This window comes from Crinia signifera, chromosome 6 (assembly GCF_055691185.1).
Source record: "Crinia signifera chromosome 6, ASM5569118v1, whole genome shotgun sequence".
NCBI classification, from domain to species: Eukaryota; Metazoa; Chordata; class Amphibia; order Anura; family Myobatrachidae; genus Crinia; species Crinia signifera.
This window is the reverse complement of record NC_139222.1, coordinates 176924819-177213176: the sequence shown is the minus strand read 5'-3', so window position 1 is coordinate 177213176 and position 288358 is coordinate 176924819. Positions and strand designations below refer to the sequence as shown.

Here is a 288358-nt window from a genome sequence, read left to right as displayed (position 1 = left end):
CTTCCGGCTGCGACCATCCTTCTGGGGCCTGCGGCACACGCGTCCAGCATGAGAGCTAACCAAAGTTGTTTGTCTCCAGTCCGGTCGCCGCCATGTTGTTGTAGCCAGCCAATGGTTCAGAACCCCAGTTCAGCTCCTCCCATCCAGATCTGCCCTGGGGTATAAAGCAGAGCCCTCTGGGGCATACAAGCGCCAGTGCTTTGTTGTCAATCCCTGTGGAAGAAGCTTCAGCCTGTGCTCCTGCCCTTGCCCTGTGATATCTTTCATCCCTGTCTTCGTTACCTGCAGTTCAACACCTGATACCTGGATACCTGCATTTGCATTCTGCTTCCAGCCCTTACAGAGTCACACCTGTTTCCTGGACTTTGCAATTGCATCCTGCCTCCAGCTCTTTCAGGTTTGCTACAGTGTCTCAAGCCTCTGCACATGCTTCAGCCCTGCGTGTCGGTTGACACATCTACACGCCTGCTGTCGACCAGTTGCATCTACTGCCAGCCCTGCGTGTCTGTTGACACATCTACACGCCTGCTGTCGACCAGTTGCATCTACTGCCAGCCCTGCGTGTCTGTTGACACATCTACACGCCTGCTGTCGACCAGCTACACCTGTTGCCAGCCCTGCGTGCCTGTTGACACATCTACACGCCTGCTGTCGACCAGCTACACCTGTTGCCAGCCCTGCGTGCCTGTTGACACATCTACACGCCTGCTGTCGACCAGCTACACCTGTTGCCAGCCCTGCGTGCCTGTTGACACATCTACACTCCAGCTGTCGACCCGCTGCTCCTGTCGTCAATCCTGCGTGTCTGTTGGCACATCATCACGCCTACCTGTGGTCCAAGTGCACCTACTGCCAGTCTCCGTGCCTGCTGACGCTTCATCATCCTGCTGTCTGCCTCCGCACCTACTGCCAGTCTCTGTGCCTGCTGACGCCTCATCATCCTGCTGTCTGCCTCCGCACCTACTGCCAGTCTCTGTGCCTGCTGACGCCTCGCTATCCTGCTATCAGCACTCCCAGCTACTGCCAGCCCTCCGTGCCCGCGGACGTTTTCCCATCCTGCCGTCTGCATCGGCACCTGCTGTCAAGTCCTCGGATGTCGCTGACTTCCGGCTTCCACTGCCCACTGCCGTCAGCTCCCACAGCTAGCCATTGTGTTTCCCTGTGAACTAACAGAGACTCTGGGATCACTCCCATCATTCTGGACTTTCAGTTGTTGCCCAGGTAATTCACTGGGTTCCCCGATCTACAGTTTCATATATGGTTTTACCTTCTCTTGTTGGTGCTACAATAAAGAGTTATATTAAACCTGCTATTCTCCAGTCTCCTTCAAACCACAAACACCCAACCTCCGGGCCTCAGACAGATCCACGAGGTACCCCGAGCGTGACACCTTTGTAAATTCAAAATACAAATTTACGGCCGTATATGGCTACGAATACATGCAATCGTAGCCATTCATATTTTAGTAAATTTCTCCCACAGTGATATATATTACAGTATTTTTCCCCCAAGATATCTGTATTCCTTCTCTTACAAGAAATAGGAAAACTTTCCATTGGTCAGCTGCAGTAGTGCATACACTGCCTGATGCCCCTGACTTGGAATCTGTCATGTCCAACTTATCGATATACTCTTTATCATAAATGTCCAATCATTTAAATTGGAGCACCAATTGTGAGCTCTTTCGCACATGTTGGACGATTGTACATGTTTGACAATTCAATAATTTCTGCTCAGTCACAGCAGACACTGCACAATTTTCAGGCCAATCTGTGGCTAATCTGTGAATTGATCAGATAATTGTTCAGTGTATACGTGACATAAGAAATATACTTGTTTCTATAGAGCTGATTGTAGTCCTTAAATGCAAAGCTTGTAGTGCCTGCCTCTCGGTTGTAAATGTTTCAGAAAAATCATTGCTTTATACTATTTCTTTCTCATCTGTTTGATTACAAGTTGACCATGGGGCTGATGATTCAATGTTCATATTGCTAGAACCTACGAAAAAAACATTTTGTATCCCAATTGCACACTGAGTGAGAAATAACTACATAATAATCAGATAATACAGAGCTCTTGGTTGCATATATCTGCAGATATAGGGCTAAGCCCCCAGGCCGTATGTCAAGGCGTCTCTGTGTCACTGGGGGTCCCTAATACTGGGTATGGGTCTGGGGTGTGGGCCCCCAACATGCCGACACAGGCTGAGTACTCCAGGGCAGCACAGAAATGAAAATTAGTAGGGGTTAATAAGAAGCACATAAGTGCTATGTAGGGAAGTGAAGGTGTGATTAAAATAATACAAAATAAATACAATGTGATATGGAAAACATAAGTGTTAATAAAGTGTTAGGGTGTGCTAGCCTGGAGCAGACCAGCCATACCAACACAGGGGGGACCACACTCCCAAACCCATCCCATAAGCAGTAACATATATGTCTGGGCTTAATAGCCCAGTGTAAGGCCACATGATAATGGCGTATAACATCTGAGAGCCAGCTTACCTGGAGATACCCCTGGCTTCTCAATGGCACTCTAGAGTCAGCAATCCCTCCTAATGCTGACCCATCTATGCCTCTTTCAACTACACAACACATTTGTTGGTAAGATGCTCAATCAGAGGTGTGTCACTCAGGTGTCAAAAGGAAGGGGCAACGGGGCGTGGCCTAGCCGAGGACCTGAGCAGCAGCAATTTCCCTGCGCTCCTACCCACACTCCGTTTTGGGGGTATTTTGCACCGTTTCCCACCACCACTCAACCTCCCCACTGCCTGAACGTGCCTGTCGCTGGCCTGGGGTGCCGGTGGATGTGCGCTGCGGAGCCGGGAGACGTGGGGAAGTGTCTCTGCGGGTTGCGGCCTTGCCCACCTCAGAAGCCGGGACCTCCATTAGAGTGGACGGCCGGGATTTGAGCTCCGTGACGCGGACGGGAGGAGCTCGGGCGTCCGGAGCCGCGATTTTCACCTCTGCGGACTCCTCTCCCCTAGCCCTGTCCCTGCTGAAGCCTGCAGCCCGATTCAGAGGTGCCGACTCTCCCTGGAGTGAGGGGTAAGTGGCGCGGTACTCTTTACCTAGAAGGGCGCCCGTCGTGGTGATCGCGGGTACATTTATGTCTGGCCGCGACGCGACCGACGCGATGCCCGCGATTTCCCATTGAAACCCATGTTAAACATGGAAATCGCGTCGGTCGCGTCGCGGCCGGCCATAAATGTACCCGCGATGCCCGCGACGCGATGCACCCGATTTCCCATAGGAATCAATGTTAAATGGCCCGACCGACGCGATTTTACTGTTAAATGCCTCAATGGACCCGATGTGGCCATAGGAATCAATGTTAAATGGGCTACAGAGCCCAAATAGGCACAATTAACCCTTAAATGTCCCCCCAAATTTTTAACGCCACCCCACGATCCACGCCAACCCGAAGCGTGGCGAGCGCAGCGAGCCCGCGAGGGGCGGCGGTACGCGTCCTCCGACCTTTTCATGCCCTACTATCCACGTCGGCGTGGTATTTGAGAATAGAATAGTGTGGCGAGCGCAGCGAGCCACCGAGCCCGAAGCGTGGCGAGCCCCGCGAGGGGACGCGGATACCTTCACAGGTAAACGCGTCCCCTCGCGGGCTTCACAGGTGTCCGTGGCCACGCGGACACCTGTGAAGTCCGCGAAGGGACGCGTTTACCTGTGAAGGTATCCGCATCCCCTCGCGGCGCACGCTGCGCTCGCCACGCTTCGGGCTCGGTGGCTCGCTGCGCTCGCCACACTATTCTATTCTCAACTCCACGCCGACGTGGATAGTAGGGCATGAAAAGGTCGGAGGACGCGTACCGCCACCCCTCGCGGGCTCGCTGCGCTCGCCACGCTTCGGGTTGGCGTGGATCGTGGGGTGGCGTTAAAAAATTTGGGGGGACATTTAAGGGTTAATTGTGCCTATTTGGGCTCTGTAGCCCATTTAACATTGATTCCTATGGCCAAATCGCGGGCATTGAGGCATTTTACATGAAAATCGCGGTCAATCAGCCTTTTTAACATTGTTCCCTATGGGAAAATCGCGGTCATCGCGGGCAGCAGATTTTTATGTACCCGCGATTTACCCGCGATGCCCGCGATGACCGCGATTTTACCCCCGACGCCCGCGATTCCAATCGCTGGCGCCCTTCTAGGTAAAGAGTACCAGTGGCGCTGCATGCCCGGTCAGCTCCGGCTGCCTGATAGAGCGGCGGCCATCTTGGATGGGATCTCCCCTCTGCATGCGCCCACGGCGCCTATACCTGTCACACCCTTTGCTGGATGTCCCAGGAGCCCTCCGGTGAAGCTGCCCTTCACTGCCCTGGGGAATCAGAGGGAACCAGGGCCGCTCTATTAGGCCTATATTTTCATCCATCAGCTCGGAGGTGTGTGACCCTGAGCGACCCCTGGGCTACCCCTGAATAGGATAGGCATCACCAACAGCCTCCCCCTGTACTAAATGCTGGCTGGTGGGTGGGGTCTCTCACTCGTCGGGGCTGACGTCCTGCTTAGCAGGTCTGGCAGTGGTCAGCCTCTCACTGCCTGCCCAGCACCCTGTGCCACATAACAACCTGTGGCAGCCAGACTGGGCTGTTTATCACTCCACCTGAAACCCATTCTCCCGCAGATACGGCCTGCCCTTTGTTGCCTCTGTGGCCCAGCAGAGCTCTGTTGGATCTGAGTCAGGGGCTCCACTCCCCGGGAAGCCCCAACCGACTCCTTACTCATACTAGCAGTTGAGGCAGACCTCTTTTAGCTCCTTCCACAATAGTGGGCTACTTTTCGCCATTAAGCAAAACCCCCTGCTGCCCCAGACGACAACTTCACCCCTACCCAAGATCTGATGGCGTACTCCACTAGGATGTGATACTACGCCCTGAAATGTCACCGCCCATGTGACCCGCAACCTCATGCTTATTTCACAAACAGGCTCCATTCCATTATACTAGTGTGTGAAGTCCTGACCGACACTATTTCCAAACTTCACTAAAAATCTTCAAAGGCATATCATGTCCCCTAAGAAATCTAAAGAAGTTTCTACCCCTCGGGTCTCTTTTCCTGCTCGGAGGACCACGCAGGCCCTGGGGACTTCCCCGGGTCCATCTGCAGCAATGCTAACAGCCGACACCCCGATACGCAGCTCTGGCCTGTCTTCCTCAATGGCAGGCGTCGACTGTGCTCCAGATACCCCACTCACAGCTGGGCTACTATGTCAGATACTGTCCACCTTCAAATCTGACATGACCAGAGACTTAACAACGACGATTCGAGAAATCAAGACTGACCTAATAGCTGTTGGGGACAGAACTAATCACCTTGAGAGAAAAATGGAGGAACTGGTGGCCTCCCATAATGACCTCCTCTCCTCCTATGACCAACAACAGGCGGAAATTGAAGCATTTAAAAACAAGATGGCAGACCTCGAGGACAGATCTAGGAGGAACAACATAAAAATCAGGGGGATTCCAGATTCCGTATCCAACCCTGAACTGGAGGGTTATGTCACCACGCTGTTTCGCAAACTGCTGCCTTCCGTAGAAGAAAGACCTCGCTCAGTCTCGTCTGATCTCCCTAGAGACACCCTCCTCCGTGTACACTTCTTCACGACCAAGGAGCGCATCTTGAGGGCTGCAAGATCGGCCGGGGAGACGGGTACATTGGGAGGCCTACAGATTTTTCCAGACTTATCTGCAATGACGTTAGCCAAAAGAAGAGCTCTAGCCCCGATTACTACTGCACTACGAGCCAACGAAATCCCCTACCGTTGGGGTTTCCCTGTGAAGCTTTTGATTACCCATGAAGACTCCACACACACCATCTCGTCCCTTGATGCAGGACTCAAGCTCCTTTCAGAATGGGACATTACGGTAAAACACCCACCCATGCCTAAACGGAGTTCAGCTCCCCGTGCGGAATGGGGGGACACTTGAGTGAATACTCCACTACCCCTTCGGGGTATGTAAGCCATGTGTCCTTTATCTGGACAATCCCTGTCTCCTCACATCTTGGAGTTTAACCCCTTGGCTAAGTATAACAGCCGTTTGTTTATTAGGCTTATTGTTTGTTTAAGTATAACATGCCTTTTGCTACTATCCTTATGATAAAACTGTTTTGTGCTAGCTCTCTGCTAAATGACAGGTTACGTTAATGTTCATACAATATTTTTCAAGTTATACACTGGTTTGTAGATGTGTTATTCACTAAGCAATTTTCTTATTGGGCCTACATGGGCGGTGGCGCTAGGCCACCTATATAGCCCCCACCTTATCCCGTACTACTGCATTTGTCTCCCCTTACCTCCCTGCAGTAGTCATGTCGGTCCGATATAATGGACCGTTTTGGTTTAGTATTTTCCCTTTCCTTTTCAATTTGTTCCCTATTCTCCCCCTAAGTTACAGTCCTCCCCCTCACACTAGACTCTGTCTTGTACCTCAAAAATATGTACACCTTACATATCATATAAACATTATGCTATATGTTGACCTTTTCACCCATCATTTTGTCCATGTGGTTTTATGACGACTAAGATCCTTTCCTTGAATGTCAAGGGACTGAACTCCCCCAACAAACGCAAACTTGCCCTCACTTTCTTTCATAAGCAGAGGGGAGACGTGATCGCTCTACAGGAGACTCACTTTACCTCCGTAAACTCCCCTATATTTAGAGATAACAGATATCCTCTGGGATTTTATGCTAGTGGTCAGGTTAAACGTAATGGTGTTGCCATTCTTTTCAGCAATAAAGTGACGTTTGTCCAGCACTCCCTCACTGCGGACAAAAATGAGCGCTATTTAATCCTGACCGGACTGCTAGATGACAAACTTGTTACCCTGATCTCAGTATATGCCCCTAATTCTAACCAGATCCCCTTTTTACGTAAATTATTTCTTCTAATTCGCAAAGTAGCCAAAGGGTCACTACTAATAATGGGAGATTTCAACTTGGTATTAAACCCATATCTAGATAAATCTAACAAACCTTTCACGACTAGGCTCCCTCCCCCCCCTGGACCTTCCTTAGCATTTCGCAATTTACTAACTGAATTCGACCTATATGACATCTGGAGAACTCATAACCCATCGGGCTGCGAATATACCTTTTTTTCAAACGTCCACAATTCATACTCTAGAATTGACATGCTCTTATGTGACAAATGGACTCTACAACACTCCAAAGACATAGACATCCTCCCCATCACCTGGTCTGACCACGCCCCGATACTGTGGAAATGGTCGTTAAATAACTTCAATATCCCTCCCAGACCTTGGCGCTTAGCTCCCCATCTCCTAACTGACCCGTTGCCCAATAAAATTATTTCGGACAGCATATCTTCGTACTTCGCTAACAACACCCCGCAAGACACGTCTACATTCACACATTGGTGTGCATTCAAGGCGGTTACTAGGGGTGCTGCTATTCAGGCCGGGGCTGCCCTCAAGAAACAAAACATTCAAAGACAAACAGACTTAGAAAATAAAATTAAGGATTTAGATTGCATAAACCAATCCTCCCCTTCTGCTGCCCTAAGGAAAGAGCTTTCAGAAGCTCGTAGTCAATTGCAGAAAATGCTCCTGGCCCAAACTCAGTTGGCCTTAAACAGACTCCGTACAAAATTCTACCTATCCGGGAATAAATCTGGGAAAATGTTAGCACGTAAACTGAGAATGCAGCATGCCAAGAATAGAATTAAGCTCATACATTCCCCATCTAAGGAGAAACTTCTAAACCCAAAGGATATCTCTAACCAGTTTGCTAAATATTACTCTCAACTATATAACCTCTCTAGACCCAGACACCCCCCAACCCTCCAAAGTGTCTATCTCCTCTTTCCTAGAAGGAGTTAACTTGCCTTCCTTATCCAATGATCAATTAGAAGTCCTAAATGCCCCCTGGTCTCCGTCTGAAGTAGATGCTGCTGTTAAATCCCTACCTAGGGGCAAAGCCCCGGGCCCCGACGTTCATCAATAATTTTTACATCACTTACAGCGAAACCCTCACACCCTATCTGACTGATCTTTTCAATGCTATCACATCTTTAGGTTCCCTCCCCAAGGAAATGCTGGAAGCACAAATAATAACCCTACCAAACCAGGAAAAGATCCAGCCCACTGCCAGAACTATCGTCCGATAGCTCTGCTGAACGGCGATACTAAATTGTTCGCAAAACTTATAGCTCTCAGAATTAAAAATTATTTGCCTATGCTGGTGCTCCCGGACCAGACGGGGTTTGTCCCTGGGAGGCAGTCGTCTGATAACACACGTCGAGTGTTTAATTTAATTGACTCTCTCATGGATGATCAGGGCCTTCTGCTGTTGTCTTTAGACGCGGAGAAGGCCTTTGACCGCTTAAACTGGGAGTATATGCAGGCTGTCCTCTCTAAATTTGGGTTTCGGAATCAGATTATGTCATCTATTTTGGCATTATATAGTACCCCCACGGCCCGGGTGTTCAGCAATGGCTTTCTCTCAGATCAGTTTCCCATTTCCAATGGAACAAGGCAGGGCTGTCCCCTCTCCCCACTAATATTTGTGCTATCTATTGAACCCCTGGCCTCCAAAATTCGTGCTGACCCTGATTTTCCCGGTCTCCAGTCAGGATCCTCATCGCATAAGCTGAGTCTCTTTGCGGATGATATTCTTCTTTTTGTTTCTGATCCCTTACGTACATTACCCCATCTACACGACATTCTCGACAGTTTTAGTAAAGCCTCATACTACAGATTAAACACCACAAAAACTGATGCCCTACTCATTAAGTTAGCTGACTCATACCCAATTCTGTCCTTTAAATTTCCCTATAACTGGCAGAAAGTGTCGATACGCTACCTGGGTATAAATATCCCATCAGACACTGGGAAGGTCTTCGAGGTTAACCTACCACCCCTTCTTAGTTCATTAGAAACTCTTTCCAAATCCTGGCTTGCGTTCGATGTCTCATGGATGGGACGCATGGCTGCCTTTAAAATGTCTGTAAGCCTCGGAAGGTAGGGGGTTAACTTAAACCTGCCCCGACAGCCTGTGACTGACGGGGCCAGGAGCGCAACGAATTGGAGGGGGAAGGAGAGGAAGAGGCGGTCCGAGGTGGCAGCGTGTGAAGCTGAGGAGAGGGGGAGTGACCAGCGTGTGACTCCCGGCGTGCAGTGGAGTGCCCGCCGCGGGGATAGCAGAGGACGGACAGAGGAGCTGGTGGCGTCTGCGGTGACCCCCGCCGACCTGCAGCAGCGGGGACGGGAGCCAGCACCAGCGCGCCGCAGAGAGAAGCGGCGAGAGAGACGGGTGACGTCACGCGACCCCGCCGACCTCCTGAGAGACGGAAGGAGCCGCCATCACCAGCGCGGAGGGGGAGAACCAGTTAACTGCTACAGGGGTTAATCCGACAGAGCGGAGACCTTGGCCGCGCACCAGAGGAGTGAGAGAGGCCCTGTAGGCTGCTGCACTCGTTGGCTGAACCCACAGTATCCCTGAGAGAGACGACCCCCATGCTGAGGGTCTAGGAGGGAGAAGGACTGGCCGCCATCTTGCCACCAAAACGTGAGTGCTGCCTGTGAGGCCCTTAGGGATCTGACACTACACCCTGCTATAGTCTTCCCCCCAGAGCCATACCCAACGTAGAGGTCGCCCCTGCATCCTTGGAGTTGGACACTCCCCTATTAGTGGCCCGCCCGCAACTTCCAGGCCATCGGCCTTTCTTTCCCCGGGCCGCCCTACCCAGTGAGGAAACTCGCTCACTATAAGGGCCGAGGAGGCCTCCTCACTGCTGCTAAGACCGCATACCCTCTTCCCCGAGGACTACCTGGAGTACCCGTTGTTCCAATTCAGGATATCCTGGGTAAAGGGTCAGTAAACGTCCAGGACATTAGGCAGACCCTACCCCTGCCCCACGACTGGATATGTGCACCACCATGGGCCCCAGCCAAACCCTTGTGCACAGGTCGGGCCATTAGGGCCTGCGAGTTAGGACATTGTAAAATTGTTGCGAAGGGTTGTCAGGAGTAAGTGGAATAGGTTACCGGTAACTGTAGTTTAGTTTGGGATACGTCACTAGTACAGAGAAAGGTGTCGTAAAACATTTCCTCTTGCTTGAATGTTTATTGCACTGTGAAACATTTCCTTTTACTTGAATGTTTATTGCACTGTGAACCATTTCCTTTCACTTGAATGTTTATTGCACTGTGAAACATTTCCTTTTGCCTGAATGTTTATTGCACCGTAAAACATTTCCTTTTGCCTGAATGTTTATTGCACCGTAAAGCATTTCCTTTTTACCTAAAAATAAAAGGAAAATCTAATCTGATAGTGGAGTGTTCTGTGCCCATTCCTGCATCCTGAGAAGACTCCTGACTGAGATCCGGATATTGGGGAAGAACGGCCCCCGCCGCATCCATAAGGTAACTCCTCCTTTTGGGTGTCTACATGTCCCTATTACCTAAACTCATGTATCTCTTCCGCATGATCCCCTACACTTTCCCGAAAAAAGAGCTTGCCAAATGTAACTCAATTATGCTTAAATGTATCTGGTCCTCAGTTCCCCCTAAACTGGCTCGCTCTAGGATGACCCTCCCTAGAGCCAAAGGTGGATTGAACCTCCCAGACCTAGGTTTATACCATGATGCCTGCAAACTGGCCCAGATAAAAACTTTCTTCGAAGCGCACTCAGAATCAAGGTGGGTGGACCCTGAGATATCGCATGCAACGACCCCAATCAATGATCTGTTTAGAATACCCAAACAATTCCGTCCTGATCTCTCCTCACTTCTCCCAACCACTAGGGCCTCCATTGCAACCTGGGATGCATTGATCTCTAGACTCCCCCACCCCGTATCTCAACTCCCACTAATTTCATTGAAATCAATATCCAAACTAATACCCAATCTACACCTTGCCAGATGGACCACACTAGGTATTTCTAAACTAGGTGATATTTTGGAAGGCCAGCATATCCTCCCTTTCTCTGCCCTTCAGCAGAGATTCTCTCTCCCCAAATCTGAACTACTACATTATTTTCAAATTTGCCACTGGTGGAATACTGCCCATACTTCTAATAGTACACCTAGTAACTTTGATACTTTCACATATCTATTCCCGCCTTAACCTACCAAACTCGAAAGGGGACGTTACATTTTGGTATAGAACATTGATAGACATTCCAAATTCCCCTAAGTCAAATGCACAGACTAAGTGGGAAGTTGACCTAGGTATGACCCTCTCGGATGCTCAATGGAGCAAAATTTTTCTCTCCTCCTATGCTATGTCAAAATGTATGAACCATACTGAGATGCACATAAAACTAATACACAGATTATATCTAACCCCAGCCAAACTACACTCCTTCTGGCCCACATGTTCCAAGTTCTGTTGGAGACAATGTGGTAATATCGGTCACATATACCATTTATTCTGGTCTTGCCCCCTTCTCACTGTGTTTTGGAAGGAAGTATTTGACCTAGCAAATCAGGTCTTAGACACAGCACTATTACCCACTCCATTAATAGCCTTATTTAATATCTTCCCTGACACGGTCTTACCTAATAAACGCTATGTTCTAGGCCATATTTTCATTGCGGCCCGCGTAGCCCTGGCCCAGTGCTGGAAACAATCCACCCCTCCTCTACTTTTAAAAGTTACTCAGAAAATTAACTTTAACTTCACCATGGAAGCACAATATTCTTCCCACTCCGGCTCTGCATCTGCTTCAATGGCTCGCTAGTTGCTTTGGCATGAATATGTTACTATTGGAGCAGGTACATCGCACAATCCCAAATCACCCCAATGTGACCCCCTTCAATTCAGCCTTAACGAGAAGCAAGCAGAATCTACAGACTCTCCTTGATCCCTTAATTCTCCACTCTACGACCTGCTTGTGTGGTTACGTTACGTACTTAATGTTTATTTAATTATTTTACTGCTAGATTTATTTGACAAATATAGATATGGCTTACATTACTATTATGGTTAAATACTTTACCTGATGTTTCTGTTTAGGTCTACTAAACTCTCATTGTGTACCGTATGACAATATTTCTTGCCTGCTTACTTATGTACAGAGTCTATGTACCCCCCCCCCCCTTGTCCCGTCCCCCTGTTCCCCCCCCTTGTTTTACTTTATTCTGTAACCCCCCATCAAAAAAAAAATTCCATAAAATATTGATGTTAAAAAAAAAGGAAGGGGCAACATCCCATTGAGCAGCTTACCAACAAATGTGTTATGTAGTTGAGAGAGGCACAACCTCGGTCCTCAAGGCACACTAACAGTCCTGCTTTAGTAATATCCATGCTTGAACACAGATGGATTTAAAAACTGATGTACTAATTAAGTCACCTGTGCAAAGGTAGCTAGCTCTAAAACCAGGACTGTTAGTTTGCCTTGAGGACCAAAGTTGAGGAACACTACAATAATGTACACCAGGGAACACTTTGTAGCGGAATTAGCCCAAAGACTCAGATGTATCTGAGAGAAGCTTATAACGGATTTCAGGTTCATGTCTTGCAGAGCATTTCCTCTGCAGAGAATATGTACGTTCACATCTGTACAACGTGCCCCTGCAGTAGGAAGATAAGAATGAGGTATTGGTGATAATGCTGACAAAACAGGGAGGATCTCAAAACAGAACGCAGGAAGAAGTGGTTAGCTGAGTTAGCCGATCACAAGAAACCGGCGACAGAAGCATACAAGGTATGGCTGTATCTTACCACACATCTTTAGAATGTACTACTTCATTATATGACTGTATTAAAGCAACCTAAACAACAAGGTAACATACTGCACTATGCCATTATTTTGTATGTTTGACATTTTGTATACTTTATTGCTAAAAATGTATAAAATAAATAAAAAAGTATTGTTTTTGACAAATAAAAGAGTATACATATATATTGCTGTAGGTATCTGAGGAAGGGACTTAGGTCCTGAAAACGTTCATACCTCTTCAATACAGTTTGTTGTACTATTGCCAAGTCTCCAGAGTGCTCTTTTCTTGGACGCTATATTACTACTGAAGCGGCATAATTGGAGTGCCGGCATAATTGGATATATATATATCAGGCAGAGAAGGTAAACAGACATGCAAAAGGCACAAGCTGAGGAGAAAATGGCCATGTCAGTAGGTGAAGGGAGCAAAGCTTTTCTTAGGCACATATGTGAAAGGAGAAAAGCAGATTTAAACAGAGAATGTGGGGTAAATTTACTAAGATGGAAGATTTATTGAAGATGAGATGTTGACCATAACAACCAATCAGATTCTACTTATATATTTACTACCTCTAAGTACACACAGTATGCCTGGGCAACATCCCATCTTCAAAAGATCCCAGATCATTGTCAACCTAGGGTATGTCGACCATTCTTAGGTGCCAACCTAGTCACTGTCCATTATTAGTCACCTAGTGACTGTGATACTAGACATTGTGGACCCAGGGACCGCATACCATGCAATCCTGGGCCTCCCGGATCTCATATGCGATCCTATATTAAATGGGCCCCATACTCTGCACAGACTGTATCGTATTGTTGTCCTTCCCCTATATTTCTGTACTTTCACGGTTTCTATCCAGAAGGGGAGGTGCACCCAGGTGATATAACCAAATACATATAACAAGAGAGAAACAAATATTCCTACATGGGTAGGACTAACCTATAAGCACTTGATTGGTTTGTGTTTAATTGTTAGAGTGACCCAAGAAAATTATTAAAACACCACGCATGTAGTATTTGTTAAACACACAGCCCCCTTACCCCATACTACCCTGCAGTACACACAGTAACTCCATTTTTAAGAGATATCTGTGGTACAGTAACAGACAACAATCCATCATTTATGTGCAAAGTTACTGCTTCATCCAGAGCAGGGTATGTACAGACCCAGCTACAATGTATATACTTGATTTTCAAGTGGGTCAGAACCTTCTCCTGACACCCAGGTGATTGTAATGTATTTGGGGGGTTATTCTGGTTGGCTCAGTAAGCTGCGAGGATCCGAGCACCAGAGACGTTGCTGGCCGCCTGTTATGGTTCTGGGGCGTCCTGCCTCCCCTAACTCCGTTGCCTCTAACCAGCAGTTAACGGACGCGTGCGGTGCTAGGCTTCACCTATAATAGCCGCGTTCGAGAGAGCTGGTTAGTCCGGCTCTAACCCCGATGCCACCAGGTCTTACGTGGGACAACGCGTCTGCCAAGGCTAGCGGAGAGCAAGGGGAACCTCTTACTAATAACCCGATAAGCCAGGAGCCCAGAACCATCTACAGGAAGACGACTCCACGGGGATGGAGAGTACACGATGGAGTAATGCTACCACTGGCAACAGTTCTTTGCGATGGTATACACTATCAATAATCGGCAACAATGCTCTGCGATGGTATAAACAATCAATAATCGGCAACAATGCTCTGCGATGGTATAAACAATCAATAGTCGGCAACAATGCTCTGCGATGGTATAAACAATCAATAATCGGCAACAACCCCCTCCCAGCGTACACAGGTCGTGATGGTGATACGACGTATAAGATGAGAAGATGATGGTACTAAGATCTCAACTTATCTGAAATGTCGTGGGTAGGGATGCCACGGATGGGTCAAGGAAGAACCAGGAACCAGACAGGAAAAACTGAGACGAATCCACTTGACAGGACACGGACTGACAGGCTAGAATCTCCTCAGGAACCGGGAACACTCTGCACAGAAAGTGAGAACTATATCCGGCGTCAGCCATAGTCCAGGAGGGGTTTAAATACCCCCAACAGCCAATGCCTGGTCCCTGCCTAAATCCCTGGCTAAAGGCAGCTGAGAATTAAACCCCTTCCTCCCCGCGGCCGCCTGGCGTCCCCCGTCGCCTAGGCAACCGCTGTGGCCGGGGAGGAAGTGGGAGTGCCTTGGGGCTTAAGCTGCCGCCCGCCGGCGTCCTAACGCAGCGGCGTCCTGGTTGTCTAGCAACCGCCGGGACGCGCTGCTGCGGAAGTGCCGGGCGGAGGTGGAAGGAGCGTGTGTTGCTCCTAACACCTTCCCCCCGTGATGGCGCTATGATGCGGCGGCGTCCTGGCTGCCTAGCAACAGCCGGGACGCGCCGCTGGGAGACCGCTTCGCGGCTCCTAACAGTATCCCCCCCTTGAGGAGGGGTCACCGAACCCTTGGCCCCTGGTTTCCCGGGGAATTGTTTGAAGAATAAATTTTTCAACTTAGGTGCATGCAGAAACCTCTCCGGGACCCAAGACCTTTCCTCTACCCCATAGTTTTTCCAAAGTATCAGGAATTTGAGACGCCCCCGCACCCTCTTGGAATCTAAAATTTTCTCAACCACAAATTCCTTGCGGCCGTGCACAAGAACGGGTCTGGGTTTGTGGGCCTGAGAGTTTCTATCCCGGGTGGAGGAAAACACCGGTTTAAGGAGCGAGCAATGAAAGACATTGTTAATCCTTAAGGACTTGGGTAATAACAACTTGAAAGCCACAGGGTTGATTTTTTCTTTTATTAAAAAGGGTCCAATAAATTTCGGACCTAACTTAGATGTGGCCTGATGAAGTTTGATGTTACGTGTGGATAACCACACCCTTTGCCCCACCCTGAAGAAACATGGTCTCCTATGAACGTTTACAAAACGCTTGGCGCCACGAGCTGCCTGTTCCAGGGCTACATGGATCTTTCTCCAGGACTTCCTTAAGTGAGTTACCAAGGACGAGGAAGAAGGACTCTGAGACTGAACATCAAAAGCATTGAATTTGGGATGCATGCCGGTAACACAGTAGAAAGGGGATTTCCTAGAGGCTGTGTGGCATGAATTATTATAAGAAAACTCTGCCACCGGGAGTAATTCTGCCCAATTACTTTGACATTTGGAAATGAAGCACCTTAAATACTGTTCCAGGCTCTGATTGGTTCTTTCGGTCTGCCCATTGGACTGAGGGTGGTACCCTGACGAGAGGCTAACATGAATGTCCAGACTTTTGCAAAAAGATCTCCAGAACCTGGCCACGAACTGCGATCCCCTGTCAGAGACAATATCTACCGGTAGCCCATGTAACCTAAATACATGTTGAATAAAAAGATGAGCCAGTTCCTGAGCGCTGGGAATTTTCCGTAAAGGAACAAAGTGTGCCATCTTGCTAAACCGGTCCACGGTCACCCAGATAGTGTTGTACATCCCGGATTGAGGCAACTCTACAATAAAATCCATGGAAATGTGAGACCATGGTTTACGAGGGATGGACAAAGGATGGAGTTGACCAAAGGGTGACCCTCTGGAAGCTTTGTTTCTGGCACAGACCTCACAAGACATGACAAATTGACGAGTGTCAGGACGAATGGTGGGCCACCAAACCGCTCGGGACAAAGACTCAAGAGTTTTTTTAACTCCCGGGTGACCAGAAATTTTGGAGGCGTGGAAGTCCTTGAGAACCAACAGACGGAGTCCCTTGGGAACAAAAAGACGTCCCTCTGGAGTATTCTCCGGAGCTTGAGCCTGGCCTGCCAAAACCCGTGAAGCTAAGTCCTGTGTTAACCCTGCAATGATAATGGAAGCTGGCACAATAGGAATTTCAAATGATCTGGACTCCTGAAGCGGCTGAAAACTCCGTGACAAGGCATCCGCCTTAACGTTCTTCGGACCCGGTCTGAACGTTATGACGAAATTAAACCTGGTAAAAAACAAAGCCCATCTGGCCTGTCGGGGATTCAGCCGCTTGGCCGACTCGATATAGGCCAAATTTTTATGGTCAGTAATCACCGTAACCACATGCATGGCTCCCTCCAGCCAATGACGCCATTCCTGGAGAGCCCATTTAATGGCCAAGAGTTCCCGGTTGCCAACATCATAATTCCGCTCTGCGGAAGAAAATTTCCGGGAAAGATACGCACATGGATGGATCTTATTATCGGAGGGTTCTCTTTGTGACAATACGGCACCCGCCCCAATTTCTGATGCATCCACTTCCACCAGAAAAGGCTCCCTAGGATCCGGGTGTCTGAGGATAGGTGCAGAACAGAAGGCCTCCTTGAGCTTCTCAAAGGCCATCAAGGCTGGTCTGGACCAACTCTGAGGATCAGCTCCTTTCTTAGTCAATTCCACGATGGGGGCCACGATATCGGAAAAGGAGCGAATGAACCGACGATAATAGTTTGCAAAGCCCAAGAATCTCTGGACGGCCTTAAGACTGGTGGGACGCGTCCATGAGAGAACGGCCTGGACTTTGCTCGGGTCCATGGAGAACCCCTTGGGAGAGATGATATAACCAAGGAACGCAATCCGATCCACCTCAAACTCACATTTCTCCAGTTTGGCATACAGATTATTTTCCCGGAGCTTCTGAAGAACCAACTTGACATGATTGCGATGTTCTGAAAGGCTTCCGGAATAAATGAGAATATCATCCAGGTATACCACAGAGAAAACCCCAAGATAATCCCGAAGCACCTCATTAATGAAATCCTGGAAGACTGCGGGGGCATTTGAGAGCCCAAACGGCATTACAAGGTACTCATAGTGGCCAGTATGAGTGTTGAAAGCCGTTTTCCACTCGTCCCCTTCTCTAATCCTGATGAGATTATATGCTCCCCGTAAATCAATTTTAGAGAAAATAACGGCCTCCCGGACCTGATCGAATAACACTGAGATCAACGGCAAGGGATAGGAGTTTTTGACAGTAATCTTGTTCAAGGCCCGATAGTCAATGCATGGCCTGAGGGACCCGTCTTTTTTCTCTACAAAAAAAAACCCCGCCCCGACTGGGGACTTAGATGGACGAATAAATCCCTTAACGATATTTTCTTGAATATATGAATCCATCGCTTGGGTTTCTGGAATGGAGAGCGCATACAACCGCCCTTTGGGTAGAGAAGCCCCAGGGATCAAATCAATGGCACAATCGAACGGCCGATGTGGTGGTAACACATCTGCCTCTTTTTTAGAGAAAACATCGGCAAACTCTAAATATTGAGATGGTAATGAGGGAAACATCGGCTGAGTGATACGTACAGGAAGAGAGAGACATTCCTGACGACACTTGGGACCCCATTCCCGAATCTCCCCTGTCTCCCAATTAATGTTGGGGTTATGTTTCCTCATCCACGGTAACCCCAAAACCAAAGGTGCCATGGGACATTGGAAGAGGAAAAAAGAAATTTCCTCCGAGTGGAGAGATCCCACAACTAATTTGAGAAGAGGGGTACGATGAGATATGGTGCCGTTCGTCAAAGGGTAACCATCCAAACCACAAACTGAAACAGGAGAGTCTAGAGGCAAGGATGGAATACCCAGTGAGGTGGCTAGACTGACATCACAAAAATTCCCTGCCGCACCACTATCTAAAAAGGCGGTAACCTCTGTGGTACCTCCAGCGAAAGTAATCCTGGTAGCGACTAATACAGAATTTAAAGAGGAGAACCCTGCTAAACCTAAATGACGCTCCCCTCCCTCACTTAGGCTTTGTCTTTTACCGACTTCTGAGGACACTCGATTGCCCGGTGACCTGGACCCCCACAGTAGAGGCACAAGCCCCTGCTCCTGCGACGATTTTTTTCGGAAGCAGAGAGCCGCGTGGCCCCCAACTGCATGGGTTCCTCATCGGAATCGAGCACCTCCTCCGTGGGTTTGGGAGACCACCCTCCGGAGACTTTTTCTCTCTGTCGCTCACGAAGTCGTCGGTCTATTCTAATCGTGAGCTTCATTAACTCATCCAGAGAGACAGGCACAGGGTATTGTACTAAGCAATCCTTAATGCGCTCAGATAACCCAACTCTAAACTGGCTACGGAGAGCGGGATCGTTCCACCCAGAATCGACTGCCCACCTTCTAAATTCTGTGCAGTATGTCTCTGCGGGACCCCTACCCATTCTCAGAGAACGCAGGTTAGCTTCTGCCGAGGCCACCCGGTCGGGGTCATCGTAGAGAAGACCCATAGCCGTAAAGAAATTATTCACTGAGGTGAGAGCTTCTGCACCTGCAGGAAGCCCAAAGGCCCATGTCTGGGGATCCCCCTGCAGGAGGGAAACGATTATGCCTACCCTCTGCATCTCTGATCCAGAGGACTGAGGGCGCAGCTTAAAGTACAATTTACATGCCTCCCGAAAATTAAAAAACTGGGATCGATCCCCTGAAAAACGATCCGGGAGGTTAACCTTAGGCTCAACCGGACGGGAAGTGGACAAGGAGTGGGCTACCCTCTCGTCCTGAGCATTAACCCGGAGAGTGAGATCTTGAAGTCTCTGGGTTAAATTATGTACCTGACCGGCCAGGACTTGGGCTGCAGCCTGTGGTGTGGTCTCCATCTATACCAGTGATGGGTATGATAATACTGTAATCGGCCGGATATAATGTTATGGTTCTGGGGCGTCCTGCCTCCCCTAACTCCGTTGCCTCTAACCAGCAGTTAACGGACGCGTGCGGTGCTAGGCTTCACCTATAATAGCCGCGTTCGAGAGAGCTGGTTAGTCCGGCTCTAACCCCGATGCCACCAGGTCTTACGTGGGACAACGCGTCTGCCAAGGCTAGCGGAGAGCAAGGGGAACCTCTTACTAATAACCCGATAAGCCAGGAGCCCAGAACCATCTACAGGAAGACGACTCCACGGGGATGGAGAGTACACGATGGAGTAATGCTACCACTGGCAACAGTTCTTTGCGATGGTATACACTATCAATAATCGGCAACAATGCTCTGCGATGGTATAAACAATCAATAATCGGCAACAATGCTCTGCGATGGTATAAACAATCAATAGTCGGCAACAATGCTCTGCGATGGTATAAACAATCAATAATCGGCAACAACCCCCTCCCAGCGTACACAGGTCGTGATGGTGATACGACGTATAAGATGAGAAGATGATGGTACTAAGATCTCAACTTATCTGAAATGTCGTGGGTAGGGATGCCACGGATGGGTCAAGGAAGAACCAGGAACCAGACAGGAAAAACTGAGACGAATCCACTTGACAGGACACGGACTGACAGGCTAGAATCTCCTCAGGAACCGGGAACACTCTGCACAGAAAGTGAGAACTATATCCGGCGTCAGCCATAGTCCAGGAGGGGTTTAAATACCCCCAACAGCCAATGCCTGGTCCCTGCCTAAATCCCTGGCTAAAGGCAGCTGAGAATTAAACCCCTTCCTCCCCGCGGCCGCCTGGCGTCCCCCGTCGCCTAGGCAACCGCTGTGGCCGGGGAGGAAGTGGGAGTGCCTTGGGGCTTAAGCTGCCGCCCGCCGGCGTCCTAACGCAGCGGCGTCCTGGTTGTCTAGCAACCGCCGGGACGCGCTGCTGCGGAAGTGCCGGGCGGAGGTGGAAGGAGCGTGTGTTGCTCCTAACACCTTCCCCCCGTGATGGCGCTATGATGCGGCGGCGTCCTGGCTGCCTAGCAACAGCCGGGACGCGCCGCTGGGAGACCGCTTCGCGGCTCCTAACACCGCCTGTCTGAGATCTGACTATTTCCCTTTTTAGCATGCAGGGTATGTATAAAGAAAATATGTCCCCTTGCATGTCTCAACAGTAGGAGAAATCATTCAATGGTCGCAATGCATCTTTGAACACTGTCCAGCTCTGCTACACAAAAATCATACATTATATATCTGACAGTGGTGTCAGGACTATATACACATTCATTTTATCCACAGTATTCCCATCCCCTGATACCAACCAACAGTGTAAACACACATATTCCAGTTCTGCAATGCACAGTTATAGTATCTGTCTAAAAATGGTGAATATAAGGAAATTTCCTATTGTTTGGTTTCACTGTCCACTTAAATATAATATGAATGATAAATTAACTCAGATGCACCCCCAGGGTGAGGGAATTAATGAAATAACCTATGTTTTGTTTATGTGTCCTCTAGCGATTATCGTTCTCTCCGGAACAGATATCATGCAATGGCTTCTGATGGTGAGACATGACTTTTGTCATTAGCTTTGTTTGATGGGTGGCCATACATTATGGGATTTGGTGTCTTTTTAAAAAGTCTGTTCACTGTCAATGACCATGGATCCCTAACAGAGTAGAAGAGAAGTCATTATTCTTCATTGCATGCATGGAACAAAATGTGTCTGCAGCCAGACCTACCCCTATCTCTGTGCTTGTTTTCATAGTTATCACCATTATCAGAGCAAAGTTGTCAGGAAACAGGTATAATTACATGTACACATGCAACTCAGCTACCTCTGTTGACCTCATCTGTGAGGTACCCGATGACTGACAGTCGGGATTCCTACAGTCATTACACCGATGTCGGAATCCCGACTGTTAAAACCCCGGCACTCAGGATCCCGACGGCCACTGGCTATTCTCCCTCCTGGGGTCCATGACCACCATAGAGGGAGAATAGAATAGGCAGGGAGCCACTGTGCCCACAGCGTGGCAAGCACTGCGAGCCCGCAAGGGGCTTTGTTGCACTCGCCCCTGCTGTCTGAGTCTGGGCAGTCGGGGTTCCGTCAGACTAATGACTGTTGGAATCCCGACTGTCGGTGTGCTGTACCACACCCCTTTCATGTGTGCAGGAGACTGCTTGAAAAATTGGGGTCTCCTGGCAATCCTGGATGAGTAGGCAAATATGTGCAGATGTTTGATTAGAGTTCAAGTATTATAGTAGCAGACTTTACGAGTGTTTTCACCAGGTGCAAAAATATGTTTTCGGCTTTCTCACTTGTAGGTCCACACTGAGTTCATAATATGGAACATGGTGGTGCGCCTTGTGACCCCCCAAGCAATACATTATCCAGCATCTAATTATAATCTGTGCCCCTTTTATCAAATATTGATAATATGTGCCTAATTAAATCAAATAATAATGGTCTATGGTCTCTTTAAACAAATACAAATAATCTGTACCACTTTAAGCTAAACAGTGTTAGCTGTCAGCAGCACTACTCCACAGATGGGTCTACTGGCAGAGGATGATGGGAGAGGCAAAGAGTGACAGGCAGAGAGTAACATGGACAGGCAAAGGGTGATGGGTAAAGTTTGATAGGAAGAGGCAGAGGGTGACCTGCAGTGTAGGCAGTGGTGCAAGTAGAATTTTTTTCTTGGTGGTACTGATGGCCTCCACCAAAATGGGTGTGGCAATGTGTCATGAGGGGGCGTGGTCACACAAAGCTAGAGGAGTGACTAAATGACAATAGTGGCGTGGCATCAGGAGACAGGGAATGAGAAACAGGGAATGACTGGGGGTGGGTTGGCTCTTGCTTGGGGGAGAGCCAGGCAGCTTGTGCTTACAATTGTGGAGTCTGCTCTTCATGCTGTCGGCGCTGCTGATGCCAGTCAGTGTGACAGGCTAAATCAGCAGTAGCTGCATACAGCACCAATCATAATGCTGGGTGGGCAGGCTGAGGATGCATTATATTTAGACTTAAAATAAAAATAGAATTGACAGTGGATCAGGGGTAAGTGGTACTGCGTACCTGCAACTTATTTCTTACAGGTACTCCGTACCACGCCGTACCCCCTTACTTGCAACACTGAGTGTAGGTGGTTGCAGATCTCTATCAGAGGACTTAAAGGTCCTCTCCATCAACCTGCAGCACTCAGCATGCATCTCAGCCCATCTGTGACTGTTTACAGTCCAGACTGTCCAAGGCAATCATGTGTGGTAGCAACCGCTAACAACTGTCAATCTGACAGCTGTGGTGCTGTGGATCATCAGTGCAGAGCCGATTACTTCCCAGTGATCCGGTGAGATTAGGGATGCCAACCCTGGGATTTAGGACAAGAATTGACAGGATTTCAATCCCTGAATTTCCTCTTCTGCCAGGCAGAACTGAGCATCAGCAGCGCTCGGCTTAAGTGCTGCCTGGCAACCAGGTTTTGCAGCTACGCAGCGTCATGATAAGGGTAATGCTGTGCAGCCACGCACCTCACGATGCCCGCCCGCTTAAGGGCTGCTTTACAGCAGTTCCTGGCATGGTGTCCAGAAGTCAATACCAAGAATTAGGGTTTTCAGTCCCGAATGACAAGATTGAAAAAAAAACGGCCTTCCTAGGTGATATGCAACAGCGGTAGTTCCACCCTTGAACCCCACAGCCTGTAAGCCATGGCAGGTTCACCTCAGTGGAGAGGAGGCAGGAGCAGAGAACACAACTTACAAAAGTTTACAAATAATGACCCTTTCCTAATAATTATTAAAAAATAAACTTGTGGTGTATATAATCAGAATGTTTTTCCATTTTTTAGTAAATTTGATTATAAAATTAAAGTGATATATAGCAGAAAGGAGGTAAATAATGACAAAGTAATCGGGGATCATTGATGTCAACAGTCTAACATGTGAACAGCTCCATGATGAATACATGGTAGGACAAAAATAATAATAATAATTAATATTATTCTATATAGTGAATTTTTTTTCCAGCAGTGAGGTTTAATATTACAGCAGGAAGAAAACAATCCAAAATAATAGTGAACATAACAGAAAAAGGGCCAGATACACTAAGCTTCCAAAGTGATAAAATGGAGAGTGAAAAAAAACCCCAGCCAATCAGCTCCTCCTGCCCTGTCACAGACTGTGTTTGAAAAATGTAAGGCAGGAGCTGATTGGCTGGTTGTTTATCACTCTCCATTTTATCACTATTGATGCTTAGTGCATCTGGCACACAATGAGCATAGGGGCCTATTCAGGTTTGCTGGTAGCGATCCGAATTTGGCCCCAGTCCCTATGGTTGGAGTTTGCACATGTGCAACCCCTGACAGTTAACGACTTTGCCAAGTTAAACACTCGCTGGGCTGTTTGCTGTGGGGAGGGAGGAATGGGGGTGAAAACGGGGCTCGCCCTTCTGAACGTCCAGCGTTTTATGAGCATCCCCCTTGGCCTGCCGGGGGCAAGCAGCGGATGTCACCAGACATTAGCTGGTTTACACTTTAAAATGTCCTTTAGCTGATTGGAATGCAAATCCCAGTAGTATGTACAAGCACCGGTATATTACAAAAGTCCAGTCTGCTCATGTATACTCAATGGAAGCATATATATACTTTTAGGACCTTATTCAGGTCCATTGGCTCCCGTTTTGCATCTACACATGCGCAGGCGCATTTCTGAGAATGCGCAGACACAGGTTGCGTGCGGCCATGGCAAACAGGGTGTTCACCGGGCACACCCACCCAAGATTGCGGGCAGGGGGCGTGCGGTGGCGGGCTGGCAGATTTTCCAACAGGAACGCCCATGCAAATCGCCCTGTGGCATCACCAGATGTCAGCTGCCCGCCCACTTCCTCCAGAGGGTGCACCTGAGAGTCACTTAGATATGCGTGCACCATCGAATGATGGGGGTGGTTCCTCCTAGCCTGCAAATGGATAATATGTGAAACATCCATTTGCGGGCAGTGCGAACGAACCTGTGCTGCGAGAGGGGGCAGTTATATCAGACCTGTGTCCCTTAGTGGGAGTTTTAAGTTATAAGTGTTTCCAGGTCACACTTGCAGCATACATGGCCCTTGATGTGGATGGGACAGAAGTTACAATTAGGCTATCAGTGACAGGTGTACGGAGCCTCAGCTCTGCCAATGTGGAGTCCCATCTGTTATCAAAAGCCTTTGGTGGGATGCATGCATATATATATATATATATATATATATATATATATATATATATAGTCGTGTCTCGGTGCGAACCCCATAACAATTTGAATATGTGCCCCATGATCTCTGGCCAGCTGCATGGATTTTAGACAACATAGAGCTGCTTATACAGTTTTGCTCTCTGCTCCCCCTTACACCAAAGTCTGGCAATGCCATTGAATATAGATTGAAGCAAGTACTACCAGAAAGAACATACTCTGAGGTCTGTCAAACAAATTCATGCCGTCTTTGTTGCAATACATAATGTTGTACTACTGAGGTCATCAAAAAAAATCCTGATTCTCAGCAAGGGGTCTCTGCTCACTGGTAGTATAATGCTTAGGGACAAGGGCTTACTAATTGTACCCATTGGAGATCCAGTGAACTCTGTCCAGAGTCCCTGGGGTGTACAGCTAACAATGGGCCAGATGTATTAAGCCTGGCAAAGAGATAAACTGGAGTTAATGTGGAAGGAGATAACGCATCAGCCAATCGGCTGTGTTTGAAATATGACAGTTGGGAGTTGATTGGCTGGTGCGTTATCTCCTTGCAATTTAACTCCAGTTTATCTCTTTGCCAGGCTTAATACATCTGCCCCACTATCTGCTACTGCTTGTTAAATTGAGCTATAGATTATCCAGTGTATTGCTCGGAATATTACTATGACCACTATGTGCGGTAGTAAGCTCCTAATTTATTTTTACCCTAACCCACCCCACTTGCAACCTAACCCCAAGCTCACCCTCCTGGAGCATTACTAATGCCCCCCCCCCCCCCCCCCACACACACACACATGCAGCCTAACTCTCCCCCTAGTGCCTAACCCCAACCCATGTATCATCTGCAGGATCCTGCTCTCATTCTCCTGTCTCCTGTCTGGATCCTGTCCACATCACTTGTGGCATCAGCCTCATTTTCCAAGTTACTGTACCTAGTAGCTGAAACAATGTATGTAACACTCCCTAAGATGGCAGATATATGAAGAATTGGAGAATGGTTAGGTGGAGAGAGCTAAAGTATCGGCAAATCGGCTCCTAACTGTCATGTTACTTTCTGTGATTGAAAAATGTCAGGAGCTGATTGGTCGGTGATTTAGATCTCTACACTCTATGACTCCAAGGCTTAGTACATCTGTCACTGGCAAATTATTCTGTGCGGAGACCTAGAAAACATGAACTGTTTGGGGTCCTGGGGACCAAGTTTGAGATCCCATGGCTTAACACTATATACACCTGTGTATTAGCTTTTTTGGTACTTGTGTATTATAGCGGCGCCCCCCTAAAGGGTGCTTTTAAGCACCGTAATGGGTGCTTACAATGTTAAATGCACCCCCACGCCACCCCCCCACTATAAACGTGAACCCGAAGCGTGGCGAGCGCAGGGGCGGCGGTACGCGTCCTCCGACCTTTTTCATACCCCCACTATCCACGTCAGCGTGGAGTTGAGAATAGAAAGTGTGGCGAGCGCAGCGAGCCACCGAGCCCGAAGCGTGGCGAGCACAGCGAGCCCCGCAAGGGGACGCGGATACCTTCACAGGTATCGGAGTCCCCTCGCAGGCTTCACAGATATCCGCGTCCCCTCGCCACGCTTCGGGCTCGGGGGCTCGCTGCGCTCGCCACACTTTATATTCTCAACTCCACACCGACGTGGATAGTGGGGGTATGAAAAGGTCGGAGGACGTGTACCGCCGCCCCTCGCGGGCTTGCTGCGCTCGCCACGCTTCGGGTTCACGTTTATAGTGGGGGGGGGGTGGCGTGGGGGTGCATTTAACATTGTAAGCACCCATTAGGGTGCTTATACAATGTTTAATCGCATCGCATTGTATGGCATTGTATGCCATATACAATGCCATACAATTTTAAAATTGTATGGCATTGTACAATATCGTGCGATATCGCGTCGCATCGCATACCATCGTATCCCTTATGGTATGCGATGCGATGGGCGCCGCCAAAATACACAAGTACCGCTTTTTTTCATACATACCTGGTATTTGTTAATCTATTGTCCTTTCTTTGTGTCTGGTTGGTGGCAGAGTTGAATGCAGGTCACTTTCTGAAACATCATAAATGTACACTCATACAGAATATCACTATGGTAATGCCGGCACTGGATGAAATGCGACACGCCAAGCTTCTAACTGATGAACAGTATGACCTTGTGGCAAGCAAAGCAACAACTCAAGGCCAGATGCGGGAGCTGTACAGACACATGAAAGATTGGTCTCACTGTGCAATGGACAAGGTCTATGAATGCCTCAAAAAGACAAATCCAGTAGTTGTGGCCAGTGCAGAGGAAAAAATACTACCTGGTAATGTCCCTTCAAAAGCATGTATATGTTGCTATTTTCTTATAATAATAATGGATGCTATTTAATCATGGGGTTCCTCTAGGAAGGAGGTCCTTATTCTGGGATCCTATAATTAATTTCTACACAAAAAATGGCTAAAAAAACGTCTGTTGAATGCCAGGAAAAATAAATACAACCATACAGTATGTCACAGTGCAACATCAGAACGACAAGAGAAAAAAAGAAATTTGTTTTGGATGCACTCCTTCAAGACAATAAGAAAACAATTTTTGGGAAAATTCCTTTTCTATCTTTTTTTTAAAAAATGGCAGCTCCTCTTATCTTTATTGATATGAGTAGGATAAGGAGACAGCCACTGTTTAGCGAAATAAGAGGTTAAAAATTACATTGACATACATACATACATTGAGTGAGAATGAAAAAAAGAGAATGTGATTTCAGATTTTTAAAAATGTAGGTAGGGATGACTGTAGGTTATGGTGCTTGGTGGTATTATGGGGTATATTCCCCACCAGGTTGTTTGTAGTGTACTCCTTTAAACAATATAATTACCACTTAAATACACTTTTATACAGACTATAAACATATGCCTAAATTGGCTTTCTGTGGTGTGGTGGTTTTATTTTTTGTTTTTTGTTTTCAAGAAGACTGTTTAGAAACAGCAGGTAAGTATGGTTATTATTCAGGTATTCCACATTAACCAGATGATTAATTGGTAACTGTCTATTACCTGGCTTTATAACCAGAAGATTGAGACAAAAAGATATTTAGTATAAATAATTTATCCTATAAAAGTATACAACAACAGTGCCACCTGCTGGATACTTTTAATATTGGTGCTTATTGTGAAAGATTTTAAATGCACCACATTGGTATTGTGTCTCAGACTCTGGATATGTAATACAACAGTGCCATCTACTGGACAGTTTTTATAACTGGCTATTTCAGCTGGATTTTAAGGCACCACACTAGTACATTTGTACTTGGTGCTGTAAGGAGGGTTTTAAGCAGTGCCTGCTTCTAAGACCCTATGCAAGGAGAGATAACCTTGCCAGCGGTCTTCTTGTATTAGGAGACACCAAACACCTGATCTTAATGAAAAAACATAAGGACAATAAATTTCCTACACTAACACCAAACAGTCATTTCCCTAGCGCTACATCACACAGGACACGTGTTTCGCTATAATGCTTCTTCAAGCTGACCACCAGAGTGTTTGTGGGCCGCAATATTTATTAAGAACGCTCAGCCAATGGTTAGGTCCGCTCTGATCATGTGGTGTAATTCCGCCTATAACAGGGCGCTTGTACTTCCGCCCTGAGCTGTCTAGTGAGCTCCGTTGCGTCTTCGTGACGTCATCACGCATGTCACGTGACGCGGACGCCGCACCACGTGACGAGTCACATGATTTGACTGGCCATTCATGTGGCTGCAGTCGTCAGAACCCGGAAGTGGGTTGAAAAGATGTGGCGCCCCGGAGTCTGCATACAGTATAACTCTGTGTTTATTCAACTGATATGCTACATTACCTGTTACATTTGTATGCCCGCCATTTATTATACTTGTATTCCGTTTTTGGAGAGTACATGTGCTACTATTTGGACGATGCCCATTTTAACCTATATGCCCTCTTTCCAGCATCGTTCTCTCGATATACATACTTCATATCAGAGCCCCGTAATCTGTATACGTGGTATGTTGTATTATGGAAACCTGATGTGCAGTGTATTATTAATACTGCACTATTTGCTTCAGGGTTGGTATTCCTATGCATATGGACCTATGATAATTTAATCTATCTTGTAGTATAGATATTTTAGTTTTATCTGGATTTATTTGTATGTTTCCAGGACCCTTTATGCCAGATGTTATCATATCGATTTATGGAGTGCTATTTGTCATTGTGGTAGTAAAAAATATTGTCATCAGGTAATAAAGAAGAAATTGCTGAATAATAAAGAAAATTTTTGCAACCTTTTGTTGGGTATTGATTTTCCTTGCCCATAAATAAAAATAATAAGACATATAAAGTATGAAGTATAAAATATACATATTGCATGACATAGAAATTATCTGTTTATAATGTTATGACATTTTGATGGGTGATGGTATACCATCACCCATCAAAATGTCATAACATTATAAACAGATAATTTCTATGTCATGCAATATGTATATTTTATACTTCATACTTTATATGTCTTATTATTTTTATTTATGGGCAAGGAAAATCAATACCCAACAAAAGGTTGCAAAAATTTTCTTTATTATTCAGCAATTTCTTCTTTATTACCTGATGACAATATTTTTTACTACCACAATGACAAATAGCACTCCATAAATCGATATGATAACATCTGGCATAAAGGGTCCTGGAAACATACAAATAAATCCAGATAAAACTAAAATATCTATACTACAAGATAGATTAAATTATCATAGGTCCATATGCATAGGAATACCAACCCTGAAGCAAATAGTGCAGTATTAATAATACACTGCACATCAGGTTTCCATAATACAACATACCACGTATACAGATTACGGGGCTCTGATATGAAGTATGTATATCGAGAGAACGATGCTGGAAAGAGGGCATATAGGTTAAAATGGGCATCGTCCAAATAGTAGCACATGTACTCTCCAAAAACGGAATACAAGTATAATAAATGGCGGGCATACAAATGTAACAGGTAATGTAGCATATCAGTTGAATAAACACAGAGTTATACTGTATGCAGACTCCGGGGCGCCACATCTTTTCAACCCACTTCCGGGTTCTGACGACTGCAGCCACATGAATGGCCAGTCAAATCATGTGACTCGTCACGTGGTGCGGCGTCCGCGTCACGTGACATGCGTGATGACGTCACGAAGACGCAACGGAGCTCACTAGACAGCTCAGGGCGGAAGTACAAGCGCCCTGTTATAGGCGGAATTACACCACATGATCAGAGCGGACCTAACCATTGGCTGAGCGTTCTTAATAAATATTGCGGCCCACAAACACTCTGGTGGTCAGCTTGAAGAAGCATTATAGCGAAACACGTGTCCTGTGTGATGTAGCGCTAGGGAAATGACTGTTTGGTGTTAGTGTAGGAAATTTATTGTCCTTATGTTTTTTCATTAAGATCAGGTGTTTGGTGTCTCCTAATACAAGAAGACCGCTGGCAAGGTTATCTCTCCTTGCATAGGGTCTTAGAAGCAGGCACTGCTTAAAACCCTCCTTACAGCACCAAGTACAAATGTACTAGTGTGGTGCCTTAAAATCCAGCTGAAATAGGCAGTTATAAAAACTGTCCAGTAGATGGCACTGTTGTATTACATATCCAGAGTCTGAGACACAATACCAATGTGGTGCATGTAAAATCTTTCACAATAAGCACCAATATTAAAAGTATCCAGCAGGTGGCACTGTTGTTGTATACTTTTATAGGATAAATTATTTATACTAAATATCTTTTTGTCTCAATCTTCTGGTTATAAAGCCAGGTAATAGACAGTTACCAATTAATCATCTGGTTAATGTGGAATACCTGAATAATAACCATACTTACCTGCTGTTTCTAAACAGTCTTCTTGAAAACAAAAAACAAAAAATAAAACCACCACACCACAGAAAGCCAATTTAGGCATATGTTTATAGTCTGTATAAAAGTGTATTTAAGTGGTAATTATATTGTTTAAAGGAGTACACTACAAACAACCTGGTGGGGAATATACCCCATAATACCACCAAGCACCATAACCTACAGTCATCCCTACCTACATTTTTAAAAATCTGAAATCACATTCTCTTTTTTTCATTCTCACTCAATGTATGTATGTATGTCAATGTAATTTTTAACCTCTTATTTCGCTAAACAGTGGCTGTCTCCTTATCCTACTCATATCAATAAAGATAAGAGGAGCTGCCATTTTTTAAAAAAAAGATAGAAAAGGAATTTTCCCAAAAATTGTTTTCTTATTGTCTTGAAGGAGTGCATCCAAAACAAATTTCTTTTTTTCTCTTGTCGTTCTGGTTCCAATCTTTAAATTTGGGATAGCACCCCCACTAGTGTGTACAAACACCAAGTGGACATTTCGCCCACAAAATAAGGGTGTCAATAGGTCTGTGTGTGCAGAACTCCCAAAACCCATATACAGTGCAACATCACCCTGATGTCACCAGGTGAGAAAATCACAATAGTGCATGTTATAAGAACATCACAGCTGGTGACATCTATAGACTAATGGTGTGTACACACGGGTACAATCAGCATGAGATTTTGACTATATAGTCAAAATCACATCGGGATCGCATGCAGATCGCACTGTTTTTTTTTTTACCTTGCAATCCCGATGCGCGCTCCTGTGGCAGCACAAAACGAAACCCAGATAGACAGGGCTGCAATGACTATAACATGTATAGAGAGAGTTAGATTTGTGTGAGTTATTTTGTTTCTGTGCAGGGTAAATACTGGCTGCATTATTTTTACACTGCAATTTAGATTTCAGTTTCAACACACCCCACCCATGAAAATAACATGGGCCTCGGACATATTTTCTGATGGCAGAAATACATGTTTTGTGGAGAAATCCTTTAGCTACCAAGGAAAAGTCAGTAAATGAAATAGTCTTTTCCTTGCACAGTTAATCAGGGGTAAATGTGGACGAACCCACTGATTCCCTGCAAATTGCATTATCAATGGGTTTTTTGCAGAGTGTTAAACCCCCAATGGTGCATTTTTTCACAGATTTTTCCTTGCAGGTCCTGAAGCTACAAAGAAAAGTCAACCTCTGTAGTTTAATACAGGGCAGTAAATCTGGGTACACACTAGGTGATGTGTATACCTGGCGATAATAGCGGACCAGGCATCGGCAAGTACATACACATTTTGCAGGAGGGGGAGCGGGGGGCAAAGCTACAGCTTGGCCCCCACTCTTTACCTCGTCTGTACTAAACAGATGAGGGAGGTAGTTGTTAACGCTAATGATGTTTATACTCTGGACAAGAAAGTAAAATACATCACTCAGAAGGGCCCTTCTGAGCAATAGCTTTTACTATTTCATCTAGTTAACTCTGTTGATTGGCAGATTTATTAAGCCTGGTGAAGTGATACAGTGGCCTGTGATAATGCACCAGCCAATCAGCTCCTAACTTTCAAGTTACAGACTGGGTTTGAAAAATGACATTAGGCGCTGACTGACTGCTGCATTATCACCTTCTAATTTATCACTTAACCAGGCTTAATACATCTGCTGCAATATCTCCCATTATGGCTAATTGGTATCCCCTGTATAAGTACAAAAGATTATTGAGACCTGTGCTTACTATTATTATTATTTGAGAAGAAACATTTAATTTTCTGTTGTTGTAGTAATGGTTTCTGGCGGACTAAGAGAAAAGGCAATTGGACACAGCTGCCAAGAGGACGTGATGTATCAGCAGGGGACGTCTGAGGCTTATAGTACAGAGCTTGGTGTGAAAGTCAGTAACCCATCCCAGGGCTTTCCTTGTACTTATTCAGAGAATATGTATGGAGATTCCCTCTGCAGTAAACACCTGACAGTACACAGTATGTCAGATGAACCCATATTACGTGAACCCAACTTTTCCCTTGAGAACAGAAAATACCAAGACCATAAGAAGATGGAGGATGCTGCTTCTAGCTGTGTCCCCAGGCTGGACAGAGATTATAACCAAGCGGAGGCTTTGCTTAGAGCCTCAGTGATGAAGAAGAGGAAACTGAGAAATATACTGAAGAAACTGAACTCAGAGAGAGAAGACACTAAGAGAAAAGGCCAGTGTCTGTGGGGCCATGATAAAAGTGTAAAAGAAAAAGTAGCTGATATGATAAGGAGAGTCACTGTCCTATTTGGAGACATCAGGAGAAAGCTAGAAGTTCTAGAGAATAGAATCCTGAGTGAGATCTCAAGGCAAAAAGAGCAGGTTTCACTCAAAGTCTCAGATCTGATCCAGCAGGTGGAAATAAAGAAGGACGAGCTGTCCAGGAAGATCCGTTACATTGAGCAGCTGTGTAATGTGCCTGATCCAGTGACTGTCTTACAAGAACATGAATCAGAGAGAGAGAGCTTTTGTGATACAGAGGAGGTGGAAACTGATACTATACAGGACCATGATGTAGGTTACCTGGATGAGGGGCTGATCTCAGCAACATTCCACACAGGGTTATCTGATATTATAACGGGTATAAAAAGAGGGATCTATATGCAGGAACTTACAAACCTAGTACTGGATGTAGACACGGCTGAAAATCACATAAAAATATCTGATGATTTAAAAACTGCATCCTGGTCACAAACAAATTTAAACCGTCCAGAAGCCCCAGAGAGATTTAATTATTCTCAGGTTTTAAGTACCTGTGGTTTTTCCTCTGGAATACATTATTGGGAAGTAGAGACCAGTGATACTGGAGCCTGGAGGATAGGAATGTCCTATAGCAGTGTAGGCAGGAAAGGAGAACAGGCATCCATTGGAAATAATGATAAGTCCTGGTGCTTGTGTAGGTGGTTTGAAAATATGGAATATGCAGTGTTACATAAAAAAGAAGCTATTGAGTTAGATCACAATATCTCCTGTAGGAGATTTGGAATATATTTGGATTATGAAGCTGGGCAGCTGTCCTTTTATGGGCTGTGTAACCCAACCCGGCACTTACACACCTTCTTTGCCACCTTCACTGAGCCTCTGTATGGTGCTATCTATGTATGGGATAGGGAGTGTGATAAAGATTGCTGGGTGAGAATCAGGAGCTATGAAACATAATCGTAATATGATGGGTGTCATTTGGCAGTTATCCCCTATGTTCAGGGTTGTGGCCAGTACTTTTTGTGGGCCCCATTGCAACATTTTTCAGGGGCCCCTGTCCTAATGCTTCTAGAGAGACACCTCTCCACATCAGTTGTAAATTATATGCCCCATCATAATGCCCTAGATTATTCTCTATAGTTTATTTTATGAGCCATAGTAATGCCCTGGTTCATATTATGCCCCATTGTAGGGCTGCCAGTACACGTTATGCCACACAGTTCCTCTAATACACTTTAGGAAATACAGCGTCTCTCAAGTTCATATTATGCCATATTCGGGGATGGACTGGGACTCTTAAACAGCCCTGGCATATTACTCAGTGTGCACTACAACGGGACACGATCACAGCCGTGCAGCATGCCCCATCTCTTGGTATGCCAGGTGGGCGAGCAGGCGGAGTTCGATGTTGTGTGTCCAAAAATATTTCTAATGTTGCCTTGGTTCAGAATGTGGTTGTTTTTTGTGGCCGGGGTACATGGACAAAAGGCCTGATTCAGACCCATACGCAATTGTCCAAAGATTGCCTGGTGATTGCAGTAGTTCCATTGGGGGGCTGCGATGCAGCGTTTTATGTAAGTGACCCAGAAAACACAGGCACGTCCGAGCTCGCTTCGGGGACGGGCTGCTGGAGATGCGTGACTTCACAAGCAGCTGCTGCAACCTGAAACATGTCCAGTCTGCGTCTGGCTTCTCAGCTAGGCTGCGCAGCCAGGGAGCTGCTGGTCATGTGCACTATGGAGCAATGCACTTGCACTTTAGTAATGTGCTTGCAAATTTTTGCATTCAAATAACTGAGCAGGAACCAGTGAGCGGGACGGCCTTGCCCGGTTTTTGCAAAACTCCAACCAGCACGGATTACCCCCACAGTATGGAACAGACCAAAGTCATTATTTTCAAATGAATCATAATTGTAGCTTAAGGTGCGTACACACGGATAGATTTGGCCAACGATTCAATCTTGTTAATGATTTCCTCTGAACTCACAAATGATTTGGTGTGAAATGATCAACGATTGAGCAAACGATTACACATGAACAATTGATCTTTAACCCCTTACCGACGCAGCATGTTTTTGCCTTCCTGACAGAGGCCTTTTTTTCAAATCTGACAGGTATCACTTAAGTGGGGATAACTTTTTTTTGCTTTTACTTATCCCAGTGATTTTGAGATTGTTTTCCCGTGACACATTGTACTTTAAATTAGTGGTAAATTTTGGTCGATACAGTTTTTTTTTTTTTTGTGAAAAATACCAAAATGTCGTAAAAAAATTGAACATTTTGCTATTTGCAAAATGTTAAATATTCTGCTTGTGAGACAAATAATCATACCACTCAAAATAGTTAATAACTAACATAGACCATATCTAAACTTTATTATTACATCATTATTTCAACTTTCTTTTATTTTTTTTTGGACGCTAGGGGGCAGCAGAGTCTAAATTTTACACATCACACAGTAAACGCTGCTTTTGGCTGTTCACGTTTGAACAGCCAATCGCAGCGATCGCCCATGGCGGGGGGCATCGCTGCCCCCCCTGGGCAATGAGGGAAGATGTCTGCTGTCAGGGACAGCAGACATCGTCCCTCTGTCACCGCGTCTCTAGACGCGGTGACAGTTACAAGTCATGACGTACATTTATGCCATGTGTCGGGAAGTACATCCCGACCATGACGTAAATGTACGTCAAATGTCGGGAAGGGGTTAATGATGATGAAGGGAGTGGGAGCCAGTCAGTTAGCCTTACCAAATTGTTCATCGTGCAAACACATGAAACGATTGGTACACATCGATAACGATTGGTCTATGATCTTTCTGCATGCAGAAAAGATCATCGACCTCTACCAACGACCGGCAGGTATGCGCATCGTCCGATATATCGTTCATACACACGGAACATTTTGAGCGATTGGTCGTTTGAATCGGTCGGGAACACCCAGATCTTTTGCCAGATCTATCCATGTGTACGCAACTTAAGCCTGTTAATTGGGTGGTGGGGGTGTTTAAGCTGAGCAATCTTTTGGGATTGGCAAAAGATTTTACTTTAAATTATGATTTGCATTAGAGCTGTAAGTAACTAAGCCCATAGTATCTCACTAATATATTGAAGCATGGTGGGTAATTATCCAGCTAGCGGAGTATCCCAAGAATAATGTCCAAAGAATAAAATTCTTGCAAAAAAAGCATATTTCCACCAATATTCATAGCCATATACGTGTTGAGATGTGACTGGCTGACAGCAGCCTATGTGTTATGTCAAGTTATCATCAACAGTCCAAATTCACATCTGCTGTCTAATGTGCACTAGGTTTACATGAGCTGTATTTGCTGTAATGTGCCTACCTGTCCTTTTTACCTCTTCAATCACTTTTTTAAATAACATGAATGATTTAAATGTATCCTTGTTTTTAATAAAAAATAAATATTTTCTTAGAGTTAGTTCATTAATCTGCTTCATCCGATTCTGGACCCGTTAACAGACTGTCTAGAGCAGTGGTAGCCAACCCTAGCCCTCAAGAGCTACCAACAGTTCAAATTTTCCAGACAACCTAGCTGCTGCACAGCTGCACTCATTAATCACTGACACATTTTAAAAGATACACAGATAGAGCTAATTAGCTCACTTGTGATTCTGTGAGGAGACCTGCAAAACATGCACTGTTGGTAGCTCTCGAGGACTAGGGTTGGCTACCCCAGGTCTAGAGGTTGGGAGAGAGCGCAAGCAGGCTCTGATGCTGTCTGCCCTGCCCATTTGTAACAAATGGTAACTGTTGCTTCATCTGCAGATTGTGTGCAACAGCCAACATTGGCGGCTGCGTCCCAGGTACAAGTCTCCTCCATCTGTGACCTGCAGTGGAGTGAGACTTCCTCATTGGACAGAATTGCTACCAACATTGATGTGTTACACTGTAAACTAGCAGTAACTGTTACTTTGTCAGCAAACTTTGTGCAATAGCCAATATTGGAACTGAGCAAGGCATATAATTGGCAGGATCTTTGTTAGCAAGTTTATGCAAAAGCCAGTATTGGAACTGAGCTATAAGTAGAGTCAGCAGCATTGTGGATACAACTGTGGACACTGGATAAACCCCAATAACCACCCATCACCAGATCACGCAGGCCAGCTAAATCCAGCATATAGACATTTTACCCAATAAATACTCAATATCTCAGGCCCTGATTCCAGAGATATAAGGAATTTCCAAGTGATAACATTGTCTATATCTACCGACGATATCGGTCGATTGAGCCTCACAAATCACCAATTGCTTCTATTTCCCTTCCTGTTTCCCTCTTTCTGTCTTCTTTCCCAAACCCGTGACTCCCCATCTCCCCCCCCCCCACCCTCCCCCCCCCTCTTATTTTTCACAGTGTTATGTTAACATTTCAGCAATATTGAGAATAAATATTCAGCTGCAAACCTAATGGTGGTCAATATAAATCAGGTATCCAGTCAGCTATTAAAGCTCTAACCGCAGTTAACCAGGCAATTGGGATTTTGGGAATTAATCCTCAATAAAATACCACCATACCTCACTGGAACTGCCCAAAAACTTCCCGAACTTGGAAGCTAAGCAGTGACGGGCCAGAATAGTATTCTTGTGGGAGACCCCTGAAGAACCCCTGGGGCGAAATGTAATGGAAGGCGAATTTTTTTTTTGCGTTTTTTTCCGCAAAATATGCCGTTTTCGGACATTTCCCGAAAATCGCATATTTTATAGGGTGCGATTTGCGGCAAAAATCGCATTTTTTAAAGGTGCGATTTTTAGTTAGACTAAAAATCGCATCCAGATGTTTTCCCATTAAAAAGTATAGAACTCGCATATTTAATGGGTTGCGATTTTTAGTAAAGGTTACAAAAAAATGGCAAAAAAAATAGACCAGGTTCTGACTGGCGATTTTATCAGAAACATGCACAGATCATTGAGATCTGTGCATGGTTCTGTTGTAAAAAAATAGTTAAAGCAGAGATTTTCATCTTCCGCGACTTTCTCGGCTCCTGATTGGACGCTAGGCGGCCAATGGAATCATTCTGAGGAGAGGTGTGGAAGATGAAACACCTCTGCGCCTCTCCAGTCCGTGAGCGGGTACCAGCTGGGAGCAGCGCGTCTGCCGGAGAAGATGTCAGGGGGGGTCGTCGCCGGGGACCAGGTGAGTAGGATTTCCTTCCTCAGGTACCCCTTTTGGATTACTTCGGATCCTGGACCCCGGAGACATCAGCCCTTTTTCAACACACCGCACAGTACTGAAAATGTGCCGATTTTCATGACTGAAAATCGCCCGAAATCGCACCATATCGCACCATATCGCACTTTTTTGGTGCGATATGGTGCGATTTGGTGCGATTTTTTTCTTACGAAAAAAATCGCACCCTATTACATTCCGCCCCTGGTGTGGTATCAATAGAGGTATCCCTAAGTAAATTGTACTGGACACGCCTACTGCATGAGCAATGCAAGCTGTGATAATACCATTAAAACTGTTGCTGGGGCAACACACATCCCTACAGGTTATTTAAACCCACTGGGGACCCAAACCATTCATTTTCGCCCATAATCGCATTGTCCATATATCAATGTCGATAAGGACGTAATGCGCCGAATGGAGAGTAAGGTGTGAAAAGCAAAAAGTACCATCACACAACATTTTATGCATTGTATGCCTCTTACAATTGGTGCTTAAATATCTACATACATCTTTTCACCCCTTATACTCCTTTCTTTAAAATCTTTTAAACCTTGGCTATCTTATATTAATAGATCGAAATAAATGTTAAGTTTTAACTAACTTCATATATACATAAATAAGAGTGCGCCCACAAAGCCTTTTTCTGTCTTGTGTTTGCCCTCCCTTGAGCAAACAAAAAAAAAACCATGCCCTGCTATGCAGACAGCAACGGTGTTGGGTAGAAGGAGAATGGCTGCCTGTGTGTGGTGTGCATTCACTGCACAGACAGAGGATGGGGGCAGCCCAGCAGCACTTTTCCCAAGTGCTGGGCATGTCCCCAGCATGATATGGCATCACAGGGGGTCCCGGATGGCAGATTTCCCAATGCTTGGAGATAAAATCTCCACTTAATCACTTTTGAAGCTTGATACAGCTGGCCATTAGCGAGGAAAGCTGTTACTCTTTTTCAGCAGTGTAAAACATATGTATGCTTAAAAACATATATATATATATATATATATAATATATATATATATTATATATATATATAATATATATATATTACAACAAAAAAGATATACTTGGCAGATAGCTGTATATGAGACAGATATTAACACTGAGATACACTTGTATACAGTCTTTTATGTTGGTTCTAGTTCATCTTCATTGCAGATCACTTTTGCAACTAGTTTTGCACTCTGTAAAAGTGAGCTGTATGGGGACATCTTGTGGCAAGACTGGAGATTGCCTGTTATAAGGCACAATAAAAAAGGCCATGAATAAGTTCTAATTAATTTTCTTTTACAAATTTTTCTTTCTATAGCAGCTTCATATCATGAATTGCTTCATTATATTTCATCTCAGTTCCTTACCAGGAGGAGATTACAATCGAAAGCTGGCCATACACTACTGCGACATACAGTGGCGTAACTATAAATTTTGCTCCCCTCTGCCAAAAAGTTTGACATTTGTTCTTTTTACCAAATATAATTTTTGCTGTAAAAAAGACTTCAGATTAACCAACAGGTGACAGGATGAGTGTGTGTGTGTGTGTGTGTGTGTGTGTGTGTGTGTGGGGAGGGGGGACAGGTCCAGCAGGTGACAGGGTGAGTGGGTGGGTGTGTGGGGGGGGGGGGGGGGGGGGACAGGTCCAGCAGGCGACAGGGTGAGTGTGTGTGGGAACAGGACCAACAGGTGACAGGGTGAGTGTGTGTGGGGACAGGTCCAATAGGTGACAGGGTGAGTGTGTGTGGGGACAGGACCGACAGGTGACAGGGTGAGATTGTGTGTGGGGACACAACCAAAAGGTGACAGGGTGAGTGTGTGTGGTGACAGGGGAGTGTGTGTGTGACAGGTCCAATAGGTGACAGGGTGAGTGTGTGTGGGGACAAGACCAACAGGTGACAGGGTGAGTGTGCGTGTGTGGGGACAGGACCAACAGGTGACAGGGTGAGTGTGTGTGGGGACAGGACCAACAGGTGACAGAGTGTGTGTGGGGACAGGTCTAACAGGTGACAGGGTGAGTGTGTGTGGGGACAGGACCAACAGGTGACAGGGTGAGATTGTGTGTGGGGACAGAACCAAAAGGTGACAGGGTGAGTGTGTGTGGTGACAGGGTGAGTGTGTGTGTGACAGGTCCAATAGGTGACAGGGTGAGTGTGTGTGGGGACAGGACCGACAGGTGACAGGGTGAGTGTGCGTGTGTGGGTACAGGACCAACAGGTGACAGGGTGAGTGTGTGTGGTGAGTGTGTGTGGGGACAGGACCAACAGGTGACAGGGTGGGTGTGTGTGGGGACAAGTTCAACAGGTGACAGGGTGAGAGTGTGTGGGGACAGAACCAACAGGTGACAGAGTGTGTGTGGGGACAGGTCTAACAGGTGACAGGGTGAGAGTGTGTGGGGACAGAACCAATAGGTGACAGGGTGAGTGTATGTGGGGACAGGACCAACAGGTGACAGGGTGGGTGTGTGTGGAGACATGTGGGGAGTGGTGTGATGGATTAGGCAGGGGACAGGGTAAGTGTGTACAGAGACAGGTCTGGCAGGGGAAAGTGAGTGTGTGTGGGAACAGATCTGGCAGGGGACAAGGTGAGTGTGTGCTGGGACAGGTCAGGCTGGAGACAGGATAGGTGTGTGTGGGAACAGGTCAGGCAGGTAACAGGGTTAATGTGTGTATGTGTGTGTGTGTGTGTGTGTGGGGGCGACAAGTCAGGCAGGGGACAGAGTAAACATCTGTGGGGCAGATGTTGTGGGTGGCAGGTTAAAAGAGTCTGTGTAAGCATCACTAGGCACAGCAGCAGCCCCCCCATGCACATTGCATCACTACACACCCTGCAATATCTGCCACCCCATCACACTACTTCTACATTATTCCTCTCCACAGGCAGCTTACCTTATATCTATTGCCTCTGGAATAGTGGCCCAGTGAGGATGCATGTCCGCTCCGTCAGTGCAGTGGTCTTCCTCCTGCTGCAGCACTTCACTGCCCGGCTAGCTGGTGTCCTCCATGCACAGGGCCGCAGTGGCGTAAGTTCGTCCCAGTTGCCCGGAGGCAAGATAAATATTGGTGCCCCCCCAATAGTTCAATCAGTAAGGTGTCTATCTCCAGTAAGACAGATAATGGGTTCTAATACAGGATGACACTTGCAAAAATGATGTTAGGAGGGGATGTCAGCCACAGAAGTGATATTGACGGCATTCAATTAACTGATTCAAACTCACAGTGGAGGAGAGGTGCCCCCTTGGGAGCAGGAGCCCGGCGGAAGATGACTCCATTGCCTCCCAGAGTTCTGCCTCTGCAGGGCCGGATTAACAATGGGCCTGATGGAGCTACAGCTTCAGGCCCACTATCCACATAAGCCCATTTTGTAGCTGAGGGCTATGGCTTTCCAATGAGCCCAGCCCCGCGTCGCTAGCCCCCTGGGAACCGGAGATACCGCCAGGCAAACCTGGAACGTTTCACCCATATGATAACATAGGACCTGCTAATTCCGACAGTGGTAGCCAGTGCGCTGTGAGGGATAAACATTGGTGGACAGTGTGATTGAAACTTAATTATTAAACATTGGAAGGTGCTGCTGTGTGGGTAGGAGTGTGCAGGGAAATGGCAGCCAGGTGACTCAACTTCTGTATATAGCGAATCAATACAGGTACAAAAAACACGATGTGCATTGTTTTGATTGTGATTGCGATAAATTTCTATTGCAGCAGTCTCAATCTGTGAGTACAAATTAGGACACAGGAGACCACATATCAGATCAGATCAGAATAGTAAGTAAATAACATATGATTTGACACTTTTCATGCACTTGATTGGCCTGATGCATCAAAATCGTGTAAAAAAAAAGGCTAAAATCGCTAAAAGTGTATGGCCAGCATAACTCATACCATTGCATTCTTGCCTGTCTTCCCAGAATGGCCAGGAGGCTCCAGAAAATCGGGTGGCACTCTCAGCCGATGATGGAAAAGTCCTCCACATCCCATCAGCTGCTTACTTAAGAGAACAGACAGTACATAGTTACATAGTAGGTGAGGCTGAATAAAGACTTGCGTCCATCTAGTTCAACCTATGTTTATAGTAGTTAATCCCTTGTTGTATAGTATGTTCTGATATTTTAAAGACAGATTATGTTACTTATTCATAACCGTGGATGTTTTTTTTTTTTTTTTTATTTTATATTCTTTATTAAATTTTCATGTAAAACACAAATAAACATCATATACAGACAATACATACAAAAACAATACCCAGTACATATACACATAGTAACCAAACATAACAAATATAGATAATTCAAGTGCTTACAGTGAATTCTCGAATCTAAAGACCCAGCATGCTAGACACAATATAAGATGGTCCTAACTCGTCGACTCGCAGCAACTGTTGTAACATAGCCCCGTAGGGAGAGAACAGATATATAGTTAATCCTACTCTAGCGTTAATGATCTCCATTACCAGGCGTGGTTCATATCTAAATATCGAGCATCAGCTAATTTACCGTGCGCTTATCATAATACAAAGTGTGTGTCAGTTCGATACAAAAGACAAATCGAACTTCTATATACTATACATAACCTATAATTATATGAGTGAATAAATTACTATTACACAATTCAATTAGTGCCAAGTGCAAGTGCATCCTATTTTCAAATCTGAATCCTATAATATAACTAAAAAGGATTACAATGTTATATTATATTATATTGTAGTGGAAATAATGCGAGTAAATCCATTTCCCCCATATCCCATAAAATTTCTCCACCGCGTTTCCCGTGATATAAATATATTTCTCATGCTCAATTATTTTATTAACCATGCTATGCCATGCCTGGATATCAGGACCCTTTTGTGACATCCAGGATTTAGCGATTACTGCCGTGGATGTTTTTAACCAATAAATGTTTATCCAACCTTATTTTAAACGTATTTATAGTGTCTGCCGACACCACTTCTCCAGGAAGAGATTTTGAAAGTTCGAATGTTCTGACTGTAAAAAATGTTTTTACATCTTCATGTTGACCACCCCCTATGCACCATCCAGGTTGCCCCCTCCCACATGTTCTGATTCTGAATCCGAACTCCAATTTGGCCTATCTCGTCAGGAATTGAAGGTCTCGCTATCCTACTGTTTCAAGTTTTAAACATTATACAATAGCTATTACAGTGACTGGTTATTATTTGTTTTATCCTTATATTTATTTGTCATGTTACTTGGAAATAACAGATATTATGAGTATATTGAGCAAGGAGACAACATGATTACAGCTTACAATCAAATGGGCTACAGAATGCATTTTCTCCTCGGTCAGCTCAACTTTTTCTCCCCCAACCTCAGTGCAGTTAGCGATAAACATGGTGTGAGACGAGGTGCAGTCGGCTTCCTGGGGGTTCAGCATACCGACCCATGCATCCCAACTGCCATCGAAACACCTGCCCTGGAACATTGAATGGTTGAGAATGCCGACAGTCGGCATCCTGAATGGTGAGTATGCAGGGTGGGGTAGTGTGCAGCCATGGAAGGGGGGGTTAAGTTTAGGCACTAGTGGGGGGACTTAGGGTTGGGCTGCGGGGAGGAGAGGTAAGTACTGTAAGTTTAAGCGGGAAGGGGCAGTTAGGTGTCACACCCTCTCTTAAAAAAAATTGTTGGGAACTCCCTAAAAATGGAAGGTGTCCGCCCCCAAGCATCAACTTCCTGTCAGTCAAATTGCGAGGGGATTGCTATTAGATCCTTTCAAGATTTTTTTACGCTATTTTGGCTCACACATGCGTGTTACGATCTGTACACATACGTTATACGATAATAGAATGGATTGCAAACACAACAGTGATCAACTCTGAATCAGGCCCTGTGTGAGGGCCAAAAAAAATCATTAGACAGTAGGTTACTAAAAGCACCTGCCTGCATGTGTGTAGCCATCATCTATTGGCACTGCCAGGCTGCAATATAGCCAAAAGTAATATGGACACATGAGGCCTCAAATAGCCAGATCTTGAGTGATGCAGATGCGTTATTCTCTGCGACTCACAAGAATGAACCAATTACATTTCATGTTCATTTTTTCTAATCATTTTTACAATATGAATGTTATACTGTACACTTCTAAGACCCTAAACTTATGATTGACAACCAAATAAAAAACTGAATTTTAACCAAACTAAACTCAAAATCTGATTTGACATGTGGCTACATACAAATGTGACTCAAGTTACATCTCTGTCCCCAGTCAAGGGCTCTGATGTAGCAGAGGCTTTATATAATCAAAGTGCCATTACCACTATAAAATATTACCATAAATATATCAAAATCAACAGTAAAATACAAATTTATATAACCATGTATTTTTGTATTTAAATTTCTCCTAAAAAATACAATGTTGAACCAAATAATATGATTACCTGCTGTTACTTCCTTATGTGGGCCTAGGCAGCTTTGATCCACTGAGCATAAACCTTGTCTGCAGTGATGTTGAGGTAGGTGGTAGTATGAATGTAATGGCCACATATATGGTTACAGGTCCTGGGGAATTTTAGCAGAACATTGGCCAAATCACCAAACCCTTTCCACCAGCTTGTTTTCATCTCACAGTGTATCTTGGTGACATCTCTGCCACACACACATACCTGGCCGTTGTAATTGCCATCATATTTTCAATGTTGACAATGTCCACAGTAAAAATGATGACATCAGAATGTCAACAGTTTTGAAGTCAATATCATACATGTCTATACCTTAAAAATGTTGATATTGACAGTGTCACAGTTTGGCGGACCAAGCAGTCCTTTGCATATGGAGGGCTTGACAGAGTTCCATGTGCGGCTGGAGAGAGTAGCATTTTGGGCCCTCGTCAGAGCAGCTAGTTGCTCAGTTGATCATAGCATTCAATCCCTTCTTCCCAGCAAGTATAAAAGGGCCAGTGCATGAGTATAAGGCTGCCAGTGGAACTCTGACAACAGCCTAAGCCAGGCATGGCAAAACTATGGCCCTCCAGCTGTTGTGAAATTACAAGTCCCATCATGCCTTGCCAGTTTTGCTATGAATGATATAACTATGGCAAGGCATGCTGGAATGTGTAGTTTCACAACAGCTGGAAGGCCACAATTTGGATATGCCTGGCCTAAGCTATGTCCAGAAACTGCTGAATATGTTCAAAGCCTTGGACATTATTCTGATTGACTCGCAAGGCTGCGGATTTTGCAGCCCTGCGACTCCATCAAATGCTGTCCCTCGCACGACCCCCCCGCACGGCTGCGAATGGATGATGGTTAATGTGTATGTGGCATTAACACTTCTGTAAAGCTGTACATTTATGAAACAAGTCAATTTTTCTCAATAGAAATACAGTATGACTCCTTGTAAAAGGCCATATTAAATTGAATGTTCTGATAATTGAGGGTTGTTTTTACTACCAAAGGAATAATAATCCTTTCTGCTGGTGGTACACACAGGTGCTCTGTTATTGGTTGATTCCGAGTTATTGCTCTTGTACATATGTGCTCTGTATTACAAGACTATTCTATAAGCCCACAAGAAGTCTATTCGTATTGTTCTATATTTATAGTATACTGATCTCCCTAGGGTGGAAATTGTTAAACCCCCTCAGACTTGGCAGAGATAGAGTTACCGTATATACTCGAGTATAAGTCGACCCGAATATAAGCCGAGGCACCTAATTTTACAACAAAAAAACTGGGAAAACTTATTGACTCAAGTGGGAGTATAAGCCGAGGGGGCTTTTTCAACATAAAAAATGTTCTGAAAAAGTAGGCTTATACTCGAGTATATATGGTAATCACTTATTCTGAAGCAGAGGTCACTGAAGCCTGTTTTTCAAAGAAGTAAGTAATAATGTGTTCTGCCTGGCCGATCAGTAATTACTACATTAAGGAGGTTATTCTAGTTCACTCGCAAAGGCATAATCACACCTCTAATGGACAAAACCATATGCACTGCAGGTGGGGCAGATGTAACATGTGCAGAGAGAGTTACATTTGGGTGTTTTATTGTTTCTGTGCAGGGTAAATACTGTCTGCTTTATTTTTACACTGCAATATAGATATCAGTTAGAAGTAAACCCCCCACCCAAATCTAACCCTCTCTCTGCACAAGTGACATCAGCCCCACCTGCAGTGCATATGGTTTTGTCCATTAGAGAGTGATTGTGCTTTTATGAGTGAACTAGAATATCCCCCTAAGTCTTTATTTCTGTTCATCTGGTGAGAGCCTAATGACAAAGTTTTCCTCAGCCACTTCTGCAGAGTTCAATGAAAAACAATTTCTAGGGGGCATAGACTGAATTTTAACTAGGGTTTTTTTTATTATGATTTGGAAACAGTCATCAAAAATGATCAACCCTAAAAAGGGTTCCCCCTGCACCGCATACTCACTGTGACCCAGCGTTTCCTCCGTGCTGTGTGATGTCACAACCCTTCGCCCGCCTCCTCTGCTGTAGAAGTCTCTAGCGGCGAAGACGTAGCGTACATCCAAGGTCCCCCACACTGCGCATATATCGGCCCGGCCTGCACACTCTACCACTACCTGGCCAGCAGCAGCAGGGCAAAGCAGTGTCATGATTCCTGGGTGGCAAGGGGGCGGGGCCTAAAATATGCACCCTCAGTAGATTTTAGGTAAAATATGCAATAACCAGTGAGAATCGGCAAAATCTGCAAATGCATAACATTCTGTCTCTATTGATGATATAGTATACAAATCTATAAATGGAAAATAAAATTGTGATAAACTCATGTCAACACTTTGCTTGTGTCAACCTATTGTCTATGTCAGCGGTTCTCAAACTGTAGGTCCTGACCCTAAAGTGGGTCACGATCACCTCAGCATGGGGTCACGACTCCATGTTGCTGGCCATCAGACTAATGTGTTTATTGAGGGGGGGACAGGGGATAACTCATTAAGTAAACACCCACTGCTTCCCGATTCTATCCCCCTTTTCCATCCCCTAATTACCCATTGCCTCCCTGTCACAATAATGGCCACTTCCCTTCACTGACCACACATGTGGCGGCCATTCTGTGGTAACTTACTGGGTTCCTGTAATAATATTTATTGTCTGACGGGGTCCCAGAGCAAATAGTTTGAGAACCTCTGGTCTATGTCAATCAATAGTCCGAATCCCAAAAAGAAGGACCAGGAGAATATTTTAAGAAATCAAGATACGCAGATATGATATAATATTCAGATTTAAGAATTATTTTCACTAAGGGCGCTGTTCTATACCACTATTGACATGGATTCAAATGATAGAAAAATACCTATTTATTCCCAGTTCAGTATAAATTCATCTTCATATTTGTAGGGAATCAGGTTTAAACAGTTATTATTTACAGAATTTTGTATTTAATAAAAATGTGTAGTCATAAGATGTATCTTCAAAAGATTATACAACCTGCTTACCTCAAGTAGATCTCTTTTGGATGTTCGGACATAGAGCCTAATTCAGTGTTAGATTCAAATTCTGTCTCCATAGCGATCACACGCGCAGTGAGAAATGTGTGAAAATATGCTGCTGTGGGGATTTACCAATGGTTCTGCTGTAACGGATATTCACATAACCACCAAAACACTGGACACACCCCTGCATCCACTACACAGCATATCCTACCACACCGATTTCCATGAATATTGGGTGAACAGAATGGGCAGCATGGAGAGTGTGATGGTCAGCATTACTGCCTCGCAGCATTGAGATCATGGGTTTGATTCCCACCACGGTCCCAACACTGTGGCATTTGTATATCCTCTCCATTCTTTTGTGGGTCTCCTCCCACAATCCAATAATATACTAATAGGTTAATTCATTTTCTAACAAATTAACCCTGGTGTGAATGTGTATGCACATGTGGTACTGAATATAGGGCATATATCAGCTTTAAGAAATAGTTTTGCGAATAATTGCAAAACTACAACTCCCGGCGGTGGTATGCGGTGAGCCACCTCTCATGCTTGGTTGCCTTCCAGCAATGCGATTGCAAAGAGATTGCTTCTATAGCAGGGGCAACTTGGTGGGTCCGGTGTGATGTGCATGGGACCACGCATTGCATCAGACCCACTGTCAGTCACCTGCAATTTGGGTTCTTTTCCTGTGATTGATTGCTGCAATCTCAATACTTACCTCAAGTAGGTCTCTTTTGGATGTTGGGACATAGGGCCTAAGTCACATGCCCTGCTCCCCCACTAACAAAGGAGCACCTACAGCACCATTAACTAAACTCAGTTTCTAACTTCCAACCCTGTGAAAGGATGTGTGCTCCTTATTACTACACCACTATCCCAGGATTTGAATATATTTTACCATTTTTAATCCTATTTTTGTTATTGTGTTTATATTGGCCTATTCGAGCTTGTATTGTTGACTGTGAATGTTTTCTTTTCTTATATATATATGTTTTTGTACATCCTCATCTTTGCACCCACCGATAATGCTACAGAACTTACATACTGTATGGTTGGGGCCACCGCTTACACTACAGAACTTACGTAACTCTCCACAGCACCACCCAGGGTCTACGCTACCATGTATACCTTTAGTAAAGTTGTGGGAATCGAAGCGAGCCACCAAGGCCGAAGCGTGGTGAACGAACAATGGAGCTGATATTCCCATAGTAGATAACGTAACGTGTAGCGGCGGCAGCAGCAAATATGAGGAAGTACCTTTTTTTAAATTAAATATTAATATGAGAATATTCTATGTGCCATAACTCTCAGTGAAACCCAGTGCTAATCACCTCCCTTTTCTTGTTTTTTACATCTAAAGTATGCTATAAGCTGGGCATACACAGTCAGATAAAAGGTCTAACAGACCAACAAACATTTAATTGAGTTGAATGACAGATCACTAGCCGGTGTATTCATGGCCTCACTTGTACCCATGTCACTAGCACAAGATTGGCAGAAAGTGCAGGACCAATTTTTGCAGAGGGCCTGATTCAGGTTGAATCGCTCTAGCACTGACATCATGTGACGTCAGCCCCAAGCGGCCTGCTTCTACAGGGGAACACCCAGCGTTTTCATGGGGATGCCGATAAAGCACTGGGCCTTTCCCTGCTGCCCCCCCGGCCCTCCCTCCCCACAGCGAATGGCCCAGCGAGTGTGTATTTGCTGAAGCCGTTTCCACGTGCGCAGAACCCGACCATCGTGTTGGTGACTAATTTAGAATACTGTTATAACAGTGTCCGCATACTTTCATGAAGATCTGCTTATATGCAACATTAGTTTTCAAAGGTGGTAACTTTCGGGGGATTCATAGCTGTGCAGTCTACCAGATATCTGAAGTTTCCAAAAGTGTTTAATAGCATTCCAGACCAGAGTACTAGCCCTAAGGGAAAGAAAATATAGACATCTGACAAGAAGTTGGAATATAGAAGCCACAAAGGTGCTGTTACCTGCTGATTATACTAAGCGATCAATGTTTGCAATCAGCGCCAAATCAGGTAACATTCTCCCAGCAACCCAGACCCATCTGCCAAACGGAGAAGCCTGATTAGTCACTCCATAGACACTAAACTGTGGAGAAGTGGAAACCTGCTCTGTGTGCTTTACGCCACTCTAGCCGATGCTTGGAATTGGTGCTGTGAGGCTTGCATTCCGTTTTTGTGCCAACTTTAATCTACAGTAAGTGGAATTTTCAATTACAGGATCAGCAGAGCCTTGGCAAATTTTACACCTTCGCAGTCATTGACCCCACTCTGCACTAACACTTCATCTACCACGTGCCAGAAGTGCGGCACTGTAGTGCATACATGGCAGGTGCTAGGTGACAGCGGAGTGAGCCGGGTCCCCAGTAATGAGATCGAAGACTCTTCTGAGTTCTAACCTCCGTACCAGGAACACAGCTCACTCCACTGTCAGTCTGATAGTGGAGTGAGCCGAGACCCCAGCACAGATGTCAGGACTCAGCAGGGTCTCCGCTGTCTGCTCTCAGTGCTGGGGACTGAGCTCACTCCACTGTTAGTGTGGGGTGAGCTGCGCAGCAATGCAGATGGTGCAGTGTGCCAGGAGGTGGAGGTGCAATGAGTTAAAGGCGAATAGCAGTGTGCCACAGGAACTCCTTGGGCCTGGTGTACTACACCAGCAATAGCTGTTGGCACACACAGAATGTAGGCAAATACTTTGGTCCATATAGTGTACATTAGGGTGGTCCTTATACAGTAAAAAATTAAAGTTTATGGGATTTTAGCTCTCACGATCTTATTTGGTTCCATCTTGATAGAAAGTTATTAGTGAAAAAAATTTCTTCGATTGCTTCATGTTAAAGGTGTGCTCACGTGTTTCGTTTTACACATTTCGCAGTGAATATTCCATGACAGGAGGCTAATATCAGTACAGGTCGAGTATCCCGTATCCGAATATCCGTTATCCGAATTATTCCGAAATACGGACATTCCAGAAAGTGAAAAAAAAATTTTTTTTTGCTAAAAACTCACTGGGGACATTTGTAACAGCATCACTGGGGACATGATATGTAACTGGCACTATATATGTGCAAGACAATGATTGCTTGGCATTCAAATTCAGTGCTGAGATAGTACACACATTTTGTTTCACGTTTTGAAACCTTGTTTTTTGAACAATTAAAATATATTTGTGTGTATTTTATGTGGTAATAAAATATATTTGTGTGTATATTATGTGTTTATACAGCATAAATGCAAGATACTTCAAAATACATCACTGAAATATTAAAATATTCCGAAATACGGAAAAATCCGTTATCCAAAATTCTCCTGGTCCCGAGCATTTTGGATAAGGGATACTCAACCTGTACTACAATTCAAAATTATTTGGCTATCTCTGGTACCTAAATGTATAGGTCATTGCTTTTGAATTTTTTTTTTTTTTTTTTTACAGGAATGTTGATAATGCTGAGAAACAAGCTATAGTAAAGGAATTGGAAAAAGAGGGGAGTGATAAGCCACCCAAAAAAATTCTATTGGATAAAGTGGATATTGCAAACAAAAACAGCTAGGCATATTTGTGACAAAATGCACTGTGGAATTCTTTGATATATTGGGCATCCCAAAGTCATTCTTAAGTGATGACCTGCAGTCCTGGAATACAAACGAAGAGTACCTCAAAGCAGAAGTTACAGTGAAACCATTGAGGATGGTTAATGATATAACTGAAAGGTGAGTAGCATGAATGGCTGTATTCAATGGTCTTTTAACAAGTGAAGAGCAGACTCAGTTTGCATCAGGGAAGAGCTTTCAGTGCTCTTTAACGACTTGTAAGCCAAGGAAACTCTACTTCGTGGACTGACAGAAGATGGTAGTTCGGATAGTGCCTAGATCAGTGATTTTCAACCTTTTTACCTTGCGGCACACTAAATAAGATTATAAAAATGGCCAAGGCACACCATGAGATCCCCACAGGGCAAAACACATTCGCCCCCACAGGAAAAAACCATCACAGTGGTCCCCCACAGGTAACAAGAATAAAATGCATTGGCCCTTTACATGAAGAGAAGGGGATGCAGTTTAAATCCCGGCGGTCGGGATCCCGGCGTTCAGAATCCAGACAGCCGAAATCCCGACGCTTTCTCCCTCCGTGGGTGTCCACGACACCCCTGGAGGGAGAATTAGCGTGCCGAGCGTAGCGAGGCACCGGGCCCGCTGCGTGGCGAGCGCGCAAGGGGGGGGGGGCGCGATCCACGTCCCCCCCCTTGTCGGGATTTTGAATGCCGGGATCCCATACTGAATCCGAAGAGAAGAGATCAGTAAATACCAGTTGAACGGGTGGTGGCTGTAAACTGGTTTGGGCATCTCTAGATCTGGGGGCACACTTGATAACAGCTCAAGGCACACTAGTGTGCCACGGCACAGTGGTTGAAAAACACTGGTCTAGATTTATCCAATATAGTAAAATGCAACAGTTATCAAATATTTCTTTGTAAATAGAATATAAATACATACATTTGTTCAATTATTTAGTTTTAGAGTTGTAATAAATGTTTAAAGCCATAGATTTTTTTTAACTCACTTCGAATATGTTCATTACCACCTAGTGGCACCTAGTACGATAAAGAGTTTCACTTGATTTAGGTAAGAGGCTGCCAGTTAATAATTCTTAAAATAAGAGTCACCCTAGTGTATATATCCTTTATTACTACTGGATGCCATTTAAGATTGATAGGTGGAAGATATTTAGGAATAAAGTTATTAATTATCACATCTAAACCAAATTATAATTTCTCACCAAATATGTGAAATAAGAAATTAAGATTAGCCAGGATATATTAAAACACACAAGCCTAAAGCTGGATACACACCTACAGATTTAGCTCTCAAATCTATCTGGTGGGAATAAAACTCTATTAAAAGTATGGAAGCATATATGAGAAAGGAATATTTGCTCCCAAATACTGGAAAAGAGACAATGGACATTAAGACAAATTAATCAAAACAATCTTTTGTCAGTTTTCAGCATTTGGGAACAAATGGTTGATTTTCATTTGCTCCAGAACATTGACAGATTCTTGTTCTCACCAGCTAGATTGGACAGAAATCTGCGTGTATACCCAGCTTTAGAAAGAAGTCCGTCCCTGCAATGTATTAGACGTGAAGTGATTGCATTAGTGATCACTTACTTGATAATTAATTTGTTCATAGTTAAGGGAGATTTTTAAATCTCTAGCAATGTACTTTTGGGGGAAGTCCTTGCTCAATTAAATTTAAAGTTGAGGTCAGCCTTATATCCACTCTGCTGGGTGCAAAATTTCTCCTTTAACATATTCCCACCCGTCTTTGTTTGCTGCAGATTTTTCATAACCAATCTTTAATGTACTGTACAATAGCAGAAATCCAACCATTGAAATGGTGATTGTGGGAGTGTTTGCTTCTAGGGGAAAGAAGTTTAGTGGAAAGCTAGGAGTAGGTTTCAATTGCAAGTAATGTCAGATGTTAATTGCATAGGTAGACAATCTGACAGTGGTTGTAAACTAATCTGCGACTGAAGAACAGTAAGATACATAACTATATATAAAGGCATCATTGCACAATAAAAGCCAACATGTTCTCTCCCTTCACAATCTTATGGAGCTGTACAGAGGACACTGGATAGCCATTGGGCGGTATTCAATGAGGCTGACTCGCCATGTTTTTATGGCGATTTTGTGCTGTAAGGTGAATTTTTGACTAAAACGGTGAATCACCCTATTCAATGACCAGATGGCGAATACATTTCAAGTTTTTTTTCGCCATGATTCACAGAGTAGCAAATCGCTATCTTTTTATGGTGAAGTGGAATGTGAACTTTTAAAATAAAGGGTTTTGTTTTTTACATTTGGTGTAAAAAAATCAGGAATTTTATTCTGAGGAGGGGCATGCTATTTTTATTCATGTGCTGTAAGCACATGAATATATATTTAATAAAAAAAATATTATATTTTTTTTTACACAGACCAGCCAGCAGGGGGCCGGAGCCGAGCCGCTCATTAGATATTCATATATTCACTGCAGCCGATTACACATGCATGATCGGGTGTAGTGAATATACCCGGTCCCCTGCTGGCACCCCTGGGGGGGCAGCATATAGGAATCGGTACATCTGTCAGAATGAACTTAGGTCTACAGTCATTAGGTCGACCCCACTAGGTCGACTGGCAGGAAGGTCGACCTGACTTAAGGTCGACATGGGCCAAGGTCGACATGACTTGAGATCAAATTTGCATAAAGGTCGACATGAGGAAGGTCGACTGGTCATAAGGTCGACATGGGTTTTTCACTGTTTTTTTATCCGAATGTCAACACAGTCGACATGGACACAGTTGGCAATGAGAATCGGACGCTCGCAATGCTTCGGGCACGGTGCCTCGCTGCGCTCGGCACACTATTTTACTCTCCCACCACGCCCTAGTGGATGGTAGGGCATGAAATACCGCCTGTCGGCACAAAAAACAGTGAAAAACCCATGTCGACCTTATGACCAGTCGACCTTCCTCATGTCGACCTTTATGCAAATTCGACCTTAAGTCATGTCGACCTTGGCCCAGGTCGACCTAATGACTGTAGACCTAAGTTCATTCTAATAGATGACCGCTTCCCAGCCTGTGCTGCCTGGCTCCCGGGGAGCCCACCTCCCCCCCACAAATGTTCTGGGGCAGGCAGGATGACTTCCATCTCCCTGCCTGCCGCTGTCCGGCATTCGCAGCAGGAGTTAAAATTCGCCAGTCAGGGGCAACAAGCCCCTGACTCGTTGAATACTGGAGCCGGCGAGGCTCCGGAACGCAGAGAGCAGTGGCGAATGTGCAGCAAATCCTAAACAGAATTCGCTGCACATCGCCAAAATGCTCATTGAATACTGCCCATTGTCTTCTACAACCACTAGTGTTAAGGGTAACTAATAGGAGCGTTTTCACTGACTGCAATATGCTTTTGATCTGGTGAATACTTTGAAATTTCACTTTGTGTGTAAATATAATACTTACTGCACTCCCCTCATATGCCTGACTTGCCCAAAGATAAATACATATCCAATTAGATCCCCAATAAACACATTCTCCCAAAAAAACACACTTCAGACCAATTATTGCTGAAACCAGGGCTGTTTATGGGGTTTTTGCGTCACCTGCCTAAAGCAGGTAAGCAATCCCTTATCAGCCATGACATGTGCCAGTTTATCGGGACTACTTGGATAGCCCCAAGTGAGTCAATTACCACAATGGCTGGTAATTTGATAATACCCATAGTATACCATCAGACTTGTTTAGCATTAAAAGTAAAAATGAAGGGGGGGGGGGAGAAAATACAAATCACAAACTTGAGACTTTTAAACAGGTTTATTTATGGTCAGTAACTTGGATATTTTACAAGGCAAATATTTGAAAGGCAAAACAAAAACTGTATGTACATAATGTACAGCAAAGTTACAAAAAGCATTTCATATTAGTTATCTAACCATGCGTAGGAAGCCAAAATTATTTTATTTTACTAAGATTCAGCCCTTAGAAATAACTTATTGCTACTGATGAACAATATGAATTATAGAAAAAAAAATGTACAACAAAAAAAAGTGTAATAGTCTGGCTTACTAAAGAGCTCTAGAAACGTACAGGCTTTCCACTGAACCTGATTCAGGTACAAAGTGAATACAAAAGGATTTGTTAGCTATCCCTAAGGAGTTTGTTACAAAATATATATATATGTATGTACACACTATAAAATAAAATGTTTTAGAAGTTTGAAAACCATTAAAAATAAGTTTGCTTTTTTAACTATCATTAACCACATGTATTGTTTGTGGTAAAAGCCAGCTGTAAATCCTGGTTGTGCAAGACTTGCTGTTGGCAAATACCTACAGTCCCACAATATTTTGATTAGAAAATTCCACTGCTCCTAACTGCAGCTTGTGACAATGGCAGGCTGATGGGAAAATGGATTTGTAACAGTGCTTATAGATTAAATAACTTTAACATGTAAAAGGTTAAATACCTTAGAGAAAATGACAATTTTATTGCACACTGAAATATGTAATCCTCTCACCATTGAGATGTGCAGGGCACCTACTGAACATACAAAAGCAGACTTTTTTGGACTGAGATAAAGTGGAAAATTAAATAGGATGAGAAAATTAGAAAAAGTGAGAGATTTGGTGAGAAATCTCCAGTTTGTTTAAAGCTGCAATCATTTACACTGCAAAACCAGTTTGATTTTGAAGTGTAAATTATTGGTGCTTTTAAAAAAAAAAAAAAAATAGATTTTACCAAATCTCTCACTTTCTGAACTGCTCATCCTATTATATTTCACCCAATATTTAAATTAATATGGGTTACCAATTCATGAAGGGAGGAAATAAACACCCATGCATGTCATGAAGAACTGCTAAAATACCTTTAGGCACAAAGGTGGGACACTTATCAAACAGAAACAAGACAAGTGTAGATGTTGCCCATATCAACCACATGGGCTTCTACATCTTATTTATCAAATATATATTTTATAAAAAAAAAAAAAAACGCAGTAACTAGGTCAACATTATACACATTGACACGTACAAATTTCACATTATGTTGACAACACGAATGCAGATATTTGTGTTATAAGGTGCCCATACACGGAGCTATGTGCTCAGTACTTTTTGTACTAGATCGCATCGCAAGTACAGGCTGCAAATGCTTTTGTGCTGTGCGATTTGACTTGCGTGGGAGCACGAAATCCAAAGGGAATACGCTCCGCGTATGGACACCATTGGTGAGGAAGCAATTTGGTGGCCACAGGGAAAAACACTTAAACAAAGCAACAATTGCAGGTTGCAGTGGGGGACACTTCAGCTCACAGCCTACTGCGGTGTGAACGGAAATGCGTGATAAAATCAGCACTGGGCACCCAAAGCAGTACTTTAGCCATGTTTAGCTGCCCTGCGAGGCTAAATCAGTCAGTTTTTGGTGCACACACTCCAATCAAGCCTAAGAGGTGTAACAACTGAATTGCTCCTATGGGTACCCACTAAATTAAATTCCCTGTGACTGTCAACATGGTGAACAAGTTGGCAAGGTCACAAATGACAGAATATAATAAGCCATGCAAAAGGTTAGACAGAATCTCAGTGGCTGCTATGGGTAACATCTACTCAGAGGGTTTGATTAAGTTTAAAATAAGTATTATATGCTATAGGTAGCAATTGAATTGATCTATTCTGTGTCCCCACCCCCTTTTATGTATGCAATCACATTTCTATTTCAGAAAAGTTTTGGCAAATGCAGACATCAAGCGGAGTGATGTATTCCAGATTTTGTTGTTAGGGTACAGAGTGCTAAATATTTATAGCACCGGGGCATACAAAGAAGCTTTCCATAAAAGCAAACAGTTAAAGGCACACTGCTATAAAAGGCACTTGTGGGGGCACCTGGATTTGGCAATCAGTGTTCTTGCATTAGAAGTGAAGCTTCTGTCCTTTAATTTTACATGGTTGAACACCATGTTACATCAGTTGCCAGCCACAGTAAATTTGGCAGATAGATCTTTAAATGTACAGACATTGGTTATTTAAAAGAACAGAAGAAAAGCACCTTACATCAAGTATAGAAAGATGTATGCTCTGGACACTGCAAGTTGCTTCAGTACAACTGCTCCTAAGGCAACCTATATGATCTATTTATGATTTTTTTTAAATGTTGCGCTGCAGTGGGATTTTGGTGTGTGACATAATTGAAAGCTAGTACATTCATAGGAAGGCTGCTCACAACCAGATTATTTTGTGAGCATTCTACCTAGACTATTGATTTGAGAATAAGACATCAAAAATCCTAATACACAAATTCACATTCACATGGAGTGACATTTGTACAACCAGTGCCTGGTTCTAATGGGCCCTACACACGGGGTGACATTCAGGCATTTTCTGAGTGATTTTACAAAATCACTCAGAAAATGCATGTAAATTTAAATGCGCGGCCCCGCCTCTCTGAATCCGGCAGCGATGTGTGCTGAGAGAGACCGAGTGTTCTGAGCGAAGCAGATTCGTTTAGAACACTCGGCAGACTGTGTGTAGGGTCCATCTGAAGTAGAGCTTATAAAAAAGTCTTCATATAAGAGGCAGTAGAGGCCCTCCCAGGTCTAACGTATAGCAATAAAAAAAAAAAAAAAAAAAATTGGGGGAGCTATTTTACAGCACCTGTGAGGGCTGCATCAATACTCTGAGCAGGTTTAAAAGAAATGCTAGGTGCAAACCAAACAATATTGTTTATACAGCCAATGAGTGATATATTGTTAGTATGCCATTTTTGCTCATTTGTATATTTGACAGAAATTTGTGTTACTTGCATCTTCTATACTAAAAGCCTTTCAGATTGTACAGGACAGACCTGGGATCATGACGCATTCACATTAAACCCAGGTCTCCCTTTATAAAGAGGGAACCCAGGTTAAACCCTTCTTTTAACCTGGTTCGAAATGCCAGTTTGCTCGACCCAGGTTTATAAGATGTGGTGCTTTCACAACGCACCTCAACCTGGGTTGCCATATCAACCCAGCAATATTCCTTGGTCAAGGCACAGTATGAAAGGGGCCCAAGAGAGAGAGAGAGAGGGGTGGGGGGGTGGTATTGTGGGAAATAGAAGTGTTGCTCTGCTTGGGTGCACACAGCTGCTCGCTGGCATGATGTTCCATCATTTTAGCTGCAGAATTGCAACGTAGGAATACAAAAAACACCAAACGCTATAAATATAACTCAATGCAAATGAAATCACTTTGTAAAAGCAGGCACTGACTGGGTAAATGCCCCTCAATGTAATGGTGTGTACACAGCAGGATATGCCGAGAGACTCACATCTCACGGCATGCATGGAGTGGCACAATTTAGACTATATAGTGCAGATCTGCACTATATAGTCTTGGCTGCCCTCTATCTGGCTGCCGATTTGCGCACACGCAGGAGCGCGCATCGGGCTCGCAAGCCCTAAAAAAAAAGCATGCAATATGGCTTCCGATGTTCACTAGATCGGCAACATCGGAAGCCATATCGGCCCGTGTGTACACACCATTAGCTTTTGTACCCAGATTCTGTACGATTCACTAGCATCTGTGCTTTTCAATGTATTTGTATCTGTTTATTCAGATCTGCATTGGATCCCACTGCAAGCAAATCTACGTATTAAGTATAGCATGTATAAGCAAACAAACAAGTTACTCAATAAGGAGACAATACTGTAGGACAGTTTAATTGGATTTAGCTGTAAAACAATGTGGTGTGCAGAGCAGTTCCTGTACCTAAAGCAAACAGTCTAAGGTGCCCACACACTAGAAAGATCTACAATCTTAAGATGTGCGCATAAATTAGCCTTTAAATCTTTTGTCCGTCCTGGACAAAAGATTTCAGGCAAGCACACATCTTTACCAAATATTTTTCTTAAGATCCCGTGTGCGTTCCTATGGATCTTTTGTTAAATCTTCTGATCTTTCATGCAGCACGTAAGATCAGAAGATTTAGCAAAAGATCCACGGAAGCGCGCATCAGACGATTCAACAGATTATCGGTAAACATCGGATTTAATCGGAAATTGGCCAATCGGCAAAAAAAATCGTTCTAGTGTGTGGGCACCTTTACAAACATACACGTCACAGCTCTGACCACAGCAATTAGGAGGGAGCTTAAAAGCATAGATACCCATCTGTCTCCAATGTGTAGCGGATTTTAAAATTGTATATAGTCCACTTACAAGATTTTAACCAACAATAAAAAGGATGGGAGTAATGCAGTCAAATCAATAGGTGGACTGGGCAATGTCCCTATGGGTTGGACTAAAATGAACGAGGCTACAGGACATCAGTTACCAAACAAATAGTGACATCACAGAGGCACTTTAGTAGCAACACTGAAGCACAAGGCTCAAATTTATTGAAAAAAAAAACAACCACATTGGTTCAATGCTTAGATTGGATGCACATAGTATGTAGGAGATCGCAATTTACAGAAAGTTTGATATTGCACCCATTCTCCAAGGTCATTTTGTAAAGTTTTTGGGTTACATTACCCCTTCTGACCAAAAGGGGGCACACTAATCAATATCACAATGATATCTTCGGAACTCTAAGACACATGATATAGGACTGGGGTAGCCAACCCTAGTCCTCGAGAGCTACCAACAGTGCATGTTTTGCAGGTCTCCTCACAGAATCACAAGTGAGCTAATTAGCTCCATCTGTGGATCTTTTAAAATGTGTCAGTGATTAATGAGTGCAGCTGTGCAGCAGCTACGTTGTCTGGAAAATGTGAACTGTTGGTAGCTCTCGAGGGCTAGGGTTGGCTACCACTGATATAGGGCATACACTGAAACTTATTCAGTGACATAACCCGGCTCCCCAGCTAAACGAATCTAACTATATAGTCAAGGACAACATGCTCTGGTGATTGGAGGGGTGCTTAAATGGGCAAGTTGACAACACATGGAAGGGCGCACTATTAACGATATAGTGCATACATTTGATATGCACAATAATATCATTCACATCTTAAATAAAATAATTCACACCTCTATATTGATAAAGTCAAGACAAGGGTACTGAAATGACCCCAACAAAATAACAGTGGGAAGAAATTACCTAGCAATGCTATAATAAAGCAGATGTTTTTCTGATTAAAAATGCACTTTGTGGCAAAAAAACAAAAATAAGCCTTGTATGCTCTCAACACAGCATCTGACATGGGAGAACTCCTGAGTTACTTTAACCCCCAAGTAGAATCCCTACAAAGTACATATCTGCAAATAAAGTACCATCAGATGTTATTGCCAGAATTAAATCAAAGTAAAATCTGACGGTGATATAAGCACCCTCATGGAATGTACAGTAGCTGTCAACCAATATACTGTACTTCTATTGCTACAGGAAACAGATAGGATTACCTAACTATACACATAAAAAGGCCCCATACACTAGTCAGACTTCGGAACAAATTCCTCCTGAGCTCCCGGGGAGGCTCACTTATGATGTGCTATTGTTACATGCTGTTTTCAGCATGTAAACTCCTGGGGAGCTGCAGCGGGGAGCAGAAGAGCTGGGCAGCGGCAGGTGCTGAGCAGGAAGCAGCAGCAGAATTTAAAAAAAAAAAGCTTTCAAAAGAGCGGCCGACTGCCGATTGAGAGAATTCTCTCAGCCAATCAGCAGTCAGCCAGCCTTTAAAAAAAATAAATAAATTGGTACTCGTTTCCTGGCACGGCACCCGTCGTGGGTGATCGCATACCTTAAGGTAAGGTAACTTAAGGTATGCGATGGACGCGACCGACGCGATATTTGGCTATTTTTAGCCTTTGCCGGCAATGAGAAAATCGCGTCCATCGCATGCCATTATAATGGCACGCGATGCGACCGACGCGATATTACATAGGGAGCAATGTTAAATTAGCCGGCTATTACAAAATCGCGTGGGTTGCATCCATGCGATGAACGCGATTTTACATAGGGAACAATGTTAAATGGGCCCGATTTTTGATTGTATAGGCACCCTAATGGGTAATGTGTATGTTAAATGCCCCCCCCCCCCCCCCCATTGTTAGCGGCAACCCACGATTAACGCCAACCCGAAGCGTGGCGAGCCCGCAAGGGGCAGCAGTACGTGTCCTCCGACCTTTTCATACCCCCACTATCCACGTCAGCGTGGAGTTGATTTTAAATAGTGTGGCGAGCGCAGCAAGCCACCGAGACCGAAGCGTGGCGAACGGCCGCATAATACCTGTGAAGTAATGCGCGTCCGCTCACCACGCTTCGGGCTCGGTGGCGAGCTGCGCTCGCCACACTATTTCAAATCAACTCCACGCCGGCGTGGATAGTGGGGGTATGAAAAGGTCGGCGGACGCCTACCGCCGCCACACTTCGGGTTGGCGTTGATCGTGGGGTGGTGTTAACAATGGGGGGGGGGGGCATACAATGAAAATTGGGGTCTCAGGGAACATTTTACATTGGTTCCAATGTAAAAAAATCACATCCATCGCAGGCGATTTGGTTGCATGCGATGGACGCAATTTTTTTTGGTCCCGATGAATGTAATTAAAATCGCTGGAGCCGTGCTAGGAAACAAGTACCAAAAAATTAAATTCTGCTACGCCTTCCCACCCCTGCCCATAGGTGTGCCAGCGGTGCTTCAATGCTGGCACACACCTATGGATTGGACTGAATACATTGCGGGTGCTAAAAAGCACCCGTGATGTACTGCTGATAGGTTCAATCTATAGGGTCCAACCTGTGCACCAGGTCGGATGGGATATCACACACATCCGATTTGAGATTATTTTTCGTGCCAATCTGTCAGGATCAGCCCAAATCTTACTAGCGTATGGGGGCCTTTAGTGTGGGTCTCAAGCTGGCCAAACACACAGATTTATCGGCCTGGTTAAAACAAAAAACCTGGAAATATTTGGGAGAAAATGACAATCAAAAATTTGCTCCCAAACACTGGACAGACAATTCTGAAATTGGTTAAATCAATTTGATGCAACAAATTTGTCCAAGCAATTTGAGCCTGATTCCATTCCTATTTTAGTTACCCATTCAATTCTGAATAAAATACGGGGTTTTAGACCATTAAGCACAACCAACCTGCTCCAAGAAATTCTCAAATTAGCAATCAGTCTTCCAGAGTATGATTTGCAGTGATCAGACTGGCTAGCTTAAACTGTGCAGATAACAAGGCTGCTGCCCATCAGCGAATTGAGACAATGCCTAGATCAGGAATTAAAATGTATTCGGTGTGCGCAGTCTAGTGGGAACACAGACTCCCTTCACTCCCAATATATCTAAAATTTCTGTCAGAATTTACAAATTATCTCAATTACTTTTAGAAGGGAAAGTGGACTTGACATTTAGTAGTAATCACATTTTAGCAATCCCATTATTCCACAAGTAAAACACACATTAAATGTACAATCTAGGAGTATTTAAGCTGAATTGAATTCCATACATTTAAATGCAATCCATAGGGTGCGTACACACAGGGGCGATTTTGTGCAAAATCGCGGGAAATATGGTCGCTGAGCGACCATATTGCCCGCAATGGGAGTGTGCACCGGCGATATATCGCCGGGTGCGCGCTCCCGTTTTTGCCCCTGTGGTGATCGCTGGTCACAGGAACATGCTCCTGCGACCAGCTGATTACCACTGCCGGGCTTCCCCCGGCAGTTTCTTTTTCATCAGCGACCATCTCTGGTCGCTGATGTAAAGTAGAAACTGAGCCATATATTGCTCAGCAATATATGGCTGAGCAATATATCTCCCCCGTGTGTACACAGCATTAGAAGTGTTTCAATCAGAAACATCTGATTTGTGCTCAGTTTTGTTAGCTAGATGTGATTAATAATAATATAAAATTATAGAAGTTTAAAGTGTCATTACTCAATGTGTCCTAATTGGCCAGAAGATTAGCTTTGTGGATTGTTCAGTTAGGTCCCCAAATCCTAGTTCATAGAAAAATAAAGTGTCTATTTTATTAAACCCAAATATCTATTGGACAGAAACATACATATTGTGAAATATTTGGCACTACACTTAATATCCAAAAATACCTCTGAAGTGTGACTACTAAAGATGTTAAAAAACCATTCATATTTAGTCTAAAAATATACTATACAGAGTGAAAATATAAGAGAAGTTGCCTGAGCAACGTAACGCTGTCAAAGTAGCATCTACACCAGGGGTGGGCAGTAAGTGGCCCTCCAGCATGCATTGCCTTTGGCTATTTTGCCATGCTAAAAAGTGATGCAAGGCATGCTGGGATGTGTAGTTTATAAACAGCTGGAGGACAGCTTATTGCCAACCCCTGATCTACACACTGGCCCTCACTTAACAGATAAATATAAAAGTACAAAGCAAGGTGTTTGTTTTATAAACCGCTCCCTGTAGCTAGGTTCTAGGGGGTGGAATTTGGCCTGAGATGGTTCTAGACTAGAACACAGTTTCCATTTGCAAGGCAAAGAAGAGGAAGGTAATAAACGGACCTCCAGGTATGACCACCTTAAGGCGTCAGATGACTCACATTGCCTTGTGCATGCATTTCTGCTGATTATGCATCAATCCAAAGAGCATGCCCAATCCATCTGGGGAAGTTTACTTCTAACACCTAGTTGTAAATGCAATAAAATAGTATGGACTTCCGTAAAAACAGCGCATGGATCCTGACCGTTCACGGTGGATATCACTCCAGAGACTGGTAGAGCAGGCTGAGACTTGTAGTCTGAAAGGGATTGTTTGTACAACAAGCATGAGTGGGCTGAAGCAGTCCGATTTTTTTTCACTTGACTAAGATACCATTGGAGTTGGGCCTAACCAGCAAAATTAAGGGAAAAGCCTTTAGTTTACAAGATAAAAGGTAACTATTTCTACACTGAACTGGTGACAAGTAATGTTAAATGGCAAATACTAAATGACCAAATATATATTTTACCAGCATGTGTTTTGTAGGTTATAAGTCATTCCCAGCCACTGTGGATAAGCACTGTAGCAGCAAGAATAGCCACTAGAAAGGATGGGGTCGAAAGTATATAATTGGAAAAATCTAGAATAGTATTTGGTAGAACCACCCAAAAAAAAAAAAAAAAACACTTGTTTCTTAAAATATAAGAAGCTGTGTAATGACTACATTACAGTAGATCTCTATAAGGATGTGGCAGCAAGATAAATAAACTACCACATTTCTCGTGTGTGAGAAGTTCTGCTGCTCATTGTGGCACATGTCCTTTACATGTTTAACACATCCAAAACAAAATATCTTCCTAAGGAAAAGATCAGAAAACCATATTTTTTACACGGAGTCACTACCAAAAAAAAAAAAAAAAAAAAAAAAACCATGGTAAACTTTGAAGACAGTAACAGAGCCAAAATGAGTGTCCATGCACCCCCCTCCTCCCTCTCTCCATAAAAACTAAAATATATCTTTTAGTGTGATACTGCACATGGGAAATTTTCAACTGCAAGTCATTTTTTATATGGACTGAATCAGATGGCAGACAGAACCCATTTTGTGTACAGGACCTCCTACCAAGCAGATGCATAAATGTTTTAATTAAATATTACTTAACAAAACACATTCTGCATTTTTTAACATGTTTTTTTCCGACCCTTTCAGTGGTGCTTTACGTCACTGACTCAGTGTCTCAACTTGTCCACAAGTCTGGGTGAATATTGTAATTATATGTTGGATGCCCTTTTGCAGGTTCAGATACCAGGATTAAGCATCACTTTGCAAATATCAGTAGTCCTTTTAAAGCCTTTCACGGTGTTATAATTCTAAAGTCTAAAACTAAATGCATTGTGCTGGGGGAGAGCAGTTGCTTGCTGAAAAGAAACTAACATTCATATTTGAAACTTAAAATAGAACTTAAAAATGCTTCTTTGCAGCAAATATATATATAAAAAAAATTAAAAATCTAATTTAATACACAGATTTGTGCTCATTGCCAATGTACTGCTTTAACACAACAAATAGAAACTGATGGTAGCAGGCAATCCAGGAATTCTGTAAGATTATGAAATTACATTTGCACAAATTGTTCCAGGAAACATCCAAACTGGATTGCCATAGGTTTTTATCCTGCCAACGCTGAAAGTCTGAGCAATGGTGTTACCACTTGAAATGCAAACTCTGCCACGAAGCGGCGCTGTTTAAGAGGCACTGGAGTTGAGCAAGGCTACAATTGGCATGGAATATGGCAACAATCAAACTTGAAGATCAACAGAAGCCCCAGGAGCTGACTGCAACTCACTTCTGTAAACCTCAAATTTTAAAATTAAATTTATTTTTTTACCAGATCGAAAAAAATAAGATAAAATAATTTCTTTAAAAAAAAAAAGTTCCGCAATCACTGGAGCATTAATTGTTTGAGGTTGTCGTGAAGAATTGTATCTTTCACATCGCGGAAAACCAGGCGTATATTCTCTGTGTTTATAGCAGTGGTGAAGTGATGGTAAAGAGGCTTCTGCTGTTGATCCCGGCGCTTGTTGCGAAAACAATCTACCAGGAACTTTTGGACATCGGAAAGGCAGTGGGGGTCCCCTTCAAACTCTGGGAAGTAGTCCTTTATGCTCACTAGTTTTACTTTTTCTTCAAGCAAGTCTGTCTTGTTTAGGAACAAGATGATAGAGACATTGCTGAACACACGGTTGTTTACTATTGTTTCAAAAATGTTTAGAGATTCCGTAAGGCGATTGGTCTGACGGTCTTCCATCAACACCTGGTCGTATTCGCTAGACGAGACCAAGAATAGAATGGAGGTGACACTGTCAAAACATTCAAACCAGCGTTTCCGCTCTGACCTCTGGCCACCAACATCCACCATTTTGAAAGGCACGTTTTTGATTTCGAAGTCATATTCATGTATTCCTTTGGTGGGTCTACGAGCAAGCAGTATATCTTGCTGGGAAGGGAGGTAGTCCTGTGGAAAGAGAACAGAACAGTTAAAGACCACTAGGAACTGCAGTCTTGCATAAAGATGCCCATACACATCACATAGCAGAAAAAGTATGTGCAGCCGTACTTTTTTGCTAGATCACATTGCATCTAGTATAAAAAGCACGCTGCATTACTAGATGCAATCTAGTATAAAAAGTATGGAGTACAAGTATGAATGCAGAAGCTGCTTTTCCAGACACAGAACTGGTGCAAATTTCCATGACGGGACGGACGGAGTAATCTAAAGGACACAATAACTGCTATTACAAAGGATACAACTGCCACATAGACGAAGCAGTATTACAAATGCACAATAATGCCATCTGTGTCCACTCAGAGACTGCTGCTAATCTTCATGAAAGTATTTGGCACAGGTAGGGCCCAGATACACTTCATGGTCATGTCAAAATGAAGGTTGGAATACATTGGTGAATTTGTAGCCTCCATAAGGAAGCAAAAAGGTACACAACATTCACTTCGTTGTCTATTCCATAGGGTAATGCTTTGCTACATGTTCATGCCTGTAAACCCACAATTAAGGGTTAACCTTGTGGTTTTCTTCCCTTTTTAGTACATGGAAACTGCACTGTTTTTGGAAATAGTTTTCACTAAGCAACATTACACGTAAATGCAGAAACAGCACTGAACCACCCTGCAACTAGAATCTTGCTTGCTTTATGTACAAAAGATTAACCAGGAGTGATTGGTTGCTATAGTTCAGTGCAGTTTGTACACTTAAGGCCCCCATACACTATGTGATTTGGGTCAGATTTCACCAGATTCCAGCGGATTTGCCAAGAAAATCAGGTGAAACAGACCCAAATCACATGTGTAGGACATCCAATGCGCAGTCCTGAGCATATCGTAATAGTATCAGAGTTGGACAGGCTGCACAATGGATAAGTCGCATGTGCAGACATCAGCTGCACACCTCGATCCTTTTTAGCACCTGCAATCTATCGCATCTGATACAGCCCATAGGTGTGTCAGTGGTGCGGCACTGCTGGCATACACTTTCTGCAGAGCGGGGTCGGGCAGGAGTTGCGACCTCACCACTCTGCTTCACTGGCGGGCAGGAAATAAACACCATACAAAAGAAGTTGCAGTCATCCAGTTTTTATAAATTCTCCTGCCCCCCATATGCAGCTCCCCGGGATTTACATGTGATTTATCGCATGTAAAAAATGGCACATCATGTGGCAAATCGTATGTGTGCCCTGCGGGTGAGCACAACATAAAATCGATACGATGTGTCCTTAGAAGTCGGACTCGTGTATGAGGGCCGTTAAATCAAGGTTAGTCTGGCAGTGTATTTTCACATGGATTTAAAACATTTTGGGCTGAATTCAAATGATTAGCTGTGCCCGATCTCTCATCCAAAATGTTGCCATTATCACACCCATTTCGATCGGGTTTAGGCACGCATAGTGGCTAAACACAACCAAAATAACGGGAGCAACATGAAAAGTACCATTTGCGCACAGACTGGTGACTAGCTCTGATGTACGCCCTCTAGTGGCTGAATCAGGCTCTTTAAATGAGCTACAAGTGCACACAAAATACATACACTAACCTCATGTGTCCAACATAGAATAGGTCATCTGTCAGATAGATCTGGCTGATTACCTCTGCACATCTCATCACCTGTACTTCAATACTTAGTGCTCAACAATCACGGTGTGCCACAGGCTGCTGCTTGTCCCTTTATTAAGCTTTGGTTGTGTATTTTCTTGTATTTGTCTTCATCCACCAGATAAGGCATAGTTACAAGTCATTCTGCACTAGCTTAAATTTTCCCGATGCTAGGTGTAATTAACAGATAATCATCTGATCAGGCCATATACTGTCAGACATGCAAAAACTTCCAGCATGTCCAATAGAGCCAAAAGTTGGTTGTCAGCAACTTGCAATGTATGCACTTTCCTACACTGGAGGTAAGCAGGGAAAGGTTTACTCCCCAGGAGAGCGAAGCAGTTACTGTGGACCTTACACTGAAATCTATCACAAATCAGTGGCTATAGCAGACAGTATGTCCGTGACCATGTATGCCAAACATTACCCGGCAGGTGTCAGTTTGTGACAAAGAACCTGGTCACACCTCTCAGAACATCAAAAGTGAAAGTGTTTGCAGGCTGCCAAGATGTATGTGTGTTATCAGGCAGACCCTTAACTGGCAGCCACACACACCCTGTGTTTTCTTTTCTGGTAAAAACAAAACTTTTTGGAAAGGGGTGTTGGTTATGGTCAGGAATGACTGCAATTAGTGGGAAAAACAATGAGGAGGAAACAAATTAGGGATTTTTGTTTTCAAGCAGTGCACACCGAGAATTCTGACTGCTCAGCTGACTTGTGGGCAGCAAGGGACAGAAATAGGAAGTGAGGTCATGTGTCTTGCTGTAAAATACACTGCAGATCTTTATGACTCCGCCTCAGCCAACACTCACCAGTTCTCCAAGCTTGTCCAAATGGTCCAGAAAATACTTTACAGATTCCCCCTGTAAGAAGCGGAAAACAAAATTAAAAACGTATGTATCTAGTGCACTGGTTCTTAGGACAAGTGAAAATAAAAATGTACAAAAAAAAAAAAAAAAAAAAAGTTACTTTCTTGCTTGTTATTAGAAACCCTTTGCTCAGTTCCTCTACAATCTGCACACACATATATATATATATATATATATATATATATACACATTTTTTGTTTCAACTGAGAATTATGGGGGAACCCATCAGAGCAATACAATTGATGTTTAGATTGGGTGCCCATTAGTTTTTAAATGTAGTTTTGTAAAGCGCAACAGAATACGCTGCACTATAAGAAACAATTAATAAATAAAACAAATGTCCAAAAAGCACCATGTATAGCTTCGCCAAGTGGCTAAACTGGACTAAATTAGCGCCAACAGCACTAGAAAATTCTGGCTAATGCACGGAGGAAACGGAATGTGTCACACACAATGGAGTTGATTCTTATCAGAGAGATGTTACCACAGACTAGGAGATTCCTGCTCAAACCTGTCCTGATGTGCAAGCAGAATTCCAACAAGACTATTGCGGCTATTGTTTTTGCCCTAGTGCGGTGCAAACAGCATTAAGACAGAAAATTAAGGTACTCACGTCTGAACATCCGCAAGTACCGCCACTATTTATATAGTTTTGAACAGAATCGAGCCCATGGATGGACAAAAGTTTTTGGCCCCAAATGTTAATTATTTAATTCAGGTGTTTCAATCAGACCCGCTGCCACAGGTGTGTAGAATCAAGCACCTAGCCATGCAGTCTCCATTTGTTACACATAATAGGTCGTTCTGAAGAGCTCTGTGACTTCAAGTGCGGCGCTGTGATAGGACGCCTCCTTTGCAATAAGATTGTGACATTTCCAGTTAAATCAGCTGTTAAAACAGTGTTTATTGAAGATACAAAAGACCAAAGCAACTGGATTAATTCTGAAGTGTATAAGGGTATATAGTTAGGACATTGCTTTATAGTACAGATTGACATTGGTAGAAAACAAACTGCACAAAAGGAACCCAGGAATTTAAAAGCCAATAAGTAATATTCTAATGGGAAAGTTTATTGCCGGATTAAGTATGTATTTCACTTGCTAAATACCATATTAAAAAGGCAGAAAGACCCACAAAGCAGTAGAGGCCTGGCAAAGCATAAGGAGGAAACCCTGTCAAACTGCAAAGGATTCCACAAATAGATTAACATTTATGATAATGTTCATTTGTCCCATTTCATTTGTGCCCATAAAAATATGGAAACGCATAAAATTGCTGCAATTACTAAACTTTTTGTTGCAACCCCTTGAATTAAAGCGGAAATTATGAACTTTAAATGCATTTGCCACAGTTTACATCCATTAGTTCGACATGGGAAAAGATTGAAAGGTCATTAGTTCGACAATGTCTAGGTTGACAGTCAAAAGGTCGACATGGGGTTTTTCACTGTTTGAGCCAACATGTGCCGACAGGCGGTATTTCATGCCCTACCATCCACTAGGGCGTGGCGGGAGAATAAAATAATGTGCCAAGCACAGCGAGGCACTGTGCCCGACACATAGCGAGGGGACGTGGTGCACTTGAAACTGTGTCCATGTCGACTGTGTTGACATTCAGGTTAAAAACCAGTGAAAAAACCCCATGTCTACCTTTTCACTGTCGACATAGTCCTTGTCGAACTAAGGACCTGTCAAACTAATGTCCTTTCGACCTAGAACATTGTAGACCTAGACCCATGTCGACCTAATGACTGTCGACCAAATGATCCCAACCCGGTGCACAGAAATAAACATTGTGTCAGTTTGTAAATACATATGGATGCAGCACATATCTATTAACGCAACAGTCCAACAGCGGGCCGCACATCGAGTCAGGTAAAACATTCCATGTTCATACAAAAATTGATTAATGGCACAGATGTGGTCGGAATCGAAGGATCTTCCCTGTAGTGTATGGGTATGCGTTCCCAGGCCTGTAAAGACAATGTAGCCACCACTCCTCACTAATTACAGATCTTTAATTCTTCCCTGCACATACAGAACAAGGATTGAGAGCACACACACACACAAACACCGGGTGTGGCCTGGCACAATGATTCAGCACACAAATTAGACACACTTCAATAAGAAAACAAATTACATCCCAATATCAAAACCTTAAATAGCCACTAAGCCCAAGACCTGGTAACAATCGTACATAAACATTCACTGGGAAATAAGCTTACATTTATCATGGCCATCAGGCACAACTGCTTCACGATTAGAAAACAAGTACATATAGCGAGCAGATGCAACATGACCTAATCGGCAGCATTCCATCTAGAGCAGTGATTTTCAACCTTTTTACCTTGCGGCACACTAAAGATTTTAAAATTGCCAAGGCACACCATGAGATCCCAACAGGGCAAAACACATTGGCCCCCACAGGAAAAAAACAAACCTATTGCCCCCATATAAAAAACAATCACACTGTTCCCCACAGGTAACACAAATAAAGGTACTTATGTAGTATCTGGGCTGCCGATTTTTTGATTGTATGCCTTAAGTTAAGGCATACAATCAGATGCGATGCGATATCGCATCGCATCGCATCCGATGCGATGCCCCGATTTTTCCATAGGATTCAATGTTAAAATGGACTGAGTCCATTTTAACATGGAATTGGGAAAAAGGGGTCCTTTTCATACCCCTACTATCCAAGTGGGCATGGAGTTGGATATAAACCTGTGGCGAGCGTAGCGAGCCACCGAGCCCGAAGCGTGGCGAGCGAAGCGAGCCCCGCGAGGGGACGGTATTCTGTGTCCCCTCGCGGGGCTCGCCACGCTTCGGGCTCGGTGGCTCGCTACGCTCGCCACAGGTTTACATCCAACTCCATGCCCACTTGGATAGTAGGGGTATGAAAAGGACCCCTTGTTCCCATTGAATTCCATGTTAAAATGGACTCAGTCCATTTTAACATTGAATCCTATGGAAAAATCGGGTCCATCGCATCGCATCGCATGCGATTTGGTCGGGTGCGATGCGATGGACCCGATTTCAAAATCGGCAGCCCAGTTACTACATAAGTACCCAAATAAAATACATTGGCCCTTTAAATGAAAAGAGACCAGTAAATAACACTTGAACTGGTGGTGGCTGTAAACTAGTTTGGGCATCTATAGTTCTGGAGGCACACTTGAGAACAGCTCAAGGCACACTAGTGTGCCACGGCACAGTGGTTGAAAAACACTGATCTAGAGTGTACCACGTAGCCCCCAGTACTTTACCTATAACATAGGTTTACTTCCTACATTATAGGTAAACCACTCCATAACATTGGTCTGGAGAACCAGACTGCTGCACACCAAAATCCTTATTTGCACTACAATAGATTATTCTTAAGAAAATAGACTTCGCAAACAGGAGACTATTCAATTGTTCTCTTTTTACACCTCAGAAGATATGTATCCCCCTCAGCCAACTCCCCCGCCGAACAGAGAAACAAATTGCTCTGTTCTAAATGTAACCCCGTCAGTTTAGGGTACACACGCACACCTGACCTCCACCTATAAGGGGGTAATTCAATGTGTACTGACATTTCCGATGCACACTTATTGAATGAGGCCGTTTATCACCTCCTGCAGAAAACTGCTGCCGCTTCTGACAAAATACACGTGTATCAGCAACTTCAACGATCCACGTTTTATAACCGGCGGAACATTTGACATCAAGATTAAATAGGAAAGACTAATATTGGCGCAAACTAAACACCCCCACACGATTTAAAAGCAGTAGCATACATTTACAAACGTGAGGGGAATATTTTTATTCTTTCCTATTGTAGTGGGTTGTACTAATGGATATTTATAGCTCTGTACCTGTGAAAGCTGGCTACAGCTGCTTACCTCCAGTGCCACATTTTTAAATTGTGGTCTTCCTGGGAAAGGCTCACTTTATGGTTACTTTACAAATAGAAGTCCAAGAATGGTTGGTACTTCTTTACTTTCACGGCGCCAGCATGGCGCCGCGCTACTTCCGGGTTACGCTCGCCACAAACTAAGTAAAATAAACAAAGTTAACGCCATGCCAACATGGATAGTTCATACCTCCACTATCCATGTTGGCATGGAGTTTATTTTAATTAGCGTGGCGAGCGTAGCGATCCCCGCAAGGGGACTCTGACGCGCGGCGCCATGCTGGCGCCGTGAAAGTAAAGAAGTACCGAATGGTTTTGTATTAAAACATTTTGTAAATAGGCATTTTTTCAGTACTTTCTTATAGTTAGGTACACTAAAGACGGCGAGGCATTCCAGAAAGTGGGCATTGAGAAACATGCAAGAGAATGCTGCCATCAGCAAAAACAAAGGCAAGCAAGAATAAGGAAGAAGCCATATTGTCACTACAACTTCCTCACTCAGTACAGGGGATCAGTTTCTGGTTCCATGTATCCTACAGTGAGCATCTGCTGACTATTGCTTTACAGCTAGGTGTGTGTGTGTATCACTACAGTATTACGCCCAAAAAGGATTGCGCCCCTTTAAGTATACCTGGCCAATAAAGCGGATTCTGATCATGAACAAGGTAACACATGAGTAACTACAAATTCAATCTATGGGTTTGTTCACAGTGCTGTGAATTGCTTCAGAGTCAGGAGGGAACCGGAGCTATTCTAAATCATCGCGCTGCTAAGTCCGAATAGGGGATTTATCCAGCGGTGCAAGCCAGCAATTGGAGTTCTTTTGTACCCTAGTGCAGTGCAAACCGCTTTGGTGTGGGTACTTTCATTGGAAAAATTATGGTTCTTGCGACTAAACACCAGCAAGTACCGGCATTCTCCTACATAACAGTGCACCGATTGGAAGCTCTGTCCTGGCGATATTCACTGCGTGCTGAATAGAATCAACCGGAAGATACTCTTCTTCTTCGAGAACATGCAGACTATACATACAGTCAACAGGACTGTGTTGCCATGAAGTGTTCCTTCTCACCCAGAATTAGAAAGTATGAGCCAATTAGGGTACAGTGATACAGATTGTGTAATAAAGCCCTTTTCTAGCTACATGCATTTACTGTACATCAGCTACTCTACATTTGTGGTTTCCCAGCATATAGGCAGCCAGTGAGTACTGGCGATACGCTGACATATTATGCAAGACTGGCTTCCTGCCTCCCAGCAGCTGATGTGTCTGCAATCTAACATCTGTACTATAACCCAAATCTCATGTTTAAATAAACTACATTTGAATGACCTGATCAGTTGTTAATGCCTTCATTTCACCTAGAACCCCCCCCCCCCCTCACCCACAGTGGTGAACTGTAATTATGACAAAGTATTGTTGGAGCGCTCAAAAGAGCAACTTTTAGCTCAAGTCCATTACCTTAAGGCCAGATCACCAGATTATGAAGCATCGGGCCGAGAAATTGGGTGAAATTGCGTAGGGTAGGACATCCGATCTGATCCGATGCACGGTATTGCGTGTATCAGATTAGATTCGGAGGTTGGAAGGTCTGCAGGGAGCAGGTTCGGGGGAGCGGGGGACCAGAAAGCAGGGTCCGGTCGAGTTGCAGGAGGGGTTGCGGGCCAGCAGCAGGAGAGGTAGCACAGAGCAGAGCCTGGTCCCTGCGGCAAGAGAATAGAGAGGAAAAAAAAAAAAAGAAGGAGCAGCTCAGCCAATCAGCGGACACCCAGTCTGTTGAATAGGATTTGTTTTTTTCTATTCTCCCGCCGCGGGGACCGGACTCTGCACTGCGTTCCCCTCTCCTGTCGCTAGCCCGCTAGCACTCCCGCAGCTCCCCTTGACCGGACCCTGCTCTCCAGTCCCCGCCACTATTCTGCCGCAGCTCCCCGCAGACCCTGCTCTCCAGCAGCTCCCCCGGGTTTACTAGTGATAAATCGATCAGATTTAGCACAGTTAAAAAATGGCACATCAAGTGCCAATTGTTATCAGGAGCTGCCGGGGGAGCTCAGGGGAAACCAAGGCCGACTTTAGTCCGGTTTAGCTGCTTTTAAGAGTCTCACAAAAGGTTGGCTTTTGTACAATGCCAAGACTGATATAGGTTCCAATAAACATGCTGATGCCTCCAATCACATAAACAAAAGACTGTTTGTCAAACACATATTTACATTACACAAGGCACGCTGGACAAGGTACAATGAGGAAAGAACACACAAGAGACAGGTTAAACATATCACTAAAGGCCGCCATACACTATGCGATTTGGCCCCGATTTCAGATGGATCGGGCAATGAAATCGGACCAAATCGCAGGTTTTGATACCCGGTCCGACCCGATGCGCGGTCCCGTGCGCATCGGGTCAGAGTCGGGACGTCGGAGAGCGCTCAGCCAGTCAGCAATTGGCTGAGAGAGCGCTCAGCCAATCACAGGCTGCCCATTCATTGTATGGGCTTTTTTTCCCCCCAGTACTGACAGCTCCCGGCTCCCCCCGCCCGGCTCTATGTTACTGCCGCCTGTGTCCCCCGCAACGTCCGCACTACTAGCAGCGTGCGTCCGTCCCCCCAGCCGCCTTGCAGCATCCCCCGCCCGCCACCTCAATGTCTCCGGCCCCCCTGCTCGCTCCACATTGCAGCTCCCCGGGGAACGCATATGATAAATCCATGCGATTTTATCATATGCAAACCTTGGCACATCAAGTGCCTAATCGTGTGTCCCCCTCCCGGGGAGCTGCAGGGTGAAATCAGGTCCGAAGAAAAATGTGAGGTATTAACAGTAGACAAAATACTGATCATTTTCAAAGTATGGGTGGAAATATCTATTGACGCAAGGTTTATGTAAATAATGTCCCCACTATGGTGTACCAACTTAAAGATCATTGGCATTGAAAGGGTCAGTATGGCGACCAGCTAAAACCACTTTCAGCTCTCCCTCCCCACCAACCAGCAGTACCATTGGGATATTCTTCAGTATAAAAGTCCTAACAGTTCATGTCTGCTTGAGCTGGTACAGCCTACTCTAAACCCACAACAATCTTTATTAATATGATAGTGGAGGAGAGTGCTCACAAATGGCAGGTGCATAGATAGTTAGCTGGTAAAGTGGGAAATACGCATGAACCTAGTAACCTCCCTAGAAGCTTTGCATAGTAGAGAAATAAGTGCAAGGGGGGGGGGGGGGGGGGGGGGGGGGGGGCGCACGTCGACCCCCCCACCCCCTCCTTCCCTTACGGGGGTCACTGCGCTCGCCATGCAGAGGGTCCTGTGCCCATAGAGGGAGAAAGCATCAGGATTTGACCGCCGGGATTCTAACTGCAAATAAGGATAAATATAAGATAAGGAAAATAAGACTATGCCTGCTAAATTGTTGACCCTAGTTCTACAGGTATCACTGGAAATTGCAAGAGCATTTAGATAAGGCTGTGGTGTTTCTTCATGATCACAGCTAGTAGTATTTTAAGAGAACAAAATGTTATGGGTGTGATATCAAGCAGTGCAAAGATTGGACTTGTGGTTAAGTGGAGAAGTTTGTCCATAGCAATCAATAAGCCTTTATTTAGCATTTATCAAGTACATTCTAGAAAAATAAATGCATATTTTCAGTTCTGAAATACAGACCACACTGTGCTAGAAGCCCCACAGAGTCACACCCCAGACAGGGAAGAGGAACTGTACAGGTTTTGAAAGATGCAGGGTGCTAGAATGAACACTACTAAATAGATTAAGATGTACCCTACATTCCAATTTACATGGTATGCAACGCCCAGCATCTTCCTTCACAAGCTCTAACCGAGAGCAAGCTCTCCTGAAGCCTTACCCAGACGCTCTTCTCTAGGCTGAACTGAATATAACGCAGATCACACGCTGAATAAGAAACATACACACATAATATGAATGGAAGACAAAGACATTCTTACCAGCTGAAATTCCCGTCGCCGGTCATATGCGTGCTGAATGCCGCTATCTGCCCATAATGCCTTTATCGATGCCAAGTGCATGAGGAAGACGTGGGTTTCCACCATTCCTTGAGCAACCATTGCCGAGCGTGTGTCAAATGCCATCATTACTTCACCGTGCTTTTGATTTTTGGAGTCTCCCCAGGGAATATGCAGTTTTTCACGGGCATCGACAAGCACCCTGATACCTGAAACACAAAGACTCTAATAAGATAACAGTAACACACTGTATTGTGTATATACAAAACATGCATCTAAGTGATAAATCTCATGTGTATATAAAAAAAAAAAAAAAAAAAGGGGCATGTATATTGCTGATGCAAGTGTTATCCTCTGAAATATCCCCACCACACCTGCACCCTGGACTCCAAGTTAGAGAGCTGAGCACTTGATACTGGTGCAAGGACACTGGCGGGACTATTCAGAGATAACAGGCAGCAAGCAGAATGTTTTTCACTCCACCACGTACTATTTTAAGATCTTACTTAAGACAGGAAACATTCTCAGCTTGTAGTCGGTATTTGCTTGCTGCTCTCTTGTAAACACTAAAACCTGATTAAGAGAGCGGGGGCGGCTCTGTCATTAACCCTTTTGATGGCAGTGTTTTCCTCTGGCATTTCTTCTCTGCAGCATGTACAGCTGACCGAAGTGTCTCATGTTAGGAATTGTTCACAGGCCACCGGATCAGTCTAAATCAGTCTAAAGGTGCGTACGCACATACAGATTTGTCTGAACTATCTGGTGGGAACAAAAACCTGGAAATGTATGGGAGTAAATGACAATCAAAACATTGTTCCCAATCGCTTGAAAACAGACAGTGATCAGACAAATTGATAAATTTGTTATCAGAATAATTTAAACAAAGTACGTGTGTACACACCTTGAATTTGACCTAGCCCATTCACCAGATTGTTCGGGGTAAAACATTTGAATCAATCTCCTATCCCAGGGGTTCTCAAACTTTTTTGCTCTGGGACCCCGTCAGACAATAAAAATTACAGGACCCCAGCAAGTTACCACAGAATGGCCGCCACATGTGTGGTCAGTGAATTGAAGTACCCGCTATTGTGACAGGGAGGCAGTGGATAATGAGTGGATGAAAAAGGGGGAAACGGGTATAGAAGGGGGAAGCAGAGGGAGTTTACTTATAACCGTTTCAGACAGAAATGTCTGAAAATCCCGGCAAACACACGGCATGTTATTTTGGCGGGAGTAGCCTGAAGAACAAATTACCGGGTTGAAAATTTCTACCCGGTAATTTGCTGATAACACGGGTATTTCTTCTGTGTGAAAGGGTCAACCCGGGTCATAAATCCCGTGTCCTCGACCCTGGTTATTCACAAAATTACCGGGTGGAACTGCTTCACCCACCAATTTTGTTTTCTGTCTGAAAGGGGTATTAATGAGTTATCCCCTGTTCCCCCTTCCAGACACATTAATCTGATGGTCAGCAACATGGAGTCGTGACCCACAGTTTGAGAACCAGTGTCCTATCCAAAGTGATGGGAGATCAGGAGGAGACATGCAAACATTTTTATTATTGGGGATAGGTTTCAATCCTTAGAGATAAAGTACCAAACTATCATTTGCATAACCCAGCCTGTAAAAATGGCAGTTAGAAGTAGATTGCATGGTACTTTATCCATCCATTGATCCATTTCCCCCTTTACTTGTACCACATTATGTTAGTAGCTAACATAATGGAGGAGTTAAATTGTGCCAAGCACCAAGTTGGCAGTCTATTAGCAATACAATTGTTGCCCTGACAGTCCATTAAATACGTTTCTGAAAGCGCCAGTTTTAGCCATGAAATGCAGTTAAATCAGTCTAATGCGGCTGTCTGGGCCCAAACTACAGACTTCACGATTATCAGATCTGCCTCTCATGGAGCAACGATCGCATCTTAGGGTGCCTAAAGTGCCTTCTTCAAGCACCCGATGTTGCATGCCATCTACAACGCCACATCGGGTGCTGAAAGAGGGCTGGCGGCAGGCAGCGGAGTAGTATAGCACCATGAAGGAGCGCTGGCTTGAGTCAGCAGCCGAATTTGAAAAAGCAGTTTAAGACACTGGGCTGCCCTGTGATAGAGAGCTCTCAGACAGAGTCTTCACATTTAGGCAGCCGCTGATTGGCTGAGAGAGAGCTCTTAGCCAGAGGTCCACCCAGTGTTTAACAGCTTATTTCAAATTCTGCTGCCGACGCCACTAACCACCCAGTGAACGCTACACAGACAGCGGACGCCAGCACTTATGCAGCCTGCTCCCCGAACCTGACAATTGCCAAAATCGCTCTCTCCACCCACCACACGCAATAAAGAACACATGCCATCGTTCAAGCAATTCCATAGATATTATGTGCAGCACATAGGGGTAGATTTATTAAGCTTGGTGAAGTGATAGTGTCTGGTTTTTATCACCGGCCAATCAGCTCCTACCTGTCATTTTTCAAACCAAGCCGGTAACTTCAGTTAGGAGCCGATTGGCCGGTGCTAAAAACCAGACACTATCACTTCACCGAGCTTAATAAATCTGCCCCATAATATCCATCGACGTGAGATTCGAATGGTAGGCCCTGCATCATGTCGGGTGACCATTCACAATTATGGATGTTATTAAATACAGGCCATTTTCAGGCATGCAGCATCCTTTCAATTATATCATTTGGCAGACTGAAAGCTTCTTATGTACATCAAAAGCCAATTTGAATTGAATTTAAAGAATGTTCAGAAGTGTATGGATTAAATACAATAGTGGAAATTACATTTTTGCGCACCATGTGCCCAATGAAGCAATTCAACTGTTGCTACGTTTGGGCAAAAATACTGCTCATAATAACCAATAATCTGCTTACCACCACCTGAGGAGACAATGACAGAAATGTGCAGGCTTTTCGCATCCAATAGGTACAGGTTAAGCTATATTACATAGCTAAATCAATTCTATTTGAGCATGATATAGTAACAGCAACAACTGCATATCGCCCCTTCTGAAGTAATAGATAATATCGTGTGGCAGATCAGAAACACCTGTAATCTTAAACAGAATGATGTACTTTGAAGCCTCTGTATCTTTAATTTAAACAATAGTGTAATCCTTCCAGTAAACAAATCAACTTAGCAAAGCCTGTTGTTCTAATATTTGGTGCAGTCTTTATACATTATACACCTGCAGGGCAAGTGTTTTGTTTATGTCCTGATTTGGTATAGAATTGGAGGATGCTTATGTAACTAAGTCATACTCTTCAGCGGGAGAAAGCTGTGATAAAACAGACTATGAAGCATAAATTTATTTCCAGTTATTTATATAGTGCACACATTCTGCATCGCTTTACTGAGACCACTTTACATCAGGCCCTGCTACAGTAGACATGTACAGACGGAGCAGCTCTCAGCCATCCGACAGAAGGGGGCGTGCGCGTATGAGATGCTTGTGCGCCCAGTTCTGTCGGAGGCTGTAGCAGCCATCGGAACCGCTCTGCCCCCCTGAAGAGGACGGACAAGGAAGCCGCTCCTCACCGCCTTGCTGACAGGGACACACAGCGCCATCTCGCGTCCCTGCGACAGAGCTGCCGTCCGCCAGCACACGAGATCTGGCGCTGGCTGACAGCTGCTCCATCTGTATAGGTAAACACACATTCACACTAGGTTTAGTTTTGTTAGGAACCAAATAACCTACCAATATATTTCTAGATTGTGGAAGGAAACTGTAGCACCCATAGGAAACACATGCAAGCACGGGGAGAAGTAAGCAGTAATGTTATCCATCACACCGTTCATGCTACTGGACAATACACAAACTTCAAATAGGATAACACAGAAAACTTAGCTGGTTACAGATTAGGAACAGCTCCTCAGGACAACGTTATAGTAATTGGAGGGCTAGGCTTGGTTAAGAGGTTATAGGACAATGACTGCCAGAAACATGGGTACTTGTGTATTATCACGGCGCCCATCGCATACCACTAATTAAGGTATTCGATGGACCCGATTTCAGCCTTTTTTCCGAGTATACAATTTTAAAATCGGGTCACATCCCATGCCATTACAATGGCATGCAATGTGACTTGCCATTGAGTCCCATGTTAAATGGCACCCCCAGACCCGATTTTTAATTGTATACCACCCTGATGGGTTAAAAATATGTAAAATGCCCCCACATTGTTAACGGCCCCCACTATCAACACCAACCCGAAGCGTGGCGAGCCCGCGGTATGAGTCCTCCGACCTTTTCATACCCCCACTAGCCACGTCGGCGTGGAGTTGACTTTATAAAGTGTGGCGAGCCCAAAGCGCGTCGAGCCCCGCGAGGGGATGCACATTACTTTACAGGTATATGCGTCCGCTCGCCACCATTCATGCTCGGTGGCTCGCCACACTTTATAAAATCAACTCCGCGCCAACGTGGCTAGTGGGGGTATGAAAAGGTCGGAGGACGCGTACCGCCGCCGCTCGCCATGGGTTGGCGTTCAGTGGGGTGGCGTTAACAATGGAGGGCATTTCACATACTCATGACCCATGAGTGTGGGTATACAATTAAAAATCGGGTCTTGGGGGGCATTTAACATGGTAATAAGGCATCTGGGTCCCTGTACAATGAAAAATCGGGTGAAATCGCGTCGCATGCGATCACGACACGATTTTTCATCGTACAATGGGGGGCGCCGTGATAATACACAAGTACCGAAACAAGTGATGCAGACAGACATATCCCTTAATACCCAAGACATTTAGTACTGTTTATATTACTAGCAACATTCGACATTTTCCCATGGATAGCTATACTCACCTAGAGGTTTTCTGGGGGTATGCAATTACTCCCGATAAACAATTGCAGGTAATTGCTTCCCATGGGACTATCCAATTAGGTTGATAAGGTGGGGTCGATTAAATTCCCAGTGCTTTGAATAGCACCAGGAGCTAGCTTTATTCCAAAATGATGGACTAAATATTTTTTTGCAAGCCCAATCTACCATCTAAGTGACAGTAGATCCAGTGTCGCAACTCAATTTTAATAGACTACGTTTAGCCATTAATAGCAGCTAATTCCACTTAAAGTCTTGGATAGGGCACCCAACCACAAGGCATTTAAGCCAGAATGTTGGTTCTCACAACTAAATACCCATAGTTACCAACATTAAATTATGTTGGTAACTTGCATCCAATGCTGGGAATAGATTAGGCAGGGGTGCCCAAACTTTTTGTGATGAGGTCCAGATTTGGTGAAGTGTAAATGGGGGGGGGTCGACCATTCAGCCTGACATTCTTTGAATCATTAATCACATCAGAATGGTCCCCCAGCCTGCCCCTTCACTGTATTCCCCCCCACTCTGCCCCCATTCACTCTATGTCCCCAAGCCTGCCCCTCCTTCACTGTATTTCCCCAAGCCTGCCCCTCCTTCACTATGTTCCCCACTCTGCACCCCTTCTCTTAATGTCCATCAGTGCCTCCATTCATTGTATGTCCCCAAGCCTGACCCTCCCATTCACTGTATGACCTCCATTCACGATGTATCCCACTCTGCCCCCATTCACTGTATGTCCCCCAGCCTGCCCCTGCTCCCCCTTCTCTGAATGGCCATCACTGCCTCCATTCACTCTATGTCCCCCAGCCTGACCCTCCTTCACTGTATGCCCCCCACTCTGCTCCCTCCCTTGTCTGTATGTTTCCAAGCCCCTTGTGTGAGCAAAGCAGGCACTGCAAGGACAGGAGATGCTTGGGCTCCTGCCCTCCTCTGCATGATATGGGAGCAAGCTTCCCCCTTGCTGTCCCACTGCTGTAACTGATTGTTGAGTAGGGTGATATACGATTGCAGCAGCAGGAGTAGGACGCCAGTCACATCTGACTGTGCCGGCCGGCACCTCCTCACTGCAGCAGACAGCAATGTAGAGGCGCGCTCGCCGGGGCCCCACCTGTAGTGTCCCGTGCTGCACTTCACACATCTGATGCTCTGCCCGTTTACAGCTGGAGGCCGCTTGAAATGACAGCATGGGCCGCAATTGGCCCCGGGCCTGACTTTGGACATGCCTGGATTAGGGCAACCTCCCTGCGACGTCAACCGCGATCCCCCTTGAGGCAGGAATGCATGAGATTTATTGTATGTGGTCCTTTCGCAAATATAATGCATGCAATCCCAGCCAAGCCTGCCAGATGCGATATAACAGATCACTTCTGCAGCAGGTGCGACTTGCATGCACGGGATCGCATATAGGGCCTGCTGTCAATCACATGCAATTTGGGCACTTTTAATGCGATCTATCACCGCAATCACATTACAATATGCCAAATAGCATGTGAATCGCCTAGTGCAAGGGTGTCCAACCCATGGCTCTTGAGCTGCATGAGGCTCTTAATAAATATGCAGCTCCCACACCCTACACTATGGTATAGTCAAAGCAGACAAGCAGCAGTGCTGCAGGTGCCGGAGCCGTCACACAGCGTAGTGCACATTCACTGCTGTATTTTAACAGCGGCTGTCAGCTCTCCCATTTGCCATCTGCCACACTGCTGAGTTATCTGGTGAGACAGGAGGGCTGAGTTTCCCTTTCCAGCCTTGGCAAACCAAACTCTCTTGTTTGTATGAAATTATAAAAGGAGATGCCAGGGAGGACCCTTTTAGTGGGCATCTTAGTGGTGTGTTTATTCTGCCGTCTCCAATGCTTAACCATATTGGACCAGCTTCTTTCCTAGGCTTGTGAGCTATTTTAGTCACTAGTGGTAGGGACGGATTCAGCTGCAGGCGGAGACTGCAATTGAGTGTAAGAATAAAATAGTAATGTCTCATTTGGCGTATTGTTTATATGGGTTACTAAGATTAAAGTAAATGTCACAATGTGTTTTATAAGCTAAATGGGATGCTGGTTTCAAATAAAAAGCATAAAAACATGCTGCTAGTTTGAAGCGGAGGTGTCAAAAGATTGTTTTATATAGCATAAGTGCTGCTTGTAGCTAGGCCAAAACACATTAAGAGGGGGGTGGCCTTGTGGGAGCTAGGCCACATCCATTTTTCGCATGGTAACGGCTTATGTAACATTTTTTGGCTTGTTGCCTCTATTATTTGGTGGGCCACTTTAATGTAGAGAAAGTTCCGGTTCCACAAAATGCACTGCTGACTTTAAGGCCCAATCCTAACCTACAGATCAAAACATGACAAACATTCAAACTAGTTTCAAGTAACATCTTATAACTTTTGAAGGCAAAAAAAAATAAAAGTTAAAAAAGACGTCCTGAAGATATATATTAACTGTATTCAGTATATTAACTGAAGGTAGTAATTTAGTACCACTTGCTTTCCATGTCCAACATATAGAAGCTAATATCTGACCAGTTGCCACAGTTTCATTGTATGTTTGCACCATTGAGCAAAGAATGGTATAATTAGAAAACAGAGTAAGTATTGTGTACTTTGGCTGGTAGTGTTCAGCGTCCTCCGTGCAGTTTCAGTCTTGCTAATGACTAAACTGTTAACTCAATTTAAAACAAACCCCAGGCACATTTAGAACAGAAACTAGAAGACAAGTTTAAAGGGATATGCAACATATTGAGGAGCGAACAGGTTATCGTGCTTTAGTGACGCAGGGCCAATAACTCAATGTGCCACTATCTCAGTTTCTGGAGAATAACCTGGCATAGACTGAGAACATAATAGTGCTACGCTCACCAAGCAAGGGGGACGCGCTACCGTTATATGGTGTCCATGTCAACAGACCGTGAAAAACGTGTCAACCTTTTGAGTGTCAACCATGTCCATGTTAACCTTAAGCTTGTGTCAACCTTCTGGCAAATGTCAACCTATTGTATGTCGACCCTCTATACGGTAACCAGTTAGAAGACTGGAGGGAGTCCTGAGAGAAAAACAGCTTAAAGGCCCCATAAAGTCAGACCTGATTTCCCCAGCAGCACCCCAGGAGGGCTCACATAAGGCACTTGATGTGCCAAGTTTTGCATGCGATTTATCATCACATGGAATTCTTGGGGAGCTGCAGGCAGTGGGAGCAGGGCAGGGTAGGTTTGCAGAGGGCCGGCCAGGGAAGCGAGAATAGATGCAAAAAATAAAAACACCCATATAAAATGAATGGGCAGCCACTGATTGGCTGAGAGCTCTAAGCCATTCATTTGTATGTTTGTTTTTTTAAATTCGCCTGCATGCCCACCTTCGAGTCCTCTCTGCGTCCCCTGCTGCACATAAGATTTATGTAGGGTACACAGGGGCAGATTTATTAAGCTCGATGAAGTGATAAAGTGTCTGGTTTTTATCACCGGCCAATCCGCTCCTACCTGTGTAGTTACAGGCTTGGTTTGAAAAATGACAGGTAGGAGCAGATTGGCCAGTGATAAAAACCAGACACTTTATCACTTCACCGAGCTTAATAAATCTACCCCACAGTGTGATATGCACTATTTTTCTATTTGCTTTTAGAAGAAATATCGAATTGAAAGCACATTGAATGCTTTTAGCAGCATATCCATATTCTGGAGATATTCACAAACACTGTTCCATGAGGTGATGTAACTTCATACCAGAAGACTGTTGTGTACATACGGTAAACCCAGTATACTGTAAACATTTACTGAATTTGTGCCGTGCATATATAACATGAATCAAATTCACTAGCAGCAACCAAACCAGTATCATATGTTCTGAAGTGATCTGGGATCTCCGTAATAGTCTGAGATGAAGAATACAGATTGAGTGGTTTACACAAATATCTACTGTAAACAGACATTGAATACAGCAGTGGTTCCCGATCTGTGAGCACCCTGGGGTGCCTTGAAACACTTGCAGGAGTACCACGGGTTGGTGGTTCAGGACCAATTAAGAATTAGCGGTCAATTAATAGGAAAAACACATTGGTGGTGACTGCCAATCAGAACATTTATTTATTAACAGTTTCTTATATAGCGCACACATATTCCGCAGCGCTTTTACAGAGTATAGTTGCTCATTCACATCAGTCCCTGCCCCAGTGGAGCTTACAATCTATATTCCCTACCACATGTACACATACAGACATTCTAGGGTTAATTTTTTTGTTGGAAGCCAATTGACCTACCAGTATATTTTTGGATTGTGGGAGGAAACCGGAGTACCCCCACGCAAACACGGGGAGAATATACAAAATCCGCAGTTAGAGCGAAGGTGGGAATTGACCCATGACCTCAGCGCTGTGAAGCAGTAATGCTAACCATTACACCACCCGTGCTGCCAGGAATTGCTGATTGAACATGTGGACAATCAGCAGTTCCTGTCCCTCAACACATATTTAAACGTAAGGATGACATCTAAACACAATTTACTTCATTCAATATATTTATTAGAAATTTCACAATAAGAAATAAGATAGATAGTGTGACGCGATTTTAAAAAGTTTGGGAATCACTGGAATTCAATGGGTCTTATTCTAGTTCACTCTGACAAAATCCTTCTTAGATGGACAAAACCATGTGCACTGCAGGGGGAGGGGGCAGATGTTACTTGTGCAGAGAGTTAGATTTGGGTGGGGTTTTACTTCAAAGTGAGATCTATATTGCAGTGTAAAAATAAAGCAGTCAGTATTTTCCCTGCACAGAAACAAAATAACTCACCATCATCTAATTCTCTCTGCACATTTTACATCTGCCCCCCTGCAGTGCACATGGTTTTGTCCATCTAAGAAGGATTTTGTCAGAAAGAGTGAACTAGAATAAGGCCCAATGTCTGATGATGGGAATGTATAAGCAGTATACAATAAGTTGGGAAGCTCTATTGACATTTTTTATTGTAGTGGCTCTGAAACTATGGGCCTTATTCTAGTTCACTCTCTGACAATATCCTTCTTTAGATGGACAAAACCATGTGCACTGCAGGTGGCAGATGTAAAACGTGCAGAGAATTAGATTACATCTGCCCCACCTGCAGTGCACATGGTTTTGTCCATCTAAGAAGGATTTTGTCAAAAAGAGTGAACTAAAATAAGGCCCTATGACCTGTGGCTCTCGCAGAAACTATACAAGTGACTTGTGAAATGAAATGCACAACCAGCTAAAAGGTAAGTGTGCAGAGGAAAGTCCGAAACGCACCAAGCACTAATGTGATTATTTGTGTCTTAGCACTATTTCCCTAATAAGGATTCAGTATGAAATCCCGGCATTCAAAATCCCGACCGCCGAAATCCCGACAGGGGGGGGGGGGGGGGGGACACGTGGATCGCCCCCCCTTGCGGGCTAGCTGTGCTCGCCACGCAGCGGGCCCAGTACCAGCTGAGACTGAATACCTATAAAAAGTATTTTTATTGAAGCTCAAATGCGCAACCAGTTGACCAACTGAACTTACGGTGTGTATACATCAGCCAATTATCTTTAACATGCACGAGAACGATATTGTTAACTATTTCTGGGGAATATCAGCTAGTGTGTACACAATATCGTTAACAATTACCCCACTGGTTGTTAGACCCCCCCTCTGTTGTCTATACATGCAGCGAAAATCCTGATTTTATAGTCAACAGCATGTTCATAGATGTGGCCACATCGTGTGTGCCCTCTATCTGGGCTTGAGAACCTTGGCACTTCAGCTGTTGACATGCATATCCCAGCATGCACTGCAATAGTTAGCAGTAAAAATATTACAGGACATGCTGGGATGCGTAGTTCAACAGCTGGAGTGCCTAGATTCTCCATCACTGCCTTATATCATTTGTCCAGGCAGTTTGAGGGAAATAGTGATATTGTATAATTTGCAGGGTCATGTAATTTGGGTACTTGTGTATTAGCAGGGCGCCCAATTAGCATATGTACGCTAGCGTACTGAAAACGCATCGCATTGCCATTTTTGTGCCGTGCGATGCAATCTCACTAACTAGGGTACTTTTATATTAGCACAGTGGACGTTACACAGTTAGCGTAGCTGTGCTGTCAGAATCAGCGTAGACTGCATAAATAGCATAGTCAGTCAGAAGTAGTAATTAATGTTCTAATTTATTCTTAATTAAGAAAATTCAAGTAACAGTTTACACATGTTGTAATTACTGTCTCAGATGTATGATATGGCAGCTGAGAAACACCCCCACTATCCACGCCAGCCCGAAGCGTGGCGAGCGCACGTTCTCCCGACCTTTTCATACCCCCACTATCCACGTCGGCGTGGAATTAATGTTATAAATTGTGGCGAGCACCGCAGATTACTTTACATGTATTCCGTGTCCGCTCGCCACGCTTCTGGCTCGGTGGCTCGCCACACTTCATAAAATCAACTCCCCACCGATGTGGATAGTGGGGGTATGAAAAGGTTAGGAGGAGGCGTAACGCGTGCGCTCACCACGCTTCAGGCTGACGTGGATAGTGGGGGTGACCTAAATCTCATTGTACTGTATATAATGTGGTATACACAGTGCTGTTCAGTATATATTGTAATACTTTTTGTATTACATTGCATTAATCGCACGGCACGAAAACGTGCAATGCGATTTCACTTATATGTATGCCAGCGTAGTGAAATTGCATGGCCCGTTTGTGCCATGTGCGACGCGATTTCAGTACGCAGAATAGCCCACTAAGCAAATAGCGTAGTGGGCGCCGTGCTATTACACAAGTACCGCAAATTGTACCCAGCTTAGAGGTTCAGACTAGGGTGGCCAATCCCGGGATCGGGATCCGCGGGATTTGGCCCCCAAAACACCGGGGTTTCCAATCCCGGGATTTCGGGATTAGTCTAATGCCGGGCAGCGTCTGAGCGGGTGCTCAGCAGCTGCCTGGCTTCTCCCGTCCCGGGCAGTGCGGCTCTGCGCAGCGTGACGACGTCAGAGGTCACGCTGCTCAGGCAGCACAGGCTGTCTGCCTCCATCCTGTCCCCGGATCAGCCCGCCCAGCCGTCCTGTCCCCGGACCAGCCCGCCCACCCAGCAGCGGACCTGCCGACACACCAGGCCACCAGCGGACCAGCCGTCCTGTTCCCGGACCAGCCCGCCCACCCAGCAGCGGACCTGCTGGCACACCGGGCGACCAGCGGACCAGCCCGGGCTCCATCACCCCATCTCGCCCACCCACCCGGCCGCACCACGCATCTGTAAGTAAATATGCGGGGCGGCCGAGGTGGGTTTTTAATAGTAGGGAAGCCAATCCCGGGATCGAAAAAATGCCCCGGGATTGGCTTCCCTAGTTCAGACTTCCCAACCTGTGCATATGAAAAAAATCTGGAAGTTATCTTAAATTGTGGCTGATCCTTAAACATCCAGTGATCAAACCATTGCAGAATGCACAAGCCAGGCTGGTAACACAACAGACACACACAGCACCCACATTGCTCTCTACACTCGCCTCCTAGAAGGTCAGTTTCCAGATTGCTTCTGTTGAGCTTTAATTGCCATTAAGCAAGGTCCAGTTACGTAATGCCCATGCCCCTATATGCACTTTGATCCACAATACCTGGAATGTGTACTTAAAGCCTTTGGGCCTCAGGTCTTTAAGTATGCAGCTCCAATATATGAGAGTCTGCACTAATTTAGGTACACACTACATGATATGATCATAATGCGGTATCAGTGCCAATGTACCTTGAACTCCCAGGCAAACGATCTAATGCATACACACTAAAAGATTCAGTGGCATTACCCGGGCCCTGCTCAGAACATTCAGTCATTGACTATCTATTTAACATTTGACTGCATGTTTAGATGATGGGAGGACATTGCTAATGACCTATGTACACAAAACACAATATTGTTAACAATAGATTACAGTGTGAATGCACCTTAAGAGATACCACCTCTCAGTTTGCAGACAGGTTAAACGCCCCCATACACTAGTGCGATTTGCCCTGTTTTTAACCTATGCCGAATCTGGCTTTGAAATCAGGTGAAAAAGTGGACATTGCAGGTGTTTGGCGACTGATCGGATCCGATGCGCGTTCCTGTGCACATCGGGTCAGAGGTAGGACCTGCTGCACATAGAATAATCAGACCAAACAACAGCAGCACATTGAGGGTGCTTATTAGCACCTGCGATGTATATCGTCCAATTCCCATGAACTACCCCTGCAGCTTCCTGGAAATCCTTTTACACACGATAAATAAGAAAGTTTGGTGATATGTCACCAGCTAATAAGATTAGAAAGGAGAGAGACAAAGGTGGAGGTTTGTGGTTTTTTATATTGATGGTGAGATATGGATGTGAAAGTACATGTAGAGAGGTAAGTAAAGAGCTCATGAGTGTTTAGAAGATGGTAATGCAGGGGTTTCCAATCTTTTTTGATTCACGGCACCCTAGAGAATCAGACTTTTTTACGGCACCCCTAGGTCAATTTTTTTTAATTTAGATTGGGTTTATATGCGATTCTTAGTGGCAGTTATGTGGTAAAGGGCAGGATTTGCTTCTGTTGGTACACATTCTATGATTGCCAGCTACCAGCACTGGTTTTGCTTATAAATAATTAACCATTAATAATTTGAGTTGGTCCTAGACCACAAAGCCGCGGCACCCCTGCATGTGTCCCGAGGCACCCCAGGGAGCCACGGCACAGTTTGGGAACCACTGGGGTAATGAATAAAAGAGGCAACGTGCACAGGGAGTTTATAGGATGGTTGAAGATGGTGAGAATTCCATGTAATTAAATGAGAAGTAGCAGTTTGGTGAGCATGATGTGATTGTGTGTATGTTAGGTTTAAGTAAAAAGGATGGTACTTGTGTAGTTTCACGGCGCCAGCATGGCCGCGCACTACTTCCGGGTTGGCGCTCGCCTCACTTTCTAAAATAAACTCCATGCCAACGTGTATAGTTCATACCCTCCCCCCCCCCCCCCAATCCACGTTGGCATGGAGTTGACCTTAAACAGTGTGGCGAGCGTAGTGAGCCACCAAGCCCCGCAAGGGGACACGGATGCACGGCCATGCTGGCGCCGTGAAACTACACAAGTACCAAGAGGATATTTATAGTAATGAAGTGTAGTAAGTATTGTATTTACCTTGCTTGATGTTCTTCAACGTTTTTAAACTGTTTGTTTTTTAACTGTTCTTTTAAAAGGAGTAATTACCACTTCATATATTTCTGAGACAACTGCCCATTAACTAAATGCAGAGATATACCAGGTCTGATTAAGAGAGGCTACAGCTAAGGTCACATGACCACCTAATCCATGGACATGAATTAACCGGTGTTAAATAAACACTAGGCCAAATATACTCCAATAAATTATACCTCACTGAACAACAACTTCAAATAGATAACACAAAACATCCGTATCAATGCAACACTAGTTACAGTATGTAGTGGGGATAATGCAGATTAAAGCCCATACACACTGGGCAACTTTCATGTGAAAACCGCTCAGTTTTGACTTCTGTACAGGGCAGCGGTGAGTGCTGCTGCACGCTCCCACATAATCGCTGCCGATGACGCTCATCTACTGGTATTATTCTGGGAAAAATGCTCAGGTTGTATAAAAATAATTACTTCACAGAAAGGGTAGTGGGTAAGTGGAATAGTCTCCCATCAGAGGTGTTAAAGGCTAAGACAGTAGAACAATTTAAACATGCTTGGGATAGGCATATGAATATCCTTACAAAGAAATAAGGATTAAAAAGGGTTGAGATTACCTGAAGGGTAAAAAAAAGGGGCAGACTAGATGGGCCAAATGGTTCTTATCTGCCATCAAATTCTATGTATGCACTGAGCGTTTAAGCCCAGCTATTTTCCCCATCATCATGCACCATATAAACTGGGCATAATCGTTAGAGATTTCAGGATATCAATACAATTCACATACATTGTGTATACTGCACAGGGCTCAAAGGAGGTAATGCAGAGTAGAATGGTGGGATATGTAGTGCAATTCACATACATGGAGTATACTGCATACACACTTTGATGTCACTGCAGATGATCCATATACATTAAGAGCTAATAAACAGGATAACCCAATCATATTAGGTTTATGGAAGCACTTACCTCTGAAGATATTGCAGTATTGGTGCAGGTTAAATGGCACTGAGGTGCAAAGCAGTCGGGTCTCCGATATTAGATGTGGGATAAAGCCCTATACATTGCGGCGACCTCTCCTCTTGGAGAAGTCACACACTGTGCTCCCTTAAGCCACCTGGGACCTTCCCAATATATTGCATTCGGTCCTTGTGCATGTGATATAATGCATGCAATCCCAGCCAAGCAGGCCAGCTCAGAAGCAATCCAAGCGATGCTTCTGAAGCAGGGGTGACTCAGAGGGTGCAGTAAGATGCACACGGAACAGTGCACTGCATCGGACCCGCTGTCACCCTGCAATTTGAGTTATTTTCCCGCAATCGCAGGAAAAGACCCCAAATGTCATATATTCCAGTGTATGGGAGGCCTTTACACATTAATGGGGTGTGGTGCAGGTTAGTCATATTTGGATTCCATCATTGACATTAGGGGGTCACACTGAAGCTGGGGACCTTTACAAAGGCTTCATACTCTGCTGTATGTAGGGGGTACAGGATTGCCCATTAGTTACATAAAGGGTCTTTCTTTGATGACATTTCTGTAGAGGACATGTACACAGCTAAGAGATGCAGCTAAGAGCCCTCCACGGTCACAGATGTTTAATACCAACAAGAACTTCTAATAATCCTGTTACAGACAGTATGATGGTATGGAGGACGGGTGGGGGCTCAGAGACATGGGGTGTGGCCCTGAGCCCCTCCAATACACACACCTTCATACAGAAGCAGCAGCCCCCTGGCTGGCAACACTGCGGCCGTTACAGGGGAGACGCTACAACGAAAGGGGGTGCGCAGGGAAGGTGTGGGGTCGGCGCCCCCATTATACACATTTAAAGGGCCACACTCACCCTTAATGACATTGCTGTAGATGGTGGCCCGGAACTCCTCCTTGGCACGGAGGTCGAAGTCCTGGCCGTGGATGATCCGCATCTGTTTGAGGAAGGTGGATTTGCCGCTCTCGCCGGCCCCTAGCAGCAGGATTTTCACCAGCCGCTTGACATAAGGCTTCTCCCGGGAAATGCATCGGTCGATCTCCTTGGACTTGCGCTGCTGCTCGGCCTCCCGGCTGTTGAGCACACAATTGGGGAAGCAGACAGACAGCACGGAGCGGGTCGGCAGGAAGTCCGCCATCTTACACACTACATGAAGACCGAACCCAGGGAGGAGGCCAGCGCTCTCTGCGTCTTCAACGTCACTGCGTACACGTGCGCGTCCCCCTGGGGAAATGAGCGCGCAGCCCCGCCCGGGACGTGCGCTCCGGCGAGGCACTGCGCTAGAGGCCGCAGTTGAGTTATATACTTATTATCTCCGTAGCCGCCATTGTTGCGGAGTCCATATCGTAATACTTTGGGCAGTGACTTAACCAAAATGGCTCCGGCCATGAAGTCGCTCTTTAGGATTTGTTTCAACAATATCGGTTTCGTCGCCACAGCACGCAGGGAAGACGCCACACACTACTAGTCTGTCTGACTCCACAGATAAACAGGGCAACCGGTGCACACTTCCTTCCCTCTCGTTTTAGTTCTCTTTCGATATGTATCAACAATGTGTAGGAATTTAGTGTTTGTACTGACACCCCCAGACTCAAAACCGCAATGTAAATTCAGTACAGTATATTTATGAAAAAGAAAGTGATGTCACAAGGCAAAGACCTCTGTACATCATACATATCACACATTCTGTATAGCAGCAGCCCTCACATCTTTCCAAACACCATTAATACTGGCGGTAAACTAGGTGATCTACGTGTGATTTTGTCACTTTTTATGCAATGGTGGAAATCAATCGCATAAAAATGATGTGAATCGCACAAATGATGTGAATGTTCAAATATTCCTCTGTAAAGTGCTGCAGAATATGTGTGAGCTATATAAAAAACTGATAATAAATAATAATGTGATTGATAGCAGGTCCGATATGATGCATAGTCCCGTGCGCATCGCACCAGAGCCTGTGAGTTGCACTGGCTGCAGGGGAGATCTGTCCATACCTCCCAACAGTGTGGGGGGGGCTGTTGGGAGTCCCCCCTGTCAGCTAAACAGCGGGGAATAAACGCTGTGCGCATGCGCACAGCGTCTATTCCCGCAGCCAGGGGACTGGGGGCATGGCTAGAGGCTCACAGAGCCTCTGGGTCATGCCCCCATAGCGGCAAAATGGGTGTGTGGCCTCGCGGAAGAGCCGCAAGTATAGGCCACGCCCCCAGATTAGGCCACCACCAATACCCCCCCCCCCCCCCCCCCCCCGAAAATTTCGTCCCGAATGCAGAACTTCAAAAGTTGGGAGGTATGCTGTCAGATAATTATGCTGCCCTGGAGGTTCCCACACCAGCTCAATAGGGGACCGCAGGTGACTTCTGCGCTCGGTGAAGTCTCCCTATTGCATGGGGGACTTTAGGTGTAGACATCACCTCTCCATATTGTAAGTGGATAAAATTAATACCTTTAATAGGGATAGAGACTGGTGTGCAGATTAATTGTCAAATACATAAATGAGATAAAGGGTGAAATTTAAAAGGATGAGAGATTCAGAAAGCGAGAGATTTGGTAAGAAAGTTTTTTCTTTAAACGGCGATCATTTACACTGCAAAATCAAACTGGTTTTGCAGTGTAAATGATTGTCACTTTAAAAAAACTGGATATTTCTTACCAAATCTCTCACTTTCTGAATCTCTCATCCTAATAAATTTAGTTTAAGTATTGAATAGGCTAACAGATTGGTTCTATGATGTTAATGGAAACTACTGAGGAGGAAAGGGATCTAGAAGACACTATTTCAAGTGACTTAAAGGCAGGAAAGCAATGTAGCAAAGCAATGAGGAAGGCTATTCAGATGCTTGGTTGCATAGGGAGAGGAATCAGTATCAGAAAAAAAAAAGTACTAATGCCACTTTATAGGTCATTGGTACAGCCTGGAATATTGTGTCCGGATCTGGAGACCATATCTTCAGAAGGATATAAATACATTTGAGACTGCACAAAGAAGGGCAACTAAAATGGTGCATGGCCTACATCACAAAACTTACCTGGAAAGACTAAAAGATCTTAACATGTATAGTTTGGAGCAGAGAAGAGAAAGGGGGGACATGATTTATTTATTTATTATCAGTTTCTTATATAGCGCATACATAGTACGCAGCGCTTTACAGAGAATATTTGAACATTCACATCAGTCCCTGCCCCAGTGGAGCTTACAATCTATTTCCCCTACCACATATACACACACAACCAGGCATTCTAGGGTTCATTTTTATTGGAAGCCAATTAACCTATCTGTATATTTTTGTATTGTGGGCGGAAACCGGTGTACCCACGGGCAGAATATACAAACTCCGCACAGTTAGAGCTATGGTGGGGATCGAACCCATGACCTCAGCGCTGTGAGGCAGTAATGCTAACCATTACACCATCCGTGCTGCCCCATAGAAATCTTCAAATATATCAAGGGTTTTAACATAGTAAAGGAGGGAAATTTTCTTCAAAAGAAAAGAAGTAATAGAACACGAGGACATGCACTGAAACTGGAGGGAGGTAGGTTCAGGGGAAATTATAGAAAAAATTACTTCACAGAAAGGGTAGTGGATAAGTGGAATAGCCTCCCATCAGAGGTGGTAGTGGACAGTAGGACAATTTAAACATGCTTGGGATAGGCATATGAATATCCTTACAAAAAAATAAGGATCAGAAAGGGTTGAGATTACCTGAAGGATAAAAAAGGGGCAAACTAGATGGACCAAATGGTTGTTATCTGCCATCAAATTCTATGTTTCTATGATAGGAACCAATGGCTGGCAACCGCGGATGCTCCCAATTCAACAGAAGATGTTTTTCATTTACTCTAAATGGTTCTACTGCATTTAGACATACCTCCCAACTTTTGTAATCCACAAATGCCGAAGGCGCGGCTGGCTCGAAAAGGGGTTGGAGTCAAGGGGTGGTCCCCCCTTCTTTATATTTTTTTGGGGCTCCCTTAACTCCCTCCATCCCTTCACTGAAGAGATGCGTGCGCTGGCACATGGTATCTCCTCAGCGATCACGGCTGCTCTGCTCTGTGATCTCCTGCTCCCCCCAATCAGACTGACTTTTATTTCCCAAGGGGAGAAAAAACATTCCATGGTCGGTGACCATGGAATGATTTCTCTCCCCTTCGGCCGCATGGAAGGGAATGTGCTCTTGTACACATCCCCTCGCCTGCTAGCGGGGGGCCATTCTTCGGGGTGGCGCTGACCTGGGGTGGCGGGAGGCGTTGACCTGTTCGCTCAGCTGCGAGTACACGCAGCCTTGCAAACAGGTCTGAATCAGTCCCTTTGTGTCTGTAACAAACCATGTTGCCATGCAAGGGGAGCAAATATATTTATATTTTTTCTTTGCAGGGTAAATATTGATTGCTTTTGCATGTAGCCCACAAAGGTTAGACAGCTTTATTTTTACTTTGCAGTTTAGATTTCAGATTGAACACACCCCACCCAAATCTCAATCTCTGCACAGTCATGCCCCTTTCCCACTGCAGGCTTTACACGGTAAAATGCGTTTTTTTTAGCCTTTTTAAACGGCTAGAGCTGCAGTGGGAAAGCTCCAGGTTGCTTTACACGGGTAACAAATACCGGTATTTGTTAACCGGGTAAAAAGCAGTGTTTTTACCGTGTAAGAGCCGTTTTTTCGGCAGTGGGAAAGGGGTAGCCCTTTACCCGTTAAAAAAAAAAACGGCATGGGGTCCCCCCCCACTGCCGTAACCAGCACCAGGCTGAAGGAGCCGGGGCTGGTATTAAAAAAATCAGGAAACCCGACAAATAGGGGTTCCCTGATTTTTTACAACCAGGCTCCAGGTCCGGGGCTGGTTCCCAAAATACGGGGGACAAAATGACTAGGGGTCCCCCGTATTTTAAGAACCAGCCCCAGGCACAACCAGCCAGCAGGGTAATGCCACAGCCGGGGGACACTTATTATATAAGTTCCCGCGGCCAAAGCATTAACCCTACCGACCAGTCAGCCTGGCCAGGGGCCCTGGGGGAGTGGGGTCCCCCCCCTCCAGGACTTACCTGACCAGGCTGAAGCCTGGTGCTGTCCTCGATGCCCCTGGGCGGTGGGCATCGAGCTGATGGTATGGTGTAAAAAATAGAATAAAAACCATTGTCTTTTACTGGTGAACTATGAGTCCCAGCAAGCCTCCCCCGCAAGCTGGGACTTGGAGAACCACAAGTCCCAGCCTGCGGGGCATGAGTATGGTTTCCTTCCACAGCTTCCCAAATGGATTTCTTCGGACTCCGGACCGCCGACACGGATGCCGACATGGATACAGACGCCGACACGGACCAGGACATCAGGACCAGGGCTACCTACGGGCTTAAGATAGGTAAGTATCAGTATGTATGTGTTATGTATGTATTAAACTTTTATTTTTCACGTGTGTCAGTGTGTTTATTTAACTCTTTCTTTTACTGTGGAACTGCAAGACCCAGCGGGCCCTTTAATGCCCCGCAGGCTGGGACTTGTGGTTCTCCAAGTCCCAGCTTGCGGGGGAGGCTTGCTGGGACTCATAGTTCACCAGTAAAAGACAATGGTTTTTATTCTATTTTTTACACCATACCATCAGCTCGATGCCCACCGCCCAGGGGCATCGAGGACAGCACCAGGCTTCAGCCTGGTCAGGTAAGTCCTGGAGGGGGCGGACCCCTTCATTGGGGGGGTCCCCACTCCCCCAGGGCCCCTGGCCAGGCTGACTGGTCGGTAGGGTTAATGCTTTGGCCGCGGGAACTTATATAATAAGTGTCCCCCGGCTGTGGCATTACCCTGCTGGCTGGTTGTGCCTGGGGCTGGTTCTTAAAATACGGGGGACCCCTAGTCATTTTGTCCCCCGTATTTTGGGAACCAGCCCCGGACCTGGAGCCTGGGGCTGGTTGTAAAAAATCAGGGAACCCCTATTTGTCGGGTTTCCTGATTTTTTATTACCAGCCCCGGCTCTTTCAGCCTGGTGCTGGTTACGGCAGTGGGGGGGACCCCACGCCGTTTTTTTTTTTTAAATTCTCCCCCCCCCCCCTATCTTTACACTGCTTAAACAGGTTTTTAAACGGGTAAGTGTGAATGTGACAAAAACAGCTTTTAAACGGTAATTTACCGTTTAAAAGCTGCAGTGGGAAAGAGTCTTTATGGCTCTTACCCGTTTAAAGACCCGTTTAAAAAAAACGGGTCATTACCCGTGTAGGCAGTGGGAAAGCAGCATCAATTACATTTTGCCCAGTTGCTTGGTCTTTTTGGTTTACTTCAAAACATAAACCGGGCACCGTTCTAAAAACTTCTCGCGGGACCGGGATATTATAAAAGACTCACGCGCACCCCGCCATCTTCACTACAATCTAGGAGAGGGTGGGTGGGAAAATTCGTGCTCCGTGGCCTGTGCTCCGTGCCCTGTGCTCCGTGCCCTGTGCTCCGTGCCCTATGTTGTAGTGATTTATGTAGGCCTGAGCCCTGTGTTGTGTGATTTAACTAACTAGGTGCTGCAGTGCTCACATGCAGGGGCTGCAGTGCTGCTGAGTGTACACACTTTGTACAGGGGCTGCAGTGTCCATAATACACTGGGGCTATGTCCAGTGTGTCAGGGGCTGTGTCCACTGTCCAGGGGCTGTCCTGTGGCCTGTGCCCTGTGTTGTGATTTATTTAGCCCTGTGTTGTGTGATTTAACTAACTCGGTGCTGCAGTGCTCACACGCAGGGGCTGCAGTGCTGCTGAGTGTACACTGTGTACAGGGGCTGCAGTGTCCATAATACAAGGGGCTGTGTCCAGTGTCCAGTGTGACAACATATTTCTAGTGTCCAGTGTGACGACATATTTCTAGTGTCCAGTGTGACGACATATATCCAGTGTCCAGTGTGACGACATATATCCAGTGTCCAGTGTGACGGCATATATCCAGTGTCCAGTGTGACGACATATATCCAGTGTGACATACATCCATTGTCCAGTGTGACGACATATATCCAGTGTCCAGTGTGACGGCATATATCCAGTGTCCAGTGTTACGACATATTTCTAGTGTACAGTGTGACGACATATATCCAGTGTCCAGTGTGACGACATATATCCAGTGTCCAGTGTGACGACATATATCCAGTGTCCAGTGTGACGACATATATCCAGTGTCCAGTGTGACAACATATATCCAGTGTATATTAGATTTTAAACTGATCAGAACAGATAAACACTTGCCGCAGTCTCTGCACAGACTGGCGGCTGCGCAGGAAACTCATACAGGGGAAATTGGCCTAACTACAGTAAATGAAAACAATTTTGTGAGCTGTGAAGTGATCAAAATTGACTAGAAATGAGTGGAAACTAATGCCCCTTTCCCACTGCAGCTCTTAAACGGTAATTTGCCGTTTTTTTAGCCTTTTTAAACGGATAGAGCTGCAGTGGGAAAGCTCCAGGTTGCTTTACCCGCTTAAAAATACAGTTTTTCTTTAAACGGGTAAAAAGCAGAGTTTTACCCGTTTAAAAGCCGTTTTTTTTGCCGTAACCAGCACCAGGCTGAAAGAGCCGGGGTTGGTATTAAAAAATCAGGAAACCCGACAAATAGGGCTTCGCTGATTTTTTAAAACCAGCCCCAGGCTCCAAGTCCGGGGCTGGTTCCCAAAATACGGGGGACAAAATGACTAGGGGTCCCCCGTATTTTAAGAACCAGCCCCAGGCCAAACCAGCCAGCAGGGTAATGCCACAGCCGGGGGACACTTATGATATAAGTTCCCGTGGCCAAAGCATTCATCCCTACTGACCAGTCAGCCTGGCCAGGGGCCCTGGGGGAGTGGGGACCCCCCCAATGAAGGGGTGTCCCCCCCTCCAGGACTTACCTGACCAGGCTGAAGCCTGGTGCTGTCCCCGATGCCCCTGGGCGGTGGGCATCGGGCTGATGGAATGGTGTAAAAAAATAGATTAAAAACTATTGTCTTTTACTGTGGAACTATGAGTCCCAGCAAGCCTCCCCCGCAGGCTGGGACTTGGAGAACCACAAGTCCCAGCCTGCGGGGCATTAAAGGGCCCGCTGGCACTTGTAGTTCCACAGTTCCTTCCACAGGTGTCGGTGTCCGGTTCTGACGCAATCCATAGGTGTAGCTGTGGAAGGAAACTATACTTACAAGTGTCCTCCGGCGAAGATCACGTCCTCTTCTTTCCATGTAGCATCCCCGGAACTTGGCAAAATAACAAACCGGCTTAACGCGAAACCCACGGACTGTGAGCAGGAGCCGCACGTGTGTTTGTTTACATCGTGCGGCTCCGCCCCCGAATGCCACTATTGGCCGCCTTGCGGCCAATCAGGAGCCTAAGTGTGACTAAGCAGGATAAAAATAGGGAGATTCTGGCTAACCTTCTAGGAGATTTTGACTATCTGACTAATATATATATATATATATATATATATATATATATATATATATATATATATATATATATATACACCAAACAAAATCTCTGGAATTGCGCTATATATGAATTTTTGGTCGCCTATAACACTGGGTCTTCTACTAGCAAGACCACCACCATCAAACTAATGGGCCCCATACATCAGCAATCACAATTTATGGATTTCCAGATACAGGGATTTTTTGGCCAGATAAATGGATTTTACAATCTATCTGACTTTGCCCACACATTACAGATTTATTTCAAGGATCAGCAGATTTTTCCATCTAAAGATTGCATCTTCATATCTGGAAATTGCCCGATCGATTGTCATTTCAGCTGTTCATAATGTAAATAGATGAAGAAGACGAATTGGGAATGCCCACACATATAAAAAAGATCGGCAGATAATACCAGATTATTAAACATGTTTAAAAACCTGATTAAGCAATCGATTGGCGATTTTGATTGGGATTGCCAAAAGAGGAGCCCACACATCTAAAATGAATTGTGGCAATCATCTCCATATCTGAAAATTGCTGATGTATGGGGCCCTTAACCCCACAATAGTGTTATATGGCGCCCTTCAACTTTAAATTAGGGTTATTCCTGTCTTTCCTTTTACCAATTTATACAAAATAAAAAGTTTTTTCATTATACATAAAACATTTATTGATACAAGCATAAAAGATAATAATAAAACAAACTTTTTGCAGTTATTCTTCTCTTTGGAAATGTTATTTCTTGATAATAGGTGATATCAAGTACCCTTGATATATATACACACAAAGGGGACGCGGCACTCGGGACTGAATGATAAATGAAACACTACGTAGCCAATACACAAGTAATTCATATTTTGTTGGTCTGTATGTTGACATAGGTCGACATAAAACCCGTATGAGTGTACCGTGTCACCTCGCATGGCTCAATGCGCTCCTAATGCTTTGGGTACGGCGCCTCTCTACGCTCGGCACACTATTTTATTCTCCCTCCACGCCCTAGTGGATGGTAGGGCATGAAATTCTGCCTGTCGGCACATGTCAGTGCGACATGGAAAGTCAAACGTAGTACCGCTTCCCCTCGCTTCCCCTCGAGGCTGCGAGCGTGATTGGCTGAGCTATGCGTCTCCATGGAGACGCATACTGTAGCTCAGCCAATCACGCTCTCAGCCTCTGTAGCACTCGGACAGCGCTACAGAGGCTGTTAGAAGCGACGGAGACAGCCGCTTCTCCCCGCTGCCTGTCAGTTCGGGGGGAGCCGGCTGTAAAGCAGCCAGACCAGCGCTGGATCCAGGAATGGTAAGTAGCGCTGGTGTAAAATTGAGGTGTGTGTGTGTAATAAACTTGTACTTCTCTGTGTGTGTGTTTTTTTATAAACATTCTTTTTACAGGTGGACTACAAGTCCCAGCGGGCCCATTAATGCCCCGCATGCTGGGACTTGTGGTTCTCCAAGTCCCAGCATGCGGGGGAGGTCTGCTGGCACTTGTAGTTCGCCGGTAAAAAGCAATGTAATGATATGTATGATGAATTTAACCCTATCAGGCCGGCGTCCACTGGCCACGGACGCCGGTGACAGCCCCGGGCTTCAGCCCTGGACGGGTGAAGCCTGGGGGGGGACCCCTTTATTGGGGGGGTCCCCACTCCTCCAGGTACCCCGTCCAAGGCTGACCAGCCACGGTGCTCATGTTTTGGCCGGGGGACCTTGTATAAAAAGTGTCCCCCGGCTGTGGCATGACACCGCGGGCTGTTGGAGCCCGGTGCTGGTTTCAAAATACGGGGGACCCCCAGATTTTTTGTCCCCCGTATTTTTGGAACCAGGACCGGTCCAAGAGTCCGGGGCTGGTTTCAGAAATACGGGGGACCCCTATGCTTTTTGTCCCCCCGTATTTTTGGAACCAGGTCCGGCTCAATGAGCCCGGGGCTGGTTATGCTTAGGAGGGGGGACCCCACGCCGTTTTTTTTTTATAAAAACACTTTTACACATTTTTATTAACAGAACCATGCACAGATCTCAATGATCTGTGCATGGTTCTGTCAAAATCGCCTGTCAGAACCTGGTCTATTTTTTTTGCGATTTTTGGTAACATTGACCAAAAATCGCACCCTATTACATTTGCGAGTTGTATACTTTATAATGGGAAAACATCTGGATGCGAATTGAAATGTGACTAAAAATCGCACTTAGAAAAGTGCGATTTCGCGGTAAAAAGTGCGATTTTTTACCGCGATTTTCAACCTATTAAATGTGCGATTTTCGGAAAATGTGCGATTTCGGCCGTTTTTGACCAAAAATCGCACATGTCTAAAAAATCACACCCTATTACATTTCGCCCCATATATCACTTTTGGCATTACAATCCTTGTAAACAAGCTTCCTCATGCATAGATTTCTCCAGCAGCACTGAGTGAATGTTACCACAAGCGGGACCTGTTGAAAAAAAAAAAAAAGAAACACCCATATTTGGAGATAGGACTTTTCCCTGTTTAATAAATAGAGTCCTCAAAGCAAATACAATGATGCAGTGCACGGGGTGGAATATTTTTTTATGAAGGGAAATCCCTGTTTTTGACGGGTGTGGTTTATTGGGTCGACCACATGAAGGTAGACCGTCATTCGCCCGACCACTGAAGGTCGACACCCACCCTCCAAACGTTGACATGGGGTTAGGTTGACAGGGTCATTAGGTCGACACAATCATTATTTCAACATGGGGAAGGTCAACAGCCAAAAGGTTGACATGGGCTTTTCACTTTTTTGTCCCAAATCTCAACCTGGACACCGTATCGGTGCACTGTGTCCCCTCGCATGGGTCTTTCCACGTGCCATGCTACGCTCGGCACACTATTTTATTCTGCCACCACCTAGTGGATGGTAGGGCATGAAATACACAGCACATGTGGCCTCCCAAAAAAGGTGCCCATGTTGACCTTTTGACTGTTGACCTCCATGTCGACCTAATGTTTGTGTCAACCTTTGGAGGTTGTTGACTTAAGGCCTGTCGACCTTCAGTGGTTGACCTAATGACTGTCGACCTTCATGTGGTCAGCACAGATGGTGTAATGGTTAGCAATACTGCCTTACAGCACTGAGGTCATGGGTTCAATACCCACCATGGCCCTTACTGTGCAGAGTTTGTATATTGTCCCTGTGCTTGAATGGGTTTCCTCCCACATTACAAAAAAATATATCGGTAGGCTAATTGGCTCCCAGAGTGTCTGTGCGCGTGTACATGTGGTAGGGAATATAGATTGTAAGCTGCACTGGGGCAGGGACTGATGTGAATGTTCAACTATACTCTGTTAAGCGCTGCGGAATATGTGTGCGCTATATAAATAACGGTACTCTTTACCTAGCACGGCGCCCACGATTTTGATCGTGGGCATCGCAGGTAAAAAAATCGCGGGCATCGCGGGCATTGAATGCACTAAAAATCGGGTGCGATGCGACCGACGCGATGCCCGCGATTTCCCATAGGGAACAATGTTAAATGTCTCAATTGACCCGATTTTCCTGTTCAATGTCTCAATTGACCTGATTTTCCATAGGAAACAATGTTAAATGGCCCACAGAGGCCAAATAGCCACCCTGAAGTGTGAAATGGCCCCCACAATTGTTAACGCCACCCCACGATCAACGTGAACCCGAAGCGTGGCGAGCGCAGCGAGCCCGCGAGGGGCGGCGGTACGCGTCCTACGACCTTTTCATACCCCCACTATCCACGTCGGCGTGGAGTTGAGAATAGAATAGTGTGGCGAGCGCACCGAGCCCGAAGGGTGGCGAGCGGACGCGGATACCTTCACAGGTAAACGCGTCCCTTTGCAGGCTTCACAGGTATCCGCGTCCCCTCGCGGGGCTACATTATTCTATTCTCAACTCCACGCTGACGTGGATAGTGGGGGTATGAAAAGGTCGTAGGACGCGTACCGCCGCCCCTCGCGGGCTCGCTGCGCTCGCCACGCTCTGGGTTCACGTTGATCGTGGGGTGGCGTTAACAATTGTGGGGGCCATTTCACACTTCAGGGTGCCTATTTGTCCTCTGTGGGCCATTTAACATTGTTTCCTATGGAAAAATCGGGTCAATTAAGGCATTGAACAGGAAAATCGGGTCAATTGAGACATTTAACATTGTTCCCTATGGGAAATCGCGGGCATCGCGTTGGTCGCATCGCACCCGATTTTTTAGTGCATTCAATGCCCGCGATGGGCGCCGTGCTAGGTAAAGAGTACCTAAATAACTGTTAATAAATAATCAAAATAATGTTGTCGACCTAGTGACCATATACCGTTTTTGCCTATACTGCACAAATTCTGGTCAACTTTATTTTAACATAGCTATTTATAGCAGAGAATATTTGAAACTTCCTCACTGCAATGCAATATGGTTTTGCCATGGTGCAGTTCTGCCTTTTTGTGTCTACACCCAGCTCTGTATGTGGCCACATTCATAATGTGGAATTTGGTTAACCCAGTTGCCACACATTTGACACTCAGAAACTTCTATTTCCTATACTGAGAGACTGTATCTGACTCAAAGGGTTACATTTTCTAGGATGAGAGTTCTATTGGAGATGGGATGTTGCCCATAGCAACCAATCAGATTCTATTATCTTCTAGAAGGTGCTAAATAAATAAGAAGTAGAATCTGATTGGTGCAACACATGTTATTTGCTAAAGTTGGCTAAATGTCCTCCTATACAGAGTAGTCTGGGATTCAGGCCTTCTACCTGGATTATTCGTTAAGGTGCCCACACACTAGAACAATATCTTTGCAGATTGGCTGAGTTCCGATAAATCGGCCAATACATCGGTTGATGTTTACCGATAATCGGTCAACAAATCGTCCGATATCGGTAGGATCCATGCTCCTGCCGATCTTTTGCTAAATCTTCTGATCTTAAGGACCCAATACACTATGCGATTTGGTCCAGATTTCACCTGATTCAGATGGATCGGACAGTGAAATCGGCCAAATCGCATGTCCAGACACCCGGTCCGACCCGATGCGTGGTCACGTGCGCATCGGATCGGAGTCGGGAGGTTGGACCAGCTGCACCTAAGATTTGCTAAATCTTAGGTGCAGCTGGGCAGGGGCAGCCTGTTATTGGCTGAGCGCTCTCTTAGCCAGTCAGCAATTGGCTGAGAGAGCGCTCAGCCAATCACAGGCTCCCTATTCATTGTATGGGCTTTTTTTATTCTCAGCACTGACATCTCCCACCTCCCTGCCCGGCTCTCCGTCACTGTCCCCCACAGCGTCCCCTGCACGCTGCCTCTGCCCTTCTAGCAGCTCACCCCACCAGCAGCCCAGCAGTGTCCCTGCAGCTCAACAATTTAAATAGGATTTTCTCCCGCCGGACCCTGCGGCGAGCAGGAGAATAGAAAAAATCCTATTCAAAAGACTGGGCGGCCGCTGATTAGCTGAGAGCTCAATGCCATGGACCCTCTCCTGCAGCCCCTCCGGACCCTGCTCTCCTGCTGCTCCCCGGGTTTACTTGTGATAAATTGAGCCGATTTATCACATGTAAAAAATGGCACATCAAGTGCCAAATCTTATCAAGCTCCCGGGGAGTTGCCGGGGGCCCGGGAGAGCTCAGGGGAAGTCGGGCCGACTTGTCCATAGGACAAGTCGGCCAAATGTATGTGGGCTTTTACATGCTGCATGAAAGATCAGAAGATTTACCAAAAGATCCATAGGTATCTCCATAGCACATGAAATCTTAAGAGAAATCTTTGGTAAAGATGTGCACTTGCCTTACATCTTTTGTCCAGGACGGACAAAGGATTTCAAGGCTAATTTATGCACACATCTTAAGATCGCAGATCTTTCTAGTGTGTTTGCACCTTTAAAGGGTGTACACACAGGGAGATTTTGACTAATGGACAATTATGTCTAAGCAATTTTGGGAGAGATTTTGGCTAGATGCACTGGGGATTTTGACTGAGCGATTTTGTCTAAGCAATGATAGTCTATGATCCAGTCAAATTGCCTTGCCTGCACAGTCAATCTATGCTAAGCAATTTCTGCTAGACAATATTGACTTAGCAGGATAAAAATAGGGAGATTTTGGCTAACCTTCTAGGAGATTTTGACTATCTAGTCAAAATCTCCTGTTAAAAGTTCTCCGTGTGTACACGCCTTTACACTACATCAGTTAGCAGCAGCAGCAGCAATACAAGACATTTCTTGTTCTCCAGTTACAGATCTTATCAGAGGGCTCACCTTTACCTTCCTCTACATTTCCTGACATTCTTCTGACATTAGCGTCTTCAAAGGTACGGTAGAAACAGCTTCTAATCTAGTGTAGGTTCAGATCACATATTGCAAGAAAGCAGTAATAACATCAGCAACAACTGATGATATGTTTCTGTCCCTCCACATCAGTGCTGAGCAACAGGAGTACTGCATCCCATTTTTCTTACCTTCCTATCTTTGAACATTGTTTAAAAAGAGGACTCGGCAGAGCCGGCCCTAGCCTAAATGACGCCCTAGGCAAGATTTTGGCTGGTGCCCCCTAGCACCACCACTAGTTCCGCCTCTGACTCTGCTCCCCTTTCCCAGCACCATCAACCCTCATCATAGAAGTCATCATTTTGGTGCTCCTACCCGCAATATTTTAAATAGAAACAGTGCACACATTTGGTGTGCGGCCCAAACAGGGGTGTGTTCTTGCTGGGAAGGGGCATGGCCACACAATTTTACCCCCAGTTCAAATTATGCCACACAGTAGTGCAACTTTATTCACATTATATCATGCGATGGTGTCCTTTATTCACGTTACATCGCACTGTAGTACCACTTTACCTAGTTATATACATTACTCCTCACATTATTCCCTTAGAAAAAAATCCTGAGAAAATAGTGTATTTTAACCACCTCCATGGCCACACTGCAATTCAGCACAAAGCAGTGTGTGCTGGGCAGAGCAGAAGAGCTGATTAAGGGGAAGGGGCCGGGGCCCCAACTGGGCCCTCCCATCAGACTTTGGCCTGGATAATTTGTACCCCCTACCCCTTTTTCTCGGCACCCCTGATAATACCACACAGTAATGCCCCTTATTAATGTCCTTATAACCATAATGCCCCTTACACATTATGCCAACCTTTATTAATGCCCTTCATACACATAATGACACACATAATGCCCCTTACACATATGTTGCACATTATTAATGCCCTTATACACATGACACACATAATGCCTGTTACACATATGTCGCACATTATTAATGCATTTATACATGACACACATAATGCCCCTTACACTTATGCGAACACTATTGCACAACCAACCCACCCGCAGACAGCACTCACACAGCCACTAACACTGTAACCTCTGCCTCTGCTTGGATACAGATGTTTCCGCATACATCTTGTCTCAATAGGCCATGCTGCTCCTGGCCAGTTCTGCTAACGTTGGGTGCATTTTTTGCTGAAAATTCGTCTTATTTGCATTGTTGGGACCAGCACACACAAGGGGCTTCTGATGATTAAAATGATATGTGGCATGCCTATATTTTATGTGCGACTGTGGCTGTACCTGCATATGGAATGCTATGTTACAGTGATTTCCATGAATACACTATTTCATATGCAAATACAGCCTCACTCACACACAGAATATAGGCATGCTGCATATCATTTTAATCAGCAGAAGCTGCTGATGCCCCTAGGCATTCCAAATGCCCTAGGCAATTGCCTAGCTTGCCTATGCCTAAGGCCGGCCCTGGCTGGATGGATCATAGGGACAATAACCATATTAAGTATTTGAACTGGGTTTTAAGCAGTTCATGCGCTAGGAGAGAAGACCATCGACTTCTGCAGGGTATCACCAGCAAACACTGACAATTCCCTCCGCATCGCTGACCCAGCGTGCGCCCTTAAGATCGAGATTCGAAAATGCGGTAAATACCCTATAGCGGGTTTTGGACCGCATTTTTGCTTTAGAGCATCTCCCCCTGTGCAATATATACTCTTCCAAATGCAATACGTCTCTTACACATTATGCCACATGGAAGGAGCTGAAATTCACATTCTGACACAGGGGGCCAAAAAACAACATCCCATTCATCTTCAGAAGGAACGTTGAAGTAACAGATGCTTATTACTTCTATCTACCAGCAGAAGGTCTGTGATCAACCGGTAGATGCATACAAATAATATCCACACTTTCCCCCATGAATGATATGCGGTGCATACTTATTGCCATCTTGCTTTATCGTCCGCGGAATTTTTATACGCAACCTCACGTCATACTTGCCTACCCTTCCAAAATGGCCCGGTTGCCGGACGGAATCCCGACAGACATTTAACCAATGTCAGGATCCCAACTGTCAAAACACCGACAGCCGGGTTCCCGACGGCCACCTGCTATTTTTCCTTGTGGGGGTCCACGACCCCCATAGAGGGAGAACAGAATAGGTGACGAGCGTAGCGAGCCACCGTGCCCGCAGCGTGGTGAGCGCAGCGAGCCCGCAAGGGGATTTGTTGCACTCACCATTCTGTCTGAGTCCGGACAGTCGGGATCCTGATGTTGGGCTAATGACTGTCAGGATCCCAACTGTCGGACCCCTGTACCACACCCAATGGTCTGAGAGGCCCCTCCCGGCCTCTTGAAAAGGCAACAGGGATCAGATGACACTATTCATGGTGAATTGCGTCATTGTGCGTATTAGCATCATTGTGCAGTGGGGGCGTGGTCACAATGACACAATTTGGTGTGACACACTCCCTGAACTATCTCCTCATGTGAACCTGCCCCCTATCTCTCACTGAGAGGGCAACCAGAAAGTCGGCAGCCCTGTACTTGCCTACTCCTCCGGAACGCCTGGGAATCCCTCTAATAACTGCTGCAATCCCTCCTTCATACATGGCGGTGATACTAAATATTTGCAGTTAACCCATGAAAATGTCTCATTGCCAGAAATATTCCACAATTATAAAATTAATAAATAAGCCTTTATATAAATATCCAAAGTTCATCACCGTAACACCCCAAACAGCAATCACTACTTCTCCCAAATTACTATAATTCTAATTATTTCCACGTACTGTCTACACACCTCAATATCGTTCGACCCAGATTCTCTTCCCCCGTCCCATAAATAACATGTACACCCTCTCTCTCTCTGTTACACCCTCTCTCTCTCTCTCTCGTGGTGGGGCTTTCAAAATGTTGCTACAGTTACACCAATGAGTTTTGTACTGTGTGTGTATATATATCGATAATAGTCAGGTCTGTGAGGTCTCAAATCAGGCCCAATATGTAGGATGGATCTATTTATGAGGTAATGCAAACATTTTGTATGGGCGCCGCTTTCATAGGATTGGCTAAATTACTGTACTCATCTCTTACAGCCTGTGTTTTTTTTTTGTATACAAAATTTTAAAACTTTATTGACAAAACCAATATATGCAGAGGGACAGGCTGCTTTTATGATGTCACAATCTCTTTATGATGTCACAATGGCTTGGTGCTACATAACCCAGCTCACTGCACAGACAGGTGTCTTTACTGCAGGCTCACTGGACAGTAAGCATATATTACTCACTGTACAGAGTTAGCAGCTATTACTTGGTATTTGCTATTTATTAGCATCAAGTGAATATTGAAATGGATTCCTCTAACAGCAGCTCAGGGGAATCTAGCATCCCGTGGATGGATGAAGGAGAATATAATGAAGAACAGGGTGTAGGTGCTGAGAAAGAACCACCCACTAATAATTCTGTTTTTTCGGGAACAATGACTGAAGATTTGGGAGAACAACAATGCGGCGAGCATTTCTATGAGCTAAGACCGGCGACGGCTGCAGAAACGGAGGAGGAAACTCTCATGGTGACCAGAGAGAATGGAAAAGTGGAGATTGCGATGTTCGGTGATACTATCATGCATCGATTTGACCGCTATGCTCCTCATAATGGCTGGATGGAAATGCAGATGGATTACTATTCAACGTGGACCATCGATGTGAGAGCAGAAAGGGACACCAATGCCACTGATGAGCCTGACACCGGGAATGGAGATAATGGCAGCCTGGTTACAGAGACCAATGCCAAACTGGAGGAAGTGGTGGAATCTCTTCCCAATGACACCGTACAGGCCATAGAACACCATGCTGAAATAAAGCAGAAGAATGCTGAACTGAAAGACCTACAGCATCAGCAGAAAGAGATCCGTGGCAGACGCCATGATCAGACCGCATGCTTCTGGTGCCAACGACTGATGAGACGGATTGGAACATCAGTGCTGAATGTAATCCACAGACGCAACAGGGTCGCTCCCATTGGATGAAGGTTTAAGGGTGAGCTCCAATATATACCAACTGTTCCTGATGGACCATTATTGTTGGAGCTCTCAGGCCCAAATCATCATAAACCTGAACAGAAAGCTGGGGATTAGGGCCACTGGCGACACCCCAATAAAAAAAATGACATTAGGCAGCCACCCCATGGGTGTGTTGGAAGAGCTGCTAACCATAACCATACACCCTTAGTACCTAACCCTACCCCTCCCTTTTTAGTGCCTTACCCTAACCATACCCCCTTAGTGCCTTACCCTAACCATACAGCCTTAGTGCCTAACCCTACCCCTCTCTTCTTATTTCCTAAACATACACCCTTAGTGCCTAACCATTCCCTCTTAGTGCCGAAAGGTGACCATACATCAGAAAGATATTGTACCCAATCATACAATCTCAACTGATTGTAAGATGGATTGTATGCAGATTGTGTGCACATCTTATGTACATAATCATACAATCAATCAGCAGATGGATTGTATGACTGATTGTAAGATGGATTGTATGCAGATTGTGTGCACATCTTGTGTACACAATCATGCAGTAGATGGATTGTATGATTGATTGTATGATCGATTGTGTGTAGATTGTGTGTCCAAAAACCACCAAGGACTGCCGGGGATTTCAAGGGAAATTGTACACAATCATGAGTGCAATCGATCTTAAGATCGATCTTTCTGATGTATGGCCAGCTTAACCCTACCCATACACCCTTAGTGCCTAACCCTACCCCTCCCTTCTTATTTCCTAACCATACACCCTTAGTGCCTAATGCCCGGAACACACCAGGACGACCCGCTCGTCAGTGTCTCGTCCGACCCGCTCACAATGTGCATTGTGAGCGGGTGCCGGTCGCGATCGGAACCCGCTCACGATGCACCATGGGTGTGTGGTCGTTTTCAGATCCTACCCGCTGCAGGTAGGATTTTAATAACAACTGACCCACTTGCGGGGCCGCGCATCCGATCGGGATCGGAACAGGACAGAAAAGGGCCAAGTCAACATACAATCTAAATCCAATCGGTCGGAATTGGATCTAGATTGATGGGATCGGAACCTCGTCGTCCTGGTGTGTACTCTGCATAATGATAGAAAAGATAGTAACCCCAAGTGGCGCCACAGGTGGTATAAAGGTTGTATTTAGCAACCTTATTAAAAAGTGGTAATAGGAGAAAAACAATAATAGATTATATGTATGCGTCCTCCTTAATATTTACAACACCTCTCAGTAATTTTTCAATAGATGTATCTCTCCAACAAATATGAAAGAGAAGGAAGGCCCAAAATAGTGAAGCCAGTTTAATACATCAATCTTATAAAACATACAAGCAGGTAATAAAAACTTGGTTAAAAACTCCAGACGCTGGATGCAGAGCCGGCCCTAGCCTAAATGACGCCCTAGGCAAGATTTTGGCTGGTGCCCCCTAGCACCACCACTAGTTCCGCCTCTGACTCTCCTCCCCTTTCCCAGCACCATCAACCCTCATCATAGAAGTCATCATTTTGGTGCTCCTACCCGCAATATTTTAAATAGAAACAGTGCACACATTTGGTGTGCGGCCCAAACAGGGGTGTGTTCTTGCTGGGAAGGGGCATGGCCACACAATTTTACCCCCAGTTCAAATTATGCCACACAGTAGTGCAACTTTATTCACATTATATCATGCGATGGTGTCCTTTATTCACGTTACATCGCACTGTAGTACCACTTTACCTAGTTATATACATTACTCCTCACATTATTCCCTTAGAAAAAAATCCTGAGAAAATAGTGTATTTTAACCACCTCCATGGCCACACTGCAATTCAGCACAAAGCAGTGTGTGCTGGGCAGAGCAGAAGAGCTGATTAAGGGGAAGGGGCCGGGGCCCCAACTGGGCCCTCCCATCAGACTTTGGCCTGGGTAATTTGTACCCCCTACCCCTTTTTCTCGGCACCCCTGATAATACCACACAGTAATGCCCCTTATTAATGTCCTTATAACCATAATGCCCCTTACACATTATGCCAACCTTTATTAATGCCCTTCATACACATAATGACACACATAATGCCCCTTACACATATGTTGCACATTATTAATGCCCTTATACACATGACACACATAATGCCTGTTACACATATGTCGCACATTATTAATGCATTTATACATGACACACATAATGCCCCTTACACTTATGCGAACACTATTGCACAACCAACCCACCCGCAGACAGCACTCACACAGCCACTAACACTGTAACCTCTGCCTCTGCTTGGATACAGATGTTTCCGCATACATCTTGTCTCAATAGGCCATGCTGCTCCTGGCCAGTTCTGCTAACGTTGGGTGCATTTTTTGCTGAAAATTCGTCTTATTTGCATTGTTGGGACCAGCACACACAAGGGGCTTCTGATGATTAAAATGATATGCGGCATGCCTATATTTTATGTGCGACTGTGGCTGTACCTGCATATGGAATGCTATGTTACAGTGATTTCCATGAATACACTATTTCATATGCAAATACAGCCTCACTCACACACAGAATATAGGCATGCTGCATATCATTTTAATCAGCAGAAGCTGCTGATGCCCCTAGGCATTCCAAATGCCCTAGGCAATTGCCTAGCTTGCCTATGCCTAAGGCCGGCCCTGGGACTCGGGAAGGATTTGTTTACAGGCACAACATTTTTGGTGTGATGAAATCACACGCATAAGTCTGGACTGGACCTGGGGGGAGGGAGGAACAACACACTGGGCTCGGCCATGCCACTCGGCAACTCGGCTCAGCTGTCCCCGCCCCTGCACGCACATTCTATACACAACAGCCAATAGGCTGTGTGTATAGTATATCCAATGGGCAGCAGTGGCTAATCTCAGCCTGAGCCAGTGAGCCTCCAGGAAGCAGGACGATGATCCATGTGACTATTATATTAAGTGCATGGCCGAGCGGGCAGCAGCAAGTGACGAGCTGCGCTGCCCGCTTGGCCATGCACATAATAAAAGAGTCAGTGGCTCAGACTGACAGCTGCTGCTCGTAATAGGTGCCACCCCTAGGCCCGTGCCTCACAGGTCTAATGACAAATCTGTTCCTAAATAAATGAGCAAGGCAAGGTATGTAGTCCCGCATATCATGTTACCATGTCACTACCGCCATATAAGACAGAGAGCATCATTGACCGCAATATAATACATTAAAAGTTCACAATGACTGCCATATAATACAGAGAGTATTACAGCAATACAGAGTAGATCAGTGACCGCCGTATCATCACAATGACCATCGTAACCGTCATATAATATAGTGAGCATCAGTGACCATCATATACTACAGTCACATCATACACTACAGACAGCATCAGTTACCACCCTACAAGTTGTGAGTGATCTACATACTGTAGTGAGAGTAGTTGTGCAGATTGCCTTTATCATTCCCTCATACATAATTAACTTGTGCTCAAAAATGATTAACTACAGTATTTTAATTTTATCATAACAAACTGGTAGATAATAAGTTGTGTCCATAAATAAGGGTAAATATATAACAAATACAAATAAAAAAGTGAGCCTATAAACCCTACAATCAGTTTAAAAACAAATATATTGTATAAGAAGGCCAAAGGAAACAGGAATCCCATAGTTGCAAAAACATTCTTTAAATTTTCAGTTTTTCAATAAATATTAAGAAGAAAAAAGAAGTAGTAACAAAAAGACATGATCAAACTAGAACAGGGGTGGGGAACCTCAGGCCCGGGGGCTGTATGCGGAAAAATCATTAATGATAAGGCATATAGTGACCCTTTATTGTTTGCTGGTGCCTGAAAGCTTCATATGCTCTTGGCAATGCTCTTCATGCTTCCTGCTCTTGTTACATGATGTCACATGTACCCACAACTACCAGCCCATGGCGCCCCTGCACCCTACTACATACACCCCCTGTTCCACAAAGGTGGGCACATGAGCTCCTTCCTCCTGCCTTCTTTCCAGCACAACCGCTCATCTCGGCCAGAAATCACACACCCTGCTCTGTATATCTCAGACGGAATGGGATCATTGAGTAGACAAGCATTAGGTCTACAAGCATTATGTCAACACCACTAGGTCGACATGCATTAAGGTCGACATGACTGAAGGTCGACATGCAGGAATGTCCACATGACTGAAGGTCGACAGAATCATTAGGTCAACTGGGTCATAAGGTCAACATGGGGTTTTTCACAGTTTTTTGGCCCAAATGTCATGGACACTGAAACAGCACTGCGTCCCCTCGCATGGCGCGCTGCGCTCTCCATGCTTCGGGCACACTATTTTATTCTCCCATCACGCCCTAGTGGATGGTAGGGAATGAAATACCACCTGTTGGCACATGTGAAAAACCCAATGTAGACCTTACGACCCTGTCGACCTAATGACCCATTTCGACCATCCTACATGTTGACCTTCAGTCATGTCAACCTTAATGCACATCGTCCTAGTTGTGTTGACCTAATGCTTAGCGACCTAATGCTTGGTGACCCAGTGACCGTATCCCTCTCAGACAGTAAGAATTAGGCAGAACTGCTATCTGTACCAATTTCATGGACATTTCTTTACTTCACGATTTCCATAAAGTATGTATGGTATAGAAAGCAAAACATCATTGCATTGATTTCACTATTTCTACATTTCATTGATTCTTAGGGCCAGTCCTGTGTGCAGCCTCCTCCATCTGGGCCCCTCTTCTGGGAGTTTGCAAGGCGCAGTAGGGTTTGTACACTAGTTCATACCCTAATGTGCATACGCAGGTCTCCTGAAAAATGGCGAGGCATTTTTTTTTGACAATTCCGTAGTGCTGCTGCCACTGATGCTGGTCTCCAGAGGGTAATTTTAACAAATGCATGTGGTTTGGGTCCCTCTGTGACTCAGGGGCCTTGTGTACCCATTATAAATATGCCCCTGCTTAGGGCAAGATGATCAAATCTTTTAAAAAGGATAAGTGAAAGTGCAACCCCATGTAGCTTTCATTTGTCTAGTACAGGTGTAGGCAACCTGTGGCTCTCAGGCTGCTGTGAAACTACAAGTCCCAGCATGCGTTGCCACAGTTTTGCTATTAGGGAGTGCTTAAACTGTAGCATGGCATGCTGGAAGTTGTAAATTCACAACAGCTGAAGAGCTACATGTTGCCTACATCCATGCTGCAGTAATAATGCACAGCGTTACACTGCCAGAAAACAAAATAAAAGTCAGTGGCATGTGGCTAACAAAATATCAGGACAAGTTTATTTCAGGGAGGGAAGATATGAAGGGTAATGATTAAAAAACAAAGTGCATGGCTGGTGGCAAATAGTGGTTTAATAACAACCCCTAGTCAGGGCAAATGTCCAGCAAAAATCAATATCAATTTGATGTCAGGAGAACAGCAGAATCGCCAATTACTGTAGATGATATAATCATGAGCATGATAAGAGCAAGACCAATGAGAAGGTGAATTCTATAACCATCGACATGTGAGTCCCACTGATCACCTTGTAACGCACTTATGCTCATATGCTGACCCTCAGTCCATAATGCACCAACAGACCTGCAGACAGGGCCGGACTGGCCATCTGGCCCTTCTGGCAAATGCCAGAAGGGCCGATGGCCTTGTGAGCCGATTTTGTGCAAAAAGTTCTCAGTTCTCAGAACTTTCTGCAGTATCGCAGAGCCCGCTGAAACCCCGCCCCCCCACACGTCATTTGCATATTGACGCCATGGCGCTGCAGCGTCATGAGGTGGCTATTCTGGTGCCTGTCGCGGTACCCCGCATCCCCCGGTGCAGACCCGCGGCTGTTTGCCTCCTTCCTTCTGTGACACTCTCCTCCCTTGGAACACCTACCAAGCCAAATATACTCCTACCCCTGCGTACTAAAGTGGTTGGTGCTATTTAAAGGTATTTCTTTACAGCCTCTTCTAAAGTAACATAGTAGCTACAAGCTATGTTTCAGGGAAGTAGCGGAGATGAGTAAACAGATTAATATATCACAACTCTGGGTCACATTCTAAGCATAGTACATGTAAGACGGATTAGGTTTTGTATAAGACTGAGTTATGATCCCATGTCATGGCCTTTGCAAGCAATCACTGTACTGCAGGTTTTTCACACAAGGTTTTTTTGTATGACGCAATCACATGGCATTCTATGTCTACTGCCCCGTGATGCCTCCTTTTTGTGATGCCACGCCTCCTCTACCTGAGGCCACGCCCACTTTTCGCTGCACGGCTTTGTCGCGCAGGGGTCCCGTCTCCCGCAGGTGGGCCTGTCTGCTCAAAATGCCAGGTCCGATTTTTGGTCCCAGTCCAGCCCTGCCTGCAGCTGATTCTGATATGGCCTCATATTAGCTTAATCAGATGACTAGACTTGAGGTGAGAAGGAGGCGCTATGCAGAATATTTTTCTTTTCCGTACGAGGTATGATTGACAAGTAATTGCTTATTGTGAAGCTCATACATCTGAGTCTTCTAAGACCTGTAGTCTTCTGTTTGGTCACAGCAAGTGGAAGATCTTCGTAAGTTTCATTTTATGGATGAGGAAGATGTGACTGTGAGATTACATCAGTGATGTGTGATTGAAGTTTGTGTTAAATTAGGAAAAAATAGAAATGAAACTAATGAAATGTTACAGCAAGCAAACGGTGGAGAAACAATTAGCCAAGCTTTTTCCAAGTTTAAAACAAAATTCAGTCCCACATCTTTGATGTAATCTCACAGACACGTCTTACTCATCCACCATGATGAAACATCCAAAGATCTTTCACTAGACTAGAGCAGTCCAACCACAGGTTCAAACAAATCAATGTATGAGCTTGACGATAACCAAACTAGCATTACCACATCCACCTAAGAACAGGGACAGAAAGACAGAGGCAGTCTCATTACTTTACAATCAGCCCTCATTTGTAAAGGTTCCCACACATGGTGCTATGTGCTCCATGCGTTTTGTACTAGATTGCATAGTATCTAGTCCAAAACGCATGCAATATGCTAGAACATCATGCAATGAGATTAGCGTCCAATTCTGCTTCACCCGGAGTGAAGCGAACTCGGCCCCTGCCCCGATGTCGGGGTCTGTCCATGTGCATTTCCACGCAGATGCAAATACCGACTATGAACGGCCGCAGTGATTTACAATATCGCCGGGCCGTTCGCATGGGGTGGTGCGGGCCAGGGGCGTGTGGCGGCGGGCTCAGGTGTCACCCATAGGAACGTCCAGTGTTTCATGGGCATCCATATGAAAATGCTGGCAATTCCCATGGGATTGCGGATGAGACGAGGTGTTCTGAGTCAACTAGAATCACCCCCCTAGTATAAAAAATATGGTCTGCACATACTTTTGTACCTTGTGATGTGCGCAGGAGCTCACATCGCTGTGCAAGGCAAAAACGCACCGCGTATGGGAACCTTAATACTGTGTGAAGATTGTAAGATAAAATGTACTGAGTCTATTAGATTTGAACTTAATAACATCTTAATACCATCAAAATAACAAGAAGTATTGCAAAACAAGATTCTACAAGAAAGCACATTATTATATCAGAAAGATATTATACAGTTACTATGGCCCTTATTCTGGTTGGTGCGGCCGGAGCCGCACACGGTGCTCCGGCCGCACAAACCAATCCCCGCCCACGAGACGGATCGCCACGGCCGTCCGTACACGGACGGCTGGCGATCCGCATAAAAATGGTGGGGCGTACGCCTCCACCATGGTGGGAGCTGCCCCCTGCATTCGATGGTCGTCGACCATCGAAGGCAGGGCTGCACGCCACAGCAGCTCCCGCAAGCTGAGACCACACGGACAATCGTCCGTGTGATAGCTTGTATGGGGGCTGAGAGCTGACATCCGGCGACGTCAGCTTTCCGCCCCCATCAGTGGCGTCATACCCTGATTAGCATGCATACGCCCCGCGTTTGCATGGGAACGCCCATGAAACGCGGGGCGTATACATAGGGAAATGAGGGTATGAAGCCCCTCACGCCCCTATACGCCCCCTTTGCGGCGGACGAAATACGTCTGCGGCGAATGGGGCTGCACATGCGCAGATTGACCTCTGCGCATGTGCAGACTAAAAACATCGGCGATTCAGAATAAGGGCCAATGATAGAGCACCATCTACTGTTCCTCTAGCATAGCTTCCAATCAACGTGTAGCCTGCAGCTGCCATTATGTTCCAACAGGAGGATGATGCTAAAGGGAAGGAATTGCATATCTATGGAAGGAGTGGACAAATGTGTTACTAGAGAATGAATGTGACTACAGAAGTTATTGGAAGATGTGTTACAACAGATGTGATGCAGGAAAATGTGTTACTGCAGGAGTGATGCAGGGAATGTATTACTACATTGATGATAGAGAGATGTGTTACTATAGAAATTATGATGGAAAATTGTAATTACAGAGGTGATGAAGGGAAATGTATGTCAAGTTTTCCCGCACGCATGCATATGGATGTTTTGCATAATTTTGCATAATCGGTTATGAAATTATTTCATGGTCGCCGACCATCGAATGATTTCTACACCTCTCTGGTGTCTCACATCTACGAGCGCCCTGTGCGGGAAGTGGGCGGGCAGCTGACATACGCTGACATCGGCTGCCCGAACCCTGCACCCACGTCACCAGCCCATTTAAATGGTAACGCCCAGTGATTTCATGGGAACGCCCATGAAACGCTTGGCGTTTTTATGGGCGCAGCCCATCGTTGCCGCCCCCGCCGGTACTGCTAGGTGTGAATGGGATAATGAACAAACAGTTCACCGTGGAAGATGGGTTGGTGTGATAATACCCGGCACCAGAGATAGAGTTAAAAATATGTACAAATTTATTTTGCAAACAACATAATAAAAATGATTTTTTTCTAAAAGGATGGGATGAGTTCTTACCGCTAAGGGTATTTGGAGCCAGCAAGGGATGTAAGTGGCAGGGATGCAGTTCGGAAGTGCACCCTGCAGTGGCCCTCATCACTTGGTAGGTTAACCCAAAAGAAGTCCAATCAGTCACTGCCGCCGACGTGTTTCGTGCATCAGGTGCTCTTCTTCCAGGGCACCCTCAGACTCAAGGTCTGAGGGAGACCTTAAGTGATAATTAAAAGGCAGCCAAAGAAGGAGCGCAGGATACTTGTTGCTCAAAACCTCCATTCAAGCAGTTCCCCATGCCCGTTCACACCGAGCAGTTGCACATGCGCATAAAACTTTATGCGCATGCGCTGTCGCTCAACATCGATCATATGCGCAAACACGCAGGGGAGCGTATCCAGTAAAATAACCCCCTGATTGTCATATAACAGAGGTGTTGGAAGGTGAATGTTTTACAGAGGTGTAGGTGGAGAGTTTGTTATAAAATATATTTTTGCCAGGATGCAAAGGGAGATGATTTTTGGTCCTTTTTTGTGAAATTTTTCAGCAAAAGTTGGACAATTGCAAAGTGCCCAAGATCATTGAAAGTCGGATGTTTCGGCTTTGAATAAGAGTGGCTGGTAAAAGTTAGATCCAGATGTTTTGCCCATGTTAAACATACAGCAATGCCAATGTAGTAGAGTCCAAGTTAGAAAGTCCAACACAAAACAGCTCTATGACTTTGGACATAATTAGAGCTGTTTTTTTATTTTTAGATCAGTTTAGTGAGCAAAGTTGAAAATTATTTTCAAATACACAATTACAGCACATTTACAACAAATATTAATATTATAATTATTTTTAACCTTAAAATCAGACCAAAAAAAAAAATCTGCAATTATCGACTGTTTTTAGGGCAAATTAGATATGCTCTATTCAATCTTTGTGCCAATTTTTCACCAGGACAAAAAATCCGACACAGACACAAACTGCGTGAATTCGACAAAGTAAATCAGCTCAGGTGAAAATGTACAAAAAAAGGGGCAAACACAGTGTATGTCGATATTTGGTTATCAACTGATCTATCATATGTAAATACCAATAAATCTTTGAAGATACATTACTTGAGTCCGTGTGCAATTATTGAAAGATCTTATATCACAGTCACCAGAGGCAGAACTCTGGGAGGCAATGGAGTCATCTGCTGCCGGGCTCCTGCTCTCAAGGGGGCACTTCTCCACCACTGCCAGTTTAAATCCATTAATTGAAAGCCATCAAAATTGCTTCTGTGGCTGAGTTCTGAAATATATGTGTTATCCCTCTCTTTCTGTATATACATACAGTATATAATATATATTTCATAACAGACTATATATGGTTTGAATAACATTGTGTTTGTGTGTGTGTGTGTGTGGGGGGGGGGACACCAATATACATCTTGCCTCCGGGCAACTGGGACGAACTTACGCCACTGACAGTCACCATTAATATATTACCTAAGGAATAAATGCTAAGGGACACCGCACGTGCATCTTTTAACATGCACTATACTCACCTTGTTTTGTTTTATGTTCCATGTAGTTTGTCATATTTCGCAGCCTTTTAATCAATTACCCCAATAAAAGGTATATTTTAAGTCTCAATTTATTTCTCTTTGTTGGTGCACCACATATGCGACAAACCTTTCCCTGTCCCCATTCTTTTCCCTGAAAAAGCCCAGGGGATACCCACAAATTCCAGCTTCCTGTCAATCTGTTTGTGTATGGGCAGTTTAAAAAAGAAATACTGGATTATATTGCTAGATGGCCTTGCGCATGCTTGCTATGATCCATATGTAGCCCATCAATCAGGTCAACTTAACCCCCCAATCATAGGTTGATTTTTTTACAAGGCAACCTAGGTGCTTGCCTAGGGCCCAGCAGGTCACCAGGGGCCCCATGAAGATATCCTGGTCATCCAAAACGTTCCTAGAGGAGTATTGCGTGACTACTTTGTGACATCATAACATCATATGGACCTGCTCACACTCCCAAAGTCCCTCTGATAGGAGAAAACATATTTGGACACAGGAAATAGTTTCCTACACTGTATGTGGCCAGTCAGTTTACGTTAAATATAACACATATATAAAGTCTACTTTGAAAAGTCCTAGAGCCTTATTCAGATTTGTGTAAAAGCTGGTGTTCATGCAGCTGAATCACCCCTGTGTATGCCCCTTAACTCTCTCTGCACATGTTACATGTGCCCCACCTGCAGTGAAACATGGTATTGCCCATTTTAACAACAAATATGACCTGTGATTAGGTCTAAATTAGACCCAATGTGATATCTGCATTTTTGTTGCCACTCCCTATTACCTTTCCCAAAATGTCAGCGTGAAAACGACCTCAAAGTAAGCTTGGCACATGCACAGTGCAGTCGCGACATATGCACTTATGCTGATAATAACTCAGTTGCAAAAACATCAGCACTGCGTGCAAAAATGAATTAGTCCCACAGTGCACCTAACACAGAGAACTCATCCCTTTATTCTGATTTTATTTAAAGGAGTTAGGAAACTACTAAACATTTTATCAGCAGCTGCCAAGAAATGTATTCTCCAGTTTTGGCTGCACCTCACTTCTCCTCTATTCTCCCTTTAAAAAAAAAATTCCATATCTTTAGGATGGAATGGCTTTAAGCATCCTTAAATTTTTTTTACCAAATTGTTTTTCGACACCTGAGAGAGGTATATAGAAAGTCCGGGTGAAATTTAATAGGATGAGAGATCCAGAAAGTAAGAGATTTGGTAAGAAAGCTCCAGTTTTTTTTTTAAAGCGGCAATCATTTACACTTCAAAGTCAACTGATTTTGCAGTGTAAATGGAGCTTTCTTACCAAATCTCTCACTTTGTGAATCTCTCATCCTATCAAGGTCAATAGAATAAAAACCAAAAAGTGAACAGCGCACTAGTGTTGAGAATCGATATGACAAATTTATTTATGACAATATAAGATAAATGATAAAAAGAAATTCATAAAAGATACAAATGTTAAAATGGGGTTGAAATATATTGCACAATTGATAGCGGATGGGTGAATGATGTGGGGGTCCCCCTGCAGTTGGAATAAATGCTGGAGAGTCCGTTCCTATATTCCCCTGGACAGAATAGTAGATGTCATAGTTACCACCCTTGATGGATTTAGGAATGTCCTCGTCCGAGTGTCCACAGGTCGGCCCAAAGTTGGCACAAATTACCGACGGTGGAGAGATGGCAATGTGCTCGGATGCTCCCAAAAGGATGTGAAGTGAACGGTAGATTACCGGGTATTGTCCTTTAGGTGGAGGCACGAGGAGACAGTATCCTTGGGTGGTATTTGTAAATCCAGGGGATGGTTCGGGCTGCAATCCGGAGGTTTGTTGGCAAATATGAGGGGGGAGGGGTTCCCCAGTAGCTCCCTGATGCGTTTCGCCACTCCTGGTGGCTTTATCAAAGCGAAAGAGGCACCTCTGGCTCACACCTACATATCAGTCAGGGCATACCACTGAAGAGGTTTAGGGGGTATTCAATATGGGATTCTGACTGTTGGAATGTCCCGACAGTTGGAATCCCAGGCTGTATTCTTCTTATCCAACAGCAATGGGCCCCATACATCAGCAATCACAATTAATGGATTTCCAGATCCAGTGATTTTTTTTGGCCAGATAAAGGGATTCTACAAACTATTTGACTTGCCCACACACAGGGCCGGCGCTACCCACTCAGCAGCTCCTGCAAAGCAGGGAGGCGCCATGCTGAAAAGGCGCTGTCTCCCTGCTCTGCTAAAGCTGCCTCAGCCCTCACTGTCACTGTCTCCTGCACGCCGCTCGTAGCACCTGTCTGACAGTGGGCGGGGAGCAGTATAAAGAGCTGCTCCCGCGCACACAATGTCCTCCTCCTGTGACCTGCCCCCTCATACTCACGGACACTTGCGCTGAGGCATGAAGCGCTGTCTATGAATGCCTGGATGACATGTCATGTCCGGATCCGCCCCCTACCCATTGCTCCCTGCGCCTGTCAGCTGTCAATCAAATGACAAACAGGCAGCAGTGCCGCCCTTCCTTCCCTCTTCTCAGTGTGCTGTGCCAGTGCCACTGCAGTCCTCAACACTCCGCCCCCTCTATCTCCTCCCCTCTTCTTCCATCTCCTCCTCTCCCCTCCTTTCCTCCTCAGTCATGAGAGGGGTGTAATGGCGTCCTCAGGAGGGACTGCACAAGAGTTAAACAGCAAAAGAACAGTGAGTCTTTTATTATACATGTTTATAACAATTTTTTTTTAAATAATTGTAGATTTTCATTTAGACACTTTTTTAATAATGGCCTGGGTTATGTGCCTAAAGGTGGCCATACACACTGCAATAGCAGCGTGCGATGTGATGTGCGCTCCTGCGGGCATCGCACAGTACAAAAAGTATGTGCTGCACATACTATTTGTACTGCTTTCGGATTGCATCACACACACATTGCATGCATGCCGTGCGATGCGATCTAGCACATAACGTATGCGATTCTCACAGCGAGTATGGGCACCTTTAGTGCCTGCAACATTTTGCGGACACAGCACTAAGATGGTGTATGCATACATGTACATGCACCCGAGAACCTCCATAGGATCGCATGTTGCATACGCTCCCGCAATCAGGCTGCAGCTCTGTTGCAATGGCAATGTGAAAGGGCGCAAAATGTATGGTTTGCAGGAGGGCGCCGGACACCCTAGCACCGGCCCTGCCCACACATTACAGATTTATTTCCGTGATCGGCAGATTTTTCCATCTCAAGATTGCATCTTCATATCTGGAAATTGCCCAATCGATTGTCATTTCAGCTGTTCATGATGTAAATAGATGAAGAAGACGAATTGGGAATGCCCACACATATAAAAAAAGATCCGCAGATAATACCACATTATTAAGCATGTTTAATAATCTGATTAAGCAATCGATTGGCGATCCCTATTAATTTTTTATTGGGATTGCCAAAAGGGGGAGCCCACACATCTAAAATTAATTGGATTAATAATAGGCCCCATACATCAGCAATTAATTGTGACAATCCTCAGATCTGGAGATGATTGTCACAATTAATCTTTAATGTGTGGGCTCCCCCTTTTGGCAATCCCGATCAAAAATTGATCGGGATGGCCAATCGATTGCTGAATCAGATTTTTAAACATGTTTAATAATCTGGTATTATCTGCGGTTGTTTTTTTATATGTGTGGGCATTCCCGTTTCGTCTTCTTCTTCTATTTACATTATGAAAAGAAGTAACATCTGAAATGATTGAGGTGATGTATGGGCACTTTAACTCGACAGTCGGAATTCAATGTTCCGGCTTTCGAGTGTCGGAAAGTCTGTGGATCAGCAGAAATGGCCACAGATTGTCGAAAAACTGCCATGAATTTGACAATCTGTAGCCGTTTCCAACAAATCAGATCCAAATTTTAAAAAAGTTGTACTTGACACCCTTCAACGCTGTCTTTAAAAAAAAAATGTCCAGTTAGTGTTATTAGAATATGAGATTGCAGTTTTATAACAAATGAAATCATCAGGTTTTCCAGGACTCTTCTACATTGCACTGTGGTAAGGTGTCACAATGCATTATTTAAAATATAAAATATGGTTTGTAAATGAACTTTTGCAAGCTGATTACATCTGTCTGCTTAGAACAGGAATTAAATGAAGTTATCTGGAACAGAAAAAAAAATAGTCTCGGTAAGTGACTACTGCACCCAGAAACCAAATTCTTGAAATGATTCTGAAAAGAGAAAAAAGATTCCAAGTTTATTTATAGACACATAATAGAGATGAGCTCATAGTGAAATCCCCCTACATGGGGAAAGACAGCTCACCCAACTTCCCCTTCTGGGCTCAGCATTCAAGAGTGCTGAATAAAGACACTTTGTAACAGACAAAATTCTAATTCATCGCTACATGTATTCGCTTATAAATAACGTTACTATACCTCAGTGCTTTCAAGAGTAAAATGTGGATCTGACAACCCACGTAAAAAACACACACAAAAGAATTTTGCTGAGTCTTGCTTGTTATTTTTATGCAGTGCCAGCAGCTATTTTTACACAAAAAGAAACTGCTGAATAATACCTGCCAACTTTCTGGCTGCTCCTTTCAGGAGGGAACAGCCAGGTTGACTCAACAAGGGGTGGAACTTTGGAAAAGGGGTTGTTCCAGGGGAGCAGAGATGCATTCAAGGTGTTGCGGCCCTGCATGCCAGCATTACCGACATTGCAAAGCGTCAAACAGGGCTCTGATGATGGAATTGAGCATGAATCGCATCATTACCCCATCTACTTTCCCTCCATGAGGGGTGAGCGGCGGAGAGGGAGCAGGATTCAGGAGACCTACCTGCTTTTCTGGATGGTCGGACGCTTGTAAGGAGTATGCAATTTTCCAACAATATGAGAAGCCATCTATTTTTTATTTTTTTTGTCTGCTGGCTCTGGGTCTAATTCATATTTTGATGGAGTTCGGCTGCGGAATTCCATCTAGTTAGAATTCACATGAGCAGGAGGCATCTGCAGGGGAGAGATGCTTCATTACCTTGCAAGATCCAAGCGCTAAATCTGTTGCAGCTGACAGGGGGCTGCAAGCAATATCTTGCATCTGCGTGGGGGCAGATTAAGGTGTCATGCTGCCAATAGGCACATTATTGGTCACCCCACCCAACACATCCATCACGTCACTGTCCCCTTCATTTAGTGGGCCAGATTGGATGCCTCAAGACCACCAAAGCAGGCCCAACCTCACTCTACTACCACCTCTCTAATTGCAATTTGTTGCACAATGTTCTAGTTCCATCTGTTGCAAAATTAAATATAAAAAATAAATAGGTTATAATGACAACAAAAAATCATCAGTCTGTTATGCCTCCCCCCAGCAGGTGCCATCTCTAGGCAATTCCCACTCGTGCCTAGTGGGAAATGCACCATTGCACTTGACCCCAAACATTTACGTGAGCAGCACATTACATTAGGGTGTGCACTGACAATTTTTTTTTTTTTTACCTTTAACCACAGGTTTTTATACAGTGCCAGGAGTCATCTTTCTTATTATACAACTACATTTTCTGCTATATATGCCCTCAATCACACATGCAAACACAGGTGCATAGATGCCAACTTTGTGGGACTTCTTTTCTAGGAGAACGTGAAGGGGAAGACCAAGGCACAGCTGTAATGGGCATGATATTGTGAATCATGTTACAGTCTCTGCTACAAAATGCTGTGATTTACTTAATGGTGCCACAATCATGCAAACCAAGGCTCCCACGCAAGTATGGATAGAAAAAAATCTTTATTTTGTATACCTTTGTGTCTTCTCATGTGCCTAATTAACAACAGTTCTGGGGGTTATTCTGGTTCACTTGCAAAGGCAAATTCCTTCTCAAATGGACAAAACCATGTGCACTGCATGTGGGGCAGATGTAACACATGCAGAGAGATTTAGATTTGGGTGAGTTATTTTGTTTCTGTGCAGGGAAAATACTGGCTACTTCGTTTTTAAACTAATATAGATCTCACTTTGAAGTAAAACCCCACCCAAATCTAATTCTTTCTGCACAAGTTACATTTGCCCCACTTGCAGTGCACATGGTTTTGTCCATTTGAGAAGGATTTTGCCTTTGAGAGCGAACCAGAATAGCCGCCCTGATATAGTGGCCTTTAAAAGGAATACAATTCTTAAAAACATCTCTATGTCAGTTTTGAAGGGAATTGGGACACTTTTCAAATTAAAAATCTTTCTGTTGTCAGACCATTACACGCATGAAGGTGAGAAGATGACACAGCCAAAAGAAGCTGTTGATGGCCATTTTGTGGCATTCCTCTAATAAAAATTGTCCTCGGCTTTGCTCTTATGTGCCTCTGGTGAAAAATGATGTTGCAGGCAATGGCATAATAAGATGAGACTCAACATTCTTTGATTGCAAAGGACTGCATAATATAACAGATATATTTTAGTGGTTGGTTAATTATATGCTGTATCTACTGGTAGTTTATCTATATGACTCAGGGTCATCATTCTTGTTGTCCAAGTGCCAAAAAGATGCAAAGTAATTGAAAGTACAGGAGGATTGTCCAACTTTTCAGTATACTCACTCATAGTTTACTAGAGCATTTTCAACAGGTAAATAATGCCAATGCAGCTATCCACTGCAATTCCAGCAGAGGCTTCGGACTTGCACAGTCTCTGATTTCTGCAACTTCCCCCTGCAAACCTACTTGTGACTCACACAGAATCAGCCCCCCCCCCCCCCCTTCAATAGATAAACACGTTACCAAGTCTATGGTGGTGAAAGGGGAGTTGGGAAGCAACACAGTTAAAAAGCGCAGAAAATCTTCTTTGAAGCGTTTCCTGCCCTCCTGGTACACCTTGGGATTGAGTAACACATTATTAGGGCCTACTAGGAAGTCAGTGGTAGACCAGTGCTCATTAATGACCTCATGGAAATCATTAGGATTACTATCGGCATGCTTGCTGAATTTCTGGCTGCCATCTTCCAAAGCAAAACGATGGATGGGGCAGGTGTCCTTGATGTGAAAGGAGGCTGTGCAGGGGATTCTCCTGGTCATACCGGGAGGGTAGGCAAGTTTCTGGGAGCCTCCTGGTCATTCTGGGAGGGTAAGTAAGTATGACTTTTTAAGATGGCTTGTGCCGTTGCCATATGGTAACTCTGATAGGGCAGATGTGATCCTGCTTCTTCTGTGGTAAAATGCATGCCTCTCGGGCCAATCAGTAGGTTTGTAATGTGTGAGATTAGCTGACAGTGAATACCCTTTTGGTGGCTTAGAAGAACATCCCTGACACAGATATGATGGGCGGAGTGGATGCTGCTTAATAATAAATCCCCACTCGTTGATGGGAAGGTGGCAAATTTTGTTCTTAACCCTTTGAGTGCCAAGTGAATTTGTCAAAATTGGTGTGAAAATGGCAAGCAAACATATATATATTCATCATAAGGACTGGTAATGTTTACCGTATATAGGAAATATAATCTTTTGTTTATAAAACATTTTTTTTTAATTCATATAACAAATGTGAGTGACTCTGGCATTGTTAGCTGATATTTTGCACATCTCTCACAGGACTGTTGGCAGTGCCACTCATATTTTGCGCATCACTCACAGAGATGCTGGCATTATTAGCGGATGTTTTTGCTCATCTCGCACAGAGATGTTGGCACTCCAAGGGTAAAATCAGTAAAATTACAGGACTGTATTAAAATCTAGCCAGATATGACTAATTTACATATAGCAGGACAGTGTCTGCATTCAGATAAGCATTAATTACTTCTTGCTGAAATATCCCCTGTGATTTCCAGTATCTTCTCCACCACTGAAGTGTACCGCATGTCAGATAAGCTGAGTGTACAGCTCTCTTCTACACTGCAATGTGCAGCTGTCACTGACAACACACCACCTCAAACTGACACAGGATGAGAAAGATGACTATGCTTTCTCTGCAGAAGAAGGCTGAGTCTCGTAATATGTGTTCATAACAAATCATTGTTCTTTCATTTCTTTCAATAATTGTTCTCTAGATACTGAATGATCATATTCTAGCTATCTAGTATAATAATAATCAATATCTTTAAGCTAGAGACAACATATTCAGTGGATTTGTACAATCTAAAGATGATACGGCAAATGGGACAAGGCGGGCACCATGTTATAATTTATTTATTATTTATTATATAGCGCACACATATTCCGCAGCGCTTTACAGAGAATATCAGTCCCTGCCCCAGTGGAGCTTACAATATAAAATATATTCCCTACCACATGTACACCTACACACAGACATTCTAGGGTTACTGTACTTTGTTGGGAGCCAATTAGCCTACCAGTATATTTTTGGATTGTGGGAGGAAACTGGAGTAACCGGAGGAAACCCAGGCAAGTTGAGGGAGAATATACAGTTAGGGCCATGGTGGGAACCAAACCCATGACCTCAGTGCTGTGATGCTAACCATTACACCGTCCGTACTGATGTGCTGAGCTAAACCCATTGAGCTAGATACACTTGGAATGAAGATGCACTGAGCTAACTCAGTGAGCAAGATAACAGGGCCTAGTTTACTAAGGATCAGACGGGGCTGAATTTGGCCCAGTTGCAATGGTGGGGGGTCCGCACATGCACATCCGTGCATTTGCGCATGTACAGACGACAGGAGTGAACGGCTTTGGGAGTTATACACGGCAGCAGGGGAACGCCCAGCATTTTTTGGGCGTACCGATAAAAATGCTGGGCGTTCTCCTGGTGACGCATGCGGGCCCATGCCTGCCAGGACGCGCGGATGACGTCAGTGCCCACCCCCTCTTTGGTGGACACTGATGGAAATAAAGATCAGCTCGGACTGACTATTATTTCTGAAAAATATTTGAGGGTCGGCGACCACTGAATGATTTCTCTCCCCTTTGGCTGCATGCGAGGGCATGTGTTCGCATACATCCCCTTGCATGGTACCAAGGGTAGTCGGAGGGGGGGCATTCGGCTGAGCAATATTTATTGTTCCGCCACTGCTGACTGCAGATTAAAAATGTTGGCTCTGCAGTATTTCCACCATCTGCTACTGTGCTTAGTTCAGTTCCAACATGTCCTGGTGATTTCTGCATTCATTCCTGTAGCGGTGCACTACAAATCACAGGCTGTTCCTGTTACATAGAATTTGACATAGAAACATAGAATTTGACGGCAGATAAGAACCACTTGGCCCATCCAGTCTGCCCCTTTTTTTAAACATGTTACCTCAAACCATATTTGATCCTTATTTTTTTGTAAGGATATCAATATGCTTATCCCAAGCATGTTTAAATTGTACTACTGTATTTGGGTCTACCACCTCTGATGGTAGGCTATTCCACTTATCTACTACTCTTTCTGTGAAAAAATTCTTCCTCACATTTCCCCTGAATCTTCCTCCCTCTAGTTTCAGTGCATGTCCTTGTGTTCTGTTGCTCCTCTTCCTGTGAAGAATGTCTCCCACCTGTACCTTGTTAAAACCCTTGATATATTTGAAAGTTTCTATCATGTCCCCCCTTTTCCTTCTCTGCTCTAAAGTATACATATTAAGATCTTTTAGTCTTTCCTGGTACGTTTTGTGATGTAGGCCATGCACCATTTTAGTTGCTCTTCTTTGTACAGTCTCTAATGTATTTATATCCTTCTGGAGATATGGCCTCCAGAACTGAACACAATACTCTAGGTGAGGTCGTACCAATGACCTATACAGTGGCATTATTATTACTTCTTTCTTTCTACTGCTGATACCTCTCCCTATGCAACAAAGCATCTGACTTGCCTTCTTCATTGCTTTGTTACATTGCCTACCTGCTTTTAAGTCCCCTGAAATAGTGACACCTAGATCCCTCTCTTCCTCAGTAGTTTCCATTATAGTGCCATTTATACTATATTGAGTCTTTGGATTTCTGAGACCCAAGTGCATGATTTTGCATTTTTTGGCATTAAACTGTAGTTGCCATTCTCTTGACCATTTCTCTAATCTACCTAGATCCTCAATCATTTGTTTTACCCCTCCTGGTGTGTCTACCCTGTTGCATACCTTTGTGTCATCTGCAAAAAGGCACATTTTACCCTCAATTCCATTTGCAATATCACCAATAAAGATATTAAAAAGCACCGGTCCAAGTACAGATCCCTGGGGTACTCCACTTGTAACCTTTCCCTCCTTTGACTGTACTCCGTTTACTACAACTCACTGTTTTCTGTCCTGCAACCATGCTCTTATCCATTCAACTATCTTAGAATCCAATCCCAAGCTTTCAAGTTTATTTAACAGTCTGCGATGTGGGACAGTGTCAAAAGCTTTACTAAAGTCTAGATAAGCTACATCTGCAGCCCCACCTTGATCTATTACTTTAGTCACCCAGTCAAAAAAGTCAATAAGATTTGTTTGACATGATCTTCCCCCAGTAAACCCATGCTGTTTTGGATCCTGTAAATTGCTGGTTTTGAGATATTCTACAACTCTTTGTTTTAATAGTGTTTCCATCAATTTCCCTACTACTGATGTTAGGCTCACTGGTCAATAGTTGCTTACATCTTCCTTGCTTCCACTTTTGTGCAGTGAGACTACATTCACTGTTTTCCAGTCCTCTGGGATTACTCCAGTAGCTAGTGACTGGTTGAATAATTTTGTTATTGGTTTTACCAGCTCCCCTTTAAGCTATTTTAGTATCCTTGGTTGTATCCCATCTGGCCCCATCGATTTATCCACTTTCAGTTTTGAGAGTTCTGTGAGGACTTTCTCCTCTGTAAATGTACTTGTTTCTCCGTCAGTTTTCTGACTACACTTGCAACTTAACTGTGGCCCCTTCCCCTCTCTTTCAGCAGTGAATACTGAGCAGAAATAATTATTAATATTATCTGCTATTACATTGTCCCCCTCAAGAAAACTTCCACTCTCTGTCTTCAGTCTAATTATTCCACTTTTTGTTTTTCTCCTTTCACTTATATACCTAAAAAAAGTTTACCCACTGACTGGGCCATTTTCTCTTCAGCCTGTGCTTTTGCACATCTGATTACCTTCTTAGCCTCCTTCTGTCTAACAAGATACACCTCTTTGTCCTCATTCTTCTGCGTCTGCTTAAATTTCTTAAAGGCCAACTTTTTTGCTTTCACAATACTTGCTACTTCTTTTGCAAACCACAATGGCTTTCTTTTTCTTGTGTTTTTCCTAACTCTTTTGACACAAAGTTCTGTTGCTTTTAGAATTTCACTTTTTAATTTTTCCCACTTATCCTGCACTCCTTCCAAGTTCTTCCACTCTGCCAAAGAATCCCTTACAGAGTTTCCCATCTCTACAAAATCAGCCTTCCTAAAATCTAACACCTTTGGTTTTGTGTGCGATGAGTCAGTCTCTGTCTTTTTTTTGAACCATACTGCTTGATGGTCTCTGGATCCCAGATTTTCACCCACATTTATGTCAGATATTCTGTCACCATTTGTAAGTATTAAGTCTAATATTGCATCCTTACGAGTGGGCTCCCTCACCAATTGCTGGAGGGATGCTCCTTGCAAGGAATTCAGCATGTCCCTACTTCTGGTGGAACTTGCAACAGGCAGCTCCCAGTTTACATCAGGTAGATTAAAGTCTCCCATGATTATCACCTCTACTTTTAATGCCATTTTATTGATGTCCTGCAATAGGCTCTTGTCTAGTTCCTCTTCCTGACCTGGTGGTCTGTAGATCACCTCTATACGAAGAATCGCTTTCTCCCCTGTTTCTATGGTCACCCAAAGGGCCTCCGTTTTTTCTTCAATACTTTGTATTAAGGTAGTCTTTTTTTCACATATATTGCAACCCCTCCTCCAATTTTTCCCATTCTGTCCTTCCTAAATAAAGTATATCCTGGTATAGCTATGTCCCAGTCATGATTTTCATTGCACCATGTCTCTGTAATAGCCACAATATCGAGTTCATCCCTTGTCATTATTGCAATTAGTTCTGGGATTTTATTTCCTAAGCTCCTAGCATTTGCACACATAGCTCTTAAAGTTGTGTTTGTGCTTCTCCTGCTGCTAGCTATGTTCATCTTTCTGCCTATATCTATTCAGTTTTGATCGGCATTATCTTCTGTTGCAGTGGATAGGCTTCCTGTTCCATTTGCCTGCAGAGACAATACCTCTAGGTTGGGGGAGCAGATTTCTTCATTCTTATTTGGTTCACTGCCCCCTCTGTTAGTTTAAAAAGTTGCTTATGAAGCTTCCAAACTTCTCACTTAATATTCTCATTCCCCTTGAAGATGGGTGCAGGCCATCACTTTTATATAAGGCTCTGTCTTGCCAGGTAGCTTGACTTTGACCTAAATATCCAAATCTCTCCTCGTTGCACCAATTCCTTAGCCAAACATTGAAGTTTCTAATTCTCAGAGTTCTATCTTCCCCTTGGTGTACTGGCAATACTTCTGAAAAAGTTCCAGTGGTTGCCACCTGTTTTAGAGCAGTTCCTAACTTTCTAAATTCATCTTTTACGGCCATGACTTCAGCATTAACCAGGTCATTTGTGCCTAGGTGGACGATGACATCCACCTCCCCATCTTTTCTTGCTGCCTTTACAATTCTTAGCTGCATTCTTTATCTCTTGGAGCTGTGGCTCCAGGTAAGCACCTTACTTGTTTCTCTACTATAGTAGCATTTCCCAGATGAACATCTCTAATGATGGAATCTCCCAAAAGAAGTGCAGTCCTTTTTGGAGGTGAAATTTTCCTGGTCCTACAGTTAGTAGAGGTAGAAGTCCTCATATCTTTCTGTTCTTTATTGCCTACGTTGGTCATACATTCCAACCCTGCAAGAGCAGCATATGAGTTTTGCAGTGTGACCACTTGGGGAATGTGTCTGATGCCCTCTGTCAGTCTCTGCATTTCAGAGCCCACAGCAGTCCAGGCAGAATGTCTTCTGGGGGCTCTCTGAGGCAGTGGTGGTTGCAAGGACACAGACATCCTACGTAGCTCAGCATGCAGCTTAGCTATCTCCTCCTGCAGCAAAGAAAATTGTTTGCAGATTTGACAGCAGCCGAGTCTCCAGAATGTCTCCCTCAAAACAAATGCATTACATCCACTGCACTGCACCAGGCCAAACATTGTATCAGATGTATGGTAATAACAATAATAATATGTGTTTTGGCTTTTGTGTTCAAACTCACCTTTTTCTGTATTCTAACTCACCTGCTTCTGTTTCCAACTCACAAGTCACTTAAATATTCAAGCTTCACTTTAGTCTGCAAGCTTCTCTCTCAATGAGTTGTAATGGTTATCTCCAGATTCCAGCCTTTTCTATTGTAGTGGTACACTACAAATTTACAAACTACGTATTATAGTGTTTTACTACAGATTCAAGCATGCCATTATTGTATTGGTCTAATAAAGATACTAGTCTGTTTATGTGATAGGATTGTTATTATTATATTGGATTAATAAAGATACAAGCCTGCTTATGTTATAGGATTGTACTACAGATTCCAGCCTGTTCCTGGTGCACTAGTCATCCTGAGTGTCCTGTGCTATACTGCCAGACGTGTAACTCTGGGAGGCAATGGAGTCCTCTGCCACCGGGCTCCTGTTCCCAAGGGGGCACCTCTCCTCCCCTGCGAGTTTGAATCAGTTAATTGAAAGCCATCAATATCGCTTCTGTGGCTGACTCCTCCTCTTAACATCATTTTTGCGAGTGTTGCACTTTGCATTATTTATTTATTTATTTATTTACAGTTTCTTATATAGCGCAGCAGATTCCGTTGTGTTTACAATGGTAGACAGTGATAAAACAAACTGGGTAACAACAGACAGACTTGGAGGTAAGAGAGCCCTGCTGCAAGCTTACAATCTATAGGGATATAGGAGGGAAACACAAGGACAGGCATCAGTAATAGCATAGCAGTCCCACCAAGTTACAAGTCCAGAAGGGAAGCTATATAATACATAAGTGCCTCAGAGGGTTATGCGTGTAGAACTTAAATATGATAGGCTTGCCTGAATTGGTGAGTTTTCAGGGAACGCTTGAAAGTTTGGAGGCTAGTGGAGAGTCTTATTGTGCATGGAAGGGCATTCCATAGTATGGGAGCAACTCATGACCTGTCTTACTGGAGACAGACACCTTACTGATTGAGTTATTTGGGTGGCATTAATATTAATCTTGCCTCCGGGCAACCGGGCAACTTTGCAGGTGCCAGAATGAAGACAGTGCGGATGGCTGACGTCATGTGACGCCAGCCGCTCGCCTCCGGCAGACTGTCCCCCATTCCCATAGGAATGCCCAGAGTTTCATGGGGACAACCATGAAATGCTGGGCATTCCCATGGCCCCACACCACCAACGCCCCCGTCTGCCCCCTGCCCTCCCTCCTCACTGCAAATGGCCTGGCGACATTGTAACTCGACTGCGAGGCAACTGGCCGTCGAGTTTGCACATGCGCAGAAATGTACATATGCAAACCTCGACCATCGGAGCAGGGGCCAAATTTGGAACCAGAATTGTCCCCTATATTCAGCCATTCACCTGTGTGTGGGTCAGGGCCAGTTTAAAGTCCCCAACATTATTTCATGTCCTACGACATGGTGGGAGAATAAAATAGTGGCCAAAGCATTGCAAGCGCAACGAGCCATGCGAGGGGACGCAATACACATGTCGACATTTGGGACAAAAAAAACAGGAAAAACTCATGTCGACCTTAAGCTGAACTTCCAACCGCTCTGATGTGCTTCATTTATTTATTTATTTAGTAACAGTTTCGGTACTTATGTAGTAACTGGGCTGCCGATTTTTTGATTGTATGCCTTAAGTTAAGGCATACAATCAGATGCGATGCGATGCGATATCGCATCGCATCGCATCCGATATCGCATCCGATATCGGATGCGATGACCCGATTTTTCCATAGGAATCAATGTTAAAATGATTCCTATGGAAAAATGGGTCCTTTTCATACCCCTACTATCCAAGTGGGCATGGAGTTGGATATAAACCTGTGGCGAGCGTAGCGAGCCACCGAGCCCGAAGCGTGGCGAGCGAAGCGAGCCCCGCGAGGGGACGGTATTCGTCCCCTCGCGGGGCTCGCTTCGCTCGCCACGCTTCGGGCTCGGTGGCTCGCTACGCTCGCCACAGGTTTATATCCAACTCCATGCCCACTTGGATAGTAGGGGTATGAAAAGGACCCATTTTTCCCATTGAATTCCATGTTAAAATGGACTCAGTCCATTTTAACATTGATTCCTATGGAAAAATCGGGTCATCGCATCGCATCGCATCGAATCGCATGGTCGCATGCGATGCGATGCGATCTCCCGATCCGACCCGATTTAGAAATCGGCAGCCCAGTTACTACATAAGTACCACAGTTTCTTATATAGCGCATACATATTACGCAGCGCTTTACAGAGTATAGTTGAACATTCACATCAGTCCCTGCCCCAGTGGAACTTACAATCTATATTCCTTACCACATATACACAGACATTATAGGGTTAATTTGTTAGGAGCCAATTAGCCCTACCTGTATATTTTTGGATTGTGGGAGGAAACCAGAGTACCCGGAGAAAACCCACGCAAGTATGGGGAGAATATACAAACTAAACACAGTTAGAGCCATGGTGGGAATACTAACCATTACACCATCCGTACTGCTTCATCCAGACCAGAGTGCCCACATTTACCCAAGCACTCCTCTGTACATCATGGGGTCAATCCTATTAGCCACAGATGATTCGCAAGTGCACCAGATGCACTTTACTGCAGACAGGATTTGCCTAAAAGCACTCGCTGATCCATAGGGTTGTGAGCAACTGTAAGAAAATTGGCCTGCGAAGGTTGCGAGATCAGTTAAATCGGGTGCCGTTGCTGGCGTTTAAAAGCTGTGGGAATGGCACCTTGCACCATTTGCAAATAATAGGATCGATGATCATGTGTTCTACAATTATTCCCTAGCTGCTACTTCACTTGCTGTGACATCATGTGATGACAGAGTGCCACAGAATCATCTTCCTACATTATTGGACACTCCAGCATCACTGGGCTGATCATATTTGCCATATCTGCTAATAAACTGAGACTGATGCTCTGTTTATTAGCTCTGTTTAAGAATACTTGCTTCTTATGAAGAGAAACCTGCTCAGTCCTCCCAGTTTTCTCCACACACATTCCAGCCTTATTAATACCTCGGGTTCTCCTTCCACCATTTGACTGGGAGGTATATGGGTGGACATGAGATAATAAAATTTCCTATAGTAAAGTGCACACCAGAAAAACCATCCAGCCCTGTAGAATTCCTTTTTGGTCCTGTATTGTAGCCTCTATTTCCTTTAGTTGTTTCCCTGCTCAAGCACTGCTCTGAATACTCTGATAGTATAGCTAAGCATCAGCAATAAATGTATTTATTTATTTTATTTATTTACAGTTTCTTATATAGCGCAGCAGATTCCGTTGCTCTTTACAATTATAATCAGAGATAAAACAAACTGGGTAACAACAGACAGACTTGGAGGTAGGAGAGCCCTGCTGCGAGCTTACAATCTATAGGGATATAGGAGGGAAACACAAGGACAGGCACCAGTAATGCCCCTTTCAGACCGCACATATTAACCGGTATATTGCTGTTTTTTTACCGTTTCAAAACGGTAATATGTGCGGTCTGAAAGGTCCAGAGTGAATTTACCGTTTTAAAATAACTGGTATTTTAAAACGGTAAAAAAGCAGGGTCCTACCCGTTTCAGACCCGTTTTTTTTGCGGTCTGAATGGGTCTGAAACGATACCCAGGCAGCAGTGTACACTATTGGTCCCCTTCGCCGTGCATATTTAATGAGCGGCTGCTCATTAAATATGTACATATGTAATGAGCGGCCGGCTCATTAAATATGCACGGCGCTGGCTCAGAGGGGACAGGCTAATGCTACCCTGCCAGAGGCAGAACTCTGGGAGGCAATGGAGTCATCTGCCGCCGGGCTCCTGCTCCCAAGGGGGCACCTCTCCTTCCCTTTGAGTTTGAATCAGTTCATTGAAAGCAGTTGATATTGCTAATGTGGCTTACTCCCCCTTCTAACATAATTTTTGCCAGTGTCACACAGTGTATTAGGCCCATGACCTTACTGGAGACCGACACCTTACTGAATGAGCTATTTGGGGGGGCACCAGTACTTACCTTGCCTCCGGGCAAGTGGGATGAACTTACACCACTGTACCCTGCCCCTGCCTCGGGTACCGGGGGATGAGGGGGTATGAGCCGGAGAGGAGGCGGAGGGGAGGGAGGAGGTGCGGGCCACAGGATCTGGGACTGTGATATAGGGATCTGGAAACGTTATCAGTCTCACCCGGTGTCGCCATCTTTCTTCTCTGCTGGGCACATCGGGTCACTGGGTTCTTGGGGTTCTCGAGTTTGAAAGTTTGGCATTGATTTGTCCTGGAAAGCTCCAGCACCACTCTTTCAAAACCAATAGGAATACAGAAAGGGGAATACAGAAAGGGGAATACGTGGTGGCGAGAGGGCAGAGTTATAAGGTGAGACGATGTTCAGCAGGTGAGGTGACTGGGGGCTCTGTATATACACCAGGTCACAGTGATGCTGCTTTCACACCGCAAACCTACTTTAGACCAGGTATTTACATGCATTGTGAAAGGGGTTAAACTTGCTCTGACCCGTTTTAAAAAAACGTTTTAAATACCTGGTCTAAGGAGGTTTTGCGGTGTGAAAGCAGCATAATAGCATAGCTTGTAGGTCCAGAGGGAAAGCTATATAATACATAAGTGCCTCAGAGGGTTATGCGTGTAGAACTTAAATATGATGGGCTTGCCTGAAGAGGTGAGTATTCAGGGAACCCTTGAAAGTTTGGAGGCTAGTGGAGAGTCTTATTGTGCGTGACAGGGCATTCCATAGGATGGGAGCAGCCCGATGAAAGTCCTGTAATAGTGAATGGGAGCTGGTGATCCGTGCAGAAGAGAGACGCAGATCTTGTGCAGAGCGGAGTGGTCGAGATGGGAGATATTTTGAGATAAGTAACGAGATATAAGCTGGTGCCGAATGGTTAATAGCTGTATATGCGAGTAGAGGTGTTTTTTTTTCTTTTTTATTCAATAAGTTTTTATTGAGATTTTTAGATGCATATCAGACAAACATACCAAACATTAACAGAAAAAAAAAAAAGAATCAACATTAAGTACAGCAAAAAGACATGACAATCAGGTCGGTATAAAGCAATCGAGTCTACAAGTATTACAGTAGTATAAATTGCAAAGAGTACAATAGGGTGTATGGCTCCTTCTTCTCATAACGGAGAGTTCTCCTGCTATATAGGCATATAACATTACATTTGTATATATTGATAAATCACCTCAACCTATACGGTATTGGTGCGGTCATCATAAGCAATGTTACAGAGAAAGTAATCAAACGCTACTACCGTACATTTTGCCTCGTAGTTGAACCTTCGGTTGCAAGAGGTAATTAGGCTCAGTGGGTCTGGCCCAAGCTCTCAGCCCTGGAGTGGCAGGAGTTGAGCCATCTAGACCATATGGAGTGATACTTTTTCTCATTTTTCCTAGACATATAGACATTTTTCATGTGCCACCGTGTCATTAACCAATGAGGCCCAGGCTGATACACCCGGAGTCTCCCCATTCAACCACATCCTGGCTATGACCACCCTAGCCAGGGCACATATGTTTATCATGAAACGTCTATCTAAGGGGGAGAGGGCTCCCTCATCTATAGCGGAGATTAGGCAGGCGGCAGGTGTTATCGCGCCTCCTGGGATAACAGAGTTGCGCAGGAACTGTGTAATATCTGACCAGTATCTGGATAATTGAGGACACGCCCACAACATATGTAAAAAGGTACCTTCTGCTAGATGACATCTAGGACATGTCGGAGAAGAAGAACCTCCTATCCGATGCAGTAGGGTTGGGGTCATGTATACACGGTGCAAAATAAAGTATTGTATCTGTTGGAATCTAATGCTGGTTGTGGATACCCCTGGGGCCTCCAGTGCACTGGACCACAGGTCGTCAAACATGGCCCCCAAGTCAGCCTCCCACTTTGCCCTGACAGATGGAAGGAGATCCGAGTGGTAGCGCTGCTGTATAGTTGAATACAGTGTGGATATAAGATGTTTCCCTGTGGCGTTCTGGATCAATACTTTAACAGGAGAGTTAACAATAATTGGGGGGGGGATGGACCTAATTGCTTACTGAGGGCATGTCGTATCTGAAGATACCTGTAAAATTGTGAATTGGGGATGGGGAAATCACTCCGCAACTGCTGGAAGGTTTTGAGAGTATTGTTATCATACAGGTCTCCCAGGTTACAGACACCCCATCTACACCACGTATTTTCCACCTCCAAAGACGCCAGTTCAGGCAAGGCATGAGTGTTAATTAATGAAGTCTCTGGGTCTCGCCCCTGCCCCCCCATAGCTCCATGTGCGAGCCTCCATATGTGTATTGCTTGCTTCATTAAGGGGATTCTCATATTTTTAGTAGTACCCCCTAGTAGAACTTGTAATGGGGAATTTCCAGGACAGTATTGGGCAAATAGTTGTATATGGAGAGCATCATCCTCCTTTATAGTCAGCCATTCCCATATAAAACATAATTGAGCTGCATAGTAGTAGTGCCTAAAATTAGGGAGGGCCAGTCCACCTACGCCTTTGGGTCTGGTAAGGGTTTGAAGGCTGATCCTAGAGCGTTTACCGGCCCATATTAGAGAGGAGAGTAGGCTTTCAATTTGCTTAAAGTACCTCTGAGGGATATAGATCGGGGCTTGTGATAATATATAGAGAAGTTTGGGCTGGAAAATCATTTTCACTAAATTGATTCTTCACCGTGACCGTTAGTGGCAGTTTGCTCCAGGTTAGGGATTTGGAGCGCAGATATGCAATTTGAGGGAGAAGGTTCAGTGGGACATAAGAGCTGGGCTTGTTTGACACCCGGATTCCTAGGTATTTAAAGGTGTCAGTCCATGGAAGCGGGGATTGTATTAGGAGGGGACTTGTGACATCGCCTCTAACCGGGTTCATAGAGGACTTGGACCAATTGACTAACAAACCGGAGTATTGACCGAAGTCTGAAATCTCGTTAATTATTAGGGGCAGTGAAGCAGAGTAATCATGTATAAATAGAAGGATATCATCAGCGTATAGGGCTATTTTGTCTTCCCTGGTTCCTATCTTAAGGCCAGCAAGACGTCGGTCAGATCTAATCAAACAGGCCAGGGGCTCAATGGCAAGGGCAAATAAGACAGGGGATAGGGGGCAGCCCTGCCTCGTACCTCTGAATAAAGGGAAGGGGTGGGATCTGTATCCGTTCACTGATATCCTAGCTTTCGGTGATGCATACAATGTTTGAATGAACCTGATTAACTTTGGCCCGAATCCAAATTTATCCATCACCTCCCAGACGTATCCCCATTCGACCGAGTCAAATGCTTTTGCCGCATCCAGGGAGGCGACAGCGGAGGCGCATTGATCCTCCCTGGGGGCCTGTAGATGAGTAAACAGGCGGCGAAGGTTAATGGAGGTGGTTTTGAGTAGAGGTGTTTTATATTGAATACGGTAAGCTACAGGCAACCAATGGAGGGACTGGCAGAGCGGATCGGCAGACGATGAGCGTCTTGCTAGGAAGATCAGCCTAGCAGCAGCATTTTGAATGGATTGCAGTGGCGAGAGTCTGTTCTTGGTAAGACCAGTTAGGAGACTATTGCAATAATCAATGCGGGATAGAATGAGTGCATGGATAAGAGATGGGCCAGATGTACTAAGCTTGAAAAGTGATAAACTAGAGAGTGATAAACCACCAGCCAATCAGCTGTGAACTACCATGTCACAGGCAGTGTTTGAAAAATGATAGGTAGGAGCTGATTGGTTGATGGTTTATCACTCTCCATTTTATCACTTTTCAATGCTTAGTACATCTCGCCCTTAGTAGTGTCTTGAGTGAGATAGGGCCGTATTTTGGATATGTTTTTTAGATGCATGTAACATGATTTGGTGACAGATTGAATGTGGGGAACAAAGGACAGTTCAGAGTCGAGGGTGCTGAACATACGCAATGGCCTATGCAGAGAAGGGGAGAATCGGCTATCTAGACAGCTGGTCATCATCATGCTGCCATGATACTTGGCCTGTATTTGTGAAGGCCTGGAGCTGTAGCTCCTTCCATCCCATTTTTAATTTGTCCCTCTATTAGAAGATTGTAAAGACCAGTATTCTGTTTGCTTTATCTCCATTATGTTACAATGTTTGCTCTAATTACATTTATTTAGTTATTGTTTTGTGAAATGGACATCAAGGTTTTTTCCCTGGGAGCTGGAAAAAGATCCTGTCGGAACAATGACAGTCCATAAAGAACATCTAGGTTCTGTTTTTTTTAAAGCACAATGCTAGTCTGATCACACAATTATTTCATCTGTGTCATCATATTGGCTAATTAGGACCGCTGAGTGTTGTGCACGACTCCTGATACCAGGAACAGCGTCTGACCAGGCAGCCGAGAATTGGATGTTCAGCCCAAATATTGTATAATACAGTGTGTAATCTGCTTCAGCTGAGAATATCGCCTAGTCAGTGGGATAATGATTGAAAGCTATCAATGTACGCACAGCAGCTTTATCATTACCCATACAGTACACAACAACGCTGGGGACGCAGTAAAATGTAATATAATTCTCCTTCAGGAGTAAATACGTGATAACACACGGCAAACTCTCCCTCTAGTGGTAGCATGCTGCATAGCAGTCTCCGAATACTCCATGTAAATTAGGGCAGATGCTGGCTGCCACCTGATTGGCTGTACTGTATAAGAGCTTGAGCGCTGAGAGGGGAGCAAAAAAATCAATCGTCTTCAGCGGAGCCCCCACAACAACCTGTCTCTGCCTCCTGTGTGTATCTTCCTATCTGTCTGATCAGCTACTAAACATGACTGTGAAACATCTAGATCAGGGCCAGCATTACAGGCCAAGAATGGCATTCCTGAAAAAGGTAATTACAATGTGTGTCTGGGCTGTCCATGCATGCTGCAAATACAGTGATAAGGGTGCAGTGTGTGCAACACAGGATGTCATGTTGTCGTTGTAGTATCCATGCGCTATAATGTAAAATATAGGTAATACTGCTTGCATATTGTTCCATTATACTGTATATATGTACATGTTTTTGCATGTGAAATACAACTATTTACATATGTACACATTCAGTGGGCTTGTGTGATGATACAATTTAATGCATATTGGTACTGGATTGATACAGCTTACATGCTTAATTGGGGCTCAGTATAGAGGTGTCTATTTTGAGTAATAATTCCCTTGACATTTCCCCCAATGAGAGGTCATTAATATTTTCATTTAAATCTATATGTGTTTGTGATGGTGGGGAACACATATCATAGTACTGTAAGTTTTGTAGTCCCAGGACATTGGGATGTGTAACTCTATGTCCAGACTTAATGGTTACATTAGAGAATTTCAGGCAATGCCTATGGAGCTGTATTTGGTCCTGTAATCACCTCGCTGCCAGCAATAGTGCTAGTGGAGTATGTGTACTTTTATTGTGCATGTTGTTTCTGTCACTACAGGTGTGCAAAGGTTTCTGTACATTCCCCATGGTCACTATGGGACTGCGCTTTATTCAGATAAGAAATCTGACATAATCGTGTCACGTTTTCTTGACATTTCTGCAGGTATAAAGTACAGCTGTATATACATCATTAGCCTGTTCAGCATTCAGTGGGCATTATGTGATTATTAAATTATAATCTAAAATGGTGAATTTAGTGATGCTGGGAACCTCAAAACTCAGCACTCTAAAAATTGATGTTCCCTGCCTGAGATGCTTAGCATCATTAGTGGCAGTATACAGGTAGAGGGCACTTCTGCTGTACAATGAAATCTGTAAGGCAGACATGTGATATGTGTGTAAATTTATTGTTGTTCAGGTAATATAGAGACAGGTGTTTATATCAGTTTTTAATACACATGAGGGCCAATACGTCCCTTCCATATAGGTATCCCCAAGTAATTCACCCTATACTCTGAAATCCGCACAATGACTCTGTGTGACCAGACAGACTTGTAAAGTGGTAACCCATTGCGACACTGCTCGATGGCTGTTCCCTGTGTCCTCTACCTGTACTCTGCTCTTCCTTATCCTGGAACCCAATGCGGAGAGCGTATTACGGCGACTGCTAATCCTACCATCCTTCTTGTTAGTTCTGTGTTTCTTGTCCCCAGCTTATCCAGTTCAGGAGTATTAGTGTTATTGCTTGTGACAAGGCCAGCTGGCCACTGCAGGGCTGTGTGGCCGATAGCAGTTTTTGTGCTAAGCACAGACAGTGAGAACATTGTAAGGTCCAACAGGTCACATCTGTGACTTTCATGGGTTCTTCAAGGTTCAACAATGATCTATACAGAGCTGACATTAAAGTGTTTGGATTTTGTAATATAAGGAACACAGTAGCATCATAGTAGCTGTTTCTGTTCTCCTCCAAGTGTAAATCAATGACAGCCAACTTCATTTTATGTGTTTTCTACTCAAAGCTGGAGCTGGGCTCTGTTGGGTCCCCATGTCTGGACTCAGTCAAATGAATATAATATGAAGAGCATGTGCCACCATATCCGACACTTGCTCTGATGTCCCCACTCTGCTCTGTCAAATCAGTGTACTTGTAAGGTAGTACAGTAACCATCTTGGAAAATGGAATATATATTTTAGTATCGGTGGGGTGCCTTGGTAGTGTGGCATTATCTGCTCCAGGTGTATATGTATCTTATTCAGTGGTAGCTGCTTCCCCTGGTCTGCAGTGTGATTTGGGAGATGCATGTATTTGGGGCTGGTTTTATTTCATCTTGTTCTCCAACATTTTCCCCTAATCCCTAACCCACCGCCTAGACGCTAACCCCTCCTTAGCCTATCCCTAACCTTCCCTTGCATCCCATCCCTCACTGTGGCACCTATACCGTACTGACAGAATTCTGGAAATGTTGATATTTCAGATGTCAACATTTTAAGGATGTCCACACGGTGTCTGCCGATGTTATGCTGTCCACTTTCTGAATGTACGCATGGTATCTGTCCACTGTCAAATAGTATTTTAGTCATTTCATATATTTATTACAGTATATCAGGATGATTTTTTTTATAACATATAGGTTTTTATTTCCACTATAAAGACTGTTTAATCCTTACCTGGGCCTGTATCACAGTGCAGCTGGATATGCTCAGTTTATCAGTTGCCTTTGCAGTAACTGATTTTCTTTCTTTAAATTATTTAAGGGAGCTTACATAAACAATCATGAGATGATACAAGACAGTGAGCACAACAATCAATACTAATGGCAGGAAACAGAGGTGAGGGAGTGCCCACGTAGGAGAGCCACTCATATGTCAAACTTGTGATTTCAGGGTAGATAGGGGCGGTGTCATGGATTTTTCTTATTGCAACTATATATGGGTCCTAATAGTACAAGATCGCTAAATGATTACATTCAAACCCATTGCACTGATTTTCTTTCATGTACACCCTGTAAAACATCAGTTATGCTGGGTAAGCACTGAATACAAACAATATGATGTCGCTCACGATTTCCCTTGAACTCCTTTGGAACTAGCAAACCAATAATGTAGTGCACACACACTATGGAATCTTGCAAAATGTTTTGTATGCTGTTGTTGACAATATCCACAGATTGAGCTGCATGTATAGATGCCAGAGGAAGTCGCTAGTGACCAACAGGAGAGTGCATCACTAGCCATATTGGGGCTAATTCAGGCATTGTGGGTGATGATGTTCAGCAACTGCAATTGCAGAACAGCGTATGCCTCTGCCTGATTGGGGCAGGGGCGTCTGTCTTTTATGGAAACAAGGACTTGTTGCCTACTTTTTTTGGGAGTGGCCAGGCACAGTACTGCTTCACAAGGTGCAGTTTCCTTGGCATCACAAGCTGGCCGATGACTGCAAGCCAGAGTAATCTTAGACTTACACTGCGACTGTAAATGTAGGCAGGGGTGATAGCACCTCCTCCTGCATTTGCATTTCTTAACAATGGCATATGATAAGCTGCTGGGAGCTACCTAGAAACCCATATTTACCTAATGGTGTCGACCTAATGACTGTCAACCATCTTGCTGTAGACCAAATGATCCACACCCTTCAAAATTGGCCATTAGCCAATATCTCATTGTGTGTATGGGGCTTTAAAAATTAGGTTAAATTTGTGTCCATGCCCCTTTACAGTTTGTAAACCATGAAATTTAATAAGGGCAAAACCACACATCAAACTGCATGAATCAAAACGGCAATTTATCATATCATGTTTGCAGTTTGGTAAATTTACTAAGTTATATAGCATCCATTTACCAAGCTGCATTACTAAAAACCAATGGCAAACCACTGCTGAATTGAAATAAATGTGGTTGTGACAGGCTGTTGGAGCTAACTCCCCTATTAGAACTTAAAAAATAAATATGCATGAAAATGATTAGCTTGCCTCTGTCTTGCACCTACTCATAGGGCAGTATTCAATGCGGGGGTGAGCGGCCGGCTAGTGGGTTTAATGGCGGGGAACGCAGAAAACCAGCGATTCTCACTGTTTAACCCCTGCGCTGGCCGCTCTCAGTATTCAACATTCCGGGGGAATCCTCGCTGCCACAGGACAGTGAGGATTCCCTCAAACAGTGAGGATTGCGGCTAATGCAGGGAGCCGCTGCATTTAACTACGAGACTCGCTGCTTCTGCGGCCACATACACTGATTCCCCCTCGCTCCAAAAACGGAGCAAGGGGGAATCGGCGTACGAGGGGGGCAGTTAAATACTGACCGGGCGATCGGTGACTATAATGTAGTGCAGGCTCTTTTAGAATAGAATAGTACAAATGCCAGCAAATGCCAGCATGCACTGACAGCCCATGAATGTTCTTACTTACTGGCATCTAACTACAAGTACATTCTCATGGGTGGAAGTGTGTGGTGCAATATAATTGCTGTCCACATAAATACTAAGTAACTTTGGAAAACATAATAAATAAACAATTCTGCATAATAAATAGTTAATGCCCACATAAACAATGAAGGGGCTCATGCGGAAGGATGGAATTTGCTTCTAAATGATAGGATAATATATGCCCCATCAAATGGAATATTTTGATAAGGCTTTATGTATTTGCCTTATTGCCAAATACGTAAAGCGCGGCAAGGGTTTCTGTACTACACGCTTTCCTCCATGTGAGGCGATGCCGCACAGTGGTAGGAAACATTACAATGTTTCCTACCACTTATAAATCATACACAAAAAAAGTACACATTGGCCCTTATTCAGATCTGATCGTAGTACAAATTTGTTCTGAAAATGGGCAAAACCATGTGCACTGCAGGTGGGGCAGATGTAACATGTGCAGAGAGTTAAATTTGGGTGGGGTGTGTTGAAACTGAAATCTAAATTGTAGTGTAAAAATAATGCAGCCAGTATTTACCCTGCACAGAAAAAAAATAACTCACACAAATCTAACTCTCTCTATATATGTTACATCTGCCCCACCTGCAGTGCACATGGTTTTCAGTGCACATGCAGTGCACTATGTTTATAGATGCTTATGAGGGGAAATGTTCTGGAATCATTATTATGAAAAATTGATTTAATCGTTTTTTCTTCATATTCATAAAATATGATCTAAACATAACAAAAGATAGAATTAACATCTATCTATTTCTAAAATTAAATATATACAAATAGAATATATACTGTACATAATTATGAATATACAAGGATATATAACCAGTAGAAAACAATTCAATACAATTTGAAGTATCCGTGTATGTATATATATATATATATATATATATATATAACATCAATGGGTAGATTTAGAGTTTTATATTAGCTCATAAAAAACACATAGGGTGAAATTTAATAGGATGAGATATTCAGAAAGTGAGAGATTTTGTAAGAAATCTCCATTTGTTTTTCAAAGCAGCAATCATTTACACTGCAAAATCAAACTGGTTTTGCAGTGTAAATGATTGCCGCTTTAAAAAAACTGGAGATTTCTTACCAAATCTTACTCTTTCTGAATCTCATACTATTCAATTTCATCCTTCATTTCTAAATGATTTTTGAGACTTTAGGGTTTTAGTTTTTTAAGTAAAAAATGATCTTTGTTTTGGCTTTAGCGAGATTCAGTTCCACAGTTTTATCCTTCCAAGTGCTTTTTATGTGCTTTATGCCAATGAATCTTTTAATGTATTGTGTTGAACAATTGCGTTCCATCTTAAAATGATTGACCAAATGATGGGTTACAAGTCCCTTTTGAATATTTCTTATATGTTCCACAATTCCTATTTTCAGTGTTCTTGTGGTTCTCCCAATATATGTTAAACCTGCAGGAGCATTCCACCAAATAGATTACATTTTGTGTATCACAGGTTATGAAATTCTTAAATTTTGAATCTTGTGTTGTTGACATTAATTTCTGTATACTTCGACAAATGATATTATATTTCTACATCCAATACACATGCAGCATCTGCAGAATCATTTTGATCTTATGAGCTTTTTGGATTCCATCGGTAGTGTACTTACTCACTAGTGAATTTTTCAGGTTTTTGGATTTTCTATATCTAAATGATGGTTTATTTGGCATTATGGGCCTTATTCTAGATCACTCTTTCTGACAAAATCCTTTTTAGATGGACAAAACCATGTGCACTGCAGGTGGGGCAGATGTTACTTGTGCAGAGAGAATTAGATTTGGGTGTAGTTTTACTTCAAAGTGAGATCTATATTGCAGTGTAAAAATAAAGCAGCCAGTATTTACCCTGCACAGAAACTAAATAACTCACCCAAATCTAATTCTCTCTGCACATTTTACATCTGCCCCCCTGCAGTGCACATGGTTTTGTCCATCTAAGAAGGATTTTGCCAGAAAGAGTGAACTAGAATAAGGCCCTATATCTTTTAGTATTGGGTCTCATGTCAAAAGATGCCAGTGTTTCCTTATAATCTTCTTCACTTGTTTAAATTGGGTGTCATATTCCTTAAAACGATGACCATCTATTGTTTGTCTTTTTACCTTTTTCTCTTGTATTAGTGGTTTTCTATCTTTCTCCAGAGTTTCTTCCAATATTTTGGTCAGTTCTTCATTGTTATATCCCTTTTCTAGAAAATTATTTTTCATTTGGTTCATTTGTTGTTCACAAACCTTCTGATAACTGCAATTCCTTTTTCCCTGCAGGAACTGTCCCTTGGGTACACCTTTTTATGCCATAATTGATGGTGCTTGCTGTTTGTGGAGATATATGTATTTGTGTCGATAGGTTTTAGTATTCACTTGGTTGTTATCCATATCAATTGTAAAATCTAAAAAATGTATTTCCTTTCTGCTTTGCACCAGGGTAAGTTGGATGTTGAAGTCATTATCATTTAGTGAGTTGAAGAATTAAGAATTGATTGAGTTACAATTCCTCTCCTTCGCATAGCAAAATAATATCATCTATGAACTGGTACCATTTAATATTTTTTTTTGCCCCAAGCTATGTTTTCATACACGTTTTTCTTGCCAATGGTTCATGAATAAATTTGCATAGCTTGGGGGGGAATTTGGTACCCATGGCGGTTCTGGTACAATGTAGAAATAAATCTTTGTTGAAGAACAATTATTGTTAGTCAATATTAATTTGACAGCTTCTAGTGTGAAATCTTTTCTTTCTTGTGAGCGGTCTGTTTTTTTCTAAGGCATATCTTACTGCATCTATTCCTTGTTCATGTTTTATACATGTGTAAAGAGAAGTTATGTCCGCTGATTCAAGAATCCATTTGTCATTCCAAGAAAAATCCTTCAACTTAATTAGGGTATCACCAGTGTCTTTTAAGTGTGACCGATATTTGACCACCATCGGTTGAAGTATACTGTCTACTAATGAGGAAAGATTGGATGTAAGACTATTAGATCCACTGATTATTGGTCTCCTGGAAGGATTGGTATTACTCTTGTGGACCTTCGGGAGTAAGTATATTGTGGCTGTGACTGGATATTGCAGATCAATATATTCAAAATTTTCCTAAAAGATGCCTCCTTGGTCAAAAAGTTTCTTTATAAATGTTATGTATTCTTTTTGTATTCTGTAAGTTGAGTCACCTTTTAGATGTGTGTATGTTTCTGTGTCGGATAACGTCTCACTTCCTTTATGTAGTCTACCTTATTAAGTATGACAATACCTCTTCCTTTATCACAAGGTTTGATGATGATTTATTCATCTTTACTTAGATCTGCAATAATGTCCCTTTCTTTTTTGGTAAGGTTGAACCTTACTTTAGTTTTTTTAAGTTTTATTTCCTCCACAAATACTCTGGTAAACGTTTTGATATAGTTCCCCTTGATGTGAGCCGGTTAAAATGTAGATTTATTTATCTTCTTACTCTCTGAAGCCTCTTCTTCATCTATTCTAGGATCCAATTCTAGGTTGGTGTTTTTTTATTTTTTATTTTCCTTCATTCTGAAAAACTTAAGTAAAGTGTTAACCTCACAAATTTTTGTACATCAATTAATTTGTTAAAATGATTCATGTCGGTGCATATTTTTGTCTTTTTTTTGAAGGACTCTTTCTTCATCCTTTGTAAGGATTCTGTCACTAAGATTGAATATCTGGGTTTTTTTTCTCTTCTGAATCAGTTGTCGCTGGAATAGAGTTATTTGTGTTATTGTTCTTTTTCTTTTTAGTCTTATTTTTCTTATTTTTTCCTCCTTTGCATCCTCTGTTTTATTTCTTTTAATGGATATTTTTTCTTTGCTTTTCATAGTTTCTTCTTCCTCATCTAGTTTCTTCTCTGTCTGTTCACCTTTCTTCTAAAAATAGGTGACCGAGGCTCGATTCTTACTTCCTCTTCTTCTTCTTCTTCAGTATTTCAACAGTAGGGACTGGAGTATTTACATGTATTCCTATGATTGACTCTTCCCAACTTAGTTGATTGATAGTTCATCCTCTTATAATGGGATGTGTATTGGTTTTCTATATCCCTCTGTTTTGGGGTTCTTCTTCTAAGTCATTATTGTTGATGTCTTAATGTATGATAGGATGGATGTTGTCGGTTACTTATCTTTTCTTCGTGTAGGTGTTCTCTTTTCATACCTCTCACTTTCTCTATTTTCCTCTCTGTATGTTCTCAATCTATGTTCTTTTTCATTACCCCTATAAAGGGCTAGATGTATCAAGCTTCAGAAAGTGATAACATCAAGAGTGATAAACAACCAGCCAATCAGCTCCTAACTGTCATGTTTCAGGCTGGGTTTAAAAAATGAGAGATATGAGCTGATTGGCTGGTTGTTTATCCCTCTCCATTTTATCACTTTTTGAAGCTTGATATATCTGGCCCAAAGTCTTTAATTCTTTCTTAAGTTTTAATTTCTTCTAAATGATCTGTATTCCTTTGATAGGTACCTTTGTCTGTTCCTTTCGCCTATATTGTAGTTTGGTTTATGTATATTCCTTGAATACATGGTGTCGTTGTTACATCTTCTGTCTGGATTCTGGACAACATATTTGGTATTACTTTATTTAAACCTAAACAATCTAGAAAAAAAGAAGTCTTGCCGGAGACATTAAGTCTGTTCTGTTCATTTATGTTCCTCCTTGTATTCCAGAGGGTGTCCGGAGTCCATCCTCAAGGGGGGGTTATGTTACATCTTCTGTCAGGATTCTGTCCTGGCTGTTGCCAGGCAACAATTATAGCCACCTTTGGCAGGTCTGTGTAACTGCAGCTTTGCTTCTGTGTGTTGCACAAACCTGTCACATAATTAGCCCATTACCATGGGTTTGGCTACTCAGCTGCAGTTAATTTTTGTTTCAGGAGGCTTGTGTTTTTACAGGCATTTGATTGGCCCATGCTCCCTATATCTTCCTGGTCTGCTTTGCTTTTATCCCAGTTAGTTTACAGTCAGCCTCGGCATTTCTTCCATCTCTTAAGCTGCCCATACACGCTGCGATCCCGGAGTGCGTTGTGGGCTTAAATAGCATCCATCACATCGCATTGCATGCCTTGTGCATGCAATGCAATGTGATGTGATGAAAAGCAAGTACAAAAAGTATGTGCAGCACATACTTTTTGTACTGTGCGATGAGGTGCCGTGGGAACGCGCACCTCAAAGCACACATCGTACCGCTGGGATCGCAGCGTGTATGGGCGGCATTATACCAGGGCCCCCTTAGCATTTGTTCAGTTCTGTTTCCATAGTTATAGTTCATAGTCCTCAAGTTTGGATCTGCCAGTTCTAACAGTAGTGGGGTCTTTCTTCTCTATCATCTTTCCTTCTTTCATTTTCTTTTATTATCCTGAATTTGAAATAATCATAGTATCATTGTAGTTTTCCTTGTTTCTTCTTTACCAATAAATATAGTACTTTTGGGTTTTAAAAATTGATGCTTTCCTAAATGGTTGTATGAGAGTTTTGAGGACTTCTATTCTGTCCTTATGATTGTCAATCTCCAGATGAAAACAGAGGTAGAAATAATATTAGAGACCAGGTTAAGCACTTAATATAAAATTCTAATAACTATGGGCCTTATTTTGGTTCATTCTTTCTGACAAAATCCTTCTTAGATGGACAAAACCATGTGCACTGCAGGGGGGGCAGATTTAACATGTGCAGAGAGAATTAGATTTGGGTGAGTAATTTTGTTTCTGTGCAGGGAAAATACTGACTGCTTTATTTTTACACTGCAATATAGATCTCACTTTGAAGTAAAACCCCACCCAAATCTAATTCTCTCTGCACAAGTGACACCTGTCCCACCTGCAGTGCACATGGTTTTGCCCATCTAAGAAGGATTTTGTCAGAAAGAATGAACCAAAATAAGGCCCTATATGATGACTTTAAATACAAATCACATTTAATAAAACAATGTATATATAATAATAGATAGTAACAACTAAGTAGGGGTCCCGGACGACTGGCTGATGAACGGGATCCCTAATTCTCCCTTGTGTGGGTTCACGACCCCTATAGAAGGAGAATAGAATCTATGGCCAGCGGGAGTCCCGCACCCGGGATTCTGATGACGGTATACTGACTATGGGGATCCAGTCCATTGGCCAGTCATACCGCACCCATAAAAAGATGCACTGTATTTTGGGTATAGATCTAGTCTTCTCATACATTTATTGTTCATAGATGCAAGTTGGATATGCTGACCAGGGTCCTGATTCAGATGTGGTTGGAGGTTCAGTTGCCACTGGTGCTTACGGGGAAGGAGCAGCAGCGATATACTTTTATGTTAATGCAGTGGGAGGTGCCTGATATAAGTCGGTGCCTCCTGCTTGCATTACTGATCCATGCTGCATACTAGGATGCAGCATCAGATCTCCTGCTACACCATAGTAATCGCCTGCCACACCCAAGAGTTCGCACAAGCAGGCCATTGCAGTTCCTATAAAGAGGCCAGGCTCCCTATACCCATGAGCTTATTTCCGAAGTACCGGCAGCAGTTGGGAACATGTTACAGTCTTGGCACAAGGACCTGTGATCCAATATGATGTGCGGACCTTGGTGTTACCGCTCTGCATGTCACTTCTCTGGCACTGATTCAGAATTACTTATAAATCTGTTTAGCAGATGGATATTGCGATTGTTAGGCCTTGCATGTTCACTGGAAGAGCACAAATAACTGGGCAGTCCAGAGTTGTATTTATCTGCAATTAATGTAACTGGGCAGAATGAGAGGGATCCAGATGGTAGGTGTGTGGATGAAGTGTGTCACTGTAGTAGTAGCAGAGTGTGGCACCTTGCCTGAAGCATGTGAGCAAAGAGATACACTAATTTGGGGTCCACGTGCTCAGATGTGGATTTTTTTTTTAAACTCCATGTGGACCGTTTGCTTGTGATGACCTTTTGTCACTTTTAACTTTGTGCTTGTCGATCTTTTGGTTATTTTAACCTAGGAAAGGTCAGTATCAAAAACACGTATTTTATCCAAACTCAGCTTACTGTAAGAAGCATTTATTGTGAGTTAAAGCTTGGGAATTATTTCCATCAGGCTTCTTTAATAACCAAACACAAATCTCACAAATGTCCTTTATGTTACAGTGTGTTGTCCATACTCTGCCACATTAACCATTTACTAGCATTATGGAATTTTTCTAGATGCCAGTCATTTTTCCCTGACCATTCCTACTGGCAACGCTTGCCCAAACCAACCACTCACTGACTACAAATGGCAACTGCTTCATGCTCTTCTCTAAACCACACTTTGTATTATGACCATTAAACACATCACAAATGATGACTTTACCATTTGTCACAAGTAGAGCAAATCTTCTCATAGCACATGAGTTTCGTCACAAACGTCCTCCGGGCTTTTTCCTGTAGCGAGACATCCCTGTCACTATGAATATTCAGCTACTGTACAGTCTGGGATTCCTTCTCTAAAAGACACTCACTGTATCTCATTCACTTACCTGATGTCAAGGAGATTGGACACATCGTTCGGTATTGCATAGACTGCAGACTCACACTGCGCCTGCCTGAATGTCTGTAAATCAGTATGCATACATACAGTGCCTCTGTAAGAGAGGGATCAAGTGACAGAATTTAAAAAATCTGGGTTTTTTTTGTATGTATGATGGGCCCAATTCAGACCTGATCGATGCTGTGCGAATTCACACAGAGGCCGATTATCGATACACTGCGCATTCGTATGGCCCATGGTATGCATGAAATGATTCAACGGTGAGCCTGTAGCAAATGATTTTGGACATTTTCACTCTGCTGTCATTTTATAGAGTCACTGTACTAGATAAATGTTAGCTACAGTCTGATTGGTACTTGTGGACAACTTTTCTCCTTTATCTCTTGCAAAGGTATCTGCATATTAAAATTGTACATTAGAGTTTCTAGGCAAACACTAATGGTGTGTACACACCAGTTTCGCTGTGTACGGTACAGCTTTTTCAAGGTGCCTTGAAAAAGCCCTTCTACTCCATGGGAGGTTTCTGTCCTCCCTGAGCTCGCCTTAAGTGGGGCAATATATGGCGGTATGACATACCGCCACTTCGTTTGGAGTCTTCAAATTTCCATACCCCCCATGTTGCCTTGAGGGCTTTCCAGGCCAATAGTTCAGATCATGGTTCAGTCCCATAATGCAGTCACTTTCAGGATTTATTATTGTATCTGGCAACTTTACATAACTCGGTGTGAGTCGTAGTCTTTTTCACTGGCTAATTTTCACCTATTGAGGCTTTTGACCTTCATTCAGGGCCAGTTGACTAACGGATGTCACCTTTATTTCCTCAAAAGGGCAGGTGTCAGCCTTGTCTGTACTGTTTCAAGATGTATACAAAGTGTACTTTGTATTCAGCCTCCATATTAGCCTTCTCTTTTTCAGTGGCATCTTAATTTGGTCTTGGAGGCTCTTCACAAACCCACCCTTTAAACCTTTGGACATGATGGTGTTGTGGTGGTATGTCACTTTATATATGGGTTTCCTCCTGGCCATACTGCAGCTTTGGTTTGGTGCGTTATCTGTAAGCTCCCTTCATGATTTTAAAACCTAATTTGATGGTATTTCAAACTAAACCTTTCTTCCTACCTAAGGTTTTGTTTCAACATTTCACTTGAATCAAGATGTCGTTCTGCCCCCTATCTGGGAGAGCAGCCTCTTCATCCTTAGTATTGATTGATGTAATTTGTGCTGTGAATTTACATTGAATGCACAGCTCTCATAGGGCCTTATTCTAATTCACTCTTTCTGACAAAATCCTTCTTAGATGGACAAAACCATGTGCACTGCAGGTGGGGCAGATCTTACTTGTGCAGAGAGAATTAGATTTGGGTGGGGTTTTACTTCAAAGTGAGATCTATATTGCACTGTAAAAATAAAGCAGCCAGTATTTACCCTGCACAGAAACAAAATAACACCCAAATCTAATTCTCTCTGCACATTTTACATCTGCCCCCCCCCTGCAGTGCACATGGTTTTGTCCATCTAAGAAGGATTTTGTCAGAAAGAGTGAACTAAAATAAGGCCCATTGTCTCCTGCCATAGGGACTTCTTGGACAGTTCATCATGTATCCTTCATGTAACAGTTTTGCAGAACGGCAACCTGGTCCTCCCTGCATACTTTTATTTATGACATTCGACTGGATCAATAACTTTGATTCCTGGCATAAGTTCTCAGTGCGGCTTTGCCAGATCATTTCTCACTATAATTTTAGGAAACAAATTTCAAATATTTCTAAAAACAAAAGTCTGCATCCCAATACGCTGCTTTTTAAATTTTCCCTATAAAGGTCTATATTCATGAAGGCCCCAGATATACTAATTATCTGCTGTCATCAAGGTCATACTGTATAATTTGTACATAGTTGTCGACTGTGCATGATCTGTGAGGGTCCAAGGTTTTAAAGATTTGTGTCTCAGGAAAAGTCCCTATTTTCAATATAGACAGGAAGTCAATAAAACACTTCTGTGTGCACAATGTAGTTATTACAGCTATGTCACTTGGCTTTATAAATGTATTTATTGAAAAAAAATTTTTATACATTTTAATAAACATTGGTGGGTATTAGTAGTACTCCTTAGTGTCCCTGGAAATAAATTTGGGAAGCATGTTTTGGTATCTTTATTTCTGCACACACATTTATGTATAGGCAAACCTAGAAGCAGGTAAATATCCTAAATACCTCTTGCAGAATTCATCTCTTCACATGTTTGGCTGTATTTCAGTAACTGCGGAGTAAGTCTCTGGCTACTCTGAGCCAGTGGAAAAATCATTTGATAGTGAGCGGCTTACCAATGGTTTCGAAAATATTCGCACAGCTGCATATAGATTTCCAGCCGTACACATACATTCGGAGACATCCATTGATCACATTAATTTTCAAGGCGGGATTTCACTGTGGCGGGAGGGCATCTATCTGAATGCTGGTCCCTCCAAATTTGCGGCCGTGCGATACGCTTTACGCCCCTTATTATGTACCCGTCTCCATCCGATCAATGCTAGATGGATCTATGCTTTTGATCTCTGTTGGTGGTCGTGCGGCCAATAGGGGAACCCTGCTGTATAGTTGTATGTCCTGCCCTATTGTCCAGTCTTTTGTGACAGAGGTTCATGGTTTGATTAAGTCAAATAGAGTCATGGTTTGATTCTCTGTTACCCCAGCGTATTCCACACACAATTATATATTGTGTCCTGCAAAATGCCATAAAGCAGCAGTGGAAGTCCTCTACATCTTCCCCATTATCTACCACAGTCAATATGATTTGGTCTACCTATCGGATTGAAAGAAATATATGTATATTGCATGATAGCCCATCCAATGTCATCAAATTTTGATGGCACTTTCAAACCGAACCTCCTCTCACAGTAATAGACGTAGAGCATATCAATTTTAGCGGCACACACCAAATGGTTCACCTCACCAGTCCTGCTCCTTCTCTGTTTCTTTTCAGTTGCCCTCCCAACCCCCCACCCCCCTCAGCTTCTTGATTTATACATAGATCACCTCTCCTCTTGCACTAGATTGGTGCCATATTACATGTCCTAACTCATGCTGCTTTCCCACTGCAGACCCTTTTTAAGTACTGGTATTTTTAAATGGTATTTAAAACGGTATTAGCATTCCCACTGCAGCAGATTACCGTTTTAAATACCGTTTAAGTACCATTCCCATTGCAGTGAACCGTTTAAAATGTAAAGAGTGCCTAACCCCCCCATCCAAGTGTAAAGAGTGCCTAACCCCCCCCCCCAGTGTAAAGAGTGCCTAACCCCCTGTGCACCCATCTCCCCTCCCCTTGTACTTACCTGCACGGGGATCCAGGCCTGGGATGCAGGGCAGTGGGGAGGCAGCGGGGGTACATACGGGGTCCAGGCAGTCCCTGTGCCTGATGAGAACTAGTATTTCCCACTTTGCGCATGTGTAACTCACCGTGTTCCACTACCGTCGAAGAGAACTCCATACTTAGTGTAAGATGGGAGCAGCCGTTACAGGAATTGGGCTCATGGGAAGAATTGGGCGGCTGTTTGCCGTGGTACTTCTTCAGGTATAGTAAAATCACAACCAGCTGCAGCCAAAAATGTGCAAACTTCATGTTCATAATATATGGTGTGAGTTTCATACGGTGAAGTCACAGCCTGTGTTCATGTAGGTAAGCGCAGTACCCTGATTTGTCACCTGCAATGTCCACCAGGGTATCCACAAATAGTTATAGGGGTTCAGAACAGTCCACATGCCCTTAGCCTGGGTGTGCAGCTCTCATTTCTTTCTGCGTTTCTTCTCCATGATGGTGCGGACCTCTCGCTCACTCAGTGTGGGATGAACACAATCCGCAATCCATGAGCCGCTCATTACATATGCACATATGTAATGAGCGGCTTATTATTATGCACTGCACTCATGACACATGCGCAAAGTGCAGTAGCGCACTCAGGGGGGGTTTCTGAGTACCCAGAAATTCCCCCAGGAGTCTAAGGGGCAGAGACTGAAAGCTGAGGGTCCCCTCTTTCCATGGGTACAAGAATTTTAAAAATCAGCCCTTGGGAACCGGAGATATCTGACTTCAAAGCAGCGGTCCCCATCCAAGCCTATTAATTGCTCTTCCCAGTCAGATATTTCAGGTTCTGTCTGACTTAGAATTTTTCTGAAGGTATATTACAAAAGCTGGGATTCTCCCCCTTTAATGGACACTAGTAGCTTGTCTCTACTGTTCCCAAAACCAGAGATATCAGCCTTCCAGCAGCTGGTTCCTGCTCCTGCTCCACACACCTGGTATGTAGTTTTATATACTCTGCCTCCTGATTTCTGATCCCCTAGTCCCCAATACCATTTGGTAGGTGTGATTCTCTAGTGTTTAATTCCATTAAAAGCTAAGAAATCTAGTTCCAGGAACTGGAGATATCTGCAGTCAAGCAAGCTGTCCTCCCACCAAAAAATTATGAATAATAAGCCCACTCCACTATATATATTTATTATTATTTATATACATTTGGTATATCTATAATACTTTAACTGACCCGGCTTTGCTCCACCCCACTGGAATCCCCCTTCTGAAAATCCTACGTTTGCCCCTGAAGTGGGAACTATTAGTTCTCATCAGGCACAGGGACTGCCTGGAGTTTAAATACCATTTAAAAGACATTCCCACTGCCTTAAAAACGGTATTTAACCGTGTAGGACTCTGCTTTTTAAACGAGTTGAAATACTGGTTATCTTTAACCGGTATTTCAACTCTGGCGCTTTCCCACTGCAGCCTTAAATGGTAAATTGCGCTGAAAAATCGGCAATTTACCGTTTTAGACCTGCAGTGGGAAAGGGGCATCAGGTTGAAATATGATAGTGTTATTGTTATCATTTTACTTCTGACAATCCTTTTTACTGTACCATTGGTCATATCTGTTTCTTATTTGTCTGCTCTTTGAGACCATGTTTTAACAACTTGGAAGTAATTCTGAAAAATGCCAATAAACACATTAATTATAAAAAAAAATGAGGCCTGTCCCTTCTTCATTGTTTCTCCTTGATCTTTTTACAAAATACTGCATATTTTACACCTTTGTTAGAGTACTGTAACTCATGACAGTGAGGGGCTGTCTGAATATATGTAATACAGTGTATGACAATAAAAGGGAGATGATGACTTTTCTGTCCCTATAAAATATCACAAATTATTTTATATTAAATACCCTTGCCGGTGTCAGAGGACCCCCTGCACCCTGAGCAGAATGTCTGTTGGACTTGAGCGGATCTCCACGCAGTCACAATCCGCATGCACAGACGGTAAGTATCAGGTGTTCTGGTAATTGTGGAGCTCTGTTCATCTAGCTACACTGCCTGTAAATTCCACTTTGTGGTGTCATATTTTTTGTATTCAGGTCCATTTTGCTGCAGGGCTGCTTTGTAAATGACAGTTTATGTTTCTATATTTATTAACATTTAATGGGCTTATTCACTGCGGGGAAAGGAAAGGGCAACAATTCACTCAAGATTTTCAAGTATGCCACTGTGTGTGAAGACACTGAGCAGACACTGGTTCCCATTGCCATCTGGACCTTATATGGAAGTGCTGACAACCGTCTTACATCCCTGATCCCACATATCTCAATGCAAGACCTGATTAATAACCACACAATCGGCTTCTGGCCAGAAATCTCATTGTCATGAACATAACATGTGTGTAATGTGCAGTAATCCAAACTTAGACCAATATTAAACCAATGTTTCACACTTAACACATTATTACTGGATATTGACTGTAGTAATGCATTTCATGTTAATCTCCTATTTAAAACTCTCATGTATTCTGGACTGACAATTGCACATGACAAAGTGGTCTTTTTACCTATAGTACTTATAAAACAATGGGCCTTATTAAGACCTGTTCGGTGGGCTGCGTACCTTCGCAGCATAGAAAACAAGTAAGCGCTGACCGAACGCCCGCCCCCCCCTCCAGTCGCGTGAATCCCTGCATTTGCATGCAATGGGAAGTGTTCGCTTACACCTCCCCTCACATGCAGCCGCACGGATTCGATGATCGGATGATTTGTTTTCCCATTCGCAAAAAGTCAGTCTAGACTTACTTTTATTTCCTACGTAGATGGACAAATTTGGGGGGGGTGCTGATGTCAGTCACCCGCCACGAGCAGGCATCGACCCGCTGGGCGTTCCCCTGCACAAGCCACCCTCCCCGACAGTGCGAATACTCAGTGATACTCACCGAAGGCATTCACACAGGGAGTTGGCACATGCGCAGACCCCCACCATCGGAAGCGGGGCAGAATTTGGCCCCATCTGATCAGGTATGAATCAGGCCCAATGTTGGCACAGTGGTTAGCAAGACAGCAACCCAGAAATGTGGGTTATATTCCAGCCAGGGTTCTCTCCGTGTAGTTTGTATGTTCTACCTATTTGCATGTACGTTATCTGAACTCCAGGTATCAGGTAGCTGACAAGACAATGAAAGCCTGGCACTATCTAGCTGCATCCTCTGTCATGTTATCTCATATATATTTGAATACTTGGCATTTTAGCAAAGTCTTGTTATGTCTAAAGACATTAGTTCCGCTTCCTGGACCACTGTTCTAAATGTGATTTCACCTGCTGTGTACATGGAGTACATTAACTGACTGTATAGACAAGAGGCTGTGTGCACTTTCCCTGACCCAAATCTCCCTATTCTGATGTTCATTTTATTTGTACATTAGGGATCAATGAAAGATTTCCCTGGCTCATATATCATGGTGTGCCGGGAGAAGTCTGTGCTGTCACGGGCTATTATTTGGCCTGGTAATGTAACAAGGGGTGTGGATTATTAGGTCCACAGTAGGTAGGTCGAAAGTCATTACTGTAGGTCGACTACTATTGCTCAACACAGGAAAAATGTTGACATACACTAGGCTGAAATGGACAAAAGATCAACATGTAAATGGTTGACACATGAAAAAGTCGACATGAGTTTTTCACACTTTTGTAGTGTGACACATACCTCCCTCCTATGGCTCACTTCGCTGCCATGCTTCGGGCACTTTATCCCTTTGAGTGCCAAGAGAACTTGTCAAATAGTTGTGAAAATGGCAAAAGTGGCAAAAGTAAACATCTTTATTTACCATAAGGACCTGTAAAAACACAAAATTGACAGGTTGACAATAAACTTTTGACCGGTAATGTACCTTCGGTCAACCTGGTCAAAAGGTGGACACAAGGAATAGGTCGACATTGAAAAGGTCAGCATGTTTTTTTCATGTTTTTTGTGTCTATGTCAACATATGTCGACATGGACTCAGAATGAGTGTACTGTGTACCCTTGCTTCGCTGAAAATGTCAACCTTTTTTCACGTTGATAATGGGGGGAGGGGAGGGAGGGTGATTAGGTGGCATAGAGAAATGAGTTCCCCCACCTCTGCATGACCACTTTAAGCCCTGCTTATGTTGAAATTTTTACCATGTCGAAATATGGTATGTCAAAAATTTTTAGGTGTTGACCTATGGCCTGTCGACCAATAGTGGTTGATCTTTTGACTGTTGACTTTAATACTGTCGACATGCCGACTGCATCCTGCAGACCATGACATCACTGACGATGTAACTATTCCTGGTGAAGTGGTAATGGGCGGGATTCTCTAAGCTAAAAATGCGGTAAAAACCCCGTTATATATATATAGGTTGGTTTTCGGTCCGGCACTCCCACTACTTCACAATTACCCGGGTGCCTTCCGGAGGCAGTTTGTGGGGATAGCACTCTCCAAATACATCACCATCTGCCAGGGTGCCATATGCCAGAAAGTCACCGATGTCCAGATACTTCCAAATTAACACACTCACCGGACTTTGCTTGTAGCTTATTTATTGGTACATATCACTTCAGTAAATCAGTGCATAACAGTGGGTATAAGTCGACGATTCAGTTAGGGTTACCACCCGTCCGGGATTACTCCGGACAGTCCGGTAATTAAGCCAGATGTCCGGAGTCCGGACGGGTGGCGTTCCCGGACTATACAATGTCCGGGAACCGCGCTGCCACTACCACTACTAGTGACTTACTAGAGCGCGAAGCGCGAGCCGAGGTGAGGAGATGCGCCGGGAGTTGACACGGGGAGAGATCGCCGCTGTGCAGACCTGTCTGACAGTCTGCTCGTCGGCTATTTCAAATCTCGCGGTTCTTCAGCCAATCAGGAGTGGTGGATCCTGATTGGCTGCTAGACCGTGAGATTTGAAATAGCCGGGCGGGGGTGGCGTTGTAGCAGGCAGGCGGGACATGTGTGGTACCTGTGGGAGCAGACGCGCTGCTAGTTACATCATGAGACCTAGACAGTAAGTGTAACTGCGGCTGCTGCTGCTGCGTAAGAAGCGCCATGTCAGTGCTCCTGACGGGGCAGCACCTCATCCCTGTGACATCGAGCCTCCGCTACCTTTCAAGCAGTTTTCTGTTTTTTTTTTTTTTAAATCAGTCAGTGTCAGTGTCAGAAAGCTGTGTCAGGGAGCAGTGTCAGTCAGCGTCAGGGAGCAGTGTCAGTCAGCGTCAGGGAGCAGTATCAGTCAGCGTCAGGGAGCAGTGTCAGTCAGCGTCAGGGAGCATTGTCAATGTTAGAGAGATGTGTCAGGGAGCAGTGTCAGTCAGCGTCAGGGAGCAGTGTCAGTCAGCATCAGGGAGCAGTGTCAGTCAGCGTCAGGGAGCAGTGTCAGTCAGCGTCAGGGAGCAGTGTCAGTCAGCGTCAGGGAGCAGTGTCAGTCAGCGTCAGGGAGCAGTGTCAATGTTAGAGAGATGTGTCAGGGAGCATTGTCAGTGAGCTGTGCCAGAGAGTTGTCACGGTCAGTGTCAAGGATTCCGACGACATTTTAATTATAAGGTTGGCTGACATCAGGCTGGATGCTGCATGTCCAGCCATTCTAGTGTGTTTCCACTGCCTACCATCAGTAACAGTAAAAGTGACACCCCCCCCCCATGGCTGCTGCTGTGTGGCACACTGGCACTGGCTATCTGAGGAGCCCTAAGTTGCCCCCTGCTGCTTTAATGCTTGGCCTGTTGTCCAGACTGAGTGACACTGACACCATACCAGCTGTCCCAGAGACCCAAGTCCCAGTCAGTGTCTGTCTGACAGACTACTGAGGCACCCTCCACTGCCCACCCCAGCCCCACCACTGTGTATTGCAGGCCAGTGCTGTCTCCAGCCCTGTGTGGGCTGCCTGTGGCTGAGGCTGCCCCCCTGCCTTAGCAGGCCCTAGGGTCCCCTCTTGCCCTCAACAGGGACCCTCTCTTCTGCTCCTGCTGACCTGACTGATAGAGCATGCAACCCCTGGCATAGAGCATGAAACCCGTAGCAGCAAGCATGTAGGTAAGCGGCACTTATGTGGCATAATATGTAATAGGCATTACGGCATGTGGTATTATATGTAATGGGCATTACAGTGTGTGGCATAATGTGGAATGGGAATTACAGTGTTTGGTATAACGTGTAATGGGCATTATAGCATGTTGCATAATATGAATTGGGCATTGCGGTGTGTCGCATAACATGTAATGGGTATCCTGGCATGTGGTATAATATGTAATGGGTGTGGGACTTGTAACAAGCATTACGGTGTTATCCATAGGTTTAAAAAATTGTTGAGCCCTGGCATAACTTGTAATGGTCATCATGGCCTCTGGTGCGCACGGTCACTGTTGTCCTTCTTTTATGGAAAAATTGTTGAGCCCTGGCATAATGTGTAATAGGCACTATGGCTTGTGGTATAATATGGATGTGTGACGTGTAATAGGCATTATGGGGCACTGTCCATCTTCTCCCTATTTTTAAAAAAAAATTGTCCACTCATGGCATAACGTGTAATGGGCATCACAGTGTGTGCCATAATATATAATGGGCATCAGTGTGTGGCATAACATGTAATGGGCATTACAGTGTGTGTGACGTAACGTGTATGTGGTATTACTGTGTGCGAAATCAAGAATAGATTTGAAGCAAATGTAAAAAAAAATAATAATAAGGCGGGTCAAGGGGCGGGGCTGGGGGCGGGTCAATGGGTGGGCTGGGGGTGTGTCAAGGGGCGGGTCACTGTCCGGGAATCGCTCAACACAAAGGTGGTAACCCTAGATTCAGTCCAGTGCAGGACCTTTCTCAAGACCCCCTTTCTGCTTTCTCCAGTGTGCAACTATCCCCAGCCTCATGTGGACCTTAAATAGCAACCAGTGAAGCTTATTGACCACTCCCCCTATCAATACAGGAAGCATACTTGCCTACTTTTGAAAACTAGTTTCAGGGAGATTATAGTTGGAAATAGAATTTTGCACAGCACCCCACTGGGGGGGGCGTGTCATGCTACACCCAAAGGGCGTCTAGCTCCATATATGGGGGAGATTGGGAAAAGAGATTGTGAACGTGGCACCTAGAAGTGTGGGTGTGTACTGCTACATCTGAGAGGAATCTTGTAAAATGACTTATATCCAAATGTAGATGAGCCCCAAAGCAGTTAGTAAGAGTTAGTATACTTGGTAAAGTGCTGGGAAATGGTGCTGATGATTCAATGTAAATGTATCGATCTCTCATTCCTTTTTTCTCCAAAAATGTAACAGTGTAATGTGGGCTAGGTGATATGAGGGAGATTGCTAGACTAATGAGGGAGAGAGGGAGATTGCTGCTATTTCAGGGAGTCTCCTGCAGAAAGCAGGAGGGTAGGCAACTATGACAGGAAGTGCGCATACTCTGCTTACTGCTATACAGCAACACTTGCTAGCATAAATAACAATCACACAGTGCTAGTGTTTAATGAATAGAGACTAATAGCTTTACTGCATAACAAATGACACACAGGTTACCTCACAAAAATGGTCATGCATCAGTAACCAGCGTGCCCCTCCGGCGTGCGTTCCAATGGGCAGAAGTGCTAGGGCGGAACTACTCCTAGCAACATCACTTCCGCCTATACACAGTGTAAAAACACCTCCTATCTGCGCGGCTGGGCCGTTCTGACTATATGGAACACACAGCCATTGTTAAATGCGTTCCACCCATATATATAGTATAATGTTCCATTTTCTATGTGAGGAGCTGCATTACCAGCTATATGTAAGGAGAGAAGGATGGGGTGAAATCTGCACACAAGTTGGTAAACCCAAAGTGTTGGGAATAATGCCGCTATATTCTTGGGATTTTAGCAGGGGTGCTATCCTATCAACCAGGTAAGTATAGTCGAAAGAAAGAGAAAAAGTAGTTGCAGCGGATGCACACCGCTGCAACTACTTTTTCTCTTTCTTTCGACCCAGCTATATGTAAGCATGACAGTTGTGTTTTTTGTTGTTGTTAGAACATGTAAGGGTCAAACCCTAGATACTCATAGATATCATAAATGTACCCAACCTTGTGCCCTGCAAGTGTCTTTATTAATTACCACATGCAGAGTAAAGATAGGCAGGAGAAAGGGGATCTTATATTATAAAACCAACTTATTCTAAATGCCAAACAATTATCTTTCCCTGTGTCATAGTCCCTCTCCGTTGTACTGGTCTTTATGGCTAGAAATTTATTTGAATTGCAGATGCCTTGCCCTTTCAAAGGATTACGCCCCCTCAGTGGCGCACAGCGGTCTGCTCACTTGTAAGAAGTGGGTTAGGTGTGAAGGGAACATGGAATATAAATTATACATGAGAAATGCACTTTGCTCTTCTTCCCTCCAGGGGAGATGGTGGGTCTAAGTGTTCTTACACTGTACTGCACCTAAATTACTTGTTTTTAAAGTCTTGAACCTGAGTGCATATGTAGCAATAAAGAGCTTTGGTTCACAAAGCTGAGAAGCACTTTTCAGTAGGAGAAATACAAAATGCAAGATGTTTATTAAATGTATTGTGCTTGTAAGAGACGGGGTTATCTGGACATGGATACTTGGTGCATTTGGGTGTGTCCATGCGTGAAAAGTAATGGGTGCCCAGTTACTCGCACCTGATCGTCAAAACAATTGAATATTACACCGTCATTTTAGGTTTGTTGCTAGATGGTAAAAACAATTGAGTCCCCCCCATAAAGTCCCTAACCCCAAAGGGTTAAGGTAGTACACACTGAGAGCTAACTTACCATCTGTCCATTTGACACATAAGCTGAGCGGTGGAGGATGGTTGCACACATTGGCCGACATTTGTGCAGTGACATTTTAAGAGAGGAGGAGGCACTTGTGCAGCCACCTCCAGCCGGACCCCCTTCTCTCTGCCAGGATTAGCAGGCTCTGAGCACTGGAGAGCTCAGACCCTACTACGCATGCGTAGATCTCTGGCGCGGCAGACATTTTGTCCGGTCTAAAATCCAATAATTAATAAATATGCCTATAACAGTGTCAACAAACTTTATAAACATATGTCTTTACCTCCAAATGTATCTATTTATTGACCTCCTTTTTGCAGCAGTGCTTAGCATTCTATAGTGCTGTAGTATGGCTGCACTACCCAATTTAGTAAAGTATCTGTTTGTTTAAAGGTCTACAAAAAAGTGCCCCCCCCCCCCCAGCAAATTTAAAACAGCATGACCACAGGAGGGCAGAAGTAACCATTCCAACAACCTGATATGACTATTGGGCACTGCTGATGTCTGAGTCAGTGCAGCCCCTATGTTTTTAATTTGCACTTGCTTGCAAAGCACGATATGTGGTAGTGGAAAGATTAGAAAATACTGTAGAAACATAACAAGAAATCAATGATTGCAATCAGCATCCCTCTTGCCCAATATCCTAAAGCTGTCATAACAAAAATCACTGCTTGACCAATAGGCCCTTATAGAGGGTACACACAGTGAATTTTCCAGGGTACACACGGTGAGTTCAGTAAAAACAAGAGTAGGGGCCCGCGCTTCCTATTGGGGAAAATGTTCTTTATCCTTTAGATATAGGGTTTTCTTCTTTATTCAATAAGGTGTTTTTGACCTCAGGAAAAAAACAGAAAGAGATCTCATGGTGCAGACTAAGTGGTATAGGCTTAATTCTATGTTTGTAATGGTGAGATGCCCGTACCGTATAGGGGCCTCTTCTAGGCCAAACACCGCACGTAGATCAGGGGTCAAACACACTTGTTACACCAATATATCAGTTCCTTCCACTTCCCTCAGAGATAAAGATACAGAGGGGGAAAAACTCATAGCGTAAAAATTAACTTTTAATCAATCCACATACATAAACAAAAAATCACTCTTAATAAAATGCCTGGTACCGTATCTGGCCTTATAAAAAGGCTAAGTTTGGAGCTTAGTGTGGGGTCAGATGTTAAGACCCGGGTAGACCTCCGCACGTCGTCTCCACAGAGTAGTCCCAATATCAGGTCCAGATAAGGATCCCAGGTACCTCCAGTCCATGTACTGTGCACATGTGCGCTTTCTCGTTAATCGGACGAGCTGCGAATTTGCAGCCCATCCGAATGGTTATGAATCGGCCCCAATATCACCATCAAGCACCGGCAGATCAGGCAGCATAAGATACAAGGGCGGTCTGAAAGGGGCAATCTGGGTCCAGCCTGCAGTGTGAAAACATGTCAGAAGCTGTGCCAAGACTTGAAACCGTGTTCAGTGTTGGACCTGGGTTTTCAGGGTGAAGTGGGTAAAATTAACTTGAGTTCTGAGCTTCACAGAAAGATACAGACAAATTAGTACCACTCTATATACAGCTTTAATTCTAAGTTTCACTTTAATATTTTTGGATTTTTTATCACACAAATTCAATCTCTTGTATGTCATGCTATGCAGACCCAGCTAATGCTATACATCCCAATGTCCTGCAGATATAGGACCTGATTGTGGTTCACTTGCAAAAGCAAACTCTCTCTCTGTTTGGCAAAACCATGTGCACTGCAGGGGGGGGCAGATGTAACACATGCACAGAGAGTTAGATTTGGGTGGGGTTTTTACTTCTAACGGATATATATTGCAGTATAAAGGCCCCCATACACTATGCGATTTTGGGACAATTTCATCCGATTTTGGCACTTTGGGCCGATAACCGGGTGAAATCGTCCCAAAATCGCAGATGTGTGACATCTGATCCGATCCGATGCGTGGTCCCGTGCGCATCGGATCGGATCAGGGAGGTCGGATGGTCAGCACATAAGATCATGTCCGACCTCCCTGTATGCATATGCCTGCCCACCTGACAGGCATATGCTTTCAGACTGACCAGGGGAGCAGTGGGACCAGCAGCGCTCATAAGAGGGATGCCGGAGCGGCAGTGGGTCCTGACGCTTTAAATAGCTGGCGGCGCCGGTGAGTGCTGACCTGGCCGTGTGATCAGCAGCGCTGCGGAGAGCTCTCAGCCAATCAGAGAACGGCCAGTCATTTCACAGGTATTTAAAAAATCTAATAACCCGCCACTGCACTGCCCGTCCCCGCTGCTGATGTCTGTGATCACACACCGCCCGGCCAGGTCAGCACTCGCTGGCGCCACCAGCTATTTAAAGCATCAGGACCCGCTGCCCACTCCGGCGTCCCACTGATGAGTATCACCTGCTCCTCACCGCCCGCTGCAGCTCCCTGTTACATGTGATAAATCGCAAGCGACTTATCACATGTGAATTGGCTCATCAAGTGCCAAATTGTATGTGAGCCTCCCGGAGAGCTGCCGGGCGGTTAACAGGAGAATTGGGTCTGAATTGTCCTAAGGACAAGTCGGCCTAATGTATGGGGGCCTTAAGAATTAAGCAGCCAGTATTTTTCCTGCACGCAAACAAAATAACTTCCCAAAATGTAACTCTCTCTGCACATGTTACATCAGCCCCACCTGCAGGACACATGGTTTTGTCTATTAAAGAGACAAAACCATTGCAAGTGAACCAGAATTAGGCCCACAGTACATCCCCATGGCTGACCCTATAGCCTTTTGTGATGCATATAAGGTCACCATCCCAATATGTAGTTTGACACTTGCAATATGCAGTTTGTGACACTAGAGCTCCATAATGCAAAAATGGAACCTAAAGCTTGTCACAATGGGGTATATCCAGTTTTAATTGCACTGTAAAACTCACTCATAATTGAATAGGCCTCAATTTTTAGGGTTCTGATAAAAGATTAGGAGCTAGATACTTTGGGGATGGCTGTGATGACATTTTACTGTGCAGATGATACATACATAGTTTGTACCCAAATTCAGTTCAGCTTAAGGCCGATATTCAATCTCCCGCAGCCATCTCCCAATTGGGGAGATGGCTGCGGGTCCCTATTCAATGCTGTCTTCACTGACAGCATTAAACAGGGGATCTCAACAGAACGAGGCCGCTCCCGGCTGCAGCTCGACAATTCCCGGCCGCAGCTCGTGGCCACACCTCCTTCTCGTCCTGCGGCAGGCGGGACATTCCCACCTGCAAATTATTGGTCGAGCAGACCGAGAATGGGCCAGGGTCATGGCTGTCAGGCCAGCTCGACAGCCATGACCCAACATTGAATACCCCCTTTAATCACATCGTAACAGAAGCAGTTATAATGTATGCATGCTAGATGCCTTGATATTTGTAATTTAATTATTGCCTCTTTTTAACTCACTCACCTGAGTTTAGGCAGCGTGTCTTTCAATAATTAGCTGAGAGAAATGCTGATTGGCTTAGCTGGATATAGAAGAATGATAGATGGACCTATTCATCCTGTACATTAACCTATTATGTCATTTCTTTCAGATTGAAGCTCTGTTACTAGAGATGCAGGACATGGAGACCGGTATTAAGATGCACACACAGAGGCTTATGATCACCACTATTCCCCATGCAATCACAGGTATTTTATTCATATTACTTTGTGCAGAAAACACTAATTTAACCTGGCCATTAACATGTACAATAACATGGATATGCAGAAGAATATCAGTAACAGCTAAACACTGTGGTAATGTTTAGGGCTGCCATCAGGAATCATAGGTCCCCCTCTAAAGCAGTGCCCAGACCTGGTCCGGCAAGCCCACTGAGCGAGGGAGGCCCAGTCAATGTTAGTGGAAATATGTGTGTACAAGGTTGAGGTTGTAGCATGTACTTTCTGTATGTGCCAGCGAAAGCCTTTCTATGAATAACCCAGGTACTTACCCAGCGGAATGTTATACACACATACCTCCCAACTGTCCTGTGTATTTTTGGGGCCGGCAGTGTCCAGCGGTGGGGGGCAGCTGGGAGTCCCCCTGCCCTGTGCTGCTCTACTGAGCAGCTGTAAAATGTCTCTTCCCAGAGACAGAGGGGCCGGGGCAATGTCCCCTTGCCACTAGACCACGACCCCAAATTTCGGGAGACCGCCTTCGGCGCGTGCAGGGGTATGTACACACTGGTAGATGGTGTGAGAGCATGTGCAGAGCAGTTTTTTGTACAGTTCACCAGCCGGTGAGTATACTGTATGTAGGTACTAGATAGTGGAGCAGGATGCTTTCAATGTTTCTGTAATGGCAGGTAATGTGAAGACACTTGTCTTCCACTGTGAAACTCAAAAAAATTCTCAGGATTGCTCCGGGCCTAATTCAGTAATGATCACATATGGTAACTGCTCATAGCAGCTTACCATGTGCGATCCTTAAGCTATGCAAATGCAGGAGGTGCATACCACCCCCTGCCTGTATTTGCGATCGCAGTTTAGGAGAGACATGGCAACCATCAGTCGCGGTATCCCAATTTCAGCAAATGTGCTCCCTATGCCTCTCTTAAATGCATCTCCTCGAGTGTCAATTATCCTGGCTGCATACTACTGTATGTAAATGAGAACCGTTTCACGACCTGCATCATCACTTGCGGCCATCCCTTACATCATCCAGATTGTGGCCCTGCCATATAACAGAATACAACCCCTTGCACTTTGTAACAGAATATCGATCCCTGCACTTCACATAATGGTAGTGCTTCCAAACACCCCATAACTAAATATCTTTCCTGCAACTCAGATCAGTACCTCTGCACCAACGGGTGTGGTATGGGACTCCGACAGTCGGGATCCCGACAGTCATTTTTCCGACGTCGGGATTCCACCTGCCCGGATTCAGACAGCATGGCGAGCGCAAGAAAGTCCCTTGCGGGCTCGTTGCGCTCGCCACACTGCGGGCACGGTGGCTCGCTACGCTCGCCACCTATTCTATTCTCCCTCTATTGGGGTCGTGGACCCCCACGAGGGAAAATAGCGGGTGGCCATCGGGCACCCGGCTGTCGGCGTTTTGACAGTCGGGATCCCAACGTCGGGTAAATGACTGTCAGGATCCCGACTGTCGGGAACCCATCCGGCACCCGCACCAACAATAAATAAGTAATAAAAATAGTTAATACAAATAAAACATTTACTTATACTGCCAACACTGACTGCCTGTCAATCTTCACTTACACTCTGCTGGTTCTCTGATCTCTGCCAAAGAGTACAGGAATACAATTGTGACTGGATCGCACCCTTTCATGGCGCAGCCCGTTGCTGCCTTTTGGGTAGCTCCACATCATTAATGAGGGCCAACGTCACTCTCCACAGTGGAGCGATCATAACGGGGTCAGAGGACAGAACGTGACCTAACCTCCGCCACTTTACTGCTGTTTTGCATGTGGAACCCTGATTAGTCAGATTATAAAAGGATACCCACAGGCACGTAACTCTGGGAGGCATAGGAGTCATCTGCCACCAGGCTCCTGCTCCTAAGGGGGCACCTCTTCTCCCCTGCAAGTTTGAATCAACTAGGTAAAAGCCATCGATATCTCTTCTGTGGCTGATTCCTAGCAGGACCATCACACTCTCTGTATTCTAAACATACATTTTGCCAAGTGTCACACCCTATATTAGAACCCATGACCTGTTCCACTAGAAGCAGATACTGTACCTTACATACATACATACATACATACATACATACATACATGCACACATGCATACTGGCTGCCCTGGAGATATTTATGATTATAGCTTTCTGAACTGAGATAAACTTATTTATGTCAATTTTCTTTACATTTGAGATGGCTTTTTTACAGGTTGCAGTCACCTGCACAAATCTGCTTACTATATAGTGTTGTGAGATTAGGTTGTAGATGCCTTCTACCTCATTGCTGCTTGTTCTGCTTATCTTGGCTGTTTGGTTTTATTATAATATGCATTGCTATATATAGTTGTACAGCGCTCGGGACCCAGCACTAGGGCTGTGATCAGCTCCATGTGTCCTGCCACCAACATGTGTCCTGCTTGTTACAGCAAGCATTGCCAGTTCATGGGTCCCAAAGAGGAACCCCAGTTTTTGTTCTAGTCAAGGAGTTAAATTATCATTTCTTTGGCGTACTGTTATTGTAAAAGTAATTTTAATATCAATGCGCTGAACACAACATGATGTATATTCATATTTATGAATGCAGAGATCACATCCATAATTAAAACACATGAAGTGAGCTTTTGATTAATAATGCTGGTTGTTTTAATTATTTCTACTCTGAAGTTTATTCTTTAGACACACTTGGCTTAAAGAGGATCTGTGATTTCTCTGGTTATTGCAAATAAAAGTACAGTGCAAGATACAATCTGAAAAGAAAACGTATGTTTTTGGTTGATTTGTATACATGCAGGCATTATTTGTTGTGTCTTCGCCTCTCCCCTCTGCCAAGAGAAGGACAAGGACATGTTTAGTGATGCATCGCAGAATACGGAGCCTGAAGCCAATGTGAAGTAGGCTCTTATTCGGATAGACACTCTTTACTCTTCCCTCAGATAAAATGTACATTATTACATATCACAGTTTTCCAAACTCCACCATTATTGTCCAGGTTTTAAGAATATTCATGCTTGAGTCCAGATGATTAACTGAGTTAATAATTAAGTATTATAGAGAAAGAGAAAGGATCGGAGATTGTTGGGGTGCACTGAAAGTGTATTATAGGAGACGTCCAACTGAAAAAATATAACTAAATAGTTAGTTACGCCCCTGCCACCACCCCGCAGCAAAAGTTATAATCGGGAGGCTGGCAAGTTACTGAGGTCTTTAAGTTTTAAAATTTCTGACTGAAATTTGGTAATATTAACCATTGGAATATGCATGCTACCATTTACTAACAAATAGGAGCTGGGAGAGAGCTGCCTGTCGGTGAATGGACTAACCCGTTTTATACTGTTGGTCACAGAACTCTAACCTTCATACGAAAAGCAATTTACTGCCATTACCCTTGCTACTTAAAGTGACAGTCATACATTGAATAGAGGTGTGGCGATATTCTGGACTGTCGGAAATATGGCACACAGTGAATACCCCCCAAAAAGGTAAATTGGACAAATTGGTTAAATCTATTTGATTTAACCAATTTGTCTGAATGACCTTTTTTGACAGTTTTCCTGCACTTCTAAGCACATGGTCATTTGTCATTTGCTCCCATTAGTTACCAGATTTTTGTTCCAACTAGTCAGATTTGACAATAAATCTTTAGGTGTATGGCCAGCTATAGCCATAGAACACTCAATCAGGGCTCATCATTTAATATAGCATTTGCATTAATTCATTGAATAGCACTGAAACACTGCTAATTTAGACTAGTTGCTTTTAGTTCTGACCTGACATAAAAACAACACTGACATCTACTCGGAGCGAGTGACGTCACAAACCGATACCAGTAAATTTCTGTGGAAAATGAGAAGAGAAAAATACAGAGGAAAGAGTGGAAATGAACCAATCTTTTCTCCATGCTGTTCTAAGTTCACAAGAATGTTCAACATGTTCACGGGTCTGTGTACTTAGAACAGCATGGAGAAAAGATTGGTTCATTTCCACTCTTTCCTCTGTATTTTTCTCTTCTCGATCACTTTCCACAGACATTTACTGGTATCCGTTTGTGACGTCTCCCCCGCTCCGTACATGCAGTTGCTGACGAGATTGTCAGATTGATATCATCCATATCTTTAATGATACATTGCCCAATGTGTACCCAGCCTAAGACTATACTTATTTTGGATAACACCAGTGTACATGATAATCTCTAGAATTAGAACCCAGATCTTCATGTGTAATTAAAGCGTGTCCTGTTGGATGTTCAGGATTTTTGTTTGAGCAGTAGTAAACTCACCTGATCTAAAATTAAACAAATCTTACTAAGAAATAAATACCTAAAAATGTTCAGAATGCTATGACAATATAATAGAACACAAACATAATTATGGAAAGTGCATAGTGCAATAGGATTAGTATATATAATGCTGTACATGAGCATATAAAACTATAGCTTTCTAAATATGCTGTATATACACACATATATACAATTACAATAGTAATTATACATAACATAGAACCATATCAGAGCAAGGCAGTCTTCTCTGACAGGACAATAAAATGTATATTTTACTCAGTAAAAAGATTTAATCAGCCACCAGTATAACATAATTACACATAAACATGTCCACAAACTGTACATCTATTCTCAAATCACGCCAAATAGCCCCATTTATTGTGCGATGGATGCCAAAACATTAATACCAAATACTTAGGGCCACATTCAGTAAAGGAAAAAAGTAAGTAATTCTGTGTGTGGAACAAACCACATTGTTATGCAAGGGGAGCCAATACATTTAGTGTTTCTCTGTAGGGTAAATACTGGCTGCTTCTACATTTAGCCCACAGATGTTAGACAGCTTTATTTTGAAACAGCTATTTTGATTTCAGTTTGAACACGACCCAATGAAATGTAAGGGGTGTATTCAATGCCGGACGCTATTTCCGACAAGAAAAAACAGATCCGACTGAAACAAATCAGATCTGTTTTGTCAGAAACGGCTGCGGATTGTAAAATTCACGCTGTTTTTTAACAATCCACTGATGTTTTCGGCACTTTACAACACTCAACAGTAGGAACATTCAATTCCGACTGTCAAGTTCCTGTCAAAGGGAACAAAAACGGCCTGAGTTTCTGACTGTCGGGCAGTGGCGCAACTAGAATTGGGGCACCCCCCCGCCACTAAAATTTCTGCGCCCCCACCTCCCCACCTTCCTCCCCCACTCCCCCCTTTAACCTACTCACCCCCTCACCGCTGCCTCTTCTTTCACCGCACTGATGAACCCGGATTCCTGGACTTGCTGTCAGTCCCGGTTCTCCTGCTCCTCTTGTTAGAATGTCCCACACAAAATGGCCGCCGCATTACAGCAGACCATTATTTAGGATGCAAGAGGGGGTTTCCGCCTCATCTAGAATCCTTAATAACTGTCTGCTATAAAGGGGGCGGCCATTTTACAGATTACAGGAGGAGCAGCAGGAGCACTGAGACTCGGCAGAGATGCGGCGTTCCCATTAACAATAGCTTCCGCAGACCCTGTGGCGCCCAAAGTTACCTTGCACCGCCAAGCAACCACAGGGTATGCGAAGCTATTGTTACGCCACTGCTGTCGGGACGTTCCGACAGCTGTAATCCCAGATTGAATACCTAATTCTCTATGCACATGTTTTGCTCATTTGCATTTTTTTCTTTGCTAACAAAGCTATATCAGGCCCTTGGTACACGTTAAGACATGTGAACTAAAGTACAAAACTGAGAAAGAAGTAGCGCTATGATGTAAAAAGCCACAAAACTAAGGAAGAAATCGTGACTGAGGAAAAAAATACATTATCTAGGGTAAAATGGTAGAATACATATTTTATGAGTGACCTGCTCTATGTATTGTAATGCTTAATCTGAGATTTTAGGAGCTACAGTATTTATCAAAGCTTGTAGAGCAATACAATTGTGAGATATAAACTACCAGACACGCTGTAGGAATTTCTGTAAAAAATAAAAAAATATGCAAAAACTGAAATATGCAGTTGAAACTATGCATATATCAGCTTGATTTGACCTGAAACAGATCCAAATGGATTTTTTAAATATGACATTCCTAAAATTTGTATTTGTATTATCTTTAATTATATGGTAAATAAACAAACCAATCAAACCCCAATATACAGATGCTGATTCCACCAGCCCAGATGAAATGGTAAGACAAATTGTGTTTATTCTAGCACTCCCCATCTTTGAAGACCCATGCAGTTTCTGTTCTCTGCCTGGGGTGTCACTGTCTGCTGTAGTGCTTCTAGCACAGTGTGGTCTGTATATCAGCACTGATATGCAAACCAGACCTGTGCTAGAAACACCACAGCAGACATCAACACCCCAGGCAGGGAGGAGGAACTGCATGGGTTTTCAAAGTTGGCGGGTGCTAGAATCAACTATATATATATATGTTGGGTGCCACCGATCCAATAAAAGCTCAGTGTGTGCTTTCTTTGATCTCTTAAATGGCATCATTTGATCAGTGTGCAGCTCATAAGATGCAGGAGCATGTGAAGCCATCTATCACGTAAAGCTCCATCATCAATCTTGCATATACACTATTCAATTGTCTTGCCGATTGTACAATTATCGGCTGAAGATGTGTAGTGTGTATACAGTTTATGCAATGCAGTGGATTCTTAATTCAAGTCTACTTGTAATGCATGATGATAAGAGATGGGGATGGGGATGTCATGGGAGAAGAGAAGCTACTTGTGTATCCTAGGCAACCTGCACAGGTGCCTGACTAAATCTAACACCAATCAATCAACCCCTAGCAGAACACAAACAGAGCTGTGGTCATGTGACTGCTACAAAGGTTAGCTTATATTACCAAATTTAGAGGTGAAACAATGAAATCAGGAAAACAATATACATATTTTCCTCTCATAATTTGTGAGTGCCATTTTAGTGTTAAGATGTCCCCTTAAGTTTGAGCTCAGTGATGCAAGACCAACAAGTGAGAGAAAATAGTGTTAACTAGCGAATGACACTTGGTCAATTGAATAATTTCATGTTGAACATAAATAACAAACTGGACAGAGCATCTTTAAGGGAGTCACACATGGATGAACGATTAGGATTGAGCGTTTGTTGAACACACTGGAAATCAATGACCTTGCCTGACCTTTAATTGATCACTGAGTCAGAAGGAGCTAGGGCTACCTACGAGGTATCCTTAAATAGATCAAATTAAAAGATTATTTTTTCACATCCGTAATCTCTTCTTACAGTATATATAGTCCTTCAGTTCAGACTGCTTTATCATCCAGTCTTTATAACCCTACCTTCCCTCATCTTACTAAGCCTCTGCCACACGTTTCCATATATTGAACATTACCGACTTATTTCACCCACATGTTTTACTCCCACCCTACTTATACCCCTTTCACATTGCACCTAATTACCGGGTTCATGCCGGTTTCTTGCCAGTGCGACCCGGTAACTGGTGCGATGTTAAAGGTTACTAGGTCTGGCAAACATGTAGCAACATGGTAATACGAACCGGTAAAATAGAAGGGTTCTTACCGGTTTGTTGCCGTGTTGCTTTGTGGTGTGAATGGGTTAACCCATTTCCCGTTCACACCAATGGAGGAGGCAGTGCTTGAAACAGTGCCAGCTCTAAGAGCTACAGTACCTCCTCCTCTGCCCCGATGATGCTCCATCACTCTGCCCCACCCTGGCATTAAGTCAGCAAACCGGCAATATTGCCGGTTCACTGAGGAGGTCTGAACAGACCAAAATGCAAGTCGCACGGGACTAAACCGTTTCAAAGTCCCGGTGCGATCGTGCATTTGCGGTCTGAAAACGGTATTATATACAGTCTAACCTCAGTACTGATAAAGTGCTGTGAAATATCACAAATGCTGTAGGATATCAGCTTTTCAGGCTCAGTGCTCTACACATTCTCAAAGTATGTTGATATTGCAGAGTGTGCTATTGTAGTGGCTGAAAGTAAACAGGAGTAGAACATTATTTATCATCAGATATAATGGTTCCTTTTGCTATTCAGTCAATTCCATTAGCTGATACTGGTGGATAGTTTTAAAATGTGGTGCTGAACCATATAACAATCATAGCGTCCGTTTCCGACATTATGAGGTCAAATGTCATTCGACCTATTCAATGTGGGCTCTGTTCTTTCGACTGGTGGAATATATTCAGCCAGTCAGAATGTCCCGGCATCTACGAAAATAGGAGCACATGGTTGGAAGCAGCCACTGGTTCGACAATCCAGCGGCCATTTGGGATGTTGGGATTCTGACCACTAGCATCCTGACTAGTCATGTGATATTTGCTACTCTGTATTTGACAGTATTCAAATTTGCTACAGGTTAAGCAGAAGTACAATATACAGTGCCTTGCAAAAGTATTCATCTCTTACAAAGTCAACAGATTTGTCTTTGTACAAATGACACTTTTTACAAAGATTTTCCCAGACAGAATTTTTATTGCAAACCAGTAGACTCTAAGTACTGTACATTTTCAAACTGGGATTTGTCCTGGATAGTGGGCTGAAACTTAAACAACAGGTGTCAGCCACAATCAAATCCTCATTCTATCATCTGAGAAACATAGCCAGAATCAAGCGCCCTCAGAAGACCACAGCAATACAAATAGTAAAATAAACACACAAACACACCAGAATAATAAAACTTTATTCCATACATAGCCCTTTCATACAGATACTTACTTATGTTGTTATGTTGAGACCGTAGGTAGGTCGCTGTCCGGACGTCCTGAAGAAATCCTTTGGGTACCTGTGGAAGGAAACCATACTCACCATATCCTCCGGCGTAGACCTACGCCAGAGGATCCTTCCACCAGTACCCAAAGGATTTCTTCAGGACGTGCGGACGGACAGCGACTTACCTACGGGCTCAACACAACAACATTAGTAAGTACTGTATCTGTATGAAAGGACTATGGGCCTTATTCTGGTTGGAGCGGCCGGGCCGTACGCGTACGTCCCGGGATTTTTTATGATCTGCGCATGCGTACATTCGCCAATGCGCAGGCGCGACCGCTCACCAACGCTTACGGACAGGTCTCTACGTGCGAAAAAACCTGTACGCGAGTGTACGGTATTGGGGGCGGCATAGGGGCGTGAAGAGGGGAGCGGCCGAAATAATGAGGGAAAATGGGCGTAAATATAGGCGTACACGGGGGTGTGCACCAAAAATGAGCGGTGCTACTACCGCACGATCGACTAAGGCACCGTTCATTTCGGACACAGAACAGGCGGCCGCCAACCGCCAGCTCAAACCACCCCTACAGATACCGCATGCCAGCGTGCGCCTGAGTTTGCTAATTAACGCTGATTTCTACTCAAACACATACACCTGAATGTAATAAGCAATGCTGCAGTCTATTAAGTCCAAACCATGATTTCACTACCTGCAAGCCACACACAGCACTCAAACACATTGGAAGCTTATCTTTATATACTTCTCGACATTTAAAGGTTTGTTTAATTTAAGGTAAGAATCTTTTGAAGACCTGCTTATATATGCTAAGGTAGCTATTTGCTAAACAGTTAGACACATTCACTACGTGCTTTCATAGACTTTACACAGTAGCACACTCAATCTACACAAGTCGACATGTGTCAACGTGTTCACTCTAATACAAACATAGGTTTTGTATTTAGGATACAATAACATAAACCACATCTAACACCTACAAAGGATGTTTCAGCAATGTTTTAAGCCCATGACCACTATTTTGCACACAATCTTTGTATAGTACCCAAAATACAGAACTCTACCACTATCTCATCTGCTATGAATTGGATTTGACTACACTCTGGATGTAAGATGCCACCAATAACATTATTGCACTCACATCTCTCTAACAAAGGATTCCTACATCTGCTTATGATACTGTCAAATCATATATATGTAAAAACTTATACATGTTTGTTCACAAGCAATTTTATCATGTTTGGCCCATTCACACATCTTTTTTTAGGGAGGACACATATGCATTCCTACACAAATGTACCTTTTGACCATTGTTTGTCTGCCTCACCCACTCCATGAGGAAAGCATTGTTCTGGACCTGCTTTTACCTACTACTGTTGGAGCTACCTCACCTGCACACAAACTGCTTTCTCACCTATTAAGTTGCTCTGCACATGTGCTGACACAAACTAATTAGCAGGGAAAAGTTGGATAGGAACATGGGAATGGCCATGGAGAGGGTTACACATGGGAAACTTTGACCACACTTCAACAAATGTTCAAAAATACCCTGGTCAGTAAGTACACATAAATCTAGTATTTGTTTCACACAAGAAATTACACATACAACAATTTGGATTGAATTGTTAAAAGAAATTTATTTGCTGTTCAGCATCACAGCTTAAAGTGTGAACACTTTAATGTCAGAAATGAAATAAACAAATAAAATAGACACAAAAATAAAAAAACAGCCAGAACAAGAGGTTGCATATCTCCAAACATGTGTTACCCTGCAAATGCAATGGTGAAAGAAATGGGGACACCAGAATACATACTGCAACAACCAGGGTGAATACTAAGCAAGATACACACCACCAAAAATTTATCCTGCATTTGTAGAGGTCAAAATAAGAACTTTAATGCCCATGGCACGCAAATGGATAGATGGACAACTCAGGAAGTGGATGTCCAGTGCAATTTAAACATTTGGGGTCCAACCACAGAGGAAGTGAACCAGGTCTCATTATTTGGGCCCTTTTTTCCCCCTTTTAGATGGGGCCTTGGGGACAGGGGCCTTTGGGTCAGCTGGCTTGCGGCGTCTTCCCCTAGTGGCCACAGGAGGGTCAGCAGAGGTGGAAGGTTGGGGAGCAGCTTGGGGTGGGCCAGCAGATGGGGGATTGTCCCTTAGGGACCTGGCGGTGGTCAGCTGCTCCGCAAGAAGTTCATTCTGGCGGCTGAGGTGTTGGCCAATTCTTAGCATGCCAGCCGCCAGAGTGTCATTAATGCGGTTCAACGCCTCACACTGCAGCCTGTTTGTGGCCTTCCACTCATCAAAAAAATCCCCAAACTGCTGCTGACGGAGCGCGGCATCCACCCCTTGCTGCTCGATCCTCTCCAGCATCACCATCACGCTCTCATCCCATGTCTCCTGTGGCTGGGGCTGGGGGTGTCTTCTTGGTGGAGGCTGGACCACTCGCTCCACCTGTGGCTCTGCAGAGGAAGATGCTGCCGGTACATCCTGGGTTTCTGCTTCTGCTAGGATAATAATTGAAAAAAATGTCACCATCACATACGCACTAAAAAATCTCTTTCAAAATACAATGCATTACTGTGACTTACCATCAAAAGGAGCATCAAAGACCTCCGCCGGGAGCTCACTGTCCATATTGGAGATCCCCCTGACCTCGCCCACATCAATCACGTCCAAGGCGTCCTGCTCCAGGGGGGTATACTCCAAATGATCGGGCATAGGACCTCTCCCGGTGGACATGCTGTGGTTGTACCGGTCAGTCATCTTCCTCTTCATTGCCGTTTTGAAGTCAGTCCACCTACAAGTTTAAAAATACAAATATCACCATGAGATATGTGCACCACTGTGCTACGTGTAGGGTTACCATCTAGTCCCTTTGATTCCGGACACATGTTACTTACACAGGTTCTGTGGCAGTTTAAAATTAGGTGAAGTGGAGTCTTGAAGTCAGCCAGCCACAGAACCTGTGTAATTAATATGTGTCCGGAATTAAAGGGACTAGGTGGTACCCCTAGCTACGTGACATTTCCTAGTGTGGGTGATCTTATGTTTTTTAGCCATATGTGTCCCACACACACATTCATGTCTCCATTAGGAGGCATTTCAGTGTCTCATCACATTCATTAGGCCACTAAATGCACATACATACATCACTATGCAGAAATGACATCATCCATGGCCAAATTATGCACCTCCACCTGTTGTGAAACTACACATTCCACCATAGCTTAACAATGTGGTTATTATGGAGTAATTTAACTATGGGATGGCATACTGGGATGTGTAGTTTCTCACCAGCTACATGTGCACAGTTTGCTCATTCTTGTTTCAGTAGCATCATATGGAACATGTTACAACAACTCTTTCAAAAACACACTTTCTCTTGTCCCATCACATACTTCACATGAGCAGAACTGTGCCCATAACCTCACATCACACCAATGGTGCATGTTTCATATATCAATGTGGGTTATTAGACATGGTTGTGTTCACATGTGACATTGAAGTGTAGCACTATCTACAAACACACCTTTCTATAATTCGCAAAACATACATGTAACATATGTACACACATATGACATTATCAGGGGGACAAACACCAGGGCTATTTTTCAGCAGGCTCCAGCAGCAACTGAGGCCCTTATTCTAGGTCACTCTTTCTGACCACATATTTCTTAGATGGTCAAAACCATGTGCACTGCAGGTGAGGCAGGTGTAAAACCCCACCCAAATCTGATTATCTCTGCACAAGTAACACCTGCCTCACCTGCAGTGCACATGGTTTTGTCCATCTAATAAATATTTTGTCTGAGTGAACTAGAATAAGGGCCTCAGTTCCTGCTGGAGCCTGCTGAAAAATAGCCCTGACAAACACACTAACCTTTTCTTCACCGCGTCCCAATTTCTGACCACTGGTGACACCTGGTTCACTTCCTCTGTGATCTTGTCCCAAAGCTTTCTCCTTGCACTGGCACCCGGCTTCCTGGTTGCCAATTCTATCCATTCGCGTGCCCTGGGCACTAAGATTCTTAATTCGGCCTCTACAAATGCAGGGTTTCTCTTTCTGGTGGTGGCATCCTGCTCAGTCCTCACCCTCGATGTTGCAGCCTGTTTTCTGGTGGCCCCAGTTCTCTCACCATGCACCTGCTGGGTCACACCTGTTTGGAGAGATGCAACCTCTTGTTCTGGCTGGTTGCTTGGCCCTTGTGGAGCTGGTGGAGGTTGAACAGGGCCTGTTACTGAGGGGCCCGCTTGGCCTTGGGTCCTCCTTGTCCTCTCCTGCTCCCTCTGCCTCAACCTTTCCAGCAAGGATTCTGCTCTGGCTCTCTGGAGAGCGTCCTCAGCTGCGGAATCGTCTGAACTAGACATGTTTGCAGCAATTGTGGCCTGCATCTGACTGAATATTTATATGTTAATCTCCCGCCATGAACAAGGGGGCGTATATTTTTCCACGCAATTGACTTGCTAATTTACGCCGATATTTCCCGCCGATAGCTGCCGCTTAAATTACGCAGGTCTCCGCGCACCTGATCAATCACCTGTATATGCACATACACAGGTTGTGGAGCATTGTGTTCTGCATCGTGAAATGTGTGCACCTGTCATTCCAATGATGAGTGTTGTCAGCTGGTATCTGTTGGAGTTCGTGTATGCTTTGTGAGTCACATTTCAAAACATCACGTTATAATGCTTTCCTTACATATGTAATGAGTCTGAAATTGTCATACACCAACATGTTGCATTGTGCCCCTTTAAGCAGCGTATTTGTAAGTAGACGCTTGCGTGTATTAATTTCCGCACACTGTATATACAGTTCCTCTCTATACATTGAATGCATGCTGTTGGTTGTGGTGTGTGTATATCGGAACGGTCCGCGTAAGTTTCTATTCGCATCCAGTTTGTTAATGTAAGAGGGATTAATAAAGTTAATACCAAACAAACAATTTTTTCGACCAATCAGCAAGCACCAAAAGTGATATATGTACCTGCAATTATTAACTGCGCCATAGGCACTATGACTTGTAACAGAGCTAGGCCGTTTTCCACCCCTGAGCTGTTGGCCCTGGTTGACGTAATGGACCGTCACCTGGGGCCCAGGGGCCCATATGTAAGCAATGCGGACAAGCGGCGGGCGTATACTGCTGCCCGCCGCCTGATATTCTCAACGACCGGCGTCCGCAGAAGCCTGGGGCAGGTTGAGCGGCGCTGGTCAGACCTGCGCCGGCGGCAGCCAGTTTTTCTCAGCACCCTTCGCCGCCATATTGCCCGATGTAAGTTTTGATTACTAGTATGTCAGCGTTTTTTAGCAATGTTTTGTGTACTTTTTATAAATATGTTCCTGAGTATGGGGGTGTATATGGGGGTGTATATGGGTGTATATGGGGGGTATATGGGGGGTATATGGGTGTATATGGGGGGTATATGGGGGTATATGGGTGTATATGGGGGGTATATGGGGGGTATATGGGGGGTATATGGGTGTATATGGGGGGTATATGGGGGGTATATGGGTGTATATGGGGGGTATATGGGGGGTATATGGGGGTATATGGGGGGGATATGGGGGTATATGGGGGGTATATGGGTGTATATGGGGTGTATATGGGGGGTATATGGGGGTATATGGGGGGTATATGGGGGGGATATGGGGGGTATATGGGGGTTATATGGGGGGTATATGGGGGTATATGGGGGGATATGGGGTGTATATGGGGGGATATGGGGGGTATATGGGTGTATAGGGGGTGTATAGGGGGGGGTTTAAGTAGTTGCTCAGTTTTTTGGTGTAGGATATCAATTAGTTTGCATGATAAATGTCTGAAATATCACAGCAATGATAATTTTGAAGGTTATGAGCATGACTAATGTGAATTTTTCTTTCCCCCTTTTTTATGAAACCCAATCTTCGATTTCTATGCCATCAACATGAACATTTCAGCACGGGCAAGAGCCCGCAGAGAAGCCCGGGAGCAGGCACGCCGGGACCAGGCAGCCCAGGAGCAGCCGGAAGAGGAGGAGGAAGAGGAGGAGGAAGAGGAGAAGGAAGAGGAGGAGGAAGAGGAGGAGGAAGAGGAGAAGGAAGAGGAGGAGGAAGAGGAGGAGGAAGAGGAGAAGGAAGAGGAGGAGGAAGAGGAGGAGGAAGAAGAGGAGGAAGAGGAGAAGGAAGAGGAGGAGGAAGAGGAGGAGGAAGAGGAGAAGGAAGAGGAGGAGGAAGAGGAGGAGGAAGAAGAGGAGGAGGAAGAAGAGGAGACACTGGCTGTAGCTGGGGCCCACACAATTTCTCCATCCCCTTCCCCCTCCCCAACCCCCACCCCCACCCCCTCCTCAACCCCCACCCCCACCCCCTCCTCAACCCCCACCCCCACCCCCTCCCCCTCCCCAACACTGGAGACACTGGCTGTAGCTGGGGCCCACACAATTTCTCCATCCCCTTCCCCCTCCCCAACCCCCACCCCCACCCTCCTGGGACTTGACTAAGTCCCCTGACACTTTGCACCAGAGGACAGAGGCTGAGAAGTTTGTGCTGAGCTCTGATTGGTGGAGCTCATTACATGCTTCTCAGGTCCATGGAGAACAGCAGCAGCAGCTTAGTCATGGGAGGGTTTTTAATCAGAGGCAGCAATAGGACTGTGAGGTCTCCTCCAGAGTAAGGGGCAGAGGGACAAACACAGGCTTTTCATGTGGTGTGTGTGTGTGTGTGTGTGTGTGTGTGTGTGTGTGTGTGTGTGTATATATATATATATATATATATATATCCCCTGCAGTTAACCATTAACCAAGTTTACTCTGTGTTTTGACAGTATAATTTTCTCCCATGCAGTGTGCGGCCAGTAATGACAAGTGCAAGGGGGCCCCCCGGTCTAAAGTACCCCGGGCCCCCCAAAGGCTTAATCTGGCACTGGTGCAACATAAATGTAGAGATTGTTTTGTTCATAGTGTGTGAGGCCATGCGGATGCATGCTTTACAAACATAGCTGTAGGCCTATAATTTGTACAGCAATGTCCTAAATTTAAAATAGTAAGGAGTGCTTAAGCCACAACAATCTCATAACCCTTAAATAGCACAGGCTAATTGTGAGGTTAGAGGACAGTCCCCCAAAACCAAAGTACCAATTGGGATACAGCATACATTCATTGATGAAGGAGTAATTGAATTAATGTTATTTACTATGTACAGTATGTGTGTGTTAACATATTATTTTTTAGTACTGTGTTTACAGCAGACCCATCTTCAATGTAGTTTAAAAATGTATGTGGCCTTCACACATAACTCTGAACTTTTTATTATGTACAAATACAACAAACATTTGTGTATGTTATATATAAAAAAAAAATTTTTATCCCTTCTCTACAGACACTGGACAGCAGCAGGAGGAGGTGGCAGCCCTAATGCGGGAGATAGTACTGACCCTCCTGTACCTCCAAATACTGTTTGGCCTTCTGGAGGCCCGGATTTAATTTTTGTTTATCCCCCCCCCCCCCCCTTATTATTTTTGTCCGAAATAAAAGTTAATGTACAGTTCGCAATTGCCTGTGTTTTTAATCAGAAATATGTTAGAGGGCTTGTAAGGGTAGGTACATACAGATGTGTACTGTAAGTTATACTTGTAATTTGAGGTGAGGGGTAATGATTGATGTGTGAATGTGTGTGTTTTTGAGTAAAATAACACATAGTGAAAATGCATGAATGTTTAATGTTGTTAGATTAAAACATCACACATAACATCAGGGTAGGTATACATGTTACACATTGTGGACAAAGAAATTATGGACATATTTAGTACATATACAGAAACACCAACATAACTTGATGTACAATTAACAGCAATATGGGGACACATAGATAGTGATTAAAATGCAACATTAGAACATAACAAATATACATGTAATGAGGGTTCAAATGTTGTTTTATTAGGTCTTTATTAAGGTAGACAATTGAGTTAATAGAAATCAATAATTGAATAACAAATAGATTAATTAATCAATTGTCAGATTTGTAGTTGAAAGGCAAGATTTGCAGGTCCATATATGTGAAGAGTATGGCAGCGTACACGGACGTACGCTCACTCTCACGAGCGGTGACATAAGCTGTGTTTTCCATTGAAAACAATAGGGACCCGTCCGTGCAAACTGGCGTACGCTCAGATCTCCGCAAGAAGTCGGTGGGGAGACGGACGAAAGACGTCCGTAAACGGCGCCGTACGCTCAGTTGTACGCCTGTTGTCGGAGTGCAAGGGCTGGGCCGTCCGCGTACGTTGCCGTACGCTCATTTGTACGCCACTCCCCTTCTACGGCATTTCTGCCCGTACGTAAGCGGCTGATTTGTGGGTGGACCTAACCCTAACGGCCGCGTACGGCTAGCGTACGTTAATAGTGAACGTACGCACGTTTGGCCGCTCCGATCAGAATAAGCTCCTATATCTGGAATAAAGTTTTATTCTGGTGTATTTGTGTGTTTATTTTACTATTTGTATTGCTGTGGAACTACAAGTTCCAGCGGGCCCTTTAATGCCCCACATGCTTGGACTTGTTGTTCTCCAAGTCCCTGCATGCGGGGGAGGCTTGCTGGGACTCATAGTTCCACAGCAATATACAATAGCTTTATTCTATTTTTACACATTTATCAGTCCGACGCCCACTGCACACGGGCATCGGGGACAGCCCCAGGCTGGGTAGGTAAATTCTGGAGTGGGAAACCCCTTCATTGGGGGGGGGGTTCCCCACTCCTCCATGGCCCCTTGTTCAGGCTGACCAGTCAGGAGGTTAATGCTTTGGCCGGGGGGGAACTTGTATAAAAAATCTCCCTTAAGCCTGGTGCTGGTTCTTAAAATACGGGGAACCCCTAGTCATTTGTCCAACATATTTTGGGAACCAGGACCGGCCCTTGGGTCTGGTGCTAATTTTAACAAATACGGGGAACCCCCAACTTCATTGTTTCCCTGATTTGTAAAAACCAGGACCGGCTCTGTGAGCCTGGGGGGGACCACGCCGGTTTTTTAAATTATTATATATATATATTTTTTTTTTTTACAGTGCAGCCTGCACGGATCTGACTGATCCGTGCAGGCTGCCTATATGAATTCGTATTTCACGGCCGGATATACTGCCACTAAAATACGAATTCATACGCCATTGGAAAATGCAAAGCATCGTATTTGACTGCTTTGTAAATTCCCTTCCAGAATACAACTTTGCATGTGGCTATAACAGTCATATGCATTCGTATTCATTCATATTAAAAATACGAAAAATCGTATTTGTAGTCTTAGTCAATTTCCCTCTTTGAGTCCTATTGGAAGAAAAGTGCTATATAAATATCATTATTATTATTATTATTATTATTTGTGAGCATTTTCAAAAATAGTAACTGAAAAATGTTGCTTGATAAGTATTCAGCTCCAAGTTTGAACAGATGAACAATATTACCTTTAGAATAGACTTTCAAATTGTGGCTCATTAAAAAGGTCAGTGTCTTTTCTGCTTCAGAGCAATAATGGCACTGTGTGGGAAGCCATAGAGCGAACAACTGTCACACATACAGACAACAAGCCTGGAGCCAAAAAATTTGGTTTTGTGGTCAGATGAGACAAAAATATTGCTTTTTAGCTTAATTTCAAAACCCTACATGTGGCACAAAGCCCAACAGTGCAGTATAGAAGGTTGAAGCATCATGATGTTTTTCCACAGCATTGAATGGAATATCTTATTAACATTGAGGGACTGGAAGATATTGCAAGACAACTCACTTCAGTCTGCTAGACACTGGATATCATGCCTAATGATTTCCATAACAACAAAATCATAATGTCATCCAGTGTGTGCACACTACTGTATATCACCTACCCCCCACCCCCCCATTCTGTAGCTTGTCATAGCCGGGATCCGCAAGTATGTATGCACCACCCACTGGGTCCTTGTCGCTGAAGATCTACGCACATGCTGCACAGAGGGGTGAAATAATTTGATGGTGAGAGAGCTGCAAGCTTTTCGCTGGGCTGCAACATCTTTGCTACCCATTCATAGGGCTGGATTACACTCTGGAGGGTGACGGGTAACTATTCGCACGGTGAACGCATAGCGCTGCTAATACGCTGCCTTGCGATCAGGTCTGAATCAGGCCCTATGTACATTTTTTTACTGTTACGAGAGAGATGGAATCCATCTACTTAGCATTCACGTTCATATTAATTTCTTTATATATTTTCTGCAGGACACGATATTCTGGAGTGGATTATACAGAGGCTTCAGATTACTGATGAAGGTAGGTCTAAAAATAACTCCTATACATTAAGGCCCTGGTTCTAGTCACTTCGCTTCCCTGCGTGTTCGCACAGGGGAGCGATGTTTAGCGACTAAGCATTTGCATAAGCAATTATGCGCATGTGCAGCCACTGTGTGTGAGTGGTTATTCGCCGGCCGTTTGCACACAGTAGTGCGGGTGGGGGACGTGGGGCTGCAGGCCGTGGTTGCGCCCATGGTAGCACCCAGCGTTTCATGTGCATTCCTATGAAAATGCTGGGCGTTCTCATGGAAATTCGCCCATGATGCAGGGGGGGAACAGACATCAGCAGATGTCAGCTGCCGATCAGCTTCCTGTACAGGCATCCGCAGATCTACGACACTAGAGAGGTGTCTTAAATCTGTGAGCGCTTGCAAAATCATTTGATGGTCAGCTAAACATCCATTTGCATGTGTGCAGGGAAATTGGCTTGCGAGGGGGGGACGGGGGACGACGTTCATGCAGGCAGTGTTTAAATGATTGCAACTAATAATTGCAACTTTGCGAATCAACCAGAATCACCCCCTAAGTGCTAAAAGTCATCACGTATTTTCTGTCTCCATACACTTCTGGCCCAGCTCTTTTCTAATGTGCAGCCACCATGATAGTTATTGGTGCAGTAGGTCTGATTAAAATGGGACAGATCTGTACATGCGCTCACCTCTGAATCCCCCTTAGATTTGCCATCAAAATGTTTCTTATAAATACAAATGTCTTGTTCCTGCCCCCAGTAAGACACATTCAGCTGTAAATGACAAGCAACCTAGATGTGTACATTTCTGAATTGCTTGGGAATCCTCTTAAATTGTCGGTGTTTGATTTGCGAAAAATCGTGAGTTTTAACAGTATTAAGAGTTAAGTGCAAGTCTGAATCAGGCCTTAAGGTGCAATCTGTCCTCTAGTATAAGCATAGGATTAATGAAATCTAACATCCCCCCAGAGCCGGTGCAGAAATCCTTTTGCAGAATGGAAATATATGTAAAACAAAATGCCCTAGAAATATATCCCCTTCACCTCCTTTCAATAATCTTTGGACACCAAATGTCATTTCATTTCTGCAGTGCTCTGCAAAACTAGGTCTACAAATTCTTATGACAACTTTGTGCTTGGCAAAGAATTTGCTCGCTCCACTCATCACCCGCTGCACCACTTCTGCTTTTTCTCAAACACAACCATCTTCCTTATGAGTGGTTTGGTGAACATCTAGGCATCTTTGGTACATGGGGTGATCTTGTTGTATTAATTAACAAGAACTATATTTGAGTCCTTAGACAGGGTCCTGCTTTTTCTAGTCTTTCATAAATATTGTATAGCTCCAAAAGCACTTCAATGTTGGGGATACTCAAGTTTTTTTCTACAGGAGGATCTGTATGGATTATAGTGGCTCGAAAATATACAACAAAAACAGCTAATGCCATTTGATGATGTGTTGGCTGCTGCATATGCTGTAGTGCCCATAGAGGTGTCAAAAGGACTGCTGCTTCGGACGATTGCTTTACTCCCAACATAGTATCTACAGCATTGTTTTTCAACCACTGTGCCATGGCAGACTAGTTTGCCCCCAGAGCTAGAGATGTCAACTCCAGTTTACAGCCACCACTGCCAGTTCAACTGTTATTCACTGGTCTCTTTCTGCATCAGTCCTGCACTGTATTCTCGGCATATGAGACCACCCCTTTCTGCCATCAATGGGCCCAAATCTGGCTTCTGGCCCCTCCTCCTCTTGTCACTGGCTAATCATCATTGGTTAGCATTGGCTATTGTTGTTCCCTCTCTCACATTAATGGTGTTAGTGTCAGTCCCGGTGTCCTGGTTCAAGGGCTCAATGTTTAAGAAGCTGCCTGGAGACTGCATAGGACGTGAATCGGATTTAGAGAAGAGGCATCACAGGGAGCTAGGTAAGGAGCTGCTCAGGTCTCATGATGTTATACTGTCCCAACTAGCTCCCTAGGAGAACATAATGGCAGCTAGGCAGTGACTTATATGGTCATCACATGTGGACTGTTTCTAACTCTACTCCCTGGGAAACAATTAGCATTAGCATAAGGTCTTATGTGTTCTTCAAGCAGATGAGCCTGGCACAGACTACTGTGTACATCTGGGGGTTAAGTGTTTTTTTTTTTTTATGAAGCCATATGGGTCTATTTTTTTCTGTGGGGGGCAATGTATTTTTTTCCCTGTGGGGGACTTATAGTGTGCCTTGGAAATTTTAAAATCTTGTTTGGTGTGCTGCTAGTTGTAATATGGAAGTTAGAAGCTGATTGGCTCATATTTCATCTCCCTCTATGGCTTAGTGAATAGACCCTTAGTTTCTTATTGTTGTGGGAGGGGTCACACACAATTTTGGGGGGATCAAGCACAATTTGGCACTTGATGTGGCAAGTTTTGCATGTGGGGGGGCTGCAAGCACAGAGAAGAAATACCGACAGTTTTTCAAGTGCTCCTTCTATATACAGATCCAGTTGTCACTCCATCATATGTATCACTGATGATCGCTCATGTGACATAAAAAGAGAGACCAAGATAAATAGTGTAATACCGTCAGGTGAAAGTTCTAACAGATTTAACCGTTTATAATGAGAACCGTATCCTTCTCTGTTCTATGTGGGGTGTGTGGTGACACACTTACTGTACAGTTGCCCTGAGCGCATAAATTTGCCCCAAACCCACTTTCTGTCTAGCTAGGGGAAGCCAGGCAGCAGCAGGCGCACATAGAAAAAAACACATAGAAATGAATGGACAGCCAGTGATTGGCTGAGAGCTCTCTGACTGAGAAAGCTGTCAGCCAATCACTGACTGTCCATTCATTTCTATGTGCGCCCGCTGCTGTCTGGCTTCCCCTACGCTACAGGGTCTCTGGTACCCATCGCTGCGTTCACCGCCCGGACCACTGCCTCCCCTGCCGGGTCTCTGCTTGCGGCGATCACCACCCAAGTCAGTGCGCCCACTGTCTCTCCTGCCCGGCTCCTTGCATCAGCCCGCCCCGCTCATCTCCCTGACTCCTATATGCCGCGTCCCCTGCCCACCTCCAGGCTGCACATAAGATTTACCATATCTTATGTGCAGCCCGTCCGACCTCGACCCGATGCTCACGGGATCGCGCATCGGGTCGGATGGGACGTCTGCACATATGATTTGGGCCGATTTCACTGCCCGATCCATCTGTATCGGGTGAAATCTGGCCCAAATCGCACAGTGGGCCTTAAGACACTTCCATAACCCAATCAGTAACTCACAGTAAAAATGATTTATTACATTTATACTACACATCAATGGTTATTTAATGACTGTATTTAGCTACAGATAATTTATAAGCAGACCCGGATTAGGAGGGGAGGGGGGGAGCAAATGTTCATATAACCTTAATTACAACCCCTAGATCACTTATACCCCTTTCATATTGCAACTACTGTAATCACCGGGTACAAGCCATTTTGACCCAGTAAGTAGTGCAATGTGAAAGGGGTTACCGTGTCCCGAAAACGAGTAGCAACACGGTTCTTTGCCGTGTTGCTTGGTGGTGTGAACACTATGGAGGAGGCAGCGCTTAACACAGCGCCAGCTTTAAGCACTGCCTCTTCCCCCACCCCCGATGACGCACCGACTCTCCGCCGCCGGATGAAGTCAGTGAACCGGCTTATTGCTACCTTTACCTTTTCCTCTATGAATCCCAATTGTTTTCTCTCCTCTGTCTCTGAAGTCTCTGCCCTCTCCTCTGTCTTGTCTCAGTCTATACTTCTAATGTGAAGCTCCACAGTATGCAGAGACCAGACAGCCTTCTCCAAGCTGAGGTAAGTATATCATGCTTGCATACTCCCCTGGAATAGCCAGGAGGCTCACCCAAAATTAGATGGTATTCCTGTGGAGCTGGAAGAGTACGCAAGATTTTTGGAGCTGCCTGCCTTGAATGGCATCATTATGGTCTGCTGGTTCACAATGCCAGTAGTCACTGTGTTGTAAGGTGTGGAATGAGCCCCATCTGCCACAGTGTTCCCCATCCCCATTGTACTGATCGTGAGAGGTCATCACAAACGTCGGAAAGTATGAAGTATATTGGGGAGGGGTACGGGATGATTTATGTTATCTGGGGGTCAAGGTGTATATTAATGTAGGGAAGAAAAAGGGGGCAGTGTAGTTCCTGATGAAGAATAATCTTCCCCTGGGTACACAGGACCCGGCGCTCTGTAAATATCAAAAAGGAGTAATTAAATATACCAGAGTGTATTCTGAGATAATACTTAATCTTCTAATCAACTGCTGCATACATCCAGTGAGTTAGCCAGGACTCACAGAAGAGGAAAAAACTAGAAAATGTACAGTTGGATGTTAATGCGCAGTTGGAAGAGTAAATGCTGATTTTGTCCACTGAAAAGAAATGAGTTCGGACACACTGCTACAAATGTAACAACTTTATAGTAAAATAAAAGCACACAGAAATTCACAATACATACAATTAATAAAAGAAAAAAAGAAAAAAGCATAAAATGCTATAAAAATGACAGCCAATATTAGGATTCAAATATCAAGATAATTATTCCCTATAGATGGGTTTATATATATGATGTGGGTCTCCTGTTGTTACTTTTGTACCGGTCTAAAGTGCTTTAATTAGCAGCAAATAAATCTGGGCAAATCAGTAGGATTTAACGTTAGTCCAAGCATATAATTTATGTGGAGTGCAGACAGTCCATCCTTATTAGCATGTAAGCAGATCTTCAATAATTTAGAGATGGAGCTGATAGCACAAGTTTGACAAATGATTTAAGTCATGGATCGTGTGTCCACAATGGAAATGTCGATTGCAGATAATGTGCTCACCTACTGAAAGCTGAAGTCCAGTCCTGGGTGGGCGGGATAAGGTGTTAAGTCCGCCAGCTGTTTGTTGTATCGAAAAGCCGGTAAATACCTTTAATTGGTACGCTCGTTTCTATGAGCCGCCGCACTCATGTCCCAGGAGCTGGGCAGTGGGTCACTTGTATGCTGCTTGTATCCGGTGCTGCAGGGCACATCCAGGTAAACGCTCTGTGTTTAGCGTGGTGCGGCAGAGCTTGGCCCGACAAGCAGGAGAATCAACAGAAGACAGGATTTTCGTCAACGCGTTTCGTAACCCTTTGTGTACGGGGAACTTTTTCAAGACAGGCAATATTGGCTGTCATTTTTATAGCATTTTATGCTTTTTTCTTTTTTTCTTTTATTAATTGTATGTATTGTGAATTTCTGTGTGCTTTTATGTTACTATAAAATTGTTACATTTGTAGCAGTGTGTCCGAGCTCATTTATTTTCAGTGGACAAAATCAGCATTTACTCTTCCAACAGCGCATTAACATCCAACTGTACATTTTCTAGTATATTAACGTAGGTAAGTTTGATCTACAGCAGTGGTTCTCAATCTGTGGGTCCTGACCCCAAAGTGGGTCCCGGCCTTCTCAGCATGACTCCATGCCGCTGGCCATCTGACTGATGACTTTTCTAAACTCAGTCAGTGATTCAAGGAGTCTGAAAAATCTGTTGAATTGTCTTTTACTTCAGACTCATCCCATCATTTTTTGCCTCCACAATGCTGCTGACTAAACATGTGACATGATGACCTTCTGCAGTAACTTGATTTTTATTGTCTAATGCACGGGTGTCAAACACAAGGGCCGTTATTCTGATCTGGGCGGTACGGCCCGCGTGCGGCCGTACCGCCGATGTTTTCGCTCTGCACATGCGCAGAGGTCACTCTGCGCATGTGCAGGGGAAATCGCCGCACAAAAATTTTATACGCCGCAAAGGGGGCGTATAGGGGCGTGAGGGGCTTAATAGCCTCATTTACCTATGAATACGCCCAGCGTTTCATGGGCGTTCCCATGCAAACGCGGGGCGTATGCATGGTAATGAGGCTATGACGCCAGTGATGGGGGCGGAAAGCTGACATCGCCGGATGTCAGCTCTCCGCCCCCATACAAGCTTTCACACGGACGATTGTCCGTGTGGTCTAAGCTTGCGGGAGCTGCTGGAGCGTGCGGCCCTGCCTTCGATGGTCGCCGACCATCGAATGCAGGGGGCAGCTCCCACCATGGTGGAGGCGTACGCCCCACCATTTTCATGCGGATCGCCAGCCGTCCGCGTACGGACGGCCGTGGCGATCCGTATTGTAGGCGGGGATTGGTTTGTGCGGCCGGAGCAACATATGCGGCTCCGGCCGCACAGATCAGAATAAGGGCCAAGGCCCGCGGGCCAAATCCGGCCCGCCAGACCTCGTCATGTAGCCCGCGCGAGGAGATAGCACGCAGGGGCAGTGTGTCTAAAACAGGAGTGCTGCGGGCCGCGTCCACGTCCGCGGCCGCCTTACCTGTTCCTCCACTGTCGTCTTCCATGTTCCTGTAGGCACATATGTATGCGGCTACAGAAACATGGCCGCCGGCCTCCACGGCTACGTGGAGGAGGGCCCGGCTGCCTGTTCCCTCTGATACCCGGCAGTGACAGACACTGGGTGGGGACGTCATGATGATGACGTCGCCCGCCCATGCGTCTGTAGAGAAGTAGGAGCAGGCAGGGAAGCTGGACCAGGAGTCGGGGACAGTGTGGCCGCAGCAAGCAGTGAAGAAAAGCTGGAAGCCGCAGCAGCTGCAGGACAGACGGAGAAACAGTAAGTGAGGATGAGGATCACACTCACAATAAAAAAAATATATATATCTGCTGTTTCCTGAGGTGTCCCCGTGTATAATAATAATAATGCCATGACACCACAGGCTGCTCCTCCTGTATAATCATTTGTGTCATGGCATTACTTTTATTATATTATACAGGGGGAGCAGTCTGTGGTGTCATGGCATTATTATTATACAGGGGGAGCAGCCTGTGGTGTCATGGCATTCATTTTATATTATACAGGGGGAGCAGCCTGTGGTGTCATGGCATTATAATTAAACAGGGAGACCTACAGATACAACCGGCCCTTTGAGGGTGACCAAACTGCTGATGCGGCCCCCGATGAATTTGAGTTTGACACCCCTGGTCTAATGGGATCCCAGAGCAAAATTGTTTGAGAACCCCTGATCTACAGCATTAATGCTATCAGTGGGTATAGTACGTTAATGTCGTACATATAAACATATTCAGGTACATTTTTCTTATCTGATGTGACTGTTTCTTTAAATTAGTTCTCAATGCCTTAGGTGCCCCGGGCCCTCACAGCCTTAATCCACCTCTGTGTATAAGTGCAAAATGATCATGAATTTCCTAATTCTAACTTATTTGACCAGACCCTCGGCCTCAAATAAGCTTAAGTTTGTTCTTTCAGCCCTCTCTCACAACGTGGCAGAACAAATATTGACACAGTTCAAAAACACCTTAATTTTTGAAACAAATCACTTAATATACATTTGATTAACAGCTGTAACACAATTTGCTGAGGTTCCATTGTATCTGCAGAGAACAGTTTAGCTTATTATAAAAGGACTGGCATTTACTTCAATAGCAAGAAAACCTCAGGGAACTTTGATTGACAGCTATTAAAACAAAGAAACCACAGCATGAAAAAAACAGCAAGCGCTCCTTAATTCTGCGATGTGGATGTTGCAGTGTTTTCTGTTACAGGTTGATTGCCTTGCAATTAGTGGGAACATGATTTGTAAATGTTTCTCTGGAAATTCCAAGTGCTTGCAGGCAAACTGGAAAGGGTAAAGAATGGAACTTAAGGTATAATTTTGGGGTTAAAGAATCAATGAGGGGTTTTGTTTGCATGTATAGGGGGTTATTCAGAGTTCAATTCGCTATCCATTTGACTATCGAACAACTGCTCATGCATACGGTTCTAGCATGTGAGCTAAAATAGCGATAGAAATAGTGGAAATATCTAATCAGAATCCGCCCCCCTGCAATTTGACGCACAGGAAGTTGGCATCTAGGGGCGGTAACCAGGCATTTTCTAGAAGTGTCAGAAAAAAAACAGGAACTCCCAGGCATTTTAACCCCTTCATGACAGAGCCAGTTTGTGCCTTCATGACAGAGCCCTTTTTTTCAAATCTGACATGTCTCACTTAAGTGGGGATAACTTTTTTTTGCTTTTACTTATCCCAGTGATTTTGAGATTGTTTTCTCGTGACACATTGTACTTCAAGTTAGTGGTAAATTTTGGTCGATACAGTCTGTGTTTTTTTGTGAAAAATACCAAAATATCGTGAAAAAATGGAAAATTTAGCAATATGCAAAATGTCACATTTTCTGCTTGTGAGACAAATAATCATACCACTCAAAATAGTTAATAACTAACAAAGACCATATGTCTACTTTATGTTGCAATCATTATTTCAACCTCCTTTTCATTTTTTTGGACACTAGGAGGCATCAAATATGACTAGCAAATTCTCAAATTTTCAAGAAAATTTCAAACACTGATTTTTTTAGGGACCAGTTCAGTTCTGATGTGACTTTGAGGGACTTGTATGTGAGACACCCCCATAAATGATGCCATTTCAAAAACTGCACCCCTCACAGTATTCAAAACAGCATTTTGGAAGTTTGTTAACCCTTTAGGTGTTTCACAGGAATTAAAACAAAGTGTAGGTGAAATTTCAAAATTTCTTTTTTTTTTGCAGAGTTTCAATTTTAATACATTTTTCTAACGAATACAGTAGATTTTACTAGAGAAATGTGACTAAAAATTGATTCCCCCAATTCTTTTGTTTTCAAAAATATCCTATATGTGGCCCTAGTGTGCACGTTGACCAAACCACAGGCTTCATAATAGAAGGAGCACCTACTTGATTTTGGAGCCTCCTTTTTATGAGATTTTTTTTTAGGCACCATGTAGGTTTCTAGGCACCATAAGTGCTAAAAGTTAGGAACCTCCCCCACAAGTCACCCCATTTTGCAATCTACACCCCTCAGGGAATTCATCTAGGGGTATAGTGTACATTTCAACCCCCCAGGGGTTTCACCAATTTTGGTACAACTGGGATGTGAAAATGGAAAATTACATTTTTTTACACAAACATGCAGTTCTGGCTCAAAATTTTTCATTTTCACAAGGAATGAAGGAGACAAAGCACCCCAAAGTCTGTGCCCCAATTTCTCCCGAGTACGGCAATGCCTCACATGTGACCAAAAAATACCAGTTGGGCGCATGGCAGGACTCAGAAGGGAAGGAGTGATTTTTGGATTTTGCAGCACAGATTTTGGTGGAATGAATGGTGGGTGCCATGTTGCATTAGCAAGACTCCCAAAGCACCAATACAGTGGAACCCCCCCACAAGTCACCCCATTTTGCAAAGTACACCCCTCAGGGAATTCATCTAGGGGTATAGTGTACATTTCAAACCCCCAGGGGTTTCACCAATTTTGATACAACTGGGCAGTGAAAATGAAAAATTACATTTTTTTACACAAAAATGCAGTTCTGGCTCAAAATTTTTCATTTTCACAAGGAATGAAGGAGACGAAGCACCCCAAAATCTGTGCCCCAATTTCTCCCGAGTACGGCAATGCCTCACATGTGACCAAAAAATACCAGTTGGGCGCATGGCAGGACTCAGAAGGGAAGGAGTGATTTTTGGATTTTGCAGCACAGATTTTGGTGGAATGAATGGTGGGTGCTATGTTGCACCAATACAGTGGAACCCCCCCACAAGTCACCCCATTTTGCAAAGTACACCCCTCAGGGAATTCATCTAGGGGTATAGTGTACATTTCAAACCCCCAGGGGTTTCACCAATTTTGATACAACTGGGCAGTGAAAATGAAAAATTACATTTTTTTACACAAAAATGCAGTTCTGGCTCAAAATTTTTCATTTTCACAAGGAATGAAGGAGACAAAGCACCCCAAAATCTGTGCCCCAATTTCTTCCGAGTACAGCAATGCCTCACATGTGACCAAAAAATACCAGTTGGGCGCATGGCAGGACTCAGAAGGGAAGGAGTGATTTTTGGATTTGGCAGCACAGATTTTGGTGGAATGAATGGTGGGTGCCATGTTGCATTAGCAAGACTCCCAAAGCACCAATACAGTGGAACCCCCCCACAAGTCACCCCATTTTGCAAAGTACACCCCTCAGGGAATTCATCTAGGGGTATAGTGTACATTTCAAACCCCCAGGGGTTTCACCAATTTTGATACAACTGGGCAGTGAAAATGAAAAATTACATTTTTTTACACAAAAATGCAGTTCTGGCTCAAAATTTTTCATTTTCACAAGGAATGAAGGAGACAAAGCACCCCAAAATCTGTGCCCCAATTTCTCCCGAGTACGGCAATGCCTCACATGTGACCAAAAAATACCAGTTGGGCGCATGGCAGGACTCAGAAGGGAAGGAGTGATTTTTGGATTTGGCAGCACAGATTTTGGTGGAATGAATGGTGGGTGCCATGTTGCATTAGCAAGACTCCCAAAGCACCAATACAGTGGAACCCCCCCACAAGTCACTCCATTTTGCAAAGTACACCCCTCAGGGAATTCATCTAGGGGTATAGTGTACATTTCAAACCCCCAGGGGTTTCACCAATTTTGATACAACTGGGCAGTGAAAATGAAAAATTACATTTTTTTACACAAAAATGCAGTTCTGGCTCAAAATTTTTCATTTTCACAAGGAATGAAGGAGACAAAGCACCCCAAAATCTGTGCCCCAATTTCTCCCGAGTACGGCAATGCCTCACATGTGACCAAAAAATACCAGTTGGGCGCATGGCAGGACTCAGAAGGGAAGGAGTGATTTTTGGATTTGGCAGCACAGATTTTGGTGGAATGAATGGTGGGTGCCATGTTGCATTAGCAAGACTCCCAAAGCACCAATACAGTGGAACCCCCCCACAAGTCACCCCATTTTGCAAAGTACACCCCTCAGGGAATTCATCTAGGGGTATAGTGTACATTTCAAACCCCCAGGGGTTTCACCAATTTTGATACAACTGGGCAGTGAAAATGAAAAATTACATTTTTTTACACAAAAATGCAGTTCTGGCTCAAAATTTTTCATTTTCACAAGGAATGAAGGAGACAAAGCACCCCAAAATCTGTGCCCCAATTTCTCCCGAGTACGGCAATGCCTCACATGTGACCAAAAAATACCAGTTGGGCGCATAGCAGGACTCAGAAGGGAAGGAGTGATTTTTGGATTTTGCAGCACAGATTTTGGTGGAATGAATGGTGGGTGCTATGTTGCACCAATACAGTGGAACCCCCCCACAAGTCACCCCATTTTGCAAAGTACACCCCTCAGGGAATTCATCTAGGGGTATAGTGTACATTTCAAACCCCCAGGGGTTTCACCAATTTTGATACAACTGGGCAGTGAAAATGAAAAATTACATTTTTTTACACAAAAATGCAGTTCTGGCTCAAAATTTTTCATTTTCACAAGGAATGAAGGAGACAAAGCACCCCAAAATCTGTGCCCCTATTTCTCCCGAGTACAGCAATGCCTCACATGTGACCAAAAAATACCAGTTGGGCGCATGGCAGGACTCAGAAGGGAAGGAGTGATTTTTGGATTTGGCAGCACAGATTTTGGTGGAATGAATGGTGGGTGCCATGTTGCATTAGCAAGACTCCCAAAGCACCAATACAGTGGAACCCCCCCACAAGTCACCCCATTTTGCAAAGTACACCCCTCAGGGAATTCATCTAGGGGTATAGTGTACATTTCAAACCCCCAGGGGTTTCACCAATTTTGATACAACTGGGCAGTGAAAATGAAAAATTACATTTTTTTACACAAAAATGCAGTTCTGGCTCAAAATTTTTCATTTTCACAAGGAATGAAGGAGACAAAGCACCCCAAAATCTGTGCCCCCATTTCTCCAGAGTACGGCAATGCCTCACATGTGACCAAAAAATACCAGTTGGGTGCATGGCAGGACTCAGAAGGGAAGGAGTGATTTTTGGATTTTGGAGCACAGATTTTGGTGGAATGAATGGTGGGTGCTATGTTGCATTACCAATACAGTGGAACCCCCCCACAAGTGACCCCATTTTGCAAACTACACCCCTCAGGGAATTCATCTAGGGGTATAGTGTACATTTCAAACCCCCAGGGGTTTCACCAATTTTGGTACAACTGGGCTGTGAAAATGAAAAATTACATTTTTTTACACAAAAATGTACTTCTGGCTCAAAATTTTTCATTTTCACAAGGAATAAAGGAGACAAAGCACCCCAAAAGCTGTGCCCCCATTTCTCCAGAGTACGGCAATGCCTCACATGTGACCAAAAAATACCAGTTGGGTGCATGGCAGGACTCAGAAGGGAAGGAGTGATTTTTGGATTTTGGAGCACAGATTTTGGTGGAATGAATGGTGGGTGCTATGTTGCATTACCAATACAGTGGAACCCCCCCACAAGTGACCCCATTTTGCAAACTACACCCCTCAGGGAATTCATCTAGGGGTATAGTGTACATTTCAAACCCCCAGGGGTTTCACCAATTTTGGTACAACTGGGCTGTGAAAATGAAAAATTACATTTTTTTACACAAAAATGTACTTCTGGCTCAAAATTTTTCATTTTCACAAGGAATGAAGGAGACAAAGCACCCCAAAATCTGTGCCCCCATTTCTCCAGAGTACGGCAATGCCTCACATGTGACCAAAAAATACCAGTTGGGTGCATGGCAGGACTCAGAAGGGAAGGAGTGATTTTTGGATTTTGCAGCTCAGATTCTGGTGGAATGAATGGTGGGTGCTATGTGGCATTAGCAAGACCCCCGAAGCACGGTGAAATGATGAACCTAATAATCCATAGATGTGTGGTATATTTTGAAACACTCCTTTATACATAGGCCGGGTTTGTCGGGGCAAGTTTCACAGTGGAAAATAGTTTCCTTTCTTATTCCCTTTTTATAGCAAACTTTGCACCTTTTTTGTGTCCTGCCCTTTCTTGCAGTGGAGGGGATTTCGTTGGGAAAATGCTGCCCTGGTACAATACGGGGGCCAGTACTAGAAGTACTGGGGCCCTCTGCCTGCTGGTTCCCAAATATTAGGCCCTTTATGACTTCCTCTTGAAAGTGCATAAATGTCCCCCTCTGGCCGGTAGAACGGAATAGCACGTAAGCGTTATACAGTGCCATCTGGATGATATACACGGCCAGCTTCTTGTACCAGATATTTGTTTTCCGCAGGGCACTGTACGGCTTCAGTACCTGATCTGAAAGATCCACTCCGCCCATGTACTTATTGTAATCTAGGATACAATTTGGTTTTGAGGTGTGGGTACTGGTACCTCGTACAGGGATGGAGGTGGTACTGTCTCCATGAATTGTTGTCAGTATAAGGACATCCCTCTTGTCCTTATATTTGACCAACAACATATTTTCGGTGCATATTCCCCTGCTTTCACCCCTTCTCATTACTTGGGCAATGTGCGTTTTTGGGAGGCCTCTTTGGTTCTTACGCACAGTACCGCAAGCTGCTGTACCTCTTGAACCAAGGGCCTTAAACAGGGGGATGCTGGTGTAAAAGTTATCCACATAGAGGTGATAACCCTTATCCAGGAAGGGGTGCATTAAATCCCAGACAATTTTTCCACTAACACCTACGAGGGAGGGGGGGGCATTCTGGCGGTTCAATTCTTGAATCCTTCCCTTCATATACCCTAAACTTGTGGGTGTACCCTGTGGTGCTTTCACACAGCTTATACATTTTTATGCCATACCTTGCCCTCTTACTGGGAAGGTACTGGCGGAATTTAACCCTTCCTTTAAAATGTATAAGGGACTCGTCGATGCTAATACATTTATCAGGGATGTATAGCTCTGCAAATTTGGCACTGAAATGATCAATGACCGGCCTGACTTTGAATAGCCTGTCAAAGGTGGGATCATCTCTGGGTGGGCACTGTGCATTATCGGTGTAATGTATAAATTTATGAATTGCCTCAAAACGAGTCCGAGTCATGGCCATACGGTAAAATGGGGTGCTGTACAGAACATCTGTACTCCAATATTGCCTAATTTGTGGCTTTTTTACTATGCCCATATGAAACACCAGACCCCAAAACGTCATCATCTCTACTGCATCTACAGGGGTCCACCTAGCAAATGATGACGTGGGGTTTTGAGCAATAAACTGCTGGGCATATAAATTAGTTTGGTCCACCATTAAATTTATAAAATCATCAGAGAAAAATAATTTGAAAAAGTCAATTTCTCTGAGACCTGTGGAATCAAATTGGATTCCTGGCATGGCCAAAAACTCAGGAACCTGGGGCTCAAAATTGTCTGGTGGTGGGGTCCATACGAGATCAATTATTGGGGGGGGGGTCTCAGCTGCTCTACGGGGGCGTCTTTGAGGGGGTCCCTCATCACCAGAGGAGGAAGAGGAGCTTAAGACGAATCCTTCAAATTCCCCGCTTGCCTCACTGGCTGTGTCAGAATCAGAAGCAAGCATGGCATATGCCTCCTCCACTGAATACATTCTTCTGGATGACTGGGATGACATTTGGGATGACATTTGGGATGACATTTTTATTTTTGTGTTACTGGTAGTGAAATGTTTCAACACGAGTATAGTGTAGGGGGGGGGTACAAACTTTATTTCAACCCGGGGGGTATGTAGTGTGTAGTGTGTATGTAGTGCAGAAAAAAAAAATACTTTATACAAAAAAAAAAAAATTGAAGGGGTTAAAAAAAAAAAAATTGAAGGGGTTAAAAAAAAAAAAATTGAAGGGGTTAAAAAAACAAAAAAAAAGGTCCTGCGCCAAAAATTGAGCACAGATGTTGGTCAGTAACGTCCGTCACTGAACAGCGCTCAAAGGCAACAGGAATTTGATAAAAAAAAAAAAAAAATAGATCAACCCTGTGCCGAAAAAGCTGATCAGTGATGTACGTCACTGATCAGCGCACAGTGGCCACAGGACACCCACAAAATCACAATGTGTGTAAAAAAAAAATTAAAAAAAGACCACACAGCACCCACAAAAAAAAAAAAAAGGTGATCAGTGATGCGACACTGATTACCAGTGAGGGGCAGCAGGTGCACAACCTTTGGTGCAACTGGCAGCAACTGACAGGTATATATAAAAAAAAAAAACCTCTGCGCCCCCAAAAAGTTGCTGATCACCTCAGATATAGTGATCAGCACAAAAGGCAGGGGTAGCAGACACAAAATATACACTCTCTATCACTCTCTGTCACTATCTCTCTCTATCTCTCTCTATCTCTCACTATCTATCACTATCTATCACTATCTATCACTATCTATCACTATCTATCACACTGCAGCAGCAGCACTGACAGTTATATGTATAAAAAAAAACCTGCACCCCCAAAAAGGGGGGGTAGCAGACACAAAATATACACTCTCTATCACTCTATGTCACTATCTCTCTCTATCTCTCTATCTCTCACTATCTATCACTATCTATCACTATGACACTGCAGCAGCAGCACTGACAGTTATATATATAAAAAAAAAACCTGCACCCCCAAAAAGGGGGGGTAGCAGACACAAATCTCTCTATCTCTCACTATCTATCACTATCTATCACTATCTCTCACTATCTATCACTATGACACTGCAGCAGCAGCAGTGACAGTTATTTATATATAAAAAAACCCTGCACCCCCAAAAAGGGGGGGTAGCAGACACACAATATAGCTCTCTCTGTCACTATCTCTCTCTCTCTCTCTCTCTCTCTCTATCTCTCTATCTCTCTATCACACTGCAGCAGCAGCAGGAAGTCTCAGGAAGTCAGATCCAGGAAGCGTCCAGCACGCTACAAGCAGTGATCAAGTGATCAGGTAAGGTATTTGCAAGGATCAGGTAAGTATTAGCAAGGATCAGGTCAGTATCACGGCAGATAGGCACGGTGACCGCTCTGCACGCTATTCCAGACCGGAATGGTGTCTGCAGCGCAGTCACCGGTAGTTTAAATGTCGCGCCTTGGCTGTGATTGGTCCGTGGGTCCCACGGACCAATCACAGCCTTGGGGGCAGGTGGGGTGAGGGTGGGGTGAGGTGTCATCGTCACCGATGACCCCCTCATGCCCCCTGACGCCCGGCGGTGATTGACACCTGTGTTACCAAGCGTCTGATTCGCTGGTAACACAGGAAACCGCTGTGAATGGCTGTTCACACTGAACAGCCAATCACAGCGATCGCCGACGGGGGGGCGACATCGCAGCCCCCCCTGGGCATGCAGGGACATGTCTGCTGTCAGGGACAGCAGACATCGTCCCTCTGTCACTGCGTCTCGAGACGCAGTGACAGTTTAAAGTCATGACGTATATATACGTCATGTGTCGGGAAGTACTTCCCGGCCATGACGAATATATATACGTCAAATGTCGTGAAGGGGTTAAAGGAGGTTTTGTGACATCTGCGCTGGCCTCGATCAGCCGGTCCCAGTCGCAGGGTTATGGAAGGGTCAGAGTTACTCTATCTGCACAACCCGAGAAAATCATTTGATGGTGAGTGAATCTCGTATGGATGAGCGACAGGATACTGGATTGTGAAATTCCCTCGTAGATTTTCACAGGGCAGGTTTCACTCTGACTGGCCAGCAGCTAACCAATCATAGTCTTCAGCAAATTTGCAGATGACCGATCAGGTCTGAATCAGGCCCATAGTTCCATAGTATGACAGTATCCTTTCCTTCATACTGTAGTGTATAGCCAGGCACTTCTACCAAATCCTAGATGTGGGCCAGCCCTCTGCCTGTCCTCTCATTCAAGTCTCCAAGGGTGTCGGATGGGGTCCATGACCCCCATAGAGGGAGAATATAATAGGTAGCGAGCCACCGCGCCCGCAACATGGCGAGCACAGCGAGCCCACAAGGGGCTTTGTTGCGCTGGCCACGCTGTCTGAGTCCGGCCAGTCGGGATCCCGATGTCGGGCTAATGACTGTCGGGATCCCGACTGTTGGAATGGCATACCACACCCGTCTCCAAGACTTATACACTGCTGTACACCAGAACCTCGACCCGGGTTATTGCCGCTCCACTCTGGGCCGGGGCTTGGTGTAAATGGTCTAAAAAAAAAGAAAAAAATAACCTGGGTCCTGATCCCCGGGTGTCTGACCCAGCCAATTCTCAGGGTCTGACATGGGGCATCCCCGAAGTCAGGGGATCTGACCTGGGGACCCATTTCCACCAATAGGGAAGCCCATTCCTCTGGACGACAGCGCCCTACGGTCAGTCCGGAGGTTGGGCAAGGGCCATATACAGCATCCGCTGCTGTCTACGGTACTATGCAGATGGCAGTGGAGGCTGGGAGGAGGTGAATGGATGCCTGTGTGCGGCATCAGCTGACCTCGGGCCCACACTCCTAGTCAGTCAGCCATGGCCGCCCCACACCCAAATAAATATTTTTTTTTAAAGTGTGTGTCCGGACCCCCTGACAGGCCCGGGTCCGGTTAAAATGTACATGCCTCCCTCCCCTCTCGGCAGCCTTGGCCATGGAAGCCATTTCATTATAGTAGAAGAGAGTGTCAATGAGTAAGGGATATCCTTGGTCTCCATTTCAAAATGAAATTGGGTTATAGAAATGACTTTGTCAAATGGGGGTACTAAAGGATATTTCCAATGTTGGGCATTAGTGGCTCTGGCGGATAACAGAATATGGCCTAAAATAAAAGTATTCACTGCTGAAAGAGAGGGGAATGAGCCACAGTTAAGTTGCAAGTGTAGTCAGAAAACTGAGGGATTAACAAGTACATTTACAAAGGAGAAAGTCCTCACAGAACTCTCAAAACTGAAAGTGGATAAATCAAATGGGGCCAGATGGGATACATACAAGGATACTAAAAGAGCTTAAAGGGGAGCTGGTAAAACCAATAACAGAATTATTCAACCAGTCACTAGCTACTGGAGTAATCCCAGAGGACGGGAAAACAGCAAATGTAGTCCCACTGCACAAAAGTGGAAGAAAGGAAGAGGTAAGCAACTATAGACCAGTAGTAGGGAAATTGATGGAAACACTCTTAAAACAAAGAGTTGTAGAATATCTCAAAAGCAGCAATTTACAGGATCCGAAACAGCATGGGTTTACTGGGGGAAGATCATGTCAAATAAATCTTATTTACTTTTTTGACTGGGTAATAAATCAAGGTGGGACTGCAGATGTAGCTTATCGAGACTTTAGTAAGGCTATTGACACTGTCCCACATCGCAGACTGTTAAATAAACTTGAAAGCTTGGGATTGGATTTTAAGATAGTTGAATGGATAAGAGCGTGATTGCAGGACAGAAAACAGAGAGTTGTAGTAAATGGAGTACAGTCAAAGAAGGGAAAGGTTACAGGTACCCCAGGGATCTGTACTTGGACCAGTGCTTTTTAATATCTTTATTGGTGATATTGCAAATGGAATTGAAGGTGAAATGTGCCTTTTTGCAGATGACACACCAGGAGGGGTAAAACAAATGATTGATGATCTAGGTAGATTAGAGGAATGGTCAAGAGCATGGCAACTACAGTTTAATGCCAAAAAATGCAAAATCATGCACTTGGGTCTCAAAAATCCAAAGACTAAATATAGTATAAATGGGACTATAATGGAAACTACTGAGGAAGAGAGGGATCTAGGTGTCACTATTTCAGGGGACTTAAAGGCAGGGAGGCAATGTAACAAAGCAATGAAGAAGGCAAGTCAGATGCTTGGTTGCATAGGGAGAGGTATCAGCAGTAGAAAGAAAGAAGTAATAATGCCACTGTATAGGTCATTAGTACGACCTCATCTAGAGTACTGTTTTCAGTTCTGGAGGCCATATCTCCAGAAGGATATAAATACATTAGAGACTGTACAAAGAAGGGCAACTAAAATGGTGCATGGCCTAAATCACAAAACATACCAGGAAAGACTAAAATATCTTAATATGTATACTTTAGAGCAGAGAAGGGAAAGGGGGGACATGATAGAAACCTTCAAATATATCAAGGGCTTTAACAAGGTACAGGTGGGAGACATTCTTCACAGGAAGAGGAGCAGCAGCAGAACACGAGGACATGCACTGAAACTAGGGGGAGGAAGATTCAGGGGAAATTTGAGGAAGAATTACTTCACAGAAAGAGTAGTAGATAAGTGGAATAGCCTCCCATCAGAGGTGGTAGAGGCAAATACAGTAGAACAATTTAAACATGCTTGGGATAGGCATATTGATGTCCTTACAAAAAAATAAGGATCAAATATGGTTTGAGGTAACATGTTTAAAAAAGGAGCAGATTAGATTGGCCTAATGGTTCTTATCTGCCGTCAAATTCTGTTTCTATGTTACCAATGTAATAGAACCACAGAGGGGTCTGGGGACAACGTAAGACCTACAACATCAGAAATGTGGGAAAACACCTTAAGCCAAAAAGGCTGGATAATGGTACAAACCCCAAAAAACATGAAAAATAGTACCATCGTAATTACAGAGGCACCAGCAAAGTTTAGAGGTAGCAGGCCATATTGTATGTAATTTAGCTGGGGTAAAATACAGTCTATGGAGTAATTTAACACACATTTCAGCATGATTGATACATTTAGAGAGATAAAAAGAAGACAGATGGATAAATTCCCAGGGTTTGAGAGTAAAAGTGCAGTGAAGGTCATTCTCACAATTTTGTTGAGCAAGGTACTTGACTAGCATATCCGGAGGAGACAGTACCATACCAAATGGATATGGCACCATGTGAAGAAGCTGTATTCAGTCTTTTAAAAATACGGTCAGGGGGGACATGGAAAGCATTGGTTACATTTCCCACCTTTTCTACCCAATAAGCGGTATTCAATACCACCGGCGAGGGGGGTTTGTACAGCGAGCATGGATTTTCCTTGCCAAAAATAAGCCAACCTCAAGGTGGCGAGGAGGCAAACAGCGAGTGAACCAGATTCGTGGAATACCCAGGGGGCGAGCTATCTGCACTTCTATGGGCCGATAGCTCACCGTCAGGGCATTGAATACCGCTCATTGTCTAAATTGAGAATAATAAAACCAAGCTCAAGGTCGGAAAATGCTAAAAGGGAGGATGGTGAAAAGTGGTTCGCAAGGGACCCCGCTACAATATTCTGACCATGTTTAGTTGCAATGGGTGCCGGATGGCCTCCTGATAGTTGGTATACAGCAGCTCATACTACACCTGTTGCAATAAAATTATTTTGTACTACTGCTATATATGGTGCTGCAGAACATAATTATGCCCTATAAATAATAATACACATCTCTTTTGTGGCTTCCAGCTTCCATTTCAGCTACATACTGTAGGTTTTGGTTTATTTAAATGTGTTTATTTGCAGTTCTACAAGTAAGGAAAAAACAGGGATATGTGCATGGACAGACATGGTAATGGGATTGAGTAGTCAGGGCACTAGATTCATCGTAATTGCTGCAATCCTACCTAACCAGAAAATAATAAAGTCCTACCAATGCAGTGGGTCCAGTATGATGGGCTTAAGCAAAGGGGTGACGTTTTCTGCATTAAGGGTTTTGTAGTGGCTCCTCATATAACGTATTTTCTGCACTATAAGGTGCACCGGACTATAAGGTGCAGTCTCAATTATGGGGTCTATTTCTGTACTTGACCCATACATAAGTCGTACCGTATTATAAGGCGCATGCTAAAACAGCATGTCTGTTCATTGGTGCCATTTTCCGGGGTCGTCGCAGTGTACGTAATACGTAGCGTACATATTACATCCTGATGTCATCAGGAAATGGTCCGACAGTCAAACTCAGTGCACACATAAGGCACACCTGATTATAAGGCGCACGGCTTATTTTGGCAAAAATGTAAGGCTTTTAGGTGCGCCTTATAGTCCGAAAAATACGGTAAGCCTCCAGATATTTTATTTTAGAGGAGCGCCAAACAAAATTATAGTAATGGTGCAGGGGGGTTAAAGATGCATACACATTAGACCACTGGTTCCCAACTCTGGTCCTCAAGTACCCCTAACAGTGCACGTTTTCCAGGTCTCCACACAGAATCACAAGGGAAATAATTAGCTCCACCTGTGGATCATTGAAAATGTGTCAGTGAGTAATGAGTGCACCTGTGCACTAGCCGAGCGACCTGGAAAACGTGCACTGTTGGGGGTTCTTGAGGACCAGGGTTGGGAACCTCTGCATTAGACGATAAAATAAACACACATTACGCACAATAACAACCATCGTTAATTAAATTTTTGTGCATATTGTCTAATGTGCGCGCACTATGGGCCTGATTCACAGTTGATCACAAAAGCCAAAATGTTTCTCAAATGGACAAAACTATGGGGCTGATTCAGACCTGTTTATACAGACCCATTTACAATGGTGGGGATCTGCGCATGCGCATATATGCACATGTGCAGATCACCTGCTATGTGCATGTGCAAAACTATGGGGCTGATTCAGACTCGTTCATACAGACCTGGTTTCAGACCCATTTTCGATGGTGTGTGTGTGTGTGGGGGGGGGGCGGGGTCTGCGCATGTGTGTATATGTGCATGTGCAGACCCCCTGTGCGAACGCCTTTGGCTAGTATCACACTTGCAGAGGTGTTCGCATGGGGAGGGGGGCGGGCAGGGGGTGGTATCAGGGGAACACCTAGAATTTTATGGACGTCCCCATAACAATGCTGTTGTTCCCCTACGAATGCAGGCGTGGTGATGCCTGATCAGGGCGGGCGGCTGGCGTCACATGACATCTACGCCCGCCCTGTATTCGGCGATCAGTGTTGGGAATAAAAGTCAGTTTAGACAGACTTTTATTTCTGAAGGGGAGAGAAATCATTCCATGGTCGGTGACCATGAAATGATTTCTCTCCCCTTCGGCCACATCCCCTCACATGCTAGCGAGAGGATGCAGGCAGCGCAGGTGTTTGGCAAGTGCTGATGACCTGTTCTCTAGGCTGTGAGTATACGTAGCCTAGCAAATAGGTCTGAATTAGGCCCTATGTGCATTGCAGGTTGGGCAGATATATTGCAATGTACAAATAAAGCATCCAGTATTTACCCTGCACAGAAACAAAATAACTCACCCAAAAATCTGACTCACTGTGCACATGTTACGTCAGTCCTACCTGCAGTGCACATGGGGTTGATTCAGACTTAATCACAAAGCTGCAAATTCACATACGCGAGCCTGTCCTGCATACAATCCTGCTACTTTTTTATCACTGGCAGTTTGCAGGGTGAATGACAAGAAACCGACGTTTGGGGTGGTAACCGCCCATTTTCTGGGAATGTCTGGGGAAACGCAGGTGTGCCCAGGTGTTTTAGGCGAAGTCACGTGATGTCAGCTCCGGCCCCAATCAACCTGTTTCTGTCTCAGCCGCCGAGTAAGTTCTGTGATACATAAAGACATCACATAGGGCCTGATTCAGACTTACTCTCTGAGCTGCGAGTGTTTGGAGCCCAACAAGCAGGTAAACACCACTCCACCAAACTTTCCTGCCCCACCCACACACATTTGCAGCCATGCACACAGTGGGAAAATCACACACTATCGAATTATCGAAGTCTAGACTCACTCGGTGCTGCGAAGGCCTTGGGGAGAAGGAGGCTGCTGACAAGGGGAGGCTACTGACAGCTGGGGATCCCCTAGTAAATGCTACATTACTATGCCTAAATTCCCACAGGGCGTCAATCACCCTGCAAGCAGCGAGGGAAGGCTAGCCTTAGCTGGCTGTGTTCGGACGAATGGCTTGTGCATTGCATACTGTGCAATGCACAGTATTGCACAGTATCACAGCCCAGTGAAAGGGTCTGAATCAGGACCACAGTGGGAAAATCATTGGATGGTTAGCGGATTGCAAATTAATTTGCAGATATTCACAGGGCGGCCATATCATGGCTGGACAGCATACACCTGATCGCTGGGCTCGGAAAATTATCAGCCGTACAATGAGGTCTGTATCAGGTCAATGGTGGTTTTGTCCATTTAAGAAAGATGTTGATTTTGTGATCAACTCTAAATTAGGCCCTATGTAATTAACGATGCCCCTCCCTGTGGTGTGTTAGAGTCCCCCTCTGTCATTTGTGTGGGCGGCTCAATCCTGATGGGCCTAATTCAGACCTGATTGCAAAGCACCTTTTATGGCAAAACCATGCTATGCTGCTGTTGGGGCAAATGTACAGAGAAAAATTGTGCTTTGAAATCATGTCTAAATTAGGCTCTGCATCATCTAGGGTCCAGGTGGCGCTTAAATCACAAACAGGCAACTATAATAAATGAATAAACAATATTTATTAATAGCAGCATGATCAAATGATAAATGAATAAAACTGACAACAAAAAGTAATAAAACCTTCCAGGGGTATTAGTTTCACAATATAGGTAAATATTAGCTAGACATATAAATGTGCATATAATATCACTGATGAAAGATAAAGACATTTTGATGTACAAGCATTAAAGGTAGCCCTTGCCTTGAGTAAGTCCTCGTGTCCAGCACCTTGAGGGTTTCATTTGAAAGGTGTATGATTCACCAGAAATATATCCCTAGGTGTTTGGAAATATTGGCCCTTATTCAGATCTGACCGCAGTACAAATTTGTTCTCAAAATGGGCAAAACCATGTGCACTGCAGGTGGGGCAGATGTAACGTGCAGAGAAAGTTAGATTTGGGTGGAGTGTGTTCAAACTGAAATCTAAATTGCAGTGTAAAAAAAAAAGCAACCAATATTTACTCTGCACAGAAACAAAATAACTCACCCAAATGTAACTCTCTCTGCACATGTTACATCTGCCCCACCTGCAGTGCACATGGTTTTGTCCATTAAAGAAGGAGTTTGCATTTGCAATCCAACCAGAATCAGGCCCATTGTCTAAATTACAGTAACACACGCAGGGCAATAGAACACAATGCTGTAGCTTGTTTTATTGCAGGAGTTTATCATTTCCATTTTAAAATCTCAATATGTAATGTTTCAGTAACTTTTGAGTCACCACAACAGGAATTGTAGTATCAATGCAAATATTTGTTATAATGGAATCACAAAAGCAATGTAATTTGTTTCTGTGATAAATATGTAGCAATTGGTTAACATCAAAACTTATATTTCCATATTCAGGGTCTGGCATGTCAGCAATTAAGTAGAACCATTATTTAATTGCCCGTTTCCACAGTTTTTCTTGTCCCTTTACTGTCCTAAATTGTTTGTAAAGCTGCAGACAGCTTCCAGAATTAATCATTACAAAAAGCTTGAGGGAAGATTAGCAGCAATGACTTAACGACTTCTTTGTTTGGTTAATTGGCAATTAGGTCAGTACTTTCCTTAACATGGTTGATCTGTCTCAATATATAGAACAATACGTTTGGCTTAATTATCATTAGATCCATGAGAAAAGTAAAACAGCCAGGATGGACCAAGCCAATGACAAGAATCCTGAGGTCACAGCAGGTTCTGGTGTGTGCTGCGACAGTGGGCAGTGCACCTGTACCGTTGCTGTCCTACTTACATACAGTATAAATGAGAATACGTCCTGTTGGACTGGGACTTGGCTGGGATAAAATTCACTGCTTCCTGTTTACCAACCTTGTGCAGAGAAAGTTTCCCCCCTTGTTGCATTTAACTGTCTACATAGAAATATATCCTGTATCTAACCACTATTAATTTCTATCCTGCTGGGGAGATGCAGTTAACATACCGCTGGTAGGGATGCCGGCAGTCAAAATACCAGTGCTAGAATAAAAACATTGCTCTCAATGCCAATGATATTATCCCGACTGCTGGAATCCTGATCATAAGTATGCCTGGGCAAGTTAGGGTTGGTCCACCGTGGGGGGCAGGGGAGGGTTAGGTTAAGTCACTATTGGGGGTGGTTTAGGGTGCTGGGAGGGAGGTAGTGAACCACCGAGGATGAGGGCAGGGCCAAGAGGTTCGGGGGCAATATGAATGTGCCAAGTGCATAGGTGATGTGGTTGGCTGTTGAGGGTGGTATGGCCACTTTGGCGTCACTATTGGGGCAAGTTGGCACTGCCGGCATCAACACCAACGTCACTGATGGTGGTGTGCCCAGAACCTACAGAGGTGCTGGGCTTCCCTCAAGCTCTCCTCTTCATGTTGATAGATGCTATGCGCATGCTCATGAAATCAATTCATGCAACAGTGGCATGATGCAAGCAGGCTGTTTTGCCCTTTAAAAAATTGGACAGGGCATGGCGCTAAAACAGCCTATAGTGAAGACTAGGAGGTTTAGGCACAGGCATAGGCCGGGTGCCGGACGGGGTCCCGACAGTCACCGACAGCCGGGTTCCCGACGGCCACCGGCTATTTTCCCTCGTGGGGGTCGCAGCAAGCCCGCAAGGGGCTTAGTTGCGCTCACCATGCTGTCTGGATCCGGCCAGTCGGGATCCCAACATCGGGCTAATGACTGTCGGGATCCCGTCTTCTCACCCCAACACAGGCACATATTTTGCTGCCATTACCCGTTATCTTCTATTAAGAGGTTGTTCCCTTGCACCATCAGTCTTTGCCTATTGTTACGGACCTGTTTGAAAATGCATGTGGTGGAAAGAGTGAGCTAACCTACTACTGATTAGCTGTGTGCACTTTTCCACACTTCTTCAGATGCCTTGGGGTAGCTGTATTATCTTGCATTTTGGGGGAGAGGCACTGATACCACTTCTCCCCCATGTAATACTTTGGGGAAGTTTGTTCAATAACAGTGACACTGCACATCCTGCTATCTACAAGATATTGTACTGATAGGGTGGCCAATGTATGAACTGACCGGTTCAATACCTGCAGCTATGGATTTCGTCAGCTGAAGGTGTTGTTGCCTCATTCACCACAGCAGGAACAGCTCTGTTTGGCGGGCTGTGGCGGGTGCCATCTCCAGGCTGCATCAGAGATCTGGCAATAGTAGAAAGCTCTTTCTCATGCCCAGTGAGTCGGCCATGGGGAGAGACACAGATGTGCTGTGGGTATTCTGGCAGTGATCACTGAGAGGGGGAGTTTACACTCCCTCGTTTTAATCCAAGATGTTTCTACATCTCAGTTCTGCTGCTTACCATTTCACCACGTTGAAGAGGCCTAGCAGAAAATGCTTTCCTGTAACTAGATAAAGTTATTATCTATTAGCACAGCTCCACCTATTTCATAGTACAGGTGTAGAAAAAAACTGACTGTGTGTCTTATTCTATGAGATTTAATTGTTATGTTAGTGTCACTTTCATACCTGTACTGTATTCCCTATTTTTTTTTACAGAAGGACAGCATCTTTGTAATCTGATGGTGAAATGTGGCTACATCTACCCTTTGCAGGAGCCCACTAACCTCATTCTGAAGCCAGACAACAGCCTATACAGGTTCCAGGTGTGGGAGACACTGTTGGGGTGTATTGATTGGGTAACGGTTCCAGGTGTGGTGCCATTCCTGGGTATAGTGGTGGGGTAATGGCTCCAGGTGTTGTAACACTGTTGGGCTGTAGTGGTGGAGTAACTGCTCCAGGTGTGGGAGGTAGTGCTGGAGTGTAATGTTGGGGTAATGGCTCCAGGTGGGGTGCCACTGCTGGGCTGTAGTGGAGGGGTAAAGGCTCCACGTGTAGGATATACTGCTGTGGTGTATTGATGGGGTAATGGCTGCAGGTGGGGTGCCACTGCTAGGCTGTAGAGGTGGGGTAAAGGCTCCAGGTGTGGGATATACTGCTGGGAGTAATGATGGGGTAATGGCTCCAGGTGGGGTGCCATTGCTGGGTGTAGTGGTGGGGTAATGGTTCCAGGTGGGGTGCCATTGCTGGGTGTAGTGGTGGGGTAATGGTTCCAGGTGTGTTGTCACTGCTGGGCTGTAGTGGTGGAGTTATGGATACTGCTGGGCTGTAGTGGTGGGGTAATGACTCCAGGTGTGGTGCCACTGCTGGGCTGTAGTGGTGGATAATATGATACATGGAATACTACTTAGGCATAATAATAATAATCCAAAGGTCCCAGATAAAAGGAGTATTAGATGAGGTTACAAAGTATGAAAGAAAGAGGGGGTGCAGGATTAAGTTACTGTATAGGCAAATTTGTAGTTGTGTAATAAAAGATATAAAAATGATGAAAAATGTTGCACATAGAATGTACTGGTATCACCTGCCTGATACAAATACATGCAATATATCACACATACAATAGTAGCATATACAATATATCAGTAAGGTTAAGTCAGTCATATAAATTGGGCTAGAGGTAATTCTTTAAAATAAAACAACATTTTGCTTCCCTTTAGACGCCATATTTTTGGCCAACACAACAGTGGCCTGCAGAGGACACAGATTATGGTGAGTATTACGCCTGGGTCCTGGACTACTACAGTCAGTATGGGCCTTATTTTGGTTCATTCTTTCTGACAAAATCCTTCTTAGATGGGCAAAACCATGTGCACTGCAGGTGGGGCAGATGTAACATGTGCAGAGAGAATTAGATTTGGGTGGGGTTTTACTTCAAAGTGAGATCTATATTGCAGTGTAAAAATAAAGCAGCCAGTATTTACCCTGCACAGAAACAAAATAACTCACCCAAATCTAATTCTCTCTGCACATTTTACATCTGCCCCCCCTGCAGTGCACATGGTTTTGTCCATCTAAGAAGGATTTTGTCAGAAAGAATGAACCAAAATAAGGCCCTATGTGACAGCATTGGATCTATATACAATGCTACAATGCTCTAGCTATGATCATTGGAGGACAATATAGTTACTTCTGAAATAATCTATCTCTCTATAATAATCTACTTCTCTATAATAATCTGTCAGGGTAAAAATTGGTATGGGTCTGTCCCATTTCACACCGCTAAGCTCACCTTCTGGACACATGTTGACAGGCTCCCCCTAACTGTGGTTTATATTGTTACATTACAGCGCTTGTACCTTCAAATTAATTGCAAGTATGCGTGATACCTGTCACATGTGAACATTGCTGTTAATGAATAAATATTAACTCCCCCATTATGCCAATTACTTATGCAAATGTGATGGCGGAGACAGTTTCAGCAGTGTGAAAAACATTACCACAGGAGAAGAAAGATTCAGTGGATTTTTTTTTTATGGATTGATGTGGTGAAAACAAGTGCACATTGATCTGTGACCGTTATCGCATCATATTTGTAGTCGTTGGTTTTGCCAAATTTTTTTTTTTGTTACAGCAATTTACCTTGCAAAGAAAAATATCCGTAAAAAGGGTATTCTGGAAGAATATGAAAAGGTGAGTTTTATCTGTTATATTTACTTGCAATACTTTTATTGTATGACTTCCTTTATTATTGTTCTAAATGATTGCCTTCGATCGGAGATTCAGACACCCTTAAGGCCCCCATACACAGGGTGATTTACCTACAACTTGGGCTTCTGCAGCAATCAGTCACATGCGATGCATTGCACCGGAACCTGCGAATCGCACCTGCTGCAGAAGCAATCTGTGGAGGCCCCCATACACTATGCAACTTCTCCGAGGTGAGAAGTCGCATCCAACTCCCTTATACCCCTTTGGCACAGAAAATGAAATTCCCACGTGAAGCAGTTCCACCCGGGAATTTTTTTCTGTGTGAAAGGGTCAATACGGACTATAAACTATGACCAGGATTGGAGGCCCGGAGTTTAAAATCCGGGTTGACCCTTTCACACAGGCAAAAACCCCTTGTAATAGCGAAAATTACGAGGTCTAAATTTTAGACCTGGAGATTTACTCTCCTGCGTGAAGGGGGTCTGACAGCGTGGGCCAAATAGCCTGGCACTTCAAATGCCGGGTAATTGGCAGGTTATTCGGCCGCCGCTGTCTAAAAGCCTTCACACAGCGGAGGCCGAATAACCTGGCAATTATTAATTTGATCGATTACACAGGCTTTTCGCCTGTGTGAAAGGGTCAACCCAGATCTTGAACTCCAGGTCTCCGACCCTGCAAATGACCAGGTTTGGAGACCTGGAGTTTTAAGGCCCCCATACATTAGGCCGACTTGTCCTCAGGACAAGTCGGACCCAATTCTCCTGTAAGCCACTCGGGAGCTCCCCGGGAGGCTCACATACAATTTGGCACTTGATGAGCCAAATTTGACATGTGATAAATCGCTTGCGATGAGGTGCAGGGGGGGGCGGCGGTGATCCTCATCAGGGGGAGCAGTGGGGCAGGCAGCGGGTCCCTGAGCGCTTGGTTGGCGGCGCCGGCGAGTGCTGACCTGGCCGGGGTGGTGTGATGATCACAGTCTCTCTCTCATTCAGCAGCGCTGCGGGAGCAGCGGGATGGGACGCGCAGTGGCAGGTATTAGATTTTTTTAAAACCTGTCAAATAAGAGCTCTCAGCCAATCAGAGAACAGACAGTCATTTGACAGGTATTTTAAAAATCTAATACCCGCCACTGTGCGTCCCACTCCCGTCCCTCAGCGCTGCTGAATGAGAGACTGTAATCATCACACCGCCGGCCAGGTCAGCACTCGCTGGTGCCGCCAGCCAAGCACTCAGGGACCCGCTGCCCGCCCCACTGCTCCCCCGGTTGTCTGCATGCATATGCCTGTCAGGTGGGCAGGCATATGCATACAGGGAGGTCGGACGTGATCGTACATGCTGACCGTCCGACCTCCCTGATCCGGTCCGATGCGCACAGGGCCGCGCATCGGATCGAATCAGATATCACACACCCGCGATTTTGGCCCGATTTCACCCGGTTATCGGCCCAAAGTGCCGAAATCGGATGAAATCGTCCCAAAATCGCATAGTGTATGGGGGCCTTAAGACCCAGATTTACTCTTTCACACAGAAAAAGGCCCTGTGTATTTCATGAAATTCCCCGCTGGAACTGCTTCACCTGGGAATTTCATTTTCTGTATGAAAGGGGTATTAATCTGAATGTATTAATATAAACATCTAGCCACATAAAACAACTACTTTGCAATAAATACCAGTAACATCTTCCCAAGTATGTCAGAAAATACTACAAACCACCGAGCTCTTGTTGCCCTTTGTCTATGTCATACTGATACCAGGAAAAAAGTGAGGGTATTCTTCTGATATATAGTTAGAAAATAGAGGCAAGACAACAATAATAGAACCATAGAAATGATCAGTAGCATGCTGCTGCGGCGCACTGTCAGGGGGATGTCAGTAGGAGTGCAAACATGCCTTTACTTGCAATTACATAACTCACACCAATGTTTCTGGTTACCAGAGCAATTGAATAGGGAACAGTTGGGACCCTTTAGAAAGTCAAACCCTGAGCATACTCCGCCACCTTATAATAGTCTGCTATTGGCCATAGATAACCACAATCTGCTGTACATTTTAGCTGTAAAATACTTTCCTAATGTTCCTTTTCTCACTAAATATTTTCTGCAGAATCATTGTGCTCTCCCTGGATACTTCATAGTTTATGCTAATTTTCTTAATAGCTAATTAGATTTTCCTTCCTCTTTTTCCGTTCCAGGAAAACTACAGCAATTTGAATAAGAAAATTAACCACAAATGGGACTTTATCATCATGCAGGCAAAAGAGCAGTACAAGTGAGTAGCAGTCTCTGGCAGAGTGGAGCTGAGTGGTTAGTTAACCCCTTTCATTCCAGTCTCACTCTGAACACAAGGAGCGATGCTGGATATAGTAAAATCAGCATATTTATTTATTTATTAACAGTTTCTTATATAGCGCGTACATATTCCGCAGCGCTTTACAGAGTATAGTTGAACATTCACATCAGTCCCTGTCCCAGTAGAGCTTACAATCTATATTGTACCACATGTACACACACACACACACACACACACACACATTCTAGGGTTAATTTTGTTGGAAGCCAATTGACCTACCAGTATATTTTTGGATTGTGGGAGGAAACCGGAGTACCCGGAGTAAAACCACGCAAACACGGGGAGAATTTGCAAACTCCGCACAGTTAGTTAGAGCCAGGGTGGGGATCGAACCCATAACCTCAGCGCTGTGAGGCAGTAATGCTAACCATTACACCATCCATGCTACCCCAGCATATTGTTATCAAATGCCACAAAGCTGTTGTAATTGAATATTACAAAAAAATATATATCATGAGAATATGCTAGTACCAAATGGATGCTTTTTTTTTCATCTGTAGTTTTATGATGCTGTCTAGTTGATATAGTATTTTCCTAAATGGTGTTAAATTGGCAGAATGTTTTAAACTGGAACATTGACAAATTTACATTTAATATCCCGAAAATACGGCAATTGCCGTATTTTCGGGATAGTAAATGTCAAAAATAAGTGTATTTCTGGATACAAATACACCTATTTTTTTTTACAAATTTCCTTTAGTAAATTTCCCCCTTGTGTCAAAAAATCAGGAATTTTATTCTGTGAATGGTCATGTTATTTTTATTCATGTGCTTATAGCACATGAATATATATTTAATTAAAAAAAAATATATTTTATTTTTTTACACATAACAGCCAGCAGGGGGCCGGGAGCCGAGAGCCGCTCATTAGATATTCATATATTCACTGCTCCCGATCATTACATATGCACGATCAGGAGCAGTGAAAACCCGGTCCCCTGCTGGCTCTTGTGCTGCCTGGGTCCCGGGGAACCCTCCTCCCCTTCACATACGTTCTGGGGCAGGCAGGGAGACTTCCATCTCCCTGCCTGCCGCCGTCCCCCGGCTCACTGCAGGATGCCGCAGGGGTTAAGATTCGCCGTCAGGGGCAGCGAGCCCCTGCGAAGTTGAATACGGGGACAGCAGGGGGATAGAGAGGCTCTGGAACACGGCGACAGTGCAGCGAATCCTAAACAGGATTCGCTGCACGCCGCGATTATCTTCATTGAATACTGCCCATAGAGCAGAATATCATTGTTGCTCATGTCCCCCTAATGAAGCTTGAACCTCTCCCCTATTTTATGTGTTTGCCACCACAATAAAAAATGTGTCTTTATTAGCTTCAATACATTATTAGAAGGTGTGAGCTCCTCAGAAAGGTATCAGCTCCTCAGAAAGGTGTCTAACCACTATGCATCAAGCTTATTTCACATTAAGCTCATGTGATCTTGGTATCACCAAGTAAATTAAGTTTTTACTCCCCACTTCCAATCTTGAATGTGATTTAAAGGTGCTCACACACTAGAAAGATCTGCAATCATAAGATGTGCGCATAAATTAGCCTTGAAATCTTTTGTCCGTCCTGGACAAAAGATTTCAGACGAGCGCACTTAGCCAAAGATTTATCTTAAGATCTCATGTGTGTTCCTATGGATCTTTTGCTAAATCTTCTGATCTTTCATGCAGCATGTAAAGGCCCCCATACCCTAGGGCGACTTTTCCTAAGGACAAGTCAGCCCCGATTTCCCCTGAGCTTCCCGGGCAGCTCCCCGGGGGATCTTGATAAGTTTTGGCACTTGATGTGCCATTTTTTACATGTGATAAATCGGATGCGATTTATCACATGTAAAAATCTGGGGGGGAGCATCAGGAGCAGGCTGGCAGTGGGTACCTGTCCGGGGAGTGGCAGGAGCAGGGACTGGTCCGGGAAGCGGCACAAGGTGTAGCGGCAGGCAGCGGATGGTTGTGGGTACCTGTTTCCCAGACTCCTGACTCCCAGAGTGGGTACCTGTCCGGGGAGCGGCAGGAGCAGGGACTGGGACTTTGAATAGGATGGTTTCTATTCTCCCGCTCGCCGTGGGGACCGCAGAGCAGCGGGAGAATAGAAACCATCCTATTCAAAAGACCGGGCGTCCGCTGATTGGCTGAGTTCCCAGCCAATCAGCGGCCGCTCAGTCTTTTGAATAGGATTTCCTTCTATTCTCCCGCCGCGCCCCCGGTCTCTGCTTAGCATCTGCGCCGCGGTCCCCGCTCCCTGCCTGCCGCTACACCTTGTGCCTCTCCCTGGACCAGTCCCTGCTCCTGACGCTCCCCGGACAGGTACCCACTCCCAACCTGCTCCTGATGCTCCCCCCCAGATGGCTGCACATGATTAATCTTATGTGCAGACTGTCCGACATCTGGATCTGATCCGATGCGCACGGGACCGCGCATCGGATCAGATCAGATGTCATACCCTACGCAATTTGGCCAATTTCACCCGATTTCTCGGTCCAATCCTCCAGAATCGGGTGAAATCGGGGCCAAATCGCGTAGTGTATGGGGGCCTTAAGATCATAAGATTTAGCAAAAGATCCGCAGGAGTGTGCATCCGATTGATTTTATTATTGCCCCCGTTTCATCACAGCACCCTCAAACAAATCATTGGTTCTGTTCTGTATCTCCAAAGAGAACATACAGTAGTATATTTTTCCATACTTATCCTCAGATCACAGGGAGTGGTTTCATATATTACAAAGATATTGTGGTATCTATTCTATGACTATACATTAAATACTGTTATTACAGGGCTGGGAAGGAGCGTAAGAAATCTGACCGTGTGGTGTTGGACTGTCAGGAAAAGGCATATTGGCTGGTTCACCGACCACCAGTGAGTACAGTGCCCAACTTTCCTGAATTCTACACATAAAACATATTTAGTCACCAATCTCACATACTCCGCTCTAATCTTTCGGTTTGTTTTCGGGGGCATACCATTTATTTTTCACAGTAAAAACAAATGCAATTTAATAACATGTTGCTAGCTATTGGTGGACATGTGAATGAAAAAGAAAGGTATTTGGATGACTAATAGTGACTAGATCCACAGGTAATAGATTGACAACATATGGTCGACATACATATGGTAGCCATGGTCAAAAGGGCAACACTAGAAAAAAGTGGTCGACACATAAAAAGGTTGACATGTGGTTTGGGGGGAGGGGGGGGCAGTGACAAAGTACCAGGCACTTTATTATCACATCTCCTCCCTTACCACTGCTTTATACATCTTCCCCTGTATCTCTCCCAATCAGGAGGTCACATGCATAGTGCTCATATTCTGATGAATTCATCCAATATTGAAATGATCATTAGAGTTTGCTTCATAATAATATATTTGGCAAGCTCACTAATTGAGCAGCATACAAATCCCTATAGCACACACCACTGGTGGCCAAAAGTATAGGGAATTTGTCAAGAAATGCACAGATGTACAAGGAAAGTATGTTGTGCATGCAAATGTTCCAGCCTAATGACTTATTTGTCCAGGCACATTGTTTCACTGATACAAGGTCATCAGTATAGATCTCCCCTGCAGCATGGATACAGCAGTAACTGGTTCTTCTCTAGCTAATCTCATTTTGTGCATAATCCTATTTAAGAAAATAAAAATCATAGCTCATGGAATACCACTGTCAAATCAGAAGCTGTGTTAGGAGATCTGTGTTGTCACAACAGATACTTCCCCATGTTCTGGGACAGTAATAACAATAAAATAATGTAGAAACGTAGTTGTACTCTATGCAAATTGGCTACCAAAAGTAAAGCTGATCTCTTATGTGGCACTGCCGTTACTTAACAAATTCTGCACATAGAACTGGTTATTTAAGTAGTGCATACAGCATTATTTAAAGAGAAAATCAGCTTGGCAGTTCCATTCCCTTCAACCCAAGTGCTATGGCATTGCCCTAAACAAGTACGGCTGTGATTGTATAGTTGTAACTGTCCAAATCTTGTTGCAATTGTCCTCAACACTTGCTCTTTGCGCTATTTTTTTATATGATTTTTGGAGTGCCCAATACCAACTAGCTCAGAGGAGAACATCAAGGCTTCTAGAGGTATATATACTGCTAGTAAACCCGCTCAAAGGAAAAGCTTTGAATGCTAGTCTGCTACCTTATGTGTTTGTGAGAAAGAGGTGTAGTTTCAGCCAGCAGATGGCAGTGTTTCGGAGACTCACGGACACTAGACATATATGTACCTGTGCCAGCGGCAGGGCACAGGAGCTCCGACGTACGGCGCCGGAGCAGAGATGAGGGGAAGGGAGAGTGGCAGGAGGGGGGGAGAGACTCGGGGGGTGGCCCAGAACTCTGTGGTGGGTTTTGCTGGGGCAGGACAAACCTGCCCTTGTAGGTTTGTCCTGCCCCAGCAAAACCCACCACTCAAGGAGGTAGGTTAATAAATGTAACAAATTAATGAGAGAGGCATTAGGCTTAAAAACTAGAAAGGGAATGCTAATGATTGGGCTGAATAATAACATTGGTAGGATAAAAGGGCTGATGATTTCAGAGTTTCTTTTACCCTGTCTCACTTTGGGGGTTATTCTGATTCACTCGGAAAGGCACAATCACTCTCTAATGGACAAAACCATGTGCACTGCAGGTGGGGCTGATGTAACATGTGCAGGGAGAGTTAGATTTGGGTGCTTTATTGTTTCTGTGCAGGATAAATACTGGCTGCTTTATTTTTACACTGCAATATAGATATCAGTTTGAAGTACACCCCCCCCCACCCACCCAAATCTAACTCTGCACATGTTACATCTGCCCCACCAGCAGTGCATATGGTTTTGTCCATTAGAGAGTGATTGTGCCTTTCCGAGTGAATCAGAATAACCCCCAAAGTGAGTGCAGACTACCAGGTAAAGCTACATTATATAACACTGGGAGTAGACATGTCTTTGTATAAGCCAATAGTAGAGTAAAGCGTTTGCATGACACCTGAATGCCGGCATATGACCAAGCTCCCTACAATCAGGCTGTTGCTGGCTTTTATTTGTAAACTTTGACATCATAGAAGTTTAAATTGCCATCTTCACTGTCATTGCAAGGGATAGTCAACATAATAACGGATTGAGAAATGAACTTGATTCCACGGTTCTTCCATCGTTATATACATTTATTGGCTTGTAGGTGGCATCCTGCAGTTTTTGTTTTATACATTACTTCATCACATTGGCTTGCCATGTTTTTCACAAAGGCCTTCATCACATCTTTCAAGCAGATTTGTTACATTTGTTGTCTGCATAGAACACAGATCGGCTATTCTGTGTGCAATGGAAACAGTTTTGTTTTGAAACTACTTGCATGTATTATTTAAGGTCAACAACTGTGTGAATAAAACAGGAAATATACTGTAGGACATTGTTATAGATAAACCATTAAAGTTATCTGAAGATGTAAAAGCCCTTCAGCACATTTCTCATTGGCACACATTAACCTAGCCTTCTGTTTATATCAGCCCGGAATGCTGGATGTGTTGGACTATGGGATGGACAGAGCCACTGACCCCAATGTTGCCAAGGTAAACAGGTGAGGCTGCAATGATCTCTATTTGTTATTTTTAAGAAATTGTAAGATACACACTGAAAGTAGTAACAGGTATTCTGTGCTCCACATCTCTCATGGACGCATGTCTGGTAATATGGCACAGAGAGGCATTAACATGGCACAGAGAGAGGCGATGAAGCTATGCCTCTTAATGTACTGATATTCTAGTGGGATCTACGAAACCTGCTCTGTGTAAATCTTTGAATGAATGGCAAAATTATCGCAAATCGCTATTCACTACCACTAGCAAATCCATACGCAATTCAAGAACCATCAAATGTCTGTTCAAAGTCTGCCCCTACTGACATCTGTGTTTGGCATATGAGAACTATGACCTGGTCAGTACTTTTATGTCCACCCACTTTATCTTTCTCCAAGGTTTAGTACATAGACCTTCTTAAATCTAAAACACAAGTAGCTTTATACTACGGATACATCAGATTTTATTGGTTGCTTTATTGGCATTGCAGGGAACTGTGCTGAGCATAAAATGGCGGGTAGCATCTGTGTTTAATCATTTATGCATTAGGTTTACTCCCAGAAAAGTAGATTGGCACCATTTATTCCATTTTGTGGATGGGAGTTTTTGCACTGCCGTTTACCAGTAAACAAATATATGCAAATGTGCACTAACAAAGTGGGACTCCTTATAAACTCTTTGGGCAGACGCAGTTATACTGTATGTGCAGGCCTCTGGAATGGGTCCCGGCAGCTTCTGTGCATTTACTTCACAAGGTAGATTCTGCTTGATCTGCCTACTGTAATAGGGGACAAAATGTTCAAGTAATTGAATCCGCCCTATTGAGTCTTACATCTGCAGAGGCGGAATGGGGTAAGTGACGTTCTCTCATAGGCAAATGCTTCTTGAGGCCCCCCCATACATTACAGATATATTGCTGTAATCTCCCGATTCCCCGGCGGCCAGTTCGGGGGGAATCTGGAATATTAAACATGTTTCAAAATCTTGATTCCCCAACAGATCGTTGATCATAAATGCCCACCAATAGGAATCTGGCTCTGACGTATGGAAAAAAGAAGAATAAGGGCTGCGCTTTGCAAAATAGTATAAATTTATTAAAACATATAAATAAAATCAAAACTTTTTTACACTATAATCAAAGATGTTGGGTGGCCACTTACACATACAAGACAGACACACATATAACAATTAGAGCTCTTGTTTTCTCTTTCAACTTTGTTAGTATGGATGTTATTTTAGTCTATCTTGTTAGTCCATTAGTATGATGTTAAAAAAGCTTCAACACTTTGTTAGAGATTAAAATGTCCCCCACTCATGTGCACATGTATTAGTGGTTAAAAACTCACATTAGTGATAATTAGGTTGCTGACACGTGGGGATCCAGCTCTGATGCTCGGGAGTTGTCACGACCAATATTTCAGCAGTTCACTGCGGTCCTCAATGCGATGTCAGTCTCCCCTCAGGCTTGTCTCAGTTAGCCACCAGATGTCCCTGTCGACAGGGACATCTGGTGGCTAACTGAGACAAGCCTGAGGGGAGACTGACATCGCATTGAGGACCGCAGTGAACTGCTGAAATATTGGTCGTGACAACTCCCGAGCATCAGAGCTGGATCCCCACGTGTCAGCAACCTAATTATCACTAATGTGAGTTTTTAACCACTAATACATGTGCACATGAGTGGGGGACATTTTAATCTCTAACAAAGTGTTGAAGCTTTTTTAACATCATACTAATGGACTAACAAGATAGACTAAAATAACATCCATACTAACAAAGTTGAAAGAGAAAACAAGAGCTCTAATTGTTATATGTGTGTCTGTCTTGTATGTGTAAGTGGCCACCCAACATCTTTGATTATAGTGTAAAAAAGTTTTGATTTTATTTATATGTTTTAATAAATTTATACTATTTTGCAAAGCGCAGCCCTTATTCTTCTTTTTTCTATCTGACATATTTAGAAGGGGTTTGGTAATCCCCCTTCATTGGGAGCTGCTGCAGTGCTAAATAGTCAATCAGCGCTCAAACATTTGTTCTTTTTCTGACGTATGGAGGCTGCAATTTTTCACTTTCCGTTAGGAGTTGTATCATTTGCATTTGCTATATGGCAAAAAGAGATTGTGTGAATATGCAGTTTTTGCTTGTTTGCTGCCCAACTCTGCATCAGTCCCTAGTGCAGCCCATACATCTATCAGGCAAATGCCAATCTGATTCACTAATTGGCGGACTTCGATGGTCTTAGATTTCTCAGGGTACTGTCAAAATTCAACAAATGAAAATCCCCATTTTTCCCATTCCAGTCACTTTGTTCCAATGTGTTGAATATTGACAATCACCTGAGCCACTCATTGGTAGAACACTGAATTGACCTGTTACAGTCTTGATGTACAGGTCCCTTAAAGTTCTGTCGAAAGCGATATGAGGTGTTGGGCATTATAGTGCTTTTTTATTTTTTATTGAATGAATCACAATAAAATTCTAAAAAGTATAGTAGCAACAACAAAATTCACGATAAATCAGATTACAATGAAGGGAACCAGTTTTATAAGACTAAAAGAGTAAGGAAAAAAACCGTTGTAAAGACGATGTGGTTACCTGGCAAAGGAAATATTGCAGAAAAAAAGACGTAGAAGGAGAAGATATAGTAACAGAGAAGTAGGAAAAGAGAAAGGATGCGAAAATAAAAATGGAGGGGGGGAATGACCTCCACACAAGTCTTCACGGGAAGCAAGTTGTCAGGCATACTAAAATATCAGAATGTGGATGGGTGTGATAACTTAAACAGGCGCCGGAAAGTGGGTTAAAAAGTTCAATTTATTATACAAAAACAGTGTTATGTTAGCAAAAAAAGATACAGGTCGAGTATCCCGTATCCGAATATCCATTATCCGAATTATTCCGAAAACCAGACATTCCAGAAAGTGAAATTTTTTTTTTTTTTTTTTTGCTAAAAACTCACTGGGGACATTTGTAACAGCATCACTGGGGACATGATATGTAACTGGCAATATATATGTGCAAGACAATGATTGCTTGGCATTCAAATTCAGTGCTGAGATAGTACACACATTTTGTTTCACGTTTTGAAACCTTGTTTTTTGAACAAATAAAATATATTTGTGTGTATTTTATGTGGTAATAAAATATATTTGTGTGTATATTATGTGTTTATACAGCATAAATGCAAGATACTTCAAAATACATCATTGAAATATTAAAATATTCCGAAATACGGAATAATCCGTTATCCAAAATTCTACTGGTCCCGAGCATTTTGGATAAGGGATACTCAACCTGTACTTCTAAAATATAATTTCTAAAAAAGCATGGATGAATCCTTACCCCTAAGGGTATTTGTAATAAATTTAACTTTTTAACCCACTTTCCGGCGCTTGTTTAAGTTATCACACCCATCCATTTTCTACACACATCCAAAGTCTGAGGGAGACCTTAAAGCAGGCATGTCCAAACTGTGGCCATCCAGCTGTTGTGAAACTACACATCCCAGCATGCCTTGCCATAGTTTTAGCATTCCCTAATAGCAAAACTGTGACAAGGCATGATGGGACTTGTAGTTTAACAACAGCTGGAGGGCCATAGTTTGGACATGCCTGCCTTAAAGTGATAACAAAAAGGCAGCCTAAGGAGCGCAGGACATTCGATACTCAAATCCATCACTCTAAAACATCAGAATGTCCATATACCAGGGGCTCAATTGGCGGGGGACATTTTGACAAATCAGTCAGGGCGACCAGATTTTGTTTAATGCTTTGGAAAAGTTACGTAGTATGGCAGTCATGTTCTCCATCTTGTAGACATACCAGATACGGGATATAATGGCCTGCATGGGGGATGGAAAGGGCTTTTTCCAATGAAAAGCTATTTGACATGTCATAGCAGAGATTATGTGGCGGAACAGTTTTATTTTGTGCCGAGGAAAAGTAGGAATAGTTGTGTAAAATAGGTGCTGGAGTAAGGTGAGGATTTCTCACCAAATATTGGCAAGTTTCGGACAGGACCACCAGATATGTTAAAAGGCACCCTTGTCTGTGACAAACCCTCCATCACCTAATCGTATCCGGGAAAATAGTTTTAAATTGGGAAGGTACATAATGCCAGCGATACAGCAGTTTGTATACATTTTCCTTCATCTTTACACATATAGAACTGGAAGCGGCATTGTCCTAAATTTGGGCCCAACCATCAGTATCTAAAGGGTGCCTTAGGTCTAGCTCCAATGCCAGCTCATGAAGATCCCATGTAGGATCTGATTCCTTGTCCAAAAATGTATAAATATTAGAAATCAGACCCTTAGTGAATGATCATTTCCAGCAAACGTATTCAAAGGATGTTAAAGGGCTGGTAGTGACTGAGGTAATTTTCAAAATATGAGTGCCAACATCTCTGTGAGAGATGCGCAAAATATCGGCTAAAAATGCCAGCATCGCTTACATTTGTTATATGAAATCAAATAAAAATTGTGTGTAAAAAAAAGATTATATTTCCTATATAAGGTAAACATTACGGGTCACTCTGATGAATAAAAATGTTTGCTTTGCAATTTTTACACCGATTTTGACAAACTCAAAGGTTAACAAACTCCAAAATAGCTAGAGAGTGAGAGACCACTGGGTGGGAAAGTGTTACACAAGGGCGGCCTGGGGTCCCACAGCAGAGATGACATTGTAGCTAGTCCCAACTCCTCCAGGTCACGTCACGTCTGCAAACCCACGTGATTCTCCTCCTCCTCACTGCCTTCTATACGGGCTGGTCTGCCGCGGTCAATTACAGCTGATCCACCGTCATCTGGCAGCAGCCGCTGGATACAAGTCAGCGGTCGAGACCTGACTCCCGCTGTACGGCATACAACTAAGCCGACCACCAGTAGGACGTCACATCTTCCACTTCTGTCAACGGCATCACGGGTAGAGCTCTGCTCCCCGCCCCACCATTACTCCACAACTGGGTAGAGCCCGCACTCGCTCCCCGACTCAGCATCAATCTACAACCGGGTGAGCCTGTATTCCACCAGAAGCTCCCCAATCCATCCCATGAACGGAGGGTGAGGTATTCAAACCTATTTCTGCACTTAATGCCCATTTACGGCATTTGACTGCTATACTAACCCTGCTTTGAGCTAACTGACAGTGTTATTGGCTGTTTGCCTAAATTCATCTCATCCTTCATCTCATTCCGTTTTATCACCTCATCATTTACATGACTGTCACTAATCACTAATCATATACTCCGGAGCTCCTACAATAAGTTTGCAAACGTGACCCCCCCTTTTTTTATGGCTATTGAAGCATTATGATTGCTTGTTGCCTTTATATATTTTAATCATTGTCATTTATGTATGTTTCTGTGTACTTTTTGATTTTATGTATAAAATGTTTATAATTATCTAAACAGTGTGTCCGGTGTCATTCTGTCCGGTGGTATATTAAATTGAACCTATCCACTAGCAGCGCAAAGTGGTTTAAAGAACCTACAGTCCCAACTCCTCTGCCTCAATATTCACCCAGACCTTCTTAGCACCCCAGGACTGCACTAGTGGTAACCATGTTTTTATTTTTGCAATTTATTGTTACGGTTTACACAGGGCCGTCTTAAGAATATAATGGGCCCCTGGACAAAATAATTTGAGGGGCCCCCTCCCCTCACCTATGTGCAGCAGCGGTGGGTTGCGGGGATCCGGGCAGCGGTGGGTGGAGGGGTCCGTCCAGGAAGCGGCGACTCAGACCTTGATGTAGTGCTGTTTGCCACCTTACGGGAAGCGCTGCAGATTTTGGAAAGACTGGCTGGGCGCTGATTGGCTGAGCGTCTGGCCAATTAGCATCTGCCTAGTCTTTTTATAATCAGTACAGCAGCGATTCCCAACCGGCGGCAGACAGCACTACATCAAGGTCTTCGCTTCCCGGATTGACCCCGCCACATGCCGCTGCCCGGATCCCCTCCACACGCCTCTGCCCGGATCCCCTCCACACGCCGCTGCCTGGGTCCCCTGCACACGCCGCTGCCTGGGTCCCCTGCACACGCTGCCCGTGTCCACTGCACACACCGTCCACTGCCCGGGTCCCCTGCACACGCCGCTGCCCAGGTTTCCTGCACACGCTGCTGCCCAGGACCCCTCCACCTGCCGCTGCCCGGGTCCCCTCCACCCGCCGATGCCCGGATCCCCTCCACCCGCCGCTGCCCGGATCCCCACCACACGCCGCCCACCGCCTTTCCCTAGGACAGTGCTGTCTTCCCCATTGTGGTGGGCCCCTACTATCCCTGGGCAACTGCCCATTAAGCCCAACGGTAAAGACGGCCCTGTGTTTACATGTTTACAATCCCCCAAATAATCGCAATGAATTGGATTGATATTGGGGATTCATGATATATGTATGGGCTGCGTTAGGTATTGATGCACAGTTGAGCACAAACAAAAAGACACAACACATAAATTATGCACAACCATACACATCTATTATTGTACCCAATAGCAGCTGCAAGAGATAGAACTCATAGCAGGAGGTGCAAGATTGCTGCTCGGAATAAGATGCATTTAAAATGAACAAATTCATTCCCTGCCAGGGACGGATGTAAACTTAATTGAGAAGGATTTTAATGCTTTTTTGTACTGTTCCTACAGAATCTACAAATAAATACGTGGCTTACATAAGAATACCTTTCTGGCATTGTCTCAGATTTTTTAAGTAAAATGGTTAACGGGGAAAAACAATTTTAAAATCTATGGGAATATTTGTAATTTGTGCTCAGCAATGACTGTCAAGAAGTTGTTCTATTTTCCTTGCCTGACACTGAATTACAAGCCAATTCTCGGAATATATAAGAGATATAGTGACAGTGTTCACATGAAAGACGGTGAATCACTGATAAACCTCCCCTTGAGGCCCTTCAACATGTCGGAGATCAGAGATTACTGGGGTCTGTCGGGATTGGTTACCATAGAAACCTAGTGTGTGAATTGAGACCATACCATATATACTATACATACCATATATACTATATAGAGAGAGATAGAGAGAGAGAGAGAGAGAGAGAGAGAGAGAGAGAGAGAGAGAGAGAGAGCACATGTACTGCATGTACTCCAAACAAATATTGATTGCTGGGATGTGTAGTTTCACAGCAGCTGAAAACCCGCAGGTAGTTGTTTTCTGTTCTAGAGGGGTGTCTGGGGTTCTTACAACCGCTGTCTTCTGTAATAGAATATCTGTACACTTTCTCTTTGTGAGCTGGTTGAAAACCTCTTTGCTAAGCTGAAATATTTTCTTTAATTTCTATGCTGATTATTTTTTTTATCCTCTCTTGTCCGTTCTCTCCACAGACTCCGCTTTGAACATTATCTCTGGGAATCTCGTGTTGAGAATGTTGTCTGGGAGTTAGAGGAGAGGCTGCTTTTCAGATGATAACACGTCCATCCTTCATTTCTCCAGCAATTAGGAGGAGAGAGATACTTAGCTTTTATGTTTATTCTACAAATGGCTCCAGCGAGTGGAGATTTCCCATTATTAACAAAATATGCATTAACTGCATAACATAACAGACTCCTATGTAGGCCTCTAGAGAAGCTGAGTACACTTGAAATAAGTACAATATTTAAGTTCACTACATTCTGCAAATTCATTTTTGAATATAGTTCTGCTCAATATTCGCATAATTATACTAACATATGTATGCAAAATATACAGACTAATGAAAATCTATAATCATGCTGAATGCTATATGAACAAAGTAGCAGTACTAGTATATGTGAAGTCTGAAATCAATATTAATGCATGTTTTCACATGTCACATTAGCTTTCTCTATTAAGTGGACTTCACCATACAGTATCTGCACAGCAGTCCCTCAGTCCCCCTTAAGAGCCCTACACACGAGGAGATACTGTATGTCAGCGCTGTATGCTGAGCGATCTGACATGGCCAATGTTCTCCGGTGAGAACACTGGCCCTGACCGGCGATTAGCTAGATTTATCCATTCAGAACAGGTCACTGGTGGTATTACATTTAGGCCCTTATTCTGATCGGTGCGGAAATATCCGCGTGCGTTCGTGCCGCCGATGTTTTGTGTCTGCGCATGTGCAGAGGCGTCTCTGCGCATGTGCGAGCAGGGCGTACGGCCAAATCCCGCATGAAATGTGAATACTCCGAACAGGGGGTGGAGAGGGGCGTGAAGGGCTATTTGGGCTCATTACCATATGCATACGCCCCGCGTTTCATGGGCGTTCCCATGCAAACGCTGGGCGTACGTATGGTAATGCGGCCGTGACGCACGTGTAGGAGGCGGACATATGACATCGCCGGATGTCAGCTGCCCGCCCAGATCCCTGCTTTTGCACGGAAAAATGTCCGTGTGGTCTGAGGTTGCGGGTGCTGGTGGAGCACTCGGTCCTGCATTCGATGGTCTGCGACCATCGAATGATGGGGGAGGTTCCCTGAGATGGAGGAGGCGTATTCCGTGAAAAATACATGTGCGGTCCGTTCGGCCAGCTTCTTACCGCGTACGGACGGAGTTGGCGATCCGTATGGAAGGCAGGGTTTCGCACGCACGGTCCTGGCCGCATAATCGGATCCGGCCGCACCGATCAGAATAAGGGCCTTAGTGATGTCTGTGACCACACTGTTGCTGACTTCTCTCCATGTTGTAGGGAACTATAATTTATCCATAGCATCTTCAATGTCCATAATGGTATGAGGAAATATTTAAAAACTATAAAGGCTCCCGTACACTAGTTTCCCCTTGACCTCCCCTGGCAGCTCCTCGGGAGTCTCACTTACGATTGATGTGCTATTTTTTACATGCAATAAATGTATTGCTTGTAAAACTCACTGGGAGCTTCAGCAGTGGTGGGGGAAGGAGAGATGGGCAGCCTGGCAGGGAAGTGGCAGCAGAATTTAAATAAGTACTTTCAAAAGACTGGCCGGCCACTGATTGGCTGAGATAATTCTCTCAGGCAATCAGCCGGCAACCAGTCTTTTGAAAGTATATTTTTAAATTCTGCTGCCACTTTCCGACTTGCCGCTGCCACATCCGATTTGGCCCGATCCTTTGGTATCGTGTGAAACCGGCAGAAGTCGTACTAGTATATAGGCACCTTCACACTCCTTTATGTCAATTTTGTTGCCAAAATGTATTTATTTATTACCAAATACATATTCTTCAGCACTTTACAGAGAATATTTGAACATTCACATCAGATCCTGCCCCAATTGAGTTTACAATCTATAGTGCCTACAAACATTCATTCTAGGGTTAATTATGTTGGGAGCCAATTAACTACCAGTACATATTAGGATTGTGGGAAAAAACCGGAGTACCCAAAGGAAACCCACGCAAACACGCAAAAATACAAACTCCGCACAGTTAGGGCCATGGTGGGAATTGAACCCACGACCTCAGTGCTGTGAGGCAGCAATGCTAACCAAAATAATTCAGTATCAGTGCCTGCTCCCAGGTGTTGGGTGTTGCTGACTAACAAGTGTATAGTGTGATAAGGTTGTGCTTGGTTGGACAGTGACTGAGCTATCTGTCAGATGCAGTGTTTACAGCCAGGACACAATAGGCTTTTTGAACGTTATTGAGTGAATCATCTCCTACAGAGAGATGTTTCATTTTATTACTGCATGAATAAAACATCTTTACTGTGTGACTGTCATCACACTTACATAACCCTATTATTAATGCAGTAATATCTTTACCTAAATATAAACATATCATGTAGCAACATGCAGGTTTTCTGTATAATAATAATAATAATAATAATAATAATATTCTTTGCACAATCCAATGCTTGGCTTCCATGGTAAGCTGTCCTCTCTAGAATGCTATAGTACCTTTGCTATGTGCCCTAAGATGATGATATAAAGAAGTAAAACTGTATTTGTATTTTGTGAGTCTTGAATTTATCATATAACATTCTGGTTCACAGCAATTTATTTCCACATAGTCTTTTTTTTTAGTACCAATTTTATTATTGTACCAAATTGACAAATTAAGGTTGCAGCTAATGTAACTTTATTACAGATATCATCAATTGCCCTAATTCTAGTGCATGGTTGTGAAAATCTTACACGTGAGTGAAGTTGCATAATATAGAGCATTGTTTCCCACATTCGCTGCTCAGAGCCCCAGAACAGTCCTGTATTAACCGCCTGATTCAGATTTGACGCACCAAGAAAATTTTGCAATGCGGCTCACAGTGAGGATTTATTTACAGAGTGATTGACATGTAGGCAGAGCCGAATTTCCCATTAGGCACGTGAGGCACCGGCCTAGGGGCGGCACATGTTTGGGGGCGGCACTTGGATGACTGTGATAGTACTGTCAGCCCAAAATGTACCAATAACTGCAAAATATCCACTGTACTGTACTATATTCCATCTTAAATAGAGTGTAAATGGATAGGACATGCAGATACTGCCCCTATAAACTATCCTATTTAGTAAACATTATTGTTGTGCCTAGGGGCGCCCTCATCCCTAAATCCGCCCCTGCATGTAGGCACTGTTTAGAGGACATAATGGGAACTGGTGGCAAGAATGCAGGACTGTCACTAAGGGCCAGATGCACTAAACTTCAAAAGTGATCAAATGGAGAGTGGTTAACTACCAACCAATCAGCTCCTGCCTGACATTTTTCAAACAGTCTGTGAAATGGCAGGTAGGAGCTGATTGGCTGGTTCTTTATCACTCTCCATTTTATCACTTCTCAAGCTTAGTACATCTGGCCTAAAGACTTTCAGGGGTAAATGTATTTACTAAAATGGGAGTTCTATAGAAGATGGGATGTTGCTATGGACAACCAATCAGCTTATCTCTATTATTTTCCAGAAGGTGCTGAATAAATATGAAGTAGAATCTGATTGGTTGCCCATAGCAACATCCCAATTTCAGTAGAACCCCCATTTTAGTAAATTTACCCCTCAGTGTCTTGCAATCCCATATGCCCAAAACATGATGCCAACTTCACAGCTCTCGCTGCCATTCTGCAAGATCATAGACTCACTTAGGGAGATATGATATGCTTTGCGGTAACCAATAAGTTGCTGAGGTGTAGTGATATCTCTAAATTCTGGGCTGCTGCTATAATTGCGTAGCCTGGAACATCGCAGCTGAATAGGCATTAGAGTACAAATCATAATCAGGCCCTAAGTGTATCCTTGCATTAGAGCAGGTGAATGAATTGGCTCAAGCATGGATAGATTTAAACCCTGCGCTGTAAGGTGGCTTGGAGGAACGAGTTTGAGAAACGAATGCTACAGAGGAAAAAAATGGCACAGCAAAATGAGAGTAAATAAGAAACGTTGGCTATTTTCTGATTCCTGTTCCTGAGGCTGGTAATAGTGTATAATACAAGCACTGTATAATTGCTGGGTATAACAGTCATTCTTATCCTGAGCAGAGATGTGTTTTTCTCTTTTTTTCTTATCCTGTGTAATATATTCCTATTTCTCTGCTTTGCAGAAGAGGACGGTGGATTTCTACAGGCGAGAAGTAAGTGGACGTTTGTTCCTAGAAAGACGCAGCTTAGAAACAGCAGCTGGAAATAGCTGTGATTTACACCTTGCTATAGTGATATTTACTTCTCTATATATATCCTCCTCGCAGATGCTGTAGATGCAGAAACATTGCACAGAGCAGTGGGCGTATTGAGTCTAAATCATATTTAACTCTTTCAGTGACAGCTAAGTACTAGTAGCATCCAATAACAACATCGTCCGCAGTTATACAATAAACCTGATTCAGACCCAATTGGTGTGGCTCTGTGCATACCCAGGGGGAATATGCACATGTGCAGACCCCCTGTGCAAACGCATTCGGCTAGTATCACACTCGCCGAGGCATCCGCATAGAAGGGGGAGGACAGGGGGCGGCAGCACCCCATATTTGCCCATTTCCGTTGGAAATAAAAGTCAGTCTAGACTGAACGGGTGAAAAATCAGTCACTGTTGAGCGACCACCGAATGATTTTTCACTCTTGTGGCCGAATGTGAGGGGATGTGTAAGCATGCGCATCCCCTCGTATGCAAATGCAGGGATTCGCGCAGCGGGGGGGGGGGGGATTTGGTCATCTGGCAGGGCTGGCTGCGTTTTTTTGCTGGGCTGCGAGTATACACAGCGTAGCGAACAGGTCTGAAACAGGCCCATATTTTCTCAAAGTACAATTCCCCAGTAGCAATAAAGGCACTTATGCTGGGTACACACTAGGTGGACGCCTCAGCTGTCTGCCCTATCTGTGCCTGCTCAGTTGTGATGTCAGTCACAGACAGCCTCTGCTTCATGTGTACAGGAGGTCGGCTATCCACTTGTACACACAGCACAATGTTCCAACATACAGTATCTGCAGATATATCGCCCATGCGCTGTGCTGCACTGTCCTCGCGTTATGTCTGTGAATGGCGTCGCTCAGACATATCGGTGGTACACATCCACTGATGTGCCCACAATATATATTCAGTTGAATGGACAATGTATATCGGCCACTGTGTACCCAGCTTAAGACAGTGGTTCCCAAACTTTTGTGAATCACACTGCCCTAGAGTAGCAGATTACTCTTCACTGCTCTCCTTGGCAGGGCATAAAGTGGTCATGCAGAGGTGGGGAACTCATTTCTCTATGCTACCTAATTACCCCCTCTCCCCACCCCCCATTAGGCAGAGACAGGGCCAGTAGTAGGGTTTTTGGCACCACCGTTCAAACTAGAATGGTTTTCTGTGAAAATGACTGTGCAGGGCCAATGTGGAGATTAAAATGTTCCACCTCACCAATAGAGGTGGTGGAACTCAGTTCCACCCTGTTCCCCCTCACTTTAACCACTGCTCCTTGGCCAAAAAATTGTTATTGAGAAATTCAGAACTAAAAGTAAATTGTGTTTATATGTAATCCATAGGTTCAGTTTTGTGGTGATGAACAGTATTCACTTTTGTTTGTCCACACATTTTATCACAGCAAGCCACCAGCACTGGTTCTGCCTATTTTATATTGACCATAAATAGTTTGAATTGGTCCTGGACCACCAACCTTGGTCACCCCTGCAAGTGCCCCTAGGTGCAATGGCACCCACTTTGGGAACCACTGTACTAAGAAACAAAATAGACCTACCACATCTATATAATAGCCCAGAACTGTCAATCTGTGAGTGTGTGTATAATGCTGGGCGGAGTTATAGAGTGAACTCCGCCCCCCGCCCAGAGTTATACACACAGGAATACAGATTGACAGTTCTGGCCTATAGCGACTGCAGCCCAGTGGCCCCCTCCCTTCCCCATGGCTCCTGCTCACCTGGACTCCTGGCACACAGCCGGAGTAGCAGCAGGCTGCAGCACACGGCGGTCCCCAGCATCATCCACAAGCTCCTTAGTGCCCCCATCTCTTAGGCTGCACCGGGGACAGGCTCCACCCAGTGTTCCCTCTAAGCTGTGCGCGTGTGCGCGTGCACACAACTCGCCGAGCATGCGCACAGACATTACAACAGAGCGCACAAAGCAGCAGTGGTCCCCTTTTTGCAGTTGTGGACTAAATTAATGTATGTTTCACCCATTAACTACATCATGTGCTGTTTTTTGAATGTTTAAATGGTTTGAATGTTTAATATAATTTTGAAGAAAAGTTAACACAAATGCTGAATGTCGTTTTCCAGTTATGTATAGAAGTGATGCACAAAAATTAAAATTTCCTTCCAAAGTTGCACAGCCAAAATCTTTTGGCGCACACAGCCTTCGTAAAATTAGAGGGAACATTGGCTCCACCCCAGGGGCGGAGACACACTCCCATGTCCCCTTCCTGCGCACTGGCGCTGGCCTGTTCCATATACACGGCCGAAACCATAAGCGTGCGCATAGGGGGTTGCACAGGCATCTTCTAATGACTGGCACCCCCTCACACTTGCACGCAGTGTCATTTTGACAATGGCAGTGGCGGCTCTGCTCATGCTTCTAAGCTGAGCCCCCTGCACGCAGTAGCACTGCCCTATTCCAGGCATTGGCCGTGGTGCTGTCCGCCATAAACATGATCTCTCCAACAGCAGCAGACTCCCGCCAGCAGCAGTACCAGTAGCGCCGCTGAGGAGGAGAGGCTGCAGCAGCTCCCATCTCCCACCTTCCTCTCCCCGCAGGCCGGTCCATGCAGTGCTTTGCCCGCAGGCAGTGGGAGGCTAATATGACGGATGAGGAGGGGGGAGTCCAGTGACCACCACCGTCGCAGCTTATCCCAGCTGCCCACCGCCCTCTGTAATATGCTCACTCCAGTGCCATAACTATGCCCCACGGCGGATTTTACATACCTCCCAATAGTCCCGAAAACCGCGGGAGTGTCCTGGTTTTCGGGGACATTCCCGCGTCCCTCCCGCAGCCGACAGAGGCCCGCGGCGAGGGGGGGGGCTGTTGGGAGTCCCCCCTGTCGGCTGTAGAGATGGGTCGTTCGCGAACAAAGCGGGTCTTTTGAACGGATCCCATAAAAGACTGAGGGAGCCGCCGATATCAAAAAGGTGATCCGTCGTTCTTTTACTTTCAGTTTCGTTTTTCATTACAATGCATTTGCCTATGCTCAGCACTGCCACCTGTGGCAGCTGAGATGTACTAGCTCAGGAGACTGAGTTCAGTGCTGCTACTTCAAGTAAAAGAAAGAATAATAAGGCTGCTGCTGCTAGGGATGGCCATCGGTGCAGATGCCATCGATGGTTGCCATTGATGGCGATTCTGCACCCAGCCATCGATCAGTGTTTTACTCGGTTATGTATGTTCTTATTTGCTCAGCTCACTGGTTTTTTTTTTAAAAAGTAAAAAAAAAAAAGGCAATAAATGATTTTAAAACAAATTATGCTTCATTATTATCAAATTACCCCTTCTTTCAAAGTGAACCGTTGATCCGCTGCAAGAAGGGAGGGATTACCTTTTTTCCGGGATGCTGGCATTTGAATATTGACCACCAGCATCTTGACAGCCGGTTATCCTTATGCATCCGATCCTATCCCTGCAACCAAGCACTATATACATCTGCTTAATTGCAATGGTTTAACCACTTAGCCGTCTTATATTTTTTCTGAAAATGTTCACAAAATGTTTCCTTTTTTTGTATTGAATTATTTAGCAGCCAATTAAACATGATTCACTATGTGTATTTTGTGTATGGCGTGCCCCAATGTATATGCAGCTTGTAAGACACACTTGCAGTTTGTGCATAGAAATTTGCCACGCCGATTTCCAGTTTCCAGGGACAAATGTAAATGTAATATAAAATTAAATTTGAAAAGATATTGCAGAATAAATATTTTATAAGACAAAAAAGACATTCAGGCAGGAACAAGTCTATATTGTTTCCTTTCCTGTACAAACTGGGTTTTTTTTAACACCTTCCGCTTTAGGGCTCACACACCTGCGCAGAGTAATCCAGCAGAGAATATTCACAGCATAGAGTTTAGTTGATTACTAAACCAAACCACCTTTGTTATCCACATTGGGCCTTATTCAGACCTGTTCACACGGCTGCCAATTTGCAGGCCGAGTGATTATTGATAGATTGCGCATGCGTACGGCCGGTAGTATACATGTGCTAGGCTGCCCTTCTATTAAAGCCTGATACTTTTTTCATCGATGGCCGATTGCAAGGTGATTGACAAGATGGCGGCGTTTGGGGGTGGTAACTGGCCAATTTCTGTGAGTGTCAGGATAAACACCCAGTCTGATTCTATCGCAGCCGCTGAGTAAGTCTAGGGTTACGCCCACACATTCATGGTGAGCTACTTGCGAATGGATTTTCAGGCAAATCGATGATCCAGCAACTTTTTGCAAGCCGTACTTAGCCACATGCAAAGGGTGGAATTTCACTCTGGAGAAGCAGAGTATACCTGCTTTGCTATGAAAATTAGCAGCCCAGCGATCAGGTCTGAATTAGGCCCCTGGATAGCAGGTATTTTTTATATATATATCTATATATATATATATATAGATATATATATATATATAGAGAGAGAGAGAGCAATGTCCCAAAGTTGATGTAAACCAATTGAGAGACGACCAGCACAAGTCCATTTTGTAATAAAAGTCAAAGCGCAATTAAATACCTGGGAAAGAACTTCTAACATGTAATGTATGTTGAATGGGTTGTTCAGTTTTAGCTGTCATTCATTGTTACGTATGGAAGCTGATTTGCTTCATTAAATTGCACTTTGCTTTTATTACAAAATGGACTTGTGCTGGTCATATCTCCACTGGGTTACATTAACTTTGGGACATTGCTCTGTATATTGTTTTTGACCGCGCACGGTCTGGAGATTTTGACAGTGATCGTTTAATTACTGCAATTACTGCATTTTCATCAAGGTAGACATGCACAAAAAGTAACAGGCTTGTAATAAATATCTAATATAAACCACTAAAACCAGCCTCCTGAGAGACGCAGCCTTCTTCCTACATCTACCTGTTCACAACACTGAAGGCACCAGGGCACCATCAACCTTTTGAAGTGAGTGCTGGATTGCCCCGATAATATATATATATATATATATATATATATATATATATATATATATATATATGTATATCCAGCAATGTTTCATTTATATCCAGCAATGTTTCATTTATATCCAGCAATGTTTCCTCCTTAAAGTTTCAAAACCGCTTTGAAACGTTGATATGACACAATAAACAGATTGTTTGCACATTTGAAGCCTGTGGAGTGCCGTCTGGTTCCTATAAGGAGGAAACATTGCTGCCTATCTGAAGTTTTGGGAAGGCAACTTGGCATTCACGTATACGGTCTGCTAAATACGAGTGCCGGTCTACATATATATATATATATACACACACACACACACATGATTTTTTATTGCATCAATGCAGCATATTCTATTGCTATGTAGACAGTGTAGACAGATTTACAGAGGGACCAATGGTGACATTTATCTCGTGGTCTATTGCTACTATTCCTTTGGTGTCTTGTTGTACAATGTCTTTATTTGGAAATTGCTTTGTGTGTCTGAGAGCACACATGTTTATATGGTAATCTGTTTCTAGTTATTTCCTTATTGGTGTTAGTGTGCAACTGTCGATGTGTCACGGATTGTGTAATAACTGTCTGTGTTTGGAAAAGAAGAGTATGCAGTGCAGGGGTGAACCAACGTACTTAAGATGTGAGATGTAGATATATCTAAATATGCTGATTCGATTTTCTCAAAGCATTGTGGATGAGTGCTGAAGGATTTCCTACACTGAGTGTTCCTTCTCTACACAATAGATCATGTACTATCAGCAGTCTTTAATGAGATCTACAGTAAAGTCTTCTGTGTCTCTATCTGGGTAAGTGATTCCCCATGTGTGACTATCCTGTCCTCTCCCTGTTATTGTGTTGAATGTATCAGTAGTTTCTCCTATGCCTGCCCTGCCCTCTGTGTAATGTATCAGTACAGATGTAGCCACCCAATCACCACCTGCGACTCCTGTGGCGATTTGCACGATTCCGTTGCCATGCGCGTAAAGGTAATTCACCCCCACGGCTCATAGAAATGCATTGAGCGTGATATTGCAGTATGGCGATTCCGCATCATGGGTGCAAATTTGGCACAAGTGGGAGCAAGTGGTGCCGATCCGGCAATGATGAGCGTGGCTATATCTGTTGTTGTATGTTTCTCATGTGTGTAACTATTCTGCCCTCTCCTTGTTTTCGTGTGAAATATATCAATAGTTGGAAGTTTCTCCTGTGTGTGATTATCCTGTCCTCTCCCAGTTTGCAAAGTGGGAGTTTTCTTTTTCTCCTGTGTGTGACTATGGGGGTTATTCAGAGTTGATCACTATTGTACAAATTCGCAGTTCTACTGATTATGAAAGGAATGCTCATGCGTATGGGTCATAGCACGCATGTGCCAGGCCAAATAGTGAAAATATCTAATCGCAATACCTTTGCAATTTGGCATGCCCAAGGGAGGGTGTGTGATGTCAGCGCAGATTGACACAGGGTGGGTTTTCACTCTGTCTGGGTGGTGGCTAACCACACACTAATTTGCAGATCAGGCCCTATATTCCTTCTCTTCAATACTGTGGGCCTGATTTGTAAGTAAAGAATAAAAAGCAAATTACAAACCAAGTTGCAATTCGAGGGATGCAAATACGTTAATATATTTTTTTTATTTCTGTACAGGGTGAATACTGGCTTTTGCATGTACCTCACAATTGTCAGATAGCTTTATTTTGATATGTCAATTTAGATTTCAGATCCAAGGGGAGAAGTTGCATCCAATACCCCCGTGAGCTTCCCGGCAGCTTCCCGGGAGGCTCACATGAGATTTGGCACTTGATGTGCAATTTTTTACATGTGATAAATCGCAGGCAATATATTGCATGTAAAGACTCCCAAAGAGCTGCAGCAGTGGCGTGGGAAAAGAAAAATTCCAAAAACCATTCAAAAGAATCAGTGCCTACTGATTGGCTGAGAGAGCTCTCTCAGCCAATCAACAGAACCCATTCTTTTGATTTTCTTTTTTTTTCATCAAATCTCCTTCCCAGCTGCCCGCTGTTCAGAGGTTAGACCTGCGGATAGGTGTGTGACAGTGCTGGCACACACCTACGGAGGGAATCAGACATGATACATTGTGGGTGCTAACCTCTGACTGGTCTGATGTGCACAGGACTGCTCATTGGATTGTATATACATATGTGATTTGGGCCAATTTTGCCAGATTTCTCAGCCCAATCTGATAGAATCGGGCCCAAATCGCACATGTTACATCTGACCCACCTGCAATGCAGCATAGTTTTGCCCAGTTGCTTGCTTTTTTAGAGGGGTTTGCTTGCCATTCAGTATCAGACTATCCAGCTCTCTCCCTGACACTGTGTACACGAATTTGCAGCCGTGTACACTGATTGCACGGCTGCATATTCACACAGAAATCTATTATCGATTCACTGTGCATGTGTATGGTTCACAGTACGCAGTGAACTCCTGAAACTCTTTCTGTTCACTGGCTGCTGGCATGTTGATTGACAGGAAGTCATGTGGGGGGAGGGTCTGTGACATCAGTATCAGGCCTGTATTCACCGCAGCCGCAGAGTAAGTCCTGCGATACTCAGTGAGTGCATTGAGTTGTGGCCAGTGTAGAAATCATTAGATGGCGAGCCTGTTGCGATGGGTTTTGGACATTTTTGCTCCGGTGCAAACGGATGTGCAGCCATACACATCCATACGCACATCGTACACATTCATTTGCAAGACAGGTTTTCACTGGTGCGGGGTGGAGGCTAAACTGATCGATGGCCGTGAAAATGCATGGCTGTGCGATCAGGCCCACTGTGTGAGTTGTCTTGCCCTGTGTGTGTTGTGATTGTCCTGCTCTCTACCAAACAGTTGTGTCTTTTTTCTTTGTGTGTGACTATCCTTCCCTCCCTCTGCTGTACAATGTATAAATTGTCTCTTTTGCATGTTTGTGACTATTCTGCCCTTTCCCTATTACATTGTGCGTGTTGTCTTTTTCCTGTGTGTGATTATCCTATCCTATCCCAGATGCCAAGCACAGCAGCGTACTGTTTCTGCATGTCCATCTATCCTGGGTACCAGCAATCTTTGTGTGTTGCACTGTTATACCCTTCAAGAGGTGTCCTTATTCTGTATGACAGAGCTCAGGAACTGTGCTAGGGTGCGAGCTAGGGAAGCTGGGACTGTGACTGCACAGCATTGTACAACACCCAAGTGTAATCAAGATTCCTGGGAGAATTATCAGTGCTCACAACATATGCACTATCCCTATATTATAATATATACAAAGTATCACTGACAGGAAATGCTTAAGCTTCCATTTTAGAATTTAGAGGCTGATTCAGGTTGATACAACCCGAATTATGCGGGTCATTCAGAATTGTTCGGATGGGGCTCCTTTTGTGAGCATGTGCAGGTCCACTGTGCAAAAGGTTGCTGCGATTTGCTACGACGTCAACCACCCTAAACGGTCTTTGTCCCACTGCCTGCAAAATATAAGTCAGTCTCCACTGACTTATATTTGTGAAGGCAGGGGAGATCCCCTGCTGTAGGCACATGCGAGGGTATTTGTCTTTGTGACATATCCCCTCGCATGTTTGCGAGGGAAACGGCGTGTGTGTGTGTGTGTGGGGGGGGGTTGTGTATTCGCTGGTGCTGTGGTACAATGACTCAGTAAAGTGCAGGATTCACAGCTTACTTAGTCAATCAGAATCAGGGCCTATGCCTGATGGTGCTGCCCAGGACAGGTGTCCTCGTATCACAGTGCAGAACAATCAATTGGTGTGACCGGCAGGTAGAGGCATTCACAGGAAGGGGACGGAGGATATCACAAGAGCGAGTGCAGCAATTTTGCTCGTCATACACAACTACCTCACCGGGTCCCATCACTCTCTATATTACTCTGGTACACATCTTCCAATGTGTACCCAGCTTAATTCTGCCTTCTGGCCTGAGGTGCATTTAATGCTGATGTCCACGATTTTTGAAAAGTTTTTTTTCCTACTGTGTGTGCACATAAATCACCAAAATCAGGACTGGGCATGTATTACACTGTGTGCATGCACAGACTAGCAATGGCACTTGATATATGTAATGTTTGAAATACATTGGGCATTCATGGGCGTTGACTAGGAGGTGGCTGTGCTAATGCATGTATATGAGCCAACTCATGGTCATGTTATGGGAGTATGGCAGAAGTGGTTGCAACCAGTGTTCCCTCTAAGCTGTGCGCACGTGCGCGCGCACACAACTCGACGAGCGTGCGCACAGACATTACAACAGAGCGCACAAAGCAGCAGTGGTCCCTTTTTGCAGTTGTGGATTTAATTCATGTGTGTTTCACCCATTAACTACATTGTGTGCTGTGTTTTGAATGTTTAAATGTTTAATATCATTTTGAAGTAAAGTTAACACAAATACTGAACGTCGTTTTCCAGTTTTATATATGTGACGCACAAAATTTTTAATTTCCTTCCAAAGTTGCACAGCCAAAATCTTTTGCCGCACACAGCCTTGGTAAAATTAGAGGGAACATTGGTTGCAACGTATAGTCAGTCACAATGACGGCCATACAGAGAATCTGCAGCTAACATGGGGCTAGTGGTGTGACCGATGGTTCCGTCTAAAGATGAACCAAACTGTGTTTCAGTGTCTAAAGACTCTCAAGTGGTACTGAAAACCAAAGAAGGGTGTACGGCCATGCAGCACCAATGTGACTAACATTTAGTGTGTATAGACTAGGGTAGTGTGTCAGATGTGGTATAAATACACTAACGTACTGTAGATTAGGTGTGTTCAAAATTACATTAATAAAATAATCTCTTTTGTGTGCGCTGGAAGAACATCAATTGCTTTTTGATAATAATAAACAAAATAAATAAATCTATAAACTATATATATATATATATATATATATATATATATATGTATATATGTATATATATATATACCCGGCGTCCGTGCGGCATTTCAAAGATACTTTTCTCAGGCTGGTAAGACCATATTTATTACATGTTTACTTTGGTGCAGGCAACTAGCTGAACTACATTGGAGGAGGCAGTGCCGAGCTACGCTGTGTGTATATATATATATATATATATATATATATATGTCAATAGTGCATTATGTAAGTCAACCATTTCAGTTGTAAACATTTAGTTTAGCAGCACCGATGAATTGCTAACTAATTTGATTTACATACATATACTGAAGATGGGACATTTCTGCTATCTCCTCTGACCACTCTCCCAACTTCTTGCAGGATGCTGAAATACACCGAGCAGTACTACTCTCATGATCCCATAATGTCTGGGTGCCTACCCAGTAACCCGTGGATTACGGATGATGCAATGTTCTGGGAGCTTAATGCAAAATTGTGAGTTGCCAATCTCCTAAAGCTAATGAATAAAAATATCTGTAGAGCTTTTCTATTTATATTCGTCACACTAATTTGTATATTACTATAAATAGTGTTAAATAAGTAAATGTATCTTATGTCTAATATTCCTTATATCAAGGTTTCGTTATCCAATCAGGTAGACAATGAGGATGAAATTATTACACGGTGGTCGCCCATATTATCTCAGAATGTTAGTCTGTAAATACTCTTTTATTGTTATGTCCATAGCTACTTTCAATTTAGCATACTGATTTTGTAAAGCTTCTAAAACTAGGGTGAGGTTGCCCATAGCAACCAATTATATTCTAGTTATCCTTTCTCTATTGCAGTGGTTCCCAAATTCGGTCCTCAGGTTCACGTTTCCCAGGCCATCAGACAGGTGCACTCATTACTGATCCACAGGTGGAGCTAATTATTTTACTTGATTCTATAATGAGGTTTGACCTTGAGAACCTGTGCTCTATTGTATTATAGAAAAAAATAGACAGAATCTGATTGGTTGTTATGGGCAAAATCATTTTTTTTTAACACTTTCAGGTCCAATATCTAGTCAGGCTCAACAGCCCTAGCGCTAGTAGCAGATACAGTGGTGAGCCACTTTAAAATAAGAACATTAACATCGTTTAGCCTTCAATGTAGACCATTTTTTAATTTAAAAAAAAATGTAAACAATAAAACCAGACTGAATTTAAAAAAAAAAAACTATTTGGACTGCAAAAGGTTAAAGAAACTTTAGTAATTCTACCAAAGGTCTCTTTTTTGGGAATATGTGCTTCCTACAGTATATGCTGTAGTCATGTTCCTGTACATATGCATGCATCATTTCATTGTCAAAGCAGGGTATTAGCGCTAGGGGCTGGTTGTGGTGTGCCGTGTACAGAGGCTGCCCTGTGGTTGAGGGGTGGCGCCCTCAATACAAACAAGACAAATTTATAAATATAAATACTGATGAATGAAGGATAGGGATATTCCCATTGGTGTGTGTGCACAAAATGATGACCATAATCTGTATGGGTGCACAAAGATATCATAGAACCTCAAATAATTATTATGCTGTGACAAGTGGAGTGGTTTGAGGTGTAGGATAGAGAGGTCATATGATGATAATACAGAGTTTTTTGCGCAGGGTACTCCCTAATCATATCTTTACGTCTATATCCATATCCAAGGTACATGTGAAGTTATGTAGCAGGGTATATACAATGCTGATAGAGTACAGGTATGGAGTTTGTCTTGTTTTGTCACACCACCCCCAGTGTGTATACCGGTATTAGTATAACTTGTTTTATCATTGCATAAATTTTTTCCTACATGTATTATATTAATTGATAAAACAAATATATTCTCTATATTTTTTAAAACCAACTCAGGTGCAAAGAGTGTTTTTTTGTTAGTAGAATATATGTGAGATTGCGCAGAGTATACCCCTTTTTCCTGTCTAGATTGTAGATTGCTCTGATCACAGCGGCTGCGTCCTCTCCGGTATCCGGGATGATGGCCGGGCTGTATGGACGCTCTGCCAATGTGGCCAAGGTGGGAATGGGACGTTAGCAATTGCTGGGTGTTGGTACGTCTCTCCAGTCCTCAGTCCTCAGTATTGGGGAATAACAGAGTCCTCAAAAACGCGTTTCGCCGCACTCAGGGCGGCTTTTTCATTTCTGAATTGAAATAGCTGCCCTGAGCGCGGTGAAACGCGTTTTTGAGGACTCCTGTCAGCGTGATGGCATCCTTATAACATGTTTCGGAAAATACAGTAGTTCCTTCTTCAGATGTGGATCCATATCTGAAGAAGAAACTACTGTATTTTCCGAAACCTGTTATGAGGATGCCATCACGCTGACGGGAGGACTCTGTTAACCCGGGACTTTACCATCTGAGCACCTAGCCCACCGCACCACCTTGGAATGGTGAGATAAAGACACAGATTACCCCCTGTCATCCTGTATTCCTGTATATATACATTTATTTGCATTCATTTTATATACTGCACTTGCACTTTGTGTGTATATTTTATTGTTTTCATGTGAATCAATTAGTTTATTCTGGATAACATATTCTCCATTGTGGGTCCAGATTCTTCAAACCATATCCACTGTGTGTTATATGCGCCATTTCTGTTGACCTGTCTTCCACAATTTTTACCCTTCAAAGAGTGGGTGTTTTTGCTCTTTATTTGGCCAACAGAGGGCTGCTAATAACAACACAGTAAAAATAGTGCGCACGGATACCGCCTATTTCCCCATAAATTTGCTACTGCAACTCCACAACTGACATGTTTACACGCTGTGTATGCAGAGAAGCAGCAGTCAGTAATCGATGACTATTTGACTGGCCGCAGAATAGCACACATAGCAGGCAATTCTCTTCCATGCTGGTTTCCATGGAACTGTGAGCAGGCCCCTACCTCACTGTAACCTCGTTGCAGAAGTCATCACAAAATTGATGGGAAACACAGAGTGCGCTGAACTTGTTACTTTATCTTTTTTTTATTTAAATGTCATACTTTTATACACTATATACAGTGCTATTTTTCAGCAGGAACCAGCAGGAACTCAGTTCCTGAACCTCTAATTAAATATGACATCATCAGTAACTGAGAATGTACTTTTCATAAGATAAGTTTTATTCTAAAGTCACCTGTGAGTGCCTTTGTTTCTAAGTACAATATATACATCTACCTCTTCCTTCCTCTCTCTATTATATATATATTTTTTTTAATTTAATTGATCCGCCCCCAGACCTGGAGTTCCTGCGCCTATTTTTCCAGAAAAATAGTACTGACTATTACAGTTTTTGCTTCATATTTTCAAACCTATTCATTGTGTGAGCCTGAAATCTCCCTCCATAATTTTTAGAGTGGAAACCCCTACAAAGCTGCGAGTTGAGCGCTGGGCATTTAATTTCAGTGAACTGATTCGGGACCCCAAAGGAAGACAAAGTTTTCAGCTGTTCCTCAAGAAAGAATTTAGCGGTAGGTAATGTGGATATTGTGTCAGGTGACTGAGAAGGCGCTGATCTGACTTGTCCGGGCTATTTATAAACTTCAGGGGTAGATGTATTAAGCCTTGGCGAATGATACAGTATAGAGAGCCAATCAGCCAATCAGCTCCTAACGGCCAGGTTACAGGTTGTTTTTGAAAAGTGGCAGAAGTTAATTTGTTGACAGTTTATCTCTCTATTATTATTGTCCTTTATTTATTTGGCACCACAAGGGATCCGCAGTGGCAAATTACAGAGTACATTAATGAATAAGCAAAACAGTGACTTACAGTTGAATACAATAGAGGACAAGTACAGAGTACATACACATAGCTCCATCAGCAGAGGACACTGGAATAAGGCCCTGGTTCTGATCTGCTCGGTAAACTGCAAAGCTCACAGCTTACCAAGCAGTTGTTGTGCCTCCCCCCCCCCCTCCCTCTGCCGCCATATCCCCTAGCAACTATTCAATGGGATGTGTTATGAAAACAAATCCCTTCGCATTTCCCCGCTGCTGGAGAAATCATTCGGTGGTCATTGATTTCTCCAGGGCTTGCAAATATAAGTCAGTGGAGACTGACTGATATTTGCGGGCTCTGGACCGAAGATAGGCTGGGTGGCTGACGTCACATGACCCCCAGCACTCCGCATTACTCCCGCATTTACAGTACATGGGAATGCCCAGCTTTTGAATGGGAACTCCCATGAAACGCTGGGCGTTCCCATGGCAGAGCGCTGCCACCGCTCTTATCCGCCTCATCTGCCCCCCTGAGTGAGTGCAACTCTGACAGTGCAGGTCAGCGAGGGCGCTTGCAAAGAAGTCATACACATGCGCATAACTGTTATGCGCAGGGCACAACCATCAGTCCCCTGTGCGAACGTACGGGGGACCAAATGGATTAGAATTAGGGCCTAAGTATCAGGCAAAAAGCCCATGTAGGATTTGGTGCTATCAAAGATGGTTTAAAAAAGCACATTAGGGAAGAGGGCCCTGCTCATGAGAGCTTACATTCTAAAGGGCAATCATTAATTAGCATCAACCATTTTTTGGCCGATAAAAACAGCCTGATAGCCACCGACAAACCTATAAGCAGCAGTAAATTACAGCTGCTAATAGGATACCCCCTTAGTATATCTGCCCCTAATTCTTTTATCTTTCTTTACTAGGGGAGAACATGAGTTTTTGGGAGGCCTGTGAAGATCTGAAATACGGAGACCAGTCAAAGGTGAAGGAGAAAGCAGAGGAGATTTACAAGTGAGTGTAACCCAGATGGTAAGGTCTGAGGTCTGTTTTACCATCTGTGCCAGCAGTGTGTACTATGGTCCCTACCTCAAAAAAAAAGCATACATAATACAGGTTCTGGAATAGTATTACTGATACCCCTTCTACTGAATGTTTGAAATGTAAAGAATAAAGAAAGACTGGAATTCGAGCACTTGTCAGAGAGCAGACAGTGAGTACTTACTGCTGTATGGTACTAGTATACAAGTACTTTTCTTAATAAAAGATTTGGATTGTAGTAAGATACATTAAAGAAAACCACCAAAATGATTAATAGACTGGCGAAGAAAAATAAATTAGAGATGGATCTATTTTAAGTAGATTCCACCATATAATTGAATTATGTTGCCATTGGTTGGTACTTGTTGCTTTTTCTACTGTTGTACGGGTTAGATGGTGAAAAATATATTTTTATGATACATTCAGTTGCTATTATGTATGTAGAGAAATATGGTGCAAGCATCACTATTGCCGCAGACAGTCTACTTAGACAAAAGTCTACCCTTAAAGTCCATGTTCCTCATTCTTGCATTTAGGATGCAAATGTCTATGCAGTAGCTAATGGGCATCTCCTTTTATTTCAGGGTGGTAGCAGTTCTGCAGCCTAGTAAATCTTAGTTGCTAAAGCACATGTGTGCAAGCATGAACTAGGCCTCTTGTCGCTAGATTTATTGTGTTGACCATACAGTAAGTATTGCCGTGGTACTCCACCTAGGGTATTAGTAACCACAGCTGTACTCACTGTCCTGTAATGATGGTATAGGGCATGCAGGTGGTATAGACACCTACACATACTGTAGGTAGAGCAGCATCCTATTCAGCGTCATGCATCACAGTAGGACCCTTATAGCAAAAAGAGATCTATTCCTGTATCCATGTATAATAAAACATATGTAAGCTATAGCTTTATTGTTCATTTTCAATTATTCATGATTGTATGCTGTTAGAAATATATACAGTATGTACAACTCATTGTATTACTGTGTCATTTTTTTAAATTTTCTGTATATCCATGTATTACCTATCACTGGGCTGCCTGGAGGTACACAGTTGGTAAATGATTGATAATCACTGGCATATCGGGAAGTTCTTCTCAGTGTGTGACCCCTACAATTCCACCCCTGGCCAGAAATGTGTTCATTACAACATTAGAAATCATCCCCTGCTTGGATTCCTGTTTGACACGACATTGATGCCTCAATGTATTATACTTTTATACATTAACTTTCTAATGTTCTAGGCTCTTTCTGGCTCCAGGTGCCAGGCGCTGGATTAATATTGATGGCAAAACCATGGATATCACAGTGAAAGGACTGAAGCACCCTCACCGCTATGTGTTAGATGCTGCTCAAACCCACATCTATATGTTGATGAAAAAGGTTTGGCGTTATTATATGCAAGACACTCATGTATGCCAATAACCCAGTGCAGTTTCTACCATGTTCTCATTTCTATCAGTAGGATTCATATGCCAGGTACTTAAAATCCCCCATCTACAAGGAGATGCTGAACAAGGCTGTCATGCCACAGGAGACCAAGAAAAGGCAAGTGTAGTTGTGTGTGATTCCACAGATAACATGATAAGAAATCCTGCACGGTGCTGTAATTGGCAGTTAGAGCACAGCTGATAGGCATTATGTTGCCAATACTCAAGATACTGTAGTAGACCTTTTGTTTAGAGAATGCTGGATAAAAGTCTTATTGAAATGTGGCCTTTCAGAAAATAAGCATGGTGAGTAAAGGGGCCTACACATGTGGAGATGTTCTGAGCGGTGCTGTGTTAGCGCTGTGTGCTGAGCGATTGGTCAGGGCCAGTGTTCTCCTGTGAGAACACTGGCCCTGCTCGGCGATTAAGTAGATTTATCCAGCATGCTAGATAGTAATTGACGGCGATAGCTATGGCCTCTACACACGGAGCGATGTGGGAGCATTTTCTAAGCGATCTAGTGAGATCGGTTAAAAAATGCCCTGAAATCATCCTGTGTGTAGGTCCCATCGGAGTTTTGGCTGCAGCACAGTTCAATATTTAAATAGGGGAGCTATACCAACTGCCATTGTGTCGTGACTGATGTTTGGCAGCATTTTGGGTTGCAGTTGGAGTTGCTCCCCTATTTGAATTTTGGACTGCGCTGCAGCGCCACCTCTTGGAGCTGTTACTGAGGCAAAATAACGCACTGGTGTTTGTCATGCAAAATCGTGCTAAGCTCTGTGCGATTCGCATGCATGCTTTGACATTACACACACTGCTGACGGGGAATTACATTGAAAAATAACAACAAACAAATGAAAGTTGTTAAATCCAATTCTTCTGTTTCCTCTTGATTCACTAATGAGGCCCACAGATGGGGTGATTTCAGGGCATTTTCTAAGCGATCTGATTAGATCACTTAGAAAATGTCCCTACATCACTCCGTGTGTAGGGGCCATAGCTATAGGGATGTGCGGCCTGCACGTCGCTCTCGCACATCAAATAATATCCTGCACTCAGGATAAATCTAGTGAGATCGCCAGTCAGGTCTAGTGATCTCACCTGACAAAAAGACCTTTAAGCCCCGTACACACGGGGGAGATATATTGCTCAGCCATATATTGCTAGCAATATATGGCTGAGTAATATATTGCTCAGTTTCTCCTTTTCATCAGCGACCAGAGATGGTCGCTGATGAAAGGGAACCTCTGCCGACCGGTGCCGCAGAGGTAATCAGCTGGTCGCAGGAGCAAGCTCCTGCGACCAGCGATTAGAATGGGGCTGAAAACGGGAGCGCGCACCCGGCGATTTATAACCGGGGCACACTCCCATCACTGGCAATATGGTCACCAGCGACCATATTTCCAGCGATTTCAGCCCCTATCGCCCCCGTGTGTACACAGCTTCACACTGCAAAAGCAGTGTGATTTAGAAGTGTAAATGATTGCCGAGGCATATATAGTGTGGTCCTGGCCACACCCCGGTCATACCTACATGGAATTTGCAAAACAAAGTTGGTAAACTGAAATTCTAATGAAAGGACACCTTAATGCTTCACTATACAATGACATTGTGGAGAACCGGATGCATCCAGCTTTGGCAATCATCATGACCATTCCCCAGCTTTTTCCCCCCTGTATTTCTGCAACCTGGACCGGCTGAATGAGTGGGTCGGTTATAGCCGGGAGAAGCATCGCACGGCTCTGTGCGATGCTTCATGATCGTACGTATTTGGCAGCCAAATACGAATCCAAGGAATACAGCAGCTTTGTAAATTTGCTGTATTCTCCATTCGTATTTTCGGTCGTACCCTTTTGTAAACGGGATCGGCCACAATCGACCTTCTTAGTGAATTTCAGAGAGTTATAAACTGGGAGGGGATTTATTTTTCAAATATGGGTTTATGAATTTTGAATGGATCTTAAGGCTCATTACTAATGTTGTACTTATTTATTTGTTTCAGTAGTGTAACTGTAAATAATTGCTATGTTCAATACCTTACTATGGTAGCATATAGGGCCCAATTCAGACCTGTTCGCTAGGCTGAGTATACTCCTGGCTTAGCGGAACAGGTAAGTGTTGCCCCCCCCCCCTCCTCCCATGCAGCTGAAGGGGAGAGAAATCATTCGATGGTCGCTGACCATCAAAGGATTTCTCTCCCCTTCCGTAATAAAAGTCAGTCTAAACTGACTTTTATTTAAGCCGCTGATTACCAAATTTGGAGCAGGCGCTGGCATCATGTGACGTCAGCCGCACACCCCGAGCAGGCAATGCCACACCTGCGTTCCTGGGGGACCACCCAAGGTTTTTATGGGGACGCCCATAAAAAGCTGTGCGTTCTCCTGCTCCTGCCTGCCGTCTCTGGAACGAACGGTCCGGCGAGTGTGAAACTCGTCAAAACTGCTTGCTCCTGGGGTTTGCACATGCGCATAAAAGCGTATGCACAAACCTCAAACATCGGGGAGGGGCCTAATTTGTCCCACTACGAGTAGGTCTGAATTGGCCCCATCATTTGCAGCATTATACAAAAAATAATTTAATTTAAAAAAAAAATCAATCTATTTTCGACTGTGCAGTGACACATTTCCTTGGCAGTGCTTCCACCGAGTGGTTGTATTTGTGTATTACACATTTCATTACAGGGTACATACAATACGGTATGTGCACATTTTGTAGGAATTACCCCATAGCTTTATTTATATATTTATTAACAGTTTCTTATATAGAGCAGCATATTCCGTTGCGCTTTACATAGGGGTTGATGTATTCTAGATTAAAATAAAGAAGACATAAAACTGACACAATGGGCTCGGCGTTTACCTGCTCGCTGAGCTGAATTGGCCTCTATTTGTGCTATACAGTGTCATGTTCTAGCAGCTCATTGCCCACTATACAGTGCAGATCCATGTCCAGCATTCAGCAGTGCTGCATATTATAACATTATGCCCACTATAAAGCATAGCTCCATATACTAGCCCCAGATCAACTAAATAGGATAGATCCATTTATAACATACTGCACAGATCCATGTCCCAGGCCCATGTATAACATACAGCACAGATCCATGTCCCAGGCCCATGTCTAACATACAGCACAGATCCATGTCCCAGGCCCATGTATAACATACCGCACAGATCCATGTCCCAGGCCCATGTATAACATACCGCACAGATCCATGTCCCAGGCCCATGTATAACATACCGCACAGATCCATGTCCCAGGCCCATGTATAACATACCGCACAGATCCATGTCCCAGGCCCATGTATAACATACCGCACAGATCCATGTCCCAGGCCATGTATAACATACCGCACAGATCCATGTCCCAGGACCATGTATAACATACCGCACAGATCCATGTCCCAGGCCCATGTATAACATACTGCACAGATCTTGTTCTAGCCCCAGGACTACAGTGCAAATTTCGATCCCCATGTCTATCTTACACAGTGTTTCTTTATCTGAAGTCTATAGGTGGCCATACACCTGTAAAATTTTGGCCCTTTTTTACCTGATTTTGACGCATTGGGACGATAAAGTGTCAAATCCTATGTCATTTACTTAGATTCCGATCTGATGCACGGTCACTGCTGTACCAAGGATTCATCGTATCCTGGGGCAATGAATGGGATTGCATGTGATACATTGTTTGCAAAATTACTGCATACCAGCAGCTCCCCATCGGAGAGTTGCCAAGGTTTCACATACTAGGCTGCATATGATACATACTGTAGGCCTTATGTCCATTATACACTGCACATTGGCACAAAATATTGATCTACTCTATACAGTGTACATGCATCTGCATGCTAGACAGACAGCTAGGACAGTTCTTTAGTTTGGACAAGAAGTAAGGACATGGATTTGCGATGTAATGTGTATATGGGGCTAGGATATGGACCTGTGTCTGTTAAATAACACTGCTCCATATCCAAGCTCCATGCCCACCATACAATACAGCACACATCCAAATCCTATCACCATGTTAAGTATACAGTACACATCACTCACAGTCCCCTCTTAGCATTAGTGTTTGCGGTTCGGAGCAGTGATGACAGTGTCCATTTTACAAAACTGGGGTGCGTACTAAATCATAATCAGGCCCATAGTACAGACCTATGTGTTGGAGATAGCCACCACATCGTACTGTTGCATATCCCAAAGAGGTATCGACAACAGAGTCTCTCCATGTTCACTGTACAGTATATGGATTGTGGGTAGTTTCCTTCCCACTAAGGCCCTATTGGTGTGACGTTTGTATGCCAACTTGTGTTTGTGCAAGTTTCCTCCACGTACTGTACTCTGATTTCCTCCCACATTTCAAAAATGTAAATCCTTGTGCAATATATAGTATTGTTCTGTATGTATGTATAGTGTCCACCAGGGCCGGACTGGGACCAGAAATCGGCCCTGGCATTTATAGCACACAGGCCCATGTGCAGCAGGCGGGACCCTTGCGCGGCGACGCCGCGCAGCGAAAAGGGGGCATGGCCTCATGGAAAGGAGGCGTGGCATCGCAAAAGGAGGCATTATGTAAATGTATAATGTTTTTACCAATGTAACTTTAAAATCCAAACTCGTGGTCATACACAGGAATATCACTGCAGCTGTCAATGTATAAATGCCAGACCTCGGTGCACAACAATGAGTCTGCGGACATAACTGTCCCATATGGAGGACTGTCCCGATTTCAGGAGACTGTCAGGATGATCGGGCAGATGTGAACAGCAAAGCTGAGCATATTTAGGAAAGGTGAGCATGGTTGGGTAGCCTGGCACTTAAGAAGCGCCTAGGCACGCCATATGTGGGAATTTCCTCAATGTAAAAAGAAGTAAGGTAAAAACCCCAAAACACTACTCCCAGTCCATCCTTTGGTCTTCTGTTATTCATTACAGACATTGGGGCGTATTCAATGAGCCTGATTCGCCATGTTTTTATGGCGAATTTGTGCTGTTTGGCGAATTTCTGACTAAAACGGTAAATCACCCTATTCAATGACCACATGGCGAATACATTTCAAGGTTTTTTCGCCATGATTCACCGAGTAGCAATCGTTATCTTTTTATGGTGAAGTGGAATGTGAACTTTTAAAATAAAGTGTTTTGTTTTTTACATTTGGTGTAAAAAAATCAGGAATTTTATTCTGAGGAGGGGCATGCTATTTTTATTCATGTGCTGTAAGCACATGAATATATATTTATTTATATATTTATATATATTTATATATTTATATATATTTAATATATATAAATTATTTTTATTTTATTTTTACACAGCAGCCAGCAGGGGGCGCCGGAGCCGAGCCGCTCATTACATATTCATATATTCACTGCACCCGATCGTTACGATCGTGTGTAGTGAATATACGCTCCCCTGCTGGCACCCCCGGGGGGCAGCCTGTGCTGCCTGGCACCCGGGGAGCCCACCTAAACCCCCACAAACGTTCTGGGCTAGGCAGAGAGACTACCATCTCTCTGCCTGGCACCGTCCTCAGGCTCCCTGCGGCAATCGCCGCAGGAGCTCACATTCGCCTGTCAGGGGCAGCGAGCCCCTGACACGTTGAATACCGGAGCCCGCCGGCTCCTGAACGTGGCGAATGTGCAGCGAATCCTAAAAAGGATTCGCTGCACCTCGCAGGTATTCACATTGAATACCGCCCATTGTCAGGCCCTTTGGAATGCAGTTCTCACTACAGACTGCTCAGAGATGGTCCCCCCTAACCTCTTTTGTTTCCTTGCTTAGAAGTGGAGGCAATAGGGGTTATTCAAATCCATTCTGAATCATTTGGAATCTGGATGGCAGCGCTGGCGGGTCAGGTGCGGCCGCGTCATGAAAATGACATGCGGGGCGGGCAGCGCATAGTGACGGCTAGGAGGCAGCTGGGTGGGCGAGGGAACAGCCGCGTCATGACGCTGCAGCGTCATGGCATCAATATGCAAATGACCCAGGGGGGGCTATACAGCACAGAGGACTCGAGTCAGCGGGGCGGGCTTAGCTTTCTGCAGAAAAGCGGCCCACAGTCGGGCCCTGGTGTCCACCATACAGTGCTGAGCTATGTCCTAGGACATGTTCTCCCTACTAAACAAAACTATAGAGGAACCTATCGCCACTGTACAGCACAGAGCCATGTCCTAGCCAAAAACCAATACAGTTCAATCCATGTCTTAACTCCATCTCCTACATGCAAATTTATGTCTACCATAACAGAGCATATCCATATCTAGGTGCACTGTCCACTCATATTATTATTGCCTGCTGCAGCTACTTAATTCCTTCTCTTATCGAAGACAGGCGGTAGTGGTGCTGAGGATGGCTGTCCTGTGGATTATTGTCATTCCTGCTGTTTCTGTAGTTTAGTTATCCTAGAAATGGGACTTTAACAACAAGATTGTAACTTTCAGAAGAAAGTGGGTCTTGGTAAGGCTAAAAGACAATGAATATACAAGGAGGCAGGAAGAGGGATACATTTTAATCAGGAATTGGTACTGTAAATACACTTTCCATGTTATAGCTTTAAATTGTGACACTCACGAATTACATAGGATCTTTTGGTGCTTAAAATGTGGTGAAATGCAGTCACAAAACTTTTGTAATTAATTAGTGCCCCGGTTTAAATGGATAATATGGTAAGCCTCTGGGCGGTATTCAATGAGGCTGATTCGCCAGGTTTTTATGGCGATTTTGTGCTGTTAGGCTAATTTTTGACTAAAACGGTGAATCACCCTATTCAATGACCAGATGGCGAATACATTTTAAGGTTTTTTTCGCCATGATTCACCGAGTAGCAATCGCTATCTTTTTATGGTGAAGTGAAATGTGAACTTTTAAAATAAAGTGTTTTTCTCCTACCGCAGCAGGGGACACTGCAGTACTGACGTATGAGATAGAGTGGGTGCGTAGGAGGAGTCGGCACTTAAGTGAAAATTTCATCTGTGGCTGGCTCCTCCCCCCTCTATCTCCCTCCAGACACCAGTCTTAAAAAAGTGCCGGAGGAGTCGGTATCCTCGGCAAGGTCTCCACAGGAGACTAGGTTTTTATTTGTGTTTTCTTTTTCTTTTATCAGTTTTTAGTGACACAGGCATCCCTGGACAGGGTGCCTGCTTCGTGGGAGGCTCTGGAGGGTCTGGTCGGTACTGCGTGCAGCTACCCTCCAGTACCCAGCCACCGGAGCATCGGCTCCGGGGACCCGCCGCAGCTGCTTGCGGCTAGCGTTACGGGTCCACGGCAGCTTCCCCCTCATCCAGAGCTAGGAGGTGCGTTGCACCATACAGGGGGCGGCCAGAGGAGAGCGCGCTGGCCGGGCAGTATCGTCGCGGCATCAGCGCGACGATGACGTCATCAAACTCCGGCGGGCGCGGGAAGATGGCTTGTGGGAGGTACTTCTTCCGCGCGGACGCCATTGGGAGAGGTGACTGCTGCTACTGAGAGACTGCAGGCTGGTTCACTTTCCTGACAGTCGTCACTTCAGCGCTGTTCCTCCGTTTCTACAGGGGTACTGTAAGTAGCGGAGGTTTTGTACACACACACAAGCATTGGGAGGGTTTGTGGCTCCTCTCTCCCTGTTTGACACCCAGACTCTAGACTTTCTCTGTTGGGAGATTGGTTTCTAAGGGGTGTTTTTTCTGTGTGTGTGTGTTGGTGTGTGAGCCAGTGTGTCTCTATATATTTATATACTGGGTCACCTGTACAATTATGGCTGGGAAGGGTACTTCTTCCAAGGCAGCTGTGAAGCTGTATGCTTGTAAGAGCTGCAAGGGTCAATATACCCAGCACATGAAGGGTGTTTCACTCTGTGCTCCCTGCTATGATTTATCAAAGGCTGCTGCAGCTGTCCCTAAGACTCCTCAGTCTGTGGTGGATCCTATCCACAGTGTGTTAGCTAATCTTACTGCTGAATTGGTGGCCTCCAGGAAAGACAGGGAGCTGATGCAGACTCAGCTTTCTAGCATAGCTGCAGCAGAGCCTGTTTGGGCCAGGACACTTATTTCTTCTGTGGATTCTCTGTCCCAGTCGCTGGCTGGCACTTCACAGAGAATGCCTGCTTCACAGGTAGCTGCTAAGAGGAAGGCAGGAGTGTTCTTGGCTGTCCCTCATCATTCAGATGATGATGAGGGGTTAGAGGTTTTAGAGGATGGGGAGTATGTAGCTCCACAGGTTCAGGAGTCTCCTCAGGACTTTTTGGATGAAGAGGACGCTCAGGGAGTGGACGGCCTTATCAGGGCTGTTAGGACTACTTTAAACCTAGAGGAGTCTCGGGCTCCGCCTCAGGTTTCTATCTTTGGTCGGGTACAAAAGACGCCAGTGTATTTTCCAGACTCGGCTGAGCTGGATAACCCGCTGTTAGATATATGGAAGGTTCCGGATAAGAAATTTCAAATTTCCTCTCGTATTAAATCTCTCTATCCCTTCTCCCCTGAATCCAGGGAAAAATGGGAGGCTCCGCCATCACCAGATGTGTCCCTTTCTAGACTTTCTAAGAAGTCGACTCTGCCAGTGCCGGGGGCGGTCGGCTTAAAGGAGGCGCCAGATCGGCGGTTAGATACTACCTTAAAAACTATTTTCTCCACAGCGGGGGTTTTGTTGAGACCAGCGCTGGCCTCTGCCTGGGTGGCTCGGGCCATGGAGGTATGGGCTTCTCAGCTGGTGTCTGGTTTGGAGCAGGACAGTCCTAAGGAGGATTTATTGTCCTTGGCTGAGTTTATCAGGGATGCTTCTACTTATATAGGGGAAGCGTCTGCAGATGTGGCGTCTCTTGGAGCTAAGGTTTCGGCTTCAGCTGTGGTGGCCAGGAGGGCCGTTTGGTTGCGGCCGTGGCAGGCTGAGGCTGAAATTAAAAAGGCAGTCGAGGCTCTGCCTTTTTCAGGTGATGTATTGTTTGGTGCGGAACTGGACAAACTTATCGCCCAGGCTACGGGGGGTAAGTCTGCATTTTTACCTTCCGCAGCTCCGCCTCCCAAGCGCCAGTTTGTGGCGCCTTCCTTTCGGGCCTTTCGTGGTACATCAGGTTTCAGAGGTAAGACAAGAGGGGGCTTCTCTTCTTTCAGAGGCCGTAGAGGAAGAGGTGCCAGAGTGGCCCCTACTGCACCCGCCACTGCCCGCAGGCCAGATCCCAAGGCCACTGACAAGCCAGTGGCATGACGGTCTCGCAGCCCACGTGGGGGATTCCATTGTGGGCGCGCGTCTGTTGCAGTTTGCAGAAATCTGGAGATCCCATTGCAGCGATGCTTGGGCTCTGGACAGCATTTCCCAGGGATACAAACTGCAATTCGCGTCGACCCCCCCCTCAAGATTTTTTCGGATAGGTCTGCCAAGGAAAGAGGAGGAAAGTCAGGCTCTGCGTGGATCCATCCAGGGTCTTTTAGACGCAAGAGTAGTGGTGTCAGTCCCGGCTTCACAGCAGGGCAGAGGTTTCTATTCCAGCGTCTTTGTGGTGCCCAAGCCGGACGGCTCGGTGCGGCCTATCCTAAATTTAAAGGATTTAAACCTCCATATCTGTTATCAGCGGTTCAAGATGGAGTCCATCCGGTCCGTGGTGGCATCTCTAGAAAAGGGAGAATTCTTGATGTCGTTAGACATCAAGGATGCATACCTGCACGTGCCAATTTGGGAACCCCATCAATGTTTTCTGAGGTTTGCGATAGACGATTGCCACTACCAGTTTCAGGCTCTTCCTTTTGGCCTGTCTTCAGCTCCCAGAGTCTTTACAAAGATCATGGCATGTATGATTGCAGCTCTCAGGCTCCAAGGAATAACAATTATTCCGTATTTGGACGATTTGCTAATCAAAGCGCCAAGTCGGGAGAAGCTGATAGAACACGCCATGGTAGCTTGCAAATTCTTGGTAGACCATGGTTGGATTCTAAACCTCAAGAAATCTCATCTGACACCATCAAGGAAGTTAAAGTTCCTGGGACTCATCTTGGATACAGAAAACGAGACTGTCTCGCTTCCTTTGGACAAGGTGCGAGCAATTCAAGGGATGGTGAGACTCGTTTTGTCGTTACGAAGGGTGTCAGCACACACTTGCACGCGTCTACTGGGAATGATGGTAGCCTCTTTCGAGGCTCTACCATATGGTCGTTTTCACACAAGGACTTTTCAAGAAAATCTTCTGTCCCAGTGGTCGGGATCCCATTTGGAGATCCACAAGAGAATCCGTCTTTCAGGGGAAGCGCGGCTGTCTCTGAACTGGTGGCTGTCAACTTCTCATCTTTTGAAGGGTCGAAGTTTCAGGCCATGCATTTGGACTATTCTGACGACGGATGCCAGCCTGAGAGGTTGGGGAGCTGTGACCCAGGGTTATACTTTTCAGGGCCGTTGGTCTGTCCAGGAGGCCAAGTTATCGATCAACATTCTGGAGCTCAGGGCCATCAGGTTGGCACTCCTTCAGGCCCAAGACCTGCTCAAGGGTCTGCCGATAATGATCCAGTCCGACAATGCGACCGCGGTTGCTTATATAAACCGTCAGGGCGGGACGAAGAGCAGGGCAGCAATGAAGGAGGTTCGTCCGATTTTGCAATGGGCAGAAGCTTATGCGTCAAATCTCACAGCAGTCTTCCTGCCGGGAGTGGAGAACTGGCAGGCGGATTACCTAAGTCGCCAGGATTTCCATCCAGGAGAATGGTCTTTAAATCCGGATGTTTTCCAGCTCATCACACGGAGGTGGGGGACGCCTCAGATCGACATGATGGCGTCCAGACTGAATCACCAACTTCCTCTTTACTGTGCCAGATCGAAAGATCCGGGAGCCTGGGCGGTGGATGCATTCTCGATTCATTGGAATTTCGACCTCATCTACATCTTCCCTCCGTTTCCCTTGTTAGCACAGGTACTCAAACGGATAAAAAGAGGGTCAGCTTCAGCGATACTAATAGCCCCAGATTGGCCGAGAAGGGCTTGGTACTCGGACTTGAAGCTTCTTCAGGCCGATGCTCCGTGGCGTCTTCCTCTCAGGGAGGATCTGTTGCAGCAAGGACCGTTCGCCTACCCAGGCTTGACGCAGCTTCGTTTGACGGCGTGGCTGTTGAAGCCGACCTGTTAAAAAGGCGGGGTGTTCCAGTGACAGTAATTCCCACCATGCTCAGGGCTAGAAAGGAGGTAACTTCCAAGCATTATCACCGTATTTGGAAGTCTTATGTGGCATGGTGTCAGAGGAAGAAGGTGGAGAGAGCGGTTTTTCAGCTTCCTCGTCTTTTGGAATTCCTTCAGGCAGGGTTGGATAAGGGCCTTCGGTTAGGTTCTATTAAGGTCCAAATTTCCGCCTTGTCTGTATTTTTCAACAGGAAATTGGCACTCATTTCGGAGGTGCAGACCTTTTTGAAGGGAGCTTTACGGTTGCAGTCTCCGTATGTTCCTCCGACTGAGCCTTGGGACTTGGGGCTCCTGTTGGAGTTTCTAAAATCTGAGTCGTTTGAGCCGCTGGATTCAGTGGACCTGAAGTGGTTGACATGGAAGACTCTGATGCTCTTGGCATTGGCGTCAGCCAGGAGGGTTTCAGAGCTGGGGGCTCTGCTTTGCCGTCCTCCGTTTTTGGTTTTTCACAGAGACCGTGCAGAGTTAAGGACTAATCCTAGGTTTCTTCCCAAGGTAGTCTCTTCCTTTCACGTGAACCAGCCGATCGTGGTTCCGGCCTTGCCTGGGTCTTCTGAAAGTTTGGATGTCGTAAGAGCATTACGCATCTATGTGGATAGGACGGCTTCGTTTCGGAAGACAGAATCTTTATTTGTTTTGTTTGGGGCAGAAAAGAAGGGTTGGCCAGCGTCGAAGCAGACTCTGGCCAGGTGGTTGTGCCTTACTATTAAGGAGGCGTATGCAAAAGCCTGCATTCAGGTTCCTCCAAATGTTTCTGCCCATTCTACCAGATCAGTCAGTACTTCCTGGGCGGCTGCCAGGGGAGTGTCTTTGACTCAGGTTTGTAGAGCCGCCACGTGGGTAGGCTCCAATACCTTTGCTAGGTTTTACAAGTTTGATAGGTTTGCCAGGGAAGATTCTTCCTTTGGCAGAGCTGTCTTACAGGATCCTCAGCGCTCGCCCTCCCGGGTGTAGTAGCTTTGGTATCATCTCATACGTCAGTACTGCAGTGTCCCCTGCTGCGGTAGGAGAAATAAGGAATTTGGTACTTACCGATAATTCCCTTTCTCCGAGGCAGCAGGGGACACTGCACGCCCGCCCAGCGCTTTGGTTTTTTTTTTTGTTTTTTCAGCAGTACCGTTCCTGCCATGATTGTTTGGGGGTCCTGCTAATTCTGTATTTTTACAGATTGGTTTATTTATCTGTATTGTTTGGTTTCATGAATGCATGTCTATTGGTTGAAGGGTTTACCTAATATTTTTGTTTACAGTCTGTGGTTCTACTTTGCCTGTCCCCTTTCTCTCTCGGTCACGTTTTTTAAGACTGGTGTCTGGAGGGAGATAGAGGGGGGAGGAGCCAGCCACAGATGAAATTTTCACTTAAGTGCCGACTCCTCCTACGCACCCACTCTATCTCATACGTCAGTACTGCAGTGTCCCCTGCTGCCTCGGAGAAAGGGAATTATCGGTAAGTACCAAATTCCTTATTTTTTTTTACATTTGGTGTCAAAAAATCAGGAATTTTATTCTGAGGAGGGGCATGCTATTTTTATTCATGTGCAGACCAGCCAGCAGGGGGCCGGAGCCGAGCCGCTCATTAGATATTCATGTATTCACTTCACCCGATCATAAAATATTCATGATCAGGTGTAGTGAATATACGCGGTCCCCTGCTGGCACCCCCGGGGGGCAGCCTGTGCTGCCTGGCACCCGGGGAGCCCACCTCCCCCCCACAAACGTTCTGGGGCAGGCAGGGAGACTTCCATCTCCCTGCCTGCCACCGTCCTCAGGCTCCCTGCGGCGTTTGCCGCAGGAGCTCAAATTCGCCGGTCAGGGGCAGCGAGCCCCTGACTCATTAAATACGGAACGCGGCGACCAGTGGCGAATGTGCAGCGAATCCTAAACAGGATTCGCTGCACGTCGCCGGTATTCACATTGAATACCGCCCTATGTCACTACAGAGTTGAAAGCCTTGTAATATATGATTTTGGTTGTTGTAGCAGAGTGTATATTATGATTCTGTCCAGTAGGTGTCATATGTTGATGGCCCATAGTGGTTGAAAGGATTAAAACGAGCTGTTTCTCTTGCCAGCCACATCTGCTCTCCATCCTGTGTCTCCTCTCATCCCTGCGAGAGAATAGCATCAAACAGAAAGTTTTGCAGGCCTGCACTCTAATTGCCTGCACATGGTGCCTGTAGAGTCCCTGGCCAGCCCGTGGAATGAGAACAGCTCATGAAACAGAGGCTGAGAACAGCTCATGAAAGGGCCCTCACACGGCGGACGTGTCCCACTTCTCTTTTTTCTCAGGACTTTTTCTCCAAGTTATGAAGTTTCTTTCTCTGAAATTCCCAGCTTTACATTCATTTTGCCAGCATTGTCTCAGCTGTCATTTTGAGCAAATATATTCATGATTCTATACTAGACCAGGAGTAGTGAGGATGCCTCTAATAATTTGAGACCTATATGCTTATAGATATCCAAATAATTACACTAAGCGCCAAAAAATAATAGGTTCAAACATTGTCTAGCACAGGGGTGGCCAAACCGGTCCTCGAGATCTACCAACGGTCCATGTTTTCCAGGTTACCTAGCTGCTGCACAGCTGTATTCATTGCTAACTCACATTTTAAAACATGCTGCATTCATTCCTACTATAGATCCACAGGTTGCCTGGAAAACATGCACCGTTGGTAGATCTTGAGGACAGGTTTGGCCACCGCTGGTCTAGCATAACTACATTTAACTAAAAACAAAAATGATCCTTTTGTCTCTATATTGCCATCTATATGCCATGAAAGGTACTGAGGACTAGTTGTATCAAGCTTTATAAACATACTTGCGTACCTGACCCTCTTCATGCGGGAGAAAATGCTCTGCTCCTGGACTTCCCTGGTAATGTATGATTGCCATCACCTGTGGTGAAACACCTTTCTTATCAATTACCTAGCTCCCTACAGGTGATGTAATCATACATTACCAGGGAAGGCCAGGAACAGAGCATTTTCTCTCTCATGGAGAGGGGTCAGGTAGGCAAGTATGTTTATAAAGTGATCAAATGGAGAGCGATAAACAGCCAGCCAATCGGCCCCTAACTGTCATTTACGGACCAGGTTTGAAAATGACATTTAGGAGCTGATTGGCTGATTGTTTACGACTCTCTACTTTATCACTTCTGAAGCTTGATACATCTGGCCCTGAAACCTTTTGCAATCATGATTTAATTTAGTAAAGAGTTTATGGCAGATCAGTCTGATCACAATATTACACACTTCTATCCATCCTTCTTGGAAGCTCAAATTGCACCATGTGTATGCAACTTCACTCAGATCTCCATCTAGCAGAGAAGATTCCCCACCCCTTACACAGAAGGTGACAGTCCATACATTGTGACAAGGTGCCAGCTGCTGTTGTCTGCAGGAAAGCCCCCTATCCTTTTACACCATGATTCACAAGCCCCCAGAAAGTGTTCTGGGCTGTACTCACCTTGCTGCCTTTCATGTTTTTCTTCTGGTTGCCTCTCACCATCTGGCAATTTGGGGAGACTAAGTAAAATCCGGACCCAGACAAGACCCCGTTACGCCGGACCAGACACTACAAGCTCCAGAATGCAGAGTTTGATGTCCAGTCCGGTGTTCTGTGAGTACGGATGGTGTCCCGACCTGGGGGGTGTCTTGACTTTTGGGGATGTCTGTGATAGATAGCTTTCACCATTGACACGAGGAAGGGGAGATTACAGCCTCCCTGTGTGGTCCAGACCGTTCCGTTTTTTGCTACATGCTGGACCATACAGGGAGGCATTATTCTCCACTCCTCCTTTCCCTCATGACAGAACACCTCCAGACAGGCAGCCTTCGCGACAGAACACCTCCAGACAGGACACCCCCCCCCCCCCCAGCATTCCAGGGTCTTGTTCAAGTCCGGTTTTAACCCATACCCCAATTTGGGTCCCAATCTCCACCATGGTCCGCAGTGCTGCTGTTGCTAAGCTTCGGTGTCTGAGCACTTCCTGGACTGGATACCTGAACGGGAGGGGTGCCAATCAGAGCTCAAGGCACCCCCTTCCCCCACTGAGGCATGCCTCCCATGGCTCTTTTGCTCTTTGACATCATTGGCTGCTGTGTGGCTCCATCCCCAGCTCCAGGCAGTGTCTGACTATCACAGGTGAGGCTCAGCACGTTAGTTTCCTCACCTCTCATCTCCAACCACGGTATATGGTCACTAGGTCTACAAGCATTAGGTCAACACCACTAGGTCGACATGACTGAAGGTCGACATGAATGAAAGTCAACAGTCTTTTTTTTTTTGAGCCGACATGCGATATTTTATGCCCTACCATCCACTAGGGCGTGTTGGGAGAGTGCCGAGCGTAGCGGGGCACCGTGCCCGAAGCATGTCGAGCACAGCTTGTATTGTTCTTATAAGTCAAATCTTCGGTGTATGACACTTTGGCAGTGATAATTCTGGTTACTAATATTAGGGGTGGCCTATTGTGTTTGTTTTGTCATTTCAAATATGTGCAATTTTGATATGAAGACATAAAATCACATTTTCACAAGGCTAAGACACATTTTTATGTCCATCCTTAAAAGTTGAATTTATCTAATGTACAGCAAGAGGAAAATGGATTATTTGCAAGAGTTTTGATTTTATACAGTATGTTCATTTCAATACAATACCTAGAAAATAGTTATACTGTATTTATATTTAATTTTTTTCTTTTCCTGACAGTAATTTCCCATTCATGCGTCGGCATCGGAGATCTAGCCCAAGCCCGGTGATCCTGAGACAGCTGGAGGAAGAAGCCCGAGCAAAGGAGGCTGCAAACACCGTGGATATTACCCAGGTTATGAGCAAGCTAGACAGGAGGAGCCAACTCAAGCAGGAGGCTCCTAAACCCACTTAGACTTACCAAGCACATACTGGTAATGAGTAATGAGTGGGAATATTTCAGAACAATAAAACAGGATGACATTACCAGCTTTAGTTTCATTGGAGATATTAGCGCAATTCCCACCATTGCCACAAGATGTCCCCACTGCTTAGCATTTCTAGGGCAGTCCATTAGGTAAGCAATTGCTGGTCCAAAAATATTCTTTTTATTGACTATCCAGAAGGTTAAACTATGACTTTGAGTGTAATCCGTACTCTTTAATGAATGAGTCATAGCCAAAACCAGTTTACCAAATACAGCTTAGGATACAGGATGGGTAACTTAAAATTCAAGGTTGTTATTCAAGCTTATCAATATGTATCTTATGCTATGAATTCTGTCATGATTGCGACTTCACACATTTTAGAGGTATCTATTGAGGACAGACAGACACACATACAGTAACATCAGTTAAAATGAAACAGACAACTCCCACATTATGTATGGTAAATCAGGAGCATTTTGTCATCACTACATAAAATAGATCGGAGAGCAATGACCACAAAGCTCAGCCCAACATCAGTGACAAAAGCATATTTGCACACTTGTAGCTTGGACTTGTCTTTATGTTCCATAGTCACCTGTCTTCAAGTAAAGGTCATGCCTTGTAAGTGCAGTTCAGGAGGATAAGATGGAACATGCATAGGACAGATCTGGCTGTAACCCCTGTGGGCTGACATTAATCATGTGATTGTGTTTATTTAATGTGTGGTAACAATGCAACATTTTCCGGTCATCAAATGGTGGGGTAAATGTATGAAGCATGAAGAAGTGGTATCTCCATAAAGACTGTTATGTGCAAGGTGATATTGCACCAGCCAATCAACTACTAACTGTCAATTTACATATTGGAGATGATTGGCTGGAGCATTATCACCTTGCACATAACATTCTTTATGGGGATAGATACCACTTCTCCAAGCTTCATATAGTCACCCCTACGTCTCATGTGTGTTCTAGCCATTATGATGGCACTTTTATTAGTTTGCATATAACTTCCTGCACCTTTTACTAAATGAATTGTTTGCCAGGCTTCCTTCTTACTTTTTTTTTTACTTTTTATTTAACAACTCATTTATATAATTTTCGGAACTTATTTAGTTACTTTATTTGTACCCTTGGGCAAGGCTTCATTAAGGGCCTCATGAGACTGGAGCTAAAAATGGTCAAATGCCTATTTGGAGAAGCAGAGGAGGTGTGACCAGTACTGTGTAGGCGTGGCATAGTGCAGCATGTTGTGTGGAAAGTAGAAATACAATTAAGTACCTATGACATGCATGCCCAAACTATGGCCCTAAGCTATTGTTATACTAAAAGTCCCATCATGCCTTGCCACAGTTTTGCTATTAGGGAATGCTAAAACTATTGCAAGGCATGCTGGGACTAGTAGTTTCTCAACAGCTGGAGGGCCATAGTTTGGACATGCATGACCAATATGGTATTTATATGGCTCAGTTGCATTACATTTGCAGGGTTCAAGAACAGTTTATTTGGAGTCATCCAATGTTTCAGTTATATCCGTTTTCAGTACATGTGCAGAGAAGTTAGGGCAGTGGGCTTATAAGGTACAGTAGCAAATGGAAACAGTGGTTAAGTCAGTTGCATTTAAAGAAAACCGTAGTAGCCCCAGAACAAAGCCCTGAGGAGTACCACCGATATTAGATTGGACGAAACAATGGCACATAATAGCTTCTTCCTGATATAATAAATAGTGAATCACTTTTAATAGTGTGATATGTGTCATAGACTGAAAAGTTTTTGTAAACTCTAAAAAAAAAATCCCCAATGAATGTTCCATTACAAACTGCTTTTCATTACAGATGTTTAATAGGATTGTTACTGGGGAATTGTTTGATCAAAAGCCAGATTGGAACGGACTAAGGAAAATTTGTTGTTTTGTAAAACTGCTGATTTAGGAATCAACACATGTTCCATGGCTTTGGGTAAAATGAGCATTAAAGAGGTAGATCTGTGGCTTCTTGCCACCATTTTTCTCAATCAGAAATACATATAGTGGCTAAGGCAAGGTTGGGTGCAAATTGGGAGCAAACTATGAAGAAGAAAATTAATCAAATATAGCGCATTTTTGCAAATGTGCAGAACTTAAAGTACATATGGTTAACATGGTGGAGAAGTGGTTAGCATTACTTACATCACTGAAGTCACAAATTAATTTAGCAAAAATGCATCATTTGTGGAGTTTATATGTTTTTACATAGTTTTCATGGTTTTCCTCCCACTTCAAGAACATACAGTACTGTAGGGTAATTAGCTTCTGGCAAAATATTATCTGTAGTTTTATGTCGGAATGATGGGGGGGGGGGGGGTTCAATTAGCCGTGAAAAGTTTTAAAAGGTGAAAAAGGGAGTTAATCTCAGTCTGTAATGCTGATGGCTATTCATATCCATTTTTCACCCGACAGCCGTGTTAACACCCGTTTGTAGTGGCAGGTGCAAAAAGATAGGCTTTTTAATACATACTGTATACTCCTATACAGTGCCAGATTAAGCCTTCAGGGGGCCCGGGCAGGGCATAAAGTGATAATGCAGAGGTGGGGGAACTCATTTCTCTATGCCACCTAATTACAGCCCCTCCGCTCCCCCCATTAGGCAGACACAGGGCCAGTGGTAGGATTTTTGTCATCCCCATGCAAACTAGAATGCTTTTCTGTGAAAATTACTGCACTGGGCCAATGTGGAGGTTAAAATGTTCCACCTCACCATTAGAGGTGGAACTCAGTTCCACCCCGTTCCCCCTCACTTTAACCCCTGGGCCCGGGGCACTTTAGACAGGGGGGCCCCCTTGCACTTACTGGCCGCAAACTGCATGGGGGAATATTACACTGTCAAAACACAGAGTAAAGGTAGTATAAACTTGGTCAATGGGTAACTTCATGGGATATATATATATATACACACACACACACACCACATGAAAAGCCTGTGTTTGTCCCTCTGCACCTTACTCTGTAGGAGACCTCACAGTCCTAGTGCTGCCTCTGATTAAAAATTCTCCCATGACTAGGCTGCTGCTGCTGTTATCCATGGGCCTGAGAAGCATGTAATGAGCTCCACCAATCAGAGCTCAGCACAGATAGGTGAAGCTGCAGCACTACACCACTCCCATGCACAAAACCTTTAGCTAAAAAAAAAAATACATGCCAACCACAGGGGCCCCTAGCTAGAGGGGGGCCCAGGGGCACTGACCCCTTGTGCCCCCATTATAATCCGGCCCTGCTCCTATATGATGGTCTGCATGATCAGAATTTGCGTGTCACTGTCTATGTCCTTACTGAGCTTTGCCTACATTAGAATGCCTCTTCCCACCTCTGTTCTGCCTATGCCATTATAGGGGAGATTTAATTTGGAGTTAGTTTTAACAGTAATAAAAACCCTGCTTACCTCATGCCCAATTTTGGATTACCATAGGTATTTGCGCTCCCAATAACTGTGTTATCTATTTTCAAAAATAGTTGCAGGGATTTCAGCACCGAAAACACTGTGGCATATAAAAAAAAATAACATTAAATAAAAATTATACTCACCTCTCAGGGGGTCTCTGGTGGTCTCAATGGTTCCCGTTGGAATCTCCTGACTGGAAGGGGGCTGCTGGGAGTCCCGAGTGCTATTGGGAGTCACTGGGGGTGCTGGGCAGATGCAAGGGCTGCTTGGAGATGCAGTTGTCTTAGTGCCCGACTCCGTGGGGGTCACACATAGGGAACACAGGCATACTCACACATATTTAAAGACATTCATACATACTTGCAGAGTCATATAAATTGAATTCACATCTGCAGATAGTGTAACAGGGTTGTAACTGGAAATTCTTGTGTTTGTAAATTTCTGTGAACTCGTGTCAACACAACTGCATAGTTTGCCCGAAGCAAAAATATAGGCCTGGTATAGGGTAGTTAGAAAATCAGGAATACATGTTGATGTGGTTGCAACATGAGATGTACACCTCCTGCATTCTGGTTAATGTAAGCTTTTTTCCATCCATGCCCGATCTACTTTCAGACGCATTTGGCCCAGTATGTTCAGCCATGACTGAATGAAAGTGCATGAGAGCATGTACCGTGCAAGCAAATAAATCAGACTTTCTGAGTGAGGAAAGAAACCTGTAGAATGGAGCGTTTCATGTCTGGTTGCAGTTGGCCTTGTCATTTGTTTTCAGTGAATGTAAGGCTGCCGGTCTAGGTATGCCAGAGGGTATTGGCACAGTTTAGCGATTCTTTAGCAATTATATGTTTTGTATGTCCTTAGGATTAAATACAGATCTATTAAAGATAAATCAACATAATACACAAGACTACAGCTAAACAAATAGTTCAATTTAAATCAACTGTACAGTATATGTATATAAACACCACTTCACATTTCTTTGGTTAGAAAGACAGTACGATGGCTGTGCCAGGTTAATGTGACATCATACGGGTCCTGAGTCTGTAGGTGACTGTATCTTTTTAGACTTTCATATTAAATGTCAGTGCAGATATATTTTGTATTTTATACAGGTTATCGCTCCATCCTTCCTACTAGCCAGCTCACTGTTACATCATTTCCTGTCATCTCATTTTGCTGTCTTTCTGTTCAATAAACATTTTTCATTTTCCAGTTTTGTCATATTTTCATTTGTCATTATTTCATTGTTCTTTTTATTTTATTAATTTATGTTCCGTGGCTCCTGCACATATTCAATATTACAATGTGACCTATCAATTCACTAGGGACCAGTGACATCACCGAGGCACTTGCCTCATGCCGCAGTGATGTCATGACAGCACTGATCCCTAGTGAATTGGTAAGCTGCATTCATTTGAATATTGTTCAAAAACATAATAAGCTGTATTCACCATGTGGAAGGGACTGGTACACTTAGCATCATTGCAATATAATACTATTAATTTACAATAAATAGTGCTAGTGTTACCATGCTACAGCCAATAAGAGGTTGGAATTTTTTTTTATGTAAGGCCACTTACAAGCATTAATCAAGTGCTGCTCTTCATCTACAAAATGCAGGTGGTTTGTTTATGTTTTACCTTAACTTTGTCTTGTTTGAATGTATCCGATATTTTCGTAGTCCTCTGACAGTATATTATATTATATCCATCCAAAAGAAAGGCATTCCAACACTCACCTGGAGATGTCCACCTTATTACATTAAATTTGCATGATAAAACGTGTTGGAGTGCCTTTCTTTTGGATGGATCTGTAAGCTGAATATTTAACTCTTGGAGTGCCGGCATATTGTGGGACTATACACTCACACACACATATATATATATATATAATATTTTTTAAATACAATGTTTAAGAATTAATAATATTTAAAAGAACACTGCAATCTTAGTTTGTAGTTGACCTTGTACCAACCCTCTGATCTCTCCTACAGTTGTGCCATTACACTGCTCCAATTCCTCACCTGACTGTTTACACTGGTACCTGTGTCTCCCCGACCCCAACGAGTCCCTTCCTGACCTGCAACCCTGCAACAGACCTCTCTACCCCCTCCCTTGGACACATCGCATTGCCAAATTGTGCAGCCTGCCCTTCTCCTATTAGTGTAGCAATAGAAAGTACTCCAGATGTGGAAAGAAAATGGGAGCCCAACAGGGTGTATGACTCGGAGAACCAGTTCCCTTCTCCTACTGACAACACAGAAGTATCATTCGGGTCAGAGTCTGGAACGTCTGGGAACTACCTATCTGTCCCATTGGAGATCAAAACGGCTCAGAAATCCAAGGTGACATTGTCTTTCAGCAAGCTCTTGAAAAGGGGGTGCTCAAATTCCCCAGTGTTTGCCACCCTTTCTCCCAAGTGCCCAGCGGTGAATCATGGCAAAGTGCAACCTTTAAATGAGCTTGAGCAGCAGCTTCAACAAACCTCAAAGAAAGTGACCAAGTAAGTAGCGGTACTCCAAAGGAATGTTAACTGAGATATTGGGGGCTTTTCAAGGCCAGAATCCAAACTATCTAAACTGCAACTGAACCTATCACAGTATTATTAAGCATAAACTCTGGAAGTACAGTAGTTAAGTGTGTATGGGAAAACTAAGCACATGTTGCTGTATATAGATATTGTATATTGTCAGAGAGGTTTTATTGAACTGTCTGACGTTTCCTCTTTTTCCAGCTTGAACAGAAAAACCCTTACAAGGTGCTAACTGTATATTGTCATGTCTCCCACATCCCATGTCACTAACTCGGGTGACGTAATTAAAGTATTACATATTAACATCCAGTGGTGGGCTGGGCCGGGGGGCAGGGTGCCATGTGCACCCCAGGCCACTCTGCCATCTAATGTTCAGGGCCATTAACAGGAGACAGAAGGGAGGAGATGCGCATGCTGCCGGGAAAGAGCCAGCTAAATGAACAGGTCCGTGGCTAATTTAAATATCACGCCTGCTCCCAGTCTGACAGCTAATCGGGAGCGGCGGACTTGCTCGTCTAGCTGTAGGGATTGCCATCGACCATTTGAAATCATCAATGATTTATGGCCGATGTCGAACACTTTTGCCATCAATGTGGGAGAACCGGATGGTTTCCCTTCATCAATGGCAAAGGAGAACCGATGTTTCCTTTCTTTTTTTTCAAGGTGTCGGGACATGGAGCATAGCATAGCTCGGACCCCGACATCCAGAGACTCACTAAACTCCCCCTTGGCAATGAACATTTGTACTCCCCCTTGGTAATGAGCATTTGGCCTCTCCCTTGGCAATGAGCATTTGCACTTCCCCCTGGCAACAGATATATGCACTTCCCCTTGACAACAGGCATTTGCACTTCCCCTTGACAACAGGCATTTGCACTCCCCCATGGCAACAGGCATTTGCACTCCCCTGTGGCAACAAGCATGAAGGCCCTGGCATCAAGCAAAAAAAACCTAGCATGTAGGTAAGCGGCACTTATACGGCAAAATATTTAATAGCCATTATGGTGTGTGGTATATGTAATACCCATTACACATCCCAAACACATGGGTGTTTGGAATGTGTAATGGGTATTACGTTCTGTGGCATAACGTGTAATGGGCATTATGGCATGTGGTATACTATGTAATGGGTGTGTGACATGTTATAGGCATTACAGTGCAAGTTTTTGGTGTGCACTGTCCCTGTTGTTCCTATTTTAAAAAAAATGTGTTGAGCCTTGGCATATTGTGGAATGGGCATTATGGCATGTGTTATACTATAATGGGTGTGTGACATGTAATAGGCATTACGGTATAAGTTTTTAGTGCAACACGGATCCCTCCCAGAAAGCCCTGTGGCTTCCTGGGTCTCTGGGCAGGGGGACTTCCAGGTAAGAAACCTGGAAGTCCAGGCAGCGTTGGGGATCATAAAGGGCAGCTCTTATCGGGAGACCTGCCCTATGTGTTGCTCATCGCATATATCAGTACATATGCGATGAGCATTGTGACGATGGGCAGCGCAGCTTGGTACATCCCACCCTCTATCACTCCAGGGCCACTTGCTTGTGTTTGCTCCCCCAAGCTAAAAGTTTCAAGCTAGCTCTGTTAACATGGCATCATATTGATTCAGTTCAGGTAAGTGAAATATCATGCTCAATTGGCTTCCCTACAGTTAATACCATTGTGTAATAGCATTTGCCATTGTATCATACAGGTACATTTTTATAATATTTTCACTGGAGAGGGGTTTGACATTATTTATAGAATATGAAGAGATTTTCTAGTAGCATACACAGCCATGTTCTGTATAGTCATTGAAACCTGGTTGACCAAATAAGAATAACTTTTTCCCCAGTGTTTTCAGCATGGCTACTGCATGGAATTATATTGTGTTTCTTTGGTCTCACTAGTATCCGTGTTTATGATCAGCTGCACAGTGGAAAGTCTGCTATGTTCTGCATGGTCCCTGCATGTTGGAGGTCTCCTCATGTTCGCTCTGATGTCACCAGCTTTTTTCCATCTGTGTATTTTACCTCAAGCTCCCCCATCACCTGAATATCACTGCATGAACCCATTACGGTAGGAAATGGTGAGCTTCCAACTTCTGATTGCGGAGAATATGCCCACTTCAGTGCATTTGTGGTAAATGTCAAAACGTCTGGAAGAAGATATACCTTATGTATGTTTGTTTTTTTAATTAAAATTAATTGATTGGGAGATAATACCAAGAGGATATTTGTATTTTTTATTTTTAAATCAAGGCCCTTAACTCAGCATTGCAAGTACCAGTTTAATGGGAGAATGGAAAAGTTGTGCAAACTAACGCAGCGTTACATCCATGGCGACTGGACTATAGATAGGGATCACTTATCATCCCTGACAGAAGTGTATTAGATATACCCATGACTCTTCAATGCCCGATGGAGCAAAAATAGAACAAATTGCATTCAAGGTCGGTCAGGCATTTAAAAAAGATGTTTATACATAGTGCGTGCCTAATAGGGACCTATGATCTGTAGGTTGTAGCTCATCCAGTACTGACTTTTACTCCTGGGCAAGAGACCCTGCAAGTAAATTACACCTGGTTATCAGATCTAGAGCTACATTTATCAAACAATATTTGCGGCTAAATCCCCGAAAACACCCATTTTCTGGGGTTAGCTGCAAATATTAAGTATCCCCCGAATGTACGGACCGTAGCAGGAATCTCCGATCCCTGCTGCGATCCCCCCTGCATCGCTGCCAGCCGCCTTTCCCATACGTTTCTATGGGGGGTAAAAAGCTTCCCGGTATATCAACATCGGGCAGCCCGGGCGGTAATATTCAGCCAATATCGCATTGTAAATGCGATAATTGATAAATCGGCCCCTTAAGCATAAACTCCAATGTCTCCCATGTAAACACAATTGGATTTCTAAAATGAACGAAAAATCTCTTTAAATCAGCAGGTATCCACATGCAGTATCTATATCTGCTGCGAGATAGCATAATAACACAAGCGCATACTGTACAAACAAGCGGAGTAGGGGCTTATTTATCATACTAACCAATGCAGCGAATCGGACCATTTACCACGGAAGTCCCTCTTTACATATGCAAAAGATGTGTCCATAGCTGTCCATGGGGGCTTCTGATACTCTCGTTTACCAAGCCCTGAACAGATTCACTTTGTTTTTTTGTTAAATAGGCCCCTTAGTCTTCAATAATATATATTTATGTGAGGGTATATAAATATGTCATGCTCAATTTTTAATCATGGATCACTGGTCACGTGGTAATGGCACAGGCCTCTAGAGAAAAGGGAAACTTTTAATAGGGCGATTTATTTTAAGGTAAACCAAACTGATTTTGCCTTTCAAAAAATGCTAATTTTAATCCACAAAATAATAGCAGGAAAATGTACACTCGTGCAAGGTGACCCCTATTATATTTCCATATACCTGTCTTTTTTCATGGCTATGATATGTTACATATTAAAAGTAGTGACAGGCTGCAGTGTGCACTTATATCCTGAAAACTTTTCAAGAATAGGCCTCGGGGCATTGAAAGCCTTGTTATGTGAATGGATTGCCCACTGCTGTGTTCTCCTGGGTAGAAAAGACTTATTTTGGAAAAGTAATATTTTACAATTTTTCATTTTATAATTAAATTAACATTACTTGTTGCAGCTTTTTCCAGATTAAAGTGGACATTCCAGCTGAGTGTCGGATTTATCCAATTGACTCAGAGGAGGAGGAGGACAACCAACTGGCTTGTAAGGACTCCATTCAAGAAGTGATCTGTCCCTGGGAGAACATCATAGAAGAAGGTAAAGCAGGGTAGCAGCACGTGGCCCGACGGCAGCCGGGAAAGGGACACTGTCGCTACACACTGTGGCCGGGAACTTCTTTGAATCGAAAAAGTGCATTAGGATACGCAACGAATCCAACAACCGCCTTTACCATTAACCAGTTCACTGCCACTGGGGGGAACGGAACTTCCTCTCTCACTTAAGCACACAAGTTAAAGCCAAAATCACCAATAATTTAGTATTCAGTTGGACTTCTAGATCATCGATCTGAAACCCCCTTTGGTGGTAAAGATGTTTTGTAGTCAGGTACAGTTTCGGTTCAGTAATTATTTGTTCACACTCAGTCATTCTTTTACTGTTACATCAGTGTGTTTGAGTATAGTTGGTCACTCCAGATTGCCTCCGGTATATATTTAGGGCAGGAAACCAGATAACACATGATGAAATTAATAGTTTCCAGCTTCTACAATCTAGGCAGATTATACATCAAAAATCTTCTAGAACCAATTTATTGGCTCTTTAACTCCTTGAGAGCCAACATCTCTATAAGAGATGTGCAAAATATCCTATCAAAATACCACATTTGTTATATAAATTCAAATAAAAAATATTGTGTAAAAGATTCACGCTTCGGGTTGGCGTGGATCCTGGGGGTGGTGTTGACTATGGGAGGCCATTCAACATTGTAAGGACCCATCAGGGTGCTTGTTCAATCAAAAATCATATACAATCGCATTGTATGGCATACGATGCAATATTTTATTGTACAATACCGCGTCGCATCGTATACCTTTTTTAGTGTAATGGTGTATGATGCGATGGGTGCCGTGCTAGGCAACAAGTACCAGATTTATATTTTAGGCAGCATTAAAGGGGTGTTTGTAATATCTGGGTAAATAAATATTAAATAATGGGACTAACTGATTGTTATCATAAATTATGAATCGATGGGCCAGATGTATCAAGCTTCAAAAAGTGATAAAATGGAAAGTGATAACCAACCAATCAGCTCCTACCTGTCATTTTTCAAACCCAGCCTGTAACATGACAGGAAGGAGCTAACTGGCTGGTTGTTTATCACTCTCCCCTTTATCAATTTTTTAATCTTGATACATCTGATCCCATGTCTGAGAATCAATTGAGAAGAGTCCTTTGCATTATAAAATAATATTTGTTGACCCTACGTTTAAAAAGAAAAAATAATAATAATAAAAAAATACTAAATAGGTGCCTGTTGAGAACATTGCATAAAGAAACCAGATACTTTTTGAGGCGGTCCCCTAACGTTTTGTGAAGCAGGTCGCAAAAATGATGGTGAGTATATGCAGTGTTATCTCAGGGTTTGTGTCACCCAAAGCAAGGCAATCATTTTGCAAGGGAGAAATAAACAACAGCTTTGTTTTGGTTTTGTTTTAACAGGGCTGTTCCTAAAATTCTGTCATTTCAAAGCCTCTGCAGTGACAGCTATCTGCAGCTATGGAAGAGACAAAATATACTGTTATGCTGTGTTCATTAATAGAACATACGGTGAAGGGGTGATTTGCCGATTATGTCAGGCCATGCCATGCCAGAAGGGGCAGCCAGAAAGTCGGCAACTATGATTTTCACCCTTTACATTGCAAAATGGCTTGTCCAGGTACAAAGTTACTCTTTTTTGTTTTTTTTGTTACCCACTATGACCCAGACCCTTTTAGGCCTAATTATCAATTATTTAGGGGATATTGACTAATGGGTGTTCCCCTCTTTCAACCACAAAGGCAGCCCCCCATGGGACTACTTTAATGCAGAATTTTCTAATCTCCAGAATGCAAGGTTTGTCCCAGGTTGCTATAAGCATGTGATGAAGATGGCATTAGCTATTGTATCCTATAGGCCAGCAGTTCCAAATTTTTTTTCTCTCCCTCTGAGTCTGGCCGCTGGCTGTTTATGGTCTCCAGGGTTTCTGTTAACGCCTGTAGGACTAATGCTGCTGCTTCCTCTAACCATGTCTGTGCTGAGCAGATGAATGCTGATGTCTGAGGGCAGTCTGGGTAACTCCCAGTGGATTACTGGTCGGGCAAAAGCACGGGGTACACTGCAGATGGAACGAAAGTAACACAACGTGGTTCATCTTCATGGCAATGGGAGACTTCTTCCACCATTAGGAGACTTCTTTCTCTTCGTACGCCATTACCAATATTATTTTCAAGTACCCCCAACCTGTCTGCAGCGTACCCCCAGGGGTACAGGTACCCCAGGTTGGGAACCACTACTATAGGCTATAGATTGGCTAAAGTACCAGAAGAGGGAGCCACATGCACTGTAAGCATATCACACAGGTAAAATCATGCAGCGGCCTCAAACATATGAAAGCAAAGTGAGCACTAATATGATCACTTACTTGTACGCATATCAGTGATGGACGACTATTGGAGCCCTTGTACCTGCATGTGTTATGGTATCATTTATGGTCAAACACCTAGTAAATGGTGGCCTTTGCAGGGTGAACATATATACCTTTGGTCTCTAGGCCACTTACCATTCTCAGGGCAGGACTACAAACATTATTGTCCCTGTATTTAGAATAAATAGGAGACAAGAGGTAAATATATTTCTATACAATAGGTAAAAAATGTAGAATAAAAATGAAATCCATAATAATATATAAAAAGAAATTCCAATCTGGCCTAAATAATACGTATGTACATTTCACACAGGTAGACAAACCTGTTATCTACTCATTAATAGTATTAACATCACAGGGCAAATTTATGACATTATGGGGTAAATTTACTAAGAAGGGAGTTCTATTGAAGATGTGCTGTTGCCCATAGCAACCAATCAGATTCTACTTCTTTATTTAGCACCTTACTGAAGATAATAAATAGAATCTGGTTGGTTGCTATGGGCAACATCCTATCTTCAATAGAATACCATTTTAGTAAACTTACCCCTTAGGGCCAGATGTACTAAGCTTGAAAAGTGATAATAGGTAGAGTGATAAACAGCCAGCCAATCAGCTCGTAACTGCCATGTCAGATGCTGGGTTTGAAAAATGACAGGTAGGAGCTGATTGGCTGGTTGTTTATCACTCTCCATTTTATCACTTTTCAAGGCTTAGTACATCTCGCCCTTAGTCTGGACATAGTGATATAACAGACACTGGTTGTATAGAGGTTACTCAGTCATCCAGTGCGCTTCACGTTTTCATCTTTATGAATATATAGACTACCTGTGCTTTTGTGTGGGGGCAGGCAGGCAGGCATGCGCTTCTAGCGAGACAGCCAGGAAGAACTTCTATACTAGTCCGCATTATTGGTTGGCATAATACAGTAAATGATAGTAGGGTAGTAATCCCCACAGTTGAAATCTCATTGCATGGAAAGCAGCCCGTCAAAGCTGAAAAGGAAAGGTCTCTGTAAGCTCAGAAATCTGCTACCTTCTGTCATTTTGTTACAACATGTTTTAGTACTGACTTCAAAATATGCCTCATGTTATATTTGTAACTGTGTGTGCTGCCTTACTGTTCATACATGTCTATTCAATTAAAAAAAATTCAACTTTGTATTGGAGTCTGAGTTTGCTTTACTGTTTGCAAACATGTACAATAAAAAGCATCTGACCTGAAAATCTATTATGTTAACTGTAGAACCAATCAGAGCTCAGCTCCGTTCCAGAACTAAAAACAAACCTCTGACTGGCTGCAAGAGCTGAGAACATTACTTTTCATTAGTATAGTAATACTCTTCTGACCTGTCCCCTACTGCACACAGCAGGCCTATTTATTAATTGGAGTTTTTAACATGAGGCTACATCCCTCAATCTGTTCTATGTAGACAGCGGAACTGCCCTATTTGTACATACAGTAGCTTAAACCATCTCCAGATGGTATAGATCTATTTGTAAGGCTTGGTCACAGTCACTGTACTGAGACTTATAGCTGGGACAGCATATTATTGGATGCAGTTTCCAAGCTGGCATATTTTGATATACAGTATTTGTGAAAATTGCCCCTTTCAGACCACACATATTACTCGCTATTTTGCCGTTTTTTACAGTTTCAAAACGGTAATATGTGAGGTCTGAAAGATCCAGAGTGAATTTACCATTTCCCCCAAAAAATGGTATTTGGAAACGTTTTTTTTTTTTGGCAGTCTGAAATGGTATTTAGGACCCAGGCACCAGTGAGCACAAGCTGGTCCCACTCTGTGCATATCTAATGAGCAGGACCTAGCACAGTGAATATTTACTGAGCGGGTCCCCACTCCCTTCATATGGAATGAGCGGGACCGGCTCCGTGCAGTGAATATTTAATGAGCGGGTCTCCACCCCTGCAAATGGAATGAGCGGGACCGGCTCCGTGCAGTGAATATTTAATGAGCGGGTCCCTGCCCCCTGCATATGGAATGAGCAGGACCAGGGTACATAAACAGCTTTATCAGCAGAGTACACTAATAAGTATCAGTGTGGCAAAACCATAGGATTTGGTGCCACTAAAGATGGTTTAAGTAAGAGAAAGAAAAGCACAAGAGGGAAACGGGCCCTGCTCAGGAGAGCTTACATTCTAAAGAGGACTGGCAGACAGACAGGAGTGACACAGAAAGGGTAGAAATGAGCAAGTAACATCGGGTTAGGATGAGTGTTGTCTGGGCTTGCTGAAAAAATGAGTCTTGTGAGCCTGTTTGAAGCTTTGTAGAGAGGTGCAAAGTCTTATAGAGAGTTCCAGAGGAAGGGAGCAGCACGTGAAAAGTCTTGGAGGTAGGGTGTAATAAATAGGAGAGATGGCGTGCATTAGCAGAGCAAAGAGGACAGGCAAGATTATAAAGGGAGATGAGGTCAGAGATGTAAATGGGAGAGGAGTGTAAGAAGATTGAATTGGATTCTTTAAGGGAAGGGAAGCTAGTGAATACCAATTTTTTTCGCTCTGCACACGAGTATATGCTAATATACATATATGCAGGTCCACTGGGTGGGCGCCTTTGGTGACATGCGCTCTCATGGGGGGCAGGATGGAGGTGAGGGGGGGGGGGATGATGCATGGGAACGTCCAGCGTGGTTCTTCCTAATACAGTATGTCCCTTTTATAGTCCAACCTATGGAATTAGAGCACTACTACAGTAGCGCATGCATTGCGGGTCCCTGAATACCCAGAAACCCCCCTGACAGAGGAAAGAGACTCCATCAGAACTGCATCATTTTGGCCCTGACCCTATTGCTCCCCATAAAAGGCCATACAATCTTTGTGGTCAAAGGACCCAGGAACCAAACCATATACCTATACTTGTAATGGGACACATTTTGTAACTTACAGCTGCACTTTGCAGAAGAGAATTTCTAGGCGCACTTCCATGATCCAGTAAAAACTACCAAACTAAACAGTAGCACATAATTAAGTCACTGCATTCCCCAACACTAGTAAACATAACTTACATTACACTTAAAGTTGTGGAGAGAAAATGTAGATGAAGGAATGGAGTGCATACTTTCTTTTTTATATAGTAATGATTGTCATTTTAAGATACCAGCATGTAAATACATGGCATGTATACTAAAATACAGTATATTATAAGCCTGAAGAGACATTGGGCCAAATGTCATAGCCTCTGAGTTCAGTGGCCGTGCCAGATGCTGGCCAATTTCAGAGGTTTTGTTTCAAGGGGATACAAGTTCCAGGACCCTACTGTTGGTCTTCTGACTCTAGGGATCTCTATTGCTGATTGGTATCTTTCATTAATTATATAAATAATTAACCGGGCGCCCGTTACGTAGTTAGCGTAGCGGCGCTGTCAGAATCAGCGTAGTGTTCCCGCGGCCAGCGTAGTTAGCGTAGTCAGTCAGAGCCAGCGTAGTTAACGTAGTCAGTCATCAGTAGCGTAGTGTTCCCGCGAGCGTCCCTGTCAGAATCAGCGCACTGTTTTGGCGGCCGCGTAGCCAGTGTCTCTGTCAGAATCAGCGTAGTGTTCCCGCATAGCGTAGTCAGTCAGAAGTAGCGTAGTGTGGAAGGTGAAATGACAGTGTAATGGCTGCAGAACCTGTGACAATGTTCAGCAGTAAAATCCAGTTAACACATGTTGTCATTACTGTCTCAGATGTATGATATGGCAGGTGTGAATGTGTTCCTGAAACACCCCCACTATCCACGCCAGCCCGAAGCGTGGCGAGTGCAGTGAGCCCCGTGAGGGGACGCGTTACGCGTCCTCCCGCCCTGTTCATATTCCCACTATCCAAGTTGATTTTAAAAAGTGTGGCGAGCGCAGTCTAATGACTGTCAACCTGGACATTGTCTGTGAGCTATACAACACCTGTACAATACAACCCAGGAATCCATGGGGAGATCCTACAGCTCATCCTTATTTGGGGTTCATCAAATGAATGTAATCGGTTAATACAGGACAGCGCTGGGGTATAAGGTCATTGCATTGGGTGGACCACTTAAGGTGGACACATGAAATAGGTTGACATGGCTAAGATCAACTTAAAAAACTCATGTCAACTTTTTGACTGTCGACCATGCCAATGTAGATATAATGTGTCGACCTTCCAACCCTGTTGACATTAGCCACGTCAACCTATTTCATGTGTCGACCCAATGCATGTCTACCAAATATATTGGTCGACCTAATGACCCATACCCAGAGCTAGAGCCTCTTTGACAAATGTTGTGCACATTTATCCAACAAGGTATTGTGGATTTTGCAATTCACTTATTAGTCCTAAAATTGTCTTTTCTTTTTCATTATATGCTTTTTTGTTTGCAAGGTCACATTAACGGTTCAGGTTTACATCACCCAAACCTCGCATGTCTGTATGGATGTAACCATCTAATAATAATCGAGTGAGTTATAAATGTAGCCCTTTTGCAAGAAGTTAACAATCTATAATAAGATCTGTAATTGTGGTGAATCAGACAAGATAGCATTCTAGATTGTAGTGACGGCGCATAAAGAGACTTTGATATACAGTATATGTATATATATATATAGTTAGATATCCAAACACATTCGCACTGCATTTCTGTTCATTTAACCAGTCTGGAAAGTTACTGAGTTTTTACCCAGAACCCCCCAGTTCAGCTCTCTATCTCAGAACCATGCAGTGCATCTCTTTGAAGGCAAATGAACAAAGGCAGAACGGCAGACAGATCCATCTTCTAAACCTCTTTGTCTGCAATCAATGGGGTGCATTTGTTATTTTGTTTACCGGATCCATCCTCCGGCAGCATCAAGGCTCGGCTATATACCTAGCAAGCGGCAGGGGAGCGGCAGACATTCCACCCTCCTCACACTGCGCTCTTGCCTTGACATTTGACAATCTCCTCTATTCAGGAGACTAGATAAAAAAGCAGAAGGGGTTTGAGTTTTCTGGCTTCAGTCACTCGTGCTGTGTTGGATCCCATTTAAGCCTCCTGTATCCACCTGTACGAAATAGCCCGCCGAGGAGTCGGCAGAAATACAATGCATTGATATAATGCACAGGGACGGGCAAGGTTAACGATGGAGAAAGTGAACTCTCCTGCCGGGCAGTTAAGGAACCGGAGGAAAAGTTCCCCGCTGTTTTGGAAGAAGAACAAACAGTTATATGTAACAGTAGCAGGGAGGACCTTTGCCCTCGAGTGAGCGGGACTCCGCCGCACCTGCCTTTGAGAGCTGGGTGGCTCAAGGAAAATTATTTTATCTACTAAGAGAACGCTGACACATCCTTCAAGATCAACTCGCCTCTGATAAGTAACTGTATGTGCTGATCACACTATAAAACCCGTCAAGCCTGCTGTGCCAGGGAGCCCAGCCGCCAGCGTTGGCCATTAAGTGCCAGGTTTGCCACTCTTTGCTGAATGAGAATTTTGTCCGTTCTCCTGTCATTTTTGTTTCCTCTGCACTGTTATACACATGTGTAAGGGCTCAACTAACAAAGGAGCAGAGGATCCAGCTCCTATAGAGCCCACATCTGAGGGGACAGCTTTCTCTGAAAAAAAGCCCCATGGTTAAATTTGAGTTTGGATACTACAGTGGGGCACTTCAGAAACCATTGATATGGGGCCCAGAAATACCTAGGGGTCTATTTACTAAGCTTGGAGAGAGATAAGGGCACACATACTAAGCTATAAGTTTGGAGAGAGATAAACTACCAACCAATCAGCTCCCTACTGATATGTTTAAACAGCCTATAACTTGGCATTTAGGAGCTGATTGGCTACTACTTTATCTCTCTCCAAGGCTAAGAGTAAATAGTTCCCAAGTTACACAACTGCACATATGTTCTTTAGTTCCAAATTGACCTAAAATTTCAAGAATTATTTACTCAATTTGGAACTGTAGTGCCCATTCAATAACAGTATGACAAAAAAAGTGAAAGGAATTCTAGTTCTGGGTCATGCCTTGTTCTGTAAGTGGTTCTAGGAAATATAAGGTCATGCTTGATAGGCCAAGGAATTCTGGGTGATTTATGTACAGTAAGTATGTCTTAAGAGCTAGGTATCCATATGAAACAAGCCCCCCGTGGCAACATATTTGTAGCGATATACTGTATTTGGACATTGCATGTATCTTTCTAACTGACCATCAAATGATATTCCCAGTGTGTGTAAGCGTGCGTAATCCTGACCCTTCCACAACTCTACGACAGAGACAGGTTGATTGAGGCCAGAGCTGATGTCACACTCCCTCTCTGAAAACGACTGGGAACACCAGTGTTTTCTCTGACACACCCAGAAAATGGCCGGTTACTATCTCTACGTCCTGTAATGCAGTAAGTGACTTGTTAATAAAGTAATTGCTGATTTGTGTTGCTCTTTACCCTTGCGCTTGCATGCTATGATCCGTACACGTGCAGTCGTTCAGTAATCAATCGACTTTCAAATTCGCACAACAGCTGTCTGAATAACCCCCGAAAGGTGTGTATGAACAGGTGATTAATATATGGACTAGATCTGCCAGTGGGTACCATCGATATATATGTGAACGGCGTCATTCATAGTAGTAGTAGTACGTTTATTTATAAGGCGCCGCAAAGTGTCCGCAGCGCCGTACATAGCAAACAAAAAACAAATTACAAGGTAACGTACAAGGTGTGTTGAAAAATACAGTATGAATAGGGGTATAGCTGGTAGAACTAAAATCAGCATCAGTTCAGAAGTAGGTGTCAAAATTGTCGAGGAGACTGAAGATGAAGTAGAGGAAGGGAAGAACAGGACAGGAGCACAGGTGAGGTAAAGAGGTAGGGTGAGTACGTGAGGAAGGAGGACCCTACTCATAAGAGTTAACATACTAAAAATAGGTGGGTGTACAAACGAAAAACAATAGGATAAGTAGGAACGGAGGCAGGATAGGAGGAGCAAAAGAGGTTAGGAGGAGGGATAGGCTAGTCGAAAAAAGTGGGTTTTGAGGGAGCGCTTGAAGGACGTAAGGGAATCAGAAAGCCTGATGGGTGGCGGGAGGTTGTTCCAGTGCAGGGGGCAGCGCGAGAGAAGTCTTGGACACGGGAGTGGGAGGAGGTGATTAGGTGAGAGGTCAGTCGGCGGTCAGTGATGGAGCGAAGAGGACGGGAGGAAGTGTGGATAGAGATCAGTGAAGAGAGGAAAGGAGCGGTGGAGGAGGAGAGAGCCTTGTAGGTGGTGGTGAGGAGTTTAAAGAGAACTCGGAAAGGAATGGGGAGCCAGTGAAGAGATAGACAGAGGGGTGAGGTAGAGCGGCGGGAGAGGAAGATGAGCCTAGCAGCAGCGTTAAGAATGGATTGGAGAGGTGCGAGGCGGGTGAGAGGTAGCCCAGAGAGAAGGATGTTGCAGTAGTCAAGAGAATGAATGAGAATTTTGGTCGCGTCAGTGGAGAGGAATGGTCTGATGCGTGAGATGTTGCGTAGGTGAAAGCGGCAAGACTGTGAGAGAGCACGAATGTGGGGGGTGAAAGAGAGGGAGGAGTCAATGATGACACCGAGGCAGCGCGTTTGGTCGGTGGAGTTGATCTCGGTTTCACCAATGCTGATGGAGATAGTGGGAGAAGAGGGGATGTTCGGGGGATGGAAGATTAGAAGTTCAGTTTTAGCCATGTTTAGTTTCAGGAAGCGTTGGGTCATCCAGGCTGAGATGGCCGTGAGGCATTCGGAGACCTTGGACAGGAGTGATGGGGATAGGTCGGGGGAGGAGAGATAGATTAGGGTATCATCAGCATAAAGCTGGTAATGAAAACCATAGGAGCTGATGAGGGTGCCCAGAGAGGTGGTGTAGAGGGAGAAGAGGAGAGGGCCAAGGACTGACCCTTGGGGAACACCGATTGGCTGCGGGGTAGTAGGAGAGGAGGAGCTCGGAGTGGAGACGGAGAAGGCGCGATCGGAGAGGTATGAGGTGAACCAGGAGAAGACCGTGCCAGTGATGCCAAAGGAGCGGAGGGTGTTGAGCAGGAGAGGGTGGTCAACAGTGTCAAAGGCAGCCGACAGATCAAGCTGGGTGAGGATAGAGAAGAGGCCTTTAGATTTAGCCGATAGTAGATCGTTAGTGACTTTGGTCAGGGCAGTTTCAGTGGAATGTAAAGGGCTGAACCCGGATTCATAGTTATATTGTGTCGGCTGTGCATCGTTCTTTGTGTATAGGTGATCCACCGACAGCCCATACAGCCGCTGCAGGTGCTGCCGTTGATTGACCACTCAATGGGTAGGAGCATGCAAATGGGCCCACCCAGTTGTGATGTCATTTCCGATCCATCTGTAGCTATACCTGCAGATCAATTGATCTGCAGATAGATCTACTGGTGTTAACCCAGCTTTAGTCTCTTGAATAACAGTTCATACCACAATGGCTGCTATCACTCTAGGACACCACAATTAGCTGTTGATG

At 44.2% G+C, this 288358-nt stretch overlaps 3 protein-coding genes across 8 annotated transcripts; 2 read left to right on the top strand and 1 right to left on the bottom strand.

The window, feature by feature from the left end:
• The first annotated feature begins 12502 nt into the window (after window positions 1-12502).
• LOC146008678 (zinc-binding protein A33-like) lies at window positions 12503-36007 on the top strand. The gene is made up of 4 exons (XM_083148216.1): window positions 12503-12678; window positions 20823-20869; window positions 26564-26839; window positions 32200-36007. Exons 2-4 carry the CDS (start codon window positions 20857-20859, stop codon window positions 33606-33608), a joined length of 1698 nt encoding a protein of 565 aa, XP_083004342.1. The 5' UTR covers window positions 12503-12678; window positions 20823-20856; the 3' UTR covers window positions 33609-36007.
• Window positions 36008-61154: 25147 nt separating this feature from the next.
• Window positions 61155-92261, bottom strand: GNA13 (G protein subunit alpha 13). The gene is made up of 4 exons (XM_083148215.1): window positions 91881-92261; window positions 76051-76277; window positions 68147-68197; window positions 61155-65685 (listed from the first exon to the last, which is right to left on the bottom strand). Exons 1-4 carry the CDS (start codon window positions 92161-92163, stop codon window positions 65113-65115), a joined length of 1134 nt encoding a protein of 377 aa, XP_083004341.1. The 5' UTR covers window positions 92164-92261; the 3' UTR covers window positions 61155-65112.
• Window positions 92262-141868: 49607 nt separating this feature from the next.
• On the top strand, window positions 141869-281098 carry RGS9 (regulator of G protein signaling 9). Of its 6 annotated transcripts, none has more exons than XM_083148210.1 (20): window positions 141870-142057; window positions 169187-169283; window positions 188206-188256; window positions 214364-214470; window positions 215365-215416; window positions 216279-216337; window positions 218547-218623; window positions 221471-221552; window positions 224183-224245; window positions 235722-235751; window positions 241491-241552; window positions 245983-246096; window positions 248976-249091; window positions 250267-250354; window positions 251622-251760; window positions 251843-251925; window positions 267651-267765; window positions 273247-273755; window positions 275675-275853; window positions 277433-277568. In XM_083148210.1, exons 1-19 carry the CDS (start codon window positions 141995-141997, stop codon window positions 275817-275819), a joined length of 2052 nt encoding a protein of 683 aa, XP_083004336.1. In that variant the 5' UTR covers window positions 141870-141994; the 3' UTR covers window positions 275820-275853; window positions 277433-277568. The 6 variants fall into 6 exon arrangements, 5 of the variants coding, with proteins under 5 accessions (XP_083004340.1, XP_083004336.1, XP_083004337.1 ...); XM_083148211.1 differs by having other exon boundaries at window positions 275675-275843; window positions 277433-277554; XM_083148213.1 differs by lacking the exon at window positions 275675-275853 and having other exon boundaries at window positions 141881-142057; window positions 277433-281098.
• Window positions 281099-288358: the final 7260 nt, after the last annotated feature.

Coding starts and splice junctions, on each gene's coding strand:
- LOC146008678 (XM_083148216.1), top strand. Junction 26,840..32,199: donor AGAGGAAAAAATACTACCTG/GTAATGTCCCTT, acceptor CTGTTGTTGTAG/TAATGGTTTCTGGCGGACTA.
- RGS9 (XM_083148213.1), top strand. CDS start 141,995: ATGACTGTGAAACATCTAGATCAGGGCCAGCATTACAGGCCAAGAATG. Junction 214,471..215,364: donor ACAGCCTATACAGGTTCCAG/GTGTGGGAGACA, acceptor GCTTCCCTTTAG/ACGCCATATTTTTGGCCAAC. Junction 273,756..277,432: donor ACCTCAAAGAAAGTGACCAA/GTAAGTAGCGGT, acceptor TACTTGTTGCAG/CTTTTTCCAGATTAAAGTGG.
- GNA13 (XM_083148215.1), bottom strand. CDS start 92,163: ATGGCGGACTTCCTGCCGACCCGCTCCGTGCTGTCTGTCTGCTTCCCC. Junction 68,198..76,050: donor GGCGACGGGAATTTCAGCTG/GTAAGAATGTCT, acceptor CGCTTCTTACAG/GGGGAATCTGTAAAGTATTT. Junction 65,686..68,146: donor TGGACAAGCTTGGAGAACTG/GTGAGTGTTGGC, acceptor CTCTTTCCACAG/GACTACCTCCCTTCCCAGCA.